Source organism: Barbus barbus, assembly GCF_936440315.1.
Source record: "Barbus barbus genome assembly, chromosome: 30".
NCBI classification, from domain to species: domain Eukaryota; kingdom Metazoa; phylum Chordata; class Actinopteri; order Cypriniformes; family Cyprinidae; genus Barbus; species Barbus barbus.
The window spans coordinates 20,088,000-20,343,165 of record NC_136758.1 but is presented as its reverse complement, the minus strand read 5'-3'; the positions used below and the strand labels follow the sequence as shown (position 1 = coordinate 20,343,165).

At 37.2% G+C, this 255,166-nt stretch overlaps 12 protein-coding genes across 17 annotated transcripts; 3 read left to right on the top strand and 9 right to left on the bottom strand.

Annotated features, from left to right (window-relative positions):
* Positions 1 to 32,589: 32,589 nt before the first annotated feature.
* ryr2b (ryanodine receptor 2b (cardiac)) lies at positions 32,590 to 88,383 on the bottom strand. The gene is made up of 101 exons (XM_079386099.1): positions 88,235 to 88,383; positions 86,724 to 86,840; positions 86,506 to 86,610; positions 86,339 to 86,413; positions 86,176 to 86,254; positions 85,930 to 86,042; positions 85,729 to 85,846; positions 84,843 to 84,939; positions 84,694 to 84,768; positions 84,430 to 84,586; positions 84,094 to 84,261; positions 83,467 to 83,588; positions 83,130 to 83,313; positions 82,893 to 83,028; positions 82,722 to 82,817; positions 82,501 to 82,619; positions 81,893 to 82,026; positions 81,484 to 81,725; positions 80,964 to 81,156; positions 80,559 to 80,778; positions 80,321 to 80,425; positions 80,142 to 80,245; positions 79,978 to 80,061; positions 79,708 to 79,867; positions 79,407 to 79,554; positions 78,870 to 79,078; positions 78,544 to 78,718; positions 78,197 to 78,405; positions 77,638 to 77,963; positions 77,411 to 77,525; positions 77,119 to 77,279; positions 76,749 to 76,908; positions 76,347 to 76,433; positions 75,756 to 75,982; positions 74,544 to 75,375; positions 74,182 to 74,382; positions 68,023 to 68,128; positions 67,775 to 67,915; positions 67,321 to 67,597; positions 65,991 to 66,105; positions 65,674 to 65,806; positions 65,472 to 65,575; positions 65,241 to 65,376; positions 64,964 to 65,150; positions 64,776 to 64,884; positions 64,466 to 64,586; positions 64,036 to 64,205; positions 62,871 to 63,094; positions 62,505 to 62,595; positions 62,276 to 62,416; positions 61,977 to 62,140; positions 61,620 to 61,698; positions 61,430 to 61,519; positions 61,199 to 61,336; positions 60,619 to 60,696; positions 60,272 to 60,347; positions 59,393 to 59,516; positions 59,184 to 59,299; positions 58,039 to 58,115; positions 57,794 to 57,915; positions 55,744 to 55,985; positions 54,857 to 54,938; positions 51,648 to 51,766; positions 51,251 to 51,547; positions 50,827 to 51,067; positions 50,659 to 50,746; positions 49,757 to 49,849; positions 49,296 to 49,466; positions 49,134 to 49,184; positions 48,958 to 49,038; positions 48,670 to 48,782; positions 48,373 to 48,469; positions 47,639 to 47,748; positions 47,124 to 47,175; positions 46,976 to 47,026; positions 46,672 to 46,771; positions 45,608 to 45,687; positions 45,390 to 45,466; positions 45,022 to 45,095; positions 44,825 to 44,905; positions 43,567 to 43,655; positions 43,177 to 43,305; positions 42,816 to 42,920; positions 42,618 to 42,699; positions 41,557 to 42,086; positions 40,756 to 41,475; positions 40,371 to 40,438; positions 39,531 to 39,666; positions 39,316 to 39,402; positions 38,931 to 39,119; positions 38,354 to 38,484; positions 38,156 to 38,198; positions 37,210 to 37,337; positions 36,944 to 37,010; positions 36,707 to 36,853; positions 36,174 to 36,308; positions 35,466 to 35,622; positions 35,072 to 35,136; positions 34,685 to 34,785; positions 33,761 to 33,812; positions 32,590 to 33,604 (listed from the first exon to the last, which is right to left on the bottom strand). Exons 1-101 carry the CDS (start codon positions 88,277 to 88,279, stop codon positions 33,509 to 33,511), a joined length of 14,574 nt encoding a protein of 4,857 aa, XP_079242225.1. The 5' UTR covers positions 88,280 to 88,383; the 3' UTR covers positions 32,590 to 33,508.
* Positions 87,348 to 105,030, bottom strand: LOC306850786 (alpha-actinin-2-like). Of its 3 annotated transcripts, XR_013782439.1 has the most exons (22): positions 104,639 to 104,934; positions 102,108 to 102,222; positions 101,699 to 101,818; positions 101,216 to 101,302; positions 100,932 to 101,019; positions 100,695 to 100,773; positions 97,982 to 98,063; positions 97,283 to 97,368; positions 97,101 to 97,193; positions 96,776 to 97,006; positions 96,089 to 96,236; positions 95,798 to 95,948; positions 94,081 to 94,189; positions 93,846 to 93,986; positions 93,437 to 93,619; positions 93,126 to 93,260; positions 92,652 to 92,831; positions 91,423 to 92,119; positions 91,233 to 91,304; positions 90,900 to 91,066; positions 90,227 to 90,385; positions 88,751 to 90,108 (listed from the first exon to the last, which is right to left on the bottom strand). XR_013782439.1 is itself a non-coding variant. In XM_079386646.1 (21 exons), the coding sequence occupies exons 1-21, from the start codon at positions 104,765 to 104,767 to the stop codon at positions 89,950 to 89,952; spliced, it is 2,688 nt and encodes an 895-aa protein (XP_079242772.1). In that variant the 5' UTR covers positions 104,768 to 105,030; the 3' UTR covers positions 87,348 to 89,949. The 3 variants fall into 3 exon arrangements, 2 of the variants coding, with proteins under 2 accessions (XP_079242772.1, XP_079242773.1); XM_079386646.1 differs by lacking the exon at positions 91,233 to 91,304 and having other exon boundaries at positions 87,348 to 90,108; positions 90,900 to 90,965; positions 91,973 to 92,119; positions 104,639 to 105,030; XM_079386647.1 differs by lacking the exons at positions 91,233 to 91,304; positions 100,695 to 100,773 and adding an exon at positions 99,982 to 100,057 and having other exon boundaries at positions 87,348 to 90,108; positions 90,900 to 90,965; positions 91,973 to 92,119; positions 104,639 to 104,931.
* A 1,481-nt stretch (positions 105,031 to 106,511) lies between these two features.
* LOC306850189 (prolyl 4-hydroxylase subunit alpha-1-like) lies at positions 106,512 to 118,595 on the bottom strand (the record flags this gene model as incomplete). Of its 2 annotated transcripts, XM_079385682.1 has the most annotated exons (15): positions 106,512 to 107,454; positions 107,591 to 107,687; positions 107,782 to 107,850; positions 108,044 to 108,109; positions 108,747 to 108,800; positions 108,932 to 109,031; positions 111,475 to 111,545; positions 111,811 to 111,987; positions 112,078 to 112,277; positions 113,103 to 113,342; positions 114,321 to 114,458; positions 115,367 to 115,518; positions 115,631 to 115,727; positions 116,014 to 116,090; positions 118,364 to 118,595. In XM_079385682.1, the coding sequence occupies 14 exons, from the start codon at positions 116,087 to 116,089 to the stop codon at positions 107,384 to 107,386; spliced, it is 1,608 nt and encodes a 535-aa protein (XP_079241808.1). In that variant the 3' UTR covers positions 106,512 to 107,383. The 2 variants fall into 2 exon arrangements, with proteins under 2 accessions (XP_079241808.1, XP_079241807.1); XM_079385681.1 differs by lacking the exon at positions 118,364 to 118,595 and having other exon boundaries at positions 106,513 to 107,454; positions 116,014 to 116,113.
* Positions 118,596 to 120,327: 1,732 nt separating this feature from the next.
* LOC306850443 (putative rhodanese domain-containing dual specificity protein phosphatase) lies at positions 120,328 to 123,115 on the bottom strand (the record flags this gene model as incomplete). Its single annotated transcript, XM_079386098.1, has 5 exons — positions 120,328 to 121,140; positions 122,033 to 122,169; positions 122,303 to 122,456; positions 122,696 to 122,838; positions 123,096 to 123,115. The coding sequence occupies 5 exons, from the start codon at positions 123,113 to 123,115 to the stop codon at positions 120,479 to 120,481; spliced, it is 1,116 nt and encodes a 371-aa protein (XP_079242224.1). The 3' UTR covers positions 120,328 to 120,478.
* Positions 123,116 to 126,348: 3,233 nt separating this feature from the next.
* LOC306850681 (uncharacterized protein) lies at positions 126,349 to 132,763 on the top strand. The gene is made up of 6 exons (XM_079386471.1): positions 126,349 to 126,722; positions 126,964 to 127,022; positions 127,145 to 127,275; positions 127,524 to 127,731; positions 129,333 to 129,630; positions 131,178 to 132,763. The coding sequence occupies exons 3-6, from the start codon at positions 127,244 to 127,246 to the stop codon at positions 131,564 to 131,566; spliced, it is 927 nt and encodes a 308-aa protein (XP_079242597.1). The 5' UTR covers positions 126,349 to 126,722; positions 126,964 to 127,022; positions 127,145 to 127,243; the 3' UTR covers positions 131,567 to 132,763.
* Positions 132,496 to 139,898, bottom strand: LOC306850680 (protein ecdysoneless homolog). Of its 2 annotated transcripts, XM_079386469.1 has the most exons (13): positions 139,780 to 139,898; positions 139,442 to 139,660; positions 139,151 to 139,356; positions 138,445 to 138,623; positions 138,147 to 138,339; positions 137,615 to 137,743; positions 137,291 to 137,416; positions 137,045 to 137,130; positions 136,487 to 136,593; positions 136,090 to 136,300; positions 135,934 to 136,001; positions 133,791 to 133,996; positions 132,496 to 133,715 (listed from the first exon to the last, which is right to left on the bottom strand). In XM_079386469.1, the coding sequence occupies exons 2-13, from the start codon at positions 139,638 to 139,640 to the stop codon at positions 133,506 to 133,508; spliced, it is 1,920 nt and encodes a 639-aa protein (XP_079242595.1). In that variant the 5' UTR covers positions 139,641 to 139,660; positions 139,780 to 139,898; the 3' UTR covers positions 132,496 to 133,505. The 2 variants fall into 2 exon arrangements, with proteins under 2 accessions (XP_079242595.1, XP_079242596.1); XM_079386470.1 differs by lacking the exon at positions 139,780 to 139,898 and having other exon boundaries at positions 132,497 to 133,715; positions 139,442 to 139,708.
* Positions 139,899 to 141,332: 1,434 nt separating this feature from the next.
* Positions 141,333 to 141,927, top strand: LOC306850682 (progonadoliberin-3; the record flags this gene model as incomplete). The annotated part of the gene is made up of 3 exons (XM_079386472.1): positions 141,333 to 141,470; positions 141,658 to 141,732; positions 141,823 to 141,927. 3 exons carry the CDS (start codon positions 141,333 to 141,335, stop codon positions 141,892 to 141,894), a joined length of 285 nt encoding a protein of 94 aa, XP_079242598.1. The 3' UTR covers positions 141,895 to 141,927.
* Positions 141,928 to 145,288: 3,361 nt separating this feature from the next.
* LOC306850401 (methylated-DNA--protein-cysteine methyltransferase-like) lies at positions 145,289 to 149,547 on the bottom strand. Of its 2 annotated transcripts, none has more exons than XM_079386022.1 (5): positions 149,457 to 149,547; positions 147,525 to 147,679; positions 146,558 to 146,694; positions 146,316 to 146,455; positions 145,289 to 146,223 (listed from the first exon to the last, which is right to left on the bottom strand). In XM_079386022.1, exons 2-5 carry the CDS (start codon positions 147,653 to 147,655, stop codon positions 146,068 to 146,070), a joined length of 564 nt encoding a protein of 187 aa, XP_079242148.1. In that variant the 5' UTR covers positions 147,656 to 147,679; positions 149,457 to 149,547; the 3' UTR covers positions 145,289 to 146,067. The 2 variants fall into 2 exon arrangements, with proteins under 2 accessions (XP_079242148.1, XP_079242149.1); XM_079386023.1 differs by having other exon boundaries at positions 147,525 to 147,661; positions 149,457 to 149,545.
* A 2,456-nt stretch (positions 149,548 to 152,003) lies between these two features.
* LOC306850402 (BCL2/adenovirus E1B 19 kDa protein-interacting protein 3-like) lies at positions 152,004 to 156,235 on the bottom strand. The gene is made up of 6 exons (XM_079386024.1): positions 156,164 to 156,235; positions 155,256 to 155,306; positions 154,691 to 154,838; positions 154,533 to 154,599; positions 153,545 to 153,774; positions 152,004 to 153,459 (listed from the first exon to the last, which is right to left on the bottom strand). The coding sequence occupies exons 2-6, from the start codon at positions 155,296 to 155,298 to the stop codon at positions 153,414 to 153,416; spliced, it is 534 nt and encodes a 177-aa protein (XP_079242150.1). The 5' UTR covers positions 155,299 to 155,306; positions 156,164 to 156,235; the 3' UTR covers positions 152,004 to 153,413.
* Positions 156,236 to 158,547: 2,312 nt separating this feature from the next.
* LOC306850400 (survival of motor neuron-related-splicing factor 30) lies at positions 158,548 to 162,094 on the top strand. Its single transcript, XM_079386021.1, has 6 exons — positions 158,548 to 158,717; positions 159,250 to 159,369; positions 159,626 to 159,768; positions 159,916 to 160,074; positions 161,050 to 161,203; positions 161,296 to 162,094. Exons 2-6 carry the CDS (start codon positions 159,250 to 159,252, stop codon positions 161,431 to 161,433), a joined length of 714 nt encoding a protein of 237 aa, XP_079242147.1. The 5' UTR covers positions 158,548 to 158,717; the 3' UTR covers positions 161,434 to 162,094.
* On the bottom strand, positions 161,994 to 174,496 carry LOC306850399 (gamma-adducin-like). The gene is made up of 15 exons (XM_079386020.1): positions 174,337 to 174,496; positions 173,154 to 173,386; positions 171,361 to 171,496; positions 171,058 to 171,209; positions 168,034 to 168,114; positions 167,728 to 167,877; positions 167,474 to 167,617; positions 167,099 to 167,197; positions 165,451 to 165,621; positions 165,070 to 165,330; positions 164,423 to 164,539; positions 164,236 to 164,325; positions 163,659 to 163,776; positions 163,260 to 163,367; positions 161,994 to 163,148 (listed from the first exon to the last, which is right to left on the bottom strand). The coding sequence occupies exons 2-15, from the start codon at positions 173,349 to 173,351 to the stop codon at positions 162,808 to 162,810; spliced, it is 2,166 nt and encodes a 721-aa protein (XP_079242146.1). The 5' UTR covers positions 173,352 to 173,386; positions 174,337 to 174,496; the 3' UTR covers positions 161,994 to 162,807.
* Positions 174,497 to 193,182: 18,686 nt separating this feature from the next.
* Positions 193,183 to 245,112, bottom strand: LOC306850193 (VPS10 domain-containing receptor SorCS3-like; the record flags this gene model as incomplete). Its single annotated transcript, XM_079385689.1, has 27 exons — positions 193,183 to 193,244; positions 194,463 to 194,698; positions 194,910 to 195,015; positions 197,887 to 197,986; positions 200,622 to 200,753; positions 201,478 to 201,590; positions 201,727 to 201,850; positions 203,909 to 204,042; positions 204,295 to 204,481; positions 205,510 to 205,681; positions 205,847 to 205,960; positions 207,837 to 207,970; positions 209,118 to 209,235; positions 209,505 to 209,612; positions 212,878 to 212,969; positions 213,926 to 214,002; positions 215,230 to 215,332; positions 216,381 to 216,527; positions 217,372 to 217,551; positions 217,636 to 217,725; positions 219,285 to 219,403; positions 221,822 to 221,886; positions 224,635 to 224,708; positions 224,884 to 225,042; positions 225,133 to 225,232; positions 229,609 to 229,676; positions 244,537 to 245,112. 27 exons carry the CDS (start codon positions 245,110 to 245,112, stop codon positions 193,183 to 193,185), a joined length of 3,690 nt encoding a protein of 1,229 aa, XP_079241815.1.
* Positions 245,113 to 255,166: the final 10,054 nt, after the last annotated feature.

Below are 255,166 nucleotides of genomic sequence, written 5' to 3'. Positions count from 1 at the left end.
GCCAGTGTCCTCATTGGCTGCAAGTGATGCCCTATTCCAGCTGCCCTTCCGTTTAGTCTTGAAATATAGTAGGTGTTTCGGGTTATCTTTTGCTTTTTAGTATTCCTGTAGCTCAACCAGTGGATCACAGAACTAGCAACGTCAAGGTCCTGCATTTGATTTGCTGGGAAGACAAAATACAATAAAGTGTGTAACTTGAACGCCCTGGCACTTTGGATAAAATAGTCTGTTAAATGTATGCATGCAATTTACATGTAAATGCTTTTCTCACAAAACCACCGATGCAAATGTAAAATACAAGAGATACAATTAAGCTGACAGAGCATGAATAGACCAGAAAAAAATTAAGCTGGTAATGCAGTGAGGAATTGTAAACATTTTAACATTTGAAGTAAGTGAAAAAAGTGTCCTCTATACAAACAAATGTACAAATACATGCATTGCATGTGTATGTTTTTATTATTATAATAGTACAATGTAAATAATAATATTATAAAACAAACAAAAAATAGTGCATTATCATGAATACTGTCATATCTCAAGTAAAAATGTGGGAATATTTCTATTTCCATGCTCAATGATCACAAATTCAAATATGTGATATGATATAGTGACCTTAAAATCTGAATGTCAATGCATTCTAAATTATTGCCACTGTATTGAAAATGATTGTGCTAACACAAGGGTAAAACCCACTGACTTACACTGGTAAATCTTCATATGCCGTGTGTATGCGCCACTGAATAAAATTTCTTCAAAATGAACGATGAAAGTGCTCTGCTTTGATCTGCAGTTATTTTACATGCAATAACTTTCTCTTTTGCTCCTTGAACTCAGGTTGCGTCAGAGTACAGCAGAAAAGTTGTTTGATGAAGGGCTCTGATTCACTGAGGAAATAGTCAGAATGATTATTGACCAGAATCACTCACACACAGAAATGACAGAAATGCTATTATTAGAATGAGCCATCACTCCTGCGGTCCCTTACACAGCCTGTATGGTTGATTGGTGCAAACCCTGCCTGATTTCATATTATTCAGGGCAGTCTGAATAACAATGATCTCACAAGCTGTTTACAAGAGTCCCACACTCACATTACTATGTTTAGCATCATCATCTTAACTGTGTCCATTTGCCTGTCTCCCTCATGCCTCCAACAAGCTGCTTCTGGCCTTGTTGTCAATAGTTTAATCAACAATAATTTGATCATAGACTGTTTTCATCATGAACTATTGAATTAAGGTGCACTCAAAAAAATGATTATCCAACACTGTTCAGTTTATTTTAAAAAATAATTTTCATTTAACACCAATATGTTAAGTTTCCCATTTATACAATTGCATTGTGTTAAACTGACTTGAAACAGTTACGTTTTGGCTCAACTCAATATTTTCATTTTGAAATAACAAATGATTTTACTTGTGTAACTAGGAAGTGGATTTCCCCTCCCCATCATGCTTTGCACAGGGCTGGATAAGCAGAGTAAATCTTGAAATAAAATGTTATTTTAGGCATTTTTTTATTCAGATGATAAAATTGGGAGACTTGTTAATGTTTAATGCTCTTTTATGTTTGTATTTAAAAGAGTTTCTGGTATGTTATTGTTTTGAGGGGTTACCATTGTAGTAAAGTGTAGAGCATGTGCTTGAGTGGAGGACCTCCTAACATGAAGCAAAGTTGTTTTAATAATAAAAAAAACAACTATGGGCATGCCATGGATGAAACAATACCAGCTTATGCTAATGCCTAAAGTTAAGTAAATCCAACAAATCTTTCTTTTTTTTTTTGAGTGTAGAAGGATGTCTGCCTGATAATTTATTTTCAAGTTAAACGTTTTAGTTCAACAAGAATAAAAAAAATCACTTCAATGTATCAATTTCATTTACACTATATTTGATAAAATTGAGTTGGCCCAACTCAATTACATTTCATCGCATTAATTAGTTTTTTATGAGTTGGGGCTACACATATTTATTGGATGGAAATCCTGCCCTCAATTAAATTGAGTTCATAGAATGAATAATTTTTTTGAGTGTGTGCATTATCACTTGCATCTGTAGGAAACATCTCTAAAGCAACGAAAAAACCATGGAGAGAAACACATTAGCTTCTCTGTGACTTTTTGGACATTGTGTGCAGAGATCTGGGCCAATTAGATTATTCAGATCAGTGCAAGATATTGATAGTGATATTAAGATAGTGAAACTGCATTTATTGATGACTTATATTGAACTCCAATAAAATACTCACAGTAAATGACATACTTCACCTTCAAACGCAGTGTGCTTTAATACAGTCTGAATTGGAGACCATTAAACCTTTTTAACGCAGCAGCACATCAAGACCAATTGTATCTAAAATAGAACATGGGAGATGGGTGGTTTTGTCATTTTCTTGTAAGGAAATTCTCAGTGGTTATTGTATGCGTGTTGCATCTGCTTAACAGATGTTTGATAGAGTCATCTCCATTTTCAGGAGTCACCTACATGAACAAACACGTGCACATGGATGCACAGATGTGAAGACTTGCATGCACATATATATGCAGACCCACAAACACAGGCATAATCAGAGATAAACTAAAGTCCCTATAATTACCTGCTCTCAGAATCTCTATAGAATATCAAAGAGATCCAGCTGCATCTGCACAGACTCACTGCAGTGGACTATGGGTAATGGTTCATCCTTCTTCTTGTGTAGTGGCATTTTGAGACTCTGAGGAATTAAACTCCCGGATCCCATTCACCTTTTGCCATCAGTTCAATTTCTCTCACTTGTGCAATCCTGAAATTCAATTAAAATGGAAATGGATGAATGGTCGTAATGGGAAAATATTTGCGTTTTTAATCTAAATTTTGCTCCACATCTTGAAAGAGAGAAAAAACCTGAATTCGCAGTAACTTCAAAAGTATCTCTGAAATGTGCCATTCATCTGCCTCAATGAATTCTGGGAAAGACATCCAGGCAGGATCATGCAGAAGGAAGCGGAAGGTCTTGTTTGGACAGAAGATTCAAGATTCAAGATTCAAGATCAGAAGATATTAAAGCGGAGGACAAGCTGTGAGCAGGTGGATATTTGTGTGCTTGCATGAATGCTTGTGTGTGTGCGTGTATGTCTTGTCCTGTCTCACCTTCCTGGCGCACATCTGGGTTTGTGTGTTGGACTCATATTAGTATTCTGTAAAGGCATTGGCGTACTGCAGGAGCAGGATAATTCTCTTTGTAATGGAGAATAAGCCATAGCTGATGGAGTGGGAGAGGCCTCTGATCTGATTAACGTCTCAAAGAGCCCCTTGTGCTATCGTAATGATGCTGTTTTCGTATGGTCATAGTCTTCATAAACAGTAGTAATAGATGAGACTGCACCTTGAAAGAAGTATAATAGAAAGGAAGATCGGTGAAGAACAGTATAGGACAGTCACAGGTAGAACATTCTCTTAAATTACCATGACAACAGAAAGCATTATTATTAGATTTGGTTTTTGATCAAACATCAAATATAGGCACATCAATGAGCGTACGTAGACAGATGGATTAAAGCAACCTGGATAAGTGATCCTGAATAACACATCCACTTCTTTCATTCGATGTTGACCAAAGTTATATTAAATTAAAGGCACATTCTCATGCAGAGAAAAATACAGAGAAAATTTCTTGTTTTCTGTTTCCTGGAAGAAAAAAGAATGTTTAAAAATTCACCACATTTATGTTAGTTTACGAATGACAAATATTAATGGATAAGTTAGTCTAATAAAGTAGACAGCATTGTCCTTGTTTGTAAAACAATTTACAAGACTAAGATATCCAGAAAATGAACATAAGTGGTTGAACATACTCTAGGCCTCAAAACTAGGCATACAAACCTCAAGAACGGTGGCAATCAACAAATGTTAAAAAGATGAGCTCTTTACATCACAGTACAACAAATAACTAACAATAATGAATAAACAACAACAAAAATTTTTAAATGAAGTCAGCAAACGGCAAAACAATAATCCTATAATAGTAACTGCATAATTTATTTATGCTGCAATGCATGCTGAGAACGGACAAAGCCTTAACATTTCAACAATATGAAATTCTTTGTTCAGACAACTGTGTTTCACTAGTTGGGACATTTCGGGTAATTTTGTTGGTCTGAGAAGGGTTTTTATGTAGTTTCAAGAAAATAGCATTTTTTTTAGTATTTGAGACTCAAAAGGTTTCGTAAACTGGAAAATGTGCAGTTGCATTCTTTACAGTGTAACAACACGGCATCAAATTTTGTTATTTTTGAAGAACTTCAAACAATAAATACAGTTTTGTGGCTCTTTAATGTGTTGTGACAGATTTCTGTAGCACCACAGTTCACCAGGCATATGAACCAATCATCTCATATTTGTTTAAGCATGAAATAAACATGAATGAACATCAGAAGGTATTTTATTTCAACCGCAGAAAGACGTCAATACACTCCATTTTTCAAGTTTAAGTCCATCAAAGCCAATCTACTCTCCAGTCTGATTTGTCGGACAAAATGACGGATTTGGCGTTATGATTGGTCAGATCGCCTGTGAATCAAGCTTCCTGCTAAGGGTCAATTCCAAAAAAAGCTGCTTCCAAAACATTTATTGAAAGAAGGAAGGAAGGAAGGAAGGAAGGAAGAAATAAAGAAAGAAAGACTTTGACCTCACTTGCAGAACACCGGACCAAATCATCAGACAGAACAATTAGTTTTATATTGGTTTGGCACTCCCATCTTTGCAAATGAAACCTGGGCCCCAGATTTGTGGTTAGCACAATCCTATTTGATTACACTGAACACACTGCTGTTGTCTTTCTGTGTGGTTTCCACCCAAGCGAGATTTAATTGCAATCAGGGTTTGTTTTGCAGGGTAGGGAGTCAGAAACGAAACCCTTTGTTCCACTCTGTTTCGCCCAGAGCTGAACGCTGCTACTGAAGTGTGTGTCTGCATGAGAGAGACAGAGAGATTGTGTCAGTGTATATTTTAGCATATCACACTACCGATTATAAATAAACATACTGCAAATGGTAAAGAGCCACTCAATGAGTTAATAATGAAGGAACGCAAGCTATCAAAACAGGTCAGCAATGCTTAGTGACATTTTCGAAACTTTTCTATATAGATTTCTATAACAGCTAGCATATGAAGTATTTTATAAAACAATGATGCTCCAAAAACTGCAAATGCACAAAAATATCTTGCTTTTATCCCGTCACCATCTGATACACACTGAATGAGATCAGAAGCCGTCACAGGCTCTTCACAGGCTTTATTTTTTATCACAAAGAAATTATTCCCATAGCACAAACCTACAAAGGACTCTGACTCTAGTGCCGAAGATCTCTATTTATATGGAAATAGTCAGGAAGATATTACCTTCATCACTAACACATCAGCTGCAAACCAAAACAAGAAAATAATTGGATTGGCTGGAAATCCTTAGTGCTGTTTGAACTGAGGAGGCAATAGAGATTAGAACAGGCCAAGCTTAAAACAAAATCAAGCCAAAAATTTAATTAAGTTAACTGAATCTAAAATGGGAGAATCCATATTGGAAATGATGTCTTTGGAAGTAAAATAAATATCATGTGAACCCACCTGCAAACTCAAAAAAATTACAATCACTTACAGTGGTGTGATATCTGTGGACAGATCTGGGTTTTACTCTTACTGTAAGTGCCAAGACAGCTTTTTGACAGATGGAGCGTTCAGAGCATCACTTCAGGAGCCTGTGCCTCCATGCACACAAACTGGGACACACAGTGGTCTCAAATGGAGGTTGAGATGGAGCAGGACTTTTATTTGTCTCACAGCTGTTAGAAAATAAACATAATCGGGGCATTTGATTTGCATGTACACAGACAAACCTTTCTAAAATACCAGCTTAGACCACCATGAATTTCATTCCAGTCCAGAATGGTCTACAGCTGTCCTCCCCGCTTCAGTTTGAAAGCTTGTGTAGTATCTCAAAATATAATATCTGCCAAAAAATAAATGTAAAACAAAATAAGGGTCAAAAACATGTTGACGTAACCACAAACGTCACAAAAACGCTCATAATGAAAAGTCCATCTCCTTTTGCCTTTTCACATCAAAATCCACCGGCATGTTTCTTTAGAACTGTTTGCACTTGTAAATGGTGCTTGATCTGTGCACATTTCTCTCCTGATTCAGACGAGACAACTTTTTCATCGGAGAAAGAAATATTATGAATAGAGGACTCTTATTTTAGCCAGGAGCAACGGTTTGAAAAACATCTTAATAATGGATTTATTACAAACATGGAGTTTCACAAGACATTATTTGATGGACTGGAATTGTGTGGATTACTTGTGGATTATTGTGATGTTTTTATCAGCTGTTTGGACCACAGCTGTCGTTCTGATGGCACCCATGCACTGCAGAGGATCCATTGGTGAGCAAGTGATGTATTGCTAAATTTTCCAAATCTTTTCAGATGAAGAAACAAACTCGTCTACATCTTGGATGGCCTGAGAGTAAATTTTCAGCACATTTTCATTTTTAGGTGAAATATTCCTTTGGAGTGCTTATTTCCTTGTGCAACCTTTTGTACAATCACTTACCCACGGCAAACCTTTATGCATAAATAACCATGTCAATTAATAGAAAAGGCATTAAGCATCACGTTTGCCAAAACAGATTTGAGTCAGGAAATTAGAGTCCAAACCAAATAAACATCAACATCCTAAAATTGTCTACGCATTTAAAATCTGATCTCATAAAACGTCTGAATCTCCCTAATTGCAGTTTATCGTTTCGACTGTGGTTGACTGTGACAAACAGCGTTTAGTGCTAAACCAAGACACCTCTGATATCTGGTTGCGGGAGGGAAGCTGCTGAGCTTGAATAGGTTATTATCATGATGTGCTAATTATAAATTCCTAATAGAGACAAATTGGCTCACTGACTGGTGTTTGTTTTCTGATTGTAACGTGGACAGGTTTTATTTTACACATCTGCTGGGGGGGGGGGGGGGGGGGGTTGTGGGCAGATATTGAGAAATGAGGGTGTCATCAATATCCTTGAGCAGAGATATGAGTGAAAACACACACACATAAAGTGACAAGTGAAACATTAAGGTGGTCTGTGAACACAGCTAAAGGAGATATGATGGGATACAAAGACAACACACACACACACAAGTTGCACTAAGGTAGGAGGAGATAGAGTTATATTCCTGTTGCTATAAATAAAAGCTCATTGGCCAACCTTTTTCACACCCTCACCTTAACTAATACTTTTATAGCTGAGGTCATTTGTTCTGTCTGGCTTTTTCTCCTCTCCATCCGCTCACTCTCTATCTTCGAAGGTCATTCTGTCTCGCATTCTATTTTCTGTTCTTTCAGCCTGCCTCTTTCAACATCTCTCTTCGCCATCCTATATTGTCCACATCTCTTTTTTCTTTCTTCCTAGGTTTTGACAGAATAATAACAAGTTGACACAGACACACCCTTTGTTATTAAAAGGTTATATGTTTTATGAACTTATCAACCAATGTTCAAACCTAAATAATCACTTCCAGAGAAGTGAAACTGCATATTATATGCACGTCAAACACACAAAAAAAATAACAACGTATAAATAACATGTAAATTGCTATGCTATGCTATTGTTTCACATTTTCATGAGACCAGGCTGACATAGTAAAAAACGCCTCAGGTTACGTATGTAACCATGGTTCCCTGAGTAGGGAACGAGACACTACGTCCTCTAGGGGTAGCTATGGGGAACGCCTCGGCATGACCGGTGTCTTGAAGCATATATCTAATCACGACAATAACATTGTCCGGCGACAGCCTATGACGTCACTACCGGCATGGCCACAGTATAAAGGGGCGCCGGGAAAATACGTCATTCACTTCTTCATCTGAACCTTGTGTCCGAAGCATGGTACCGAGCCTAGAGGACGCAGTGTCTCGTTCCCTTCTCAGGGAACCATGGTTACATACGTAACCTGAGACGTTCCCTTTCGAGGGAACTTCGAACTGCGTCCTCTAGAGGTCGCTATGGGGAACGGAATACCCACGCCACCATGCTGAGGGGAGTGCAAGCCAAGCACAAAAGGCGAGCACTAAGTACCAACTCTACCGGGTTAAGGGAGTTGCCCCTGGGACGGTTAGACGGCTGTCAGTGACACTATCCCCTACGGCCAAAGGCCCGAGCTGCATACCCTAAAGCTTACCTGTTAAGGGCCGGGACTCCCGGACATAGGGTAGAGCTCGAAGGCTTAGAATCATAAGAAAATATTCCTTTAAGGGGATACGGCCAAGTGCCTAGGATAGTAGCTAGGTGCCGGCCTGTCACCCAGGGGCTATCACTTGCTCTGCACGAGCTCGCTGAGGGAACTGTCTCAACAGACCCTCGGTAGCACCCACTGTTTAAGCCCAGAAATATTGGAAGAAATAGGTAGAGTGGGGCCCAAGGCGAAACCGGGGCCTGATCAACTCAAAGAAGGGGCACGAAGCCTCAGCGCATAACCCCTACCATACTGGTTTTTAGAAAGAACGTAAAAAACTTGATGTGCGATCTTACCACAACGTGGCTTTCAGAAACTGCACAGAGACTTAGCGTGCGCACTTACCATAACATGGATTTTAAACACCAGAAACAACGGTGTGAGATAGGTAGAGTGGGGCCCAAGGCGAAACCGGGCCTAACCAACCCAAAGAAAGGGCACGAAGCCGCAGCGCGTAACCCATACCGTACAGGATTTTAGAAAGAACGCAAAACACTTGATGTGCGATCTTACCACAATGCGGCTTTCAGAAAATGCACAGAGACTTAGCGTGCGCACTTACCATAACATGCATTTATAAACACCGTTCTAGGGAGCAAAGCGAGCAACTTAACGGGGAGGCAGAGAGACGCCTAACAACCTGAAGTTGCTGACTCACAGAGCTCTGGGGAGTGAAGAACTCAACTCTTAGGATGAGAGGGAAACTCCAACGCACAGGGAGGGTTAGCGTGCTCGTAAGAGACCCTCGGAGTGAGGGGAGCACTGCCGAACACACCATGAGATCAGCCTAAGGGGAAGGGTGGAGAAAGGGCCTGACCCATCGGCATGACTGCACGGTGGATCCCACAGAGCAGATAATCCAATTCTCAGGATGAGAGAGAAACTCAGATGCATGGAAGGGAGCAGCATGCTCATAGGTGACCCTCTATAGTGAGGGGAGCAATCCTAGCCTGACCAATAAGGAGAGCAACCTAACAGGGAGGCATAGAGAGGCCTAACAACCTGAGGCCGCTGAATCACAGAGCTCCAGGGAGCGGAGAACCTAACTCTCAGAATGAGAGGGAATTCAGACGCTCAGGAGGGAGTGGCATGCTCATAGGTGACCCTCTAAATGAGGGGAGCAATGCTAGCTCGCTGAATGACAGCGCTCTGGAGAGCGGAGAACACAACTCTCAGCATGAGAGGGAACTCAGACACTCAGAAGGGAGTGCCATGCTCATAGTTGACCCTCTATAGTGAGGGAAGCACTGCTAGCTCGACCAACAGTGAATCACAGAGCTCTGAGGAGCGGAGAACCAGACTCTCAGAATGAGATGGAACTCAGACGCTTCAGAAGGGAGCGGCATGCTCATAGGTGACCTTCTATAGTGAGGGAAGCAATGCTAGCTCGACCAATAAGGAGAGCAACCTAACAGGGAGGCATAGGGGAGCCTAACAACCTGAGGCTGCTGAATGACAGAGCTCCTCTATGGTGAGGGGAGCAATGCAAGCTCGACCAAAAAACAGCCTACCAGGGAGGCAGAAGGTAGCCCAACAGCCTGGCATGACTGCTAACCGGAGCTCTAGAGAGCGGAGGCCTAACTCTCAAAATAGGAGAGGGACTCAGACACACAGTTTTGGGAGCTGCGTGCTCATAGGTGACCCTCTAGGGTGAGGGGAGCACTGCTGAGCTCAACCAACAAGGACAGCAACCTAACAGGGAGGCAGAGAGGAGCCTTACAACCTGAAGTTGCTGCTCAATGGAGCTCCAGGGAGAGCAGCACCCGGTGAGAGGAGTCCTCAGATGCTCCACCGGGAGTGGCAAGCTCAAAAGTAACCTCTAGGTGAGGAGAGCATTGCCAGGCCTGACCAACAGGGTAACCCATCAGGGAGGCAGCAAGCGGTCAAACTTCCTGGTGTCACTGCCACAGAGCTCATAAAGAACCTCACGCAGTGAGGTTTTGGAGCACTGCCATGATCAGAGCGGCACTCTCAGCCCTCTGGCTGAGGCGCTCCCTACGACAGAAACTGGGAACAGGAGGTGCATAGCTAGCTCTCGCAATGAGGGGAGCACATCCTAGCTCGACCTGAAGGCAGTGCCAGAATAAAAGGACAGTCCAGCAGCACCCAAAGGGAGACTGTCATCTGTTAGTAGGCAAACGTAGTCCTACGCTCTCCTTCTTGATAGAGAGCATAGACCAACGGGTTAGCCAATAACCATACATGTCTGAAGAGCTGTCGCTCCTCAGAGCTAAAGCACTCAGGAAGGGTTTCCGCAGAAACACTTCTCACTCGTACCTCCGGGAAAGCAGTGTACTCAAGCCCACTCCATGGAGGGGCGATTCACTGGTTCGACCGTAAGGACAGTGTGACTCAAATCTCAGGAAGCCTCTCGATGTGAGACATGAGTAGCGCATCCTGGCCGGGGCAGCTTCTCGAAGCAAACACCCAGCCAGGAGGTCAGGGAGCACATCACAAAGCAATAATCTCTCCGAAAAAGGCTCAGCCTGAATGGAGGACCCGCAAGTCCTGGGTTGCAGCGCTATCGAGAGGGCTCCCGGAGTGCAGTATAATGTGGTTAGAACATGTTATAAATCATCTGTCCAATAACTGCAGACAGATACCCACATCGTAATTCCTTACTGATAGGAAAATTACTGATAGGGAAGATTTCCTGTCAGGTCCTTTCCCTGTTCTGCCCATGAACCGCGAATCGCGGACAATGGGCAGATAATTCTCATCGCACTCGCAAAGCGCAGCATGTATTCAGTTACCACGGGAGCTAAACATGCTCCGCCCATGTGCTAGATTACCTCCGGAATCAAGCGAGAACAGAGCCGCCGCCGCGAATGCATCGCTATTCCAGCGAGAGGCGAACACACTCATGCAGACACGGGTATTACAATTTGGGTAAAAAGTGAAGCACTCACCTTCCCTCTCAGTAGTCCCACGAATGCATCACGATGACCACAGGTAGTCTCCTCATGAGTCAAGCATGCAAAATTCATGCCAATTCCTCACGAGAAATAAGCAATGAATGCAACGAGTGCATTCAACTCCCTAGAGAGTTGAATGCGCTTGCTCTTCACCCCACACACAACACGCGAGCCGCATGAAAACTGCGGGTATCAGAGCGTGCTTATCCCTCACAAGAAATAAGCAATGAATGCAACGAGCGCATTCAACTCCCTCGACAGCTGAATGCGCTTGCTCTTCACCACACACACAACCCACGAGCCTTGTGAAACTGCGGGTATCAGAATAAAGCCTCCGTGCAAGAGAACATGTACTCCTAGTTGTGCTTAGCTTCTGCTAACATAAACAAACGGTCAGTGAAGACGATGAAGAGAATGACGTATTTTCCCGGCACCCCTTCATACCGTGGCTGCGCCTGTAGTGACGTCATAGGCTGTTGCCAGCCAATGTTATTGTCGTGATTAGATATATGCTTCAAGACACCGGTCACGCCGAGGCGTTCCCCATAGCGACCCCTAGAGGACGCAGTTCGAAGTTCCCTCGAAAGGGAACTGAATATTACAGCTCTGAGGATATATCTTTTGATTAAAGTATTTGCAGTCAATACACAATTCTAAAACCACATTGCAAAACTTTCAAACAAATTAATGTAAATATTAATGTATGATTAATGTAAACCACATTGAAAAACTTTAAAACAAATTAATTTATATATTAATGTCTGATTAATGTATAAATTAATACTATGCACACTTCCATAAAAAACTTTGGCATCAATAAAAAGTATTTTATGTTCAAATAGGCTTTATATTTTTATTATCCCTGTTTTATTGATTTATTTATTTATTTTAAAAAGAGTATTATGAAATATTATTATCATTTGAAATAACTATTTTCTGTTTTAATATATTTAAACATTTAATTTATTTCTTCACATGATCCTTCAGAAATTAATTTACAAATTAAAGTTAAAGATATAAATATTTTAGAATATAAAGAAATATTTAAGAATGTAGAAATATTTAAGATTCCACAGTATTAGGTCAGTAGCAAAATAAATGTACTAAAAATGTAATACAAATAATATAATTTATAAAGGAAACATTTACATATATTAATTTTAAAAAATCAAACAGAATCTTTTTCATTATGGTCTCAGACCCCACTGTATATTTTTTTAGGCCTACTAACTCCTGTGTGATCGTTCATGCAAATGCCGGTTGAAATGCTAATTAAATGTTTTGTACAAAAACATTTGTTTAGACCGAAACTTAGCAATTGCCATGGGAGGGTCAGAGACTCTTCTTGTTCTCCAGAGCATTGCTGAAAAGAAAATGAAGAAAAGAACCAGAAGAAGGAAGGGATGACGGGTAACCAGAGTGAGAGCGGAGGCTGACTGCTCATTAGCGTGAGAGGATTTTCACAGCATTGGTTGAGGACTCTCATTTTCAATGGTGACACAAACAGTCTCACACATGCACACTCACCAATGACAAAGTGACAAATAAATAAAAGAGGAAATGGCAAGTGTAAAGCCGACAAAGAAAAACGTGGTATCCATTATTCAGGCCCCACAACAAGGTGAATGCAAACACATCTGTGCTCATTAATCTCAAAACTTCCTCTCAGCTTTCACGTCACCACTCCTGTCCAACCATCACGCTGGCTCGTTCTTGAACTGTCGTTTTCATTGCGTGAAGTATAGGGGATAGCTGGTGCCGTTTTAATTGTCATTGTTTTGCGGATACATTCAGAGTGGTGTTGTTGTCATGTTATAATGAGCAAGAATAAGACATGTGGGCTTACTGGGGGTCTTTAATGAGAGGACGTTCACTGTTTCCTACATTCAAACACAAGACAAGACTAAAAACACTGCATTTATAGAACAAACAAAACAGGAAAGCAGAAGTAAATAAATAAATAATATATTCCATTTCCAACACCAAAAATGTCACATTAGACAAGGCATGGATTTTGGCAACAATAACACTGCTTTCATAAAGAGGGGAAAAAATCAAAGCTTAATAGTTTTCTGTAAAACTTCCTTTAGATGTGTGTAAACAAACATGGGTAAGGCACTTTGAGGGCATGGTACATCAATCTCCTTTCACCCTCTCCACACCCCCATCCACCCCCTCTCCATCTGCCAATCAGGCTAATTTGATCGAGCCTGGTTAATCATATCAAATTTAGAATCACAATTAAAGCTGTCAACCCGCCTCTCTCCTCTCGCCAATTCACATCAGCCACTGTGCTGTCTGACATGTGAATATGCCCATCTATATGACACTGTAGTCATAAGAAAATATGGGACTATCTATCTATCTATCTATCTATCTATCTATCTATCTATCTATCTATCTATCTATCTATCTATCTATCTATCTATCTATCTATCTATCTATCTATCTATCTATCTATCTATCTATCTATCTATCTATCTATCTCAGTCTTTAACTGTTGTTAAATCTCTATATGACAACCATAGGGTCTCAAGTTTCTAAACCTGTAGGTCGAGAATCCATTTGTCATGCGTAGCCAGACTTCTGACCAACAGCATGTCTGGACCACTTTAAAATCATCCTTAAGATGTTTGGGTGAAGTGGGAAAAAAACCTTGAGATGGACTAGAATTCAGCACAGGGAATTCATCCTCTCTTGGCAAAACGCAACAAAAAGCAGTGAGAAAATAAGAACAAAGAAACTAATTATTAGCACCAGGACAAACAAATACAACAGAACAAAGAAACAAATCAAATAGACCTAAATTAAAACTTTGAAAACAGCACTATTTATCTACCAGAAATCTAGTTTGAGTGACAAATGGAGTTCAAGCATAGTTCAGGCAGACCTGCTCAGCTGATCATAACTCCTCCCACTACAATTAATAAGATATATAAGTCCATCCATACTCACACTTGCCATATGTCACACAGACATGTGCTTACCCTCCTCCATCCCCAGCTCCTCCTTAAGCGGATACATGATCACTTAACTGCTTGCCCACAGAGATATATCATCTGTCCAGCTCATTGCTAAGTTGTCCAATTTATTCACAGTACTGTATTACTCTACTTGGAATATACAACTGTTGCATATTAAATATTAAATATCTGGCAGTTGTTTAGGCTTCGGGGGCTTCAAACCTCAGCGAGGTTTGCCTGTGGATAGCTTAGAACTAAACCCTTCAGAGTGAAGCCTTACCCAAACAGAGTGGTCCTGACTGAAATAAAATAAATATAGTGATTAAATGTATAAACAATTTTCACTGTATAAATTAAATGTACATTTATGTTTATTAAAGTTACACAAGTGATTCAGTCAAGAGCAGTGTGTGTGATTTTTACAGCGTTGAGCATCATAACCAATCACACACTTTTCTGTTGAGCTTATGAATGCAGTGGCCAATCAGAGGTGTTTAAATTAGTCACCGCTCAAAATACGTTTTTGTTGTGATTGAATTCTGCACTGTAAAATTCTCTCATCATAAACAAAAAAGTGCAGACACAATGTAGGTAAAAGATTAATTATTATGTATCCTATTAATCAGCATTAATACACATATCAACAATTTTAAGAGCAATAGTAATGATTTTTTCATATTTTTAATTTTGATACATTATGTACATTATATGCATTGTGTCTCACGTGTGAAAAAAATCAGCAGGTTCAGTGATCTCTTAAGATGTTCCTGAGGCCATTTCAGTACAGACCGTATCCCTTATGCTGCAGGGATAAAGGTAATCATTGGCAGATTGGCCCGCCAACATTGATGTTGGCTTAACTGGGTTGAGGTGTATTCAGACACTTCTCGTGGAATCTAACGGCTTGAATCTAAATTCACCCTGCTGAAAATCCATCTAAACCCAGCTTAGAGTGATAGCTGGTCTTTGGAATGTGGTGGCTGGTTTTTAGCTGCTCGAAAGTAGAGCTTGCATGTTGCATGAAAAGTAGACAACTAGTTGGTCACAATACACCTGGTTGGCTCAGACCAACAAACAAACAAAAAACAGCTCACTAGTTTTAGCAGGCATAAAGGGATATTAAATAGCCATGTACAAATCATTTACATCCATTTATGCACTTAAATTAATTGAACAGTCATTAAGAAGAGAGAAACTGAAGAAAGGAATCTGAAGGAATGGAATTGTTGAGATAGTGAGACAAAAAGGACAGAATCTGATCGGTTTTCTTCCTCGGTCTGAACAGCTTCCATTCTTTCAGAGCCTGCAGGATTACTCTAACACTCAACAGCAAAGCCTTCTCCTATCTCAGGCCTCCAGTATATATTCTCCTCCAACCTCAAGAAAAACGTGCAACAGGCCTTATATAGCAGCTCTTTCTCACTCTAGACTGGTTAAAAGCCCCAGTTCACCTCATAAAGCATCCGTGCATGAAATCCTGAGAATACCACACTATGAAACATTTTCTGTATTGTGACAGTAGTGTGAGAGTCATCTAAAGGCTTGTCCTTGAAAAAACTCTTCCTGAACTAGAATTGTAAAGAGGACATACCACAGAGGAAGTAATTTCCTTGTTCTTTCAAGTTGTATGTGCTATGTAGACGTACTCTAAGGTTTCCCAGTACACCAACAGTGTTAACCTTATTAACTGCATACACAATTCTTGTGTAAGGTTTATTATTGAGAATGCTATAAACATGTTTATCAATATAACCTTTTGCACTCTAGGCTTTTGAACCCTATTCTGTAAATCTGACTGAATTCAAATGATTAAACCTTTTATAGCTTCAAAGCCATGTAAATTTCATTACCACCTGAATATATATGTAATTCACTCCCAAATAGCAGAAATAAAAAATGTATTTAAAATAATACAGATATTTTCAAGAAAATTTGATAAAAATATATAACATTTTTCAAGTTAATATTTAATATTTTCAAGTAAATTTTGTTTAAACGTTCAGTTCCAACTTATATTATAAAATGTACTTCAAAAAGCAAGAAAAAAAATTTCCAGTCCTAAAAATACATACATTATGAGTAAATGCAAAAATTTTTAAATATATTTTGGACAACATAAATGTAATTTTGAACTTAAAAAGCAGCCAAAAAATTCTATGTGAACATTTAAACAACTAAATATATATTTTGCCATTTTTGAGTGGATTTTGAAAATTTGCAGTCTTTATGGTTTGAAAGAAGGGCTTACCTCAGCCTAGTTTTTGTTTCCATCAGACACGAAATTCCCAAGCTCAAATGTCAGCTTGCTTTATTAAGCCAATGCTCTCCAATGAACAAGCCTTTTTCACTCTTCCACCGGTGAAAGGATGCCTGGGTAAAAGTTTTGCGCTGAGAACATAAATATGATTACATGTTTCTTTCAGCTAATTAAACTGAGCAATCAAAGGGCATTGAAGAAATTTAAGTCCAAATAAATCAAAAACATTCCATTTAACCATTTATTTCTCCCCTGAGAGTTAATCAAATGAACAAAAACATTCAAGAGGCATATCTTCAACCGTGTTCAGGCATGTTCAAAATGAAACTTAATTAAATTCAAAACTTTAATTGTGAAGTAATTACCTGAAAATTAGGAATGGAGGGTAATTGCTCAAAGAGAAGTAGTACGCAACTAATCTGAGAGGACAGTGCATGGGTGAAATGAGAGTGACAGTGATCGGCTCTGTCTTTTTTGAAGATCAGACTGTAATTACTGTGGTAAAATTAATTTCCGTTCATCATGTCATGAATACATAAACAGGAAATTACAGGGACACACTTTCCAAAGTACTTACTGTGAAAAAGCAGACTTCGGAGCACTCATATACACACACATACCAGCTCTGAATATCTATGTCTACCTTGCATCAGCCTTATACAATTCCCTTCTGCTGAGTTTAATCAAGTGATAAATCTGGTTTCCTGTTAGGATCGACTCATCAGGATGAACATCAAAGTGTGATTCCCTCTAAGCCATGAATGCAGTCTGCTTCAACCAGGCAGAAATAGACACACAAATTCATGCACACACACACACACACACGCCCAACATTATGGTTCCACGAGATTCATTATATCATTCCCCGTCGTATGGCCGACTCTTATCTGATTTGCAGTCTCTGTGTCCTGTCTCTGTTCAACTAATGCAGCAGACAGACATCAGGCCAGCGGCTTTTTAGCCGACAGAGACTCAGTGAGAAGATGAGAGGATTGTGTAAAGACAGCGTGGGAGAGCTTAAGGCTCTGTAAAGAGAAGCTATGAGACAGAAGAGGTGTTTTGGGAAATGAGTACAACTTTGAATTTGTAATTTGGTATAATATTATTGATAAGAATGCATGTTGTAACACATTTTGTGCTAGTTTTATAGGTAAGTTGAATGAATTTTGGGGAGTACTGGTGCGTTCAAATCCTCCTGGGAAATTGTCTTAATTACAGTGTGAGGTGCGTTCAAATCACTTTGGTCGGAGCAAGATGGCGACGTACCTTTCTACACAAAATAAAGTGTGTGCATTATGTGTTCATGCTGTTTTTGCTATTGTTCATATTCGGCTTATGAAGGTGCTGTAAACTTTTATATATTATGTTATATAATATTATCGTATTTTGTACATGCATATTAAAGGGATAGAATCAGAAGAGTTCACCCAGAAATGTACTTACCTTTGGGCACTTTAAAGATGTAGGTGACTTTTTTTCTTCAGTAGAACAGTAGACAATTTTTAGCTGAAACCACAGTCCTTGGTGGTAATTCATAAAATGTAAGTCAGCCCCTGCCCATCTTTGAGAGAGAGAAAAACATATCAAAGAAAAACAAAAAATGTATACCCATGGCTATATATTGAGGTGTTATGAAGCATTATTACTAGTGCTGTCAAAAGATTAATCGCGATTAATCGCATCCAAAATAAAGGTTTTTGTTTACATAATATATGTGTGTGTGTACTGTGTATATTTATAATGTATATATAAATACACATACATGTACATACTTACGAAAAAAATATGTTGTTTATATATTAAATATATTTATGTATAATATAAATTATATAAATATATACATGAAAATATATGTAAATATTTTCAAAATACATAGTGTATTTGTGTATTTATATATAAATAATAAATATACATATATTATGTAATCCATCGCGATTAAATGTTTGGCAGTACTAATTATTACCTGTAATCCATAACCTCCGACGCTTTGTTTTTGCCAAAACCTGCTGGTTCTGACAACCAGTGCCGTCTCGACCAGTCTGCAGATCGAAGGAAAAAAATCTGTGCTCAAGTCATGTAGTTATTTGCTAACTTTACTATATGTGAAAAAAGCAACAACACTAACTCAACTACATTTTCAGCTTAGTGTTCAGCTAATAGTTCAACTTCAGTTACAGTAGCAGTAGTGCAGTGCAATCAAGCGTCGATTTTTTATGTCATGTTGAGTAGCGCACGCGAGCGAGCTAAGATAATAATGAACCTGACAATTCACTTAACTTAATTTTTTTTATTATTATTTACTTGATAACTTTAAGGCAAGGGGTTTCCTCAATTTTTTTAAAGTTAAGTCAACTTATCACTTTTTACAGTGTATGTATCCCTGGAAAGTACTGTTTATTTTATGTAGATGATAACTTGTGTTGGCAAAAACAAGGTACCATCTTATAAACTTGATATATGGTTGGAATCAGAGCTATTGTATCATTATTCACTATTTCGTAGCCTGCCAATTAGTTTCATTAGTTTATTTAGGCTTTCTTTGAAACCTACCCAATATGATATTATTATTTCAGTCACATAACGCTACTGAGAATCCGTTGACTGCTCTTGAATTTCACAAATGTTCCCATCTGTGCATGTTTTTACAGCTTACATTGATTTAAGTGGCTGCTGATTCACTTGGCTGAGGTGGTATTAGACACTCACAAAGATAAAAGTCTACCTGTATATTACTTGTTATTTTTGTTTTCTTTCACAAATCACCTTAGCAGACTACTCACCTCTAATCCTAAATGGTTCCTCGGGAGTTCAGGATGTCCAGGGAATGAAAGGTACAACAGAAAGAGAGACTGCTCAATTACAGATGTACAACAGTGTTTATTTTGATTATAAAATACTTCGAAAAGAGGGCACATCTGTAGACGTCTGACCGGAGCACACAAAGGACAAGGCAGAATAGGTTCAATAGGTTTGGACTGCCTGTAAAGAAAAACTAATGCATAATAATATACTGTAGGGTATATCTAACAGGGAAGGATTTACACTTTATTTAGAAATTCAGAAATGGAATGACAGTACAATTAGCAGTGTTGTATAGGCTTTTGCATTTTTAATCACTATTATTTTAATGAGAGAATATAATTCTTTCAGTAATAAGGTTTAGGCCCAAAACCACAGCTACTTTATGCAACTATATGTATAACAAATGTTTGAGTTACAGTTGGTTTATTGTGTTGTTGCATTCTGAAATTTGAATGGCTGCATTCGAAGTCATATACTATCTGAGCAGGTATTACTTTTAAATACTTTGTGACGTGAAAAAAAGTATGTTCTATGTCTGAATGTGTATAGTATGAACAGTGTTGGGAGTAACGCATTACTAACACGAGTTACGTAATCAGATTACCTTTTTTTCAAGTAACTAGTAAAGTAACGCATTACTTTTCAATTTACAAGAAAATATTTGAGTTAATTTTTCAAAAAAGTTACTTTTTTCCCATTTATTGACTGACAGTTCTTCTGTTGTGTGCGCTGTGTGAACATGATGTCAGTTCTAGACTATGTGAATGTACATTAATTCATCCCACTCTCAAAAAAACTGATTTTATTTAAATCTGTAAAATGCGAACTCAGAATATGATGCAAACCTGCAATAATTAAATATGTTGAACAACACAAATGTATCTAATCCCATTTTATTAACCAATGTCTTTGCTGCTGACCTTTGATGATCCAGTTCAACCATACTAATAAGCAAAAATGACTTTAGCTAAACTAATATTTGTGCTTCATTTTTTTTTTTATTGCTGAAGAGTGTTGAACCTTCTTCTCCTGCGTTCTACTGTACAAACGTGAATTTACTTTTCCTTCAGCCTGAGGTTTATTCATTACACTTTTGGTGTGAAAGGGCTTTTACATTTTCTATATATAGAACTTCTTATATAAAAAAAATCAAGCCCTGCTCATATTATACAGTTTCAGTTGCATGTCTTCACTGTCATTCACAAATCCTCTCCCGTGCTCTCATAGGATAGTAAAGTGTCCACTGGATGCGCACTTCAGAATCTCGCCAGAAGTATTAGGTTATCAGACTCTTTTCATATGCTGATTTTCACCTACTATATATATTATAGTGCTGGAGTATGAATATTTGGATGCAGCCATGCTAAAACATCAATTGAAGAGCTCAGATGCAAAAGCCTCCAAGTCCATCTAAAATTGTCTTCTAAAATGATCATTTTTCTCAGGCTCCTGTTTATGTTCAGTTATTTCTGTTTAATAGCAATGAAAAGAACCTATTCATTGCCATTAAACACTGCTGCTATTGATTTGTAGTGCTTACATAATGCATACTCACAGTATAATGGTTTTTGTCTTGTAGTGAATATGCAGATTTACTAAACATTTCTTCCCATCTTGATATTTCCAGGGATATTTTTGTTAACTAAAACTAATAAAAGATGAAAAATAAATGAGAATTAGACATGTAGCCTTGGCGGCCAACTGAAATAAGTTGAAGCACTAAAATGACTAAAAGAGTGTGAAATTACTAAACCTACACAGAGGGATGGATTTAAAAATGCTCATTTTAGAAGAAAATTTCAAACAGCAGTAGTATAATATATATAACTCTTCAATTTGAAAAACATTTTGCTAAACAAGTTAGCTAAAGTTAGTTAGCTAGCTACACTACCTGAATGATAACATCCAGTTTACTGTAATTCTGAGCAGAAATTTGAAGGAACTCAATGTGTTAACAAAGTGTTCACAAGTTTATGTACTTGCGTAGATTATGTTTCTGTCCTTTTTTAAGTAACTTTGAACGTGTTGAAAAACCATGAGAGAGAAAAAGTATATATATTTTTAAAGTAGTAAATAAGCCAGGGGAGAAGGGAGAAAAAATGAGACGTGGAGTTACACACCTCAGGGTTGCTGAAGGTCACCGGTGAGTCTGTTTGAGGGAGATTGAGACTGACCCGCAGTAAACACACTCACCTCTGAGGTCACTGGAGCAGTGTGAAAATCAACAAAAGGTGGAGCGCAGTCGACCCATCCTGACCGGAGCATTCACACTCAGACTGCTTATCTCCCTCTGTCAGGCCTCTATCTGCTTGGCATAGCGCTAACTATAGAGCTTAGCCATTTTAACGCACACACAAGAACTTGCTTCTGTCATTTAGTATCTCTTATATAGCTCCACCTCAGAGCTCCTGGGAGATGCGGAAGATTAGTTGAGTCCCTCTAAACAAACACTTGACACACTTGCAGAAATGTGACTCATGGAGATTAATGTGGTAGCATCTTGGAAATGATGGAGGAGCAGCAGGAGACAGGAAAATACCCATCATCATTAGCATTATTGTCAAGATTGTGATCGTCGTCGTTGTCTGTTTTGTAATAGACTCACGACGTCTCCTCCTGCTCGCTGTCTTCTGCTTCGCCGCGGCGAGTTAATCCTGCTGACATATAAGATCGCATCTTGCTTCATCGATTAGGCTTTAGTTCCTTAATGCTGGAGCTTGAGTGACATCCGGACACGGCTCTTTTCAAGCCAATATACAAGACAACTGCAGTATCTTTGTTTCAAATGCGCACTATGGTTGTTATCATGATTTAAATCAGTGGTTCTCATCTAGTTTTGCTTCAGAATCAAGATTTTACTTTGGATATTATCCACTGGTTACCCAATGCAGTATCACAATTGTTTAATGCAGATTCTTGAATTTGAACATGAATTTGATTATAGCTGCAAATGTTTTACTGTATGGTGTGTTTGTATTTTTTTAACCCCAATTGTCCCACAGCAAAATGATTAATGATTAAATTATAGCAGTGTTTATTAATTTTAACATTTTAAATTGTAGGTTTGGATGATGTAATCTTTTGACTTAACTGAATACTGCACCTGAAAACACACAGAACAGATTTAAAACATTTTAATATCAAATGAGGTAAATGCATTAAATCAGGGTAATGCCACTACTAGAAATGAATAATTTTGTTCAACATAGATGTATTAATTTGATCAAAAAAGTGAGACTATTACATTGTTAAAGTGCCCCCATTATAATGAAAGGTTCATAATTTGGTTTTGGGAGTCCCCAGCAACAGGTTACCATGCATGCAAGGTCAAAAAATACTTTCATTGTCTTATAATAATTGCCCTTGAGCAAGGCACCGAACCCCCAACTGCTCCCCGGGCGCTGCAGCATAAAATGGCTGCCCACTGCTCCAGGTGTGTGTTCACGGTGTGTGTGTGTGTGTGTTCACTGCTGTGTGTGTGCACGTTGGATGGGTTAAATGCAGAGCACGAATTCCGAGTATGGGTCACCATACTTGGCTGAATGTCACTTCACTTCACATAATATGCATTTATTTTTACCTTACTTGCTCAACGATTCATTTTTCCAAACCCCTCCTTTGCATGACGCTAAGGGGAAAGGGAAAGGGGTGTGTGGCCAAGGATGGTGACCCATACTCGGAATTTGTTCTCTGCATTTAACCCATCCAAGTGTACACACAGTAGTGAACATACACCCGGAGCAGTGGGCAGCCAATGCTGCGGCACCCGGGGAGCAGTTGGGGGTTCGGTGCCTTGCTCAAGGGTCTCACCTCAGTCGTGGTATTGAGGGAGGAGAGAGTGTTGGTTATTCACTCCCCAACCTATAATCCCTGCCGGACCCGAGACTCGAACCCATGACCTTTGGGTTACAAGTATCTATCCATTAGGCCACGACTGCCCCTAATCTGCGGTGATTGGTCTGATTGCTCTTATTTTCATTTAATCATGCCTGTAATGTCTGATAAAGCAGCGTTTGTGAGCACAGTGCTGCTTTGTGTGCAGCGTTACCAGGGAAACAGCTATTTTACTGCTCCAAAAACAGTACCTAGTGGCAGAAAATGAATTTGCATTTTCATTAAGACCAACCCGAGAAGACCAACAAGTGGGCGGGCAATATGCTAATGTTTCATGTTGACATCAACATGATTCGTTTTAAAAATGACTAGTTTCAATGATTCAGAGTTGACTCTTTCTTTTGAGAGACAATAACTTTATACATGGTGCACTTTCAGTTTAAAGCTTTGCAGGATGTTTTCATTCACTTAGCGCTGTGTTACACACTGCATGAAAGTTAGGCTAATTTTCAAAAATCCATAATAGGAACACTTTAATAAATGACTGCATTTCAAATAAATAGCCTACTGTTCCTTAATATATCAACAAAAACTTTAAGCAGCTCTGTTTTTCACATTGATGATGATAAGAAATGTTACTTGATCAGCAAATTAGCATATTAGAATGATTTCTTATGGATCATGTGACACTGCAGGCACCAGACGTCTAACGTCAGGTTGACGTTGGACATGATGTCGGATAGATGTTGCATTTTGGCTTAAATTGAAAATCAATATTTGACGTATTTCAATGTTTTACATCAATTTGACATTGACTTAACATTGGATTTTGGTTACACAACCTAAAAACAACAAAATCTCAACATCAGCTGACGTCGGTATTGGACATTAATTTAACATTGACATTAGATGTTGAATTTACATTGAATTTTGGTCACCTGGCATCACAACCGAAATTTAACCAAATATCAACGTTTTATGACGTTGTGTGCCTGGGTGAAGATTGAGTAATGACTACAGTTTTGCCATCACATTTCACATTTGAATATATATACAGGTCCTTTTCAAAAAATTAGCATATTGTGATAAAGTTCATTATTTTCTGTAATGTACTGATAAACATTAGACTTTCATATATTTTAGATTCATTACAACACAACTGAAGTAGTTCAAGCCTTTTATTGTTTTAATATTGATGATTTTGGCATACAGCTCATGAAAACCCCAAATTCCTATCTCAAAAAATTAGCATATTTCATCCGACCAATAAAAGAAAAGTGTTTTTAATACAAAAAAAGTCAACCTTCAAATAATTATGTTCAGTTATGCACTCAATACTTGGTCGGGAATCCTTTTGCAGAAATGACTGCTTCAATGCGGCGTGGCATGGAGGCAATCAGCCTGTGGCACTGCTGAGGTGTTATGGAGGCCCAGGATGCTTCGATAGCGGCCTTAAGCTCATCCAGAGTGTAGGGTCTTGCGTCTCTCAACTTTCTCTTCACAATATCCCACAGATTCTCTATGGGGTTCAGGTCAGGAGAGTTGGCAGGCCAATTGAGCACAGTAATACCATGGTCAGTAAACCATTTACCAGTGGTTTTGGCACTGTGAGCAGGTGCCAGGTCGTGCTGAAAAATGAAATCATCTCCATAAAGCTTTTCAGCAGATGGAAGCATGAAGTGCTCCAAAATCTCCTGATAGCTAGCTGCATTTCCCTCTCCCCAGTCTTCCTCCAGACTCTGGCACCTTGATTTCCGAATGACATGCAAAATTTGCTTTCATCCGAAAAAAGTACTTTGGACCACTGAGCAACAGTCCAGTGCTGCTTCTCTGTAGCCCAGGTCAGGCGCTTCTGCCGCTGTTTCTGGTTCAAAAGTGGCTTGACCTGGGGAATGCGGCACCTGTAGCCCATTTCCTGCACACGCCTGTACACGGTGGCTCTGGATGTTTCTACTCCAGACTCAGTCCACTGCTTCCGCAGGTCCCCCAAGGTCTGGAATCGGTCCTTCTCCACAATCTTCCTCAGGGTCCGGTCACCTCTTCTCGTTGTGCTGCGTTTTCTGCCACACTTTTTCCTTCCCACAGACTTCCCACTGAGGTGCCTTGATACAGCACACTGGGAACAGCCTATTCGTTCAGAAATTTCTTTCTGTGTCTTACCCTCTTGCTTGAGGGTGTCAATGATGGCCTTCTGGACAGCAGTCAGGTCTGCAGTCTTACCCATGATTGCGGTTTTGAGTAATGAACCAGGCTGGGAGTTTTTAAAAGCCTCAGGAATCTTTTGCAGGTGTTTAGAGTTAATTCGTTGATTCAGATGATTAGGTTAATAGCTCGTTTAGAGAACCTTTTCATGATATGCTAATTTTTTGAGATAGGAATTTTGGGTTTTCATGAGCTGTATGCCAAAATCATCAATATTAAAACAATAAAAGGCTTGAACTACTTCAGTTGTGTTGTAATGAATCTAAAATATAAGTCTAATGTTTATCAGTACATTACAGAAAATAATGAACTTTATCACAATATGCTAATTTTTTGAAAAGGACCTGTATATACATAGAATGTAATATTTCTACTATTTCCATATATTACTGTTGCTTTATTTCTCAGAGACACTTATTTCAGAAACATAAAATCTTAGCAAACCCAAAGTTTTCAACGGTAGGCTATTTAATCTCACTCGCTAAATACAATAAAATCAACCTATCATTTCATGAATAAACCAAAAAAGATTTGTAAATCTGTGTATACCTCTAAAGTTGCCCATATATAAAATGCTGAATATGTTATAATGTTACACAGTTTACATACAAAAACTTATGATTACTAATGAAATCACATTGCCATGACCTGTAAACCAAACAGACCTTTGACCCACAACAGACCACCGTTTTGGGGTGCAAATTGTCATTGTGATTATTTGTAGAAAATACATTTTTTGAAATGTAGAAAGGAGGGGAGAAGCTAGATAGAATTGGTGCAAGCCAGTATTTGAGGATGACATGGGGAAGTAAATACAAAGAGGATGAGAGAAAAGAAGAGAGAGAGGAGGGAATGTTGGCAAAAATCTCATGCACTACATTAGGCTGGTGTTGCATTGTGTCTGCATTCCTGCCATACTGGACTCATACACACAGGAGATGGTTTGATCAGGTGGATGCTTGACGCATGTGAACACACAATCTCTTATCATTTACTTTTTAAAGCAGGAAGATTAGCCTCATTCGCACGGGTTTTTAAAGAGGGTTTCAGAAAATCTGAAAAGGATTTAAAAGATCTAGATTAGAAAGTTTGGAAACGTTTGAATATTCCAACTGCTACAAATAGCCAGATTCCATGAGAATTCAGCACATATAAAGTCACTTGGGGGTGAAATCTGGAAGTTTGAACTTAAATTCTCTGCTGAAAACACTCATTTAGAGACTATCCTGGGTTAATTTATGGAGAACAGCATTCCTTTAATTCATTAGCATTTTATGAGAGTGAACAATCTGCATTCAGATCTATAAAGAAAGAGTGTGTTCCTAACAGAAGGTGTGTGTTGACTGGGCTGATTGGTCTGCTGTTGGCATCAAGGTTTGTAATCTAAATGGTAATATATAGAACTCTCTATTTGGCATGAAGGTGTGGAGGTCCGTCGGCCATGTGCTTTACAACTTCAAGTCAGCATTTTAGAATGGTTTTTGAAGGATCATGTTATTTTAAATCATAATATGTTACAATATTACTGTTTTTATGTTATTCTTTATCAAATACAAAATCCAGTAAATTGGTGAGCATACAATTCACACAAAAATAACAATTCTGTCAATATTTACTCACCTTACATCGTTCCAAACCGGCATGACTTTTTTTTTTTATCTGTGAAAATATTTCGAAAAAGTCTAAATGTCCAAGTCCATTCAATTCACTTCATCTTCTCATATGACACTAACCTTGGAGGCTCTTTCAATGAATCCAAATGTCACTTTGTGTTTTTGGCCATGTAGAGCTAATGTTTAAATTAGTCTTTGTTGAAATCTGGTGACATGTCTCAACAGGAAGGTTGACTGGACATACTTTAAATGCTCTCTGTTGCCTATTTTGAAAAATGAAAGGGTTGAAGCAGCGTCCTTCTCTTTGGAATGAATGTTTTTTGTCATCAGACGTATGATATATTCAACACTCGATTTTTCAATGCTTATTTCGTGATAATATGCCATGTGGATATGACCTTGGATGCCACATAGCTCATCCATAATGCATCTGGCATCCCATTACCAATATCAACTTTTTAAATGCTACTTTCAGCAAGGATATCTGCAAAACGACTAAATCGAAATCGTACATTTTTCAACTTGTGGTGCCATTTAACTGTCAAGCTCAAAGTGACAGTTAAATTCCCCCGCTTCAGTGCCAAACCGAGTGCAGAGAGCCATATTAAGCAGCAAAGGAGCATGAAAAGTCAATTCGATGGCATATTAAACATGAGGGCGGATGTAGCCTCAGTAGCAGCTTCAGGAACAAACTCTGTTCTGCTAGAGTCATACATAAACTCAGTACAACATAACAGATGTCATAAAGAAATAAATACATGAAGATAGAGGGGTTTAGTTAAGGGTGCATTTGTCATTAAGGATGGCAGGAGACTTTTTGTAATGCTGACATCTGAATAATCCCTAGTGAGTGTAAAAACTGTCCTAAAAAAAAAAAACCTTAAATAAAACACCAATAATCCCTTGTCTTAAAATAAAATAAAGATTTAATAAAATAAAAATGATAATCCCTAATATCCAGTACATACTATCATTATGCACGACCATAATAAATGTTGCTTTAACTTTTCATACAAAGCTAATTTATAACAGAAATGTGTATATTGTTTAGATTGTGGGGTGAAATGTTGAATATTTCCACTAACTCTCTCTGTCAATATTTACATTCATCCATTTAGCAGATGCTTTTATCCCAAGTGATTTACAAATGAGGAACATCACAAGCAGTTTGTCATAGAGCCAACAATATTCCTATTGCACAATGCCAAACAAAGTTTAGTAGAAACTAGATTAGTAAACACTACAGCAGAAGTGAAATGCACAAAGGAACAGAAAGAAAACTTTTGAACTGTATAAATACACAGGGGTCATAATAAGTGATTTTGTTTATGGTAATGAATTAGTTAAGTGCTTGCAAAAACATGCATCTGTCTCTATCACATGCACAAACACAAAGCTTTTTTTTTTTCCTTTGAAAGCAGTAACTTTTACTCTCTTTCCCGTTCTCTGACTGTTCATGTCCTTGACATTTTGTCCTCGTAACTGCTTTGCCAGTCTGTGATGTGTTACTGGTTCTATATGTTTGTATTCAGTGCATTTGTATATTTCTGACTCTGTATTCTCTCTGGTCAGCTCTGCAGACTGACTGAGAAATACTTTGGAGATGATGGATCCTGAGAGGAATAAAGAAAACTCGGGAGACTGACACAAAAGAGACAGAGAAAAAGGTTAAAATGAGAAGCGAGACGTGAAAGAAGTGAGTCTCCTTCAGGATTTACTTCTGATTTCCTGTGCCGAAGGCAAATATGCAAACACACACACACAAACACACAGTAATTAATTTCATGTGAAGCGTTTGTTAATAAACTACCACTACGGTCGACTTCATAATTCCCTCAGTAATTAATTGACCCACGTGAAGAATTCATAATGAGTTCTGATAGCCCAAATACTCCATGTCCCTCTTAACCTAGTCAAGCTCACATGCTGTTGCTTTGATAAAGCAAAGGGCCAAAACAATTCTTAGTAGGGTAGGTCATAGAACAAACATCATTTGTGAAATAGCGAGTGGCTTATGAAGTGTTTACCAACCAGTTAGAGTGTCATGAGCCGTAATGACATGCTTGAGTTTGACACTGATATAAATGAAGCCAGTACTGAAGACTCTTCATTCTGCTGGAGAACTGCAGCAGCTGCTTCAGAAGGAAGCACAACTGAATGTTTGTTCTTTATAAAGTCCTTCTAACTTTCATAAGAGCTTGCAAATAAATCACATGTTCAGTATAGAATGAGCTGCAGTGCTGAAATGGATGATGAAGGTGGAGTCTCCTCAAAAATGTCATGCCCAGTCTGCATTTGTATATTCAGTGGCTCTGTTTTTTTATACTGCGAAATATACATATTTACTGGCCAAAATACATTTTAAATACTATATGTGTTAAATAAATGTTGTAAACAGTGATGTTAAATGAAATACATTGCTGAAATTTCAAGTTTCAACCTTCCTAATTCCTATACTAAAATATGTTTTTCAAAATGTATTTCAGGGGCAAGAAAATACATTTGCAATCTTACTTTACAGTCTACAATTAGTCTAAATGTTGATGGAATCACCTAGAGATCCAAACTAGATTTTGAATGATTCATTAATGTTGATTTTTTTAAATAGCATTTTTCAAATGTGTTATAGGCAAGAAATAGTTTCTTCAAATGTGGCGTGAATGTATTTTCTTGGATTGAAAATACTGCATAGAGATATATATATATATATATATATACTGTATATATTTTTTTAAATATTTTCAAAAAACATACAAAAATACATTTGAAGAGTTCAGATGCAAAAGCCTCTAAGTGTTGTCTGAAATTTTCTTCTAAATTTAGCATTTTTATCAGGCTCCTATATTTATGTTCAGTTATTTCACTTTTATTGCATAGAAAAGGACCTTTACATTGCCGTTAGTGTAAAATTACTGAACTTAAACATAGGAGCCTGATAAAAATGCACTTAAAAGGGCACTTAGAGGTTTTTGCATCTGAACTCTTCATTTGTAGAAAATGTATTTACATAAATATATACAAAAAATTTGCTGTATGGGAATTTTTAACAATCTATATTTAATATATTATTATGTAATAAAATACATTTTTGTTATGTTTTTATGTTTATAAAGTGTATCTGTATATTTCTAGAATTTCTGCCACTTGGTTAGATATTTTGCTATATTATGCTGTCATACATTAAGTTGACCAGATATTTTTGGACCCACTGTACTGTATATCTAAAAAAAAAATGTATAATGTATAAAATTATATATAACAATAATAAAATAGAAAATACAATGAAAATGCAATAAAAACATCATTTATATATAAAATTCAATTAAAAATAACAAAATTAAACCTTTAATATAAATATATAATAAAAAAGAATTTGTTGTTATCTATTATGTCTCTCATCATTTAAAACCCCATTATGATAAATTACAGTTCCTTGGAGCATCACGATCTCAGACAAAAATCTATTGACCTTTCAGCCCGACATTCAAAAAAAATCTGTAAAATTTACGGTAAAAAACCGGCAGCTGCGGTTGCCAGAATTCTACCGTAAAAATTATGGTAATGACATTTTAGGTTTTAACTTAAATTTACATTTGAATACCGTAATTTCATTAACTTATGTAATGTTAATATACCAAACCTTTGAAGTACTGAAATCTGTTTTGTACCTTTGAAATACACTGATAACCACCAAATGCAGGTGGTGATGAGAAAGTCACATGATGAACCAAAGCCCATCACAAGCAGCTTTTAAATAATAACATATATAGAAGGTGCATAGTATCATTCATACAAGCACTAAACACCATCATGGTGAGACTCATTAAACTAAAATATGCAATAAACATTAATTTAACAACATTAGACGTAACATACAACCCTAATAAACATAACTGATAAGAAAAAAACTTAGAAGAAACAGTTATTTCAAAGAAAAAACATCAAATTCAAACTAAATTTGAAATTCAAAGCAGGGAATTCTGGGAACGTCAGTTTCAATTTTTTCCCTGTAAATTTTACAGGAACCTACCGTTAACCATTTAACAGGTTTTTACTGTAATATGTTCACAGTTTTTACCGTTAAAATCACGGTAATTGTTTACAGTGACCTAAAGGATTCAGCAGTTCTCAAATAGAAAGGTTGTTTTATCCCAAAGGTCATGACAGTAGAATCTCACAAGAACATTTCCCAAATAGACAGTTTATCTGGTCCCGAACTGCCTTTTCTTTGGTGTAAATATGCAAAATGTGGTCAATTTATGGCATCAGCATGCCGTCGAAAGAAAAGGATGGAACCAGAGTCCAGTTCTTCTTTGTCTGTTCTCCTCAACTTACCCTATTCAGTTCAGTTACCTTCTCTCCTCCATTACTCTCAATTAAAACCACTAACATGCTCTAGATTACAGTGTGGTCAGAGCTGTGCGGTGAGCAGACCACAGTCTGGGTACATTTACATTTACATTACATTTATTCATTTAGCTGACGCTTTTATTCAAAGCGACTTACAATTGCTATATATGTCAGAGGTCGCACGCCTCTGGAGCAACTAGGGGGTTAAGTGTCTTGCTCAGGGACACATTGGTGTCTCACAGTGGATTCGAACCCGGGTCTCTCACACCAAAGGCATGTGTCTTATCCACTGCGCCATCACCACCCCACCACCCGCCATCTCGGGTACATTACACCGAGAGCCCTGACTCTACCATCCATCATCGATACCTCTGTTCACTCCTGCACATTCCTGGGTGGCCATCACAGTCAGCCACAAACAGGCCATCCTTTCCAAAAATGACCTGATCTGATACGTTATGATTTAAGAACAACATTCCTACAAATGAATAATATATACATTTAAATTTAAATAAAATATTAAATTTCTATATAATTATTAGACCCTATGTAATATATATTATCTTATATAAAAAATTTAATAGCAGTACCGCAATACCAAAGTTACTGCAGTACTGCTGATGCTTTTTCTTTCCTTTTTTCCCCTTCTGTTACAGATAATGGTAATCAGTTTTGTACTTTGTTTTTGTAATAAGGCTGGCAGCAGCAGGACAGCGCAGTGCTCTCGTAGAGGGGAGGGGGAGGGGGGGGGGGGTAACGCTTTAACAGTACCTCTGGAAAGGCCAGAGATCAATGCGTCATGCCCTGCAGCGGCAACAACTCGACCAGCCGCATGTGATGTGGGCTGCCGTTTAATTTCACGCTCAGGATCTGAGTGCTGCCTCTCACAAAGAAGACAGAGAGAGACAGACACACAGACAGGAGGTGAGAGAGGTGAAAAGCGGAGAGGATGGAGTGCTTTTTGAAAATAAGATGAGGAACGGGAGAAGGCTAACAGATGAAAAGATAAGCAAGTCAAGAGAAAGGGATAGAAAAAGGATTGGTACAGTAAGTGTCACGGTGCACACAGCAGGGGGGATCAAGGACACGCAGACGAGGACGTAAACTCAAACAATAGATTTTACTGAAGACAGGGCAGGACAAGGCAAACTCACAGACAAGAAACACCGGGGGTAACGAGTAGACCAACCAAAATCAAACTGAACAGGCAGGACTATTATACATGGGATAATCAGACAAACACGGCTAGACTTGAATTAACTAATGATCACATAGGACGAGGACAGGAAACAAACCAAATATGGACACAAGAGGCAGGAACACATGACACACACGACAGAGGACTGACAGTAAGAGGCAAATAAATGAATTTGCTTACAGTAAATATTTTAAGAATGCTTAGATATTTTTACTGGAAAACATGAATACCGATTAAGAAAATAACTGAAGTGCAAATAAGGGAGTGAAATTCTCCGTACATTATTCATATCAGAAACCAAAGGCCTTGGAAGAGCTCAAATATATATAGTAAACTTATTTTAAACTCTATTACACTAAACGTCCTGCACTGTTTGTGTTACAGTTATGAATAATAAATATATCAATACAAGTACCACTCAATGTTTTGTAACAAAAATTTTAAAATCTAGCAGTTTACTCATATTTTCAGTATAATGTTGGTTAACTGTGAACATTTACATGGGTTCTGTAACGTTTCAAGCAAAAGAAATACCACATTTTAATTAATACTGCTTGCATTCAATCCAAAGTGACAGATTACATAAAACTGCATTCTATATGTCCAAAAAGTGCAGCATCAATATATTACTAAAACAAATGTGACCCTGGACCACAAAACCAGTCTTAAGTGTCAAATTTTCGAAACTGAGATTTATACAAAGCTGTTAGGATCTGACAATATTTGGCCGAGATATAACTATTTGAAAATCTGGAATCAAAATATTGAGAAAATCACCTTTAAAGTTGTCCAAATGAAGTTCTTAGCAATGCATATTACTCCAGTTTTCATATATTTACGGTTAGAAATTTACAAAATGTCTTCATGGAACATGATCTTTACTTAATATCCTAAAGAGTTTTGGCATAAAAGAAAAATCTATAATTTTGACCCATACAATGTATTTTTGGCTATTGCTACAAATATACCCCAGCGACTTAAGACTGGTTTTGTGGTCCAGGGTCACATATATGTGGTGTAGAAAAAATAAGCACCAAACAAGCATTCAAAACAGTACTGAGTCACACACCAGCTTCTTGTTATCAGAGGAAACATTACAGATGTGGAATTCTTCAGCTGAGTTGATCCTCATACTGTTTCCGGAAACAGTCTCCAACAGGAAAGAACTCCCAGCAGCGTTCCTGGAACATCTTCCACACGTATGATTCCTGTTGTGTTACAAAGTGCAGCAATCACAGTTCATTTTATAATATATAGTGTATCTCAAGGTTCATTTGTCAGTGGTTTCACATTTTAATGTATTATTAAGCACACATCTTTCACTCTGAAATTGTCCAAATATCTCTTTTCAATAAACACTATACCTGTCCGGTATGTTCTGTGACATCCTTATTGATGAGAAACATCAGAAAGAACCTAAAGGGCAAACAAAACACAAAACAAATGTAATTTTTTCAGCAAAAAAGGAAACAAGTCTCCCATTTTACCCCATTTTAAACTTTGATGCCATTGTTTCTTTAACTTTAAGTTTTGATTTGACTGACATGCTTGTAATTAACAGCATTATCATGTTTTTGGATACTGTACTATAGTAATACAATGGTATCCAGTAAAATTAAAAGGATATGCATATTTGAATCATTCAGGATCATGATATTTCATTCCCATCATGGCATCACAGCATTTTCTTGTAACATGACATGCTTTCTGTTAATCTCAGCCTTAGCCGTCACATCCCCAGACTGTTGGCTGAACAAACACAAAATGGGAGGAACTTCTGGAGTTTCAAAGTCAAAATCTGATTGGTTGGATTCTATGGGAAACAAAGCAGTTGTGACGTAAAACCCCTCCAAGGAAAAAAGAAAGCTGTTGTGAAAACTGTGACAATGATGGCTTATCAGGACCAAAATGCTGGATTTTCAAATGTATGTGAAGTTCTCAGCACCATTGTTATTGAATTACTCCAGCCTGTTATTGTAGGGACAATAACTTTACATTTTTACACCCCTAAACATGACACTGAGCAAAACAAACTGAGCGGTAGCTTTATATGTCAGTCAGACATCCTCTTGGGTGGAACTTGGCCAATAAAAGCTGCAATGAAGTCCAGACCTTCAGCCATCAGTATGAAGGTCTGGCAACATGAGACTAGCTCTCTTTCCTGACCAGCTGCTCAATAGACTCATTTTCCACCAGAATACTTCCTTTAAAATTGTGACTGAAAAAAAGGATGAAGGTAAAGAGGCATAACTGATCTCTGACCTGTTTTTCACATCTCTTGTACTCACAGATAGTTGGCCAGGTTGTGCTCTTGCAACGTGTGCAACTCGAAGCCATGGGGCACAGTGTCAAAATACTCGCTCCCAATGCCACAGATAAAACACTTAGTCTGCAGGAATAAACCAGATGCCATATTCACTGTTTAATTATACATGATCAATCAGCATAAAACCCACAGCTACACCGAAGAGCGGCTGACATAGATTAATGACGTATTTACTCACAGAGAAATAAAATATTAATTTACTAGAGCGGTGTAGCTCTGATTTATAATTAAAGAAATGTTTAGTTTTCGATAAATTAATTTAGTGCGTTAATAGGAACAAAAGATGATAAACGTCATAAATCTGCATGGATTCAGGATATTAATATGAAATGTGAATGTGAAAACTCACCTCCATGTCCTCTTTAACCTGCTCCTGCTGGTCTCTCAACTCGCCAAATGCATCAATGATCAGACCTTTCAAACGATAACAACAGACCAGTCACAAACACAATTAAGTTTATGCCAAACATTTGAATCCTGAGTATTATTCAACCCCAGGCATAAGACAATCCTCCAGCATCTTACAGTCCTCAGATCTCTTCCCATAAACCCCTCTCAGCATGTGAGAGCGTGATCTTTTTAATGAAGCTCTTCAGTGCTGCTCAGCATGACTCGTGTTAGAGGACAAACTAAATCATTAAAACCGAACACTTCGGCTCATTGTCCTTATTGAAATTTGGTGCACATATCATTCATTTCAAGTGTTATTCGCAATTCCGACTCACAATTACTCTGTCTCTTACCCTGAATGATGGCAAGGAGGATGACGATGACGAAGAAGAAGAAAGTGATGTCGAAGATGATACGGTAGAACTCAAACTCATCACCGGCTGGGTCTTCGATTTCATCTCCAATCCCTCCTCCGGCTCGCACGCCAACGTACATGTGAAACATGTAACACTACGCACACATGAACATTAATATTTACAGATTTATTCACTATTTTTTAGCTTTATTCCTTCACCAAAACAGTCATAATAGAAATAAAGAAATACTTTCATTCAGCAAGGATGCATTAAATTGATCAAAAGTGACAGAAAAGTCATTTATAATGTTACAAAATATTTCTATTTAAAATAAATACTGTTCGTTTGAACCTTTGGTTCAAAGAATAATGAAAAAATGTAACAGTTTCAACAAAAACAATATTAAGCAGCACAATTGTTTTCAAATATTGATAATAATTATTGAGCACCAAATCAGCACATTAGAATGATTTCTGAAGGAACATGTGACACTGAAGACTAAAGAAACAGATGCTGAAAATTCAGCTTTGCCATCACAGGAATAAATTGCCTTTTAAATTGTAATAATATTTTACAATATTACTGTTTTACTGTATTTTTGATCAAATAAATGCAACTTAGGTGAGCATGAGGAGCTCTTTTAAAAAAATAAACCTCAAATCTTTGAACATTAGTTCAAGTTAATCATAAAAGAGGGATACTCACTGTGAGCATATCATCACATTTCATATCCACTGGTTCACCGTCTTCGCTTTTGTTGTAAAATTTGCGGAAGAAGTTAAAGGCAACCACGGTGTAGAGATACACAACCACAGCCAACAGTCCCACTGTCAAAACCAGCTGAAACACAGACCATAGCTTTTCATCTCACATACATACAGTGAGTGACCCAAAACATTTGGACAGTATCACACTTAAAAATGTATGAATGTTTATGCATTAGATGACAACAACAAAATAAGAAGCCAACAGGCACTGATCTTAAAGAAAAATGGCACAAGAATATCAAAGAATATTAACCAAAAATCTATACTACTGGTCAAACGTTTGATGTCAGTAAGATTTTGATTTTTTTTTTTTATAAAATTTGACCAGTTCACTCTAGTATATATGTTTTATTTATTGTAATGACATTATAATGACAGTATAATGACATTCATATTTTTGAAGTGTGACTTGAGGGTCTAAATACATTTTTGGGCCATTGCATACACACAAACATAAACCAAATGTAGTACCTGTTTGCCATTATGTGTAACAGATGACAGTATGGTGCGCAGTGTTTTGAAGCCCATGGCGATGTCTAGCAGGTGGGCAGCGAAGAAGAAATTGTTATAATGACCCAGAACTGACACAAACATATACCAGGCCAGGTAAAGGAAGGACTGAGAGAAAGAAAAACACAATTTCATTTCAGATTTGACCAATTCCTTCAGGTATAATATGTTGAGTGTTCAAAGAATCAGGGATCTTACATTGTCGGTGAAAACCACTCCCAGCTTCCATATCTGGTACTTTACATCAATGGTGTTTAATCTGAAGCTGTGAAAACATGAGAATGATTTATTAGATTTTTTTTTAAACCTATCGTATTGAACGCTGCTGCCATCATCTGGCACACACTGAAATCATTTTTTTCAATCTCAACAGATGAACAGAATTTTTGCTCAACAGAAGCTGGTTTGGCTTGTGAAGTAAATATGGTAAATAGGGAAGACGGGGTCACAGGGTCGTAACTCACAGGGCAACCTTTTGTACAGGTCTCTTGCTCTCCTGAGCCTCTGAGCTGAAGTCCAGAGCAGCTTTATCCAAACCCAGCAGCTCACTGACGCGTGCCGATCCATACAGCTCTCCATATTTCGCCATCACCTGAAGCACGGAAAGCCATCACAGAATGAATCAAACACAGAAAAACAAAAATCACACAGCTTACTGTACCACATTCAGGGAGTAAAACATTGTTAGTTGGGCTGAACCCATGTATTAAGTTCAGCACGTAATTCATCGCACACAGTTCATGTTACAGACATGAATGATATCTTATTGTGTCTTATATATTATACGTCTGCTGTTATTTATAGACACTGGATTTATGATTTTCACCAGGCAGATGACAAATAGGAAGAATCCCATAGACTGACACTTAAAGAGGGACCTGAGACTGAATGTCATAGACACTTGTGAGTAAACCTGTAAATAACCACCAGCAACCAATCAGAACAACCTAGCAACTGCATAGCAACACTCTGGCAATCACCCACAACACCCCACCATCAGGGTAGTGGCCTGACATTTTTTCTTCTTAAACATATAGAAATCTGTTAAAATATAAATGAAATGAGTATAAAACAGAAATGAAAAAAGGTCATATTATTTTCATATTATCAGAAACCATATTAATATGAAAAAATATACAAAATAATATTACAAAAATTAGGATTAAACCAATTTAGACTCATTTTAATTTAATCTTAAAATTAAGATTAAGACAAGAGTCATGGATGTTAGAGTTTTAAGATACTTAATACTGAGATGTTTTAATGGTCAAAAACAGTTTTGAAAGTAAAATTAATATGAATACTGCAAGTGTCACAATGTTTGAGTTGCGAGATACTGTCATACTATTATGTTCTTAAACAGTTTTAAAACTACATTTTCTGAGGAAATATTTATTTTGTTCATCTTACCTTCCTTTTCACAAATTTATCCCAATAATTACTTGGGTATGACCTGAAAAACAGCAAAGAAAACAGAAAATTGTACTGAAGTATTAGTGACTGTTCGGCAATCACTGTACACGCAGAAATTCATATAAAAGATTGCCTCTGCTTTAATGCTTATAAATGCTTATATGAGCCATTACGAGACAGTCAAACAGCTCTTACGGTGTATTGATGACCATTCTGTCCCACTGGCCTTTAATGTCATCTTCAGAAGGTTGCTCTGTGATATAGAGTCCGTCGAACTCCAGTTTACGAGCTAGCTCCTTTTCTCGCTTAAAAATGACTAAAGGAACCTGTCAGATGATGATCAAGTTAGTTGGATGATGGACCATATTAAAAGGATTTTTAAACCTGTAAATGATCGATTGATTTAAATTTTGACATCTGAAAAACTAAGGAAGAATGACCTATGACCTAAAATGAATAAAAAATATTTCTGATTTCGCACAATTTCTAGGTCACTTATTTGTGACAGTGACTCTTTGCACAGATGGTCAGATGTTCCAGAGATGCTCCTTGGATAATCTCAAATCATGCTGAAAAACATATTTCTATACTGGTTTCAGACCCACTGTATGTCTAAGAGCTTTAACAAAAGCCAGAAATGTGAAGGCATTATTTAGTCTATCAAAGACATGTTTTAGTTTCACTATAAGAAATATTGTGGGTATTTGCACAAAACTGAAGAGCACATTGTGTTGCGTGAGGTGTTTGTGTGTGTGTGTGTGGTGTGTATAACCTTTAGACAGTAGTAGCCAATGATACAACAGAGTGAGATGAGTGTGTGCAGGACAGCCAGACTGTGAAGAATAATTTTCATGTAGCCACTGTTCTCTTCTAGTTCAAAATAAACTTCCTGTGAACCCTTGGTGCTGTCGTCACGAAGAGCAATCTCCACATCTTTTTCATCATCAATGGTTGACGAAACCTATATAAAATAATTATATACAGTAGATGTTTCTGGTCAAATCTGGGTTTGTTTGGTTTACTGTGTTAGCTGGTTTAAACTGGTAAGGCTAGTATTTGGACAAGCCACAACTACTGGTTTCTCAATCCAAGTGGCCTAAAAACATAAAAACCAACAACATTAAATCCAATGTATTAGCAGGGAAATCAATACTCACCTTGTAGAACAGAAGAATAAAATTGATGGCAAAAGTAAGGAACAGAGCCAACAATCTCATGTTGTAGAAATTTCTTGCAAAACAGTTCTGCAGAAAAAAGACGTGCTTGTAGGTCATCAGATCATATATGGATGTTCAGGTCCATATGGTTAAACATCTGTTAGTAGCTTGTATTGTGCAGCTGCAAAACAACAGAGACAGACAGAGAAACATACCAGCAGTTTGATGCTATGAGAGCAGATCATTTTCCAAACAGCTGATTCCTGGACTTCTGTTTCATCTGGTTTTGAAGAGCTGAGATTTCTAAGTCTCCGTTTAGGCTTCTTTTCCCCTTTATGTTTATCCTCATCACTGCAAAATTTAAATGCATTATATTAGGCATTTTTGCACTTACAAGCGGCACATAGTCCTTCAGAAATTATTCAAATATGCTAATCTGGTGTTTAAGAAACATTCTTTTAATCGTTTTCGGTGTTGAAAATGGTTGTGCTGCTTAATATTTTTGTGAAATCCATGATAATTTTTTCTTTGATGAAAATAAAGTTGAAAAGACCAGCATTTATTCGAAATAACATGTGAATGTCTTTACTGTCATTTAATCAACTGAATGAATCCTTGCTAAATAAAAGTATTCATTTATTTAAAAAATAAATCTTACTGACCCAAACTTTTGAACAGAGAGAGTGTTTTAGACTGATTCAAACCAGCTCATGAGACTACACTGGTCAGGGTGATTCATACCATTATGATGTCAAAAATGTTTTAATTTTTATTAAATGTGAAGTATTTGTTAATCTTCTGTGGGAGTAACAGTAATTCCCAACTTTCAATAATATTTTATTTTCACACCCTTTGAATTGTGCAGGGCCTGAACATCCTTTGAACTCAAGGGTACAATTGAGAAAATTCTAATATCTAAGAAGATATGTTCCCAGAACATCCCGTGGGGTAGAGTAATGATACGCTTGAAAGCTAAAAAATCAGCGGTATGTCATGTTAAAACAGCAGTATTTTCTGTTTCAGAGTTTTATCTCTCCCCAGTCTGGAGCACTTACAAAGCTTTCTTAGTCTCTGAATCCTTCTCCTCTCGAGCCTCATGAAAATCCTCCTCACAGATTTCCACCTGTTTGTAACATGAACAAAGAAGACATACAGTAAACGGACATAAATGAGAATAAGGGGACAAAAATGTTAATTGTTTGGACACAACTGATCAAAGTGGACACAATATTTGCTTTTTCAACACGTATGTCCACATAAATGCCAATTTATTGAACAAAAATGTGCAAACTTAAATGTTCTCTTATTTGACACAAATGTCCATTCATCTGATATAAATGTAAGCTTCATAAACTTCTTAAAATATTTTAAGAATAACATTCAAATTTGAAATGTTTTATATTTTAGTAAGCTGACAATGGTATACTCAAGACTATTGACCTGATATTTGGACGTGTTTAGAAATTCATCCAGACTGCCATGTTGGTCTCTGCTCGACAGTGTGTACTTTCCTCCTTCTTTCTTCAAACACAAGCCAAAAATATCTGTAGGAAGCTGTGGGTCCCTGGACACCGCAGACAGATCCAGACTCATTCCTCTAAGATCACTGCGAGAAGAAAAGCCACGTGCATGACACGTATTATTCTCTCTGACCACCCCTTCTCCGAACCCTATGGTCTCAACCATGGTAGGATCCCGAAGGTCACCTAAAAGGTCGGCCAGTTTCATTTCTTTAGCCACGTCAATAATCCATCCACTCAAGAAGATGTGGTAGAGCAGATAAAGGAAGAACCAAACCAGACCTAAAAAGGCACGAGTGATAAACAGCATAACATAATGGAAGAAAGAGAAGATCACTGAGATGATACTCCTGATGGTTATCCTCTTTAAGTGTTTTCCGATGTTCCTTATGGAAAAACATCTCAAGTCTTTGGTAATCCTCTTGTCTTCAGCAAGGTTTTCATTCTTCTCCACCTTGTCTTTCTCCGCTTTGTCATCCTTTGCTTTCAGTTCCTCTCCACCCTCAGAACCAGATATTTGTGAAGCAAGCTGCATTTCAAAGATGGTGTCTTCACAGAAGTTCACAAATAGCTCCATCTTTTCCTTCTCTCCACGCTTATTCACAACATCAAAGATGAACTGCCGTTTGCTCTCCTTCACCTGAATCATTGAGAACATGCATTCGTATAAGACACACATTAGTAGACCACAAAAGCACATAAGCAAATGATTGCTTAATACCTGTGGTTTCTCCCACTGTGTCCTGCTGGATTCGCTGATCTCAAAGTAGACCCTTTCGATCCGTTTCCCGCTGCCCAGGATTTCAATCCTTCCCAGGTGAGGATGGAAATACTTAAGTACGCTGTCTGCTAGCTCTAGAAAATTCTGTAAGCGGCCATCATTTGGCATGTGTTCGGACAGATTGGTCAGAAGAACAGCCACGTTAAAGCCAATATCTTTGGCCGGTTCATGAAATCGTGTCACAAAGTCTGGGTATTTCAGAAGTTCGCTTTCCGCCGTCTCTACACAGGATAACAGGAACTCGATCTCTGATTGAGAGTAGTGCTTGAAACCTTCCATGGCTCTGTGGAAGTCCTTCTTGGTAATGAGTCCTCTGCCATCTGGGTCGTATTCACGAAAGGCTTCAGACAATGTGAGGTCTTTGAGTTTGAGAAACATATCAAAGAACTTGAGGATCATCTCCACATTGCTGGAGGATTCTACCAGCATATCTACCATCTGTTTACCAATGGTCCCATTCACTACATTTCCTAGAAACACAAATAAATATTTATGTATATCTTCAGTGGAGTTGCTTATCACTGAATTGAACTTGTTTTGTAATTGATGAACTTTACACTGAACCAACACTGAACTGACTGGAACTGAATAATAACACTATTGTCTTGCTACAACTGCTTTGTAGCAGTATTTTCGATTTGCATCATTTTTAAAGTTTGCATGAATTATTCTGTTACTTTCCTGTTTAATATTGAGAAGCTACTTTGAAACAAAGCACTATAAAAATAAAGGTGACTTGACTCGACATGCTTAAAATGACTGTAGAACACTTAGACTCTTTCACACTACTGCTTTTGGAGCAGACTTTGGAATTTGGTTGGTGCAAAGGTGGGTTTCTATTCATTTGGATGCCAATACAGGTTCACAGTTGGTATGAAAACAAGCACAATTCTGTTTGTGTATCCAACAAACATTCCAACAAAATGTAAAACAGACTCGGTATACTGACATAAGTATATTAACATTGGGAAGAATAAGAATACTTTCAATGATTCTCCTACCTTCAAGCATGGAAAGCAGCATTACCACCATGTCTTTTTGTAAGTCCATCAAAGCCTTCAGCAACTCTATTTGGCTAGAATCCTGCAGATGCAAAACACCATTCTTTACTTTCTTTTATTCCCTTGAGTTTCCTACATTTTCCTTTACAATGAAAAAATTAGCACATAAGATTTAAAGTAATTTGTCTATAGACTAACCTGAGAAAGTTTCATTTGCATATGGGCAAACACATGGAGAAAGCCAACTACAGCGTCCCACAGACGACTGTGGGCCAAACTCTGCTGGTTTCCTGTACACGGACCCTAAATTAGGCAATTAAAAATTTTAATTGATGTTAGCGAAAGAGATTAATTAAACGAGTTGCTCCACAACATAAAAACACCAGACTGTGATGTGTGAACATAGACACATCAGGTGTGGCAATAGGCCTCTGAGATGCATTTATTTTCAATAAAATATTAAAAAGGAGAAAATAACAGAATCTTAGGACATACAGTTATCAAATATTACTCAGTATCTCTATAATTTGACAAAGCAAATTTTCATTCATGCATTTACCTGAATGTATTCAGTGAGTGTGTTGAACACCTGCTTGGCCACGCTGATGGCTTTGGAGAAGTTGTGCTGACCACGCTCATCAATCACATCCTTCCCTGAATAATACCAGTAGAAATCGCTGATGGACTCCTGTAGATATGAGACCATCCATCATTCTCAGTATCAGACAAACAAAATGGAGGTGGCCTGTCAGCAGTGAATGGCTTATGTAAATGTTATTTGGCGACAAGCTCTGTCTCACTGTTTTGGGCCCTTCTCCATTCGATGCTGAAACTCTCAAACCATTTATAGCAGCAAACATGCATTTTTCATTCCTTTTCATGTATATTACAGACAGGCAAAATGAAAAATGTAAGAAACTGGTGTTTGGGGTTGAGTCAGTGGGCTTGCCTGGACCCTGAGCAGATAGTCCACGGTGGAGATAATGATGTTGACCGTTGTGTTGTTTCCAGTTTGAGTCCGCAGGTAGTTCTGGAAGTCTATGGGGGAAATTTCAGTCTCCAGTTTTTACAAAAACAGACCAGAATATTGATGCTCTTTAAGATTAATATGCAAAATAGGGCTCAATAATGAATAATCCAATGATTTTATGTGTAGTTAACATCATTAATCTTACATTGAGAATGTACAGACTGTTTTTCCTTTTGCAGTGCTGTGGATTCATTTCCTTTTTGACGATACAAAACAAAACAAAACAACAAACATGTTTTGGTTGCTAGCCTGCAGCTCCAGTGCACCAGTGGGCTTCCAATACTGCCAATGGTGGTTTTTGCTTATTGGTGTTATTTCAAACATGTCAAGTTCAGAATACAATAAAATCCACCTCTAAATACTTGCAAATATTGTTAGAAGTCTCACCTGGGTTTGATTTACACTGCCAATCAAAAGTTTTAAAACACTTGACTGAATTTCTCATCATCAAAACCCAATTTAAAGGCTCTTAAATGCTTGAGCGTGGTTTTAAAAAATAATATCATTTGAAAATTATGTATTTATTTACTTTTTCACTTACATACTTGTCTGCTTACAATATTTTGCGATTCAGAGTGTGCAGATATGTAAACTACAGTAAAACAGTAATATTGTAAAATATCATTACAATTTAAAAGTTATTTAAAATATAGAATATAATTGAATTTTCAGCAGCTGTTACTCCAGTCTTCAGTGTCACATCATCATTCAGAAATCATTCTAATATACTGATTTGGCGCTTAAGAAATATTATTATCAATGTTTAACACAGCTGTATTAATATTTGTGTGAATATTTGAAATAGATATATTTTGTAACATCATAACTTTCTAAACTATCACTTTTGATCCATTTAATGCATCCTTGCTGAATAAAAGTATTTCTCTTAACAAAATCTTACGGACTCCCAACTTTTGAAGGTAGAATAATTCCCATACTGCCATTGCTTGAGCCATCTGCTGATATGATGGACCATGGTTTTGTAGGACTACAGTGTGTACACTCTTTAGGGAAATCAGTCTACAAATGGCTTACTTATAGTATGGTTAAAGTTGGATAGGAGAACGTATTTTAACAAAGCATATTCCACATCACCTGTTGACTTTGACAGTCATAGTACAAAAGAACCTTGCACTATGAAAAACACAAAAACTAAAAACATTATGTTTGTTCGAACCGGTATTATGGCCTTCACAAAGAAGCTGGAGGAATCGGAAAAGATCACAGGTCAGCTGTTCATCTGCCATTACTCTATCGCCTGAGAAAGCAAAAAGCAGTACAGGCAAATCAATGGCAATAAAAAGAAAACATCTGCCTCTTCTGATAGACACATTCGTTTCTCAAAGCACTTTGTTGTGGATGTCGGTGATGTACCTGAATTGTCCTCAGCACCCACTCGTAAACTCTCCGCTTTGATCTGCCTCTCAAATGCGTTCAAATCCAGCACGCTGTGACACACAGAATTACAACAGCAACATCAAAACCACAGTCCTCTTCTTTTTAAAATACAAGCCAACACAGACACTTCCAATTACAGCAAAGGAACAGATTGAAAGGGAAAAAAGTGATGTAAAATGATGTTCTTTTCTCTTGATTATACCAAGTAACTTTGAAATTGAACACAGGAGGAGGGTGACGGCGATAAATGAGTGAACAAAACATTTCTCCACTTTAAGGTGGTTTGAGCTGCTGCTTTCTGTCAGGGAAATGTCTCACAATGCATTAGCAAATAACAGCTGAACCTGCAAGACTGCATTAAGCCGACCAGACTGTGAAAGAAGCCCACGTCTTTCTTCTGTCGCAGGTAATCCAGCATTTTCTAGAGAGAATTCAACAACAGAGAGAATGAACATGAAGAAGTTGTTATATAAAAGTTGATTTTGTGTTAAATGTCAGACTTTGGGGTTTTGCCCTATCGCCCAAACATATCTGTAATCCAACTTGACCTTTTCAAACCTACCTGCTGGACAGACGTGTTTCCTCCATTCAGGATTGCAATGCCCAGCTTTAATGTGGCTGCTACCATAGGCCCCATATCACCTGGTTCAAATATCACAACCAACTTAACAGCATAACATTTGAGCAATAATAAGTCATAGGTCAACATTCATATCTTTATCCTGATATCTTGAGTCAGCTGGCTGTGTCTTACACCGTGGGTTTTCAATCTTTTTGATGCCAACAACACCCAAATATGATGACCCCCCCTATGTGGGGCCATTTTTCAAAAATTTAGTGAAAGCTTCTTTAAGAAACGAATACTTATATTAAGAGAGGTTGCATTAAATTGATCAAAATAACAGTAAAAACATTTATAATGCAAAAGATTTCTATTTAAAATAAACACTGTTCATTTAAAATTTTATTCAACAAAGAATCCTGAGAAAACGCTTACAGTTTCCATAAAAATATTAAACAGAACTATTTTCAAAATTGATAAAAGATATAAGAATTTTTAGATATAAGATATAAGAATTTTACTTGAACAACAAATCAGCATGATTTCTGAAGGATCATTTGACATTCACATGTAGAGTAATGGCTGCTAAAAATTCAGCTTTGCCATCAGAGGAATAATTTACAGTTTCAAATATTCTAATAGAAAACAGTCATCTTCAATTGTAATAATATTTTGCAATATTATAGTCTTTACTGCATTTTTGATTAAATAAATGCAGCCTTGTGTTATATATATATATATATATATATATATATATACAGTATATAGATTTAATACTTTATAATAATTTATGATAATATTTTATATACACATATTAAAAATAACTTTTTTTGTTAAAAAATATGGTTGTCAAAAGAATAAAATATTTTAGTAATCTCGTGATTTTAGAAACCAGTATGAAACAGTAAAATCAGTTTCGACAGATGTAAGAATTACAAGAACTGTTAAACAAATTCAGTTAATATCCTAATATGTTAACTGGGGCATTTTTGTTAAAAAATAAATAAATAAATAAATATAAATATCTTGCTTTTTTCCATGGACCCCCTTGTTCTTACTGATACCTCTGCTGGCACTGAGGTTCTGTAACACCATCTCAGCAGCTCCGCGTTCATGAAGTCGGGCCTGCTGATACAGCAGCCTCTGCTTTTCCATCTCTTTTTCCTAAGACAATTAATTAGTTCCTCAATCAATTCACTAAGAAATAAAATATACCAACTGTTTCTCAAGTCTATTATTCCTGAAGTCAATCATTGATTACGTAATTAATGAACCCAAATACAGTACATAACTGTGTTAGCATCTTCAGACTTTTCTCCTACAATTAAATCGATAACAACTCTGATTCCTTTCACTTCCATTGCTCACCTCAAATGACTTCAGGACATCTTCATCCTGGTCTTCCTCACTTTGGCAACTCTGCAATGCATAATTACAGTTTAGCTTGAAAGCTGCATGTGTTTGGTGGGAAAAAAAGGTAACATTTTCCTCAGAATGTCCTAGCAGAGCTTCTTACCTTGGCCATGATGTCAGCATAGCACATGTACAGGTCATCTTCCTCAAGCTTACTGTAGATACAAGTGACAAGAGTGAACCAGGAGGGTTAAGATGCATTTCACAACTTTATCATTTTCAGGCATTTCCACTGGAAAGACCCAAATTTAAGGCAGCATCAAAGATTTTACATATCACATTTAACAAGGCAACTGAATATAAATATACTTTTTAGTAAATATATTGATAGAAAACAGTTCTAAGTTAAAATGCACAGTTTCAACAAATATTTGTGTGTTATACTTTCCTGATTTGTTAGCTTAACGACATGTTAATTGCAATCAACAGTGCTAGCCAAATATCCTGTGGGTCTTATATGAAACAAGTCGGAGAGGTTGCTTCCATTGTAGACATCTTCCTAGGTTTTCAAACAGTTGAAATACTTGCTAAAATTATGTTTAAAATGGTTAGCCTTGATCTACAAGCAAACACAAACAAATGCATGAATCAATCACACTCAAACACACACGTACAAACCTCCTCGCAGTCAAAGCACTTTGACTGAAGAGACCAATAAGCTGACGGAGTGGATCGATGTTGTTTCTCTGCTCCACTCCCTCCTTCAGGATCTCTACATGAGCTGCTTTCTGATGAGTATAAAAGTACTCTTTTTACTATAAAATCAAAAAAGCTCATATGTAGCCTTGGGTTTTATCTGGAATTTTCTATGTATTCTGACAATTTGTGGTTCACATTACTAGAAGAGACTGTCCCATTTTGTTCTATAACATAAATTACGCTACTGTTCAAAAATTTGGGATCGGTAAGATTTTTTTTTTTTTTTAAGAAGTCTCTTTAGCTCACCGGTGCTGCATTTATTTAATCAAACAGAGTAAAAAATTTGTGAAATATTATAAGAATTTAATAAAAACGTTTGTAATATTTTCCTATGATGGCAAAGCTGAATTTTCAGCAGCCATTTCAGTTTTCATTATGACATGATCCTTCAGAAATTATTCCAACATGCTGATTTGGGGCTCAAGAAACATTTCTTATTATCAATGTTGAAAACAACTGTTCTGCTTAATATTTTGTGGTAATCATTTTGGTAATATTAATTGTACTCATAAACTGAAAACTGCTGTTCATAAAAACCCATTACACAAATTCCCAAGGGAACCTGTGGTGAATTAGCCTTCCAGGTTGGGCTACACATACGTCATGATTAAACAGCTCAACTGGGGAACACAGCCAATCAGAAACACACTCACAGCCAAATCCTCAATTAGTGTGTCCTCAGGTGAGTCATGCTCTGCCTTCAGCCAGATTCTCTCATAACCCTGCAGGAAAAGGTTCACCGCTCTGTGCCTGCAGAAAAAGACAAATCTCATGTTAAAAGCTAGTAATTAATATTGGTTCCAGCCCAATGAAACAAAAGGAATATGTTTCTTTATCTGAGTTTGCTTAATTCACAAGTATTTCTGCTGCCTTCAGCTTTTATAACTTGGGTAATTCATAATGCAATGTGAAGAGTAATTAGACTTGTAATAACTCTATTTACAGCAAACCTGGGGAGATTGTACAAAGGAGCCATTCTCAAACAAGCAACTACAGCCCGTTTCCTCTGCTTAGACAACATCCTATGCCACACTGCCCTCTTCGTCTTCTGAGGGTGCTCCACCTGACAGAAACACAACTTTATGTAAACCATGTACTAGAAAAGAACCATACAAACACCAGAAATGATTAAAAATCTCCACTGAACTGCACTGGTTCATGTTTGAATGTATTTATATACAATATGTGGCATCAATTATCATTTGCAATCATTTGTAGTGATTCATTCCCAGTCTAACCTGATCCAGATGGAAAAGAACACGAGCGATGCTTAAGATCCTCTCAACACTGAGGGGATCTATTGAGTTTTCACACATATCCTGGCAAAAAGAAAAAAGAAAAGTGAGACGAGGAGGCTCAAATAGCATTTTCACAGACCTTTATCAGCACTTTAACAAGTTGTCTTCTGACTCACCTGTTGCAGGTTTCTGCGAATGTACGCTCTGACCTCATCTTCTGTGTCCCTCTAGAAGCAGATGAGAAGCAGAAGCAGGAAAAAGAATTACAATATTTTCAAGATGAGGAATGGATTGATTTGGCAAACATTGTCATTATTGATCAGTATGAACAGATGTACCTGAGCGAAACAGCTTTTGGCACAAGTGACCAGGCCCTGATAGCCATGGCAACATCCATTCATAGCAACCGAGAGGAGTTTTTTTGGTGCCGCCACAATGAGAGAGGTGTGTGTGGAGTAACAATCGCCCTTCCTCTTCACGTTTCTCCTCTCCTGGTTGTACACCCCTCCCTAATGGAAAATCATACGATTTAGATTCATTCAATATTATTGAACAGCATATTTGGGTTGAGTAATGACTTGGGCGTTTATTAAAGTCCCTGCAGGCCTCTGAGTTTACAGGCCAAAGATGAATTTCTTTTCAAAGAATAGTGTAAAAAATTAGGACAAAGCATACTTGGTCAGGATTGAGAGGAACTAGAAAGCAAAATGTATTACATGGTCATTTACAGAGTTAATGAAGGGGAAACACTGAATGTGTTCAAAACAAGTAATACAGTATTAGTGAAATTAATAGAGACCTTATAAATTCTGCTTTTGCTGCTGTTCACCAGGAATGTCATGTTGTTGATTTCATTTTGAACAACAAAGTTCTGTTCTTCCCACTTGAAATTCTAAACAAAAACAAGTGTGTAAAAGATAAAATCTTTACAAATGTAATGAATGCACAAAGGGTACAAATGTATCTAAATAAATAAAAAAATTAACCTTAAAAATAAAAGTTAAGTGTAAAAATAATTTAAAAAATTGAGATCGATGATACAAAGGGGACATTCACAATTTGTATTTTTTTAAAAAGTAAAACTTTTTTATCATTTGATTTTTTTTCCCTGACGTCGTTTTATAATATTAGTCAGACAAAGAATGATAATATCCTTCTTTTTTATTACATCATTGACATAAATCTAGGTGACCATATGCTGGGCGTTGGATTTCTAATGGCAGCAAATATCATATTTTGGAATTAATATATTTTAAAGGATTTTGGAGCCCTGCACATGGCAAGAAAAAAATATATTTTGGCCAAAAATATAATCAAACTATTTATTAATTCATGGCCAACTTCTATTCATTTTTTCCCTCGTTTTAGTTAAATAATTTAATTTGTTTCAATTTAGTTAATTTGTGGCAACAGTTAAATAAAATCAAGGGAACAAATGAGTACAATGTGGCCACGACTACACTAAATCAAGGGAATTAATTATTAAAACATGGCTATGATTTAATAAATCATAAGAACAAATTCCTAATCCATGACCACAATATCTATTTTTTCTTTCATGTGTCATGTGTGGGGCTATATAAATTTTAACTTCAAAATATGCTCATTTCAGGACATTTTCAGATAAATAACCCCTTTAAAAGGTAAATATTAGATATTAAATCATCATGACTATCATAAATATGACTGAGAGTTGCTCACATGAGATTTAGCCCAAAAAATGAAGACTTCAGCTACAAGGGAGAAAAGCTTCTCAGCATCTGTGTCCACCTCTCTCAGCCAACTCATTCTGATGATACAGAACATAAGTAGATTAACCAATAGTGAATTTTAAACTGAAAACAGGTTGAATACTGCACTGTATCTCACCTGTGGAGGTCTATAAATGGAATAAGTAAAGGGTAAAATGCGTAGATATCTTGGACCAACACGGTAAACCTTTCCTGGATGTCTAACTCCTGTTCTGAGACATCGCCACGCCCCTCTGTCTTCAAATGCTCCTCCTCCAGGAGCACTGCCTCTGCCCTCTTCCTCAACTTTTCCATCAAAGGCAAGAAGTGGCTCTTCAGGAGGTGTGGTTCTGCCTTGCTGATGAGAGGCTGGCCAAATACTAAAAGAAATGCTCTGCTATTTATGGCATTCGTGGTTATATTTGTACCTTCCACTGTAAATTGGAATTAATTTCAATCACAAAATTTGTACTGCACTTCTGTCGGTTTTCTAAAATAAGTGCTTCAACAACACATTAAAATACCCATAATCTAATAATTCACTTCTAGACGGACCAGCTCACCTGCGAGGCGTTTCATCCAAGCACTGTCTGCGGTCCCCAGATGAGCGTGGATAACGGAGAGGATGTGACCCAGTAGGGCATTAGCATGCTGGGGTGTGACACAAGAAAAGAGGCCCTCCTGGGATGCATGGTTATCAGCTTCCCCCCAGCGAGAGACATAACTACACAGCAGAGGAAGTGTCACCTCAGTAACCTTTGTTAAAAGGGCATGACGGGCCGCTGGTCCCGCCTCTGCGAGCTCTTCCACCTCTGAGAAAGCCTCCTGTAAAGTGGGGAGGAGCCCACAGGTTCTGCCAGCTAGAAAGACCACACCAAAATCCATGAGGAAAAATAATAGGATGCGGTAATGTGAGTGTGTTCACGTTTTTGTGTTCTACTGAACTCTTCTTGCCTTTACCTTCATTTTCTTCATTACTCATAGAGTCAAAGAGGGAATGAAGCTCAGTCAGCTCCAAGAAACACACAGGAAAGGCTGCAGATAAAGCAGCCAGACACTCCCCCAAGACTGACCTCTGCCTATCAAAACAAAGATAAAGGCTGATCGACAGATGAACTATTAACCTAGACATGAGCTAATAACTATGGAGCACACAAGTTTCATAAGGACAAACTGAACAATAAGTAATAACAATAATAAATAATCAGAATAAAATAATAAGAGCCAAACACCCTAATTAACACAATTTGCTAAGAACAACACATTTGTTAAAGGAGTTAGTTCACCCTAAAATAAATGTCCTTGTCATCATGTCTCTCCAAACCTGTATGCTTTTTTTTACACAGTTTTTTTTACATAGTTCAAAGTGCCCATGTCAGAAAAGCTTCAAAAAGGACAAAAAACAAATAGCACCATAAATTGGCCCATACAACTCTTGTATTATATTTCATGTTTTGTGAAGTCATACAGTATTTTTGTGCTAGATGCAGCCTCAAATTTTTGTTCCCTTTCAATTTTGACACAGTGTCTTGTTCTTATATACTGTACATACAGTGGAGAAAAAAATTATTTGATCCCCTGCTGATTTTGTACGTTTGCCCACTGACAAAGAAATGACCAGTCTATAATTTTAATGGTAGGTTCATTTGAACAGTGAGAGACAGAATAACAACAAAAATTCCAGAAAAACGCATTTCAAAAAAGTTATTAATTTATTTGAATTTTAATGAGTGAAATAAGTATTTGATCCCCTATCAATCAGCAAGATTTCTGGCTCCCAGGTGTCTTTTACACAGGTAAGAAGCTGAGATTAGGAGCACTCTCTTAATGAGCTAAAAGACATCTGTCCACAGAAGCAATCAATCAATCAGATTCCAAACTCTCCACCATGGCCAAGACCAAAGAGCTGTCCAAGGATGTCAGGGACAAGATTGTAGACCTACACAAGGCTGGAATGGGCTACAAGACCATCGCCAAGCAGCTTGGTGAGAAGGTGACAACAGTTGGTGCAATTATTTGCAAATGGAAGAAACACAATATAACTGTCAATCTGCCTCGGTCTGGGGCTCCATGCAAGATTTCACCTCGTGGAGTTTCAATGATCATGAGAACGGTGAGGAATCAGCCCAGAACTACATGGGAGGACCTTGTCAATGATCTCAAGGCAACTGGGACCATAGTCACCAAGAAAACAATTGGTAACACACTACGCCGTGAAGGACTGAAATCCTGCAGCACCCGCAAGTTCCTCCTGCTCAAGAAAGCACATGTACAGGCCCGTCTGAAGTTTGCCAGTGAACATCTGAATGATTCAGAGGAGAACTGGGTGAAAGTGTTGTGGTCAGATGAGACTACAATCGAGCTCTTTTGCATCAACTCAACTCGCCATGTTTGGAGGAGGAGGAATGCTGCCTATGACCCCAAGAACGCCATCCTCACCGTCAAACATGGAGGTGGAAACATTATGATTCGGGGGTGTTTTTCTGCTAAGGGGACAGGACAACTGCACCGCATCAAAGGGACGATGAACGGGGCCATGTACCGTCATGACGGTACATGGCCCCGTCCAGACCTTAATCCCATAGAAAATCTGTGGAGGGAGCTGAAGGTTCGAGTTGCCAAACGTCAGCCTCGAAACCTTAATGGCTTGGAGATGATCTGCAAAGAGGAGTGGGACAAAACCCCTCCTGAGATGTGTGCAAACCTGGTGGCCAACTACAAGAAATGTCTGACCTCTGTGATTGCCAACAAGGGTTTTACCACCAAGTACTAAGTCATGTTTTGCGAAGGGGTCAATTATTTATTTTACTCATTAAAATGCAAATCAATTTATAACTTTTTTGAAATGCGTTTTTTTTGGATTTTGTTGCTATTCTGTCTCTCACTGTTCAAATAAAACTACCATTAAAATTATAGACTGATCATTTCTTTGTCAGTGGGCAAACGTACAAAATCAGCAGAGAATCAAATCATTTTTTTCCCCACTGTAACTCTTCTGGAAAAAAAACGCAAATAAAAAACAAAAATATCAAGTACGACAACTGTTTTCAAGATTGATAATAAGAAATGATTCTCGAGCGCCAAATCATCATTTTAGGATGATTTCTGAAAGATCAGGTGACACTGAAGATTAGAGTAATGATGCTGAAAATTCAACTTTGCCATTGCAGGAATAAATTACATGTTAAAATTAATTATATATCAAATACACAATATGTTTAAATAGAAAACATTTATTTTAAATTGTAATTTTATTTCACAATTTTACCGTTTTCTGTATTAAATAATTCCTGGTTTGGTAATCATAAGAGAATTCTTGAAAAACATTTTAAAAAGTCTTATGAAGTATAGTTCAAGAGTACTATAGACTATTTCAAAGGTGAATTGACAGGCATGGAATACGACAAAAAAGCTCCTTTCCTTGTGTTCCAACAAAAAAATAAAAGCATGGGTTTGAAACAACATGATAGAAAATACTGACAGGATTTTCATTTTTGAGTAAAATAATCCTTGTGATAGATAGAGCATTGGTCTCAAACTCAATTCCTGGAGGGCCACAGCTCTGCACAGTTTAGCTCCAACCCTAATCAAACACACCTGATCCAGCTAATAATCAAACTCTTCAGGATCACTAGACACTTCCAAGCAGGTGTGAGTTGGAGCTGGTTGGAGCTTAGTCTCGAATAGCCAGACCTTCACACTGAAGGCTGAAGGTCTGAAATCCATGGCAGCTTTCATTGGCCAAGGCCTGCCCATGAGACCGTTTGACCGACATGTCAAACAACCAATCACAGTTTGTTTCGTTCAGCGTCACGTTTCGGGGGCGTGGAAATGTCGCCACAATATCAGACCGGTGTGTAAAACTCCCAGACGTATTTTGAAGATTCTATGCTGCGAACTTTAAATATTTTTCATACTTTTGAAAATCCAGCGTTAAGTTGATCCTGATAAGCGCTCGTTGTCACAGTTGTAAACATGGCGGCTTTCTTCTTTCGTGGGGGGGTTTGGTATCACGGCATCTTTGTTTCCAGGCGGAACGTTTCCACTTTTGTGTGCCATATGCATCAGACATGGGCGTGACGTCTGAGGCTGAGACTAGTTGGAGCTAAACTCTGCAGAGCTATGGCACTCCAAGAATTGAGTTTGAGATCACTGTAATAGAGTGTTACCTCTCAATGAATGTACCACTGCAGGTGCCAAGAATGTATAGACAGCTGAGAATCCTGTAGCAACAGGAGTGCACTTCATCCACTGAAAGAAAAAAATAAATCATATATTTAAAAAAAAAAAAAAAAATGCTAGTTTTTGCAAGCATTCTTGCATCTTTGAAGTTCAGAGCAAATAAAAAACTGATTCTACTACAATTCATCCCAACTGTGTGTGAGATTTATTCATAATACAGTTGGACTTGTAAAAGAGGAGTATTAACGAAATGGTAATGAGTTCATACAGAGCAAAAATGTACAGGATGAATGATTCAACACATGATGCTGCTGTCCTACAAGTCTTCTTATCGCAGAGATGCCTGCTGTAGTCCTGCAGTGTGGAACAAACAGTATTTTCTCTTGCCAGTACACTTGTGAAGATGATTGTTTATAGAAGTAATATAAGCACATTTTCAAGAGGAAAATTCTCTGGTCACAGAGAATGTGAACGAATACCAAATGCCATTGGACAAAACAGTGAATGTTTTTTCACAGTCAACTCTTTGGATCTGGTGCAATATATAACAGTATATAACATTACTGAATGCACATTTGAGCTGAACCTAAAGAGATTCGTCCACATGACCATGATCAAACATAAGAGGGGTCAAACACAGGGCTGATTCCTGTGCAGACAGGAAATCAAGTGTCACTCTAATTGGCAAAACAGGTCATTGGAAAGGGAAGTGATCTGCTCAACCCAAAATCTTTGTGAATATTTTTCCACTGCCTTTCCACAACTTCCATTTATTTTCCCTCCATCTGTTCATTCATCATAGGACACACTAATCTATTCATTATTCACCCAATTAGCTGCTGCTGTTTCTTCCATCCATTCCGCTCTCTCTTACCGATCAGTCCCCCTCCGTGCTGCCTCTGGGCATCGTGCAGGAATAAAGCGGTGAGCACCGGGATCAGGGTGGTGGTGGTGTATGTTATGACCTCACTGCTGTCTCCCCTGCTTTGGGCTCGGTTCAGTCCGTACTCATCCCAGGTCACATTATCTGCCGTTAGCTCGAGATCTTCAGCCGCTGCTTCAAAGAACGACCACAGCGACAGCCTGACGGATTCGTTAGTGGTTTTCATTACCATCCTAGAGACAAACAATTAGAATGAAAAATTAGAATGACCATAGAAAAAAGGCTCTAACACTCGCCAAGGCTAGATTTATTTGATCAAAAATACAGTAAAAACTGAGATATTGTCAAATATTATTACAAATTATAATTACCGTTTTCTGAAAACATCTTAATATTTTTTGTGGAAACTGTGATACATTTTTCAGGATTCTTTGCTCTTATATATATATATATATATATATATATATATATATATATATATATATATATAACTTAATTGAAAACTCTAATTGAAAAATTTCTGCACCAATAATTTCCCAAAAAATAAAATAAAATACAATAAAAGTAATAACCGGTTTTCCAAAATATGTCCTTCAAACTGCCATCGGTGGGATGAATGGCTTAGTTTTAGTTATCTCTGTTATCTAATTAAATATAAATTCTTACATGTTTTTATTGATTAATTTTTTATTTTGTTTTTACATTTTATTCAGATTTTTAAATCTATTATTCCATGTTTAAACATTACACAATTTACTGTTTATTTTATGTATTAACTTCACTAATCATTTATTGATTTCTCAAATGATCAGTAGACAAAAAAAGGTCCCCCACAGTGAAGGACATACAGCTAATTTGACAATTTCTTCTATATCACTGCACTGAGCATGCAGTGTAGCATTAACTATACCTTCCATCCAGGGACTGTGCCAGGATTTGTAGGCAGCTCACCAAAGCAACGGCATCATTTCCTAAGAGGAAACATGGCACTGAGCTCAATGTAATCCAGCCAGTAAAAAGCACCAGCTCCTGATTTATGTTTTCAAGGGTGGGTGGGTTAATAAAAATAATGAGGTATGTAAGCATTCACCTCAGCACTACAAGACTGGGGTGAGTGAACAATGGCAGTGGATAATGCTGAGAGTGCATGAGATGAATACAAAGTGCCTCTAAATTAAAAGTGTTTCTAGATAAATAATCAAGCAGGTTTTTATTGCAAACAAAAAAGAAAGACACAAAGGAGTATGAAGAAAAAGACACCAACCCGTACCAAACGAGATTCTGCGTCTGGCTAGAGCTCCGAGTTTACAGAATAAACTAGGAAATAACAGGAGAGAGGATGAATGTAAGAAAAAGAATGAGGGAAATGAATGTGAAAAAAACAAGACAGATAGAACTGAAAAAAAGATAATGACAGTAGCAAAGGTGAACATGGAGACACTGACTTGCAATCAGCCATATGTGTGTACGCAAACACACACATTTCTCCATCTTTGAGTAGTTTTTTCTAGAGTGAATTATATTTTCTGTCTCCTAAACATTTTTGCATTTTCAGATATTTATTACAGGTGCACTCAGTAACAATGTTTATGCTTCGCTATCTATATAAAAAAATCCACATGTAACATGATTTCAAGTCAGAAATGTATTCTTTCAAAAAGAGTAAAAACTCAATACTTGAAATTCACTTGCTGTGTATCCAAAAGGGATTACATGCCGAGATGCTAGCAATCTTCTTTTTAATACAAAATGCAAAAAAATAAAGTGATAAATAAAGTGATATGCTTCTTGGACACCAAATGGCGTGGATGCACAATCATGCAAGTTTTTATGTATTGTTGCATAAATGCTCTGTCACCCATGATTTATTCCATGAGCTAAAGGTTTCAAATAATGGGTGTTAAACTGAGTAGTATTTATCTGGTCATGTGGTCTTAACCCCCACTCAATGTAAAATAACATAGCTTTTATAAAGTTACAGAGGGCCGCTGACTCACATAATCACATGCAAATGTAATAAGAGTCTGTCATCACAAATTACCTTGTGGCCATCTCTTTTTCTTTATTGGTGGACTGGCAGCCATCTCTAAGTGTACAAATTGTAGCGGAGAGGAAGTAGAGATAGTGATTTTTGAAGTATTGCTCTAAAAGTGGCAGTACAACCTGGGACAGAAAGAAAAAGAGGCTTGAATAAAACAACAGTCACCAGCTGAAGAAACATTGATGAATTCTCATAGATTTCAGCGTAAAGTTCTGTTCCAAATGTCTGACCTAAAGAAAACTGACCTTAATAAAGAAATTAATTTGTTGTTCATGGGGAACATTCTCAGCCCTGTTAATCTGCCCTCGAGCCTGAGAAACCTCTGCAAAACACAAAACGGTTTTCACATGCATCAGACAAATGAGACAACATAGCTGAAATTAATTGATATTATGATCATTTTAAAGAATAGTTTGCCCAAAAAATGTTTTATTCACTAAAAATCTCAAAATCTTAGATCTCAAATCTCATTTACACCAGTTATTTTAGTACTATAATACTATCTATTGATATTTTAATTAGTTTTTGTTTTTTAAATTTAGTAATTATTAGTAGTTTAACTTTCAATATTTAGGCTTTTGTCATTTTTACTATTTTTTAATATTTCTATTTAGCTTTATATTTATTTCAATTTTAGTTTCAATAATTTTAGTACTTCAACTTCAACTGCACAAACTATTTTTAATAATTAAAAATTACTGATTCACACGTCTACATATTGAACATAACGTTCATATTTGAATATTAACATTGGCTCTATGAATGCTTTGAAAGCAGATTTAATATGAAAGCTAGTCATTTGATATTTATTATATGGCTTCAAGAGACTTGGACTACTGTGATTTTTTTTTTTTTTTTTGAGCTTGACTGCATCTGTCCACATCTCATTTGATTATATAAAAATGAGCTATGGTAACTTTTTTGAGCTACATTTTTGCATTAGGATTTGGAAAGGCATGAGGACGATTGATCGCAGAATTTTAACTTTTGTGTAAACTATCCTTTTAACACCCCTTTCAGATTAGTGAGGCCTTGAAATTACAGGGCAGAAGAACGGGGGAATGTGTGTGTGTGTGTGTGTGTGTGTACGTGCGTGTTTTTGTGACATATGAGGACACAAATTTGTGTAATGACACAGGTATGACATAGCTATTTTCAAGGAGGAGGTGATTTATGAGGACATTTCCCCATGTCCCCATATTTCAAAAGGCTTATAAATCATACAGAATTAGTTTTTTTGAGAAAGTAAAAATGCACAAAGTTTCCTATAAGGGGTAGGTTCAGGTGTAGGGTTGGTGTAGGGCGATAGAAAATACGGTTTGTACAGTATAAAAACCATTACACCTATGGAATGTCCCCACAATTCACAAAAAACGTGTGTGTGTCTAACCCAGCTCTAGTAACTGCTCCTGGGTTTGCTCAGTGAGACAGAGGGCTTGCTGCAGCAGGCCGTAAGCAAAGCGGCTCGCAATCGCTGGGGAATCAGCATCTGCCACCTTTCTGTTCCTGTGCAGTGAAAATCCAGTCAGTAAAAATGCAATGGACACTTCAAAGGCATGATGCTCATTCTAGTATCCAGTAGCAGGAAAGCGTCCTCACCTCCTCACTGAGTACCCATTGATGTGGAAGAACTTGAGAACATCTTGAGCTTTGTCTCTGACTCGACTCTTGTCTTTGACACTCAGAGCATCATACGGTAAAAGCAGAGGGTGGCTGCCCCCACCTGGACATAAACAGCATCAGTATTAACAGCTGAAATGATTCTGGTCTAATTTGGCTTTGAGGCAATTCCCATTGTTAAAGGAGTTATATATAAGCATTGCATTATAATTAATTAAACTGGCGACAGTTATTAAATTAATTCCTGCAATTAGTTTGTTGCCTTAGTAGTTAGTGCATATTACACAGCTCTCTGCAATAGCTGACTGTAATATTGTTTTATTAAATTTCTTTGATATTTTGTTATAAGCAGGATAGTGTACAACAGGTTATTATAGCACTAGAGAAAAACACTTCAGAGTGCCACTGATGATGATTTTGTAACATTATTAGTTTATAAAATATTGAAAAATATGAGTGCAAATAGCAATATCAAAGGTTAAGAACTGCTTACAGCAAATATCTTTCATTGCCTATACTACTGTAGTACACTACACAACCCAAGAGTTTGTGGTCTGTATGATTTCTTAGTTTGAAGTATTGTATGCTTTTATTGCATTTATTTAATCAAAATATAGTAAAAGCAATAGTTTTGTGAAATATTGTTACAATATAAAATAACTGTTTTCTATTTTAATGTTTTTAAAAGTAATTTATTCCTGTAATGGCAAAGCTGAAATTTTAGCAGTCAAGTCCACACCACTTCCACACACACCCAGTATTCCTATTTCAGTGTTTTGTTTCACTGTAATACGCAGGTGGCTGCAGGAACCCTAATTTAATTCACATTTCTCACAGCAGACCATCTATAACACACACCTTTACTCTCCAGTTCCTGGAGTTTCCTGGCTGCCCAGATGTGATGATAATTCTCAGCCAAACGCTCTGCCATGGCCTTCAACACCAGATTGAAAGTGCAGTTATTTTTAATCCTGTTAATGTACAAAGCTTGGCTGGCGATATATAGACAGTATATGAGGCAATTTCTAAAATGACTTGTAAAATATGTTCTGTTATTTGGCCAACTTGGATTTGAAAAATTTCAATAAGCTATTCAACAAAAGTTACTAAAAATAAAAGCAGTAATCAATGGTTAATTATGTAAGATCCTATTTGATCCCCGTTGGACTGGTTTATATTATATGGAATTAATTGAAGCTGCTTACATACTGATCCCAGGTCAGAGTGACACTGCTGGTATCCACAAGCTTTGGACTGAACGTGGAAGCTCCTTCAAAAGACAGCTATTAAAAGACAAAACACAATTTATGTTCTCCAAAGAAACACAATGCATTTATCTGGTTTGAAATCAAGCATTTGTCAAACCGAAGTGCAGTCTGTTTTGAATGCATCCCGTGTTCTCTGACTAAGCAATGTCTTTTAAAAGCCTAAGAGCTGCTAATCCAGTCTTGGCGAGTACGAGTGGCGAGTCTATTCTGAATCCCAATCGCTTTGTGGCGTGTGCAATACAAAACAGAAAGAATGCACAGTGGTCAAAGTGGAAAACAAAATCAACACATTATTGGTCTGCTGAAATGCTAAAACATATTTTAAGAAATGTTAACAGAGATAATAATGTTAACATTATGGAAAACTATTACACACATAAAAACAATCAAGAATATGATTTAATATCAGTGCTGTTTTACTTATAATATTACCCATAATTTTGATATTTAATTCCATTTTATTATTAATATTGTTCTTATGATTCAAAAAAAGCCGAAGCAACAAGGTGTCCATTACCTTGCCAGACTGTGAGATCCTTCGAGCTGGGTTGTGAAAGCCTTGTGACTCCCCATCATTGGTCCTCTCAATGGTCCAGCCCAAGACCAGCATGCATTTCACTGTCTCTTTAATGACCCCTCGATAACCTTCTTTATCCTAAAATACAGAGCAACCTCACTGTGTGACAATAAACTGATGTTGTTATTTGTAATGTGTCGACATGTTTTGTGTATGAGGAGAGTTTGCTACCTTCTCAGATAGAGCTCTGTAGGGTTTTAGGAGTGGATGAACTTTAGCACTCTCAGAAAACTGTTCCCCATAAACCCAACCGTTACCAAACTAGAAAAGAATTATCAAACACAAATGGCTTTAAAACTACAGAATTCCCAAAGTTGTCACTATATTCTCGAGCAAACACCTGTAATAAGAATCTTTTTACCTTTTCCAGTGACCATTTCTCATGTGTGTGTTCAGCGTATTTGTTCACCACAAACTCAAGCACCTCTGGGATTGTCACACTATAAATGCATGAAACAACTGGATTATTATATGCATATCGAACAGTCATTCACACTATACTTTTCAGAAACAGATGAACTGAACTCGTATATCCAATAAACAGCCATTCACACTTCACTTTTCAGAAGATGATGAAGTGAAGATTAGTGAGATTAGTGCTGATCTCAGAGGTTCTCAGAAGATCTCAGTGCAAATGGTCCATTAAATCCAGCTCAAGCGGGTCTGTTTCAGCTGGTTTAGGATGTGTTATGGAACTGTAAGTCTACAGAAGTCTTACTTTGAGGTGTCCAGGGGTCGAGGACAAAACCGTCTCTCTGAATCCATTGTCGAGTGTCTCTCTTGTCCTCCTGTGCAGCCCGGGTCAAGGTGGTCAGGAGGAATCGCCCCAGCAACTGCACTGAGACAACCCAGAGCCAGTTTGAATAGGTCTGGATCGTAAGACTGTGGACGAGATTGAAAAACAAACATTTTGATTGCAATTCAAAATGAAATTCAAACAGTTTGATGCATAAAAAAAGAACAGACAGAATTTTGTGGTCACTTGGTTTGAAATGGAGATTTTCTGTCTTTTCTCACTTTTTTGGCAAGAGCACTGAATATCCCCCAAAACAGCTTTCTGGTCAGACGAAGTTCTTCCTCTGAGGCAGAGCCAAAGCCACCCCATCCATCATTCCGACAGTAGTACTTCCTGCTCTCCTCATAATGATTGGTCAACAGCTGGAAGAAGCGACCACAGTGATAAGCAGAATTGCTTTAGAAAAACATTATTTTTTTATTTCATAAATGTAATGTTTTTTCTTTAGACCTTGAGAGGCATCTTGGAGTTTTCTGATAGTTGAGGGATGTCAAACACAAGATTCTGCAGCAGAGACTGCAACATGGAGGAATTCAGTTTTCTGTGGGAACAAAATTGTTATAAATAAATGATAACGGGTTATAAATAAACAGACCTATACAATATGGAACTGTTTCTTAACATCTGATCTTAAAATACAGTATTTGACAGTCCTAAAAGAGCAAGAACAGGCAGACAAAGATACAATGACTTCCACTATAATGGTCTATTATTACAGAGCTTTTTTTTTTAAACCTTCACTATTGTAACTGTGCCATTCATGGCTTTTACTGTATAATAAAATCAATACAAAAAAGCAAAATCGAACATCCTCACCCGCACACTGCCAGCAGACAGTCCTGGATAGCATCTCTCTGGGCCTTGGTCAGTCCGCTGGATTTAGAGAGACTGTAGACACCCTGCAGGAGCTCGTCCACCAGCCCAGTCCGCAGGGAAGAGGAGTCACACAGCAGAGAGGAATATTTACTCAGCAATGGAAGCACAGCCACACATATGTAGCGATTAAGGGCCAATGCCATATCTGTTCCACCTAACCCCGTCTGCAAAGACAGAAAATAAATCTATATATACAAAGCTGATTTTTCAGCAACCATTACCAGTATTCAGGGTCACATGATCCTTGAGAAATCATTCTAATATGTCGATTTGGTCCTCAAGAAACATTTATTATCATCAATGTTGAAAACAGTTGTGCTGCTTAATATTCTTGTGGAATCGTGAATTATATGAATGGACAGTTCAAAAGAACATATTTTATTTGAAAACAGAAATCTTTTTTAATATTATAAATGTCTTTACTGTCAATTTTGGCCAATTTAATGCATCCTTGCTGAATAAAAGTATTAATTTCTTCTTTCTAAAAAAATGATTAACCCCAAACTTTTGGTAATGTGACTTCTGTGTTTTGGTAATCTCTTCAGTTTTGCAACTACAGGAGCCACATATCAACGGCGTGGCCTGTTTTAGGGGTGGTAGAAATTATATTTTCTTTTTATGTTGCATTCAGACAGAGCTGATGAAACATGTAGAACAGAGAACACTGTTGGAATATGTCAAATTGAAACTGCAAGCCTGTAAGACCCCAATAACCTTTATTTTGGCGTCCACTGCAGGATTCAAACCTTAATTAGGGGGTTCAGACTCCACAAACTCAAGACTTTCAGTAAATAAATGACTTAAATTTCAGATTTATTTCTCGCACAAAACAATTGTTTGCCCTCATAAGACTTATAAGGAATAGAGTGCATGAGTTGAACTGCTTTGATGATGTTTTATGACATTTTTGGAGCTCAAGAACTCCATCCCCACTTATTTGCATTATATGGAAAAAGGCACCACAGAGATTCAGCTAAAATTCCTTTTGTGTTTCACAGAAGAAAAGGTCACATGGGTCAAAAAAGGTCATATCGGTTTGAAATCACGTAATGACAGTATTCAAATTTGGGTGAACTTTTCCTACATATAACATCTGCTCACTTACAGCATCCATGTTAACAGCCGCTTGCAGGTCCAGCAGGAAACCATTCTCCAGTAGACGCAGCAAGAACTGCTGGTCCTGAACTCCATAAACCCTGTCCAAAAACAGCACCATGGCTGCTTTGTGATCCGGACAAAATATCCGAGACATGTCAGGCTCCACCACCAGATCATCTGAGTATAACAAGAACAAAATATTTTCAACCACCAATGAATCACTTTTAGACATAAATTACCCTACTACACATCTTTGCCAGCAGCTCCAAACTAAATTTACTGAGTTTATTTAAAAACTGAGCTCAGATGCTCTCATTACACTGATTTCATTTTTTAAGAAAGATAAATCAATAGTCAGGAAAATAATAATTTTTACGTCATGAATGTATATTTTAGGTAAGTTCAACAAGTCAACAAATGCACACAATCATACGCACCTGTGTTTACAAGTGGTAAACTAAAAGCAATATTGATGATTCCCTCCAGATCCTCTCTGGGAACGAGAGACCTCAAGATTGCCCTGATCCGGATGGCCTCACCTTTCCCCGCTTCTATGAGCTGCAGGTCATTTACACACACAACAGAGACACCCATTAGCAAACCTTGAAGAACCTTTCAAACCTTTAATGAAAACTGACTATGCCTTAAAAAGTAGATAAAACCAATAAGCCCCTTTCCAACTAAATCCTTCAAGCAGATTACGAGGCTCTTATCTAGCTTTCCCAGCGGATTTCCCGAAACACTTACATGCGTCTCAGGGGCGCAACGACCCAACAGATCAATGAGAGCAGAGTAGAAGGTCATTATGGCGTGTCCCATGTGAATGACATCATCATCTTCATCATCAAGCATGTCACTAGAAGTGCCGGTCAGAATGAGATATGGGCATGAACGAGAATGGATAAGACGGGATAAAATCGAAACATAACACTCACAGTGTCCGGTTGGAACTGTGTGTACTGGCTGCACTGGTTCCATCCTGCAGGTGGGAAATTCTGATGGCTTCCTCCATAGTTGCTAGAAGACCATTTCCCCCCTCCCCTCGAAGGGCGGGACCAAAGCACTCAGGTCGGCGAATCAGAAGCCTCACTACCACATAGGCGTTCTCCTCAACACTCTCACCTGTAGGAGGAGAATAACCAATCAAAACCAACCAGAGGTGTTTAATTAGGATTCACTAGGTCTGGATTCGGGATTAAAACTGCTCATTACCATTGCAAAATACTGCAAAACGCAGGAAGTCCAGGTAACGTTCTCCCTCTACAGGATTCCAACCAATATCTGGGTACCCTTTGGAGACCAGCAGAGCACAACTTCGCAAACCACAGCCTCCCAAATACTGCACCACCTGTACAAACGAAAAACCAGTACAGACAGTTCAATATCACCAAATGTCAGAAGTGGTGTAGAAGAGAGATAAAAGAATAAGTCAGTGAGACATACTTTCTCCAGATCTGCCTCTGTAAGAGCAAGCGCCAGTTCGTTGTTGTCCATGACAGAAGCAGCCGCCACATCCAGAGGAGTTGAACCCCTCATTGAGGGAGAAGCTGATAAGAAAAATCATATTTATTTTGTCTACTTCCTTCAAAATGTTCAGGTTGTAGGTTATTTATGAGTTTAACCAATCAGCCCAATTTAAACATACCAAGTCCAACATTACTGTTGTCCAGCAGGTAGCTGAGATGATCAAACATGGCCCTCTGATTATGACGACTGATTCGACAAAAATAACAAAGGAAACGACAGCAGTGCGCAACCATCTTAGGGAACATGATTTCCTTAATGAGGCCAGAGGATAAGAGTTAGCAGAGCACCTCATGGGCGTGAATAAATCAAAACACTGCACTTAATGCAATGATTAAGTTCTAATTTGAGTGGCTCAATTATGTAGTTGACATTTTACAACCATAATGAACGCAGAAGCTGATAATCACAGCAAGTACTTGATGTTATTATGATTACCTTAGATTCTCTAGCACCAAGGACATTCACCATAACTTCCATGACGGTCTCATGCATCCCCAGGGCTCTCATCAGATTAGGATGCTGATAGAAAACTTTATTGTTCATAATGTCACTACACAAGAGAAAACACAGGTCTCAAATTGAGAATAAAACTTGCTTGGGCATAGTAGTCCATCAGAAATATTGGATGATTTAATAAGTGGAAACTGTATGATGGGATGTGTCAAAAAATAAGTAATTTTACTGGCTGAGATGTTTTATTGGTACTCTATTCAGTGCCTGATTAGAAATGTCACTTTATGATGCATTTGTGCTTAATCATAAAAATACACTACCGTTCACAAGTTTGAGGTCAGTAAAAAATGTTTTAGGTTTTTGAAAGTAAAAAGAAAGATTCCTATTTTAATATATTTTGAGATATACTTTATTCCTGTGATTGCAAAGCTGAATTACTCCAGTCTTTATGTCACATGATCCTTCAGGAATCATTTGGTGCTCAACATTTTTTCAACTTTTGTGGAAACTGTGATGTCTTGTTTTTGTTTGTTTTTTCGGGATAAATAACCTTCTGAACATTAGCGTATGTTAATTTTTTTCTCTTTTAAAATGCACATATTAACATTATATTACCTAAATTAAAATGATCAACTTAAATATCTTCCTTTCTTTGGGTTTTCAGTTAGCTGCAGTTTTAACATCTCTATCTTGATTCATAATAAGTACATTTTTACACAAAACTGATACAAAAAATGTCAAATAACCATATTAATTTTTATTAATTCATTAATTAAGATTGATGCTACTCACATGCTATTTGATTAAGTCATGTGTTAAAGCATAGTATTGTTTGAAATGGTTAATGCTGCATAATGCTGGGGAAGTCGTGGCCTAATGGTTAGAGAGTCGGACTCGTAATCCAAAGGTTGTGGGTTCGAGTCTCGGGCCGGCAGGGATTGTAGGTGGGGGGAGTGAATGTCCAGCGCTCTCTCCACCCTCAATACCACGACTGAGGTGCCCTTGAGCAAGGCACCAAACACCCAACTACTCCCCGGGCGCCGCAGCATAAATGGCTGCCCACTGCTCCGGGTGTGTGTTCACAGTGTGTGTGTGTTCACTGCTGTGTGTGCACGTTGGATGGCTTAAATGCAGAGCACAAATTCTGAGTATGGGTCACCATACTTGGCAGTATGTCACTTCACTTCACATAATGTTTCACTTACTATAATTTTTTTTTAAATATGTAGTACACAGTACACAGTGTATACTGTGCAGTATAGAATAAGTAATTATATAGTATTACATTACAAACCCAGTCATCTTCTCTCACCCTAATCCTCTGATCATGAGTTCTTCCTCTTCTTTGCCCATCCTGGCTGTGAGCAATGATCGAATGCGTGCTAGAGCCCACTGTAGATTAAGAGTGTCTTCCACAGATGTCTGGCTGATACAGTAAGCCTTCTGTAGTGGTGCAGACATCTGGCCTCCCAGCCCAGCATACTGTTGATGCAGCAGGCTGAAAACAGCATGCACCAGAGCTGGGTCTTCTATCGTCCCCTCCTGGGCCCAGTGCAGCATGGTCTCTGAGATCAGCTGCTGTAGTGAGACTAGAAAGAGAGAGGTCTGTTTTAACTTCACTCATCTGGTGTGTAATTGAAAGAACCTGTATGGTTTTACAAGTAACAGAATCAAGATGCTGTATTAATACAGTTCATAACACAACAATGTGATCCCAAAATAATGAAAAAGATCATTTTTGAGAGCCAAAAGAGACTGATTCCTACCAGGTTTGTTCACAATCTCTTCAGGCAGGCAAGACATTCTCCTCTTTAAATGAATTATTTTATCCACTAGGCTTTGGAGGTGATTCCTGACTGACTGATTGTCCTCATCCTCATTCTCCGAATCACTGTCTATCTCAATTCCTGTATTAAACAAAGTAAAAAAGATGTGAATAAATGCATATAAGAGGTTGTGATGCCAGTTAATGACAATACAATTATAGCATTCCATGTACTAATTGGTTGCCTACCACAGTGACTCATTAGATTCTGATGGAATTCCCACATCAAATCTTGGATGTCCTCTGGACATGGACATTCTTGACACTCTTCCCGGAAGCTCAACATCATGTTTATCTGGACAGAGAAAAAAAGGACACAACTCATTAGAGAAAGTTCAATCTGCATGAAATTAATATTCTTCATCTTTTCTAAAATTATGTTGTTGATCATTATGTGAATGATTCATTTCATTTATTTTTTTAACCTCATATTTAATCCAAAATATCATAACTCAATGTTCTGGTGAAACAACAGATTTGTCTCTGGGATAAGAATGCCAGACATCTCCAGTTATTTTGTCTGCATAAAACGTACCAGGTTACGTATGTAACCCAGGTTCCCTGAAGGGAACGAGAGCTACGTCCGAAGATGCTATGGGAACGCCATCAGCGTAACCGGCACTCTGAATATTGTATACAACCAGTCTAATGAATGGGCGAGGCGTCACGGGCGGGGTGACGTCACGACCAGGAAGTTATATAAGCACGTGCGGCGGAGCCGGCATCAGCTTCAAGTCATGAAGCAAGCGCTGGCAGGGATGCCGGAAGTGTGGCTCGGGATGTAGCTCTCGTTCCCTTCAGGGAACCTGGGTTACATACGTAACCTGGTACGTTCCCTTCCAGGAACTTCGAGCTACGTCCGAAGACGCTATGGGAACGCAATACCAACGCCGCCAGACTGACAAGTCCCTGCCTGGTGTCAGGCTGAAAGGATGGATGAGCCTGGAGTGGCTCTGATGTCGAGGTTGTAAAACCTGGCGAATGTCAGGGGCGTGGACCACCCAGCAGCGTTGCAGATGTCTTGCATGGAGACACCTGCCCAGAAGGCCTTGGAGGCCGCCACACCTCGGGTCGAGTGCGCTCTGACTCCCAGCGGCGGGGGAAGGTCAGAGGTCTCGTACGCCAGATTGATGGCATCCACTATCCACCTAGTAAGAGTGGGCTTCGTAACAGGAAGACCCTTCTTAGGCGGACCAAAGCACTCGAGCAGCTGGTCCGTCTTTCTCCACAGCCATTCTGTGGATATATGCGTCCAGTGCTCGCACTGGACACACACAGTTGTGCCTTTCCTGGTCGGGCTCCCTGAAGGGAGGAGGACAGAAGGCCTGGAGTACGACCGGCTATGGTACGACCGTCAGAACCTTCGGTATGTACCCCACACGGGGGTAGAGGAAGACTTTCGCCGAACCGGGCGCAAAGTCAATATGCGAAGGGGCCACAGATAGGGCCTGGAGGTCACTCACCCTCCTCAGAGAGGTGATAGCCAGCAGAAAGACGGTCTTGATGGTGAGGAGTCTATCAGTTATCTCCCCGAGAGGCTCAAAGGGTGCTCTGCACAGAGCCTCTAGTACCACAGCCAGGTCCCACGTGGGGACACGGGGTCGTACAGGCGGCCTCAGCGCACCGCGGAGGAAACGTGTAACCAGAGGGTGTCTGCCCACTGACAGGCCACCGATAAGGGCGTGGTATGACAAATAACTGCCACGTAGACCTTAGTAGTGGAGTGGGTTAACCCTGCGGAGAATCAGGCCTGCAGGAACTCCAGAACTGCACAAACTGGGCAGTTGACTGGGTCAAGGTGGCGGTCTCCGCACTTCAACGTACAGTTTCCTCGTGGAGGGAGCTCTGGATTAAAGGAGGGTCTCGACAACCTAGTCGATAGACCGGAAGCTATGAGTTGCGCCTGCTCAGAGGCCAAACCCACGGCTTCCATAGCTCCGGGCGAGGGTGCACATAGGTGCCCCCGGCCTGTGAGAGGAGATCTCTCCTGATCAGTACCGGCCACGGAGTGCCGTCAAGGAGAGAAATCGGGTCCGAGAACCAAACTCGGCCCGGCCAGAACGGTGCTACTAACAGTAGACTGACCGCGTCCTGGCGCACTCTCGCCAGAACTCCCGGGAGCAGAGCGATCGGGGAGGGAAGGCGTACAGACGGGGCATGGGCCGCGTCTGTACCATAGTATCCAGTCCCAGAGGAGCTGGAGGAACTAAAGAAAACCAGAGGGGACATTACGCTGACTCTGGAGTCGCGAACAGGTCTACCCGTGCCTGGCCCAACCTTCGAAATCTGCTTCACCCCTCGAGGTGAAGCATCCATTCCCCGGGCCTCAGCCCCTGTCTCGACAGAACGTCTGCTCCTACATTGAGATGTAAGAGACCACTGCCGTGCTGTCGGTGCGGACCAGCACGTGGTGATCTCTCAGGTCCGGGAGGAAGTGCTTGAACGCACGGAACACAGCTAGGATCTCTAGCTGGTTGATATGCCACGTCAAGTGGCGACCACTCCACAGACCGCGGGCAGGGTGGCCACTCATGACCGCACCCCAACTGGTGAGGGAGACGTCCGTCGCTAAGGAAACACGGCGACCAGGAGCTCCCGGCACCAGGCCCTAGGACAAGAACCAAGGTTTCCTCCACGAGTCTAAGGCACGGTTTCTCCATACAATGGCGTGATCCTTGACAATGCGAAGCGAGTCTCCCCTCAGGGAGACCCCCTTGGGTCTTGAGCCACCACTGTAGGGGCCTCATGTACAGCAGGCCAAAGGGAATCACACTGGACGCAGCTGCCATGAACCCAAGCTGTCTCTGCTTAACAGTGAATGGCTGGCCTTCTCGCACTCTCTCGACTGCCGCGAGGATCGACTCGATCCGAGCAGGGGATAACCGCGCCTGCGTCGTGGTCGAATCCCACACCACGCCTAGATAAGTGGTTCTCTGAACTGGAGAAAGCACACTCTCCTTGGCGTTTAGTCTTAACCCCAGATCTTTCATGTGGGCGAGAACGACATCTCGATGCCGAACCGCCAACTGCTCTATCTGAGCGAGAATCAACCAATCGTCGATATAATTTAGTATGCGGATGCCTCGCAGTCGCAACGGGACCAGGACCGCATCCACACACTTGGTGAAGGTGCGGGGTGAGAGTGCTAGGCCGAAGGGAAGAACCCGATATTGGTACGCTTTGCCCCCGAAAGCGAACCTCAGGAACTTCCTGTGAGAGGGAAGGATGGACACATGGAAATAGGCGTCTTTGAGGTCTATCGTGACAAACCAGTCCTCGGACCTGATTTGAGATACGATCTGCTTGACCGTCAGCATCCTGAACTTCAGCGATCTGACTGAGAGGTTCAAGAGACGCAAGTCCAGTATGGGCCTCAGCCCTCCGTCCCTCTTCGGAACAATGAAGTATCGGCTGTAGAAGCCGGTGTACACTTCGTGAGGTGGAACCAACTCTATGGCTTCCTTTTTCAGCAAAGTGTTGACTTCCTGTTCCAGGACCAGAGCCTGCTCGGGGCGGACCGTAGTCACGCAGACCCCGTTGAACCGCGGGGGCGGCCCATCGAACTGGATGGAATAGCCAGCCTCTACCGTGCGCAGGACCCAGAGAGACACGTTCGGCAGCCGTTGCCAGGCCGCCAAACGATCTACTAAGGGAATCAGTCTCTCGAGACTGACCTCTGGTGTAGAGAAGCGGCCAGACCGCTGTCTTGCTGGAGCGTACCGGCAGGGGACGCGTAGTCTGGCGGCTGGGGCGAGTCTCTCAGGCCCGCTGAGATCACAGGCGGTAGAACCTGAGAATAACGCTCGCTGGGACCTGCTGTGCCCTGGAACTGCAGGGTTGGCAGACAAATCCCCGGAGGGCACCGAGGGGAGACGGTCACCGTGAGCCGCGGTGTAAGCCGCTCCACCCCAGTAGGGGTCGTCCTCCGTAGTCCTGGGGCCCGCCCGTCAGGACATCTGAACAAACCAGAGAGACACATTCGGCAGCTCGCTGTCCAACGAGCTACTAAGGGAATCAGTCTCACGAGACTGACCTCTGGTGTCAGAAAAGCGGCCAGACCGCTGCCTCACTGCGGCGCACCGACAGGAGACGCGTAATCTGGCGGCTGAGGCGAGTTTCTCAGGCCCGCTGAAATCACAGGCGGAAGAACCTGAGAGCAACACTCGCTGGGACCTGCTGTGCCCTGGAACAGCAGGGTTGACAGACAAATCCCTGGAGAGCACCTGAGGGGAAACGGTCACCGTGTGCCGCGGTGTAAGCCGCTCCACCCCAGTAGGGGTCGCCCTCCGCGGTCCTGGGGCTCGCCCGTCAGGACCTGTTGCGCGAGGAGCTGGTATGCGGAGGAGGCTGCGCCCGCCCAGCAGCCACCTGAATTTCGAGAGCGCGCATACCATCTGCCCTCAAAGATTCCACCCGCGATCTCAACACCTCGGTGGAGATCGGGGAAAACTGAAGGCTCTTGTGGCTCCTCACACTGGGGCGAGAGAGGCGGCGAAACCTCGTCAACGCTCGTCACATCCCTTTTCCTCGGAGGACGCAGCGTCAAGCCCTCGTCTCGGGGGGAAGAGTACCGCTTCCGAACCGCGAGACGGGGCGCCAGATCTGGTGGATACGGGAGAAGATAGTTTCTTTTCCTTTCTCTTCTATATGCCCGCCAGCCAGATCAGCCTTTTCTCCTACGAGCCCCATGAGCGCAGCTGCCGCTCTGCCTCAGCAGAGCGGGACCGGCTTTATTTGTGTCTGTACAAAACACTGAAGCTTACAAAGCTCATCGATGCCTTCCTCATCCACCTCCTCGGAGGAAGACAGGCGGGGCGTCGCGCCCTCTCTCTGGGGGAAGAGAACCGCTTCCAAGCACAGAGAACGCGCGCTGGATCTGATGATCCATATGCGAGCCGCGCGAGCCCAGCCACCGCTCTGATTTTGCAAAGCGGGACCAACAGCGCGCTTGGCGAGCTCGCTATTACATTGGAGCGACGGAGGCGGCGAAACCTCGTCAACGCTCGTCTCATCAACCTCCTCGGAGGAAGAGAGATGAAGCGTCGAGCCCTCGTCTCTGGGGAAAGAGAACCGCTTCCGCACCGAGAGACGGGGCGCCAGATCTGGCGGATACGGGAGAAGATCCCCGTCTGACTCTCGCCAGCCAGATCAGCCTGCGAGCCCCACGCGTGCAGCCGCCGCTCTGACTCGGCAGCAGCGGGGCCAGCACCGCGTGGGAGGCTCGCGAAGGCTCCCTTCTCGAAGAGAGCCTTCCGGGTGCGGAGTGTGCGCAGCGAGAGCCGCTCACAGTGCAGGCAATCGGCTCCCTCGAGAGCTGATGCCGCATGCTCCGCACCCAAACAGACCACGCACAGGTTGTGTGTGTGTCCACTCGTTATGTAACGAGGGCAGGGACTAACACACAACCTGAAACGCGATCTGGGATCGCCCCTAGTCTTTGCCTTGGTTTTAGGCATAATCTCTTGGGTTTCTAAGACAGACAACACCAAATAAGACTCACAAGACACAAATCAGACTGACAATACACAGAGCGCTTGCTGAATGACAAAAAGCTGATGCCGGCTCCGCCGCACGTGCTTATATAACTTCCTGGTCGTGACGTCACCCCGCCCGTGACGCCTCGCCCATTCATTAGACTGGTTGTATACAATATTCAGAGTGCCGGTTATGCTGATGGCGTTCCCATAGCGTCTTCGGACGTAGCTCGAAGTTCCTGGAAGGGAACCTGCTGCTTTCTTATAATTGACTGCAAGCTCACATTCAGATACGCCTCCATCCAATCAACAACCAATGGATTGAACAACAGATTTCACTCAGATGTGCGTCACAATATGGAGGAAATTATCTGTTGCTATTTACATTACATCATGTCTTTAAATGGATCATTCTTTTTAAAAAATATCAGAAAGTTAACATTTATTCACCCTTACGATATTCCAGACCTTTATGACTTTCAGCAAACACAAAAGAAAATACATTTTCAGTGGTTCTAAAACAACACTAAACCCTACTGAATTTCATTTTTATAGATTTTTTTTCCACAAAATATCCTCTTTTGCTTTCCACACAGAAGAAAGAATGTCATACAGCAGGGATGTCCAAATATGTTCCTTGATGGCCACTGTCCTGCAGAGTTTAGCTCCATCCCTAATTAGGCATACCTGAATCAGCTAATCAAAATCTACAGATTCACTAGTGACTTCTAGGCAAATGTGCTGGAGCTAAACTCTGCGGGATGTTGGCACTGCAGAAGCAGGATTGGACACCTGTGTCATACAGGTTTGGAATGAGGTGAGTAAATAATGACTGAAATATACAGTCCAATCCAGTCAACCTATGACCTCTGACCTGTTCCTGTGGAGGAGAACGGAACTCTTTAGTTTTGCGTGCCGTGAGGGCAGCAGACATGTTGAGCGCATCCATAACTTCATTGTATCGGAAGTGCTGGTTGTCTTGAAGATGACCTACGAAATCACCTGAGAACGACATCACAGCTTCTACTCTGTGACGTACCTGGCAGTCACACAGGTACTTCAAAAGGTGGCACACCTGATGGTGAGAAATGAGAAATTGTGAGAAAGGGAGACAATATAAGAGAGAGAATCAGGTCAAAAACAGTGTTAACAGTGTTAAATGACATAAGAATGAGTAGATAAATTACAAAATGTTCATTTTTGGGTGTCCTATGCCTTTAAATGAACTGTGCCAACCTGTAATTTGACAGCTTCTGGAAGCTTCATCTGAAGAAGACTTTGCTGAGGGACATTATCCTCCCAGTCTCTACACTCCTTTTCCTCTCTTTCTCCATCACTTTCTTCTAGTTCATTCATCTCTTCTGTTTTGCATGTTCCTCTCATGTAACTTGCTGGAAGGATGAGACTAAACACGGCCTCCAGATCTGTCCCCTGATACACACCCATCAGCAGAAGAGTGTGAATTAAACTGAGCAGAGGAACCATAAGGAGCTCTATGCTTCCCCCCGCAGGATCCCGCACACCCTGCCATACTGCTGCCACTGCCTCCTTCAGCATTGTTATGACAACATCCTTTAATACATCCAATGGGAACTCTGGGCTGTTTTGGTGCAAGTTACTCCACAAAGCCCCGCCCTCATCTCTATCCATCACATCTATTTTATAAGCTCTGATGAAGCAAGGTGACGTAAAACACATTCTGGGCCATAAGGAAGTGCTGAGGTCACTTCCAGGGAATCTCTGCACCTTCCTATTGTTTTTGTAGAGCGTAATAGACTGTGTGGTGTCCATCATAGGCACAATATATTCGTGGGTCATAGCCTGCCTGGCACTGGCGTGGGCACCGAGGTGGGTGTTGATGAGGAGGTTGTAGTAACTTGTCCGCAGGTGACCTGGCATTCTAGAGCACTGCAAGGCGAACAAGAGTTGTGATTGGTCCACATGGCTGCAGAGGGCGTGGCTTACATGTGTGTTTCCATGAGCTGAAAGGGCTGAGTAGAGGTGAAGGGTGTGGTCATGGAACTTCAGGAGATCACGCAGTTCGGACAGTTCCAGAATGTCAACACACCTGAAAGAGGGAAAAGAGGATAATCACGAAAAAAAAAAAAAAAAAACTGTATTAGAATTTTTTTTTTATTATTTTTTTTTTTTCAAAAATGTTGAAAAGTGTGTAAAATGTTTTTTAGATGTACTAATTTTATTTATATTATACAAATATTACTGTATAATTTTAATGTTTAGTATTTTTAAACAGTTTTTTATGGGAAAATTAGCTGTAAATATTCAGATTAAAAATTACATTCTGAACTATAAAAATATGACACAAAACTATAAAATATGCCACAAAGTTATTAAATGTTAAATGTCAAAACTGTAATATTTTTGTTATATTTCCAGCTTCATAGATAAAACTAGCAGTTACTTGACATCTTCAACATGATCTCTGACCTGTTTTCCTCAGGTATATGCAGGGTCATGATCTGTTGGATCTGAGTACAGTGAGCTCTCCAGCCATATCTCTCCTCCAGACGGGTCACTTCCACAGGCTGAGTGTGGTCAGGTACTCGGGCCCACTGCATAAGCGTTAGGTGTTGAACACACAATCTAGGAGGACACTGAGGTTTTGCATTTCTTCTTTCACTCCGAAAAACTCCCGCTGATAGTGGCATCACATTCTGTGGGCAACAATACAAATTTGATGTTTTCTTTCTTATGTGCAGGAATGTTTTTTTTTTGTAGAAGCTTATAACTGTGTTTAAGTAAAGGTAATAATACAGTATAAGTTACGTATGGATATATAATATAATCTGTACTCTTGTTCTGATCCAAGCCAGAAATGGATGTATTTCAACCCATTTTAATAAGACTGATACTGCATTCAGCATTTTATTTATTAACACCAAAGGAGACATTGCTGGCAACGAAATATATTATTTGCAAGCTTGGTCTGAAAGATGCACTTTTTCAGAGATTTATTTGGTCTTCCACAGGCTGAAATGATGTCTGGCCATGGAAAACAGAACTCGTGAATTGGTTTACCTTGATACGTCCCAACTCAAATTGGAAGACATTAGAACTTGTGGCTTTAGCAAATACAGCAGGGAAGAGCTTGGTTCCAGGTTCCACCTACAAATGGAGAGACATCGCTCAGGTCAAACTAAAATAACAGACTAAATAAGGAGAATGTATGTCAAATAAAGTGTCTAGAAAGTGCTTTGTTTTTTGTGTATCGCTAAAATCACAACTACATAGTCAAAAAAAAAAAAAAAGGCATGCTTGAAATTAAAGTATTTTTCCAAATAAAAGCATAGGTTATTTTATGGGACAGTATACATCCAAAGATCATTTGGAAATATTAATGCATAACCTCTATGATAAATGGTAAAATATGCAAAGCTAAATATTTGAATGGGAATGCCAACACTGCTAACTGGTGTTTACCTGGTAGTGTGTTGCAAGTTCTTTGCCATTAGCAGTGAATGTCAGGAGCCCTGTTGCAGTGTCAACCAGACATCCAATCTCCAGGCCACAGCTGTTGCGACTATGGGACAAATTGCTGCCCTCTACTGCACACACCATGTAGCAGCTGCTACGCTTGACACTAACAAATAAATAAACACAGACTAATTTTATTATTAATTAATATACAGTTGTAGTATTTATTAGTTTTAGGTCACAATAGCAACACTAAAACACACACAAAGTAAAATTAATATTATGTATTATCACATATCACAACAAAATGACAAGAAAATAGCTATTTTTCTTTGTTTAAACATACAGCATCTCTTAAAGGCCCTATGATTCTCACCTCTCATGAACTTTGCCCCATTCATCCCCAAGAGTCACTGTGACAGTGCAAATGCTGTCCAGGTCAAAGGTCACATCATGATGGTGGAACTTAGAGGTTACCCACCCAACCCAAACATATGATGGCTCCTGACTGTAGGGGATTCTCACAGAGTAATAATACTGCAGTGAGAAAAACACAAAAAGAGAGATGAAATTATGTTAAACCCTGTCAAACCAAAACTACTTTTTTCAAAGGTCCCTTTCAGTGATGCAGTGACAAATGGATAAATAAGAAAAGGACTGTTGACTACCGTAGTGCAATGAACAAGGCGGTTGTTTTCATCTTTCTCAATGGCCATCACTTCCTCCAACAGACGTGCTGATGAGTGGCTGGTGTTTAATTCTGGTTTCTTCTTCTGCAGAAACCTACAGCCACCAGTTGATATAGGTATGTAATAAAGACAGTTTCAGTCAACAGTTACGTTAGCTCAATTGTGTTTGGTGTTGGTGTGAACAAGAAGGAGTGCACTGAACTCACCGCTGTTTGAGTCTAGATGGCTTTTCCTGACTGTGGTCTTTGTGATTATTGAGCTCATCTCTGGATCCTGCGTATCTGTGAGCTTTCATCAGTACCTCAAATTCAGAATCTGCTTCTCCCTCCTCTGTATCTCTGAGGTGGCACACCACACTGCTGCTGCGGGGCACAGAGACCTCACCGGGGCTGGAGAAAACCTGTGCACACTCTATTGGCATGCTCAGACGGTAAAATCCAACATCGCTTGTGCTCCTTTCCTGCTGCCCAAAATACTTCTGTGTTACTTTCAGACATGGAGTGTTGTCAACTGTTCCATCAACACGAATCACCTAGGAAAAAATTTGAACATTGTAGAACATTGCATTTGACATTATTTTAAATGTTGATTTAAAATAATAGAATCTAAGATGTTTAGTAACAATGTGGTAGTCGACATATTAATAAAATAAAATAAAATTAAATAAATAAAAATTAAATTAAATTAAAGCAAGCATTCGGTTTATCTGCAAAAATATTATTTATCTACAAATGCATCACCCAAACTTGATGTAAATGAACTAACCTGTATGTTAGGATGGTTATTGGATATGGGAATGAACAAAGGCTCTCTCCAGCTCATCCATAGTGGTATCTCTTTGCTCATTTTCAAACCAAAGGGCTGGTATCCCTCTTGTAGGCCACACACACTGAAGTATTTTAGTGAGTCAACCTGACGACCCAAATTTAAACGTCCCACCTGGTTGATCCCTATACTACAGACAGGCAGAAAACCTAGAATTCATCAAAGAGAAAACAGTGAGAAATGTATGTTACACAAAGCAGAAAATTAAACCTTTATATGTATATTTTTTAAATATATTTGATAAATTTGTGTCAAAACGGAATGGAAAATGATCAAAGAGAACTCACCGTCAGATTTATTGAAGTCTTTTACAGCCAGTTCAGAACCACGACTGTTTAGCAGAAGCTCTCCATTAAGAGTAACCATCATTACGCATGTAGTCAGGTCCAACAAACAGCCAATTACATCCCCCCTCTTCCAGCTGCCACCCAATCGCTCTGCCCTGCCATGCCACCATTGCCCCTAAAGCATGACATGCAAAAAAAGAGATATATAATCTGTCATCTTTTTTATTTTATGATCCTTAACTGTTCCTAAAGGCAACTCAAGAGTCAAAACATATTTATGATCTCAGTACAATTTGCTTTGACAACATAAATTATTACTGAAATACCTTAGAACCATCAAACACAAAGGCCTGATCGTCTGACCCAAGATCCACATCGGGTTTACATCCAGGTCGTGCCCAGCCCACTCTCATCTCTCCATCAGTTATGGCTTCAAACTCAAAGTACCATTTTCCATCATGCACTGCAAAGAGCTGCTCCAGACGGAAAATACGAAATCTCTCTGCAGTCACAGACTTAATATTGCTGCTTGAAGCTATGGGAGGGAAAAACACAACCGTGTTCAAGTTTGATTAACATATACTTATATAAAATATTTTTATCATTTAGAGTGGCTGCTTTCTATTTTAATATATTTAAAATGTAAATTATTCCATTAATTTTGAGCAGCTATTACTCCGGTCACATAAACAAATAATTTTGGGTCACATAACCAAATAAAGAAATAATTTTAATATGCTGATTTGGTTCTCAAGTATTAATTTTTATGTTCCAAAAGTAAACTTTGTTAGTAAGTTTGAAATTTAATCAACTGTCCAAATGGTAACTATACTCTATAATCTATAAAATGTTAATGTTCCCACCATGTTCTTGCTCCAGCAATTCCACAGTATATCCAAACCCAAGAAGGGTACCCAGTGCGTCCCTCATGGCATCTCTACCAGACTGTTTGGTCTTCTCATCCAACAGGGAAAATGGCACTAGTTGAGTACTTCTCTTATACATTACATCCTAAAACATAAAAATATATATTGAGACAATTTCCTCATGGTAATATTGATGGTCTCAAGAAGACAAATTTGGCATTTTCATGCCAGTGATAATAAACAATTCCCAAGATCATATTTATACCATTTGTTTTCATAAAAATACTTTAATTTCTACCTGCTGTGGTCCACAGCTCCAGCCCTGCCTGATACGCTCTCTGGCCCAGATGTTGTGTTCATTCTCAGCCAGTTTGTCCACCAGCTCTTCCTGTGCAGCTGTTAGCACGACACGGGACTGATCCACCGGGGCTGGTTTATATCCATTCCACAACTCATACCTGGACAGATGAGGTAATCAATATTAATTTACATGCAATATTTTTCACTGTTTCTTTCATTTTAAGAGTAAAAGTCAGATGTCTTAGTGAGGAACTTTATTCTGATATACTTATTTGAAAGGCGGACATATTTCACATTCTCCTCAGCATGTTCATCAGAGAGTCCAATATGAACACCAAAAGCCAGAAGAGTCCTTCCACAACACAAAAAGAAGCATGATTAATAATAATGAGCTAATTAATACTTTATTAGGCACAATATTCAATGGAATACCTGAGGATTTCCTCAGATGACTGGAGGTTATGAATTCGCTCCTGATCTGGAAGTTTGGAAAACTCAACTAGACAAGGGTGTACTTTCCTGCTCTCATCTTTAACCTAGGAGAAGAGATTTATTTTCAATATACATCAGAATGAGATGGAGCTACTTAAAAGATGTTACTCTATTCTTACAGGTCCATAGGTCCATCCCTGCTCTATTTTGTCAATAAGCCAGAGTTCATGGATGTTTTCTGCCAATCTTTCTCTGATCTGCTCCAGCTGTGGAGGATATTCAACCTGACAAGATGCAGAGTTGAGCGCAAGGGTGTCAGACACTCATACAAGTTGTTGCAAGACCGATTGTAGCTTGAAATAAATGTGCTGATGCTAAATTTAAAATAATCAGAGGGTACTTAAAATTGAATAGTACCTCACTGGAATCCACTGGAATGGGGATAAAGGTCACTGGGCTTTTAGGTACCACAGGGCCTAAGAGGTCACGCTGGCTTTCAGTGTGATTTCGTGTGAGTTTGTGAAACAGTTCAAGCTTGCAGCGGGTTTTGGGGAGGAGAGCTTCGGTGCATGGAGAGAAACCAGCTGGAGGAAGAAACCTAAACTCCCCCTGTCGACCTCCAAACAGCACACGCACCCTAATGAAAAAACAAAACAATGCACTATTTAAGTTGTTTTAGGATGTACAGGTCATTATTTTGACTTGGGGAGGTCAATTTAAAACAAAATGAAGTAGATGGGGAATCATTGTGTGATGAATCATGAGCAAACAAACCTACAAGTAACAACATGCAAAATCAAAATCCATTCAAAGGTAACTCACTGCACTCCAGCTGAGAAGCTAATGACCGGAAACAGCAGCCCATCCACACTGAAGTTCTCCAGCATGCCTTGAACTGGCTGTCCATTGACCCGGAAGGAGATGCAGGTTGCACTAAGGTCAAGACAACAACTAATGACATCATCCTCCCTTAGCAAGTGCTGACTGGGTGAGGTGACCCTCCGACCTACACCTCCTAGGAAAGAATAAACAATAGTGTTTGGAGTTCACATTTATTTGATAGAAAATACAGTAAAAACATCAATATTGTGAAATATAATTACAATTTAAAATGACTGTTTTCTATTGTAATATATTGTAAAATTTTATTTATTCCTGTGATGGCAAAGCGGAATTTTTAGCAACCATTTCTGGAGTCTTTTATGCTTAATATATTATAATCAATGTTGAAAACAGTTCAAAAGAACTTTTATTTTTGAGCAATTTAATGCATTCTTGCTGATATCTTTTAAAAAAATTTAAACATTTGAACTGTAGTGCATGTACTTAGTCTCCATCTTACCTGTCCAGAGCTGGAGTCCATCAAAGCCATAAGAGCAGAGATCATCTCCTACACCATTTGACCCCCAGCCGTGACCCCCTGTGGGGGAGGGATGGTACCCTTCAGTGCTGGCCCAACCAACTCGTAGTTGAGTAGGCTCTGCTGTCACAAAAGGCTCTGCCTTCTCAACTACAACCTCATAATACCACTTCTTGTACTGGGCACAGTCATCTCTTGCACACAGGAAGATGTTCGGATGTACACTATACAGAAAAATATATATATATTTTTTTTTTTTTACATTTATACTCATAGCTGGTCAATTTCTATATTAGAACAGACTAAAAGAATATTTTTAGGCATGCAAATTATTACCTCTAAATGGGCCTTTCACTATTATTTTGTGGTGTGGGAGTTGATAACAAATCACCTGAAAACTTGGTTAACCAGTCTTGTCTGTAGCAGCAGGTCTCTTTCTGGCAGCAGTGTGTCACAAATCAAATGCTGATTAGAGCGGACGGCCATGCCATGACACACACAAAGTGAACACAACACATCCAAGATCTGCAGATGCAAAAAACAGAAAAAAAGAAAGAAAGAAAGAAAGAAAGAAAGAAAGAAAGAAAGAAAGAAAGAAAGAAAGGATACACTTTAATAATTAGAAGTGACAGTAATTGCATTTAAAATGTGACAATATTTCTATTTTAAATAAATGCATTCTTATGAACTAAAAAATATATTATTGGTTTTCATAAAAAATATTAAGCAGCACAACTGTTTTTAACATCATCATAATAAGAATGTTTCTTGAGAACCAAAACATCATATTAGAATGATTTTGAAGGATCATGTGACACTGAAGACTGAAGTAATGGCTATCACGGGAATAAATTAATTTAAAAATATATATTTATATATTACAGGTGTGTTACATTTACAGTTTAAATGTAACACAGTTTTAAATTATAAAATTATTTCACAGTTTTTCTATATTTTTGATCAAATAAATGCAGACCCCGGTACTGTAGAAAATGTTACCTTATGGTTCCTTCCATGTTTGTCCAGAAGTGAGATGATAGATTTTATGTGACTTTCCTTAATAACGTTCAAAGCTTCTGGACTTTCTACTAAAACACAATATAACACTTCCAATATTCCTAAAAACAAAAGTAACAAATGAGAGGGTGATGCATTAAAACAATGTCTAGACTCTAAAATCAGCTTATTCTAGTCACAATACGATTTTGCAAAACATCTACCAGAGGAAGCCTCCAGCCTCTCCAGTCTGCTGACCAGCCAGTCAAAGGAACCAGAAAAGTGGGCACAGTTATTCCGATTACCCCTGATTAGGGCAGCTGCAGGGAAAATAGGACATTGTTAATAAAAGCTAAACCTGAATTATAAATCTTGAAACATGAGTCATCCTATACCTAGCAGCTCATAAAAAGAGTTCAAGATAATTTCCCAAGACTCTCCTGCCTCTTTCCCAGCAGCATCTGCAAAATGAGTAGCACTGTTGTACACATGCAAGTGATCGATGCAGTCCAGCACCAGAGTGATTATACCCTGTGAAAAACACAATGAAGCAGAATAAAAAAGTAAACAGTTCAGATATTATTGCAGTGTTTAGCAAGATATATGAGTTTCTCATACGCCGCAGGTATTACCTCATCTTGGAAGAGATTTTGTCTGTTCTTCAGTGCTCTAATATCTCCCTGTCTGACCTCATGGTCCTGCCCCATTTCAGGACATTGAAAATAACCAAGCAAATCCTGGAGGGTCAGACGGACCATCTCAATTGGAAGATCCATATCAGTTTTGTTTTCCCTTTGGCTGACATCATCTAATCCCCTTTAGAAGTGAAGAAAAATCATTATGAAACATAAATGTGCTTCTTTGAACATTTTGGCCTTTTAAAACCATTTGCATATCTCAAATGCTCAAGCAAAACTGATAAGCACATATTATTTCATCTGCTACCACATTACTATTTTCTATATTTACCTAATGAATTTTGAGAAGAGAAGGGCGGAGCTTCGAATTAAACAAGCAGCTCGTGACTCCTCCCTCTGAGAGCGAGAGAGGGTGATTCCATCATCCATGTGACCTTCTGCTTGCAAAACAGCCTATGAGAGAGAACCACTTCACTTTAATTATTTTAACCAAAATTCATATCGGACGGAACCAATAAAAAGGAAGGTGTTTTGGCTTATTAACTTGAATTATTAACTTGCATTTCCTGAGTTCACTGGAACTGTCTAATGTCCACTACCTTTCAAATATTTTGGGGTCAGTAAGATTTTTTATTATTATTAATTTTTTAAAATAAATTAATTCATTTATTCAGAATGGATGCATTAAATTGATCAAAAGTGACAGTAAATACATTTATAAATTAAGCAATTTTAAAATGTATTACAAAAGAACATTATTTCAGAAAAATGCTGCTCTTATGAACTTTCTATTCATCACAGTTTCCACAAACAAATTAAGCACTGCAATGTTTTCAACATAAGAAACGTTTCTTGAGCATCAAATGAGCATATTAGAATGATTTCTGATGCTCTGTATTGTAAGTGTTCTTATCTAGTATGATATTAGGCCTTATTTTATTTATTTACACAAGTTTACCTGTCTCTGGGGAAGACTTTCCTTCTGTCTCTTGGAGTCAGTGGTCTGATATGTGAGCCAAAGGCCTGTGTCAACGTGCTGAATGAGGCAGAGAGAGTCTCCATATCTGATCTCAGGTGCACCCATGCCATCTCTCCTCTTAAAGTGTAAGCTCTCCTGGCTCTCTTCCTATAAAATACAGAAAGAATAACGTTTGTATTAATCATAATCAAAATGTATTACCACACCACACCTTGAGAAAAAGTGTAAACAGGAAAATGATGATGCAGACTATACAACATAATCAAAAATGTGGTTTATCTGGCTATGTTGTGTTTATAGCTGATATTATCCAACCTTCGATGCACGGAGACAGAACGCAGTACATTTAACATCAGCTCTTTCTCTCTCCACCAGCTGTAGTCCCCGATCATGAGTCAGTCCCAGGTATAAGCCGGTGGAAAGGTGGCGAAGACGGAAAGGCTGAACCCAGTGTGTGTGGCTGCCGCTCCACCTGCAAACAACCCTTCACTACTGTGATCTGACCAATACAGAAGGAATAAATATATACTTATATATATATCTAACTGTCATACACCAACTAACTGAAGGAATACCTACGCAACATGTAACGTTTCAAGTCTCCATAAAGATCGAGCCTGAAGAGATACCAAGCCACCCTCAAAATGGACAGACCTGGAGGAAAAGACGGAAAATGGTGAAATAGGATGTAATAAATGTAATTCAATCAGTTAGGTGACCTCTCTGACCTGCATTCCTCCCCTCTGTGTTCTGCTGCAGGAATGGTCAAACATTCATCTGTGTGTCCATGTAGCAGACGCACGGCATCCCCTCCTCTCACATGACCTACAGGTCAAAATCAAACAAAAATATTACATTATAAAATATTACAAAATAACTATAACTGTTTCATATTATCTATTATAGATATTGTATTTACAATGCACCCATATATATAATGTATAGAAATATATACACTGTGGGGGGAAAAATTACAAAATATTTCAACAAATTTCAGTCCCACTTTATATTAGGTGGCCTTAACTACTACTTACAATGTACTAAATTAATAATTTAATACAATGCACTTATTGCGTATATGCATGTTTTTACATTGTACTTATATTTTTAAAAATACCTGCATGTAAATACATCTGTAATTAATTTGTGTAATGACATTTATAATTACACTGTTGACCCATCCCTTACACCTTGACCCACCCTTAAACCTACCCAAACCCTAAATTTACCCGTATCCCACCTCAATAGCAGCAGAAGTGTTTTGCAATACAATATGAACATAATACAATACAATTATAAATACATTGTACTTATTTTTTGATGTAAGTACATAGTAGTTAAGGCCACCTAATATAAAGTGGGACCCAAATTTCAATTTAAAAAATTTAAATAGTCTATATATATTTAAAATATATATTTGTATCTATACATTTTTGTTTGTCCATTTTGAAATATATCTAAAACATACTGTAATATGGTTTTATCATATGGTCACAAAAACGGCATAATTTTTTAGGCAATCTCTTTAGTCACAATGCATGAAATTCTCCCAGTAAGATCTCCAGGCACTAAACAAATGTTTATGTGATTGATAAAGTGTGATTGGTCATCTACCCTGTGTATCTGCAGTCTGAGTAGAAACAAGAGCCACACTCCACAATGTCTGCTGGAAAGCAGCATCCACCCGGCCAATGCCGTTGTCATTACCTTCAGCATTACTCCATGACACATGCTAGAAAGAGAGACAGGTTGTCACACTGCAGAAAAATACTCATATAAAAACATATAAATAGATAACCAGGTGAATGAACTCACTAGGTATCTCTCAGAGGAAACACTAACTAAGATGAGATCATCACCCACTCTGACTTTCTCACCCTCGGACCTCTGTTTAGAGGCAGGGTGAACCGTCCACCAACACACCTCACCTGAATCCATACAAAACCATCATGACACTGATAATATGGCAGCCGTAGTCTTTATCAAACATGTTTTCATAGCAGAAGATTAAAACAATCACATGCATATTTCACACTACACAGGGGGAGAATATGAACTTACCCTTTGTGTCCTCCCGCAAACCAACATCAAAAGCCAGTTTGTCAGAGGAGAGGCCTGATGTGGACAGACAGCAAAGATACTAAAACAAGACAGAAGAGGTTTAAAGTTAAAACGTCATAGTCCCAGCATGGAAATAACAAGGTCAAATCAAAACTGGTTTTACCATGTTGCTGTAGACATGTCGAAAGAGAACCGCCTGGCCATAGAGCAGAGTACGACGCCCAGCTGCCTCACGTGACTGAAACAAAACCACTTTGTGATATTTTAGTGTTTGGCACACATTTTATCATTTGTTTACAACATGAATACACCTTTGGCTACATTACCCACCCCTGCACACTGGTCTTCATGGTTGGCCAGCATCTCCTGCAGCGCTCGGACCGACAAACACTGGTCAAGAACAAACACACACACAGAAAGGTCTGCGGGAACATTCTGTAAGCAAGAGGAAAGGTTTTTGAGAAGTATGATAATGCACATAGTAGACTGTTCTTACACACAGGATAATAACTTTGTTTAAAAATAAATAAGCAAAATGCGCATCTCACCTTTGAGTTGGAGGTGGACTCAAGATAACACAGCCGGTCACCGAAACCTTCTGCAGCTAAACACAGTTTCTGCTGATGAGGGCCTGATGAGCAACACCTCAATACCAGCTCATCCCTCTGAAAAACACATTCTCATTACAGACAAATGGAACAATTGAAAATGATACTATTATAAAATGAAAATAACACTATTATATTTTATATGAACTGTATTTATTTATTTATTTTAAATAGTATCTGAATTACACTGGGATAAAAAATGTCAAATTGTAAAAAGGAAAATAGACACATTGAGATTTGATTAACTGACCTCTGTACCAGTATTTTGCTGATGTTCATTTGTTAAATGTAAAATATTCTATTCAGCCAATCAATTACTGTCAAGACAAAATTATCAATTATTCAATTTTCCTTTTCCTTAATTTTTAACACGATGCAGTCATCATTACATTGAATAGGATTGTATAAAGGCACATACACCTCAAAACTAAACTCACAAACCTCAATGATATCAACAATGAACAAAAATCTGATAAAAATCACAATCAGTAATGTTGTTCAATGTTTTAATGGAATTAATTAATTGACTAAATAATGCAATCCTTTTTTCTTTTCTTTTTTTTTCAATATTTGTGATTTGAAAAGCCCCATATGCTAGATGGCATGTAATTGCTTCTCTTACAGTGTGGACAATAGCAGTGTTTCAGTGTCATTAGTGCAGTGTAGCCTTATAAGGACTGAATACTTAGGACTGACTTATCAGACAGTGAATAGAGAATTCCAACACCTCCAGCTGGTGCACTGACCAGTGGGTCTCACACACACAACCACACATATTCAACCATTCATGTCATTTTTAAAGCCTAGATTTAACACAACGTCAAACAATTAATGATTTCCAGCATGATACTGTTACAAACGCATGTGCTAAAATCCATACAGTGAATCAGTGGAAGTGTGTACTGTATGTGTGTGAGAAAGAGAGAGCACAGCATCCCATTTATCTCTGTTTTAGAGATATGGAGCTGAGAGTGAATAGCTCACACATCCAACAGACTCTCCAGTTCCTCTGTTACAGATAACACAAAGTAAAAATAGACGCCGGTGATATGGGTCAAACTCTCTCAAATGTGAATTCAAGCAATGTAAAAACATATAAAACCACATATATAAAACCCAACAATTAATGATACATACACAGTTACAGTATGAGCAATTTCTCAGTTAGCATGATATTACTAAATAACACTGTTAATGTCTGTGGTGCAGATCTACATTTCACGTATGCTGGAAACATGACTGTATATCCATATGCATGGTCAAAAATGTTTGTAACCCATCTGTTAGTATCTAATATTTATGTCCAAGAATCTCATTACGTCAATCTAATAGGAAATCTAACTGCAGTTTAATAATCAGCCCTTTTTTTCTGAAGTTAATGCAGTTCAGCATAAAGAAATAGTCAAGATATTATTCATTGCATTCAATTTTGTATTTTCCATTTTACTTACAGTTCGCAGAAACTGTATTTCATCTTCTACTTCTCCTATATCCATGTTCAGTGACTATGTAGCCGGACTTTGGAGGGACCTGTGTGTAAAAACCAGAAGACTGAAGAGCTCCACTCACCCAGCCGCAGGTGCTTAACTCATCCTGGGACAGAGAGACCACAATACCACCCATCATGAGATAATGCTGCTGAGATCTGATAAAGTTAAAGTGGGAAAGGGCTTTTCCATATATGGCAAGTTACAGTGGAGAAAGCATGCAAGCAAGGAAAAAATAAAGAAAACAAGAAAACAAACATCAAATAAGCATTAAACAAAAACAACGTGCAATTAATGTGAATGATCAACTAATTAATAATGAATTTACTGTCAATATTTTATACAAGTAAAAACTACTAAAAACAAGCAATGCATGCTATATTATACAAAATTCTCTATTATGCATACATGAATTCATATTTTAGGCCTACAGTATGTTAATTACACTTTATTCAAAACATTCAATAAAAAAACAGACTTGGCTTTTTCATAAGTAAGGTTTATTTCATTTATGTCACTGTAAAACACACATTTGGCTTTCTTGTTCATATAATTCAACAGCAGACATTCACAAATCACTTCTTTCATGTTAAAACTGATTTGATAGGTTAACAAATTGTCACTGAACTAGTGTGACTTACAGAAATTTGCTATTCATAAAAGCTTGATTGATACTCTGGGACTCACATACTTTAGAATGATTTGCATGCTGTGTTTAATACAGACAAGAAAACAATTGTTTGTGTGTAAAGCAGGCTGTTTGTCTGTCGCTCCAGAGGGTTCACATACTTTTACCCGCAACTGTAAATTTAGTATTTTATCATGATTTCTTTTTGCTTTCTTTATTTGACAAGCCCTGTTGTAGTGCATAGACTGACACTTCATGTAATCACCAAAGTGACGAAAATGTTCAAGCATTGGCAATATTTAAAATGTCTTGTACAACCAAATCAACAGCTGGTACTCTTATCTATCTGACTCACTGACAAAGATAGCCTCTTCCCACCTTATATAAACTGTTAATGTATATGAAATCAGGCACTGTTAGATTTCTGTAGTAGATTTGAGCTATTATTCATGTGGCTTTTTTTAAACCAGAAACACTACAGTACCAGAGCAAAAATAAGAAAAGCACAGTGGTTAGGTGAATCTCATTTGGGGATAATTCAAATGTGCAAAATCTTATATACTGTGGGTTTAACACTACTGCACAAAATAGATTTCATTCTGGAAAAGTGCGATTGGAAAAGATCAGAGTAAAATGCATAAAACCTATAATGTACTTAAAAGTATTTCATTCTGAATTTAGTGTAATTACTGATTTTAATGTATTTCAAGTGACATAATCTTTGTAGATTTTCTCTATTATAATAGCCTACATGAAAGACAATAAAATGGTTTCCCATGCCTTGGAATTTATGAGAAAGTGAATCTAAAATTCACAATTTTTTGGACTGCTACAGATAAATGTTCTTTTTACCTTCTTAATTGCATTATTTTCATTTCCAGACTGCATTCCATGTGTATTGACTTAAACATTTCATATCAATCATCTAGCAAAATACATCAACTGAGACTAAAAACTGAAATTGTGCTCATTGTGTTTATTTGCCATGTTTTCATTTCTTGAAGCTGCTGATCTGAGATGGGATTGTAAAAGGTCAGAGCTATTGAGAAAGTTAAAGGTCACTCTCTCCGTAGAGGGCAGTGGAGAAGGCAGTGTAGTCCAGGGCTCCAGGCAGGGCCCCGGGGCCGGTGTATGGGGGCATCCTGCCGATGCAGTACTCTGCCTGGTCTGGAGGAAGCTCTCGTCTCAACTCATCTTCCAAAATATATGGCTGCACAAGACACAATAAATAACAGATAAGTAATATGGAAAGAATTTTTCAGGTATATATGACCTTTCTGAAGAAAATCGAAAAAGTAAAAAAAAAAAAGTAAACAACACACACACACCTTGTCTGTAGCGAGGATCCTGAAGGAAGCGATGACCTGTTCAGCTGTGTCTGTGTCCCCTGTCTCTCTTGTCATGAAGTCAATGAAAGACTGGAATGACACAATGCCTGAAGCGTTTGGATCAACCAGCATCATGATCCGAGCAAACTCCACCTCACCCTGAAAAAACACAAATACAAACATTTATAGCATTTAAATTAAGTATCTAAATAAATATATGAAGAGTTCAGATGCAAAAGCCTCTAAGTGTCGTCTGAAATTTTCTTCCAAAATGAGCATTTTTATCAGGCTCCTATATTTATGTTCAGTTGTTTCACTTTAATTGCATAGAAAAGGACCTATACATTGCCATTAGAGTAAAATTACTGAACCTAAACATAGGAATCTGGTAAAAATACTAATTTTAGATGAAAATTTCTTGTTTCCAAGAATAAAATATCTAGGCAAAATAAATGTTTTTTTATTTTTATCGTTATTATTATTTTGCTCAGTTAATTTTATTAGATTTTATCTTTAAATTAAAATTAAATCAAAATTAACTGAGCAAAATAATAATAACAATAAAAGTAAAAAAAATTATTTTGTTTAGATATTTTATCCTGGAAAAAAATGGTTAAGAGTTTTTTTTTTTTTTTTTTGGTTTGTAATCAGTGAACCCTATTTAAGGTCCTACCAGATCATAACCCATCGAGATCAGACAGGCCCTAAAGTCATCAGAATCCATCGCCCCATTCTTCTTCTGCATGAGAAAGGTTAAAGGGCAAAGGTCGACAGTGTGTGGGTCACGCAGTGACATGGTCGGAATAATGAAGCAATGTGGAGTAGAGAAAGAAACAGCACCTAACACAGAAACACACACAAAGAGACAGCACACAACCACAAACAGAAAAAAACACAAGAGAGGTACATTACAACTATATACTGCTGCCCAATGAATTCATATGTATAAATCTATGCAAAGAACTACACATTGGGGTCAAAGGTTAGAGGTCATGTTGGTTAGTACCTGCTTTTCACTTCCTAAATGACTGATCAGGCATGCTTTAAACTCATCAGTCCTGAGTTTACCCCTCTCCTCCTGAGAGCAAGAACCCACAACAAACAAAAACATGCACAGAATGTGAGCAGAAATTAAGTAAAATGTGATTAATAAAATAGATAAAACAGCACAAAATGTCTTAATAAAGTATGTGTGCTTTAGAGCTATAGAGCTTCCCCAGGCACCGCAACATTGGCTGCCCACTGCTCCGGGTGTGTGTTCACAACTGTGTGTACACTTGGATGGGTTAAATGCAGAGAACAAATTCCGAGTATGGGTCAACATACTTGGCCACACACCACTTCCCTTTCCTTTCCCTATATTCAACATTATATTCAAATTATTGCCATTTAACTCTGATTTTAGCACAAATTGCATATAGTTCACATCTGATTTTAAACATACTAAATACTGCAAATGATCTCTCATGTCAAACTAAATTTTTTCCACTAAATGAACGGAAAGATAATTACCACTCTTGCACTGCAATGCCTCTGAAGAAGTGAAGGCACAGACATAACACAGTGCAAATATGAAATGAATGTGTCTCAGCTGAAATAAGAGATACATACAGATGTTTGTATAATGCTCAGTCAAAGTGGAAAAGGGTTCAGTTTAGTTAGTATGGTTTAATGATGGTTAGTATAGCATCCATTCTATAAGGAAACAGGCAAGTAGTTCGAGTACACAAAGGCTGAGTACAGCACCCGATCAAAGTGGTTGAAAGAGGATCGGAATTCATTCATCTGCTCCTGGCTGATGCCCTTAGCATCACGTGTCAGAATTTGAGTCTCAATTTCATTAATAGTGCGAGCGATCGTAGTCAAAAGAAGCTCCCAGCCAACACGAATATGCTGCAGAGGAAAGAGAAAAACTGTTGTAAAATCATGATTTGTTACATACATTTTAATGTACACTCCATTAAAACGTTTGGGGATTTTTTAATGTTTTTGAAAGAATTCTCTTATGCTCACCAAGGTTGCATTTATTTGATCAGAAATACAGTAAAAACAGTAGCAGTGTGAAATATCATTACAATTTAATATAAATGCTATTTTAATACATTTTCAAATGTAAGAAATGCAAAGCTGATTTTTAAGCAGTCATTGCTCCAGTCTTCAGTGTCACATGATTCTTCAGAAATCATTCACATATGCTGATTTGGTGCTTAAGAAACATGTCTTATTATTACCAGTGTTAAAAAAAAAGTTGTGCTTCTTAATACTTTTGTGGAAATCACATTCTTTGAAAAATTTCAAAAGAACAGCATTTATTTGAAATGAAAATCTATTCTATTCTATACCTAACATTATAAAATGTCTTTATTGTCACTTTTGAGCAACTTAATGCATCCTTGCTGAAAAAAAAAAAAAATTGTGTGTGTACCTCCATAGTGTAGTTAGTATGTTTGTTGTCAAAGATAAGTGACTCCTGGATGAGTTGGTGATCTCCCTCCAGTCTGTCAATGTTGGGTTTATAGCTGACGATCACATGCTCATACTGCTTCAGCTGCGTCATCTGATCCTCAAGAGTCCCACCCATCGCCATAGAACAATGACCAATGTCCTGATAGACAGACAGACAGACAGACAGATAGATAGATAGATAGATAGATAGACAGACAGACAGACAGACAGACAGACAGACAGACAGACAGACAGACAGACAGACAGACAGACAGACAGACAGACAGACAGACAGATAGATAGATAGATAGATAGATAGATAGATAGATAGATAGATAGATAGATAGATAGATAGATAGATAGATAGATAGATAGATAGATAGATAGATAGATAGATAGATAAAATAACATGTCTTATGTAGGTCTATCACTTTGGCACAGGTCAGTCACTCACCTCCATCCTGGCCTGTATCCAGGGTCCGATGAGGTTGGCTTGGGTAGCAAATTGGCGTCTGAGCCTTTCGTTAGCATGCTGTCGCGCTAACTCCTCCTGCAGTGCACTGTCACGCTGGGGAACCAGCTTCTTCACCTGAATTCACAAACACACATCATTATCATGATTATGATTTTGTATTGAAGATCACAGGAATTGTTTTGAATGGCTTAGAATTAGATATTAACAGATTGGAGTTATAACCAAAGAACACTTCTACATTTCTGTGCAGTAATGGAACAGAACCGAGGTCTGAGAGGTGTGTGTTTGACCTTGTCCCACTTGATGGCAATCTCTTCTGTAGTTATGGTGCTGTAGGGGTTGGTGAGGTCTCCACGAATGCCATAATTCTGGAAGATCTTCAGGACTTCCTGCTGAATGCCAAGGATCGCCTGCCTTTCAGCATCCGCCTCAGGAAGTGTGGCCTTAAACTGCTCGTGAGCAGCTATCAGAGTCTACACACAATGGAAAACTGTGGAACTTTGTGGTTTTCCACAAAAATGTTAAGCAATATTTTTTTCTTTATTGATAAGAAATGTTTGAGCACCAAATCAGATTATTAGAATGATTCTGAGGGATCATGTGACACTGAAGACTGGAGCACTGACTCCTTAAATTCAGCTTTGGCATCACAGGAATAAAATTAATTTTAAAGTATATTAAAACAGAAGTCATGTGTACCTGGACCTCTTCAATGGTGTGCACTATGAACATGTCCTGTAAGTCTTCCATGGCTACCTCCATCCAGTTATTAAAGGGAGCAGATCTCTTTGCGTATTCCAGAAACAACTGCTCCACCGTCTCCAAAAGTTTCTCAGTCCTCTGCAGAAATTAAACACTTCAAATTAAAATTGTTTAATACTTTGATTTAACAACAATTTGCTAGACAAAACAGGTTAGGAGACAGACAGCATACCTCCAAAGCCTCTCTGCGTTTCTGAGTGAGCGTACCCAGTTGGTCCCAGAGGTCACAAATACTTTGACACCTCTGATTCACTGATGCAACATCATAATAGTCCAGCTCACTTTAGAAAGATAAAACAGAAGATAAAAGATAAAGGACTTTAGGCCAAAATGTTGCATTTGCTATGGAGTCAGTCCCCCTCTAGTGGTTAATAGATGTAGTACTCACTAACTTTGCATTAAAGGAACACTCCACTTTTTTGGAAATAGGTTCATTTTACAACTCCCCTAGAGATAAACAGTTGAGTTTTACCGTTTTTGAATCCATTCAGCCGATCTCCGTGTCTGGCGGTAGTACTTTTATCTTAGCTTAGCATAGATCATTGAATCGGATTAGACCATTAGCATTTGGTCATCAAAAATGACTAAATGAGATCGGCTGAATGGATTCAAAAACGGTAAAACTCAACAGTTTAACTCTAGGGGAGTTGTAAAATGAGCCTATTTCCAAAAAAAGTGGAGTGTTCCTTTAATGCGGGAATATTCTAGACTTTTGTATCATTTGCTTTTTATGTAGACAAGGGGTCACCAGACTCGGCCCTGGAGGGCCGGTGTCCTGCAGAGTTTAGCTCCAACCCTAATTAAAAACACCAGAACCAGCAAATCAAGGTCTTACTAGGTATACTTGAAACTTCCAGCCAGGTGTGTTGAGGCAACTCTGCAGGACACCGGCCCTCCAGGATCAAGTTTGGTGACCCCTGATGTAGACCATCTGACAATTAATTTTTTCATGAGCATTTTCCAGCCTCTCTCTACGTATTTGAAGAAAGCAGACTGTTTTTGATCCTGTACCTCTAAGACTGCTGTTATGATTGGCTATCTACATTTCCTTACTTTGCTTTTTGTGTCTAAATTAACATCAGTGTGTTAATCATCATAAGTATGCTCCATAGATTATCAGTAATATCACCCTGTACTTACTGAGACAACAGAAAGGCCAGAAGCTGTCAGTCACTTACTAAATACATGCACACACACACACTAGCCAAGCCTGCAGGGAGATAATGAATGTTAAAATAGAAAGTCAGCGATTCAAGCGTTAAAGTATGCTGTAAGCATGGTGCGTGTATATGGATGTCTAGATATGGATAAGTAGTGTGAGAGATATGAAGCTATCAAGACCCTGTAAGGTGATGAGAAACTGACAGGTTAGTTACAAGGACAAAGTACTTGTGCACAACAATTCAAAGATTTGATGCTGCTAAGATTATTTCAAATATCTCTTACGCTCACCAAGGCTGCATTTATTTGATCAAAATACAATAAAAACAGAAATATTATTAATTTGAAGTACCTGTTTTCATTGTAATATAGTTTAAAATGTAATATATTCTTGTACTCCAATCCACTCTCACATGATTTTTTAGAAATCATTCTAATATGCTTATTATTACCAATGCTGAAAGAGTTGTACTGCTTAATATATTTGTGGAAACTGTGATACATTTTTTCAGAATTCTTTGATGAACATTTATTTCAATTACTGTCACTTTTGATCAATTTAATATATCCTTGCTGAATAAATGTCTTGATTAAAAAATGTATATTACCCTCCTCAAGCTTCTGAATGCACATATCAGAGTTTACATACAAACAGCTAAATGAAATGAAGATCAGCAAAAAAGATAGTACAAAGTATTTTTGAAGACATTAAATCTAATAGGTCATACTTGAGCTCCTGAGCAATTGCAGCAATCTGCTCGACTCTGTCCTGGTGGGCAGAAAGGTCACTCTCAAATGCCTCGTGTTTCCTCAGCAAAGCTCGGACTTCCATTAAAGATGCTGACTCGTAGTCCTTCTGGGTCAGCATCTCCTCCTTACCTATTGAAAAACACATGTAAAGCATATATTAAACCATCATATAGTGGACTTTCTTATCCAAAGTGGCTTGCAGTTCATTTGTATGCAAGTGCAAAATAGTGATATTTTATTGATGACACCACTTCCTATTTAGGACTTACCTGCAGCCCAGGTCTCATGGTTGGAAGCTTTGTGTCTGAATTTCTCTGCTAGATGGTCCAATCTTTCCAGCCTCCTGATCTCCGTCAGCAGCCATTCCTCATAGCCCTTCTCTACCAGTTCCAGCCCCTGCCATGCACTTGCTATGTCCTACACAGACAAACACATACCAAAAAAACATCAACTATGAAACCGATGAGAAGTTGCAAACATGTTCACCTTACTGGTTTATATGGGTATGTGTTTGTGAGTTATATACCTATAAAACTATATTTTTGGGGAAATAATTTGCTGAAAAATGCCCCTAAAGCTAGCTAGTTAAATAAATAAAAAAACAATAAATATCAACATAAATATAACAATAAAATATGCATATAATACATCTTAATATAAAATCTATTTAAATAAAACTAATAAGATTATATAAAATACATATTAAAATAAAAATGTTCAAAAGAACAATTGTTCAAAAAATATAAAAACAATTATAAAAACAGTTATAAATAACTACAAAAATAAACAAAACAAATAACATATTAAATAAAAATACATATTAAAATAAAAACCTATTAAATAAATAAATACATTTGAAAAATAAATCAATCAATAAATAAGCAAAGTGGTTGCGTCTGATTCGAAATCTAAGTAAAGGTTTGTCATGTGTGCGTATGTGTGGGTCAAATTCTCACCGAAACCATCTTGCCCTCAGAGGGCATAAATGCAGGCCGGTTGCTGATGCGTAGTTTAGTCTGCAGGGTGTTGAAGCTGATCTCCAGTTGACACTTCTCCTGCACTTTGGGAGGTTTGTGCATCCTGCGGTAATCTCGGAAATCCTCCAGCTTCCGCTGCATCTCCGACATGGTCTTCTCCGGCACACGATTCTCCAGCCAGGGAATGGTACGTCTGATCCACTCCAACAGCTAGAGAGTAGATGGAACATTTATGTGTAATATGTGTCTGTGTGCAGTGTGGGGAGTGGTGGAGTGTATCGGACGTGCGTTTATTTCTCCTGACCTCACTAGCTAGTCTTTCATAATCCTCCATCAACTTCTCATTTTCCTGATTCACTCCCAGCACCTTACAGATCCTGTTAGCAGCAGTTTCAGCCTGAGGGAGAGAACCACAGTAAGAATGAAGGTAGAGATGAATGCGAAGATAGTTGATCTGCTCAATCTAGCACATGCAAAACTCAATACCTGTTCAGCTCCAGCAAAGGCATGGTAGAAGCAGGACACATATGTCATAATAGCTCTGTCATCAGGCTTTGGGGTGCTCAGGATGTCTGCAGGGAGAGGAGATGAGCTAAGGGACAACTACATAAAGTTAAGGTGGAAACAAGGTGCAAGGGAAGAAAACACAAGTCATGTTCATCTGCTAAAGTGGAAAATGAGGATACGCCTATGTGGACTGAAGGGGCTGTACATTCAGGCATAGCTATATTTCTAACACTCCTAGAATGTGCTCAGGGATCAGATGTACCTTCTGAGCCTCTGCAAAGGTGTTATAATAACTGGAAATATACGTCAAGACTGTCCTCTCATCAACATTGCTAACTAGGACTGTGGAGCAAAAGCCACATTTTGTTTTTTGGTTGAATTTGCATCTAGTTTTTACAATATTGTGTTCTTGCTGCTTTATTGTAAGGAACATGAGTCTAGAACTTGGTTCCTCCCAAGGTTTCAGTTTTTCTTTGCCAGTCAACTGCGACATATAGACAATACTCAGGGTAGGTGCCACATTTTAGGCAATAGTGTCTTAAGGTCTTATATCACAAGCTTTCTGACACCATAACATGTTTGTGAAAGACATATTTCAATGTTTCACTGGCTGAAAGCTTTGTATTCAGATGGAATGGTATATGGAGTGTTGTGGAATTTTCTATGCTTATTGTTTACCCTCTGCATCCAGCATTTTGGGGATGTCCAGATGTTTTTCAGCAATGTCAAATGCCAAATTCAGATTACCCAGTGGATCATCCTGCATAAAGACATAAGGAGAGAAAAGGCATACTGCTTCACCAATAAATAAAGCATAAGAAATAATACATATCACCGAAAAACTTAATCAATATAAATCAAAATTATTCCCATGCAAAAGTGAGTGTCAGTATTCAGGTGCCACTAGAGGAGAGAGAAAAATTTAGCTCTATAATTCTTAAACAAAAAATAAAAAAATAAGGATTTCAAATGATAAATTAGTTAAAATTTAGCACTGACAAAAAATTGAAAGACTGGTTGCCCTTTAAATACAAAGGCCTTTTAAATTACAAAAAAAATAACTACACTACTGTTCAAAAGAAATAAGTTTAGTTAGTAAGGGTGCATTGTGTTGATCAAAAGTAAGAGAAAACATTCATGAAACAAAAGACTACTTCAAAAATGCTGTTCTTTTGAAATTTCTATTCATCAAAGTATCCTGAAAAAAAATGTATTAAGGTTTCCACACTGAAAACTGTCAACATTGACAATAAAAAAATACAAGGTTTCCTGCAAGAATAGTAATCAATTCTTCCATTCTGCATCCTAAATGTGCATGTCTATGGTGATTATAAATGCTTGTATTAGTGGATGTGTGTGTAAGCAGAGTCTGGGGATCAAGCTTTTGTTCTCTGTGTCAATAAAAAGCTGTATTGCAGGACATCAGCAGCTGCAGGGGGTCCTGGACCCTCCTGGTGCCCGTGTCCAAACTAGGACCACTGGGGTTCATGGTAAACGCTGGATTACCCCATTCAAGCTCACCTGGAGCCGTCAGTGACAGCTGAAAGGGATAAGAATGTCTGTGTGTGTGAGAGGACATTTAGTCACTCACTGTTGAACTGACTGACCCTGACAAGCTAAATAAATCCTTAATCTTCAGCGGTCTGATCTAACCAACTAATTAAAACCATAGTACACATACACTCATTCACACCGACTTGGAACATGGCTGGAAACAATGTCTCATCCTGCTCATGCATTTATGATTCCCTATTCTAAACTGGGAGCTAAGAAATCAAATCTAACATGTCACTGGAGTAACTAACATGCTTCTAGAACTGCATAAATTCCACTTTGAAGGGCCATTAGACACAACAATTTCTAATATGGATTCTTAGAAAGCATCTTTTAGAAACAGTTCTGGTGCTCCAATTATGTGGATCACTTTTCCAAGTTCTATTCCAAGTCAGGATTATTGTAAACCCAAATGGTCTTCTGAGAATACGTGTTATGGACTCTTGACTGCCATAACAACTAGAGTTATATACACATTACTGTTCAAAAGATTGAGGTCAGTAAGGTAAAAAATGTTTTTTGAGCACCAAAACAGCATTATAAAATGATTTCTCAAGGATCATGTGACACTAAAGACTGGAGTATTGGCTGTTATGTCAGCTATCTACGCAAATTTGCCATCAACAAAACAGAGAATCTCAATCCTGCTCCTCCACAAAATTCCTGGAGAGTTCAGCTCTAATCATAAAACATGCATGAAACCTGCTAATCAAAACATAATCGCTATATCAAGTCTTAATCACTACCTAGCATAAAATTCTTGCTAACTCTCACATTTGACTCTAATAGGGTTAGCATGTTAATAAGCTAAAAATTTACTGTAACAAGCACAAACATAGCACACACAAATAGGCAATTGGTATACTACTGGCTGAAATATAAAAACAGGCAAAGTATTGTTTCATCTTTTTTAAATGTTAATTAACATTTCAATTGCCTGGAGTGCTGTTCTGGATGGAATCGGAGATGAATGGCAATGCTATTTCCAACAGATAGCTTTCTCCAAGTACAAGATCTAAACACTGCAAGAAGATAGATGTCCAGCAGGACTGAGCACCCCTAATCTATTAAATTCATTTTATTATGGAAAACATCACATCCAATAGCATAAACACTTGTGCTACCTCCAGATTATAAAAATCAATCAGTTCTGGTTTGTGTCTGTGAATAAGTGCACAGAAGGCCAGTCCATCCTTCCAGCTACTGAAGCCACAAAAAAGAAAAGAAAAAGTGAATTTATGATTATACATGCAATAAATAAGATGTCCTTCGGATGAGACGTTAAACCGAGGTCCTGACTCTTTGTGGTCATTAAAAATCCCAGGATGTCCTTCGAAAAAGAGTAGGGATGCTACCCTGGCATCCTGGCCAAATTTGCCCATTGGCCTCTGACCATCATGGCCTCCTAATCATCCCCATACAGTGATCGGCTTCATCACTCTGTTTCCTCTCCACCAATAAGCTGGTGTGTGGTGGGCGTTTCTGGCGCTATATGGCTGCCGTCGCATCATCCAGGTGGATGCTGCACACTGGTGGTGGTTGAGAAGATTCCCTCCCTTCTATATAAAGAGCTTTGAGTACCCAGAAAAGCGCTATATAAATGTAACAAATTATTATTATTATTATTAAGATGTGGATCTACTACAGACTAGAAGTCAGGGTGGGAGTGTGATGAACTGTGACGAAGATGTTAGACACATACTGTAAACACACACCATCTGTGCAGTGATATCAACAAATGAAACATCAGGATGTTGTGGCAGACATGTTATTTTACTACTGTGATAGGACTGTTAGATCAAAGGATCAAAGGTTAATCTGGGGTCACACTTAAGACCTTGTTGAGTTTGGCGTAGTCAATGAGGTCAGGCCTGTGCCTGTGGATGAGAGCGCACAGCGCCAAGCCATCCTTCCAGCTTCATCAGAGAGACAGAATATCAGGGTCATGATGGAATTAACATAAAAACTGAAACTATGTAACTGAAAATAATAGCGTATCTGTTTTTTACTCATATTAAAATAAAAAACATTGATATCACCTTTCAACGTTTTTGCACCCATTAAAGAGCCTCACCTGACATGAAAGTTTTGAACATTGACATTCCTGTAAGGGGCAGTCTTCCTCTGACACCACAGCAGAAGCCCTTCTTTAGCCGAAGTTTCTGAAAGATGATTTGAGAATCATTATATAATTCACACATGACTGATCTAATTGTTCCTATGTGCTATTAAATTATTTACACATTACTAAGGGTTGTGAAATGTGCTATTAATAATAATAATTATTATAATAATACATTTTTTGCTATTTATGCAGACATTGTGTGACATTTTATGTTTGGGAATTATTTTCTTTACCTTCAACAGAGATATCCTGAATGGCGAAGCGAAGGATGATGGTCCAGATCATTCCTAGAGTCATTTTCACATTTCCATCCACAATTTCTACAAAAAATATGCCAGGAAAGTCATTGCTTAGTTAAATAAAGGGCTAAGCAAGTTTGTTTATTAAATTATACCTTGAAAAAGGCTACTAGCCGAAACGTTGGTTAATAAATATGCTTAAGTGAGTGTGCAGTTGTTCACCTCTTAACTGATTCATATATATTTTTTCCCTCAACTTGTACCTCATAAGGAGTGCGTTTGCTTTGCCTCGCTTGTTCTACTAAGCAAGTTAAAATGACATTACTTTTTTTAAATATAGGATATATAACATTTTAAAATATGCGACGTGACATACAAAATTAATAACCTGCATCCCCTAAATTCTTTCTTTATATAGTTTATTTATTTATAAAATCCCAGAAATCCAGGTAACATTAGTTGTGCAATAAAGCATACCTTCAGCTCCAATGGAGACTAGTTTCACTCCTTTACTGGTGATGAAATCAAGGGCTTTGTTGACATTGGCTATCTTGTGAAAACGCATCTTTCCTCTGTCAGGCTTGGGTAACCTCTCACCTGCCAAAATACAACGCGTCATGAAAACTTTTATTGGCATATAGCTGATATTACATATTGTTAAGGAAGTTCAGCATGTTTACTTTGAACATACAAAACTGTCAAAGGAAAAAAAAGCTGTAATTATTGCCAAGTATTTTGTTTGCTTGACTAATTATATTACTTTGACATACTCATCTCTGACTGATAACAGAATACTTTCTGATTGCAGTACTGAAACATACATGCAAGCTTCTTTGAAACAATATGTATTGTGAAAAGTATACAAATGAACTTGAAATGAATTTACCTGAGATGACTTCAAGCAGCAGCATTAGTTTGAGGCCATTCCTGAAGTCTTCCTCTATGTTCTCAATCTGTGTCCCAGCTTTCCTCAGGTGAGAGTTACACCAGGCCGTGAACGTCTGGGAAACAAGTACAATACACATCAACATACAGTTCTCCAACCTCACATAGACACTCCATGTCTATGTCTTACCTATCATTGGCAAAGCATTTGTATCCTACACTCAACATTCATCAAATGCAGAATCCTTGCACAAACTATATACTAAGCCAAATGTGTGGGAGTATACCAGATTTAAGTCTTAACAGGTTTGTTGTGATAAAATGAAAGCCATTGACACCACTTTCAGGTCAAAACCTCACTGCATGGGTAACTGCAGAGGACTGTGCCAACAAAATGAATCTTATCTTGTGCCTATTCCAAGAGAGGCGGTAGTTGGTAGTTCTTCAACTAGTTCTCAAAAACTGTATGAAAAAACATGGGGGAAAAGATATGACCTTTGATGCCAGGGCTGCAAATTAAGATTCCTCAGGCATCAAATAAGAGTTAAAATTGGTCAAATAAAATAAAATAATAAAACAAAACAAAATAAGAGGACCAATATTAAAATGGGTTTTCACATATTTGTGACAGGTGCAGTTTTCTAAAGAGATGGAGACTGGCTAATCTCAAGTTACAGAATGACCTGTGCTGCTTGCCAAAAATATGTAAGTTTCTGCTACTGTATATAATTCCACTATCACAGGGATATAGGATATATGCACAAACATTGGAATTACAAGCAAATTTAATCTAAAGGACAAACGTTATCTAAAGGACACGTTATGACCCAGTAATGGTGAGTACCATTTCATGGAACAAAATGTGGCTGTACTGCTGCCCACATCTGTATTAGGTTGCACTCTCAAATCCACCGCTACCCTTTGGCCATTTTTTAGACTTAATGGAGCGTCTTTTTAATCCCTCAAAGCACGTTCAGTCATTGCTGGGCAGATGAAAGCTTTACTGTGGACTCAAGAGTGCATTCCTGCGAGGTAATAGTGTAAATATAGCTCTCTCTGCAGTGTCTGTTTCTGATAAGAGACCTGATGAAGTAGGGCTCACACTGTGGATAAAGATATGAGATTGAATACAACATGTATCGCCCTGCTGTGTTGTCTAATCGGACAGGAAAGAATTTCATTCATTCTGTAAAACTGTAGGGTGTGTCTGCAGAAACATGCCTGCGTGGGGCGATGGTCTCTGGAAGAATTAAAAAAGAGTGATTAGACCCTAACATCATAGATCAGCAAGCAATATAAGTCTGCGTCTAACATTTGAGCCATAGCTATTAATAAATATGTTGTAAGTTATTTTGGTAAGAAAGGATATCTGCTAAGTATAAATAAAGTCAGTAAGGTTCAGTTTAAGGCCTAAATGAATTCTATTATCACCCAACTAGCCTGGACCAGCAATCATGTTCTATAAAGCCAACCAGATTTAACAGAGGATCTAAATGCAGACCACAGGTGGAGACTAACTTCCTTACTAAACTTTTTTTTACTTATAAAATGGGGCTGCACTGACAAAAAGATCACTAAGGTTATGTTATGTTTTTGCTACACTAAAATTTTCTCAATTATATATGGTCTGATATGTAAGTGTAATCACCAAACATGTAAAAAAAATTTACAGGTCAAATCAATGTACATGTTTTATTGTTCAGAGTGGAAGAAGTGCTGTAATTTTGATACAGCGAGAAAATGAATGAATTGGTTTAAGTGAGAGTGAGCCTGCAAGAGAGAGAAAATCCACTTATGTGGATCTAGTCTATAATCAGATTGAAGATGTGGATTGTTCAGATAAAGAAGAAAGTTTAAGATCACCTGCTTAAGACACCATTTAGAGACCCTCAAAACAAAATCCCCCAATCTTTGGTTTACTCTGACCATTAAAACTAAAAAAAATAAAAATCTACACACCAAATCTAGAGTTTGATATAAAATCAGTTATAGTAGCCTGGCTATGTCAGTAAATAGATAAAGGTGCTGTTTATACACACAAAAGAATTCCCCGCCAAGGACACCGGATTAAGCTACTATAAAGCCTTTTGGTGGTGGAGTTAAAATTAGCCCCTGCATCCATTCTAATCCCAAGGACGTCATCCTGTGTTGGATGCATCTGTTGACAGTCCGCATTCCAGTCATATCAGCAACAGACACACAGAGCCGCGCGCTGCTGCGCTATTGTTAGTTCGGTACCCGCTGCATCCATCCTCAGCGCGCGCTCCAGACCCCTCCGTGACACTGACAGACCACAGAGCCCATAACAGGACGGGATTCCTTTGCAAACAACTGATAGCTAAATCATATCTTAAATTACACACATAGGCTACATAGATGAAAATATAGGCTATCAAAGAAAATATAGGAAATATTTTAAAAAAAATGCACATGGAAATAAAGTTAACGTTTGAACTTTATCTTAAATATTTCTAACTTAACTAATTATCTGTAAATCATTTTATGATTATAATAAGCGCAAATTTTTCTTACCTTCCGTTGCTGTTTTTCCCATGCTGGATCCAGCAGTAAATCCCGGTCCCATTCTTCCTCCTGGATCATGTAGTCGTCCGGTTCATATCCATTATCATATGGAACGGAAAGCTCGATTTGATTCATCATTTTCAAGCGTTATATTCTCTTATTTGATGGGTAACTTGTGATAATCTGCTTCTGAGCTTGAGTTTTTGGTGTGAGTGGACTCTTTAGTGCCTCAGGTGTCTCTCTCTCTCTCTTTCTTTAGTTCGTGTTGGTTTCCAGTCTCGCGGCAGCAGAGCGCGAGCAGTGACAGCAATGAGAGGAGCGACTGTCAATTAGTACTGAGGGGTCACATGACCTCTTCTCCTTCCACCCGCGGAACGTCAACTTTATTTGAACGTTAATGTAACACACCAGCAACCTTCTCCATTACTTAAACAAGAGCAGTCACACCTAAAAACTTCCTAAACTCTCAATATTACATATATAATTCACACAAATATTTCACTGCATAGTTTAATTTGGTTCTACCAGAAGTTGCTTTGAATTTTTTAAATTGTGCTGTTAAAAAGTTAGTTTTAGGTATAAATACTTTATGCTGTTATTTCATAGATTAAAGTTTAAAGCCCCTTTAAACAGTTTGTGTTGGATACTAGGTCAGGCAGTTGTAATACAGTTCAAACCTATGGTTCAAACCCAATGATGCCCGGGAAAATTTGTCACATGGGGTTAAGTAATGCTGAATGTACAACTTAACGCTGTTGTACTTCCTTCGCCAGCTGAGGAAGTTCAATCTGCTACAGGAGCTGCTGAAACAGTCATACTCCGCCATCATTGAATCCATCCTCTGCACTTCAGTAACTGTCTGGTTCAGACAAATCTGACCTCAGAAGACTATGGAGGGTAGTCCAGACTGCTGAGCGAATCACTGGTACAACCCTCCCCACTCTCCAAGAACTGTACTCATCCAGAGTGAGCAAAAGGGCTGGTAAAATCACTCTGGACCCCTCACACCAGCACACTCCCTCTTTAAACTGTTACCGTCTGGTCGACGCTACAGAGTTCTGAACACCAGAACGACCAGGCACAGGAACAGTTTCTTCCCTCAGGCAATCCATCTCATGAACACTTGAACTCTTAACAATAAACATGAAACACACAACACTATCATACTTTAAAAAAAATTATTTAATGTATACTTATTACATTTCAAATTTGCACACACCATACCTGTACATACTAATTGTTTATTTTGTATATTGTGTTTGTGCTATTTTGCACATTGTCTATTTTGTATATTTGTACATTATTTTTTTATTATCCGTGTCCTGTCCTGTCGCTGTCATTCTGTCGCACTGTGGAGCTTCTTTCACCAAAACAAATTCCTTGTATGTGTAAACCCCAGGTTTCAAAAAACTTACCCCAGGGCAAGTTTTTTTGAACTATAATGTAGTTACTAATTATTCCATGGGGCTCTCTCCATCACAGGGTGAGTAAAATGGATTACTCCTCAAATATGTGTGGTCATATCACCAATTTTGTTTAAGGTTTCCAAGAAACAAGGGGTGGCTCAACTTCCCCACTGGCTCAAATCACCTGCTCTTCCTTACAATGCACAAAATTGGCTAGTGTGGGGTAGCAAAAATGTGTATTATATGATCCTGGATGGTATATAAAAGCATTATTTACTTAAATTAGGGAGGAAGAGAGAAAGGATTATGAAAAAGAAAAATAGGAGGAAGAATCGGAATAAATCTTGATTACACTACAGTCCACTAGGTGGTGTTATTCACACCGAATGCAAAAGAACGCAGGAGGGGTTTTTTTATACAAAAAGATTCTCCACAAGATGGTCTTGCAGCTCAACTGATGCTCATTAAAGCAAAAGGGCAAAATACCAAATTTTTAATTCAAATTCAACACAAATTGTTATGCTACAATTTAGAACAGGTGATCCATTATTCAGTCAGACATCCATGTTACTGTACATTGCTTAGAAATCAATCTCAGAATAATTTCAAGAATGGCCAGTCAACAGTATTTTAAATTCTCCAAACCATTTCACGCTAAATGCCTTTTTATCTGATAATTGGCCTTTGGTGCTCAGCGCTGACACATATCATTATTTTTTATAAACCGAGGCAAACAAAAGACATTAAAATTCAAAGCATAGAATTTATTTCTGTAGAAAACTATCACACGTCCATATGCACAAGTACAAAAAAAAGTGAACAAATACAACTAAACTTTGTTTGCATTGGCCTCAGGACTGAAGAAAATACTCTTTGGTACTTCTGTATGTGTTTCAGGGATTCATAAAACATATTTTGTAACAGATCTTTTGCTCTTAAAAGGTTGGTCTTTCAGTTTGATATGTTCCCTGTAACAATTACATTATTGTTTATGGAGTGTTCAGTGGTTTAAATGAAAGACTTAAATAACTTTTTAAAAAATAGAGGTCTGTTGGAGTTTAAGACAAGACAGAAAGTGCAAAAGAAACATGGAGTTAAAAATCAATCCTAAATAAATAACTAAATTAAATAGTTTGATTGGATCTCTGCATATTCATGGTGTTTACAGTCACAGCATGTGCTGCCCAGAAACCTCACAAGATTTCAATATTTGGGTAGAAGGGCACAACAATAGAAAAACTGCACAGACCGATGCATAGTCATTCACTCCTTGTACAGACACACATCCCATACTGACCAAAACTGACACCCTGACTCTAAAGAGAAAATAAAAGAAGAAAGGAAGTTATCATTCCATCTCGGACACTGCACAGGGCCGTCTGAATTCTTGACCTCGTTCATGTATCCATTTGTTCGATACTGGAGAAAAAGAGTAGAAAGAGAGAATAAAACAAGTGGGAAATTTTTGTTACAGATGTGGTTGGCCAAACATTTCCTTTTCCATACTCGCTTATTATTAAGAGAATAATACATAAATGTCATACTACAGACTCACCCCATTTGTTGCCTACTAATACTGGACAGGCAGCATGTCTTGTGCTGTAGTCTCCTTCTCCACTGGCAAAAAGGTTATACCAGAATACTGCTGTACCCTGAAACATTGCAACCAAAGAAGAGAGTGAATATTAAAATAAATGAACTAGTTTACAGATTATGAAAAATGATTAATTGTTAGTGGTGTTTCACCTTTTTAGGCCACACTGCTGCTCCAACATCTGGGAAGACTGTAGCACCCCCTGCTGACACGTCACTCATCTGTAACACATCAAAAGTAATAATAGTACAGTCACAGTGTATAATGCTATATTACTTTATATTTTATTGCAGGCATTTTAACAAGCATATTTAGTTGAAATCAGACATGTGATAGATCATGCTGAAGACCATAAAATGGTGAAAGTAAAGATTGACATATAGTGTGTGTGCATGTAAAAGACAGGTTACTCACATAAAAGAGCCAAGTGGCAATTCTATTTCCTGTTCCTAGTTCTTTAAAGGCATCTGGTTCATCTTTCTGTATTTATAATAATAAAAACAAAACGCAGTGTGACAAAATGAAATACATGCTTACACTACTGTTCAAAACTTTGGAGTCTGAAATATTTTACTCACTTTTACTCACTAAGGCTGCATTATATATTCAATCAAAAATACAGCAAAAACTGTAATATTGTGAAAGATTATTACAATTTAAAATAGCTATTTTCTATTTCTATTTCAAATGTAATTTATTCCCGTGACGGCAAAGCTGAATTTTCAGTAGCCATTTCTCTTCAGTGTCACATCTGACACGATCCTCCAGAAATCATTCTAATATGCTGATTTTGTGCTCAAGAAACATTTCTTATGATTATCAGTGTTAAAAACAGTTCTGTGGAAACGGTGATACATTTCCGGATACTTGGATGTAAAGAAAGTTAAAGATAACAGTATTTCTTATAACAGTAATCTTTCGTTACATTATAAATGTCTTTACTGTCACTTTTAATCAATTTAATGGGTCCTTGCTGAAAAAAAGCATTAATTTCATTAAAAAAAAATCTTACTGACCAGACTTTTGAATGGTAATGTATATAAACAATATAATAATGCTATGTTGATTTAAAGTGCTGATGTGTCTTTTTATCTGTGAAAGAAGGACAGGAACTTACTCTTCCAAAGTCAAAATGAGGCTCGTACTGACCACCAACTCCATAATTTGCCACCTTAGATGAAAAACATTGATTATGACAAACTTTTCAACAAAGCAATATTACAATGGTTGGATTCTTGTTACATGAATGTGCCCACAGACTAAAAGCATCTTACTGGCTGATCATGTGAAAGCCCCTCTTACCTGCAGCTCTTCTGCTGTGTCCATTTCCAGACCTGTTACATCCTCAATACGCTGGTTAATCTTTTCAATCGTAGAATGCGCATATCCAGGCAGCCAAGCACTAGAATGAGGAAAAGAGAGAGGAAGTTGAAAAAAAAGTGAAACAAATCAATACAAAAGCAATGAATATGCCGTTATATATATAATAAACAGACCACATGCCACAACATGCACATGCATGATTTTCAGACGTTTTCACATCATGTTTTTGGTGAAAAGATTTCTAATGTGGAATAAAATGATTTTATTTTATTTAGCTATGCTTGTGAAAATGGCTGATTGTGTAAATGGAAGTGAAACCATGAAGAATGGAAAAAGGGATTAAAAACAGAGAAGACAGCAGTCAGCAAAATGAGTTCACTCTCTCTTCACGCTGAATATCATAGTAAAGGAAATTAGCAACACTAAACTCTTTCAGGAGTATGAATGAGTGTGATTGTGTGTGTGTGTGTGTGTGTGTGTGTGTGTATGTGTGTGTGTGTGTGTGTGTGTGTGTGTGTGTGTGTGTGTGTGAGAGAGAGAGCGAGCGAGAGAGAGAGAGTGAGACCCCTCAGCTACTGCAAATCAACTAAAACATTAATCTTAACCATGTTTTCTCACATGAAACTGTTATTTTCCTCAAAGCTGTTGCTAACTGACACCTGCAACACTGATTTAATTAATGAATTAATTAATTACATTTCATACGCATTACTGTTCAAAAGTTTGGGGTCAGTGAGATTTTTTTTAAAGTTTTTCAACAGTCATATTGTGAAATATTATTCCAATTTAAAATACATGTTTTCTATTTTAAAATATTTTATAATGTAATTTATTCCTGTGATGCCAAGCTGAATTACTCTAGACTTCAGTGTCACATGATCGATCAGAAATCATTATAATATGCTGACTTGGTGATCAAGAATATATTTGAAACAGAAATCTTTTAATTATAAATGTATATTAAAATACATTATAAATGTATTTACTGTCACTTTTGATTAATTTAATGTGTCCTTGCTGAATAAACATACTTTTTTTCCCAAAAGACTCTTACTAACCCAATCTTTTTAACTGTAATATTATTTTAATATATTCTTAATATATTCTTTATTTTAATATATTTAAAATGTTAATAATATATTATTAATATTTATTTGAACAGATAATAAAAACTTCCTCTACAGAGCGTTAATGGTCTTAAACTTCCTTCGAGTATTCCAGTGACTCCACCCAGTCTGCCCATGCTGAGACGTGTGTTCTCAAACACTCATAATAGCTAGGATTAGTTAAACCACTCTGGTGTGGGTGGAAATGTGAGTGAGACAACAGAACTATGTATAGCTCTATTAAAAAAAAAATATTTTAGTTCACTGACTCAAACAGCTTGTCATGCAGAAAATCAAGGTACTGTGCTGTATGTGTGCGTGCACAATTATTTATTTAACGATTCCAAATATTTCAGATAGTCAAAATATTAAGGGGACTGTAGTAGAAAGACTCCAACATCTGTTGCCTGTGAAAGTGGGTCAACAAACCTTCTGCGGCTAATTTACAGCAAACTGAAGGTTGGATTTCTTGTCCCCAGTATCAGAACACACTGTGAATCTACATTTCAAAGGGGGCTCTCTAGAAATGATGATCAGATGATGATGATTTTGGATAGGATGTTTTGACCTTTGACCCCTTACCTCTTGGAGACTCTGTAATGGGCAGTGGTCAGTTTTCCCGTATTGGGATCGTGCACAGTGGCTCGCTTTAGCTATTCACCATTACACAAAGCAAAGAGGAGAGAGAGAGAGAGAAAAGGTTGGAAGAGGAGCAAGAACATACAAAAACATGGACAAAGAAAGTGCAAATAAAAAGAATGAAGACAAGAGAAAAGGAGAGAGAAAGAGAAAGAGAGAGGTCACTTTAGTGTCATTTTCTGAACTGAAGCCATGTAAAGAACAGGGACAGAACTGTACACCAGCAGTGATGCAAAAGTTAAAAATAAGTTTGATCCCTCAAGTCAAAGTTATTAGCATAAATTAATATATGAATTACTCATTTCAAATCACTCTGTCCCAGTCCAAGCCCTCCACACAGACCACATGATGACTACTTCAAGAAAAAGTAACAAAGTAGAGCATTTCTTACTCTTTCTTTCTTTTATCCAGCACCATATGACAAAAAGACAGCAAAACAGGGTGTACAACTCCTCAGCATGAAAGCAATATCTAGTGATTGTTAGTTAAAATCACAGCTAGTTCCTGTCAATATGATAAGAAATTTTAGATTCTAGATTTCAGTATGCTATTAAACAATACTTTTAAAATAAAATATAATTTTAAATATTTGTAATTTTAAATTTTTTTTAGTTATCTAATGCAAATTTTAATAGCAATTAATTGAACAATTTTGATTTAGGATTTACTATGTTTTGCATTGTTTCTGCTAAGGAGTTCTCAGATTCTACGGGTCGGATAGGGTATGGCGGTTCGTTTTGTTGCCGGCGTTCTAGACTAGCACACTGATTGCCTTACCTCTTACTGATTCTGTAAGGGGCCGTCTCAAGCACGCCCGTGATGGGATTGGATATAGTAGCCCTACGGAGCTGAGGAGCCAGATAAGAATTACACACAGGCTCCTGCACACCACCTCCAACCCTCAATCATATTCACAAAAAAACTAAACCCTAAAAAGGATTTTACCCTGTTGTGGTTCACATATATAAGACACTGTCTGGAAAATGTATAATCAAACGTATAATAAAATATATATTAATAATTTATTGAAAATGTCATTATTTGTAGTTAAACTTTTTATTTAAAAAGAGGTGGTCTGCAAACCACAGCATAACTTCAGAAAGCACAACTCACTCTGGGTTTTGCCAACTCCTTCACTGTCTTGATCTCACTGGCAGAGATGATGTCATGATAACGGACAATACGTGGACGGTCCCATTCATCTTCCTGCTTCACCGGAGCCAAAAGCAACTGCGGGTTACGGTTGTTGTTAAAGTAACGGCAAAACAGTCGGCTCTGTCTGCGGGGTGTCTGCAAAATAAGCAAGCAAAAGAATTTGAGAGGAAATGTAAAACATGTACAAAAAATAAATGAAATAAATGTTTAAAATTTTCTGTTCACCAGTTTGATTCCCTCTCCTCGGCACAGCATTTCATATTTCTTCCTCTCTGGCAGAGGGTCTTTGGAGCGTTTCCTCTGAGCGTCACGTTTGTCCAGCACTTTCTTTTCCTGTTCCTTCTTCTCGGCCTCTGCCTTTCGCTGCTTCTCCAGCTGGAACTCAAAGTACTTTAGGTTCCCATTGGCCCTCTGGTGATTCGGGTCTGAGATTCACACACACACACACAGACACAAGTTAGGAAAAACATTTTTTAGTGGCATCAGTCATCATTTCCATGTTGTGTAAGTTCATTGTTTCTACCATTGTCCTTACTAACCCATATATGTCATTCCAATCATTCATTCATTATAATTAAAGTTCCTTTAAGGCAAGTTATTTCACTCAACTGTCATCAACACCACAGGCAAGGTTATTTTCTATATAGGTAAAGACACAAGTCCTATCTACTCAAAATAAACTAAAAGTCAAAAAGATATATACTAAAATTCTGTCTGTTCCGTAGAAGCCAATAATTATTAAACAAAAAATAAACATTAAAAAATAAAACTCATTTTAAATTAGTTTAAAATGCTACATTTTAAATGCTATAGACATCACAGGATTACAATAATGTATAATATGAAACATTAATATTCATTTTAAGATTTAAAAATCATTTTCGTTAAATAAATATGAAACAAAAAATAAAATATAAATATTAGATGAAAAACTTAAACTAAAAAAAGGAAAATAAGAAATGCTCCTTGCAACTAACTGAAATAAAGACGTTTAAGTACAAAAATTACTCAAATGAAAACGGAAATAAAAATTAATTTAAAAAACTAACTAAAAAATTTAAATAAATCATAAAATTATTAAAACTAAAATCTTTAAAAAAATCAAAAGATATCAAATAAAAACTATAGTATAAAATCTTTTTTTTATTATTTTTAAAATTTTAATTCATTTTATGTATAAGTATATAAATTAAGTATATAAATAATATTAAAAGTACAAATGTTATTAAATGATTAGTTATATTTTTTACCCAGTTTCAGCATCCTCTTGGTGAGCTCCAGGGCACGCTCTAGTTCCCCCTGCTGGTAGATGGCATAATTGAGGTAGTCCATGACTGTGACCTTTTCTATGGTGGATTCCTCGCCTTCATCCAGCTGTGTGAGGGCCTGAGCCATCCAGAGCTCTGTGTGATAATAATCTGCCTCAGAGTAAGCAATCTTCCCCAGTTCAAAGCAGTCCGCCACTGTCATCCGGCTCTTGTGCACAACACCTGCGGTCACACCAGTAAAAAGACACAAAAACAAATGGTCATATTAAATGTCATATTTACTTGCACCGTTCTAGGTATCATGAAACTAATATGATTATGATGTTTTTTTTTTAGATATCTATTTTGCTGCTGTCCCATACTTTCTTTACTTTACTTTTAGTCATTTAGCAGACGCTTTTATCCAAAGCGACTTACAAATAAGAAAAAGTAACTAAAACTAAAAGTTAACACTCTGCAAATACTCTATACACACACATTTAAGAAAATACAGAAATTAAATAAAATTGACAAATGCATACAACAACATTTCAATAGTAAACATAAAAAGGGAAAAAAATAAAAATAAAAATAAAAAGCGATACTTATATCCTTTGCCGGTGTCCCAGCCCGGTGGAGTCGCACGGTAGAGTCGATGGTCTTTACACTCTTTGGTCATCATACTAAGAGGGCTTCATACGAGGGTTGCAGCGGTATAATAACCTTTTATATACCTATCTAACAAATCACTACTAGAATTCAGCTGAACCCACTTTCCTATTTATCACTAAAAATGGCCAAGCAAGTGCACACACTGACAAGATACGTGATACAGTATGAGACCAAACGCGATTTCAGCAACTCTCAACACAGAGGACAACCTCTGACAACCATAACCATAGGACAACCATTACGCTACAACAAGGGTTAGTTTCCTAAATAACCAACTGTGGAGACATATTTGAAACACACATTACTTTCAGGTGAGGTGTTAACAAGACGGATCATAACTGGTGTTTTCATTTATTTTTTATAATGGCACTGGTTTTATCAGTCTATCTTATGGGAACCTGACAAAGAATCTTCAAAGAAATATGCAACTTATCACAGACAGCATGATGCTTCTCATAGGGTTCATGGAGACCGTGGTAACGCAATGTACTCGATGAAGATATGCAAAGTCTGGAATGCAAAAACACACAGACATGTACAATTGCTCACCAGGCAAGTCTCCATTAGAGATGGTGTTGGCAGACAGCTGGTATGTGTCCTGTAATCTAAGCAAAGCTTTAGCTGCTCCTGTCTGGTCCTCGTCTGTTGGGAAAAACTGTCTCTGCATGGTTAGATTAGAGATAAACCCTACAAAAGAGAACAAACAGAGAAGAGAGGCTTGAATTTGAGGATTACAAGATTACAACAGATTAAGAGGTTTATAACACATACAGAGACATTTAAGCAAATAATGCAATTACTATTAACAGTGGGCTGTATGACTAAAATCATATAACACTGTAACAGTACACTACCATTCAAAATTTTGGGGTCAGTAAGATTTTTTTGGCAGAAATTCAGGACATTAGAATTGATCAAAAGAGACAGTAAAGACATTTATAATGTTATAAAACATTTCTATTTCAAATAAATGCTGTTCTTTTTACGTTTCTGTTGATCAAATAATCTTAATTAAATCTTAATTAAAAACTAATAATTGTTTCCACAAAAATATTAAGCAGCACAACTGTTTTCAACAATGATACGATTTTTTTCTGAAGCTCTGAATCAGCATATTAAAATGAAATATCAATCATTATCACTTTATAATCAATTACATCAATTATTAAAAATCTGAACAATGTCAATGAAGACTGGAGTAACTAGTAAGACTTTTCCATCACTATTTTAATTTGCAATAATATTGCACAATATTACTGTTTTCCTTGTACTTCTAGCAAAACATTAAACAAAAATCGTACCTACTACAAACATTTAAAGGGTAGTGGATATCATAGAACGTTGTTATTTCTGCTCAAATTCAACCTGAATTGTTATAGATATTTCCTAGTCATGTGGAAAGGGACAATTGATGGATACAAAACAAATGATATTCTTTAGCAAATGAACAATAAGTCAGACATCAGTACATATAAATGTACTATACATATAAATAACTATATAAATATATGTTATATATAAATAAATATCTTTTTAAAGAGATGTATGTGTCATTCTGCCCATAATTACTATGTCAGACTTTGAATGCCACTAACCGTTGGTGGTGTCTCTCTGCACCAGGCTCTCCAGATCACCCCACTCACTGTTGAGTCTTTTCACCAGCTTGAAGGCATTGACCGGGTGCCCCAGGAATCCCTCGGGGTCCTGCGTGGCTGTGTTTGTCAGTGAGTCCAGTTTGTCTGCCCATCTGATGCAGGAAAAGAAGCAGAATATTCACCTGCTGTTTAGTTATTTGTGAAGCAAAGGACAATCTCGACTCCCCAAGCAGGCAGACGTGTTGAACATGTGTGTTTACTCACTCTTTGACCTGCTTTAGTCTGTTCTCCTCCTGTCTGATGTATTCTTTCAGTGATATCACCAGGTCCTTCTCTGTGTACAGTAGGTCTGTCATCTGACCTACAAGTCAAAAAGTGAAACATCACAATTCTGAAACACCTCAGACTTCCTCTAATCTACTAAACACAGGTTGTCAGAAGACTAAATACTGTACAAAGCTTCAATGACAAATTTAACCCTGTCAGATGTTAACACAATTTTTCAGAAATTTGCTTAATATATCTTGCAAAAAAAACAATAGCTGCTACTTTTTTAGTCGCAAGCACTTCCTGCAAGTGTCATATGTTTGGCAGGATGTATAGCCTAAGGAATGGATACAGAATAAAACAATGGAAGATCAACTCACCTATAGAAGTGAAGAAGTCATTGTGGGCATACAGAGAATGGAAGAGGAAACTCAATAGGAACCAACACAAACCCATCCTGAAAGAAACAGAGACGGTCATACATCGAACACAATGCAATGCACGACATCTTCCTAATGATGTCCTATGGATTTATTTTTTCTGCCTTTTGAGGTGTTAACACAATCAGATACTACAGCCAGCTCTCACAGCAAGGAAAATGCATTACTAAACTAACTAACACACTGAAAATACACTGAAAAATGTGGTTTTGGTTGCAATAACCCCCAGGGCACACCCGTTTGGATACACATGGCCACAGAGTGGTCACTTCTGGATCAGAATTTTGGCACAAAGGTGGAATCCAGAGGGCAAACAAAGAGCATCACGCCAGGCCTATGGGAATACCACTTTTGTGTGCTTAAGCCAATGCCAGCGTGTATAAACAACATGTCACGTGTGTTTGTTGAAATGGACAACTATGGCAACCAGGGGGAAGCCCCGGGGCAAAGAGAAAGCCTCATTAGACAAATATACTGACAAATTTACTGATACACACTGAGAGATCCACACAAAGCTGTTACACACACACACACACACAATAATAAGCATCCCTTGTATTATTAGTTACAACTGTTGCATCTTAAATGCATATCTGAGTTTAATATTTTACAGATGTGACATGGTATGCGAAAAGCATCTGACACATGAGATATGCAAAAGGAATGCCCTTAAGGGCCAAAAATAAAAAAACTCACTGTGCTTGCTCATGTGCTCCGCAGGAGGAACCTGTCTGAACGAGCATGCATCTTGTGTGAACTACTCTTAATGCCACATGACAGAATAAGATGAATGGTATAAGGTCATCATGAAGGATACAACATAACACGTGAATTTTGCATGAAAATGCATGCCTCAACTTAGAGAACTGGCTTTGTCATAAAGATCTAAATAGAAATTGAAATCTTCAATAAAAAAAATTGACTTTCACAGCTAACATCTAGCATTAGAACATCCTCAACTTTCTTTACTCTTCAAAGACATCAAGAGAAATGGTGCCAGAACTAATTCCCAGAAAAATGTCCTCTAAACCTACATAAACCTAAATCTAAAAAAGAAACCTAATCTAAAGATAAACCTTAATTTTTTGAGAATATTGTTGATAATTTATTCATTTTTCCCCTAGCCTAACGTGTCCCCTAATATCACTTTCTATGCCACTAGCACTATCCTGCTAATTATATGTAGCCTAATATCATTTTAACCAAAAGCCAGGTTATAACAACACCACAAATGTCAGTATTAGCAATGTGTTTGATGAATTATCATAATCAATATCATCATATTCAACTGAGCTGACACTATCTGTCAGTCCTCAAGCAATGGCTAACTTTTTCATTCCCATCCTTTTAGACTCCCTGTTACAGTTTTGCCCATATTTGTCTAGTATCCACTTATAGAAATATTTACTTAGGTTACAGCAGTGGTATATTAATTTCTTATAAATTACATACAGCAGTTGAAAAGGTACTGCATAATTAGAGGAAAGACCCTAGTGGAGTGCGTGCGTGAGCTCGTGAGGGTCCAGCATGGAAGCCGACCGCAGTTCATTGGGTGCAGAGCCACGGAACTGCCACGTCTTCGCCCCGCCCCCCTCCAAAACTCGAGATGACTTAACCGTGATGTACACTCCTCTAGAAGTTCACAGGTAACAGATGCCAAAGGAAACGGAAATCTGTGCTGCAGGACTAATGAGACTCTATCGTTTTTATTCAACGGGGAATACTCTACTGAGTCTACTCACTGCAGCAGTGTGTCAATGGAACACGCGCTACGAGTTCCGCGTGCTCGACGCACAGAAACAGTGTGACAACATTTTTGCAACCTTAGGCTATTTCTCAAAATATAATTCTGCAAATAATATAGCCTAGAGTTTGTTTGCCTTATCCAAATTCGCTGTAGACCACATACATAGTCTTCATAACAACAAAAATAAAAAGTTGAAAAGTTTTATCATAGGTTATATGAAAAATTAGACCCGAAGTCTGACACCTAGCACCTAGTAATGAGTTTGAAACTTAGTTTTCCGAAAGACTGAGTCATTGAACACTGATTTATCACTGTGGCTATATTATTGTGTACACTGAAGACTGAGTGCAAGATAAACTCGTGCACGTGCACCTCTTTTTCTCAACCAAAAGAGTTTTTCAATATCTTTTTGTTTTTATGATGTATAACATTACAATTGCTCTACCGATAGATAAAAATAAAAAAAGTAATTACAATAATAAATATGTTAACAATTAACTAAAATAAAACAAACTAAACTTCCTGAGAGAGTTTGGAAAGTACCTTTCAGGCCGTCACCGCGCAGAGAATCAGTAAATCGATCCAGAAGCGGCTCTCTAGTGATGCTGATGAGGAGCTCAGCATGGATGGAGAACTCTTCTGTGTTTACGATGCTTCTGGTGTGCAGCTGGGCTTTATCCGAGAGGCTGTACCGCTCTTCTCCTCACCATCTGGCGGAGGGGATTCCGCTGCGCTACGTGCAGAGTCTCACACACTCTCCCAAACTCATGGAACCAGGTGGAATTTCGAACTGCGCGTGCGCATAGTACAGTTCCTACATCGCGTTCCAATGGGCTCATCCTTATGATGTGGTACTTGATACAGCTGTGGGTGTGAATTTGTTCTACAGAGTTTGCATACATATTTAGCAGTTTATACTCACATTGTATAATAAAAACATCCAACATACAGTTTTAATTTTTGTATAATCCATTAAGCATCCTTCATTAAAGAAAAAAGTGCACCCAAAAACAATATTATGCACAGAAAATTCATATTGTGGATTGCTTACATTACTTGTGAATTATTGTGATTTTATCTCTCATTCTGACTTCACCCATTCACTGCAGAGGATCAAGTAAGCATGTGATGTAATGCTTTCTCCAAATCTGTACTGTTGAAGAAATAAACTCATCTACATCTTGGATTTTGGTGAGTACATTTTCAGAAAATTGTAATTTTTGGGCAAAGTATTCCTTAAAAACCATGCCATTATGTGTCAATCAAGGTTGAACTGAACTCATGTTATCTTGTGTATTTCATAGCTTACTATTGCATAATGAATATGCACTGAAAAGGGAAGTCTCTGTTTTTTTTTTTGTTGTAGTTTTTTTACTTCCTGATGGATTTTTTTTTCTTTTTTCTGTGCAAAAAAGAAGTGTAAGTTTCTTTCTCTCTTTCTCCTCTAATACTCTGCACTCTAACACTCAAAAGTTTCTGTTGCTTCCTCTCATTTTGATTTATAATAACTTTCTGAGACTTTTGGGGTTGAAATAAAGTGGCAGTTGATATCTTTGAAGTTACTCCTGCTGGTTTCAACTCTGAATGCAACCTTTGCTTTCTAAATTAAAACTGAGCTATTAAAGGGGCAAACGTTTGTCACATAGCCTCAAGAATGTTTGTATGTTTGCGAAACCGTAGCACAATAGAGACACAATGGGACGCAATTGTGTTATAAAGACAGTTTATTGTACTCTGTGTATAACTGACGTAAAATTATTGAGCATTTCAAAATAATTTAAAGAAAATATTCAGTATTATTTGAAATGCTTATTTACAAAATAAAATTAACATGTTTTAGCACAATCCTTTGAGAGTTGTCTTCAGTTTTTTTATTAGTATTATTTAAAATCAAATATGATTTCTTGTAATACTCCTGTTATTGCAACGCTATCCAAACATCTGACAATACTACTAAAATTAATTTGGCACATTCCCGTAAGACTGATTCCAAACTTTTTCTTCATCCCAGTCCTCAGAGTAAATGATTAAGGGCAGAAAAAGGTCAAACACTGCAGTCTGCAGCTGTGTTTGCTCTGTGCCGTTTGTATTTACAAACTTGTTTTTTTTTACTGACTTTATTGCCTTTTTTGGTCAATAGATCTCTCTCCTATATTGGAAGAATCTAAAAAACAAAACATTTATATTATTACAAACTAAACCTAAACTAGACACAAATATATTTTTTCACATTTAATCCCTCAGGCCACCACGTCCTAAAATAAAAATAAAAAGCAAAGATAAAAAAAAAATGTAATTACCATTCACTGGTTTGTACCTGTTTAAACAGTAAAATCACATCAAAACAATTACTTTTCTGATTTCCCCCTCCTCATCCTATACCTGAATGTTCATCGTGTTAGTTTTGAGCACATATGAAATATTAGCATGATATTTGTCTTTCTTTGGCTTATGATGTATTAACTAATATTCCCTAATACATTCTATTTTTCTTTTTTTGTGGATAAGGCCATCCACAAACTTCCATTTGTGTTAGATTAATGAATGTTTTTCTTCAGTCTGTCAAATTCTTATTATTAACCAAGATACACAACCAACTAACTATATAAGTCTGTGAAGAGGATTCCTTCATGTCATTGTATTTTCCTTCAGTATTTCTCAGAGACAGATGTCATCCAGTGAGGTGAGCCGTCGACCAAACAGCAGTTCCTCGTAGTCAGAGAGTTGCCGAAGAAACCCAGCATTCGGGGCAGCGCAAGCTCGTCTTTCCTTCAGCCAACGAAAAGCATGTAGCAAAGACCAATGGCGATGCTCCATCAGGAATCCCAATGTCAGCACCGAGCTACGACTGCGTCCAAGGCTGCAGTGCACCAACACCCGGCCGCCTGGTACCCCCGGTGCCCCCCGCAAAGCCTCAGCAATGAACCGAGAAGCTTCTGGAAGGGCCTGCCGAAGATCCTGCTGTGCGTCATCACTAAGCCGTAGCCGAAGATAACGTAAAACACTAGGGAAGGCATCCGATATTTCAGCTGTGGCATTGACCACATGTGTGATGTGGAGGTTTTTGATGATACGGTAGTCATGTGCCTGCGAGGCAGAGCCCTGGTACAGCGCCCCCTCCAGGATTTCAGAGGGATATATGGTGAGGGAGCGACGCTCTGACTCCAGTAGGACCATGCGAGGGGTGCACAGAAAGGGATAGAGAGAGTGAAAAGCAGAATAGCCCCCCTGGAGGATTACAGGGTCCATTCCCAAAGCACTCAGCTGGAAGAAGCAGTGCTGGAGAGTAGGAGAATCAGCGCGTGCCTCCTGACTGCCAACTAGAGCACAAAGCCACATATATCCATATTTATACATTATTATGTTAATATACTTTTCATAATATTTGTACTTTATTGTATTTTTAGTACATTATTTTTTTATATTATACATTATTTTAATATATTATTTTCATTGTTTTACACAGTTATTGTTATCATTATTTTTAAAGTCTAATAAAACTGCCCAATTAACATATTAATAATAGGTAAATAATACATTTTATAAATCATAAGGTTATGTTATATATTTTTCAATTAATACAACAGTATTATTTATAAATATAATTTATAATATTTAAAAAATAACCATAACTTGTACTTTAATTTATTATTATTATTACTGACTGATAGTTGACATGCTCGCAAAGTTACTTTTAGTTAGTAAAATGTCTATCAAGTGCACTATCAGAACAAAGTGTTACCTATTAAGCTTGTCATTTATTCAACATAATATAACTGTATTTATAAATAATACTTTTTTATATTAATTTATCAAGGTATAATGTCACATAATCTATATAACACATTTAAAATAATAACAATAATAATATAGCTTAATAAAACATTTTAATAAATTATGAGGTTATGTTATACTTTAAGCATTTATCAGTTAATATTAAGGTTTTATTATGAATATAATGTATTCTTTTAAATACATTCTTCTTGTAACCTCTTAAATAATAACAATAACTTTTTTATATTATTATTCAACTTATATAAAGTATATACATTAATAATACATTTATGTTAATTTATAAATGTATAACATCATTTATCAAATGTATTATTTATTACATTATTGTTATTAATCATTTTAATTAGTTATTTATTATTTAATTAGTAATCATATTTAATTAGTTTTTATTTTATTTCTATTATAAAAATGTTATACCTGGACTTTGGCCTTCTTCAGCATATAGCAGTATTATAGAAAACTCCTGCAGCTGAACACAGCTTATCAAACAGCCCAGTTCTGGATGCATCACCGTCACACTGGCACGGGCTGTGACCAGGTGACTCTGCTTATATCTGCACGTGTATACACACACACACACACAAGTTAGTTACCATTAAACTTAAAAGCCAGAACCATTCATGATCCTTTCACTGAATGTACATATCTATATATGTATATGCATGTATTTATGTGTATAACTGTTACCTCTCTGCAGAGCGGCAGTCCAATATCAGTATATAATAGGGATCATGCAGTGAAGGTTGGCCTGCTTCAGCATTCAGGAGGTTGTATACCTGCTGTGGGGTCACATAACCTCTCTCTATATTTGCTTTTTCTGGAAGTGCAGGAATCAGAAGCTCTTTCACACAAAAAACACAAGGAAACACACGCACAAAATTATTTTAACATTTATAACAGACAGTTTCTACAGCCAATCAATGTACAATTAAAAACTTTTAAAATAAAAACTTATTTTTATTTACAATATATTATATGAGCCCATGTTTGATATTTCAACCAGACTTTTATTAAAAATTGTATCTCACTGATATACACACAAGCAGTGATTAATTATGCAGCTTCTTTATTCATTATTACCTTCAGTGTAGTTCTGAGACGATTCAATGATGTTAATTTGAGAGAGTTTGACTGATCCATTCATCTCCCTACAGGGGGCGCTGTTCTGAACCTGCAGAGAGGCCCTTGAGCCAGTGGAGCGAACCAAACTACATTTTTCAGCTCTGTGAGGAGAGGGAGAAGGGGGGAGGGGAGAAAATTCTAACAATTCATGTGTAAACACTCTATATTCTAGCTAATGTAACCAGCAGTTACACACAGGTCAGAGAACAAGTGATGCACTTTAGTGGCACATCAGGTGAAGTATTTACATTTATTTTGAGATATTTTCACAATTCTTTGTCAGTGTCTGCTTTGTTACTTTGTGAACAAATAATACTATCAGAAAGACAATAATAAAAATATTATCAGATGTACTCACCTGGACACCACAATGCCCATGGTTTTGGATGGGAGTCATTCGGGACCGAAGCTCTCTCTCTCTCTCTCTCTCTCTCTTCTATGGGCCAAGAGGTAAGAGAGAGAATGCAACCATCCTGATACACTCAAACCAACACCATGCAAAATACACACTGCCTACAGCATTCCTCTGCTCCAATACATCCAAAATCTACCAAAAAGAACTGGAATGAATGTAGAATTTTACATCCTTGTGGTTGTTAAATCGCTCTCTGCATGTCACTGTGTAAAAAACAACTGCTTTTAGTTTTTTTCCCTTCCATTCTACTCTTTCCCTCCCTCTTTGTCAGGTCCTTATTTTAGAGGGTTGCCGGGGTAATGCGGGACGGTGAAGTGCTCTACATGAGCAGGGGGTGAGCTGGCCATGACAGGTCAGAGTGTCACACGCAGACACTTCTGAATGAAAGTCAAATAACAAAATGCATATATATATTTGAATATAATACAAATAGTTTATTTATCATGTACCCTAATCAAACCAAACCTGTATGCTGTTATTTTTTTCTAAGGAAAATATTCTTTAATACACCTCCAGAATACACTATTGGAATAATTATGATTTTTTTTTATGTTTTTAAAGAAGTTTTGATCCCCAAGGCTTCATTTGTTTGATCAAAAATTTTGTGAAACAGTAAAATTGTCAAAATTTGTAAAATTTGATAATAATTTGTTTTCTATTTTCATATATTTTAAAATGTAATAAAAAGGTCAAATGTAATTACCGTGATGGCAAAGCTGAATGTTCAGCAGCCATTACTTCATAATTCATACTCACATGATCCTTCAGTTAACCCTTTTAATTGATCAAACGTGTTAATAAAGACATTTAGAATGTCACCATTTCAATTAAATGCTGTTCTTCTGAACTTTCTATGCATCAAAGAATGTGTCACTGTTTTCACAAAAATATTAAGCAGCAGGAAACAGTTTCAACATTGATTATAATGAGCACCATCAGGGGCGTCATGCACTCATTATTTTTGAGGGGGCACGAGTTGGAGGGGGGGGGGGGGGGGGGGGGGGTTTGGGGGTTGCACAACTCGTGCCCCCCAACACAGTAGCCACAACAGCACTTATGTTTTAATTATTTTTTCCTTGTATTCCTTATATTATAACATTCCCAAACGCATTAACTATATCATGAAATCTCTTGATTCTCTCACCTTTATTGATTATGTTGATGATATATAGTGGGCGATGGTCAAAGTAACCTAATAATGGGTGTCATGACATAACATATTTTTAATACGACTGACATTATATTTAATGTGAATTTAACATTGAAAGTTAAATATGAATAAAAACAATGCAAGTTAGGCTAACGTTACTACATTTTCATTGCACAGAAAGAGAGCAAGTAACATTTACATGACAGTCACTGACGGTCTAGTTCAAGCACTCTCAAAAACTCCCATTAAAATCGCTGAAGCAGTTTACACTATGAAATTAATATCTTACAGATTCGTACACACATTTGCTCTGAGTTGTTTCTGACGAGAGAATTTGCCAGAAATTCAGTCAGCGAGCGAGTGAAGAAAACACCGGCATTTTAGCGATGACTCATTTGAACGCCTCTGATTGGTCATTGCATTCATAAGCTCAACAGCATCGTGTGTGATTGGTTATAATGCGCAGCGCTGTAAAAACGCGTCTGTCTCTGGCTCAGCGAACGCAGATTTGAATTTAGCAGATGAGGATATGACGCACTGAACTTTCCAATCACGCCGGTGTGATTGGATTAAATATAGAAAATATTAATCGGCTATATTTTGGAAGCTGTATTCAAAATCACTTGGCTCAAAAATCTGAATGGGCATGATGCCTCTGGTGCAGCACCATTATTAATATTCTATATTAATTTGAATCTGTTCTCATGTCAGATATGTACGTAGCTATGTATGTATGTATGTATACATGTATGTACCAAGAGCTTCTTAAAAACCACAATAAATTCCTTGTGTGTTTGCGCACACTTGATGAATAAAGATTCTGATTCTGAAAAAAATTCTTTACAATTCTTAATTCTAATGGGTAGTGTATATGCTTGCTAGAACACACACACACACACACACACACACACATACAGCCCAAATAGAACGAAAAAAGGGTGTTTTTCTAGAATATTTGGAATGACATAAGGGTGAGTAAATAATGACTTGGGGGGGGGAATGTCCTTTCATTTATTGACCCACCATCACTGTGCCATTCCACAGTACTATGATGTCACCATATCGGAATGTTCTTACTGATATTTGACCTGATTAATAAGGGCTGGGTTGCCATGGTGATATTGCATTGACTGTCTGTTCTACAATTCTCACCCACCTGTCATGGATATAATGTGCTTGTTTGTCCTCAGAACATTTCTCCATTTATTCTGTGGATCCAGCTGCTAGCCACAAAAATACTCTCATGTGTGCACACACATATTCAGACAGACATGTTTGTAATTAATCATGGACCTAATGAATGTTTTATTTACACTATGTTATAATGCATTCATTTGATCTAATTGGAAGCCATATTCACGTTCAAGCATAACATAAAATGATCCCTATACTTTTAATAACCCCAAACAGACTGTAACAGTTAAAGTGAGTCATTCAAGTTTAATTACTCTTAATTTATGAATTAGGACAGCACATCCAAATTAAAATTGTTACATCCTGTCTGCTGAGATGCCTTTATCGACCTTAGTAAAAATCAGTCTCCTTTATACACAAATGCTGTCTGTGTAGTCATGTCTTAGTTTTGGACAATTTATACAGTGAATAAATAGAAACTTAGTCAAAATGAATGATGCAATTTTGTCTTAATATGTACTAGAACAAATTCTGTTGTATTCATTTTAATTATTAATTATATTACTATAAACTAATTGATTTAATGTACATAGCTGACCTTTAAAATGTCATATCCTTATTTTTCCTATATATTTGTGCATTGTGTACTTGGCTTTTTGGTTATCAAGTTTATAGATGGGGAGGGTGATTGTCATATACAGATGGCATCAAATGGAACATTTTGGCTGTCGAATATGCCCTTCTTCTGTCTGTTTTATGCACTTCATTATATATCCAATAAAGAATCGAGAAGTTTATCTTGAGTAAATAACAGCAGTAAAGCTATAAAAAATGGAGCATTTTAACTACTTCTCAATATATTTTTCCCCGCCTTAATGTGTGTGTGTGGTGCATAACAACATAAATGCGTCTGTGGTTAGAAAATATTTACCGAGCAACTCAATGCGCGTTCATGCTGCAAGGTGACGTATTGAATAATTAACTCCGCTTGTCCTCTGTCCCGAGTCTGTCGCAGGTACAGATATATGCTCTCAAAGCACTCAAACGAGAGGTAACTGACGGAATAAATCCAGGAGAAACACAGATTTTAACGGCCCCAGACAAACGTGTGAAAGAAAACCTCTCGCCGACGGAAATAATTCGTATGTTTTCCTCTCAAGAGTGAGATAACAAGATCAAAGTCCACTTGTGCTCGGTCCCTCATGACAGAGACGGAGCAGGTTTCTCAGTCAATCCGTAGCGAAAACACATAACGGAGAAACAAGATCTCATGACGACCAAGAGATGTGAGTTGCTCTAGATTATCGTTATTTTTCTTTTCTGTATGTTGTACTGTATGTTTTATTTATTCATTTTGGTATTTTTAAATGTATTTTGATAAATTTAATTAAATTATTTACTTTTTAGAATCTGTTATATAATGTTATATTCTATTTTTCATATTTTCAATAAAAAAGTATACACGTTTAAAAAGATTTTGGACTTTTGTTGTTTGTGTACAATACTAATTTGCGTTACTTATTACAGGACAAAACTGTTTTTTGTGTTAATGGCTGAAATGAAGATTACTTTGGACAAAAATAATGGTCAGTGTATTCCATGATAGCCTATATATGCTGCATTTGATTTATTTATAGAAGTTTTCTAGAAGACTTGTTTCTAATAGTTAGTGGGTTTTTTGTTGTTGATAACTTGTGTCTGTGTGCAGGTAGTTTTACATCTGTCCTTCAAGCCCTGATGCTATAAAGGGGTCAAAATTAAAAACCATATTCCACTCCACCGGTCCTGGGGTGGGTGGACCGCTAGTATGGACCCCTGGCAAAATCTGGTTTCCAGATGGTAAGAACAAATTTATTTAACTGAAAGCTTTAATGAGCACAAAGCCTGGTTAAAATTTGTGAATGTGAAAACTTGCTTGTTAATATGCTGTAAATAGCCATAAAATACATGAAGATCTTTATCATCAATGCTTGTGTGATGATACCATTATATTGTTTCAGTACCTTTAATGTGATATTCTTAGATTTAGGGGTAAAAATGTCTTATTAAGGCTTAATGAATGTACTGTCTGTCCATGTGTGTTTCAGTTCGGCATGGTGGCAGATGCATACGCCACATGCTCTGAGAGCTTGTGTGTACAAAGTGTGTAAACCTCTGGTGCCACTTCTGGTGTGCATCGCGGCCCTGGTGGCTGTGATTGTGTATGCTCTGGCAGATAATCTACACAGTTTTGTAAGCAGGATCTTCATTCCCCAGTATCACTATCCTTATGCGGTGCCACTTGCATTCATACAGGTACTTTGCCCACACAGCTACATCTTTATCAGTTATTTATTAGTTATATGATCTTGAACATGCAGATTTTAAAGTTGCTTTACATAACTAATGATCAGAGGATTTTTATGGCTTTCTAATCCCCTTCAGGGTCAGTGCAGAAAGCTCTGGCCAGTTTAAAATGAAAAAGGGTTATTATTGTCAACTAAAACCATTAAAATTTAAATAAAGAAAACTTTTTTTTATTTCAGCTAGTTGCCGAGAAAAGATAACTGAAATGATGCTATAAATAAAATCTCAGTAAAATAAAGTTTCAAAGCATCTGATTGAATTGAAAAGATGAGTGGTTTAGGCAAAGCTTAAAAAGCTCTCAGTTATTCAAAGATATTTTGCTGTATGTTTAAGCTGCTGCTTCATACAATGAAAGTTAAAGGGAAACTCTAATATGTTCAAAAAAACAGCATAAAAGTAGTCCATACAACTTGTTTGCTATATTCCAAGTTTTCTAAAGTCACACAGTAGATTTCTTTCCGCCAAGCTGTTATTCAGTGGAAAATTGTCCAATCAAACAATGCCAGGATTATGTCAAGTGGACCATTATTTAAAGTCCTACACAAGTAATTTGCATATAAACCATATCATCATCAGTGTTACATATCTCTCAGTGTGTACATAGATTATTTTTAGGGTGTAAAGAACAAGACTAGGCAGATCTCTGATGATTCATTAGGTGTTACATGTGATCATTTGACTAGTGCCATAAACTGGTGGAGTCCTTTTACTGTTTGTGTTTGAATGTTATGGCTGGGCTATATGTTTAAAATGCAAACAGGATGTCAGCAGCTGACAAATGGAAGATTTTAGATTAAAATGTAAATCTACAATGGGGTCGATTTTAATAAAGTTGAATAAAATACAGAACAGTCTTAGCATTTAGGTCATTCCTCTTTTGCTTTAATTACAGCATGTGAGCTGCATGAAGTCCACAAGCATAATTTGACTTGATCCAAAGAGCGTCTTGAGCTTGTGACCATCTCTACAGAGTCACATGATCAGTGTCACAAATTGTTTGATTATTGACCTAGAAACAGCACAGAATCTTACTCATGTTACATTATATAAAGTTTCATCATTTCAAAATCTTGGTACTTTATTTCCAGGTTTAAATTAGATCTTTAATCCCAGATGTTTTATTCCAGTCTCAGATGTTTGGATCCCACTGTACTGTATATATAAGGGAAAGTGTAGATTTTTTTTGTGCTGTAATTGTCAACAGTGTTTTAAAAAATTTAACTTTTCTTGCAGTTCACTTGCACAGTTCAATAGGATTGCATTGTAACAACTATTCAGTGTATTAAATGTGGTCTTAAAACTGCACGTATAATTCTAAAAATGGTAAAATGTTGCTGTTTAAAGAAGTGTGGTCCAGCTGTTACTGCTTAAATGTCATGTTATCATTTGTTATGTTTATCATTGTGCTCTGAAAGAGGTTTTCTTAGGTACACAATGAAAAGTCAGCGGAATATGACTCTCTGGGCATTTATGGCACTGTGTATCACATTTTAATCTCGTTTGTTATAAGCTTGTTAAACTTCCTCTTGCTTTTGCTTCCTTCCCTTCAGGTGTTTCTAAATCTCCTGGCACTGCTAGCTTTGCACGGCGTGGGTCTGATCCACCTGAAGCCTTTTTCCCTGAGGCTGGGCGAGCGTTTGTTTGTGCCGGCGGTCTGTGGGAGCATCCAGTGTATTCTGGCCATATGGGCTGAAGCCTGTTCCCACTCTGGCCTGTACCCGCTAATCGCCCGCTTCCTCCCAATGGTCAGTCTGAGCTTGGGTCACCTGTTTGCACTGAGTATGCCAGGCTCCATCCACGTCTCCTGCCTTTTGACTGTGCTCACCGTCGCTTCCGTCACCGTCACAGGTACACTGTTCAAGTTTAATTTGGTGTGCTACTTACTGGTCTTTGCAACAGTTAAGCTGTTTTGAGCCCCAACGTTGTTATCCAGCTTACTTGTCTGAGGCCTGTACCATGAAGCCGGATTAGCTGGCTAGCCAGGTAAATTTCAGTTTAGTTTGCACCAATCCTGGGTTTTAGGTACCATGAATGTGGCTTGGCTTTTAGCTGCGTTCATTGCCATAGTAACTTACACTCCATGGCTAACCTGCTCCTGGGCAGGTTATGTTCTGAGTAAGAGATCTCAAACTGAAATTGGACCAATCAGATGTGAGCAAAGTGACATATGTCTGACACAAAAAGAAGTCACTCCCCCAGTTTCTCTTCCTACAAATTAAAGGTCACTAGGAAGTACCTTAAAAAAAAAAATTGTCTGGCTTCAATGATAATTACAATTTACATATGATTTATATAATTATTATATTTATATTATTATTACTCCATTACACACAAGCACCTTTAGTTTAACAATTATTATAAAGCATTCATTTTAAATGAATATTAATATATACAGATCATATGTAATATAAATAAGTGTTAGAATCAATAGATAACGCTTTAAAATGGCTACATGTGACCTTACATGTTTGAGTCTCTTTCACTATATATTATCAGCTATATAAACTAACTTCACAAGATTCACTTGTGACTGCACTGATAGAGCAAGATAATTTCCTTTATTTGTCCTCTTTCATGGACAAGTACTTCAGTGGAAATGCGTTTAAATTCCTCATATTCTTTAATCTCTTAACCTTTAACAAAAGAGTTTTGAATCTCGCTGGCTCTCTCACGAGAAGTGAATCACACTTGCTCGGTGTTGTGATTGGCTGTTCGCCGCTGATGTCACACATTCATGTGCACGCGCTCCATTAACCCAGGATCAAGCCTGAGTTGATAGAGAAAGTTGATGATCAGCTTCATGGTACCAACAAAGCCAGATTGGAGTGGTTTGGTTTTGTCAACTCAAAACTTATCCTATAACTCTGAATTTGTTCATCTCATGGTACAGACCCCTGGTCTTTAAGAATATTCTCAATATCTCAGTACAAAAGCATTATACACTATTCACGAATCATTGTTTCTGAAAGGATTTAGTTAATTTTCATTCGTTCTTTTAATTCAATTATGCCATCCGCAATGCTTCCTGGGAGCGTAGTTCTTTCCCTTACTAAAGCTGTCAAAGTCACTAAAGTACTTGTACCATTGTCATTCCGTATGAATACTTGAATACTATTTTGCTTCAAATATATTGTGATTCACCTTGTAGCTGGTTGGTTTGGTTTATAGCTTATAATCCTTAACGAAGACTTTTTTTAAATCCTTATGGGGAAAATCAATGAAAACAAATACTTACAGAAACAACTGTTTTACTAACAAATTTACTAGCCATTTCTGAGTGAAAATTGTTTTTACGTTAGGTTTTTTTTTTCAGTGCATGATGGCTTAAAATATCTGTGAAGAGGAATAGGCTGTTTTTTTTAAAGTCATTAATCACATTTCATTTCTCTTTTCAGGATGTAAAGGACTTCATGCGATAGAGCCGCTGGAGTACGTCTACTCTCCCCTTAACCTCGTCCTCCACAGCCTCTCTCTTGCCTGGCTAGCCAAAGTCTCCCAAACGGAGCGAGGCCATGCTTCAATCTTTGACCTTTACTACACTCTGACAGTGACACGTATCCTCTTGTTAGGGTTCCTGTGTGTGTTGCACCCTGATGGACCAAAGGCACTGATGCTTGGCAACTGGCACAGTCTTCTGTTTCTGGGATACATGCTCGGGATGTTACTGCTGGGTGCTGTCCAGCTTCTCTTTGTGGATGTAACGGCACTGTATTTTTCTGCTCTCCCAGCAGCCGTGCTGCATGCGACCAGAGGGCTGGTTCTGCCCCTGTTCGGTCTGCTATAGGACATACGGACCAATCAGAGTGTAGATCATTCTGATGAGAAACAGTCTGTGTAGAGTAACCAATCAAATACATGATTGATGATAACAGTATTAAAACTAAATTTATAGGCATGACAACCTCATGTAAAGATCATTATAATTAATTAATATGGTAATGCTACCAGTAAGCACTGATGTGCGACTCCTTTCGTCTCTTGGACTGAAACTACAACAAGCTATGACACACATCCTACTAAATGGGGTGTTTTCATGAAGGAGCTAATACTTAAGTTCTGGAATTAAATTATTAAGGTAAAATACAGGTTTCTCAGACCAGCTTTTTGTACAGATTATATTATTTTTATGTGTCGGCTGGAAGTTCTGAGAAAGAAAAAAATATATATTTTGCATAAAGAAAATTAAGCCTTTTTAAGGACCTTTAAGGGTTCGCATTGAAATGTAATTTTCATGATAGTTTCATAATTAAACCACAATTTCATAGCGCAAAATCCTCATTCTAATTACTGCAATGCAAAAATTAAGTTATGGTTGTAGCCTATTGGTTGTACTTAGTTTAACTTATGCCTTTATTTTATGCTTTTATTTTTAAAAAGTCATGAAAATGACAAATATCCGGATGCATTACAGTAACAAGAATGGAGAATGTGTTTAATTGTCATGAAAATAACTACAAAATGCAAAAGTAATGAACCTTAAAGGTCGTAAAAACACCATTTTTAATGCAATATATATTATATTATATTTTAAGGGTGAAATATGATCCAAGCATGTTCTTGACAAGCTTTGTGAGATTCACCCAAGTATGCCGTTCCTCTTACATTAACCTTACAAACTTAGACCAGAGGAGCCCTTCACTGCATGGTTTCTAGAAATATAAACTATAAGCTATAAAAGAGATATAAACTGCAATACAATGACTTAAGACTATTACAGTAGTAATCAAGTTCAAGTTTATTTGTCTAACACTTTTTACGAAATCGTTGCAAAGCAGCTCTACAGGAAATTAAGTGTCCACAATATATTTATATATTGCAGAACCTTAATATATTTAACTTATGGCAAACTTAGTAATATATTATTCAGATAGAAAACCTGTGACTTATGTATTTATTTAGCTTCTAATATACAGTACAAACTACAGTATTATTGTTAATGTTTGGAGCAAATAAAACACATTGATGAGGTTTTCTCCTACCTAAACTAGCGTTTCTGTTTTTCTTCTCATATTTTGGTATAAATATAATTATAACATTTCCAGCACCTTTTCTTTATGATGTAAGCAGTACATAACGCACAGATAAAGATCAAACCTGGTCCTACTACGCATTAGTATTGTTACCAGCGTAGGCCAAAATCTGCCCAAGCGAGAATCATGAGGTTAAAAAAGTTCAGCATCAGAGCTCTGAGGCTTTGCTTCTAATCAGGCATGATTGATTTATCTGTAAAGACTTGGTTAATGTTACACGAGCATGCAATTTGTTTGGTTTATCAGTAATGTCAGCATAGATAAGCACGGAGAAATATTGCCATTCCTTTTAAATGATAGATAGCTGTAACTGATATTTTCTGTTGTAGTGCATAGTTATCGGTTTGACTAATCTAAAATTCCGTAATCGTAATTTACAAAACATCTCAGAAAATATTATCTTTATTCAAAAAGGTAAAGTAATATTTAATGGAGAACAACATGATAAACAACAGAAAAGAGAATAAATTCCCAGTTAGTTGTTTTTTTTTAGGGAAGTGCTCGGTGTTGAAGGAAACACCAATGTTAGGATGTAATAATTCACAGTTCAGTATTGGGTGTGGAGCAGAAGACCATAAATATAGCCACCTGATAGAGGAACAGCTGATGTGCACTAGGTGAAGGAACACTGAGTGCGTGATAAGTGTGTGATAAGTGTCTGTGAGTTGATTTTTCCCACTTTAGTTTGACGTATCAGGACTGATCTGCGTCAGGTGGGATGTGGATGCCTAGACTCTGCAGTAGGTTAGAAGCAGGCCCAGCAAGGCCGGCCTGAGAAGCAAGAGACTCCAGTAAATTTGAAACCAGGTTGAGATCCAAATCAAGCGGCTGGATTTCTTCTTCAATAAACTCTGACCTTGAGGCGGCTGATGAGTTTTTAGATGCATCTGCTTTATTGCTGGCCTAAAAGGAAATGGAAATTATGAAATTTAAAAGGAAATTATGTGCACAGGACAAACAACATCTGTGGAGACTCACTCTGTTATTCTGTGTAAAGCTTTTGCCCATATTTGTGCTTTGCAGTTCCTGGTCCATTTCATCCATGTATTTCCTCAGATTATCCAGCTCCTCGGCACCTGCCTGCTCCTGAAACTTGCCATTCTGCACTTCTTCATCATCAACATCATTGCCATCCTCTTCATCATCCTCAAAGTCATCAGAGTCTAACTCATCATCCTTACTTCCTGTAAAACAGGAAGTGCAAATTATTAGTGCGTTTCAGGTAGTGCACATTAGCAGTTAGTTAACCAATATATTTTGCATTTGTTACTTACTACCATCAGCAAAAAAGGTTTTTCTATTTGGCCAATGTATCGGAAATTGATTACTTTTATTTTGACTGCGTAAAATTACTTTATTTGTGAAAAATATTATAATAAGATTACAGACAGAATAAAGAAGTTACCATATAAATAAATGTTTATTTTATAGATTTCTTTTCTTTTTTTGGTCAAATTATTGTTTTTAAACGTATTCATGGAAGTATGGAGTGCCACAAGGATCTGTCCTAGGTCCTCTGCTATTTTCAATATTAATGTTGCCCATTGGTAATATTAGACAATAACGGGATTAGTTTTCATTGTTATGCTGATGATACTCAACTATATATCTCAACAAGACCAGATGGAACTTTTAAATTATCTAAGCTAACAGAGTGCGTTAAAAATGTAAAAGATTGGATGACCAATAATTTTCTCCTATTAACTTCGGATAAGACAGAGACCAAAAAAACAGTACACAGAATCTCTTGGATTACAATTTGCAACTAGACGGATGTACTGTTACTTCCTCTACAGTCAGAAATCTGGGTGTTATATAGACAGTAACTTGGCACTGGCTACCTATTAAGTTCCGTATCAGTTACAAAATATTATTACTTGCCTATAAGGCCTTTAATGGTTTAGCTCCTGCGTCCTCCTAACTAGTCTTCTAGCTCACTACAATCCATCACACTCCCTAAGGTTGCAAAACTCTGGACTTTTGGTAGTACCTAGGATAGCAAAGTCCACTAAAGGAGGTAGAGCTTTTTCACATTTGGCTCCCAAACCCTGGAATAGCCTTCCTGATAACCTTCGAGGTTCAGACACACTCTCTCTGTTTAAATCTAGATTAAAGACACATCTCTTTAGCCAAGCATTCACATAATGCATCATATAATCTTGTACTGCAGTTATATCTGAACAAATGCACATTATTATTCTTTAGCTTGGCTTGAACAAAACATTTTTGCTTGGTTGGAACAGAAGCTACTCTAATTATGTCTATTTATTTCTCTGTTTCTGCCAATTTGTTTCTAACTAGGAATTACACAAGCTTCAGTCTGGATCCAACCCTTAAAAGATCTGAGATGACCGAACACCTGAGAAGAGATGATACCAACCCCTCAGAGGACCTCAGATGATGCTAACCCTGAAACAACACATAGAACTACCAAATTTTGCTATAAGTTTGATTGCAACATATAATCATTGCTGTTAATAGGGTTCATTGTCTGTTTGATTACATCATTAACTGATTTTTACCGTACATTTTTGCCATATGTACAATCACCACTGATAAGCTACTACTAAATATATTGTAGAAACTTAATTTCCTTTAAAGCTGCTTTGCAACGATTTGAAAAGCGCTATACAAATAAACTTGAATTGAATTAATTTTTTAATTATTTCCAATTTAGTCAATATTATGTGAAATAAATATGAATTTAATTTCAACAATTGTTATGCATGTGTTTTTATTATCTTTAAATTAAACAATGTGATATCATATACATTGACTAGGCCACCAGTGCAGACAAATCAATTGGGCATAAAAACAGGCATCAGTTTGATTTCTAAATAAAATTACAAAGAGTTCAGTTTAAAAAATAATAAACCAGCTTATCTATCTATCTATCTATCTATCTATCTATCTATCTATCTATCTATCTATCTATCTATCTATCTATCTATCTATCTATCTATCTATCTATCTATCTATCTATCTCTCTCTAGATAGATAGATATAGAAATATATATATATATATATATATATATATATATATATATATATATATACACACAAACACACTTTTATTTGCAAAAGTGGGACTGATTTAGATTTCTCTGAAAATCAAACTCACCTAACAGTCTATCAAGCGCATTGGATACTGCATCTGGATCAAAACTGAAGGGGTCAGTCAGACAAGATCTGAAACACAATTCGGGAAAAAGAAAGACATAAACTATCATGGTGAATAATAACTGAAGTATTGACAATTCAGATGGAATATCATTACCTGGGTATTTCAGCTCCTTCATGAGAGGACATGGCATTGATGAAGCTCTTCATGCCTTTCGTTACAGCTATGAGACTGTAGCCAGCTTCTTCCTCCTGCAGCTCCTCATCAGGTTGTGCCTTCTTGCGAGTGCCATCGCTCACCCCTCGACCTCCTCTCTCCTCAAGCAGCCTCTCCAGCTCCTGAGGTGAGATGTCTAACCACGCATCACCTACAGGGGGCGATTGAGAGGACAACACTATTGAATCTGATAAGACAGAAACTATTTTTGTGCTCAATTTACAGTCTAGATTCACTTTCAGCAAAAGCAGTAAATCAATTATGCTAGATTACACTCAATATTTGATGTCAATATGTGCAGCGCACAGAGAAAACAATATCAGAGGATGGTACATACTGTCCTCTGGTGTTAGATGTGCCTCTTGATTTTTTAGCTCTTCCAAACTGTAAGAGGCATCCTCCAAGACATTCATCACCTCTTGACCAGGATTCTGAATGTCAGGGCTTAAGAAAGAGTAACATGAGACTTACACACTACTGTTGAAAAGTCATTTATGCTTAAGTTGCATTTCTTTTATAAAAAATACAGTAAACGCAGCAATATTTTGAAATATAAATAAATTCAACTTAAATGTTCTGTCACATGGTCCTTCAGAAATCATTCTAATATGCTGATTTGGTGCTAAAGAAACATTTCTAATTATTATCAATGCTGAAAACAGTTGTGCTCTTTAATATTTGATAGAAACTGATACATTTTTCTTCAGGATTTTTTAATGAATAGAAAGTTCAAAAGAACAGCATTTATTTGAAACAGAAATCCTTTGTAACAAAACACCTTTGATCAATTTACTACATCCCTGCTGCATAAAAAAAACACACACACATACATACTAGTACATTTACATACAGACAATCTACAAATAAAATAAATCTTAAAAAAGGTCGCTCTCACCGGTGAGTGCTGGTTACAGACTGTCTGAAGAAACTCTCTGCTGATGTCATTAGATCTTTGTATCGAACGGATCCTTCTAGTTCACTCTGGGTTTACAAAAATACACAAACACATAAGCAAAAACACATCCACATGCATACAAAATGAAAGAGATGTTTATTTTTATTAAATCGTTTCTCTCAGGCAAAGGAATCTTTGCATTATCTGCTTCATTTGAGTATTGTGAACACAGAAACTCTTTCCTACCTTAAAGTATCCATTCGTTTTGAGACTATCTAAAAAGCCTCTCCATAGTGGGTTACTGCTGACTGAAGCCTCTTTCTCTGATGACGACTGTCCACTCTTGGAGCAAAGGATTTCAAAGCCATGGGCCTTAGACATAAACAGAAAATAGAATACTGTACTATAGTTACAAAATGCTTTACGTGAAAAACACATTTCTGAGCATATAAAAAAATCCACTTGTAAAATACTTGGAGAAACAGATGTTCATCTCTGTGGGATTAAAATCTGCATTTTAATAGTCCGCTTTCTCCATACATGACTGGAGAACACATAACATAAACTCACCAGTTTCATTCCCAGCTCATGAGCTCTGTACTGGGGATGAGAGCAAGCGGGAAGTGTGAAACCACTCCGCCGATCTGGAACAAAACTCTGTTGTTGCAGCTGTGCGTACAAGCAACGAGTAAACTTTACCTACAGGAAAGGGGGAAGGGAACAGTTTCAGTTACTCGAGGAGCTTTCAAAAACTACATCAGGTTAAATGTACAATAGCATTCAAAGTGGTAAGATTTTTTTGTTTAGTTTTTTTGGAAAAAAAAAAATATTTTATGCTCACCAAAGCTGCATTTATTTGTAAAAAGAGTAATATTGTAAAATATTGTTAACTCCTTTCTATTTTAATATATTATAGCAGTAATAATAGATTATTCCAGTCTTGTAATGTGCTGAATTGGTGTTCAGGAAGCATTTCTTATAATTATTAATGTTTTATACAGTAACGTTTTTGCGGACATCATAAAAGGTTTTTTTTTTTTCAAGATTCATTAATGTCTCTTAAAAACAGCATTTATTTAGAACTAAATAGACTGCTTCTTACTGATGTCATGACTCTAGTGTCAGGAGGAAACGTGTGGAAAGTTCGACAGGCTTGGAGGTCAACAGGGTCACGCAGATAGAAAGCAGACACGGCAGGGGCTATAAGGTCAGGCCTCCTAGACAACACCACAACGATGCCCGCAGGCACATAACAGTGAGCGCGGTGGAAATTCTGCTGGATTTTATCTGGATACCTGTACACATAAGCAAATGATAAATGAGTACAACCTAAAATAAACATACAGACCTAAAACAGAAACAATATAAATGCTTATTTGAAACAATATCATCACTCTCACCCATCCAGCCTCCTGGCTAGAGCGGAGCGTATGGGCTGTTTGGCTAAACAGCTCTCAGTGTGTGAATGCAGCACCTCTAGAGCCTGACCCACAGCAGGCACCGAGTCTCTGGGCCAGCCAACCTCTCCAGAACGTGTCCGGTTGGGTAATATATGCAGCTCTCCCTGGTACAGGAACACCTGAGAAAGACAACAACAGAGAGAAAAGGTGAACAGCCAATGGGAACAGGATGATAACAAGAACAAGCTTACTTTTAAAAACAATAAAAGTGTTTATAATAACCATCCAAAAACTGTAGTGATATCAGTGCCTGTATCAAATTCATTATACCACTGTACTAACTGTGTAAGATCCACTTATTTATTTAAATAGATGTTGAACTCAAAATTGTGAATAAAGTGTAATATCTCAATATTTCAGAAAACTTTGAAATCGAAACATCAATAACATTGCTTAATGACGGTGACAGTGCCATGAGCATTTTACTTAAGACTGGAGTGATACTGCTTTTAACAGTATAATGTTTTCAGTTAACTTTGCCAATAACCATTCTTAAAAGAAGTGACTCAAACTTTGGATGTTACACTTACACATCACAGTGAAAGATATGACTTGTACTTGTACCTGAAGGAGTTCCATGGTTTTGCTATATTCAATAAAACATGGTAATATCATGGTATTACCAACTTAAATGTCCAATACTAACCCTGTTTTCACTGCTGTCAGGGTCCAGCCACTTTGGCAGGTGTTCAGCTGCTTCAATCAGAAGAAACTGTCCATCATTATCGGAGACAACAGCAGCTACATCACTAAAAGTGCGTGTGATATGTTTGAGCAGGTAAACAATGAACCATTCATCCTCCACATTATCACCGAACTGAGTAACACCGCCCAGGTGCGCAGGCACATCTCCTATAGAGTGTAAAAGAAGATAGTTTGGGGTAACTTGTTACATGTACATTCTGTAGAACTGCAGATCTGATATACACATGCGTACCTTTCTCAGGGTGGTATCTGAGATTGAAGGCTTGATGTTGCCAGATGTACTGCACCAGAAGAGGGGCGATCTCAGCGAGGATCCGCTGGAGGAATCTCTCATGGGCTTCTGCGTCTGATGGCTCAGGATGAACCAGAAAAAGCTGATACTGGACCGCGTCTTCAGGCATAGAAGGTCTTTTTAAAAAATCCATATTCATGTCTCATTATACCCTGAAAGCTGAAAGGGAGCAACATGTCACTAGAGATTGCTGAAACGTGCCTATCGAACGCTACACATCGCAGAAATCACGCAGCATGTGAAATATATTCATGCAGATAACAGTCTGGAAATTGTACCTGTCAGATTTGGCTAGTTATGCGATAAGTTGATCAATAAACGCGTAATAATGGCGATCACGTGGACAGCTTGACATGTTTTGGAGCTTGAGCTCGCGGGATTTCCCTTAAAAGTCCTCAGTTCAAAATAAGGGTCTTTTTGACCTATTTGATCATTTGAGTTTCTCACAAAATAAAAATAAAAGAAGTTTGCCTGTAAATGTGAGATTTGCTCCTTCACTAGCTAGTTTTAAGTCTGTCCTCAAATCTTATTTGTTTTCTCAGGTTTTGTATTAATGTTAGTTAAGGCTCTGATGTCAATTTACTCTGATTCTATGTGTTTCATTTTCATATGATGTGTGTTTTCTTTTTTGCTTTTTATATACTGTATTTTGTTGTACAGCACTTTGGTGCAACTCTGTTGCTTTTAAATGTGCTATAGAAATACATTTTGACTTATAGAATAATGATGAAAATACAGATAAGCCTACATTAGAAGAGATAGAGCATAAAATGTTATTGGCCTGCTTGTTTGGTTGGTTGTTTAGTCAGTTACTTTCAGATAAATATGAAAATATTATCTCAAATTTATACACATAGAGAGAAAAACAGTTATTTAGTAGTTACGGAACATAATTTTATGTAGGTCTATTTAAAAATAGACCCCAGCTTGATCAGCAGTCAGATGACTCGGTCTTTGTTTGACACATCCATTACGTCTTTTGGCCTTTATAGAGTTCATCTGTTCCCCTGTGTGTTGATGTGGCTGTTTAAACCATTTAAACACATTATTTAATTCATCTCAGGGTTTAAACCGGTCCATTAGCTGGTTCCCCTGACAGTAATAGAAATCCAGCCCCAGGTGTGCATTAGAGCATGCATTAGAGAGAAACCTGCACCTGTGTTTGCAAGTCTCCCAATGACGAAAGAGCATTACAACTCATTTTAGAAGGACTGTATAAAAGAGACCAAGAACAACACACTTCATCTTGAGCAAAGACAGCAGGTAAGAGATTATTTACTATCAAAATTCTGTATTGTTTTATAAATATCTAGATGGATTGTGACTTAAAACTTACAGAAGAAAACATTCAAGTGACTGAATCTATACTTGTATTATAAATCTATATTTGAAATCTTAGCTAACCATCATTTTTATAAGATGTTACAACAACCTTTGTTATAGTCAGTCGTATGATTTTATCCACTGCTTTAATCTCTTAAAAGTAAAATAAATTTGAATTACTTTTCATGAACATTTACATTGTTTAGAGAAATTATAGAATTTCTGTGTATGGTTTCTGTTGCATAAATTGTTGAAAAATAGGGATGAATGTAATCACATTGTACTTTGTTCATTTAGTGGGTTTGCCAGACAAGTAACAAATATGTGTGGCTTTAATAATTTTGTTTTAATGGATTTATAGAACCAAATAATTGAACATTGTATTTTTCCTATTGTAAGAATCTGAACTGGGAAATAATATAAAAATTCCACCAAAAGATCCTATGAATGATTATTTATTATGACAGTGCAATGTTGCCTCTATAAAATGTCTTTGTTTCAGTTTAGCATGGAGTGGAACGGAAGGTTGCTGGTCCAGTTGTTAATGCTAGTGTGTGTGTTGGAGGTTAGTCTTTGCCAGCACTGGTCATACGGTTGGCTTCCTGGTGGAAAGAGAAGCGTTGGTGAAGTGGAGGCAACATTTAGGGTGAGCTTATCCTCTTGTTCTCATTTGTCTGTTAGATTTTTGAAGTCTTTGTCCATCCCATTGCATGTCCACTTTGGTCCTCTTTAGTAACCGGGAGTGTTGTAACATGGGGTGGCACGAAAAACTGAAAATATTTAAAGTACTGACGTGTGAGTACTAATATCAAGTAAAAATCTGTCTCCATCAGATGATGGATGCTGGTGATGCACTACTGTCCATTCCTGCAGACTCTCCAATGGAGCGGCTTTCACCGATACACATAGTAAGAGCACGACTATTCCTTTTTCTTACTGGAAAACATCCGCAGCTTCATTTCCAGTGCGAAACTGATCAGTGATGTGTATAATTACAGGTGAATGAGGTGGATGCTGAAGGTTTGCCTCTGAAAGAACAGAGATTTCCCAACAGACGAGGAAGAGTGTAAAAGCATAAAAGATGAAGATAAACCCTTGGAGCCAATGAGAATAAATTAAAGTTTTATTCCATGTGAACAGCATGTTTTATTGAGTCCTGGTGAAATATCCTCCTCATATGGTTTTAATAAATATACTGCATTGGAGGCACATAGCCTACTGTAAATACCTAGTATGTCTAATTTGTTCAAAGGGAATATTAAATGTGCTCAAAGCTGAAGCAAAAGTTGCACTGATTGATTAAATAATCAAAGGCCTTTTTCCCAGAACACAGACAAAACATACACATCCCATCTTTTCATTGGTTGTATCTGGATATGGCTACACAGTGATTTCACAAAAAAGTTGCGACAACATTTTTATAGTTTATTCACTCTGTAGATTAGGCTGTAAATTGTTTTAATATTTAAGACTGAAGCCGATTAAATATGTTGTGGCTAATAAATAGCCTATATCATAAGCATTTAGAAAGATTATCTGTTAGCTTATCACATTATGATTAAAACTGTTTTCGTAACATTTGTGGTTTGAATAAGAGATCACAAACTATGAAAATTGAATTAACGTGTAACGTCGAAAATTAGACAATTATTTTTGTAGGCCTTATGTTCTGCTTAATTGACATCGAGTTTATGCTGGTTAGGTACGCCTATGTTTTGAAGCATGGTAGCTGGTTTGAGCTGGTGCTTAGTTGGTCATGAGCTGGTTTTAGCTGGACAGAAGCTGGTCGTAAGCAACAATATCCTGGTAAGGACCAGCTCATAACCAGCTTACCAGCTCAGGACCAGCTGAAACCACCTCAAACAGCTGCCATGCTTCAAAACAACTAGCATGCTGTTTTTTTCCACAGGGGTCAGTAAACTGAATACATGTAAGATTCAAAAAAAGTGTGTCAATACACTTTATTAGGACTGAGCAGATGGTCAAATAGCTGAGCTATTAGCGACTGAACATGTAGCCTACCTTCTCCAACAGGTCTACTATATTAGGATTTTGACTGAGACAGCTTTACACCTCTGATACTGATGACTTTGCTCATGAAGGGAATTCAGAGAACTGTGATAATATCAGTGAAATGCGAGTGTCAAAGGTGAATTTGTGAGGTGAGATCTTGGATGGTGTGACACATTAATCATATTTAAATGCTTAGACATTATCACCTCTGAACATCAAGCTTAATGCAGCATCTACATACACAGCATGATACGTTCACCTGTGACAGATACAAACTGAAAATCTTCTTGGAAAGACTCTGAAAATCAGGTCTCAAAGGTGAGAGTTAGTGGTTAGCAAAACCTGCTCACAAAATCAGAACAATTTCTTTAAGTAACCCATAACCCATGATTTGTTCTGACACATTACATGCTTTGAAGATTATAACAGCAGCATGGGGCTAATGCAGCACAGGGATAATACTGTAAATCACCATCATTCTGTCAATCAAAAGAGAATCTTTATTTTTAAATCATAGTTTATTATCATTCTGAACTGTTAAAAGCTACAGTTTGATCACGTCTTACTCTGACAAATGATTTACAGTAGACTAATTACACTGGTACTCCCCCTGGATCCCGTCCCTTGTTCAAGTGTAGAATAATCTAAATGTTAAATCTTATACCTTACATGGATTTGTTAGTGTATGTTGTCTTATCCTCTGCAGATTAGCCTTCCACCTCTGCTGACATCTCAGAAGAACATCACCCAACATCGCTTCCTGTGAAGTCTCTACAATGTGCAATAAAAGCACAAAGATATTTTAAGTTATTATAATTTAAACTTTATCAGACTTGATCCTTGATACACTTACTAATAATCCCATTTTTAAAAACATTATAGAGATTAATATACAGTGAAATGTGTGCTCAACCATTCAACCTCTACCATAGATATAGTAGGAAATAATAATATTAACACTATAAAATGTCCTTCCCGCTTGTACTATTATAGAAGATGTTTGAAACTGTGGATTGCTATATTGTTTGAGTAATATGAAACGCTTCCTCACTCATAAGTTGCTTTGGATATGGTTATTACCTAAACCATGCAAAAAAAAAAAAAATGTTACTTGGAATAAAAAATAAATAAAATAATAAAAACATAAACTTATTTTATTTCAGCTAATATCCAAAGCAATATTATTTATTTTTATTTGGTTTAACTTGATCTATTAAAATAGCTAAAAATACAACAATATATACAGACATCTATATAGATATTAAAAAACTTGGCTAAAAAGGGCAAATAAAATAACACTGGTTTTAAAGCATCTGAGTGAATTAATGAGCTTTTTTTAAAGCAAATAACAAAAAATTAGTTATAATATTAATATACAAAATAATAGATATTTGTCAATAACTACAAACCAACATTACCCAAGCTTTTAAAAAATATATTTTATTCTTTTTTTATTATTGTACAAAATTACACATTACTCAGGTTTTTAGTAACAAAAACAAAATAGATTTGGTAAATTATAAATATTATTTAATAGAAAACAGCCAATTTTTTTGATCTTCTACTGAAAAGGAAAAAGAAAATGAAAGAGTTTTAGATTCTATAGTCTATAGTCCTTTTTGTGTAAAGTGTCACAGGAAATGGATACAAACCTGTGCAGTTATGATAGCAGCTCCCAAACTCCATTAAATGATTTGAAGGGAGGGTTTGCGTTCACTGAGCATGATCCAACTGTTTTATTCTGTCAGCCACAAATTGCTCTTTTGTAAGGTGGCATGAAGCCGTTTGTGAAGGCTTAGTGAGAGATCAGCACAGCCTGAGGCAGCAGAAGCAGCGCATGTCACATGTGATCAAACACAATATAAGGCAGCATCACACCACTGACTGTGGAGATCTCCCCAGGGACACCCCTCCTTCATCCTCCCATTAAAAGAGATCATGACTGTCTGTCTGACATCCACAGGAACTAGATACTGCAAGTGGAAGTTTTTGTATGGCAGCTAAATGTTCATTCTCAGACTATTTAATCAGAAATGTTTTATATTTGTGCTCAAGAGTATAACTAAATTTGCATTATGTTAGACACATTATGGAGTAACAATGACCAAAAGCTTGGAATAATTAAAGTATTTTTTTGTTTGGTCTCATTTTATATTAGGTGTCTTTAACTACTTTGTATTTACATAAAGAATAATACAATGTATTATTATGTTCATGTTGTATGCAAATCACTTTTTCTGCTATTGAGGTGAGATATGGGTAAGTTTTGGGACAGGATTAGTGGTTTGGTTAGGTTTAAGGGAGGATTAGATGTAATTAGAGGAAGGAATTTCAATATAAGTACATCGTAAAGAACATTAATGTACACAATAAGTGCATTGTACCAAATCATTCATTTAAATGTAAGTACACAGTAGTTAAAGACACTCAATATAAAGCCGGTCCTATTTTAAGATCTTTTATTTGGAAAAACAAACATAACTATTAATATAGCATTTAAAAAAAAACATTATTAGAGCAATAATAATAAAAAACTATCTTTTATTTGAATATATTTTGAAATTAATTTGTTCTTGTGATGGTAAAGCTCATTTTTCAGCAGCCATTTTTCAACATAATCCTTCATAAATCATTATAATATAATCAAATATGATCAAATATTATTGGAGATCAATTATTATTGGAGCTTAATGTTGAAAACTGTTTACTGTTTAATATTTCTGTGGAAACCGTGATACATTTTTTCATTGGTGAGCATAACAGGCTTCCTTCAAAAATATAAAAAATTGTGATTATTCTATTGACTATTGAGCCACCATTAAAAAGTACTTAATTTGCTTTACAGAGCTGATTATTAGCTTAAAACATTTCTTATATAATTCTAAATGAGATACGGAATACAAAATAAACTGCTGCAAAAATATCACTTATCATCGGCTATAAAAGATATATAAAAAAAAACAATTTCTTTCATAATCCATTGGATGTAACAGCATAAATACAAAATTATTTTTCAAATCACATTTTAATAATGTCAATGTAACACTGACAACTAATCAAACCACCTGCTTTCAAAAACACAATTCCAATATATTTCTTTAACTATAGAAGATTTATAGATAACAACAAAGGGTCTGTTTGCTAAAGTGGAATATAATTTGTCCAATCAATCAGAAATCAAAATGTTTGTGAACAAACTGAGAAGCAGTGTGAAGTGGTTTTGGGGTCCATCAGATGGATTTTTCACTCTTTGATGCATTGAGCTCCAATGCTTTTTTCTCATGAGTGAGCAACCAAACTTTAATATCATCTCCCTTTCCTCCCATATATGAGCCACTGTCTCCTGAACTACGCAGCACCCGGTGGCACGGCACTATCAGGGGAACCTAAGAGAACAACAGACAAAAGGCTGCATCAAATGACAAAACAAAAAACCTCAAGATAAATCAATCTGTCATTAATATTCCAACAATCTCACCGGGTTATTCTTCATGGTTGAACCCACTGCTCGCACAGCTTTTGGATTGCCGATCATTTCAGCAAGCTGCTTGTAGGAGACCGTTTTACCAAGTCCCACTTCCTTAAACAAAGTCCACAGCACATGTGCTTTAAAAGAGTCTGAGAAAGAGAAAGAGGGAGGAAAACAGTGGCAATTAAAATCCTTATTTTTTCTTGAAATGAACTACAGATATAGTGAAGTGGTATGTATATGTGACTAACCGCTCTGCAGTAGCGGATGGTGTAAGGCAGGCAAAGGAAGAGCGCTGATGGACTCAGGATTCATGAAGTAGCACTGAAGCCAGTCGACACAGCGCTGTAACTCAGGCCTCATTTCTGACTGGCCAACAGGGTGTACACTACAACAGGATACACATTAAAGGAAAATTTGTTGAAAATGCACTGTATATGTAGATTAGTTTGTTTGTTCATCAGAGCATTTCTAGAGAAATTTAGCATTGCATCACTTGCTCACTGTGGATCCTCTGCAGTGAATGGGTGCCGTCAGAATGAGAGTTCAAACAGCTGATAAAAACATAATAATCCAGATGACTCCATCAATAAACGTCTTGTGAAGCATGTGATGTTTCGAGCATTTTGGAAACAAATGGTTCAATTGATTCATTGTTGGGGTTGGATCAACATCTAGGGGGTGGAGATGGTAGGTTTAGGGGTGGAGATGGGTGGGTTTAGGGATCAGGGGGTGGAGACAGGTAGGTTTAGGTATATGTAAGGTGGGAGGAGTTGGATCTAGATCCAACCACGCCCCCTGGATCTTGTGTTCTGCAGTGAGGACCATCTCGCAGCACGAGTGGTTTTCTGAAGGTGATTTCACCAAGTGCAACATGTTCCTGGATCAACATCCTTGTTGATCCTGGAACAACATTCCAATCAACCAATCAGAATTGAGGGATAAGTTTACAGGAAATGTCAATTTTAGCCTTACCACCAGAGTTAGGTGCTTCTACACCCTTGTGATTGAACTATCATTTCCCTCTGATTTTACAGATTATGGGTAGGGTTAGGTTTAGGTTTAAATTTAGGGGTAGAGATAGGGTTAGTTCTATGGTTTGGATATAATGTTGATCCAGGAACATGTTGCATTTTGCAAAATCACGGCGACCCCGTGTGGTTTACATGTTATGACTGGCTAATGTCTGACAGTTTGTGTCATGTTTGTGAGAGTTACCTTTCCTCTTTGTCTGTTCCCAGTTTGATATTAATGGTATGAACTCCCTTCTCACAGCCACTCAGCAGGATTTCCCCTACTGGCGAGCAGAGAGTCACATCCCGCAGCTCACAAGAACCGCTGTCAGACATCACAAACTGCACACAGCAAGCGATCTATGGCAAGCCGTTTTAGCATTTAAACCTTCGTTCAGACTATCCATAAATATATTTACAGATAGGAAAAATTGTATTTTGACGAGTGATAATTATAATTTGACTAGTCAGAATGACAATTAGAGATATCTGCAAATATAATTGCACTAGTAAGAAATCGGATTTGAGATATCTGTAAACATATTTTGACTAGTCAAAACTCAATTTAAGATATCTGTAATGATGTTATAGATATCTTTAAAAGACGCGTCATATATCCGCAAATGTAATTAGAGATATCTCTAATTCCGTTTCGACTAGTTGCAATTATATTTGAAGATATTTCGTCGGGTCCTGATCACACTGACGGGGCTTATTTCGCGATAACTACCGGCTGCCTGTACATTATCCCTTACTTGACATTGCAATTTATGAATTAAATCAACATTACGACAAAATGAAAAACATAAACGTAAATTATTAGGGGGCTAAATATAATATAAATTCCGGCGCTATCTCTGACAACTATATAGTAATAATATATATTACCTTACAAACTGTTCATTTACAACGCAATGAACGCATTGTTGTAAATGATTTGCAAATAATGCAGTTACAATTACAGTGTTAACCTACAGGAATTATTTAATTACCTGAAAACCAGGTCAGGCCGTTCTGAGATTTTGGCGCGCTCGTCGAAGACCATGGTTAAGGCGGGGCTTAGCAAAGGGGTGGTTTGTGTACACAATTAAGATATCTATTAAATAATTATGACTAGTCAGAATGTTAATTCTAGATATCTACATTCAGATTCTTCCTAGTCACAAAGCTGAATGCGGATATCTCCAAAGAAAGATCCTCCTAGTCGAAAATCTGATTGAGATATCCATAATTAAATTGCAGATATCTTTAAATAAGTTTTGACTAGGAAGAATTCCAATTCAAGATATCTCTAATCAAGTTTTGCCTAGTCAAAAATCCAATTCAAGATATCTACAACTGTAATTCGACTAGTAGTAAATTATTTACAGATATCTACAAATGTATTTGTGGATATCTTTAAAAATGACGAATGAAAGATATCTCCAATTGGATTATGACTAGTAAAAACCCAGTTAGAGATATCTTGAATTATAATTTGCACTAGTGGCAACTCAGTTAGAGATATCTCTAATTTAATTGTCACTAGTAAAATTGTAATTAGAGATATCTCTAATTACAATTCTGCCTAGTGAAAATTCATTTATAGATATCTTTAATTACAATTTCTACTAGTCAAAACTCATTTGTAGATATCTGAAAATATTTTCCAATGGAAGTTAATGGAAGAATATGACTAGTCATAAAAGCAATATAGATATCTCTAATGTATATTACGACTAGTCAAATTAACATTGTAGATATCTTCAATGCATATTATGACTAGTCACAATCACATTGTAGATATCTTGATTGCAATTACGACGAGTCAAAATTGCAGAATAGATATCTGGAATTGGAATTATGACTAATCAAAACTGAATTATGACTAGTATGGCAAAGAGTATTTAATGCTAAAACGGCTTGCCATAAGCGATCTGCTGTCAAAACACATGCAATATATACTGAAGTCACGTGTGACAAAAACTCGCACGCACACAAGCAGCTGTCACGCGTCATAGACCCGCACACTCAAAACATCAAGTTACTTTTTCACGCAGAAGTCAAATTAGATATCACCGACAGTTAATACAATATTCTTTTTTTATTACACTTGTGAACATATTAACAAACAGAAAATAATATAGATACTACATACATGATTACAATGAACGCCAGGGACTTTTTGAATGTCTTCGGAACATGACTGAACATTTTGTTTAATTCACTTCCTGCTTGGTAAACGATGTAAGGACAACCGACCAATCAGAGCACAGCATATTTGCGCTCAGCTCTGTGATTGGACAATTTTGCTCTCAATCTGCCCCACTGCCAGGCAGCGGCGTATTATAACACATTCAATGTAGTTTGATTTAGGTCAAGCAAATCTTGATAACAGAAAAATGATAATGTACTTTATTCATACATTAATTATTCTTATTAAAGACAATAACTCCTCATTTTGCACTCCATTTCATAAAGACAAATGTGAACAAAAGACAAATCACACATTGGTACTGTTGTGAAGGGGGTTGAACATCCACAAGATTTTCAGGATGCTCAGGTGAATGAGCAGCATCCTCTCTCACACACAGGGAGGACTCACTCATGCGCTCAGATTTATAAGAGACAAACTCCATGTTCAGCATTTGGTTTTATATTTGATGCCTCCTCCTAGTAAAACTTGAGAATTCAGTGAAGTATCTTCTAGAACACAAACAGAGCTGCCTCCCCTGCCATAAGAGCAATTCTCAATCTATATGAGAATTTAATGAGACATGAAGGATAGACTTGTAGAGACATGGGCCATGTGAAACCTGAGCTGAAATAAATCCTTGTTAGAAAATAGCCATTGTCATTGTCACCAGTTAGTCTAGTACCAAACCATGGTAGACAATAAACAGAAAACATGCAAACATGTGAAGGTATTTGTGGATCAGGGAATAGAGAAAAAGAGTCACTGAGAGAATGATGTAAGAAGATGAAAATATTAGAGACTGAGAACTGGAGAGATGAAAGAGTACAGAGAGACTGATTTTATCCTTAAAGCTGACGAATCCCAATTTCTGTAAATAATATCTTTATAAGTAATAACAATAAACTTTTTCTTGCCTTTATTTGTACTTACACATATTATATTACATATATACATTTCTTTATTCATTTATAATCTTACAGAATGCAGCTGAATGCCCTACCGGTCAATAATGAAGGGGTCTGATGGTGTTTCGTTCCTGTTTCCACAACTTTTCTTATCACAACATCAGCTGAAAATTCACATATATAGATTAACACAATTATCACTGCATCAACTGTAAAAAAAAAAAAACAAAAAAAACTGCAAATTATAATTACACCAATTAAAGACTAATTGATTTTTGTGTATGTTTGTTTGCATGAGATTGCATAAGTTAAGTGTGTGCTTTAGTTACCTGCACATTATCTCATGAGTGAGAAGAACACGACACATTTCAGGGTTTTTATCTTGACCTTCAAACACAATTGCCTGAAAGTCATAGTAATATAGGCAAACAGCAGGTTAATGTTATGCAGAAGAAATTATATAAGTGTATCATGTCAGTATTTACATGCATTTCAGTGAAAAAATCATCTGAGCTCCATAGACAACATACCATTGGTAAATTATATATAATATATCCGTTATATATCATTCACATTATCACTTAAGAGTTATGATTTATTTTTATTTAATAATTTATTCTTCACTGAAGTGATCTTTTAGTGCTAACACACATAACGCATTCTTGCAAATAATATTAAAGTGCATTAACAATTTTACCTGTTTGGTCACAGAGTCTATCAAACGGATGTATAGATCTTGCTCTGTTCTGACACCTAAAAGACAGAAAAATTAATAACAAAGCATCAGTTCTGAACATCCTACAAAGGACAGCTGTATTTTTTTAAATGAAGTGTATTTCTTAAAGTAGAATGTTTTAAACCAATCCTTTATACACTTTATAAAGTACTCACCATTGTTGTACAGTAACTGGAGTTTGTAATGGATTCCATTGTTTTTTCACTTACTGGCTCCTAGATCGAAGGAATGAATAAACAAATATGCTTTGCTTTGCTTCATCATTTCTAATTTCCAAATTCATTGTTTCATACATATCTCCTCACCTTCTCCTTTTCAACAAAGTCAACAAACGCAATGTGCTCTATCTCCACAGACTGACCCTGACTATCATATAAAGCCAACATAAAGTGAAAGAAGTTTGATTTACGCAGGTTGGCAGGCGGCTGTTTCTCAAAGTGCGCCCGGGCAAGACCAACACCTCTGCTGTTATTAAAAAAAATTATATGTAATACAGAAAACACACACACACACACACATATATATATATATATATATATGTGTGTGTATACTGTGTATACTCCCCCATACTGCATTAAGCACCTGCTAGCTGCTGCTGATGGCTATGGATGATTTTTTTTTTTTACATGTATTATTATTTGTAATGTCTTACTGAACATTTTCAAATAACCCTTTGACAATGTATCAACTGCATTTTTTTGTTGTTAAAAAGCCAAACTAAATATCTAATAACAGGATAGTGAATAACATTTTCAAAATGTAATAGTCAAATCATAATACAAATAATTTTCTTATTTTTCTTTTTGAAACACTTTCGAACATCACGAGGTTAGTCATTTTTAATGCTGAACAGGGATTTTTTTTTTTGTATCTGCAAAATAAGTGCACAAGCGCCAGCAGGTTTCTTATAAAATGTTCACACATTAGAAAGGCATGAATGAAACCCCCTGCTGTTAAAAATTTCAAATCATCAAGTCCTCAGTTTCACTTATTTCTCCCTTCCAAACTAACTCTATACGTTATAACATAAGTAGCACAAGGGTTAAACAAAATAAATAAATACATACGTGTAAAGGACAGCAGAAAAATAAGCAGTCAGTTCCAAACAATATTCCAAAATAATTTATATAAAAATGATTTAATCAAATGTTGCTGTAGCTAGCTCTAAAGAGCCATTTCTAAATCCGTGCTGTCACAATTAGGCCTGCTCATTGTTCATGTAATTTGATTATTACTACACGTCTTAACCGTGTTAGTTTATCATTAAGCAGAATTTCTTCTTTATGCACGTTGAGATGTGTATTTTAGATAGCACTGCTATGCTGTATATGTAGGGCTACACAGTTATCGCTTGTGTGGAGTTTTTTCTCTACGAAGAAAGAAAATACTGGCAGACTATGATGAAATGGATGCTGACATTAATCATATCGCCTGAAAATGTCTATAACTTTTGTTAGTTTGGTACGTTTTAACGTTTGAGTGTCAACTTTAACCAAAAACAAGAATAAGGTCTCACACCGCCACCTGCTGTTCCAAATACTGCAATACACAATTTGAGACTTGAGAGATTGGTGACAAGTTAAACACGGTTAATGTTTAACAAAAAATGTTTGCTTATTATTAATGAGTAACACAAAATCTCACTAAACACTGATGAATAAGAAGTGTCATTTTTTTTCTTGGGTGGATGGATGCAAAAAATGTGAAAGTATTTATTTTTTTCAGCAAAGATGAATTTCAAGATTACTATTTTGGCAGCAGGGTTTATTAGTTTTCCATAGCATGTCACATTAAAATAAATGACAGAATATGTATTTATATGCCTCTGAAATTTCTGTCAAACATAGATTTGTATTTTTCAAGAGTAAAGATTCATAATGTTTTTAAAAAGCAGGTCAGCTGAAGGACTACAATGTGACCTGGTCAGTAAAATAATCTTCATGCTCAAGTATTTAAAGTAACAAACATTTTAGCTCCAAGCAACAGAAAAAAATATGAAATTAACCAGGAAATATGCCTAATAATCTAATCTGATACCCATACAGAACTGGATTAATCTTTTTTTTAATTCTGTGCCAAATTCCCCACAGGAGAACCAAAGAAAAAAATAATGCTGAGAATTTCCATCTCTCATCATATTTTCACAGTGTCCTCTTACACAGTCCTGCATTTCTCCTGGAGGAAAACTAAAGGGTTCCAGGCTGTCAGGTTCTTTCTAGAGACACTGACACACAGCATACACACACACACACACATACACACTCATGTGCTGTAGACTCAGATAACAGAGCACTGAGTGGAAAGGCGTCGTCCAATACAGATCCTGTAAAGAGAGATTAAAAATAATCAAACTGTGTACAAAAGAGTGGCAAACAAAGTCAGACTTTACAAGTGACAAAGTGTCTCACCCCAACCCAAGCATAAGGATGTGTGTCAAAACTAGAGAGGGTATCAGTAACTTCAGCAAGTTTGTGTTAATTTCCTTGTCATTTTTGTCTGTGTTATTGCCGCACATCCTGTTCCGTTTTGGTTGTTTAATAATAAATGCTGCTGGTGGTACATTCTCTGGTCGGCTGGACCAGTCACAGATCCTTGCGACAGCCTCAGCTTCCTGTTTGCTTTCTGCTACAACTTCCCCCTGGAACAGAAAGAGCAAAGCCTCAAAATAAAATCTGATGTTTTAGTAACCGAAGAAGATGTAAACGAGTTTGAGATTTAGAGAAATTTAGCATTACGTAACTTGCTCACCAATCCTTTGTCTTGAATGGGTGCCTTCAGAATGAGAGTACAAGCTGACAGAGCTGATTAAAAACATCATAATTAATCCACAAACAATCCACACGACTCCAATCCATCAATAGGGTAGTAACATAGGGTAAAGTGAAATGCTGCGTGTTTTTAAGAAACAAAGCCATTATTAAGGCACTTTAAGGCATTCTGTTGCATCTGCCCAAAATACGTGTCCATAATCCATAATAACATTTCCTCCAGTGAAAAAGTCCATCCTCTGTTGTCATCAAAATCCATAGATATGAATTGTGCATACGTTTCTCCTGATCAGACAAGGCAATGTTTCACTGGAGAAAACAAAATGTGGATAGAGGAAGTGAAGTTTCTTACAAACACGCAGCTTTTTGCTTCACAAGACGCTAAATGATGGACTGGAGTTGTGTGGATTATTGTGAAGTTTTTATTTGCCATTTGAGATACTGTCATTCTGATGGCACCCATTCAATGAGCAAGTGAAGAAATACTACATTTCTTCAAATGTGTTCTAATGAAGAAACAAACTCAAACTCAATGAGTAAATTTTCATTTTTTGGGCAAACCCATTATTCCTGGGTATTTAGATTTTAATAAATGCATACTTGTGTTTTGTTGTTGTTGTTTTTTTACCTCTGCAATGACGTGTGCGTTGAAGGAGGCTGCACTGATGAGTGGAGGTGTCTGGACACGTCGAGGACTAGGAGGAAACAAAATCACAACAGCCAATGTGATTAGAATGATCACACACTCCCTTGTAAAAAATCTTGCAAAAAGCGGTTTGTACACACCTGCTACAGTGAGAACTTGACCGTGAACTACTGCTGGATTCCCGTTGTGCTTCCAGAAGCATTTTTTCCAGGTCTGTGATATCAGACAGGGCTGGTGTGCCCTCACTATGTTCGCTGCATGAATTAAAGTGGAGCTCTACCCATGAGTCTGGGGGAGAAAGGTACATCAGAATATTTTAAAATGAGTGCCCTCACTTTTAGAAGCGGTGAGTGTTTGAGTAGAGGGTCTTTCAGATAGAGCTTTACAAACAGCCACACACACTTTTATACACTTAGTGTAACAGAAACTGAACCAAAAAGGGGTGTTAGTCCATATATAATCCGTGCAAAAAAAGGGGTCATCGTAAATGTCTCTTGTCCCTCAACAAACAATTGGACCAACAAAAACAGAACAAGTGTTTGTTTTAGCAAATAAGTGCAGATTTGAACACAACGTTCTGCTTTATAGAGATTTATAAAAAGAAAACAGGGTGTAAATAATTTATTGTTACTATTAATGTTCTTATTGTTGTCGTTAGTTGTCGATGTAGGTATTTAATCGAGAAAGACAGATTGTGTAACTCACCATGCAGACTTTCCTCCTGAGGCAGAAGTTTTTGTGTTGACATCGCTGTTCCTTGGAATTTTAAACACGTTTTAAAATGTAGTGTGTCATAAATTTAGCTTGTTTGTGAACAAAAGGCAAAAACCTAAAGGTTGCTCGACCTGAGAAACATACGGGACAGTATCGCGCTCCTGGAAAACGCTGACGAAATCTTTTGTTTACAGACAGACACCGAGCTCTTATTGGTCAGTCCGTGGACCAATCATCTCAGCCTACGTAGGTCTATAGACCCTCCCTCTCAAGATTCAAGTGGCTTCATTAGAATGGCAATTAAATAAGTCTGATAAAATATGAACAACGAGAAGGGAAAGGAAAAAGAGTACATAATGATTTGTCTGTTATTTAGTGTTGGTGTCATGGTGCGGTACATCTGTAGTGCAGGGGCCCGTTTCAGAGAGGAGGTTAATTGAGTATGTTAACTCTGAAATGAGGGAAACTCAGGGTTTTCTGTTTCAAAATTGGAGGTTTGTTAAACCCGGGAAAGCAGGGTAAGTCAAGCCCGTTTCTGAAAGAGAGGTAACTTATACTCAGAGTCAGTTACCGTGCTAGTTTACTCTGTGAACCTAACCTGGTCGGGAGCAGCTTTTCTTCGTAAACCCAAGCTGTATCCGAAATCGCCCCCTATACCCTCATTCACTATTCCCTACATTAGTCCACTCATATAGTTCACTTGAAGGAGTGAATGAAAACGAGTGAGTGAATTCGGACACTGAATGCACCGGAAGAACTGCCGCTTTTGCATAGTTTGCTTCCTGTTAAATAATCATTCGAAACGGCATCTCCAATAGTAAGATGGAAGGATTTATCTTGAACTCTGTCATGGAAATTATGTATAAACCCTAATAGTCAATTTACAATTAATTTCGTACCTTTGTTGTATTGCACTGTATTACGCCATGGACGAGCGCTTCTAAAAACAATGAATGGATGATTCAGCTGCGGGCGCCATCTTCTGGCGAGACGCGGGAATTGACACGGCGCGCGACTCTCTCAGTGCATTCTGGGGATTCTCACGCAGCATCGACCGATACTCACTACTGGGGCTGACGAGACGTGGGGCCGCCATCTTGGACCGGTCACCCGCTCCACTCAGTGTAATCTGTTTGGCAGGTGTAATGAGCTGTCAAGGCATTTAATTAATCATACCTCACGGAATACCGAACTGATTTTCACGCGGTTTTTTTTGCTGCAATGGTCATAAATGTAGCTGTGATACATGACACATAATTTGGCGTATTTTAATATTGATGGGTGAACAGTAAACATAGCATTGTTAACTGGCATTAGCTTAGCATCGTTTCATTAACGTTACCGTAACATCAAAGATCCTTGCTACTTCTCAACTCTGGTAATATTCTATTCACAAAATACAACCGATAGTATAGTAATGTTAAATCTTACTTGTGAAAAGTAATCCCCCAAGCCCTGCTTTCAATGGTCCGCCGATTGGAGCAGGAATATCCTACACAGTGTTCAGGCATGTTCTCTCACTTCTGCTGCTGCTACCCGATGTAATCAATTCCAGAGTATGACCGGTCCAAGATGGCGGCCGCATTTCTCGTTTCCAGCAGCCAATGGGGCGTCTATCTCTTTATGTCTATGGTTGAGTGTACATCGGTTGTACACTCGTTTTTGCGGTGCATTGTGGGATTGAATGAGTGCACTCGAGAACATCCACTAAGGTTTCGAACACCACTTAAAATGGCCGTCCCCTCAAATAGTGCACTATTTGAGGGTATAGGGGGCGATTTCGGATACAGACCCAGAGTTTCTTTCGGTCTCCTCCTCCTTTTTATAGTGTAAGCGAAGTTTAAATACCTTATTCATTCATTCACGCTGCAAAATTGATTTTCTTACTGAGTATTTTTGTCTTATTTCAATGACAAATATTAAAAAAAAATCTTAATATGCATTTTATATATGAAAAATTGTCTTGTTTCCTGGGGGATTTTCCTTTTAAGTGCATTTCACATAAAACAAGTAAAATTGTCCGCCATAGGGTAAGAAAAATAATCTTAATGCAAACTGGAAAAAAATATATTTTTAATTCTTACCCCATTGGAAGATAATTTGCAAAATAAGAAAAATGCACTTTAAAACATCGAAGATTTGATACGTAGCACATTATAAGTCCGCTGTATGCAGATTTTAAGGCTCTTTCTGATAATTTTTTTCCTGCACAAATCCGTCAAAGAGGAGTTTTCACAGGACTGTAGGTCAGTGGTGTAGCAATGGGTTTAAATGAGGCTAATCTGATAAATGATGTTCACTTGATAACATCTTTCTGTGACCTGTGGAAGTAACCCGAAATAATCAGAATTTCCTTCAGGATTTCCAGTGTGGTTGGATGCATTGATGACACGCATATCCCCACCACTGCACCTTATGAATCTGATTACTGTATGAAATGGAAGGATGCCAGATGGAGGGGTAGTACGAGCCATAACCACCACCACAGCTGTTAAATAAATTATTCACAATTTTTTGGTCATCTTTAATTCCTAATACAAAAGCAAAAGCAAATACTTGACAATCTCTTCATCTGTCAGTGGTGCTGGTGCTTGCTGTCGACAAGTCAGTAGTTAATTTTATTACTCTAATTAAGAAACGTAACAGGTTGGATTAGAGAATATTTAATTATGTTAAAAGAGTGTTAGACTATGTGGAAAAAGCTGCAGTGCATTGAAATAGACACTGAATGATGTCTGTAAAGCCCAAACCCATGAATCTTTCATGTTTAAAGCTTTACCTTGATTTAATTGTGTTTTTATACTTCATTTTTAGCTCCTGCCACGTTCTTGTTTCTTTTTCTGTCTTTTTCTCTTTTTTGTGGCCATGAGATACCATTAAAATGAATATTAGTTCAATAATTTAGTTTTTGAAAAGTCCATGTGGTTTCTAATGTAGGTGTCTTGAAGAAGTGTGTCTTCATTTACAAACACATGCACAGCAACTTTGAATTGCTTTTGTTGGATTAACGTTACAATATATAATATAACACGTGTATTGTATGGTCAAAACACAAACTGTCTGTTTAAATGAAGTTATATTGTTTTAAAATAGTTTTGTATAAAGTTTCCAAATGTACCAAGAGATATTTCAGTCTAACATACTGGCTTAATAAATAAAGTATCACTAGTAATAACTGTCTTGAATGACAAAATCACATTTCGCATTCATATGTTTTATTATTTTATTGCTTTTTACTTTCCTCTCTTCAAGAGCACGGCAGCAGCAGCACCGCGACAGCTTTAATCACGCGAGGCTGTGTCGTCACATCCGGAAAAAGGTCGAAACGACGAGAGACGATACAAACGTAAAAGGAACGGTGTTCTTTTCACAAAAATACGGTCGTTCATGGGATACTTAAACACTTTAATTGATCTGGTTTTCATATAAATATTATACTAGGAATATTGAAAGGTAAGATGCATATTAAAGGATGACCCGGTTATCTTGTGTTTACAAATATAAACATGTCTTCTGTCGAGCGCGAGGCCGTGTGTTCCATTTATACATTTAGTCGCTGATCTGCGTTTAATTTGAATCGAAACAGATTTGCGAGACTCACTGCTAATTCTGTATTAAATTAAGTAAACATGTAAAATGAATATGAGCAAGTAAATAAATACAAATGGTTGTTTAAATGCGAAATATTAGTTTTTTTTTCTACGTATATATCACAAGTAAACATTCCAACATATTGTAACAGTTATATTTTAAAAAGTTAATAGTATTTGAAAAACTTAAAAAAAATTAAAAAAATTAAGTCGGATTCAGATCGAAAAATATTTGGGAATCCTGATCTAGAGAACTGTAGGTTACTAAGAATTTTGTGCTGGTGATTCTCTCTCTCTCTCTCTATATATATGTATAGATAATATAAAGGGTGGTTGTTTTGAGGCATGTTTTTACTTGCCACTTGAAAAAATGTTTTTGGATTTTTGTTTTTCAGATGTCTGAAGAGCTGGTAAAGCAGTTGAACAATTATAAAGCTCAACTGCAGCAGGTGGAAGCGGCGCTCTCTACAGATCCAGATAATGAAGATCTGCTTAAACTGCAGAAGGACCTCCAGGTTTGGGGCACAGTTATCCACTGCTTTTTGTGAGGCATTACTACAGTAGAGAAGAATTGTGAAGTTTATATGTATTTTTGTACACTTACTGGTATAATGTATATGTTTGCATTGTTGAAACTTTCAGTGGTCTGCCATGTTTTTCAGGGTCCAGTTTTTGTCACTTAGGCTGATGCCTGATAGCTTCTGACCAGATGAAAAGTACCTTTCTATGTAAGTATGTTCATCAAATCACTGCTGTTATGTGTCACTATAGGAGGTGATTGAGTTGACAAAAGACCTGTTGACATCACAGCCGGTGGAGGGTGCAACCAGCACCAAAAGCTCTGAGGCAGTCGCTCCCACTCGCAGCTGGAGGGTAGGAGACCATTGTATGGCCACTTGGAACCAGGACGGACAGTGAGTATCACACACAAACACACATTGCTGGGAGGTATATTGATATTATTTGCTGAGTGTTCAGTGGGATTGTTGTCGGCTGCATTTGGAGGAGGGAATTGTGTGTATATCTGTACTCACCTGCTTACAGTGCTGTGTGATTGGTAGGGTGTATGAAGCGGAAATTGAAGAGATTGACAATGAGAACGGAACGGCAGCCGTCACCTTCGCTGGCTATGGTAATGCAGAGGTGTTGCCGCTTCATGTGCTCAAACCAGCGGAGGAAGGCAGGAACAGAGAAGAGGAGGGGGGAAAGCCCAAATCCAAGTAAGTAGATGTTAAAATGACTGTTTTAGATGTTAAAAGGTCAGTTTTGATATATAATCTAAAAAGTTCAACATCTTTATAATGTATTGTATGATTTAAAGGCTATAAACAAGCATAGTTGCTACAATAAATTGAGATATCAGTAAAGAAATACTTTTAATATTTGTTTATTTGATGGTTATGGTAAGAGAAATTATCTTCAAAACTGTATTTCTTTTTAAATGTATTAACTATAATTATTAAAAGTACAAGACATACCAATATAAAGTATTTAAAGACTAATATTTCAGTATGTAGTATTCTGTTTTATTTATTTTATGAAAAATGTGTGTGTATTTTCTTTTTCCTAAAAAGGCTAGTGTTAATTTTATCACACTGGATTAAAGATTACTGACTTTTCTCTCACTGTGTAAAATAACTTCTCAAAGCATTGATTCCCCCCCCCCCCCCCCCCCCCCCCCCCTACACACACCTTGTGAATTGTGGTGTTCCTGGGGCCTGTTTCATAAAACAAGTTTACTAAATAAGCCAAGTGTATTTCAGTTAGTCTGACTTATTTTGAACCAAATCAACTGGCAATAAATCAGACTAACTGAAATAATCCTGGTTTATTTGGTAATTTTGTTTTATGAAACAGACTTCTGGTCAAAAATTATCAGCCTAGAAATAGTTGTGTATAAATTTCTAGGTATACTATATTGCTACCAAATATTGGATTCAATGTTTTTATTAACTTGTTTTCTTTAAATTAGCACAGGTTTTGTATTTGTTTTTGGAACAGATTTTTCATAGGCTTCATTGATCTGAGTTTATGCTCCTCAGTTTTTCAGTGATATTTTTCAAAATTATTCACAAATATTGCTTTTTTTTCCCTCTCAACTAAAATGCATAATCTCAGATCAATGAGCTTAATCAGTGCCAAAAGCAATACAAAACCTGGGCTTTTTTGTGTTTTCTCATTGTGTTTTCTCTTAGGAAAGAGCTGCTGGCAGAGCAGAGGGAATATAAGAAAAAAAAGGCCCAGAAAAAGGTGCAGCGCATGAAGGAGCTGGAGCAGGAGAGAGAAGATCAGAAATCCAAATGGCAGCAGTTTAACAATAAAGCCTATTCCAAGAATAAAAAGGGACAGGTGCGTATGAGAGAAACAGAAAAGCTGACTAATCTTGCTATGTTTTTTGTAACCCTGCCATCATGCTCAAGTTGTATGATCATCTTCTCCAGGTGAAGAGGAGTATATTTGCATCTCCAGAGAGTGTGAATGGAAAAGTTGGTGTTGGCACATGTGGTATTGCGGATAAACCCATGACCCAGTACAATGATACTTCAAAATATAATGTCAGGCACCTAATGCCCCAGTGATCTCCCTTGTGTTCTGTCTGTTCCCATCTGCGATGACCAAACATAAAAATGATTCGAACTGAAACCCACTTAGAAATCATAAACGGATCTGATTGGACATGAAATAAATATAGCAACACATTTCCCTCGTTTTATTTCTAGTACTAGTGGGTGTTTATTCTGTGGATGTTGGAGCTGTTCTGTACTGAACGGGTCTTTGGATGTTGTAACTAATAAAACACCAGTCCTCAGTGAAGCACAGCTCCTGGTTAGTTTTACAGGTTTTTTTCCTCATGCTCTCAGGACCAGGTCTCTGCAGGAGCTGCTGAGGATGGGAGCTCTGCTCTATAGTTTTTATAATGTGTTGAACAAACATAAATGGAAAGCACTGGCCTCCCTCATGCATCGTGGAGTAAGGAAAGACTAGTGTCATTGAACATATTAAGCAGTTTTTTGTTTTGCTCTCTCCACCTCTGTCTAATAAGCATTCTGCTGCAGTCCATTTGTTGTTACATTTGCTTTTCAGTTTTGTATATTTACATATTTGAGAGAAATAAATGTTGATTTGTTGACATTTCTATAACAATTTTGTGATTTATTTGCTTTTTCTTCAAATTGTTTTCCAGCTGACGTGTGTTATTCTAAAATTCTTTATTTCCTTCATAAATTGTAGCACACTTTTATTTCAGAAATGTTACATTTACACACGACCATGAGACTGCAAATTACCAAAGCAGTACTTGACCATGGAAGACAAAAACGCATTGGTGAGAACAAGAAAACATCACTATTAACATAATTACAGCACAAAAAATTCTAATCCATGTATTTGATAGTGTAATTAACATATAATGGTTATAGCCTATTATATAATCAGTCAATCAAACTATTAGTAGAATAATCTGTTATCAACCACATTTCCATTTGCAAATCAACAAAGCTTCATATCACACTGAATGGCTGTTTCCCATTTAAAAATGATTTTAATTCTTCAATATTACTAATGCGCAGGAATTCAGTTGCACACAGTCTTTCATACAATTCACTGTCACCTGATAAATTCGGCACACAACATCAATTCATCTACAAAACAATGTAGAGCCATCAAAATATTTCCAAAACTTCTCCTATTCAGTGTTGAGGGCAGTGAATAAGGACTAGAATTGTTCACTTAGTCTGCTGATATAGTGTGCATTTATGCAATAAGGATATTCTTAGGCTATTTAGTTGTTTATATAGCTGTAGCAAAAAGTGTTGAAATATTATGTTTTACAATCACACAAGTCATTGCTTTGAAGTTATTATCCCTGTCTCTGCTGGCCATGGCATTTAACATTTGCCCTCCTGAAACTACAATACCCACAATCCCCTGCACAGTCTACCAGGAGCATTTACTCAGTCGTTCTTGCATTCCTTTTCTTCCTCTATCTCCTTTTCTTCTTGCTCCTTCTCTCTCTCTTTCTCCTTCTCTTTGTCTTTTCCTTTCTCCTTGTCTCTTCTCTCTCTCTTTTTGGTCATCCGCAGGAAGGAAGGAGTACGAAATTTCTTTTTCTTCTTTTTGGGTGACTTTGGCTGACTTTCAGAAGAGCTGGTGACTGAAATGTTATTGGCAACGGTGGTTGTTATGGAGACCTGCATCTCTTTAGTGATGCTGAGCTCTGTGACCTGTAGAGTGAGGTCATCATCCTGCGTCAGGTCATCGCCATCGCTGCTCTGCAGCAGAGCTGAAAGACTGTCTGAGAATGAGAGGAAGAGACCTTTCAAGATGAGGTTGTTCAGCCCAAAACCAGAAAATTATATCTAATTGGTTATCAAATACCAGTGTGATTATATGAGAGAATCTATACCTCCTCTTTCAGGGCTCATGAGAGGTGAGATTGACAGGGACATGGTGGAGCCGTCATATGTAGTCATTTCTCCATCTGTGAATTCCTCATCAGCCTCTGACTGAAGAGCTTAATGTGTCAAGAAAACATCATTTGAAAAAGCCAAATAAAGAACCGTGGTTATTTTGAGGTTTTGAAGGTAGGGAAACAGCAACATCTCCATGAGATGGAAAGTATGTACTGGATCAAACAAGAAATACACTGGAGCTTATAGGCAAACTAAATAATTATATACACTACTGTTCAAAGGTTTGAGGTTGGGAAGATTTTTAATTATGCTCACCAAGAATGCATTGATTTAATCAAAAATACAGTAAAAATAGTAATATGACAATGTTGTCATAGAGAGTGTGCTTGTACCTGATTGGCTGCTCTTATTCTCCACAGTTTGTGTGTATTCCTGTATCTCTGCCACTGATTGGTTGAAAGGGTTGGGAGGTAGAGCAGCTGTCTGCTCCTCATTCTCGTAGATGAATGCCTGAAAATAGTAATGGCAAAGGGATTGACTGACAAGTGCATCTTAGTTATTTAATTTTTGCAAATGTTTTGTAATGTCATGCTGACCTATTTCCGCCTTCAGAGTAAAAAAAAATCAAAAAGGTAATTGTGAGAGTATAAAATATGAAATAAAATCACATTGCAAGATATAAAAAGTCACAATTACCTTTTTGACTCTAAAAAGGAAACAAAAAACTGAGTAGAATTTAGCTTGTCATGTGATTTCACCATGAAATCACACGACATGAGTCCCTACATAAAGTACAACAGTTTTTTTCTAGGCTGCTGATGTTACTGAAGTTTCATCTCAAGTGAGTGTCATCGTTTTCATCGTACCTTTCAAAAGCACTATTACACTAGAAAAGTTATAAAGAGTACTTTTAAAGGGAGTTTGACTGGCACTTGTGTTCATGTGGGATTTATTGGTGTAGTTACGCACTGGTCCAGGAGGCTTGTCAATAACAATGTCTGCCAGCAGCTGAGACTTGGGTCCAGCTGTCATCAGATCTACTCTGTTCTGCTCCCGAATCTAAACCAGCACAAACAAAGCAGTGCTTTAGTGTACAGAACACAATCTGTGGACACAGTCTGTTCAGACTGTATTTTCTTTCTCTCGGTCAAAATACCTTATTTCTTTTTTCCAGTACTTCACTGGGGTTAGTATTAAGTGGGACAAACTGGTTGGGGTCCTCAATCCTAATTGGGGTGTCCTTGCAGCTGCCTGACTCTTCTGACTTCATCCACTAAAAAAGAAAGAAAATAATGAATTTAAGAATTATTAGTGAATATTAAACATACATAAAACAGGTGAAAACATGGTAAAAATGTCTGGCATGCCACCATTTTGTTTTATATAGGCTATTATATTTTTAATATTTATATAATATTTTAACAATAAAAGTTGATGAAAGTTTTACAAAATGCATATTTCTACTATACTGGTCTGATCTACAGAAGCTCATTTTCCCTCAAAAAATAAAAAAGTTCAAAAAGGAAAAAAATATATCTGTGACTGTGTCTTTTTTCATATATCTGTGTATATTATCTAATTATTTATTACTTTGAAATATATCTCAATTACTTATCTTATTATTTTTTTTTAGTCTGAGGTGGTAACATGCTTCCATACTGATCATTGATTAACAACACTGAACACTGACTTTATAGTCATTAAGTTGATGAAGTGATTTTATAGATAATACTGATTCACAGCCATGTGAAACCCTCAATGTTGTTTGCAAATATGTTTGTACATGATCATATGCAAGGATACCATGGTTTTGGTCCGGGGGCTGCAGGTCCCGTTGATGGACTCCTCAGGTACATTGACCTTTAAGTAGCAGTTCGGTGAGTTCAGCCATCGTATCCTCTCTCTGTCCCGCTTCTGTGCCAGGAAGTGCAACGGACTCTGTGGAAAGACATCCTTTTCCTCTAGTCCCATCCCTGTGACGGTCGCTGGGATCTCCACATCGTTGTGATGGCGAGGCTTCTCTTTAACTATGGGATGCCGGTAAGTGTAACCTGTTCTGTAACCCTGGAAACACAAGGTGTCATGTTAGCTATCACTATTGTTTTTTTACTGTTAAATATTTAATAATACATGCTTAATGTTGTCAAGAATACAACATTTAAACGTTGCTCACAGACCACTCACTAAGTTATCTAACATCCTCATAAGCGACTCGAATTCTGCCTCTCCAACCCTCCATCTGATCTGTCCGTCTGGCATTTGTCCACTGGGATTTTTCGTAGGAGCAGTTTTCAGACTTGTTCTGTCTAACACACACAGGTTGTCAACGCCACCCGCACATAACAGAGCGCTAACCTGAAGAGAAACAAAGACAGAAAGAAAGAGATGATGTCGGATGACAGTTTAACGGCTCTATAAATCTACTGGCAGAGTTTAAAGGAGACCTATTATGCCCCTTTTTACAAGATGTAATAGAAGTCTCAGGTGTCCCCAGAATGTGTCTGTGAAGTTTCATTGTGCATATCTCTTTAAATGCAAATGGCTGTGCCTTTACAGCTCGTACGTCAGATATTCTGCCAAAAAACATCTGTTTGGTTTTGATTATCATGTCTATTGCGTTGATATCATGTGTTTTAAACCATAATGGTTTAAACTTCTTATATACGGTCTTCTGAGCGCACACATCCGAAGCAAAGCGACTGTCACACGGCATGTGAGTACTACACAAAAACCTTTCATGTCTTATTGCGCTTAAACTGTCAAATACACACAAGTTTATATCTATAGAAAAAACAGATCCAAGGCACTTCTTCTGGTTCCGAAATGTTAAAAAGCCTTTATTCAAACATGGCTCACTCTAGAAACATTAAAAACTGCACACTGATGCATTTTGGCCACCCAGCCTTCTTCAGAGTGTGTCAGATACAAAATGTTTATGTTTTTAATGTTTCTAGAGTGAGCCATGTTTGAATAAAGGCTTTTTAACATTTTGGAACCAGAAGAAGTGCCTTGGATCCGTTTTTTTCTATAGATATATTTTTGAACCCAACCAAAGAGCACCTTCTGGGATCATTAAACGGAGGTCCTTTCAGCAAGTAGCGCTCCAAGATCTTTTCCTTGAATTACACACAAGTTTATGTTAAAAACACATGTGAGTTACAAAAACCGTCAGTTATGTCTGTGAAGGTAAACAGCTGGGAAATAAATTGCATGTTTATATTAGATCTGCATGGCAGCAGTGTAATATGCAGTAAATAAATCAACAAATCCACTGCTCTCTTGTCTCCTCTGAGGCTGGGACTCTAAATAGTGTTCTGTGCTCTTCAGTGCAGGCAAAGACAGAACAGTTAGCATGCTTTGCTTGAACTTTGGACATGGCATTAAAACTGGTATACCGTTGTTGCTTGCGAAAAAACAATGATGCCCTTGTGGGTAGGGCGGTAATGGGGTGGGGCCGTCGCAGATTAAGGGGCGGTAATATTATAATCTGACACGCTTATTTTTTTACAAGCTTGCCAAATTTACTGCTTTGTTCTTTTTCACATTTTCTGGGTTGGTAGATGCACTGGGGACTCAATTATAGCATTTAAACATGGAAAAAGTCAGATTTTTATGATATGTCACCTTTAAACAAAGCTGTAATGATCTGGGCTTTTAATAAAAAATAAAAAAAAGATTGGTAGCTTGGTTGTCAATCCATTCCATTTTCTGTGTTTTCCAGATTTAGTTTAATCCAGTACATATATGACTTTTTTATTTAGTGTATGTATTTGTATTAGTTTATATATTCGCGAGTGTCTGTATTTCAGTTTTAAATGTGTGTGTAGTGTACCTGTATCTCACAAGCTTGGTGGCTGTGATAAAGATAATGAAAAGCTTCCTCTATTGTTTCTCCAAATGCCAGCAAACCTTGATTCCTCAGGACCAAAACCTAAAAACAAGCAGAATTACATCAGTATTGCGAATCCAGTATTCAGTATCAATAATGCACAAAATATTTCTATAAATATAATACTAAGCGATATTATAACGACTATAACTATAAAAACAAAAGTCACCAACTATTAACAAAAAATTCTAAAGCACATTTTAACTTGGCAATGGTGAGGATGTGCTATTTTTCCCTGTTTAAGCTTTGCCATGCTGTACTATAGTGAACTCCTAATGGTTGTCATGCCAACGCATAGCAGAATTCACAGACTGTCACCTTGGCAGTGGGACCAAGAGCTTTCTGAAGTTCCATCTTCTCCTGCTCGTTGGCTAAATCACCATGGTAGCTAAAATAAGACACCTCTCCCAGCAGCAAAGCTTCATGGGAAATGGGTAAGATGCCACATTTCATAGAAGAGACCTATGGGACATACAGAAGTTGCAATGTGAATGTTACACTTTAACAGATAGGGTGAATGCTTGGTCTATGCTAATGGTTTTTAAGGGTCTGGGGCCCTTGTTATTACTCACGGCAGCTGTAGTTGGTGTGTATGTATGAATAACACATTTGGCATCTGGTCGGGCAGAATACACTGCAGAATGTGGTTTGAATCCCAAAACATCCACAGGTAATGCAGTGGCTCCCTGATCAACCACCTCACCAATAAGATTTACCTTCACCTTTGAAAACCAAACATTACAATGAAGCGATAAACATTATTAATTGCCTTATTTAATATATTCTTCCACATATTACATATAATGGTGTAATTATATTCAGTTGTCAGGGTTTCCAACTTTATAATTCATGTTCAGGATGTGTGTGGGTGTGTGTACCAGACTAGCTGCTGTGGCCTCTGAGAACGACAGTCCTTTAGGAAGAATAAGAATATGATCCTGCTCCTTAGTGATACGCAGCTGGAGAAGAAAATAACAGAGAAAGAGTGAGAGAGAGCGAAAGAAAGACAGACAGAAAGAAAGAGAGAGTAGATTATAATAAATGTTGGTATCAGACATACAACATGGTGAAATAATGTATAATATATTTTTCTTTTAATATAGAGAAGGTCTCTACACATTGCCATTATTTTTACAGTGTTTTCTGAACAACTGTTCACAAAGACTGCCATGCCACTTTTTGAATTAATTTTTGCATGCTGGTCTGGTATTGTGGCATTATCTATTTCAGAAAAATCCACAACTAAACAGCATGTAAAGGTGGCCTCTTCCTTTGTTTAAATGAAAGTGATGTGACATACAGCCAAGTATGGTGACCCTTACTCAGAATTCGTGCTCTGCATTTATCCCATCCAAAGTGCACACACACAGCAGTGAACACACACACTGTGAACACACACCCGGAGCAGTGGGCAGCCATTTATGCTGCAGCGCCCGGGGAGCAGTTGGGGGTTCGGTGCCTTGCTCAAGGGCACCTCAGTCATGGTATTGAGGGTGGAGAGAGCGCTGTACATTCACTCCCCCCACCTACAATCCCTGCCAGCCCGAGACTCAAACCCACAACCTTTTGATGACAAGTCTGACTCTCTAACCATTAGGCCACGATGGGCGACATTTGGCCAGAATTAGCTAAAATCAGGACCAAACTATGCTAAGATTGTTTTTCTTCTTTAAAACAGCAAAAAACAAAACAAGACATTTGATTTTTACAAACTCGAAGCAAACCATATTTATATGTGACCCTGGACCACAAAACCAGTCACAACTTTCCGAAATTGAGATTTATACATCATCTGAAAAAAAAGCTGAATAAGTAAGCTTTCCATTGATGTATGGTTTGTTATGATAGGACAATATTTGGCCGAGATTATTGGAAATATGGAATCTGAGAGTGCAAAACAATCAAAATATTGAGAAAATCACCTTTAAAGTTGTCCAAATTACGTTCTTAGCAATGCATATTACTAATCAAAAATTAAGTTTTGATATATTTACAGTAGGAAATTTACAAAATATCTTCATGGAACACGATCTTTATCCTAATGATTTTTGGCATAACAAAAAAATCTATAATTTTGACCCATACAATGTATTTTTTGCTATTGCTACAAATATAGCCCAGCAACTTAAGACTGGTTTTGTGGTCCAGGGTCACATATGTATATGTTTAAATGCAATATTGGAAATTCATTTCAGTCTGAATGGTAGATAACATTTCAAGTTTTTTCATCGATCAGGACGCAAAGAAAATGTGACGTCCTACATACAGTACACTTTTGAGGACAGCTGTCTCAATTCACTCATTTGCACTTGCAAAACAATGGTGAATATATTGAAGTACGCACTCTCAGAAAAAAGTACAAAAGCTATCCCTGAGGTGAGCTGGGTAGTAACTGATTATATGTAATCTGGATTATGTAATTATATTCCAAAAATGAAGTACTTATTAGATAAAATTACATTTTAAAAATAATCAGAATCAGACTACAGATACTTTTTATTGATTACATGAATACATATTATTCACTCATAGCAATAAATTATTCATAATATACTGAATCTCCCTAATTCGTCTTTTTGATATTTTAAATGTTAAAATACAGTCATAAAGTCTTCCAGTTTTGCAGACATACCCACAAAGACCAGTCACTAGTCAGGTGGATATTAATCACACAGATATTTGAGAGGCCACACAGCATTTGACCACTGGATTTACACAAATCTTTTCAGTTTTAAGACACATTCATTTTTATTTGAATTATCACTCAGTAGGATTTTTAACTATGCAGTAGTCATGTAGTTTGTCTTAAGAAGGCTTTTGTCTTTCAAACACATAAAAATGCACAATTCCTTATTTCTTATTTACATAAATTGCAGGGATTACCAAACTTTCACCTAATATATTTACTTGAAGTACCCCTGAGATTTTAAAAATAAATATTTTAATCATTTAGAACCACATGAATCGCATGTTCAAGGTTCTCTGACATTGGTCACATGACATGCAGGTAAACAAATAAAATATTTTTTTAGTATGTATTTTATTTAGATTGATGTTATTTTAAAATGATTTTTTTTTTTACATTTTTATGATTTAATTAATTGACTTTCATTAAACTCACAAACTCCCTGCAGTTCCTTTATGAACCCCAGTTTGGGAAACCTTGATAATGTAATGTTTAATTCACATCATGTTGTCAATAACAACGAATGGAATATATTTTCTTTTTCTTTGCATTTTTATATCAATATGGTACAGGATTATCCTGTTTAAATCAATGTGATAAATCAGGCCAAAAGTAATCTTAAAGTAGCCTGATTATATTACCTAAAATGTGTAATGTAATGGATAACGTTACAAACTACAGTTTTTGTCATGTAATTTGAAATCAGTAACAAATTACAATTAGCAAGTAATCTACCAAGCTCTGCTGATGTGGTACCTTTTCAAAAGCTACACCTTTTTACCTAAAGGGTGCATCTTAATACCTTAAAGGTACATATCAGTATCTAAAGTCTACATATTAGTACCTAAAAAGTATATTAGCACTTTTTAAAAGGGCACCGCCCCAATGACAGCTTTTGTACCTATTTATTTCTGAGAATATATGCATGAATGTGTACAGCACAGTAATCCATCTGATGCTTTTGTCTGATGAGTTGTGAGTCATGACAGATCAGAAGTAGAATTTGCACTTTTCTTTCCACAATGGCAGCTATTCTTTTGTCTCTCTGCATTATTCTGACACTTAAGCCATAACCAGTGTTGTCTGAACAAAAGCATCTAATTTTATTACATTTTATTACACAGTGAGCACAGTCAGTCCTTCAGGTCGGATTTGAAAAACAATTTGTGTTCTGCATGGACAAAAGCCAAAGTGTGCAATAAATGTGAGTACTTACAGTTATATACGTATTTGGGAAGTGGGTATGTCCATATAGGTCTAGCAGCCGGTACAAGCAGGCGAGTTTGCAGCGGCCCTGTCTCTCAGCTTTAGAACAATTAAACCACTCCACACCACATAGATCATTCACTGGACTAATTGACCCTGCACCTGGAAACAAAAATAAATATCTGGCTTTATCTGAGCTTCTAGCTGATAACCATACAGAATTATATGCTTGCCATCTGTTGACCATAGCAACAACAAATAATCATCAGTGGGAATGTATAAAGTGTCAGTGAAAGTGTGTGTGTGCACTCACTGCTGGGACTGTATACTCCAGTGTTGCTAAGTGTATTGCTGATGATCAGTTGTGCAATGTGACCGAGGAGACCACTGGAGTTACTGCCTTTGGAGCACTGCACCTTTACCATACACTCCAGCTCCTCCTTAAAGTCCTGCAACAAACACACACATTTTAATATGTTATCAACACATGTAAGTTAGTGCATTAGATAACAAAATATCAAACCAAGTGGCATTTATTTTAAAGAAATAATAATCAATATATTTAATATTCTGTTCAACATATAAACTGACTTTTGCAGTCACTAAAAAGACCAGTTGGTTAAATGTAATTGCAAGAAAAGTAGTACTGAGAAAAGGTTTTGCATAAGCCGTTTGCAGTTGCTACACCATATTTTTTATTTATTTCTGTTTTATTTAATCTACAGTAACATTCAAAAGTTTGGGGTCAGTAATATTTGTTCTGCAATGCACTTTGCAATTGATTAAAATATTACAATAGTTTTTTTTTCTATTCATCAAAGAATCCAGGAAAAATGTATCATGGTTTCCACACTGTTTTCAACAGATGAAGAAATGTTTCTTTTAATATGTTTTAAAATGTAATTTATTCCTGTAAGGCAAGGCTGAATTTTCAGCAGTCATTACTCCAGATTTCAGTCACATAATCCTTCAGAAATTATTCTAATACAACGATTTGATGCTCAAATTACATTTTAAAACATATTAAAATAGAAAATCATTAGTAGTATTAAATATTAATAATATTTCACAATATTGTTTTTGGAGCAATAAATGCAGCCTCTGTGAGCATTTAAAAATGTACCAACCCCAAACTTTTGAACAGTATGCAAAAAAAAAAGTAGGCTACTTAATTTTAAGTGTGACTTATATTTTTCTCAAATATAGGACATTTCTGATTTGTTCATAGCTCATTCTTTCATGGTATTAAATAATCACTGACAACAAAACAGGCTTTAAGAGAAAAGTTCAGTAAACAGAATATCCAGTCATATGTGTCTTTGCCGTGAAACAGTTCAGAGAAGTCAACATGCCCTGCGGTGAGACATGATATACTTAATCTAATACATTTTATACAGCATCTTATGCTTTTTATAATTACAAAGCATGCAGCTCTTATGGCCTCAAGCATGACTATTTGTACTTTATCATACAAATATGCTGCCCCAAAGAACCATTTAGTATAATCCACGAATGAAGAAAAAACAGTGATACAAATAAACACGCGGACCAGTTACAGAATAAGAAGACATAGCTATGCTTTATATACATTTAAACTTAAAATAGTGATGATGATTTAAAAACAAAAATCATGGACATCACATCATTCAAATTAAAAGTTGAAACTTTGAACTTCAACCTCAAAGCCTCAGGGCTGCAAAAGATGAAAGATGTTGCTGTGTATTTAGCCAAAACCAGGACATGAACGTCATGCAGTTTTGGTGATTATACAGCTTCAAATTTTGCATATTATATGGATATTAAAAATAGATGAAACTATAATCAGATAAGAGACCGAGCTTCATCTAAGGCATCAGAAATGTACCTCTAGAGTTATGGCCCTCAAACATGATGCACAGAAATCACTTCGGGTTCTTTATTCAATTCACCCACTCCCAGCGTTTCTGATAATCTGTGCATGGTTACTAATGGCAACGGATCTCCACTTGTTGGTTGTTATGCAATCAAACAAGCGTAGGCTTCTCTTAAAATGCAAAGGGAGGGAGAGAGAGAAAGAGCATGTGAATTCTCACTTTGGTGTGAGTATGTGTGGGAGTGACATCTTACTGGACTCTGTAGAATCTGTGTGACTCTCTTTCTCTGCTCCATCATGTTGAAGTCTTGCCTCAGGTCAGGTGACATAGCACTGCTCCTCAGAGCCTCGGGGGACTGGAGTTCTTCTGCGCTCTCGCTGTAGACCTTCTTCACATTTAGACTGGATGGGGGGCGGATGCGTAAACCGCCCTCTTCATCGCCCGCACTCATCTCAACACACTCACATAAACACAACACACAACCTTCTGCTTCAGAGAGAGAGAGAAACAGAGCGGTGCATGGGCTGAGTGCTTTTCTTATCCACTTGAAGCTGTGTTCACAATTGCTGCATGAATACAAAAAGGTCAGGGCTCTTTGGATTACAAATTAATTGTCTAAACACACACATACAAATAAACACTCTCTCACACACCTGCATGTCTGCTCACCAGCTGACATCCTATTTAAGTCATGCATATCTGCACGCACCCCACAGAGAACAATTCACACCTCAAATGCCCCTCTTTCCACCCTGATAGCCCTAAATCACCCCAACACCCTCAACAGAAGTTTTATTTTTAACCTGAATTCATTTTGTTTGAATACAGTTGTTTTGAAACTACATGAATGTCTATGACGTATCTAAACATATAAGAGCAAGCTATAAAGTAAACGAACCCTTCCTTCTCAGGAGAACTCTTTTTCGCTTAAAAAAAAAGCATCGTCCTGAATCTCCCCATCTTTTATAGCGCGTCTCGCAAACGCCGCCTGCGCGCTTTTAAGAAATCTGCTGTGTCTCAAAACTTAGCGAGCTGCCTACCTAGACAACATTTATAGGTATTATTGGTGCGTGCACAATTTTTGGGCTTCATGCGCGTTCCGAATCAGTTTACAACAGAAGCAAGCATTTAATGCCTCGAAATGCTCTCTAGGTAGGCAGTTCAAAACGTTTTGATGCACTAATATTGTGTAGCTGCTGCTAACTATACATGAAATTTAAGCTGAATAGCCTACTAACTTCACATCCATAAAGATAAAACCGAACATAATTGGGACTAATTTTTAATGCATTTAAAGATAACTTATAATTGGAAAAGTCGACCAGTTCTTGCTTTGCAGACAGTCGCATCAAACATTTTGCACTTCATCAAACATTTTGCGTCCGTCTATCTAAGCAAGTCTATTAGTCACAAAAAGAAAGAAATAGGCTACTCACCTTTCTCGGTCTCAGCTTAAATTTAATCCCAAAATTGCAGTAGGAAACATAATAACTATATAAATCGGCTTCAGCCAGAATAACTAACAACAGCGCATCAGACGCATCCGATTTCGCTCAAATCTAGAGCCGTAGGACTGTGTTGCGGGTATCAGGATGTGTGCGAGGAGTGTTTTGCGTGGGAACTTGGTGAGGGGATCACGTGACCAGTCCTGTCCGCCCACAGGACCACCACGACCCCCCCGAGCCTTATCTTTAAAATACACAGATAGAGTTTATACAAACGCGAAGATACGAGCCAGATGTTAGACATCAAACACACACATTTATACAGCCCTGCTGAGGCTCTTTACAGTTTTACTCTTAAACATCCATAAATAATGAACGTGTATATATATATTCTGTATTGCCCATAAAAGCTGATTGTATTTATATCTCATAAGCTTACCCTGAGGCTTTTGGTTTTATTTGTGGATCTGTTTGCATCTGTTTGAGTGTAAAGCTTTTATTAAATGTCTACTTCACCTACCTATTGAATGACTTACATGTTATAGCTTTTATTTTTTTTATTTTTTAATAAAATCTCATAAAAAGCACTAGGATTTCATCCCCCAATACACAAGCTGGTTTAGCTCCAAACTCCCAGCAACCATGCTGACCTTGAAAGACCTCCCAAGAATAGAATAAGAAAACAAAGTTGTAAAGTTCTCATGTTTCTCTTCTTACAAATTCAGCTTCACACAAACACACATTTTATAACAAAACAAACCTTATCTCAAAATGGATCTGAACTTGAGTTTGGCCTCCCGGATCTGACATCTCTCATGACTGGGTCTGTTCTTTTTCATCCACCATACATTGTTCTCTCAGTGAATCATTTAGCCCTGCACACGCCAGCGCTCTGTGACCAACCTTCCCCTTTATGAATTGTGGATAATTACCCTAATTACTTCAGTACCTGAGCAAACAAATGACTGATTCATTATTCTTCTGATCCTGCACATGAGCATCTGCTTTGGTTTGGCTGATGTATAAGAGAATTTCCTCCATTTCTACAATAAATTAGAATTTTGTATTTGTAAATTGATACAATTGTTTATGTCCCAGGTCTGAGACCTCTAAGATAGGTGTAAGTGGAGAATATATAAAAACAATATATTTTTCATGACATTTCCTTTCATTCTGGGTCCCTATGGATTTGATGAGCATGAGTTTCTCAATTATCTTTGGATTAGTTTTAAAATGAATTATTCCATACATTAAATTTAGAGCATACATTCTAAATAGACATTTGTGGATAAATAAATAATCTTTGGTATGTATATATACTGTATATATTATATTATATTATATATTATACCCCCTACAGCACACATGAATCATCTCGTAGCAGATCTATACAGGTGGAGCTGGGGAAGGTGGAGGGTTTCTGAAGCACGCTGCGAAACTGCTACCAAGCACGTGTCATATGTTTCAATGTTGAGCAGAGAGCTAATTGGCTACTGATACAGAAGAGAACCAATCAGCTGTGCCATGTGATGATGATGTTATTAGGTCAGATTGAGTTAGACCTATCAGACTGCGCCATCTAGAGTTTCATGCTAGAACTCCTTGAACAGTAAGATACATATATTGCTGTTTTTCTTGTATATTTAATTATGCATTGCTTTGTGTGGGTTAAAGGAAATGTCTGTAAAAACCTTATCGGTTTTTCTAGTGATTTTTTTTTCTTTTCCGAGGGTAGAACTCAAGGTAGAGTTAGTTATGGGACTAACATGTAGTAGGAGTAGTTAAGGTTTTTAGAACACTTACTTTGACAATTTGAGTAAATAGTGTTTGTGTCTTGTATTTTACGACAACTGCTTTAGGACGATGGAGTTAGAAAGAAAGACTTGGTTGATATTAAAGTCAGTCCCATGTGCATATTGTTCCACCGCTGACCTTATGAAAATGGCGAGTCAATTTAAGCACAACTATGTTGTGTTCCATTACACTCATATCCTCTGTCCTAAACTCTTGTGACCAAGACAGGTTGGGATGTAGGTCCATATACTCTGTTTATCATTTGTTAAATAGATCTGGAGGAGGTTGACTGATATGTCTTTGTGTTTCCAGATGACACAGAACAGTAAAAATAACTGAATTGTACATTTAAAAGACAGAAAGAAGTGAGTAGAAAGTCTCATGTCTCAAGTTAGGCACATCTGGCCAATTTCCCATGAGGATCTTGCATAACCGTGGGGCTGTTTATTCTGGAGGCATACACTCACATAAACACAAACTGTTGACTCCAGTCTTCCCATTCAGCTCTGTTCAATTCAGATGATCTGTTTTGGAGTTGGTTTTAATGTCATCATGATATCTTATGACTGTAATAAAGCTGTGTTGGAACTGAAAATTACATTTTCTAATGTTGTTTTTGTGCAGTTGTTGAATAATTAAAGTCTCATGCATTACAAATATTTATATTTCAGTCTGTGGTGTTTTATTTAGTGTTTTTTTGGCAAGCGACATGATTGCTGGCATTTTAGAGGTTATTTGTATTGGTAATGTCACCAGTTGTTTTTGTGTTGTCACCAGCTGACATGTTTGGTTGTAAAATGTTTTTTCTTTTTTTTTTTTCATGTGATACTGTGCATGAGAGGCCTGTGGCACATTTTAGGGCCATGTGAAAGAAAAATGGGTTTTGTGGCTCACATAAAATTGAGAGTTTCTGTAGCATTTGTGAAGCTTCAGCAGTGGCAGTGCTTAGTAATACCATGATAGTGCAGGAACCATGCTGTACTGTTAGTGAATATTGTGTGCATGCTGCTACATACAGTACAGTGAGCTTCAGCAGTGTCTCTGCCTTTACAATCCGCTCTCACCTCCGCCTACACTCACTCCATACAGCCTGACTCATGTTCATGTCTCTCAGAGACTGAACAAGGGAGAGAAAAAAATACTAGAAAGAGAAAAATTTATGTATTTTGAAATTATATGGCGTGCAAGTGATCACCCTATCTCTAATCTGTGTATGTTTGCATGTCAGTGAGAAAAGGTAATAAAGTGATGCTTTGTTCTCGCTCTCTGATTCTTTTTCTCTATTGTTCATATTCAAGTTATTCTCTTTCTTCTGACAGTTATTAAAAATTCACACATAGAATAAAAATGCTGACCTGAGATCAGCTCCTGCTGCTTCCTGAATTGTTTTTATTGGATTATAAAAGAGTCTCCTCTCAGTATGGAGTCATGCTGTTCTCTGGTGGATGTTTGTTGAACTACAGAGAAATAAGAGAATGTTGAAGTCTTAGAACTGTTGGACAAACTTAAAGGGCTTAGTTCATGGAAAAAAAGAGAGAGATTTTTCTGCCCTCTCAGAACACCCCCCCCCCCCCCCCCCCCCCCCCCCCCCCCGCTATTAGCACCTAAATGGTTTTGAAAAGCTGTTGTACCTTTTTTATGGGTTTGTGTGTGCCACAAAAAAAATAATAAATTAAAAACATTACAAAAATACACATAAATAGCCAACCAAACATACATACATTGCTGTTTGAACCCAACATTCTGTAAAAGTTCTTATTCTTAAAAATAAATAAACAAACATACATACTAGAATTTCATGTTTGGAAGCATATGGGTAACAATATTCAATATTTCAAATTGAATATTGCTACTTGCTTCCATATTCCAGATCTACATTTCTTGTATAATATATAATATATATTATATATATATATATTGTATAATATACAAACCCGATTCCAAAAAAGTTGGGACACTGTACAAATTGTGAATAAAAACAGAATGCAATGATGTGGAAGTTTCAAATTTCAATATTTTATTCAGAATACAACATAGATGACATATCAAATGTTTAAACTGAGAAAATGTATAATTTTAAGGGAAAAATAAGTTGATTTTAAATTTCATGGCATCAACACATCTCAAAAAAGTTGGGACAAGGCCATGTTTACCACTGTGTGGCATCCCCTCTTCTTTTTATAACAGTCGGCAAACGTCTGGGGACTGAGGAGACAAGTTGCTCAAGTTTAGGAATAGGAATGTGGTCCCATTCTTGTCTAATACAGGCTTCTAGTTGCTCAACTGTCTTAGGTCTTCTTTGTCGCATCTTCCTCTTTATGATGCGCCAAATGTTTTCTATGGGTGAAAGATCTGGACTGCAGGCTGGCCATTTCAGTACCCGGATCCTCCTTCTACGCAGCCATGATGTTGTAATTGATGCAGTATGTGGTCTGGCATTGTCATGTTGGAAAATGCAAGGTCTTCCCTGAAAGAGACAACGTCTGGATGGGAGCATATGTTGTTCTAGAACTTGGATATACCTTTCAGCATTGATGGTGCCTTTCCAGATGTGTAAGCTGCCCATGCCACATGCACTCATGCAACCCCATACCATCAGAGATGCAGGCTTCTGATCTGAGCGCTGATAACAACTTGGTTTGTCCTTGTCCTCTTTAGTCCGGATTACATGGCGTCCCAATTTTCCAAAAAGAACTTCAAATTTTGATTCGTCTGACCACAGAACAGTTTTCCACTTTGCCACAGTCCATTTTAAATAAGCCTTGGCCCAGAGAAAACGCCTGCGCTTCTGGATCATGTTTAGATATGGCTTATTTTTTGACCTATAGAGTTTTAGCCGGCAACGGTGGATTGTGTTCACCGACAATGTTTTCTGGAAGTATTCCTGAGCCCATGTTCTGATTTCCATTACAGTAGCATTCCTGTATGTGATGCAGTGCCGTCTAAGGGCCCGAAGATGACCGGCATCCAGTATGGTTTTCCGGCCTTGACCCTTACGCACAGATATTGTTCCAGATTCTCTGAATCTTTGGATGATATTATGCACTGTAGATGATGATAACTTCAAACTCTTTGCAATTTTTCTCTGAGAAACGCCTTTCTGATATTGCTCCACTGTTTTTCGCCGCAGCATTGGGGGAATTGGTGATCCTCTTGCCATCTTGACTTCTGAGAGACACTGCCACTCTGAGAGGCTCTTTTTATACCCAATCATGTTGCCAATTGACCTAATAAGTTGCAAATTGGTCCTCCAGCTGTTCCTTATATGTACATTTAACTTTTCCGGCCTCTTATTGCTACCTGTCCCAACTTTTTTGGAATGTGTAGCTCTCATGAAATCCAAAATGAGCCAATATTTGGCATGGCATTTCAAAATGTCTCACTTTCAACATTTGATATGTTATCTATATTCTATTGTGAATAAAATATAAGATTATGAGATTTGTAAATTATTGCATTCCTTTTTTATTCGTAATTTGTACAGTGTCCCAACTTTTTTGGAATCGGGTTTGTATATTTCTTGTCTTAAACTGGAGCTTAACACGCTCAAAATAGTGGAGATGATCGTGGACTTCAGGAGAAATCGCCCTGCACTCCCCCCACTCACCATCATGGACAGCACTGTGACTGCAGTGGAGTCATTCAGATTCCAGTGTACCACAATTTCTCAGGACCTGAAGTGGGACACTCACATTGAGTCCATTGTTAAAAAAGCCCAGCAGAGGTTGTACTTCCTTCGCCAGCTGAGGAAGTTCAACCTGCCACAGGAGCTGCTGAAACAGTTCTACTCTGCCATCATTGAATCTGTCCTCTGCACATCAATAACTGTCTGGTTCAGCTCAGCTACCAAATCTGACCTCAGAAGACTACGGAGGGTAGTCCGGACTGCTGAGCGAATCATTGGTACAACCCTCCCCACTCTGCAAGAACTGTACTTATCCAGAGTGAGCAAAAGGACTGGTAAAATCACTCTGGACCCCTCACACCCAGCACACTCCCTGTTTGAACTGTTACCGTCTGGTCGACGCTACAGAGCTCTGAGCACCAGAACGGCCAGACACAGAAACAGTTTCTTCCCTTTGTGGAACACACAACCCTATTATACATTATTTATTTAACATACATACTTATTTACATTTCAAATTTGCACATATCAGACCTCTACATACATAATTATCTATATTATATGTTGTGTTTTTTGCTATTTTGTACATTGTCTCTTTTTGTATATTTGTATATGATTCTTTTTATTATCTGTGTCCTGTCCTGTTGCTGTCATTCTGTTGCACTGTGGAGCTTCTGTCACTTAAAAAATTCCTTGTATGTGTAAACATACCTGGCAATAAAGCTCATTCTCATTCTCTCTCATTCAAAACATCACAATCTAGGGTTTACTAGGGGTCTGTAGACCCCTGGGGGGTCTTTAAAGGTACTGCAAGGATATATATAAAAAAGGTTAAATAAATTTTAGCCATCAGTACCAAATAATAAACAATACGGAATTCATTATTTTATTAATTTATGCTAATTCTAAGTTCCTATACATTTATTAATTTCACATTTTTAGATTACACTAGAAAACATTAGCTAACATGCATTATGAAGGAAAATAAATCAACAATGAACAATAATATACTTAGAATTTAAAATGAACCAAGATTTAAAAACTACTGTAAAATTGGTTGTTTATTGAAAAAATAATTATTGTTTATGAATTAAACCTTATTGTAAAGCGTTACCATAAATTCTTGAATAAACATTAACTCATGATCTGATTTTATGTAGCCTCTAAAATTACCAGCCTGTACTGTAATAATGTTTTGCTGAAAGTTATAATGAGGAGAAAATCTAGCTTTTTTATATTAGTAGTCCTTCTGGGTCTGTAAAGTTTGAAACTCCATGTTTTTCAGAAGTTTGGCAAGCTCATTAATATGGTAAAAATTACCATGTACGGTATTTATATATTTTTAAAATTAATTAATTTTTTTCATGACGAAAACACACTATTCATATTTGAGACACTAGGTGGCAGTAGAGATTAAATAAATGCTGCGTGCTTTAATGAGGCCGTTATCACTGGAGTGTTACAACATCTGCACTAATGAATACTATCTATTAATTAAACTAGTCTGAATGGATGCTCGTGAATATAATCAGTTTTTTTTTAATGTCATATTATTACCATTTCAATGCTCAAACCTAAAACCCGAGCAGAATTAGCATTGTAAAGATTTAAAGATAATCACTTAGAGAGGTGTGAGAGTTCAGCTTGTTCAATTACCTCATGCCACTGGCCTGCTCTTGAATCATCTGAACCCTGAAACCAACAAATGAAAGGAGGATAACGCCCGGGGCATCGAATCAATCTCTCCCATGCTCTCTCCCACTGTCATGTTGTGAGTTACCTGAATAATATTAGTTACAGACAGCACCTTTGTCTTTATTGCACGCACACACACACACACACACACACACACACACACACACACACACACACACACACACACACACACACACACACACACACACACACACACACACATCATATCCAACCGTTAGCAGAAACTATTTAGCATATTTACATATTCATTAATACATTAATTAGCATAATGCAGGTTTTACTATCCTTGTGGTGACATTTGGCCACTACAATGTAGTCAAAACCAGACCCACACAATTGTATTCAAATACCCTATTTTATATCAAATGCGGAGTGTTTGTGTGTGTACATACTTTTAAGCATGTATTTGTGTCTGTGCTCATATCTCATAATAATTCAAGGCCGCTCTCCAACACAAGAACAAAAAGAATAAAACATCCTCCATCCACAGGAGGATCTGTCTCACCCGATTCCCGTTCAGATTAATGTGACAGATGCCCTCAGATTGTTTGGAGCAGATTATTTACACGGTCCTTTTCAACTCCAAGTCCAAGTATAAATGTGTTTCGCTTGCCTGTGATGCTTTGACACATCCGATTAAATAGAGAGGGGTCAGAGGTCAAGGCTTAGGATTCGTGGACCTATCCACCTCAGCTCTTCTTTATGATAAATGATGGCTAATATAGGCTACACTCACGTCAATTACAAGGAATTTTCCCACCTCCAACTTGAAAATAACAACTGGAACGGCGTTCTAAAGACCTGTTCTCACTAAAGCGATAACTTAAGTTTTAATAATCGTTCTAATTTTATGAGAATAGGGAGGTCCACACCACAACTACAATGATAAAGACAAAATATTGTTGTAATTCCTTTCAGAACTATTTTTTTCCAGTTGATGCTTGATAAAAACAATGACAGCCAATCAGAATCCACCTGACTTTAAAGAGCTCAAGCCATGGCATACAACATAACATAAACAGAATATTATTGTGCATTGGTTTGGATGCTTACATACTATAGTTATCATTATGGTTATCTTATTATGGTGAGAACAATCACCCCAACATCAACAAAAAGCGTAATTTGATGTCATAATAAAAAGAAAGAAAAAAAGAAAGCATAATTGGTGTTCTTATACAAGTCATTTGCATAACAATTGTTACTTGTAGGCCCATTGTGGTTTTGTCTATTCATTACTCAAATTACACAGATACATTTTGGCCTTAATAAAGTTGCTACAGAAACGCATAATACACAATTCAAACACAGGAACAGTGCTGAGTTGTCATCTATTAATTATGGTAATTACCACATGGGTGAATGCACCAAAAGTTTACAAGGTATTACTAAACGACTCTCTGAAATACCTGATTCTGGTCAGTCGCAAAATTCTGACAAGGTCATTTTTTTCCCTTGTTATGACCTTTGTCAAAAGCAACGCTGTATGATTGGTCATCAGGGTATTTGAGGCCAGTGCTACTTTCACGTCTTTCCTATCACACTGCAAACTCTCTTTCGTTTCATTCAGAAGCAGCTGGTGTCATATCTTGCACCTCAGTTATCAACTGTATTTACTGTAAATGAAACCGGAGGACTTCATTATTAATAGTAGGCTACAGTTATATTGTTGAAGTGTTCCCCTTGCTGCTAGTTCTGTTTTGTACGCTGTAATGGATTATAAAAGCAAATATCATGAGTAGATGTGAGATATGGCTGTATATCGGCACGGCTGTGATTTGGCCATAAGCAAGGATTTGGGTGTCCGCCATGACATTCACTGTGAGAAGTAGCGCAAGCAGAGTGATACAATTACAAACATTGAAACGGCTGTTGGATTTCTGTTGGAGCTGGTTTTAGCTGGTCTTCCAGCCTGACCAGTTAAAGAAATGGCCAAAACCCCTCTAAAACCAGCCTGCTGACCAGCTATGATCAGGCTGGATGACCAGCTAAAACCAGCCAATCAGCTTAGGCTGTTTTTAGCTGTTCCTATTTCATCAGGAACTTGCTAGGAACTATTTTTCTTCACGGAAGCATTCCTTTTGTGTTTAACAGAAGAAAGAAACTGATACAGTTGTGGAACAAGTGGAGGGTCACTTAATGTTGAAATAATTTGTATTTTTGGGTGAACTAGCACACGTACGTCTGTTAAAGATATCTGTTGAAGATCTCTTGATCTGGAAAGCATCTACTGTGTACAAACATCTGACAGATGTCTTTCAGATGTCAGTTTTACATACATTCTAAATCATAAACATCTTAAAGACATCTAATATACACTCACCGGCCACTTTATTAGGTACACCTGTTCAATTGCTTGGTAACACAAATTGCTAATCAGCCAATCACGTGGCAGCAACTCAATGCACTTAGGCATCTAGATGTGGTGAAGACAACTTGCTGAAGTTCAAACCGAGCATCAGAATGGGGAAGAAAGGGGAATATAAGTGACTTTGAATGTGGAATGGTTGTTGATGCCAGACGGGCTGGTCTGAGTATTTCAAAAACGGCTGATCTACTGGGATTTTCACGCACAACCATCTCGGGTTTACAGAGAATGGTCCGAAAAAGAGAAAATGCCTTGTTGATGTCAGAGGTCAGAGGAGAATGGGCAGACTGGTTAGAGATGATAGAACAGTAACTCAAATAACCACTCGTTACAACCAAGGTATGCAGAATACCATCTCTGAATGCAGAAACACAGAATACCATGTCGAACCCTGAAGCAGATGGGCTACAGCAGCAGAAGACCACACCGGGTGCTGCTCCTGTCAGCTAAGAACAGGAAACGGAGGCTACAATTCGCACAGGCTCACCAAAATTGGACAATAGAAGATTGGAAAAACGTTGCCTGGTCTGATGAGTCTCGATTTCTGCTGAGACATTCAGATGGTAGGGTCAGAATTTGGCGTAAAAGAACATGAAAGCATGGATCCATCCTGTCTTGTCTCAACGGTTCAGGGTGGTGGTAGTGGTGTAATGGTATGGGGGATATTTTCTTGGCACACTTTGGGCCCCTTAGTATCAATTGAGCATCGTTTAAACGCCACAGCCTGCCTGAGTATTGTTGCTGACCATGTCCATCACTTTATGACTACAGTGTACCCATCTTCTGATGGCTACTTCCAGCAGGATAATGCACCATGTCACAAAGCTCAAATCATCTCAGACTGGTTTCTTGAACATGACAATGAGTTCACTTTACTCAAATGGCCTCCACAGTCACCAGATCTCAATCCAATAGAGCACCTTTGGGATGTGGTGGAACGGGAGATTGGCATCATGGATGTGCAGTCGACAAAATCATGTCAATATGGACCAAAATCTCTGAGGAATGTTTCCAACACCTTGTTGAATCTATGCCACGAAGAATTAAGGCAGTTCTGAAGGCAAAAGAGGGTCCAACTCTAGCGTACTAGCAAGGTGTGCCTAATAAAGTGGCCAGTGAGTGCATGTCTATTTGACATCTGATCGGAAACATCCAATAGACGTATTGTAGATGAGCAAACATTGTAAAAGATTAAAAAAAATACGTCTTGCAGATGTCAAATAGATGTCTCCGTGATGTATGTGTGCTATTCCCTCACATAGCCAGTTGTAATAGCAAAATAAACCCATTCAGGGGTGATTTAAATTTTGGTAAACCTGTCGGGTTTATTTTGCGATTAATCCCTTATCCTTTTTTTGGGGGGGACGCGAGATGGGAATGGAAAAATTCAACACTGGTATTCACCTGTGCACATTTCAGCAGCGGAGCAACATATCATTGACAAGTAGAGCATATTGAATTGATTATTAATGTTAAATAATGAATGAATTATAGTTTTAGATGTTAATAACTCAACCTCTGCACTAAAAGAGTCATGTTTTGCTGGTTGTTTGGACTAGCCTGCTGTCTGCAACCTGGTTGCTTTGTTATAATACATCAAGCGTTCAGATTTAAATGGGTTAGTAGTTTATTCGAGCTCTGGGCACATTATGACTTCCACGACCTTACTGTAATTCTCGTTCCCTAGAAAACCGCAATTTCTCACGCCCGCTCACTATATCCGCTGCCCTCAGCTGCACTGCCTTTAAACTAACATGTTTTCGCTTGTGAGTGTTTATGGATAACACAGTCTACAGGGTTTGGCAGCTCATTACTCCACATTGCAGTCATGACCTATAGCGTATTAGTCACATACGAATTGCACCCATTCAGAATGAGGGGGGAAATGCCCTAAAGCGATGGATTGAGTAAAAAGTGTTGTTGCTGACAACGTGTCTCAAACCACTATTATAGTTTGACAACGGAAGAGGTTAATGACCTCACCAATGGCTATGATTGTGAATATGCAAATGGTCAATGAGTACATTGTTAACAAGGGTGGCAGGTTTGAATCAGCGCATTTAACCAGACACAGTTCAGTTTCTGGCTTCATCGCATTTGAACTATGAACTGTGGGGAATATAGTGATTTTTAATGTTTACTTGGTTTTAATTAGTCTTGTAAGAGACTCAGTCTTACTACATATTCCTGACACTGTGTTTTTAGTTTGCCATGAAAAACATGACATTCAAGGAGTTAAAAATAAACGATAGCACATGCAAGTTTGTCAGACTAGATATATATTTCAGGTGATTCTTAATAGAAAACCCAATTTTTTTTAATTTGAGGTAGATGATAGAAAAGCAAGTACCTAGACAATTGCAAAGCTGTTCAAAACTTATATCATGCTATAAATTGAAAATACAAAAATAGAAGAGACTTCTATTTCAAATAAGTCCAGTTATTTTGAACTTTTGTATTCATCAGAGAATCCTGAAAAAAAAGGTTTCCACAAAAATATGTAGCAGCACACTGTTTTTACCATTAAAAACACTAAGAAATGTTTTTTGAGCACCAGATTAGCATATTAGAATACTTTTCTAGGACTGGAATGATGGCTGTTAAAAATTTGCTATATATAGCTGCTGAATTAACATATATATATATTGAACATATATAAATGTGTCAAATTTAAGAAATTCATTGAGGAAGAAAGATCAAGTACATCCTCCTTTACAAAAGTCTAGTGTAATGTGTCCTCCTCCTTTCATAGATCCACTGATATTTTCCTGATAAGTTCAAACCGTAGTTTAATATGTGCTTTCTTTTTATAGGCACCATTTATACAATGGAGAGAATCCTGGTTGGATGCATCATTTGCTGTCTGCAAGTAAGTCAGTCTTGTTATGCTATTGAAACCAATAATTATGCAGTGAAAAAAAAGAGTAGCAGTTTGATTTTCACGCTTGCGTAGATGAAATTTGTCTAAATGAACACATGAAATGTACATCATTTTTCAGCACTAATTAAAGATGAGTCACAGAGGTAGAATAAACAATGAGCAGATGTTAGTTTTACAGTTTGATGGCATCGAAGTGATTTAGTTTGGTAGTTAGATGTCATTATTATTCAGTATGATTCCATCATAAGTCCACACTGTGGTGTGGGAGTTGGAAAGGCCTCAGTGGAGCATTAACACACACACACACACACACACACACACACACACACTCACATACACACAATCTCGCCCATGGTATGTGTAATATATCAGTGGTGACAGGCTGAGAGAGATGTGTCTGCTTCTTTATTAGAATGTGTAATTGATTTACTGACCCTTGTATGGGCCATAAGACACCATCATTAGTCACAGAGTAGGAGTTAACACGTGTGCGTGAGGATATGTGACCGCAGTGACGCTTTGAGAGTGTGTGTGAGTGTAACGAGTCCCAGTATAGGACGTTAGAGACAGTCATTAGTCAGACCGGACTCATCCTCAGCAGTGACACACTGGGGAGTCAGTAGAGAAATTCTGCACTAGCGAGGATGGATTCATCCCTCTGTGTCCCTGTGTACTGCACTTTTGTGCATGAGCCTGCTTTAGTCCACAGATCTGAGAACAGTGCTTTACTGCATTAATCACTGAGCCTTTTCACTTAGCGGACACTCAACATTAACCGCAGACTTAATAAAAACACTGCCGATAACGAGCTGCTTGATGTAATGGAAATGATGATAAAAGAGCACGAAGGGCGGCTGTTTATTTCCCAGGGTTCCTGGTCGGCCCTGATCATTCTGAAGAAACTGGACCCAGCAGTCCTGATTTAATTCTTTAAACTGTTTCCAGGTCAAAAAACACAACCTGATACACTTGACATCAGTAGAGCATGCTAAGGAAGGCAGCACTGTTACTATTACTCAAATATTTCAGTCCCTAATCGTAAGTATTAACATTGGTAATGTAACTTAACATGCCCTGTGTTATGGATGTAAACGATACATCAAATCATCAGATGTGGCTTGTTGAGTAAGGCTGTGTGATTACTCTTATGTTACTGTTAGGTATAATTTGCACACAAAAAATCCCATACACATATACTACTGTTTAAAAGTTTAAGATTTATTTTTTTTCATGAATAGAATGTTAAAAAAGCAGCTTTTATTTAAAATAGAAATCTTTTGTAACATTATAAGTGTCTTTATTGCACCTTAACAACCACCTGCATTTCCTTCATGTATTCTACATTTAAAAAATCTTTATTTCTTTAGGTGATACTTCAGTAAGGATACATTACAAAAAGCAACAAAATCACTAATGGTCAGCTTCTCTCATTTGTTTTTTTTATCTTTCACTCCACCTGGGAATTTTTATGAATAACATACTCTACAGGGGTTGGTAGCTAATTTTTACTTGTATTTATAGAAATTACAAATGTAATATGACAGTATCACAAAGTCACATTGGCCTTTTCACTGATGGGATTGTGTGTTTGTGTGCATTTGAAAACTTGCTAAGCACAGTGACTTTTCCTTTGATGTGGCTGGCTTTATCATGTTCAAACATAATGCATAATTCAATGCATAATTTACAATGATGGCAAATACAATCACAGTATATATTTTATTATTAACAACACTGATACACAGTGATTGGGAGATCAAACCAGCACAGCATGAATATCAAATACAAAATGCACACAGGGAACTGAAGCTGAATTATAGGCTGTTTGCACATGCAACGGCTGGCCTCTGTTACACACACACATTATTGCATCTCTTAGTATTGGAAGTCAATATTTTTAATCTTTCTATTATCAATTCCAGATAAGAATCAAGCAAATCTCTAAACTCACAGGGATTATGCAAGTGTAAATTAAAAGGAAGGTAAGGCAGATGAAACGACCTCAGGTGTAGAGTTCTGTGTGAAAGTGTTTTGCACACATTTTCATTTTAATTAAATATTAAAGCACTCAATAATTTTGTTCTCATTAAAACCATTTTTTTAAACAAAAAGAAATAAGTAGCAATTTTTTTATTTTTCGGGCTAGTAAGCAACACCCAAGCAACCACCCAAAACCACCTAGCAACCCTTATATTAAGAAAATCTAATTAACATTTGTCCTCACATTTATTCCAGATAATTACATGTTTTAAACTAAATTAATCTTGCAGTCAAAAACGTGTATGTTTTCTAATCACTTACATACTCCAGAAGCACTTGTGACAGTAAAATTTCTTAGGGATTTGACTGCATATAATGCTAAATATTTTAAATTACACTTTATTGTCCATTAAAAATGGACATTAGTTTGGAATCTTAATGATTCACTAGATGCCTGGTAGTAAAATTAGGATATAAATTCCATAAAAATATGGAATCACACAGCAGATCTCTAGATACACAGATTAACAGCAATAAACGTGAAACATGGTCACATTAGCTCAAAACAAATAAAATGTCATTCTATAATGTCTGAGGGGAGAGGAGGTTCCTGCAAATATATAAGCATAATCATTAGTTTGATATCACAAAGGACAACCACCTCGTTTAATATCCTTTAATGAAGCACATAAAACAGAATGGCGTTTCATAAAGTCTCACTATTGGAAGGTCACCATGGAAAAGGATATTTCCTATATCAGTCTCTGGCTTGGATTTGATCCAGCTGGGAGGCGAGTTGGCATCCACATTTGAAGCCTGGCAGTTAAATTTGGCATAAGTGAATATATTTCATTTTATATATTAATGCCTAGTATGTTAGATATATATATATATATATATATATATATATATAGTCAAAATTTCAGGCAACACAAAGTCTCTTGCTGCTCTAATGATATGTTTTGACAACTCGGTGACAACATCTCATTTTATTATATATATTTTTTTTTATAAAGGTCATGAATAATGGTAGTGCATAAAAAAAATGAACACGATTGTTTTTCTAACAATTGCGCCAGTCAGAATGGCACTGAAGTGAAACGGGCCTGATGAATGTGTCATGTGTGAGGTGAACTCCGTAAGTAATGACAGACGGAGGAGACGGAAGTACTCAAACCAAAACAGGCCTTTTTAATAATTCATCAGACATTAAATAATCCCTCTGATTTTATCAATGTTTCTCCATCTCTGAAAGCTCAGGATGACCTTTGGAAAATATTCAATCTTTTTCACACGTGGCAGTGATGAGTCTGGCAGGAAAGGTTGAAACTTAAACACAGTCCGACAGCTACAGGAAATACACACAAGAAAAACTCACACGCGCACACACACACACACACACACACTCACACGCTGACAGCCGAAGCTCAATCGCTCCGACATAGATTCATTTTTCAGACTTCATAAAGTAACAGCTGTCTGTCATTTTCCGAAAGTTATATGGAAGTTGAAATACATCAACTGCAGAAAGTCTGAAACCTGAATTTTATTGCAGCGTTCCCTGGCTGACAGTATGGTGTGATAATGGCTAATTAATTTTTAGCTATTAATGTTCGCACAGATCCATGAATGCACAAATAGGGAAAATACATTATTTATTTTAGTTGAAGTTGAGCAGAGCGGGACAATTTTTAATCATACATTGGAAAACAAGTTTGCACAATAATGTGAAGTACAGCGTCATGGGACATGTAGTTTTACAATTTGCGTATGGTCTCATTAACTTGCAATTACGCCGGTCACATGTGAATATTGACTGAATTTAAAGTAGGCCCATCACAACAAAATACAAAGCACTTAGCGTAGAGTGTGTGGTGAGACATCTGACTATTTCCTTTGCTTTACATTCAATCATTATGGTAAATGAGATCCTAAAGGAAGCGGCACAGTCCGTGGAGGCAAAGCTCTGTGTGCCATACCACCATCCTACGCTTCTCTCCCTTATCACATAAACATGACCACTAGGGCTCCGTGGACGAGATAAAGCTAACTTTGTTTCATGCAGAGTGCTCTTTTGTCCACGTTACTCAACTTTAATCTTCAAATGCAACCATTCAAACTTTGAAAAATGCTGAGAGTCGTCTGAGGTTGTACCTGTTTGTGTGCATGGTGTGTGTATGTGTGAGAGAGCGAGAGCTAAAATGATGAAAAATATGACATTCTAAAGGCTACTGTGGTGCAGGATATTTAGACAGCCTTTGTCCAGACCAGCAGCCTCCACATTTATGGGTGAATATTGAATAGATGCCTGTTTGCATTTCCTTTGTGTACGGAGTCTTTGAACAGCTTCAGCAGATCCTGTAGTCATAAAACCGTAACATACTGAAGACTTTTATGTTTCCTGTTTTGTTCACTAGATGCATCCTCAGTGTCATTTTCAAAATACTGAACCATTTCGATTTTTCTGTCAAAACTGGTGATTAATGAATTTACTCAATTAAATATTTGTATTATTAGTTTGGGGTCAATAAGATTTTGTAAAGTTTTTAAAGAAGTATCTTATGCTCACCAAGATCGCATTTATATGATCAAAAATACTGATACTAAAAACAGTTATTTTAAATTGTAATAATATTTCACAGTATTACTGTTTTCTATTTAAATATTATAATATTACGTTGAATAATTTATTTCTGTGATGCAAAGCTGAATTTTCAGCAGCCATTACTCCAGTCTTCAATGTCACACTATCCTTAAGAAATAATTCTAATATGCTGATTTGGTGCTGAAGAAACATTTATTATTTGTTATCAATACTGAAACAGTTGTGCTGCTTAATATTTTTGTAAAAATCTTTTTTCCAGAATTATTGTATGAATAGAAAGTTCAAAAGAACATCTATTTTTTGGGGGAAAAAACTTTTACTGTCACTTTTGATTAATTCAATGCATCCTTGCTGAATAAAATTATTAATTTATTCCAAACTTTTAGTGTAACTGAATAAATGAACATTTTGCAAATATATACATTTAAAATTTTCAGTCTTTCTCTGCTAGGAAAATGGACCAAAATATGTTGTTATTGTCATAGGACCTACCAGCGTCAGTGGTAGGACTCATGGGATAGTCAAGTGTCCCATCCGGGTACTTTTTGCCTACTCTTTTATGACTATTTTGAATTTGTCCATAGTTCTTTTGTCACATACTGTTTTTTATCTATAGGGAAGTGTGCGATTTCGGATGCAACCCATGTTTAATGGCTGTGGCGTAATTGTAAAAAAAGGCTGAGCACTTCAATATGTCCCACCCAAACTTCCTGTGTGAACAGGTAAAAATTCAACACAAGCAAGTGAGAGAAAATAGAAAATATGCCTGGAATGGTGCAAAATGCAGATTATGCTGAATCACACTGTTTACTTTCATTTCAGCCGAGAATCTCTTTTGTATCCTTTCACTTAACATGATCCTATTAAAGATTTTTCAGAGACACAGGTCATCTGCTGTAGGCTATTTACTGGAGGAATGAAAAGATGAGCGGTGTTTGGAAGTTGCCTTGAGAAACTGGGATACACAGGCCATTCAAGAGTTACAGAAATGTCATGAAAATCCATTGTAAAGAATCAGTGGGCAGTCACTAATGTAAAAATACATTTATTCAGATTAAAGTGACTTTCAGTTCACAGTCGAATATAAAACTGGCTGTCAGCTATTAGTAGCGATGAAACATGCGTTCCAAATGAGTATACTTCTAGGAATCTAGTATCGCGAATACTAACCAAATTAAGAATATGTTACCATTTTACAATAATAATACACATTGCCAAGGCACAAACTGACATGTTTAGCAGATGAGACTTCTACACAGATGAAGGTACCAACCTCTATTTGTGCCATGTACATCTACTCGATCCTAAAACCATGCTCCTTATATGACCTCTTAACATTGATTCAAATGAGGTAAGCATCAATATAAACATACATAAAGCATATGCATATTTCAAATGATTAAATATTGATTTTTCTGTATGAAAGCGTAACATATGATTTGGGAACTGTAAAAGTGAGCTGTTTTACAAATGTGAGGCAGTTAATCTTAATTTATCTACAAGTTAGCATGCGGAAAATGATCTCTTACTTTTACAAAAGGAATTTGGAGCCCCTGCTTAGGAAGATTAGATCAGTTTCTCTGATCATCGTTTTAAGAAAGAACTGTATCGGGGTGACAGAAACTGCTCCTTAAATGCTGATATAACGTACAGTATAATTCTACTGTTTTTGATAGAGATTTTGTTTAATCTGGAATTAAAAATACCTTTATTACCACTTAAGGAATTGTTTATTTATAGAGCTCAAATGTAAAACACCACAATAATAAAAAGGCATAAGCACCACAACAACAGGAAAAGTTAAGGACAAAAAGTATAATTATACATCTAATACAATTGATATCATCTTCAAACCTTCCTTCATCATTTCAGACATTGGTGCAGTTTGGAATCTGTCTTGTCCTTTGCCGCTCTCCAACCCCAAGGCCTCCTAAACACACACACACACACACAAAGTAGAAAATCACTATAATTGCAACCAACAGACAAGGGCAACTCTGTGATCAATGCTTTCCACTTCAGTGTCATGGGATCAGTCCTTGATTACTGTGAATCAAAAAGTCCTGGGACACACAGAAGACAATCACCTTCTCTGACAGCGGAGTAATAAAAGTAGAATGAATGAATTGGGGTCCATCCACTGACCTCACGGTTACAAACAACAGATACACACAAAAACAAGCACATCTCTCTTCATGCTCCTTGAGTGCAAATTGCATCTTTATGAACATTAAAGATGACAGAAAAGGACTTCCCTTGAGAAAAAGAAGTGTGCTTAATTGTAGTGAACGTGCACTTGTAGTGTACTTCAATTCTTGAAATTATATATTTTTAAAAAGCTTTACTTGTAGATAGCATATCAAAGGGTTAGTTCGCCCCAAAATGAAAATTCTGTCATTAATTACTCACCCTCTCGTCGTTCCGTAAGACATCCGCTCAACTTCAGAACACAAATTAAGATATTTTTGATGGAATCGCAGAGCTTTCTGACCTTGCATGGACAGCAACACAACTGAAATGTTCCCAGACCCAGAAAAGTAGTAAGGACATCGGCAAATCAGTCCAGTTTCGAATGACGTGAGGGTGAGTAATTAATGACAGAATTTTCATTTTGGGGAGAACTAACTCTTTAATAATGATATAAAAGACCGCTAAAGTGTACTTAAATAAGCTACATCTTTCTTAACACTTTAAAGTGCACTTTGTAATAATGTCAAATCAAAAGTTTTATGGAGTACATTTAAAATTTTGTTTTACTCTTCCGTCATGCTTTAAAGATGTACTTTAATGTGTTGACATACTAAAACACACTTCATTATAATTTTACTCTAGTTATTTGATATTACATTCAAAGTTAAGATATTTTAAATGTACTAAATTGCAAAATCTTTGCAAAATGTTTATTAAATTGGTGAAAAAGCACTCTTAACTAGTTTAACTCTCTGCATTTAATATAAATTTACACTACAATAAATGTATTTAATTGTTAAAAACATGCAATTAAAGTACTTAAAATCATTACATTCAGTTTGCACTTAAGCATTTTCTTTGAAAGTAAATTCTTTTTCCATAAAAAGCATGCTAAAGTGTACTTATTTTTCCACAAGACTTGTTAAGAAACTATATATATGATAATGACTTTTCTCACCAGTGTTGTGAGCCTCCAGCTCTTTCTCCATCAGTTCTCTTGGAGGTGGCAGTTGGCTGAAGCTGTTGTGTGTTCCGGTGTTGGAGGGAAATGGTGTGTGTGTTGTGTGTGCGCTGCATGTTGTGAATGAAGTGGCTGTTGTACGAGTGCCGTTCTTCTCCTGTCCGACAGCGCTGATCATCTCAGGCTCCTTCTCATGGGTGTCCTCTGTCTCCACATGGATCCATGGGATTTTACTAGTGTTGTAGGAAAAAAACTGGATCAGTTTTTGTTTCTGGTCCAAGTAGATCAGATCAAAAGGAAACAGTTAGTCACTGATGCCAGTAAAGTAAGCAAGCATCATTTGTCAGCATTGGTTGGTATATCCAGGGCATATCAAAATGACAGTGTGCAATTAGCCCAGATTTGTTGAGCAGAACTGAGAGATTTGGGAGAGGCAAGGTTTACCGTTTGAACTTGTAGATGAAGAGAATAGCCAATCCCACTAGGCCCAGAGAAACCAATACCAGCATGGCAGAGCCACTGGGGAGAACACTGGAGTCCACCAGAGGTGCTGCAGGCAATGTTACACAGCATAACTCAATGTCTCAGCAAGAATAAGTTAGTTATTGATATTAATATTATTGATATTATAAAATTAATAATTACTATGCCTTATGTTTCATATATTGTTAATGAAGATGAATCATATTGAAAATGTATCAAATATGATACAGATATATTTATTTCATTAATTAATGTAATGTCCATTTCAGAATGTATTATACTCATTAAAATAAAAATGACTATCCAATTATTTGCCCTCCAAAAGTATTGGAACAGTAAAGACCAAATTGCTCTGTTGGCTGTGGAGTCAAGACATTTGCAAATATGTTTAAAAGATGAATATGAGACAAAACAACAGAATGTCACATTTTATTATAGGCCGTTGCAACACACATATGTTTTACCAAATAAAAAGAACAGCACTTTTAGAGTTCATCCCACTCATTGATGTGAGCATAAGTATTGGGACAGTTGAACATAAGGCAGATATAAATGATTAAAAGCTATTATTTAATTGCAGATCCCTTGCACACAATCACAGCAGTGAGTCTGTGACCCATAGACATCACCAGACTCTTGGTCTCATCCTTTGAAATACTTTTCCCAGCCTTTAATGCAGCCAACTCCAATTGTTGCTTGTTTTGGGGAGTTTCTGCCTTTACTCTCCTCTTCAGCCGGTGAAATTCATGTTCAATCGGATTTAAATCTGGAGACTGACTTTGCCCTTATAAATTCCTTGACTGAACTGGCAGGGTGTTTTGGGTCATTGTCCTGATGCAATATGAAGCACTTCCCAATGAATCTGGTGGCATTTTCTTGAATATTGGTAGGCAAGATGGTTTTGTACCCTTCCAAATTCATTCTGCTACTTTCATCATATATTAAGTCATCAGTAAAGTTGAGAAGGCCTGTTCCAGAGGTAGTCATACATGCCCATGCCATGACACCACCTCCACCATGCTTTACAGATGAGGCTGTGTGCTTGGGATCATTTGCAGTTCCCATTTTTTCTCCACATTTTTGCTTTCCCATTACTTAGATAAAGGTTCATCTTTGTCTCATCGGTCCATAAACACAGTTTCTGGCTCACCTTTGTGCTTTTGTGCAAAACTCTAATCTTGCCTTTCTATTTTTGGTGCTGGTCAGAGGTTTGTATCTTGCTGTGTAGCATCTGTAATTCTGTGTCAAAGTCTCATGAGGACAGTAGATTGTCAGAGCATCACCCCAGCTTTCTGAAAGTTGTTGGTGATTTTACAAACACGTCTTTTAGGGTTAATTTTCACAGCTTTTATGATTTGTCTGTCATCAACTACTGTTGTTTTCTCAGCCGATCAGGTCGTTGTTGGTGGTTTCCAAACTCTTGATTTCTCCATGCCTTTTGTTTTTTCTAGAGCTCTAACTGACTTCCTCTCTTCTTTTAGCATCCAAATTGCTTGCTTTTCTCTCAAAGTCAGCTCCCTCGTCTTCTTCATCCTGGTTTGTGTGTGTCATCATCGAATGCAAGATTCAGAATACAGAAGTAATGGATATAACTGATACGACACATTCCCTGCTTTTAATATCTGAAGAATTAATGCAACAGGACACAGCTGATCACTTAGAAAGACCTGTGAGGCAACTGTTCCAATACTTATGCTCACATCAGATAGGGGGATGAAACTCCAAAAGTGCTGAACTTCTTAGCTGGTAAAACATGTATGTGTTGAATCACCCAATAATAAAATGTGACATTCTGTAGTTTTGTCTCATATTCATCTTTTAATCATATTTGTAAATATATCGACTCCACAGCCAACAGAGCAATTTTGTCTTTACTGTTCCAATACTTTTGGAGGGCACTGTAGGTAAACAAGGTAAATATCAATTTTAGAGAATACCTGCTCTATCATTATTAATATCTCGGTGATTTCCACTATAACTCTTGGTAACATAATTTTATAAATGAATAAAAAAAAAAAACTTCATGAATAAAAAAGGAATCATGAATAAAATGAAAATGCTTCAAAGATTTAAAATGCAGTCCAATAAATTGTTCTAAATCTTGTTATTTTGTCAGAATGATTATTGATAAATAGAAATAAAGGAAGAATATATTACTGTCATATATAATATTATATTACTGGTATATGTTATTGGTATAACAACAGCTAACTGCAAAAACAAAATGTCTGTTGACCACAAATATCTTTGCTGTCTCTCGGACCGTGTCTGATGTGTGAGAGGCATATCCATTTCAGTAATTCTAAAAACTGTCTCACTCGTTCACTGCACACACACACACACACACACACGCTGCAGTCCATCCTTCAGCCCTTTGAGGGTTGACGCATGATGATTGTGACCTTTCGGCAGAATGCAGGAGGCAATCTGAACCTTTTCCTGTTCAGAGCAATGAAGACAAATGGCCGTGTCTGAAAAGGGTAGAATTATATGTGGCAGAGAGACACTCTTTATGATCCCGTAATGTCATTTCTAACTCACTATATTGGTCATGCTCAGACAGGCTCCATATTATCAATATTAATCTAAAGTCCAGGGTGGAGTATCTGCTCTCTGGGATTTCTAGCACCAAGAGAAGTTTGAGGGATTTGACACAATGGATCATCAGCAAAGTAATCATGTAGTGTACCTTATATAACCACAGAAGTATAAAGTCACCTCACATAACCACAGACAGTGCTGTAATTTACCACAACGAGGTGGCAATTAAATGCAGAACACAATGCGGTAGACAGTTTAATGCAATTCAACTACAGACAGCAGTGCCAAACGAGCCCTATAACCACAGACAGAAGCAGTGCGATGCATTTTGTGTCATCTGAGAGCATGGATTGTCCTATTAAAATCTTAGGAACAGAAACTTGTGTTCAGGTCTTACCCAGTGTGAGCTGAGACACAGACACAGTGACCCGCGTGTCAGGCTTCAGATCAAACTGGATCAGGTTCTGATTTAAAGCATTCATGAAGACCTCCGACATCTGAAACAAGAGAATGATAATCGTAACTGGTGAAAAGCCTTGTTTTAATCTATCATATTATTTTATAAAATACAGTGCCGTAAGAAGGTTTTTGCCCCTTTCCTGATGTTTTTTTTTTTTTTTGCATATTTATCACACTTAAAAGATTCAGATAATCAAACAAATTTTACTATTTCACAGAGATAATGCAAGTAAATACAAAATGCAGTTTTTAAATAATTATTTCATTTATTAAGGGAAAAAAGCTGTTCAAACCTACCTGGCCCTAAGTGAAAAATGAATTGCCCCTTCCTGTTAAATAATGAAAGAACTGTGATTAACCACATTACTTTAGAAAGCGGAGTTAAATTTCACTAGCCACATCCAGGCCTGATTACTGCCAGACCTGTTGAATCAAGAAATCACTTGAATAGAACCTGTCTGAAAAAGTGAAGCATGCTTAAAGAGCAACACATCATGCCGCGATCTAAAGAAATTCAAGAACAGATGAGAAACAAAATAGTTGATATGTATCAGTCTGGAGAGGGTTCTAAAGCCATTTCTAAGGCTTTGGGACTCCAACGAACCATGGTCAGAGCCATTATCCACAAATGGAGAAAACTTGGAACAGTGGTGAACCTTCTCAGGAGTGGCTGGCCTACAAAAATTATTCCAAGAGCGCAATGATGACTCATCCAGGAGATCATAAAAGAACCCAGAACAACATCTAAAGAACTGCAGGCCTCACTTGCCTCAATTAAGGTCAATGTTCATGATTCAACATTAAGAAAGAGACTGGGTAAAAACGGCATCCATGGGAGAAAGACTCACATTTGCCAAAACATATCTTGATTATCCCCAAGACTTTTGGGCAAATATTCTGTGGACTGATGCGGCAAAAGTTGAAATTTTTGTGTGTGTGTCCCGTTACATCTGGCGTAAAACACAGTATTTCATAAAAAGAACATCATACCAACAGTCAAACATGGTGGTGGTAGTGTGATGGTCTGAGGCTGCTTTGCAGGTTCAGGACCTGGACGACTTGCCATAATTGATGGAACCATGAATTCTGCACTCTATCAGAAAATCCTGAAGGAGAATGTCCAGCCATCAGTTTGTGATCTCAAGCACACTTGGGTTATGCAGCAGGAAAATGAACCCAAACACACCAGCAAATCCACCTCTGAATGGCTCAAGAAAAACAAAATTAAGGTTTTGGAGTGGCCAAATTAATGTCCGGACTTAAATCCGATTGAGATGATGTGGCATGTACTTAAACAGTCCTTTCATGCTAGAAAACCCTCCAATGTGGCTGAATTAAAGCAATTCTGCAAAGAAGAGTGGGACAAAATTCCTCCACAGCGATGTGAAAGACTCATTGCCAGTTATCGCAAACGCTTGATTGTAGTTTTAGGGGACAATTACTTTTTCACATTGTGCCAGGCAGGTTCGTATAGCTTTTTTCCCTTAATAAATGAAATCATCATTTCAAAACTGCATTTTATATTTACTCGGGTTATCTTGTAATATTAAAATTAGTTTGATGTGAATCTTTTAAGTGTGACAAATATGCAAAAAATGTAAAAAAACAGGAATGGGGCAAAACCTTTTCATGGCACTGTATTAATATGCAATGTTACAACATTAAAGCAGTAAATGTGTGTAAATATTTTAAATGACTAAAATCATAGTAATGATTTCAACATGTGAACATACGCTACTATTCAAAAGTTTTGGGGTTGTTTTTCTGAATGAAAATCTCTTATGCTTACCAAGACTGCATTATTTTGATCAAAAATACAGTGAAAACAGTAATATTTTGAAATATGATCACAATTTAAAATGTAATTTATTCCTTTGTTGCAAAAAGTACAGCAAATTTTCAGCAGCCAATACTCCAGTCTTCAGTGTCACATTTTAACACTGAAAAACATTTTATTAAATTATTTTTATCAATGTAGAAACAAGTTATTAATATTTGTGCTTAATATTTTGGTGGAAACCATTTTTTCAGAAATCTTTGATGAACTGAATGTTCTAAAGAACAGCATTTATTTGAAACAAAAATCTTAATTAAATGTTGTTACTGTCACTTTTAAACAATTTATTGCATCCATGCTTAATAAGTTTGTTAATAACAAATCATACTGACCCCAAACATTTGAATCATAGTGTATTTGTGTTGAGTATATTAATAAATATTTATAAAGGGTGTAAAAAAGCTTTATTTGCATAACGATTGTGAATATGAATCTTTTGTATGCAATTTAAAATGATCATACTATATTTTTCATTTTGGAAAGCTGTAGGTCATAACCCTACATAAACTGAGAACGCGATAAAAAAAATTCTGCTGATTTTAGCATAAATTTGAATTATTGTTAAGTACAAATTTAACAGGGATTTTTATTTCTCTTTGTGGTTTCTGGGCATTACAATTCAGTCCATGACATTTTTAAAGTAAGTGCATGTATTTTTCAGCAGGTTTATTCGCTAGTAATAAAGCCTATTTTTATTGCCACTATAATTTGTTTAGCCATCAGAGAATCATAATTGGTTATTTTAACAGATTGTATCAATCATCAGACCCTGTCATTTGGGGGATCACAGCAAAGCATTTTGTTTCAATATGCATGTGTGTGTGTGTGGTTCTCGCCTTATCAAGCTGTTCCTCTGTGTGTGATCTGAATGCAGACTGGTTTGTCTCAGGTAGGATAAAGAGCTCAGAGGCAGTTGGAGATCCAGGAAACACAGAGACCAACAGCTGGTCCTCAGGGAAGCCGCAAACCTGGAGAAAAACACACACAGATAAACACGCATTTCTCATACGCTAGTCACTATTAAATTAAACATTTTATCAGCATGCAACATTCATGACGGGATCTAATTCATGCGTAAAAGCTAGTCAATCATTTCATGCCCGTTTGCACATTAATAATATCTCCGTTAATGTTTGCAAATCATAAGTCATTCCAGCGAATCTCGAGATGGTTGTAATATTTATGATATGATGTTGTGTAACCGTATTGAAAGCACTCTGTTCAAGTTGAAAATCCAGAGGTATTGGGAGACCATTATATTTGTGCTTGAGCGACTCATTGTAATGGAGTTCTGTGGAGCAGTTCTTTGGCTCTGTTCTTTAATTGGCTGACTGGCTTTAGAGTCTCTCTGTTGCCACATCAATATTCACTCTGAACTCCTGTGATTCACTCTCGCCAGTAGCACTACATTACCCTATCTCTCGCTTTCAGACTGAGGGGAAATCAGATGGATGCGTGAGAGCACGTAAAGCCTCTCAGCCAAACACGAACCTCGCCGGAGAGCCCAGAAAGAGCCATCAGGCTTTAAACCAGCAGCGTATGAGAGAGAGGAAAGAGAATAGCTGAAGAGAGAGGAAGCGTGGTGAGCTATCAGCAGCCTTTCAAGAAATTTCATGAGTTCTTTTCAGCAGTTCATTGACATGAACAGAGCACTCCAACAGGAATTGATGATTGACTTTAAGATCGGTATACCTGAGAGAGCGTTGCCCTGACAACACGCCCCACGTCCTGTCTCCATTCGGCAACGGACGGGTTGTGCTCCTCCAGGTTGGGAGAAAACGACAGCAGTAGAGAACGGAAGAAGTCTGGGAACGATAGGAACAGAGATGAAGCTCTGCCAAAAATTCCTCTTAATTCTGAATATGTGTCTGTGAAACTAAAAATACCACATTCTGTATCTCAAAGAACATTGCAATGTTCGGAGCAACGGGAGGTCTTCACCTTTGACAGTGATGATTTTCACATCCTGTAGGACTGTGCCTCCCGCCGACACCTGTACGGTGACAGAGTTCGGTCCCTCTCGCGTGAACGTGTGCGAAACACTTCCTTCCAGTGTGATCAGCGGCTAAAAACATACACATGTGAGATGTTCGGAAACAGGAAAGCAAATCACAGCTCTGACTGATGTGTGAGTGGCAGAATCATTTATAGCAGAAACCAGTTACAGCCCTATATGGCCAAACTCCCACTGTGTTTCACGGTTCAGTTGTCATGCTTTTGATCTCGGGGCTCTTCGTAGATATATTGGGCTTAAGGATCTTCATGCTTTTTCCTGGTATTTTTTAACAAGCCACTCTGTTCGTTAGATTTACTTGTAATTTACGGCGAGCTTGCTGATGTAATTTTTGTGGTCATTTTTTGTTTTGTTCTAGCACAAGATGGGCATGTTGGGCAGCAGCACTAAAATGGACTGATGTTTGTAAATTATATTTTAACATTACTATTCATTCAAAACAACGTGGTTACATTTTAATGCTGCCTTGTTTTCCGTGGAAATTAAAGTAGTGAATACGAAAACATTGTACTTTCAGTGTATAATGGGTTAAGTTAATGCATTTACTTCACTTAAATTATTTACAAGCAGATTTTCTAATATTGCTAACACACTGGAGGGTCTGCTTTTTGCCTGGTTGTGCTCTTTGTTGTATTATTACTTTATTAAAAATTAAAGCAACAACAAACAAATACAGCTGGTTTATAAACAAACCTGGACTGCAAAACTGGGCACCATTTTTTGCTGTTTGCCTCACCCTAAAATAATCCTAAAAGCCTGTTGTTTATATAAAGGAGGAAGGTACATAGGGTGAAATGAACAGATAATATTATTACAGTTATTTCACGTAGAGAATCTAAACTAGGCATTCAATTATAATGCAAAGCTTCTGTATAAGTGAGTTTTAAAATGCTTTTAAATCCTCTGGCAGGTTTCCAGCAGGAAAACGCTCTAGAATTTAGATGCATAATCATTAAAAGCTGCTCTGCCACTTTTTATGTGTTTCACCTCAGAAATGTTAAACAGACCTGAACTGAATGATCTCATAATTCAGTGATGTCTGAAAGCATCATAAAATAGTGATTCACATGCCGATAATAACTGTAGTTTAAATCCATCCTAATCTTTCATGACACAAGAAATCAGTATAATGAAGAAATCAGTCAAAATGAAGTCTGTGATTTATCTTGAGATGAAACAAATGTAAAAACAAAATATGTCAGCAATATTAACACTATAGACTACTGTTCAAAAGTTTTTTTTATGTCTTTGAAAAAAATTCCTTTGCTCACCATGGATTTATTTGATCAAACATACAGTAAAAACAATAATATTGTGAAATATTATTACAATTTAAATGAAATGTTTTCTATTTGAAAATATTTTAGTCATTTATTCCTGTGATGCAAAGCCCTCTAGTCTTCAGAGTCACAGTCTTCAGAAATCAAACTAATATGCAGATTTGCTACATTTATTATTATGAGAGTTGAAAAATGCTTGTGTAGCTTAATTCAGTATGGAAACCACAGTACTTTTTTTTTTCCAGGATTCTTTGATGAACAAGTTAGAAATTACAACACTTATTTGAAATATTTTGTAGCATTTTTTAGAAAAGATTTCTCCTTACAGACTAAAGTATCAATTGCTTTGAAAAAAGAAAATAAAATCATAGTAACCCCAAACATTTCAACGGCCCAATAAAATCCTACCTTGTGACAAGCTATCTATAATTAAAATTCCTTCTGGGCTTTTTAACTTGGCCAAATTTCTAAGCTGTCAGCATTTTTTCCCAGCTATGCCTGGCATTCATCAAAAACCATTTTGACAGAGTTAGAATTAATTTATTCTTTTTCTTTTGGTAGCAGGTGTTCCTACTGCAAAGTGGAAAAACAGTGTCACAGTATCTTCCCCGCCAAAACATGGCATTGCTTTTTACTTATTTGACCCCAATCCAAATCCATCTTAATAAAAGGTTTACTAATCTGACCCTGGCAACCACAATATCTTTGGCAGAGCTCTTGTTTTGTTCGAGGTCAAAAGTAATACTGGAATAGCTGCCTAAACGATCTGGGCTTTTGGGCCACATGTGTGTATATAAATATATATATATTATATACTCAGCGTTTGAACCTCTGTGCTGTTATTGAACCACCAGTAGAAGGTAGTAGTCCTGGGCTGACTGGGCCACAGCACTGCTGTCAAATTGGCTTCTTTTCCTCTGATGACGACCACCGGTGCCGAAAGAAAGATACGCTCCACGGGACCTGACATGACACATCGGACGTGATATCTCATCAGACACAATATGAAGTCAATAACGATCACATTTAGCACCGAACACAACAGCAATTTCTTCTTCTACACATTCTTCATTGAGAGCTGGTTCTGAAATAGATGGTCTAGATGTGCAGTCAGTGGCATAGAGGTAATTTAGTCTGACAGGACACAGTGACAGCAGTGGCTTCTTATAGAGAATTCAAATTCTTAGAAATATATTCATGTGCTCATGTACATACTAGTGATGTGCAGATAGAGTGAGCTGCTGTCAGACCCATGAATGTTCTGAGCTCGTGCGGTGACCCTGAATATCCCAGCGACCCTGTACGTGTGTGTGATGCTGTCACCAAGGCGACTTATATTGGAGTATGACACCGAGATGCCATCTCCAAAGTCCACATGGAGACTTGTAGACAGTGAGTCACCCTACAGAAAAAAGGCAAAAAGACAGGTATATTCTATGGTTTTGCATGTAAAGGCTTTGTAACTGGTTCTCAAACTGTGGTCCACAGATGGCAGGCGGTCTGATTAAAAAAGAATAGATCTAAATACATAAAATTATAAAAAATAAATTTAACTGATTTACTGTTAACATCAGTTTTATAATAAATGAATACTCACACTTATTTGTCAGTGTACATTACTGTTAACATTACTGTTTTGTTTGGACAAAAGCGTCTGCTAAATGACAAAAGTAAAAGTAAGTAAAGTAAAAAATTTGGGGTCGGAAAGATTTTGTCTCTAGAAGTCTCTTATATCAGCTGCATTTATTTGATCAAAAATACAGTAAAAAGAGTAATATTGTGAAATATTATTACAGTTAATTTTTCTATTTTAATATATTTGAAAATGCAATATATTCCTGTTATGGCAAAGCTGAATTTTCAGCATCATTACTCCAGTCTTCAGTGTCACATGATCATTCTAATATGTTGATTTGGTGCTCAAGAAACATTTCTTATTATGATCAATGTTGAAAACAGTTGCGCTGCTTAATATTTTTGTAGATGCATTTTTTCCTGATTCTTTGATGAACAAAAAGTTCAAAAGAACAGCATTTATTTGAAATAGAAATCGTTTGTAACAAAATAAATGTCAATACTGTAACGTTTGATCAATTTAATGCTTTCATACTATTTTAATTGAAAAAAAAAATAAAAAATCTTGCTGGCCCCAAACTTTTGAAAGATGGTTTTTCAAGTTCTTTTCTAACCTAATTAGTGAGTCTAGCTAATCATTGCCTATACAATTATGGATTGGTGGCACAAGGCAAGATTGATTAAAAGAACATCGAATGAGACCCCCTTATGAGATTTAGGGTTTTGGTGGTTTGGAAATTTGTTTTTCTCTCATACTTGGTCTGCCATCTTAAAAAGTTTGAGAACCACTAATCTAAAGCACAACACTTTGTAATATGAATGAATTTGTGTGTGTCTCTGCACCTGCTGACTTACAGTTTGCAATGCTACTCTGAAGGTGATGTTGGTTCCCAGTACAGCAGTGAGCTGAGAGTTGATGGTGCTCAGCTGTAGGCCACTGGGTGCTATGGGTTTACACTGTTGCATTCTGGGACTCAGTGTATCCTTCAGACCCTCTCTACAGTTATTCAGCAGCACTTTCCTGTACCTGCACCAACATACACACAGACTTTAGAAAACCCTCTATTAGCAGCAGAAACACAAAAGTGACATGTCTTTAATACGCAAACACTCTTATGAAGGGTGTCACAAAGAGACAAATTTTGCATGTATGGATCAAAGTGTATTGTGTGTATCTGTGAGTGTGTGTTACCCTGTGCTGTTGCGGTAGCGCTGTCCATGGCTGCAGGTGTGTGCTGGTAAATTGATATCATACCAGAATGCAGGTGCACATTTTCCACTGGCCTGTCTCTCAAACCCATAATCACTGCAGGGGAAATCATAAAAACACATCAATTATTCAGTTTGGTTAAGCTCCTCTCTATGATGCAATAGCAGTCTATAGAGAAAAGTAGCTTGAATGCTGTATGGACTGCACTTTACATACACTGTAAAATAAAGGTTTTTCAATGATTTTCTCAAACATCTTGGGAACCACTTTTTATATTTTTACTGTATAGTTCCCATGCTTTCTGACAGATGTATTTCTATGATTTGTCCTTGACTTTTCAAGTCGTTGCTATAATGACTCATTGTTTTATAGAGATTGGATTTACAAGAGTAACTTCCAGCCTAAGAAATATTTAAAATATATATGTTTTTTAATTATCTGAAAATGAATCAAAAGTTTACTCCATTATCTGCTTTATTTGATTAATTTCTAAAGATTAGTGCAACTTGTTACACATCTATTGCCACATTATGTGCCACATTACCTGTTGATTACTTCAGAAGTTAACATCACCAAATTGCACTCAGAACAGTGTTATTTTAGTATCATTTATATAATATTTATTAATATTTAGCCTTTATTTTTATCATTTTATTTTTGTTTATTTTGTTATGTGCTTTTGTCATTATTATCATTTGGGTTTAAATTAGTGCTGTCAAACGATTAATCACATCCAAAATAAAAGTTTCTTTTTACATAATATATGAGTGTGTACTGTGTATATTTATTATGTATATATAAATACAAACACATGCATGCATATATTTTAGAAAAATACATTGTTTATATATTAAATATATTTATATATAATATAATAATATAAATATATAAATGTATATACACGTAAATATTTTCAATATATATACTGAATGTGTGTGTATTTATATATACATAATAAACAAACACATTACACATACATATATTATGTAAACAAAAACTCTTATTTTGGATGCGATTAATCGCGATTAATCGTTTGACAGCACTAGTTTAAATTCTTTAAAATGATTTGAGTTTTGTAATGTTAGTACTTCAACTCTAACATCAACTTTTATTTCAGTAACATTTTAAAGTTATCAAAAACAACTCTGACTTGGAATCAGGCTGTTTGAAGCTATTATAGTAAATGTAGTGTAGAATATGGGAAGTGTTTTACGATGAAAAACGAAGCCGTTTTCAACAGCAGAAGGTCTAGTCATACCTAGGCGGAGCCCTGTTAAGCAAACATTTTAGCAGCATGGTAGCCTTAAGTTGTGATCGGTTAGTGCATTTACAAGGTATAAACTGCTGCAGGGGATCAGGGCTAAACTCAGTAACACCAGCTCCTTTAGGCTAATCAGATCACTGCCACATTTATCATCCATTTAAATATTCATTACTTATTCATTTGGAGATAATTAATCATTTGACATTATGCTAATTTTGCGTGCCTCTCATTCATACGTGTAATTTGCCTAAGAGCAGACGACTCTAATGGAGCCTGTGTGTGGTACAAGAGAGATTTATGTCGTCGTTGTGATCAGCGCAGGAGTGTGTCTCCGTGTGCATCGGGGTGGGCTTGTAAAGACATCTCCATCAGTATAGCGATATGATTAAGACAGACTGATGTAAAACCAGGTTTTTACCTTGCCGCCTCAAGAGCAAGCTAAATTAATGTAGTGACTGCAACAGTATCATAAACTGCTCTGAAAAAAAAACCTGACAAATGAAGGGAAAAACCTTGTTTTTTTTTTTACATTCAAATGCCACTTAATTAATCTGTATAATTGGTTGGATCCCTGCAGCTTTTGTTTTCTGCATGCAACACCGAGTCCTTTGATCCGCAAGAGTCACTGTCACATTTCCTCCATTGGAAAAGCAGCTGCTCTGTGTTTCCGTGTGTGTGCACGTATGCGTATGTGTGCGTGTGACTCACCACTCAAAGTCATAGAGGGTGCAGATGCAGGGCTCTGCTGAAACAACTCGAGAATATTCCCGACCCAAAGTGCAGCGTGTGCCAGGCTTCCTCTTCATATACACCTGTCTCTCTCCCATCACACACACCTCACCCTAAAATGCACATGAATACTTAAATAACTTCAGTCAAAGTCACATGGAACAGTGTTAGTACAGTATTAGTATAGTGTTATATACAGTGCTATGCATAAGTTTAGACACCCATGCTAAAGTTCACTAAAAAGAGAAATAAAAAAAATCATCTTTTGGAAATTGAACTTAATGCCTTAATTAAAAAAATTTGGAAATATCCAACCTTTAAGGACACCAATTTTCTTTGTGAATGAATAATGTATCGTAAATAAATAAATGTTCTTCCTTAAAATACAGGGTGCATAAGTCTGGGCACCCCTATGTTAAATTCCCATTGAGGCAGGCAGATTTTTATTTTTAAAGGCCAGTTACTTCATGGATCCAGGATACTATGCATCCTGATAAAGTTCCCTTGGCTTTTGGAATTAAAATAGCCTTCACCATACCTAGAGATTGGCATGGTTTTATTTCAGTTAGCCCAATAGCTGGTTTGATTTGCATTGAGAGATGATCTTATGGAAAGTACTCCATGCCAATCTGTAAATGGCAGATTCTGCATTATGATTGGTCAGATCGCCTGTCAATCAAACTCCCAGCAAAGGGTCAATCACTATTCAAAACTAGCCAAAACACATTTTCTTATGTGGTTTTTCACTCCGTTGGCAGTCTCCTCTATCAAAATAACTTTTGTGTTAACCCGCAGAATAAAAACAACCACGGCAACACTGTAAAAGTAGCCCAATTCCATGAGAATGGTGACAAGAACTCATGTACATGATTCCTCCAAAAAAACTCTTGTTTTCTAGTTACTTCTGCTTATCTGAGGATAGATACAGTAGTTAGCACGAATTTCAGAAAACATATCGTGCTTCCCAGGAAACAGATTTGACATGCAATAGATGCTGACTCTGAAACCACAAGTCAAGGCTGACGGACAACATGTCACCAATATTATGTGCCGAGATCTGTTACAAAATCCATTACAACTCCATTAATTTCCATTCTGCTTGGGCATGTTACCCCAGAGGTGAAAATAATCTCCCGTGCCGCCCTAATTACTAGCGCATTCAGTGCCAAAAGAAACTCGTGTTGAATGTTGAGTGAGTGAATTAGTGCTTTGCTGTTGAGACCGAACAGTAAGGCGTGCTGATAAATGTGAGGTGACAACCTTGTTATGCAGGTGCCACGTCTGAAAGTCTCCGTCTGTGCATTTCCGCCCAAACAGGGAGCTGTAGTCAATCTTTATCAGCTGCCAGTCGGAGTGGTAACTAAAGTGCCCGAAGAATCTAGGAGGATAGAGATGCTTAAGCACAACAGGATCAGAGTACTTTTACATTCTTTACAATTGCTAATGGATTGCTATGGCAAATCCGAGAAGGACGTGTCAGTGCTATCAGTACAAGTAAGTGTGAGGATCATAGTCCAGGCATGCAGACATGCAAATGAAAAGATTGAATCTGATAATAATGATCCCAGTAAGTGAAGGTTCATTACTGACACCTCCTGGACCATTTGGATCAGTGTGGCTGAGAAGACAAGGTGAAATGATTCTTACGTAATGATGCGATTCTCAGTCTCTGGGGTCATCAAAACCCCATCGACAAATAGGGGTGTAGACGAAAAACTGAGTTTGTCCCACTGCCGGCCTTCATCCAGACTAATCCTAGACACACATACATTTCACAAATCATTTCACTGGCAAAGTACATTAGGTTCATATTCTGATTAATATCCTGTACAATGCACATTTGACAAAGACATAAAAATAGAAGATGCATTTGTTCAGTCATCCGAGAATATTTAGCGGATCCACAAAAACAAGTCATTGTGGAGTCACTGCATTAACATTTAATGTGGGCTACATCTGCATAATTACATTAAAATCAAATCTAATATATGCTCATTGAAAAATATCAAGACAAAATTATTCACCATACCCCACTTGTGTTTACATTACCCTCTAATCATTATTAGTCATGTAAAATGCATATTATGTCTCATTACACATTCAGTCTACCTTGCATTTCACTGTTCTTTTGTTGCATCTCTTTATTCTACTTTCTTTCTGTTCTTTGTATTATTTTTATTATTTTGCCTGAAGTAAGTGGCCCCTCAGTGTGTTTTTTTTTTGTTTGTTTGTTTGATTTAGATTTTGTTCTTTCTATGAATGTCTTGTATTGTAAAGCACCTGCTTGTGTGTATTTAGAGCCCACCTTGCCTTGTTCTGTGAGCACTGAATGTTTAACCTGAACTTACTGGTTAGTCATAATTGTGTTTTTGGGGATCTTCATTTATGTTAAGATCATTTCAGTATAATTTGGTTGTCTGCAGAATTCTGCACAAATTAGCACACATCAAGTACACAGATTCTGTCTGGATATTGGTATGCCCCTCGCCCCTCTCCCCTCCATCCTGGACATTTTCCTTACACGATGCTCCAGCAAAACCAACTGCATCCTGAGGGACTCCATCCCTCCCACAGTCTCTTCCAGCTCCTATCATCAGGAAGACGGTACCGGAGCATCAGAGCCCGCTCCGCCAGACTGCTCAACAGCTTTTTCCCCCAGGCTGTGAGAGTCCTGAACTCAAACTACCCCACCCCCCTCTGAAACCCCATGCAAACCCCTACCTCCTGAAACATGGACCACCCCCCACCCCAAACCTTACCACACCAAAGAAAAAACTGTATGGAACTTTTTTGTGCAATTCGAAGTGTGCTACACACAGGTGAGTGGGCCTGTACAAACCACCTGTAGTAACACACTCTCCTCTATGTGCACTAGACACTTTACACACACTGCTGCGTGTACACAATCCCACAAAAGACTCCGCAATATATGTATGTTTACATGCTCATGCACTACAAATCATCCTGCACTGTTCCCCAACCAGCTGCTTGACTCAAAATGTTTCTCTTTGCACATGTACAGTATTTATGTGAAGTATTCGTATAGTTTGTATTTTTTATCTTTTATTTTTTTAGTTTGTATAGGGTAAATATTTATATGTAGTATACTTATAGTTAAAATCTGTCAGTAGGTTAGTTGTGCATAGGTTTATAGTGTATAGGTGTATAGGTTTATAGTGTTGTTTATAGGTTTAAAGTGTTTTTTTTTACTTCATTGTTGTATGCCTGTATTTATGTAGCACCGTGGTCCTGCGAGGCACGACATTTCGTTCCACTGTATGTCCCCACATGTAGCAGAATGACAATAAAGCTCAACTTGAACTTTTAATAATACACAACATCTATCATTTTTTATTCTATACACTTTGTGTATAGAAGTTTGGGAATAGTATGATTTTTTTTTAATAACATGATAAATTAATACTTTTATTCACCAATAAATTGATCAACAGTGACAGTAAAGTGATTTTTCATGTTACAAAAATATTGAATTTTCTATTAATCGTGTTCACAAAAAAAATGTTCACAAAAATGTAATGCATCACAACTATTTTCACCATTGATAATAAAAAATGTTTCTGGGCACCAAATCAGCATATTAGAATTATTTCTAAAGGATAATGTGTGATTTCTGAAGGATCAACATTACAATTTTAAATACATTAAAACCGAAAACTGTTATATTTCAAAATATTAGTTTTTTTTTCTCTATTTTGATCAAATAAATGCAGCCTTGGTGAGCGTATGAGACTTCTTTCAAAAACATGAAAAATCTTGGTATTGTATATCTTCACAATGCTTTTAAAAGCTTACTGTTCTCTGTATTATTGTTTCTAACAGACATAAGTCTCTTCAGGGAATCTTTTCATGCAGAAAGGAAAGAATTTCTGGTTTGGTGTTTCTGTTGTTGTAGATATGGGTCAAAGTCACCCAAGTTGACGGCTGAGCTCCCGCTCACACATCTGACTCCTGTTCTAACAGCAACCCACAGGAGGATACAAATTATCTTCCGCAGCCTAATTGATCTTGACAACATTTCATAGCTTAGCACATCAAAGCTGCGTATGTGACGTGGCAGGAACAACATGTGAACGGAAGCCCACCGAATCCCGCCTCTGCTTCAAACCTTAACCCCCCCCCAACATAAGCATAAAAGCCCTGGCAAACACAGCCAGCTGCACTACAAAGCCATGACAGGCACTTTCGCTGAAAGGATTCCAAATGTTTGATATGATAAGACCTTTTGCCTGCTGTTTATATCTGCCAGTCCTCAAATCAAAGCTGACGTTTAAGCATGAGGGCAACTTCAAAAACTTAGGCTGAATAAAAATATCCAAAAAGTTCGAGATAAACTGCAGTGAACTCAAACATGCATAATCTCTTCTGTTATGTTTTACATATATATATAATGTGTCAAGTCACCTTTATTTTTAGAGCACTTTATACAACACAGATTGTTTCAAAGCAACTTCACAGTATTAAAAAAGCAAAAGTAATCGAATCAATGATGCAAACTTTAAAAAATAGCTGTGTAAAAGTTAAATTCAGTGATAGGCAGCTCTACTCAAGTGTAGTGTAGTTATTCAACTCCAGTCAGTAAATGGTGATTCAGTTCAATTCAGTAAGTGTCGATGTTGCAAAATATGAAGCTATAAAGCAGCTCTACAGAAGATAATAGTGGCATTATTTACTCAGTTCAGTTCATGTTTTGTTCTTATCGGTGTTAGTTCTATCAAATCTACAGTATACTATGTTTGTATATTAAGTGTCTTTTAAACTACTACTAAGCAAGCAAAAGGCAACAGTGGCAAGGTGACAGAAATGAAGAAACAAATCTTGTGAGAAACCAGGCTCAGTCAGAGGACTAGTACTCTTCTGGCCTAAATGGATGAACACAGTGTAAAATTGATTCTAAACTGCATCACAAATCAGATTTGTGGATTGAAGTTATTCAATAAAATCTGTAAGGCAGTGCATTTATGAATATGCGTTTTTAAGGGAAAAAAGCATTTTGTCTTACCATAAATGGCGTGTTGGTACAGCAGATTGTGTAACAGCTAATAAAGCCCCTCCATGGTCCAAAAACCAGACACTGTGCTCCTCCTCAAAAATCTAAAAAGTGTTTACAGAGTCAAAAACCTACAAGATACTTTAGCATCCTGTCTCTGTGTTTCTCATGTTTCTTTTAGTTTCAGTTCTTTTGAGTGGTCATCAGGAACAGGGTGCTTGTAATCTTAAAGGATTAGTTCACTTCCAAAATAAACATGTCCTGATAATTTAGTCAGCCCCATGTCATCCAAGATGTTCATGTCTTTCTTTCTTTCTGTCAAAAAGAAATTCAGGTTTTTGAGGAAAACATTCTAGGATTTTTCTCAATATAGTGGACTTCAATGGGGATAAATGGGCTGAAGGTCCAAATTGCAGTTGCAGTGCAGCTTTAAAGGGCTCTACATGATACACATCACATTGGAAAGGTCACGCATGGTTAGTTCTTCTTTTGTGTACTCCAGTTAAAAACGGTAGGGTAGGGCGCAAAAATCCATCTCATTTTCTCCTCCAACTTCAAAATTGTCAGACATCATTGTTTTAGATTTTTTGTAAAGGGCATTTGACATTTCGCTTTGTAAACATTGGGTCGGTACGCCTGCTTATATCACACATGACCTTTCTAATGTGACTACTTAATGTGTGACGTCAAACTAGTGTAAGATGAGCATTTGTCATTAAAAAGTGTATACATTTTTATTTTTAGAAAATGGCCGATCAATTTCGCTACAAAAGATTCTTATTCCTTGCTGGGATTATGTAGATTCCTTTTAAATTGCATTGAAACTGCAATTTGGACCTTCAGCCTATTGATCCCCATTGAAGTCGATTATATGGAGAGAAATCCTGGTTTTCCTCAAAAATCTTAATTTCTTTTCATCTGAAGAAAGAAAGAATTGAACATCTTGGATGACATGGGGGTGAATAAATTATCTGTAAATTTCTATGCTGAAACTGAACGAATGCTTTAAGACTACACTACAGTCCATGCTTAACAAGATGTGAGCAGGTGAGTGGTTTACCTGTCTCCATGTGTTGCCCGCATCAGAGGAGATGAACATTCCTGTATTAGAGAAGGAAAGCTCTGGCCCAATGTTTCCTGAGAGAGAAAACACTACTGTAACTCTCACAGACAGATTATTATTCCACATGCATATGCTGGAGATATATTGGTGGATAAGGTTTTATTCTATCACAGTTTATTACAATAGAATAAAACAGAAAATAGTCCTTGCTGGTAAAAAAAAAACACAATGAAAAAGAGGTATGTGCTGTTAAGTATATGCACTACAAAGGCAAACTATTGGATTTCAATCACACATTTAATCAGTAATTCATTGTAAAAAAAAACAAAAAACATTGAATTGTTTCCATCAGTAGCGGTTTAAATAATTAGCTTTTATACTGTCACTTTTTCAAAGCAAACTGTGTCTTTAAAAAATATAAATTTTACTGCATATCTGAAATAAACTTTTTTTTCCAAAAAAAGAACATAATAGCTCTTGAGTCCTTTAATACAAAATTATAAAACAATCGCTAGTAATCTCAGATTTCGGACCAGTCTTTAGACAGCATATAAAATATTTATGAATATGAAAAAAAATATTATTTCATTAATATTTTAATTGAAGAAAAAAAAAAACTAATATGAAAATCCCTGGTCTACGTGGCCCGATTTAACTACTTTAGGTTAACACAACTGAGTAGTTATATTTTGCCATGGCACAGCAATACAATTTTAAATCTATAATCTTTGATTTCCTGATAAATTCCTGGTGCACATTGTCTGGTGTGTACGAGTGCCCTCAAAGACCACAATCATCATGATGTCTGATGAAGAACGTTTGCTAAAGCTGCTTGTCAGCGACAAAAAAACACATATTTTTCAAATCCCATATTTATACACTCTGAGCATGGGAAAGTGATTGCGGAACAGCTGTCGGACATGACAGGCAATTATGAATGTGGAAGACACCGGTCATATTTTCTGCGTGCTCTGCATGGCTAACTTTATGAGTGTGCATCTATCTAGTCTCATGCAGGAAGCTATTTGGGCTTGAGTTTTGAAGATAACTTTATAATGAGTCTGACAAGCAAAAGAACAGAGTGAAATGAGTTTTTGTTCCAATCATGCCAAACTCTGCAGCTGAAAAACACAAAGATGTAACAAATCGAAAGCCGTGATTTGGCCACTCAAACTCCATCTGCATTTAAAATCATGCACATTTATATCCATTCTTCACTCTAATTGATCAGAAACTCCTTGGGGACTCAAGACGGCACAAGCATAAAAAACAATAAAGAAGTGGCACAGCTACACACACACCTGTGGCCACTATAATCCCTGGAGCGGAGTGTTTGGTGGAGATGGTGTCAGGCGTGTAGGGGTTTTCAGACATCTGCAGGTGAAGGTGCAGGGAGCACAACGGCTGAAAATTAGAACATTACACAGTATTAAATTATATTTCAATACATTTACATCTATCTACATAATCTCCTCTGCATCAACTGACTGTAGCATCAGCTTTCAAAAGCTGTGCAATTAAATCCGCTTTGGATCTCCTCGGCTTTGTCCATATTTTTAGTATCCCTTCAATTAGTGTGACCCAAAAATCAAATCTTTAATTTCAGAACTTCAGAAAATCATAATGTAATTATGGCAAGTAGAATTCAGTGTCGAAAATCAGTACAGTTAAATGCAATCAACCACCTAGTGATTCAAAACTAATTGCATATGCAAGTAAGCAGCAAACTTTTGTTCTGTGTGTACCAGCGTCCGGATTCTTGTACCAGCGGTTGTTTAAAGTTGGTAATAAGTCCCAAAATATCCAAAGCACAAGGACTGTAACAAACAAAAAAACTTGTTTCATCTTGTCTTTCTAAAGAATGACAGCACGTGTGCAAACACTGAACCCACTGTCTTTTGGTGCAGCAGAAAAAAAGCAATTAAGACTTTCTGAGATCTGCTGATAAATGGACTCCAGTTGTTCAATGTATGTCTTAATTGAAATCACCAATCTTCCAGAACAGTGTAAAACATCAGTGAAAGTCATTACAAAGATACCAAGAAGGTACTGTGTCTTAATCAAACCATCAGAAAGCACTGAATTCAGAGCTATTGTGTGGTAGCTGGCGGTTCACCCTCATTTCACTGTGAGACTAAAGGAGTTCCTCTCTGCAGGGCTCCACTGTAAAAATGCATCAAACGAAAAGCATGTCAACACTGTAATGTCTTGTTTTCGTCTGACCATGGGTTAAGTAGGAGTGTAATGTAATGAATATAGTGGGTGTGATTTGTGCTTGTTGTCAAGAAAAGTGTGCATGGCTGTGTTTGAAGTGGGTGTGTCACTGTAATAGGATCAACATTATTAATAGCCGTTTTATGTTAAAAAGTATTTCACCTACTTTGATGTTGGCAATTTTCTCATGATTAGTAGGAAATATATATCTGGTTGAGTTAATTCCAGTGGCTCTCACCAGGTTGCAGTTGATGTCATGTCCTGTGGTGTCTTTTGTTGGAGGCTGTAGTAAGCTCCATGTCTGGCCTTTGTTGTAGGTGATATACGTTCTCATCTGTGCGTCTTCTTTCTTATTGGCTATGATCAGTCCACTGACACCCGCCACCTTTACAAGACAAAAGTGATCTGAAATCAAATACTTGGATTTCCTTGTTTTTGTGTGTTCATAATATATTAATAATAAACTTGTATTATTATTTATCATTTTATTATGAATTATTTACTAATGTATCATTATTATTACTATTAAACATTATAATTGATTTTTAATTACATATATTAGTTATATTTGTGTTCTGCTAAATTATTATTTTATAACAATTATGTAAATATAATAATAATAAAGTACATTATTCTTATCAAGGTTATTATTATTATTGTTATTCTATTTTATTATTTGTTACTATTGTTATTATTATGAATAAAATGTACTTATTTTATTTATTATATAATTGATTATTATTAATTTGTATGTTCTATATAATAATAATACTATTCTTAGTATGATTATTACTATCAGTAAGATCATTATTATAAAAATATTATCAGTACTTTTATCTTTTCTTTTTTTTTACAATTACAGATATTTGTGTTCTTTGAAGCGATGGAAAAGAAAACGAAAGGATATCAGGTTCTACATTACAGCAGATAAGCCTCATTTCTTTTTGCATTTTTGCTTACACTTCATTTTCTGGATGTTTTCAGCTGTTCTCATTATCAGATTTTCTTCTTCTCTTTGTATTCTTAGTGTTTAATGGCATAACTTCAAACACTGCTGTTTTGTGCTGCATTGCACTGTTCCCTGTTCTACTTTCAAAAATTCCTGGAGAAAGCATGCTAATTACCGAAGTTTTCCTAATTGCACACATGTATTTGTGAACATTTAAGATGGTCGACTTCTTAAACTTAATTGGCCAGCACCATCAGGCCATACAATTACATTCGCAGACCTTGTAGACATCCACAATGAGGTTTCCTGCAAGACCGCGGGAGGTACGGAGGTTTGGGAGCGAGCGAGTGAAGTAGACCCCAGGGGTGTCAGAGATGTACAGACTGTAGGTGTCATTTTCGTTCCACTCCTGCACTGCTGCCAGCACTTGCCCCTCATCTGTACTGACAATGTGCATGTCCTGCACGGAGAACAGCTGTTAGAGCCACATGCATTTCATCTGACAACTTATTTGTGACAGCTGGTGCTGTGTCATGTATCTTACTTTGGGTAGACAGTATTTAGGGAGCTGTATGGTCCTGAAGGGCCCTCGCTGGTAGGACACAAAGTATGTAGTTCTTCCTGCTGAGGTTAACTGATACACATACACAAGTCAGAGAAAGCAGAGTTACAAGAATTTACAACAGATCAGCACTTCACACCAATCAGAACTCATGTTTGCTTGTCTATTATAGAGGCTTTCCTTGCTCATGATCCGCTGTTTCAGCATCTCAGAGTGGCTGGGATAACAGTAAATGCAGTGAACTCCATCTCTGCATTGCTGTGAGAATCTGGGAACATACTGTATGCCATTCACATCATTTTTGTGAACAGATTACTATCACTAGATTAGTAATGAAAATTCACCAAAAACCACAGTTTTCTGCCAAAATAAAAGCTAGAGCTGTAATTTTACATTGTAGTGCAAAGTAATATATATAATGTTTTAATTTAGAATAGAATTGCAATAGAAATATAATTATATTAATATTAATAATAATATAAGAAGAAATTGAATAATAAAAGAAAATAATGCATTTAAAATGTATTTGGCCTGAGGAATCTCAACTTTTGAACTTTTTCTCATCAACTAAGTTTCAGTTGATAAGAAAACCCCCCAAAAATAATGATCAAAGTTTTGTTGCAGTTTTTTCCCTGGGGTATCGTTATAATTTTAATAAATATCAATATTTCAAGCAATTGTGTTGAAGTTTCCAGTATTGTAACAACATCCCTTCCATTTTTTTTATTTTTTAATTTTATATTTATTTTTATTATTATTTATTTAATTTTTATGATCCTTGTGGGGTTCAATTTACATGCACACTTATAATCCAGCTATAGTATTGTCAGGGGGAAAGGGGAATTTTGTATAAGTACACAATGCTTAATCAAATATTTGAAGGATTAAATCCATATCGACCAATTGCAATCTGATTAACATGTACACGTTGAATCAAGCCAAGATGCAATCACATTATCTAGTTTCTCTCAGTCCGACTTCACAAAAATCCCAAAACTTTGAAAGCGCAATGTAAATGTATTGAACGTTGGCAAGACCTGACCCACACACACGCACATGTTGTACACACTCTTATCAAGTAGATTGTAGCTATTAGGCTGTAAACATAGTGCATTAAAGCTCTAATGCTTCGATTGATCCAGTGTCAATAGAGCTTGGATGTCCAAAGAATGAGGCAGTGTGTGTGTGTGTGTGTGTCCACTTTTACAGGGTGAGGATGGTGCTACACTGTGTTTTTCCTGCGAGAGGTGTGGGGAGTCAGACAGTCTCTTGTTCCTGCGCTTTTTGAATCAATAACCTCATTATTCTCTGTCAACTCAAATCCAACAGCTTCAAGCTACAAAAGTCAAAAGAAAGTCGCTTGTATTGACAGAGGAGGGTCCAGGTTTGGGATTCTCACTCAAAACCGTGTCCTGTCCTCCCCTGGCCTGCTGTTAAAGATGGAGAGGCTGGTTTGAATGGTTATCACTCACTTACACGCCACTGACAGAGATAAAAGGAGGGCTATAAAAAGAGTCAGACTGAGATTATCGTGACACACACACACACACACACACACATTTTTGGTATCTCCCACATCAATCTAAATCACAAACGCTTATGCACTTTATGAAACGCACACACATCTGTACCTGTAAGAAGATGTATTGGTCCTGCACCACAAGTGAGTTGGTGTCAATTCGGCCACTGAATGGATACTGCCTACCCTCCTCTGAACACTTTTGTGCTCGGCAGGTAATATACTGCATTTCTGTGAGACACACACACAGATTTATCAACACAGGATACGCTTGTGCACAAGAACGCCTTGATCTACACCAAACAAAAAACAGATGATCAATATCTTTCTCACTCTCGCTAGCACACACACACCCACACAACAAACACAATCTAGAACTTACACACAAACTTCCCACACATCTCTCTGTCTAGCCAAATTAATCAGTGCTCTCCATTATCAGTCTCTCTACTAGCTATCCATCCTCACTAAGAAGGGAGAGAAAGAGGGGGTGGGAGTAAAAGTACAGAGAAAGACAGAAGGGAGAAAACAAAGACAGAAAGAAAATAAGAGCCCAACAAAGAAACAACAGATTAGGAATAACCTTTTTATTTGTTTCAGGTATCTCTGAACAAAATAAAGAGTAGGAGATATAATGTCTTTCATTTTAGATATATTTTTATATGTTTTCAGATAAACTTTAAGGAAGGGGTTCTTTTTACATGGCATTAATGGATACTGGGTTTAGAAGTTTCTTACGGATCTTTACAATGTTCATAAAGAACTTCAAAATCCATTTCAAATCTCTACTTGAACATCAATATTCTATTATCAACAAACACCATCACTGACAACTTGAGGACTTAGGACATAAAAGAAAAAATTATTTCAGTTTTTTGTGTGCCAAATATATAGTCACTAGTCTATGGTAATTTTATTATCTATGTAGAGGTTTGAAGAGGAAGAAGTTAAAGAATAACTTTTAAGAATAATTCACTTTGAATAAGTACGAAGTATAATGACTTTGGTTAAATGTTTTGTCTGTTTCTCGTAGGAAGCTATTGCACAATTATCTGGGCTACTTTTAAGGTGCCTTTGGTTATTTTTGAGCTTGATAGCACCTGTTTATTCTCTACTTGTATTGGTTAGAAAAGAATGTGTGATTATTGTTAGACATTTCTCAGTTAGATTTTTTTGAACTATTTATGTGAGACTGATATAACAATGCAACTCAATGCATCTCAAATGTAAAGTTTAATTTAAACCAACAAAGTCCCTGTTTATTGTGCTGAATTTCTCATCACATTCTTAACACCAACTTAGCCTACAATTAGCCTACGTCCAGTAGCCTACTATAAATTAGAAGACCCCTTGGTTTGTAATAACACTAAAAAAGAGCCTCTAAAGAATGCATGTTCTACATGGAAGGAGAATTGAAATGAATGGAAATTCTTAGAATTTTTTTCAACTGTAATTTTAAACTACAAAAACAAAGTTTGACTTAACCTTAAAGTTTAAAGCGTTATCATATTCAGTAAATTGGAGTGGAAGAACACTTCAATTCCCAGAATGCATTACCTGTGTGCAGGGTAGTTTCTAGCCCTTCATCAGTACTGGATCACAGGGCCACCACCATTATTGAAAAACAATTTATTTTTTCTACAATTACTTGTAGGTAAATATCCAGCGTTCTTTTTGTTTTCTGTCTTTTGAAATATCTATTAGTGTTTCAGTGTGAGAAAGCACTGCAGTATCTGAATGAAATGTCTGAATGAATCAAACTGAATCACAAACCGTTTCTGGCATTTTTGCAAACCCATTTGACTAATTGGATCAAAGGAGTGATTCATTGGCAAATCTGGCATCACTAGCTCTGATTCGAAACCGCTAAAAGAAAACACACATGACATGAGGATTTATCAATAATATTTTACAGGGGCACAGTGGTATTTTACTGTAAAAAGGGTCTAGCAACACCCCTGCCTGTGTGAATGCCTTTGAAGTGCAATTCACTAAATTCCTTTTCCTGTCATTCCAATTCAGCTTCCTTCAGGGTGTGGCCAATTTGCAGCTCATGAAAAGGAGCCAATTCTTCAATTCAGAATTTTGCCCAACTCTGATTCCACATGCCTGCTCTACTGTGAAGGCATGGACCGATAAGATAGCCTATTAAATAGAATGAACTGAAAGAACTGGTTCAAATCCTTCTTTTAGAAGAGGTTTGATTATTACCGCCTGAAAACTAAAGCAGCTTTTGCCACCTTCTCCATTTCTCCGTGCTTCAAATTGAGTTTGGTGTAACCACTGCATCACCCATAACACATTTAAATGTATTGCTGTTGTTAGACTGTCCGTAGCTTAGGGCCTGTTGTGTTGTGTCAGGCTCATATCAATAGAGTTTAATGCACAACACTGTCCCACAAGGATAAAACACAAGCGCAACAGTCTGCCAGAATGAAGCCAGAACCATTTACTATTGAATTTACTGCTGTCCACAATTCATCTGTTCATTTTTCACTGCGACACAGAAAAAAAAAGCATAGGAGGCTGGGGAGAAAGTAAGAAAGACAGGGCAAGAGGGCTAGGAGGGGAGGAAGAGAGAAACTGAAAAAAGCAGAAGAAAGAAAGACACGATTTGAGGGGCAAAAGAAGGAAAAGAAAGCGACTAACGTCCACTGTCAGTTCGAGCCTCGATGTGCACCAGGTCTGCCTCTTTATCCAGACCACTCAGCGCCCTGAAAATGAAAAAAAAGAAAAAGACAGAAAACAAAAAAGAACAGAAGAGAGGAAAACAATCAGGAAGGGCTCCAGTGGAGAGGAGATGAAGAAGGAAGGAAAGAGAAAGAGGTGCCAGCAGGGGACGGACAGATGAGTACGGTAATAGCATGAGAGTGATGGAGTGATGGAAGAGGAGAGGGAAAGGATGGAGGGGTAGTGATGGACAGCATAATTCCACTGCTCCAGTAGGAGACAGTCTGTCTCCAGTGAATCCTTATTGTTGCTCTGATAGCAATTAATCAAACACACACACACACACACAGCTCGCTCCCACAAACCATTCTCCATCGCATACACACTTTCATTTCTTACCTATTTTCACCTGTGACGCACATACACACTTGCCATCATATCCTCTTTCTGAGGTTTTTAATCATCTTAACGTCTTGTCTTTTGTTATCCATATTTTCTTCTGAGACAGTTTGAACACAATCACAAACTGATATCTTACAATCCAAAATTAAACTTTACAGGTTTGATATTAAATCCCATTTATGGTCCCACTCTCAGATTAATATTAATCTCAATCTGAATTCTCTCTCAACTCTCTTATAGCATGTCTGATATTAAACCCCTTCTTCTAAACTTCTCTATCAGTTCAAGTGTGACATTAAAACCCCTTAAAAGGTTGTTTTCTTGAGATCACAATGTAATTTTCTTGTCATCACAACATAAACGTTTTCATGTGATCTTGATTTGAAAACGGCATGCTGCTCAGCATTTCTATGGTCAGCTGCAAACTGCAGAAGTCCCTCGAGTTGGCAGGCAATGAAATTAAAGATAAAGTTGTAGCCTCAATCTCAAGTGTCAGACTGATTTGGAAGTGGTCCATTACTGACAGACATTGAGATACATGAGCTGGAAAGAGTTCCTGATGAAAGTAAAACCAATTTGCTCATCTGCGATGCAGCATTACTGTACATGTACACTACCATTTAAACATTTGAGATTTTTTTTTGAGAAATTCTAACTTTTATTTTAATGCAAGGATGCATTAAATTGATCAAAAGTGACAGTTAAGATATTTATACAATTAGAAAAAAATATTTTTCTATATAATATATAAAGTTTTTTTTTTCAAATGTTTCTTGAGCACCAAATCAGCATATAAGAATGATTTCTGAAGAAAAACTGGAGTAATGATGCTGGAAATTCAGTTTTGCATCACAGGAATAAATCAAATTTTAAAATACATTAAAATAGAAAACAATTATTTTCAAATTGTAATAACATTTTACAGTATTACTAATTTTACTGTATTTGTAATATTTGAACAGCAGTGTGTGATGCAATTTGTTACCTCCAAAATAAAGCAAGATGAGATATTTTAAAAAAAAGAAAAAAATTTGTTGAGACAAGGAAATTAAGAAAAAAAATTCTAATTTTACAACAAGGTTTAATTCATCAGTTAAAACATCAGTTAATGCATTAGGTATAATGAAGTAACCTTTTTACAGCATTTATTAATATAGATTATTGTTAATTTATAACCCCTGGTTTCACAGACAAGGCTTAAACCTAATGCCAGACTAAAATCTAAGTCTGAGCTTGTTTCAAATGAGAGAAACTTGCTCTGACTGATCTTAAAATATAAGTTTCTGGGCTAAGGCACATTTAGAAATATTGCTTAAATGTCCTAATTGAACAGGGCCTGGTTTAGTCTAAGCCCTGTCTGTGAAACCAGGCCTAAATATAATTTACTTGAACCTGAAATGTCAAAAATGTTTTAGTATATGTAGAAATTAACATTAATCAAGATTAATAAATTGTGTAAATGTATTGTTCATTGTTAGTTCATGATACCTAATGCATTAACAAATCAAACCTTATTGAAAGTTTTACAAAAATAATAAAACACCTTCAGTAATTTCAGTCAGAGTTCCAGTCTAAGATTAAAGCACTTCTCAAAATCTCAGTCTGAAAATAACCCCTCTTTCAATTATCTGTCTGAGGTTCAACATCTCTCTCAATCCCATTCAGACATTAAACTCAGACTTGGATAATTGAAGGGGGGGGGTTAAACATTCCTCTCAAACCCAGCCTGATACCGAGACCTATTATAGTCTGAGGTTAAACTTTTCCATTTTCCCTTTCTGTAGTCACCAAACCTGACACAGCAGGGCTTCAGAGACACAAACACAATCAGAACAGTATATGTGTGTGTGCCACAGTACAAAGCAGCAAAGAAAAGATGTATTGTATATATTTTTAAAAGGATGTAGAGAAATTTGTGTGTGCATAGGAAAGTTAAACCCAGGGGTGAAGACATGTTGTTGGTTGCCTCCACAGCTCATCGAGCATGTGACAGGCAACCAGTTATTTTGACTACACCTCACACAAACTCACACTGATGGGATTAAAATATAAAATCTGATCAAAATTCCACACATATGCTAATATAAAGCACAGGGGAGAGAGAAGTGACATGACAGTGAGATAGATGGAGGTAGATAGAGAAAGAGAGAAGGGAAAGAGACATGCAAAGCGTGTGTATGTAAGTTTATCAGTGTCAGTGTTTTGGATGTAGAGAGTGGGTTTAATATTGGATTAATTTTCAGTCTGTGATAGTGTGCGTACGCGGGCAGGTATATTCTTGCAGTCAGATTAATTTTCAGTGTGAAATTGCACTGTAGGCGTGTTACATGAGATTGATGAACAGTAAAAAAAAATTACTCCGTGTGTGTGTGTGTGTGTGTGTGTCGTACCAGTAGAATCGCCCCGGAGTTACTCTATCATGAACAAGAATCCACTTTTTACCGAAGTCCACCGAGCTATAAAGCTGCAGCCAAAAGAGAAATAGACACATTCACTGTAAGATCCCTAACTGCAGCCAACAAAGGTAATTATCTTGCTCACACTTAATTATCCACATTATCTGCTTTTAATTGTTCAGTAGAAGTAGAACCTCTTGAGGCTGTGCAAGTGTGTGTGTGTGTGTGTGTGTGTGTGTATACCCTCTGATCATGGCTATAGGCCAGTATCCAATTCTCCTGAGTAGGGTGAAACAGAAGACTCATGATATAGAAGTTAATATTGAACTTTTGAAAAGTGGCTCCTTCATCAGAACTGATAAGTAAACTACTCTCCACCTCTGGATCAGATAAAATCAGGATCTGAGGAAGAGGAAGAATTATATTAGCTTGATATTTTCTATCTGACAAGTTTTATACGTCCGTATCTCTGATGCATTTGAACACACTCACCTTCCTCTTATTGGTCGGACAGACGTACAGATAGCTCAGCATCGTTCTGATCATCACTTTATCTGTCAGCTTCTCATATGTCGTCCCAAAATCTACTGACCTACAAATACATACAAAGATCACTGTTAATTTATTTAAAATATGGAAACACTTTACATTTGTTACTATTAGTTAACTGCATTAGTTAACATGAACTAACAAAGAAAAAATATTTCTAAATCATTTATTAATCTTAGTGAATGTTAATTTCAACATTTTTAAGTCGTATCTGTAAATATTATTTAATGGAACTTAGCTAACATGAACCAGCAACAAAAAGCTGTATTTTTATTAAATGAAGTTTACAAAGATGTATAAATACTGTAACAAATGTATTGCTTATTATTATTTAAAGCGATAGTTCAACCAAAAATTAAAATTCTGTCATTAATTACTCACCCTCATGTCATTCCAAACCCGTAAGACACAAATTAAGATATTTTAGATGAAATCTGAGAGCTTTCTGACCCTGCATAGACATTATTTTTGTTTTCTTTGCACACAAAAAGTATTCTCATGGCTTCATAACATTATGGTTGAAACACTGATGTCACATGGAGTATTTTAACAATGTCCTTACTACCTTTCTGGGCTTTTAACGTGTCAGTTGAGTTGCTGTCTCATATGAAAACAATATGAAAGCAATATAAAGAGTATTTCTAGGCAACTTAAACATGTCTTTAGACTTTCATAAATTTTAAGATGTTTCCTTTTCTTTATTGTAGAGACTTGTGTGTCATTGACCCACACAGACATTTGATTTCAAACAAAGCAAAGTGAAAACACAAAAGAAGAACTGAGTTTTTTTTTTAAGCCATTCAGCTTGTCCTAAACAGGTGTGACATAAGCATCATGTGATTTTGAATATATATAGCTGTGTGGATCAGGATTTTGGACCAGTTCGACACAAACTGCCACTCAGAAGGACAGAAACCTAACAACCAAAATGTCCCTTATTGCCATCATGGCTGGTTAGTACAAAAACTCAAAATAACATGGACATGTGGACAGTCTTTTGCCTTTTTATTAGACAGGCACAATAAAAGGTGACAGGAAACATCATGGGCCATGTTAGAACCCGAATCCCCCATGCGAGCTCTATAACTCGACGTGTCAGGAGCACAGCGAAGCTGAGATTTTCAGAAGTCATTGGCGTAATTAACTGAAGCTGTTGTGTATGCGCACGTCTCCGTTCCATCGGAACTCATTAACACCGTCTCTTTTCCAGCAGGTACGACAGCAGACAGGAGAGTCTGCCGAACTCTTACAAGTATAATAACGCTAATGGTTTTAGGCCAGACAGTTGCTGGAGAGGCACATGTGTATGTGTCGTCTGAAGCATTATCTCCTCGAGTGCTCATCTCTGAATGTGCTGAAAGTGCTCATACTCTGACACTTTTACCATCGGATACAATTACATGGCCGTTCAGAGCTGTTGAGGTTATTTGGGTTGTGTAAGCTGTAGCGGCACAGGTGAAGAGGAAGATGGTTCTCTGAGCGTCCTCGAACAGTGCTGAGTGCCTGCCCTAAAAAGCTCCTCTGACGTTTCTGGTCCGGTCAAGCTTCCCTCTCGCTCTCTCTCTCCTCCAGCAGATCTGCACTGTACTCAAGAGGACATTACTCCTCCTCTCAGGACAAATACGCCTGGGTACGTGTGTGTGATTTAACAATCGCATGGGCAGGCTGGATACTTTTTAGAGCATGTATCTTTATTTTAAAACACAGGAGAGTGTGATTAACTAGCTCCTCTGAATGAGCCGTGATTTGTCTTCATTTTTTTTCTCCTTTCATGCCGCCAATAGCAACATTCATTAATCATTCATACTGTTATTACCGACATCATTTACTACAGCCTGCAAGCTGAGCTTTAACATTCACCTCTTTTAATAAAACGATGCCACATCCCTCCCCCCCGCTACTGTCTCTCTCTCTCTCTCTCTCTCTCTCTCTCGCTCTCTCTGTCTTCTGTTCGCTCTCTCTTTGTTCCTCCTTCTCTCCCATTCCTCCACTTTCCTTTTCCTCATTTCCTGTTTGTGGAAGTTTGATAATGGCTTTCTGTTTTTTCTCTCTGTAAACCCCCCCAGCTCACCTCCCTCTCTGAGTGACACACACCAGGAGAGGAAATCTCATCAGGGCTTGCAGCCAAAAAGAAATTAAACAAAGCCTTCCTTCAAGGTGATTGCAGTGTGTATGTGTGTGTGAGCGCGGGCATTTGTGTCTATGCACGCGTTTGCAGTGATGGCATGTTGATAAAGGATGATGTCATATTACATATCTCCCAAAACATATCAAGTAGTCTGTTTAATTATTGCAACATTGTTTTCATTATTCTTTTAATTAAAACGAACAAAAGTCCGTCCAACAATCAGCTGTACTGATGATGATGATCACGTTGCGCTTGTGGCTACAATTACTCTTTAAGTTCAATTCCATTTACATCCAGGTGTTTTTGTGTAAATCACAATTTTAATAAGTGGAAAAATCAAGCACAAACTTTAATAAATAGAGTAATTAAATTTAAGGTGCAGAGACGTGGTTATATTGTATTATTAGGCTGATTTAAATAAAACACTAATCATTTTAGTTTGGTCCCAAAAACGTAATTATTAATATTTTAATTAAATTAATGACAAAAAAATTGTCAATTCAACATCTTTGAAGCCCCATTTCCTTTGCAGGTCCGAACAGTACAGAAGCATAAAAGTAAATGGGCTATACTAGTTCAGACAGAACCAGTTAGCCATTAAAAAATTGAGGGTCTAAGGTTTTTAAATTTAATTAAAGGTACTTTAATCGCAGTGAACTGTAGATTTCACTGGGAGACATTTTAATGGATAAAATAGTTTGGAAATGCTCAAGTGAGAAACGCCCCAGTTGAGCGGGGAATTTTTAAACAGACCCTTTCAGACAGCCAGAGAGAAATGCACCGCAGCAGTCTAATCTGAAACTTAAAAAAGCATACTAAAGTACGACGAGCTTCTCAGCAACTTGTAAAAAGACAGAAAAAAGTGTTTTGTGAATAGTGAGGGTTTATAAATGAGTAAATGTTTGTTCTCTGTGATGTGAAGTCGAAATTAATGGGGGAAAATTTTCAAAAAGTGATGTGACAGAATCTACAGTCAGTGCTTTCTTTCTCTGTGTACAAGCCTGGCTTACACAGCTACCTTGCAATCCATTGTCTACACACTATGACAGAGAGAGAGACAGAGAGAGAGTCAGGTCATGGTACAGAGCGTCCCAGGAGAAGACAGGGATTAAGTACTTCACCCAGGGGCATATCAGCAGTGGTCAGTGAAAGTGCTTCCAAGTAGAATTTCATTCCAGATCTTTGCCATTCATATAGTCTGCTGTACTTGCCACTAACGCACTTGTGGCTAATGTACGAATATGTGTTGATTTGTATTGGGCTGGAAGCGGAATACTAATACCACAGCATTATCAGATCGTTTCATTCAGGCTGTTTCAGCAATGCTGCAGCAGTTAGAAGGTTAACACCAGTTACTATTGGAAGAATGCAAGCTTTATGTCCCTGCCCTTTTCCTAGCACTGTTACAAAATGGTCCCTGTACTCTCACTATAAAATACTGAGTAAAAAATATAGAGTCCATAACACACACCCATGAGGAACGGCAAACTTTACATACAGAAGGCGTACAACAGAGGATTCTGTATTTACATGAATTTATGATGAGCTGCCCCTTGTGAAAAAGAAGTGATCTTAATTCTATTGAGCGTGCACTAGTAGCGTGCTTCAAATCTTCAAATTAAAAAACAGTTTCTTAATACACTTTTTTACACTTTAAAATAGCATGTAATGTGAAATTAAATGTTTTAAAGTAAATTTTAATAATTAAAACTGTTCCTTAATATTACATTTAAAGTTAATAAATTACATACTAAATTGCAACTTCATCAGTACAAATGTGCAATTACAAATACATGCTTAACAAGTTTCAATAGAAATGACATAAATGTATATTTTAACTTACCATAAGTGTCAGTACTTTCAGCAGTAGACTTTAACCATATTTCGAAAACAATAGGAGTAATTGTGAAATTTCATATAAAGATATACTTAAATCCAATCTTCAAAAAAGCACATCAAGTTAAACTAATTGCATTTAATATAAATTTAAACTAATTGCAGTTATCATGCAATTATCATCTCACCCTGATTGGTCAATTATGTACAATGTCTGCACACAATTGGTCAAGCTACTTTTCTGTCATTACTTTACAGCAAGATTCAAAACAATAGGAAAACCAAGCCAAATCCCAGACACTTCAGGCAATTTAGAAATTCCAAACAGGACATGTCCGGGAAAAAGAGGACATATGGTAACCCTATAAGTTCTCTTTTTAAAACAAGAGTACTTTGTTTTCTCAATGGGTGCCAGAGCACTGATGCTCATTTTCCATTCACAGAAGTAGATTTACCTCCATAGCGAACTCTCCGTCACGGTTCCCAGGTTAAAGTCGAACAGTTTTGTCAAAATCAGGATCACCTAAAAGAAAAACACGCAGACATTTAACAAATCACCCAGCAATCTCCATTTACACATTTCCCCAGCTACAGCGCTCTTAATGTGCTACACTAAATGATAAAATGTCTGTCAGCCAGCCTCGCAGTGATGGATGAGAGTAAATATCATGTGTGAATTTTATTATCTTGAGATGACAGCAGAATAAGAGGCAATGCACTCAGAGCCAGGACAGCCTGATGGAGGTAATGATGATCAGGGGAAGAGAAGAGAGAGAGAGAGAGAGAGAGAGAAAACCACATGATGCTGTACACACATACGCTAAAACACAAACACAAACACACTCAAGCTGTCAAATGTCACGCTGAAATGTGGCAGGTAAAATGCTTTGCTCTTCCCACCTGACAAAACATTCTGAGCACACACTCATAAACAACAGTGAACAAACGAGCATCTGTCTTTCCACTGTGAATTTTTACCACAAAAAAAAGAAAGGGATAGAGAGAGACTTTGAATCAAAAGCAGACAGTAAGTGGTCCCTTTGCGACTGTGTCTGTGTGAGAACACAGTCTTCAGTATCGCGTCCACACATTAATGAATATTAGTCTAAAAGTTGTTGGACAATTTATTGGACAGTCGTACAATACATTTCACTACATGTCGTACTATGTATGTATATGTATGTGACAAATAAAATTTGAATTTGAAAAGGTCCAATATTTCATTTCACACTCCATGATTGTTCCCTAATGAGAGTTCAGTCAATAGGACTATTGTCATTAACCTAAAAGAAAATCGAGTAATAATTCACAAAACGGATGCAGATGCAAACACAGCCGTTATAGGAAAACCTATTCCAGCCTATCGGCAGTCTGTGTCTTTACTAACGCCGCTATACCGGGTCCTGTGTTTGCGTATGCACAACCTTCACTCCTCACGGCCCCACCTGTGACGGGACATTTTCATCTGAGGTTAATTAACCAATCAGAGGAGGACAAACTATTAGCATATCCAAATACAGCATATCTGAAAGAGCAGAACCCCAGTCAAACTCACTCAGCTTCCTGAAGCAGCGAAACCGCCGTGATACTAGAACTAATTACATCTCCTGAAAGAGCCAAAGAAAGAGAGACCAGTGTCCATGGGGCTGAAAATGAATATTAATATCAAAGTCGAGGTTTCTATTGTCTGTTTCTATGAGGTCAATAATATGTGCAGGGATGCTATGCAGATTTAATTACATTTGCATATGAATGGTGGGTTTGATCAGTTCATGTTCAAGCTAAGATCAGATTCAGTTTAAACATGAATGACTTACTGACATATTGCAGTCAATACGCTGAGGTCTGTTCAGTCGCTTTATTCTTTTAACCTCAAATACATGAAAAAGCTTCGCCATTACATTCATCTTTTTGTTCCTCTACCTTTTGTTCTTTCTGAAATAAATGTTTCATTACATGCAAAACATGTCAACATTGTTGAAGACTCAACATTCCTGTCTTTTTCAGCTAGAGCCGGTATGTCATAAAATCTGTATTACACGCCGAATTCCACAAATGAACATTTCCATTTCCATAATTCCCATATCTGTTTCATTTACTTTATTGCATTTGCCCATGAAATATGATTATCTAAATTGCACCCTATAGTGCTGTGTATGGCCATTTTGTTGTGCTCTGCGTGATACCATGGAAACAACTCCTGCTAAGACCAATCAGTATCTACTGAAGGCTGCTCACTTGACAGTGACAACAAGTAGCAGTGAAGTCAAAAACAATAACCGGCGTAAAAACTGACGATATAGTACTACTAACATAGCTGATGTGTCTTCCAGAGGAAGCTGACAATACTTTTTACAGCTTTTGAGACCGAAACAGCAAGACATCACTTTAGGAACCTTTTTTTTTCTTATTTTTTTCCCCCAAACTGGACGTTTAAACTGCTGCCAAGGAGCATTAAAAAAACAGTAGGATTAATTAAAAGTGTACTGCATGCATGCATTTTTTCATATTGTAAATATGAATATAAAATATAAAAATACATCAGGTGTATATAGAAAAAAAGGCACATGCAATATGAACAACCAGACATAAACAGTGTCTACTGAACCTTTATTCTGTGGCCCAATATTTAATAATGTTAGAATGAAATTTAATATATTATTACATTAAACTATAATTTAATAATTCAGAATATTCAAACATTAATGTACACTATGTGTTTCAGCCATATTCAATAAGAACCGAAATCAATTCTAAGTCATTTCCATTTAGCCAAAGTAATATGTACCCAGTGGCTTGAATAACAATGCTTTATTTTATTAGTTTTTTTAATCATAAGTATATCAGTACAGCATCTGTGCCTGCAGAATTCCACAGAAACCATTACAAATTTCTGCAAAATTGCAAGATACACACTGCATGCTCATTTATTAGCCAATACTCTGGCAAATTTTATGATGCTTTTAGAAACGAATAAAAGTGAAGTTTTTAACATATTTTGCCATATTGCTATAAACGCATTAGAGGTCTACAATCTACATGTTTACCCCCCCCCCCCCCCCCCCCCAAATAAATACAGAAAACATAAAAAAAAAAATTAAGCAGACTTCCACGTTTGACCAATTCTCACAATAATGTTTAAACTATTCATAGTAAGTGCCTTTTTGCACAAATAAGCACCAAAAAATGTTTGATTAATTTTTTCCCATTGATTACTATTTTCCAAGTGACTACCCTACTAAAATTATTCTGTTTTATTTATGTTGTTGTGGACCATGACATTTTGAAGAAGACTCAAGGCTATTCTCAAAGAGGACCATAAGCCTTTTAAAATCCACCCATGGGAAATCATGATACACTTGTAAACTTCAGCTTTTAAGCTATAACTTTTTAAAAATGAAATAATATATGGAGTGGGACAGGTTGACATTTTAAATCAATTTGTTGACTGAAAGTCTTACTTTCTTCATTTTTCTTTTGAAGCCATTATAGAATGTTGTATTCTTTCTTCTTTCTAAGAGAAGAATAAGGCCTGTGAGGGTTTTTTAGTTTCCTAGCCACAGAACATAAATGATACTGCTCTTGGCTTAACTAAATGCAACTTGAACTAGGGAGTATTGTTGCATCAATAGCTAAATTTTGGCTTCAGTAGAATACCAGCCTCTGGCACCTCAACTAAATCAACATCTTAAGCAACTAATAAACAGCCTCAGGCAAAATGAAATGAAACTACTGAACGAACTGTTAAATAGGCCCAGTGCCAATAATTCATAATTATCTCATAATTTCTAACAAATTAACATGGGTAGGTGATTAAAAAGTCTATATGTTGTGTGTCAGTTTTTCTGTCAGAGACTTTGTTTTCAAACACTCGAAATGGAAATGAAATGGAACTACCTGCTCATTGTTCCACTGGCATTCCAACAGCAGAATGCAGTCGGAGCAAAACACTGAACATTCTACAGAACAACACTGAATATAACTGCAATACTGTTTCTATAAGAGCAGAGAAACACGTTGATTGTGATTGTGCTCTCAAAGGAGTCACGCAGCACATTGTGACTTTTGTTTCTCTCTGGTGGTCTTCGCAACTCATATCTCAGCGTTTTTGGCACTAATTTGTTTCTGTGTACTGTAATACACCCCCTGTGTTAGCGCCAAACTGAAATTTATGCTCACAATTTGAATAAAATACAAAGGAATCTTTATTCTCTCATAAATCCAGTGATCATGAACTGACTGGGCATAATATATCAGTTTAACTCTAGTGGTAGAAATGTGTGCTTTGAGTTTATGGAATATTAATCCAACATTCCTCACTTTTTCATTTTCCCCCCTTTTCATTCCCTTTTATAGTGTTTCCTCCTCAATCTGTCTTCTAGTGCTCTCTGAGTATCATGTTTAGACGTTGCCGTATGAATCAATAAACCTCAAGGCATTAAAATATGTTGCAAAATGGAGGTAGGGGATGGGAAGAAAAAGTAGAATTGATTTTTTAAAGTGGTTCATTTTAATAAAATACAGCTGTATTATCATAAGCTTCTCATGTCTGAATAGTATAACGAGGTAGGGCAAACATGGAGGTTGAATGGAAGGCTTGCATTCATAGTATCATAAATTTAGCGGTAGTAATCAAATCTCAGATACATTTGTAGTACTATATTTGCTTTTTTGTGTCCGGTGCTTTATTTGGGGCTGTAGGGTATCGTACTGCTTTACACTCTAATGGTAAACCATCAAGGTAAATGAAAGACTTTCTGCGTTTTGTGTTTGCAAGTAAGTCAGAGTTCTCACAGTGTGATTTGAAATGCAGACACTCATAGCATGAAATAGAGTTTATGAGGATAATACACACAATAGATGAATTTCAAGAATGAGTTTGTGCTTTGGGGCGAGAGGCATTTTCTCATCAGTCACATAAGCAAAAGATGTGCACTCTCACACACATACACACACCTAGAAAAGGAGAATACTTATTCATATTTATGTTTTATTAATGCTCACTGCTTTGCCTTAGGAAAATCCACAAATCATTGCATTGCTCGATTCTGCCTCGCTGAAAATTTCAATCATTTTCACACACTTCTGGATCTTATTTTGTGTTTATTCACCAGAAAGCCTGGGGGCCACACAGGGCCATAATAAAAACTCTGTACATTATCCAGCTCCTTAAACATAATCCTCTAGTACACATCTGCATATGAATATACATGTGTGAATATAAATGACCTTCATATGCATCGCTCTGAGATGATTCCCGGTTAGAGCGCAAGCAGGTGCATGTATGCACACACATTCATACGCAACACACATACACACGCAGTGCATAAAGTTTCTGCTGAGAGCAGCAGCCTTCATAACACTGCCAACAGCTGGGAGCTTTATTTTACTGCATGATATAAAAAGAAACCTTCCTGTAAGCATACACATAAACACACATATAAATCTTTACGTGTAACCAAACTTGGATATCTTGTGCATATTTTGAGCTCCTTTTTTTTGCAATGTGGGTTTATAGTGAATGCTTGTGCTTTTTTAAAATTTTTCTATTGTTTATTTTGATTCTTTCTGTAGCTTTTCTACAGCTTAGCGAACTGGGCATCAAATCCAGACTTCTGGTTGCAAAACTCCTTGAATCTTCAGTCGTGTTCCACGCTTCATTCATTCTGACGAATCACTGGCACGTGAGCTTCTGCCAAGATACATACACAAACAAATCATAAAGTCATCAGCCAGTACTTTGGCTACTTGTTTTGCTGTCCTTTTTTTACTTTTTATTTTCCGAAAATGTTGTCACAGCTGTCCAGAATTCTAAATTTTGAGAATGATCTCAATTAAAATAAACGTTCATAAATAACCAAATAATATCTTAATTAAAATCTGAAAATGTTAAGGTGTAGGAATACATATTTTTTTACAATAACAGAGGAAGGTCTTCACAAGCATAAAATTTAGCTTAACATACACATGATAAATGAGTGCATGTCTTCCTGATGGCTTTATCTCGCCCCATGTAATGATTACATGCAGTTAAAAGTGCTCTGTTTCCGCCTAAAGAAATATTCTGGACAACTCTGACATTCTGCTGATTACCACAGAAATTAATTTAGACTTTCAGAGATTTATTCCTTGGTTACAAAAGCCAAACACAAATGCCCTTATATACGTATATCTGTGCAATCATACAGCATTTGAATTTAATTTGGAACATTAGAAACATACAATTCATCATACAGTTTTTACAAGTGTAAGTTCTTTAAGAATACTTGCTTCACACTTTAGTAGTATGTCCCCTTTCACTGTAAGCGCGTTACTAAACAGAGTAATTTAGTTTTTTTTTTAAACTGTGAGGCATATAGAATTATTATTTTCTTAAAACAATCAAATTTAATCCTGCTCAGTTTCACTGGTGTCAGGCATGTTTTATACAGGAGTGAATAAACAGCTTCAGACTATTGCCTTTGGGGAGCAGGTGTGTATGTGTGATGTATGTGTGTATCTGTATGTCAAAAAAGCAGTAAATAGAGCCTACCTTTAAAGAAAGGAGTTTTTTCTCCTTCGGAAAATCAATGTGCTTTCAGTGTTTCTTTGTCTAGAAGAATAGGACTGTCTGTCCTGTGAATCCAGGTTGCCTCAAAGACAATAAAACCTCTGAAGAACCCTATGAGATACAGATCTCAACTATTCACCTGGAGAAAGCCAGTGCTGTACCTCCACACAAGTAGGTGGTGCTGTCTTCAGTGTCTACAAAAAACGGTAAACTTTCTAGTGACTAAAACTTAAAAATTATTCATAACATGTACCAAACCTGACACATGAGTCTGGATAATCAAAATATAGTGATATTAAACTATAGTGTAGTTATTCTATATTATATTAAACAAAGATAATGCAATATATTTAGTCTAAATTGTGTTCTAAACTTCCATAAACTAATGAACCCGTGAATACATAATACATGAAAATCACTTTAACTGGCTACTTAAAGGTTAAAGTATGCTTTTTATATTTTACAAGCCTAAGTTGAACTATATATCTTATTATTATAATTCTCCTAACTGCAGACCACTGGCATTTTTTTAATCAACTGAAATGATTTCTTTTATGGAAAATCAAAGGAAACTGCACCCCCTGGCTGTGTAAACTAGTTTAACAGAGACAAAATGTAATGTTTGTCTAAGGCATTTTATTTAACTGAAACAACAACAAAAAATAAGCAAAGAGAAAGACAGACTATTTATTGTATAATGGCTGCTGAGGAGAAACTGAAAGATGCAGCAACAAATATGAAGAAAAAGAGAAGAGCTTTGTTTTTTGTCTTTGAAAAAAAAAAAAAAGATGTTAAAAGTATTAGATGAACAATAAGCTGTTTAACTCCCTGAAAAAAAATGCAGTGAGATTATTGGCCCATATAAAGCGGTAAATATTCATGGCCCTTCTCCACACAATGTTAAACAGAGGTGTTAGTCATTTTTAAAAGGATGTAGCCTTTTAGAGGAGATTTATTTTTCAGACTTGCCACAGAACATTAGCGCAAGCTGTCGCTGGGGTTAAAGGGCTAGAAATATGAGAGAAAGTTTTGCCATTGACATAAAAATAGATAGAACTTAGCTGTCATCTGAACAAAGTCAAAATAAAGTCAGCCTGAAACAAAAAGGTTGCATCATTAACATTAAAGACACTCAAGGGATTTAACTCTGCTCCATGTAAACACAGATTCTGTGATGTCACTTCCTTTCTGTGGCAGAACTGGGTTATAATAGCTTGCTCTCTAAATTTCATGTGACCTCTATGTTATGCTATTTTATTTTGATCTGACTTCCTTTGTTTCTTGTTCCCTGGCTTCCTTTGCTCTTTCACCGCAGTTCTCTAGAGTCTGGATACCCACTCGACCTCCGCTGCCTCTGCCTTTAATTAAAAAGACAGAGAGACAAGCTGACTCTCTACAGACCGATAATTAGACACACACACAGGTCTCAAAGACATTCACAGGCATACACACACATCAGTGCCAAGCACGCACACACACACACACACACTCTCTCTCTCTCTTTCTAAAGACCAATGACAAATGCTCTCATCTCCCATCTCCAGGTCACTTCTGACACTTGCTCTCTACATCCTGGGAAAGTGTACAATAACCACAATTAATCTGCATGCTCATTAATATTCAGTACTGTGACAAAGCATGGATAGCAGCTCATAATGAATAAATCCGTCACAGCGAATCCCACTGGAAGGAAAAACAGGTCACTGGTCTGCATATATTTGAATGTGAAGGGTACATGGCCACTTTCACATATTATTACTGAGCACAATTTTTATTGAGAAAAACAGTGGCCCCAAAAATATTTGGACACTTTATCCTCTACAATATTTCTGTATTATATTAAAAAGAAGAAAAAAAATAAATTAATATAATATTACTTTTATTTTTTGGCATTTATTATAGGCAAAAGATTCCACAAAAATAAGTTTGTTCAATTTCAAATTTAAAACAAATATTTCATTCAAAATGAAGAAGTAGATAGACACTTTCTGGTGGAACATGACATAATTAATGTGATGAGCTACACCTGTAGGACACCACTGTAAATTTGAGGGGAACTGATTTCCCCTGTGACAATTTATTTTATTGGTTGCCTTTAGAAATCCATTTGACTAAGTAATTTACTAACTTGGTAACACTTCAGTATAGGGATCAATTCTCACTATTAACTAGTTGCTTATTAGCATGCGTATTATTAACATATTGGCTGTTTATTATTAGTACTTATATTCAGCATATTCTAAATCCCTAATCCTACCCAATATCTAAACGTAAAGCGTTACTCCACCCCAAAATGAAAATTTTGTCATTAATCACTTACCCCCATGTCGTTCCAAACCCGTAAAAGCTTTGTTTGTCTTCGGAACACAATTTAAGATATTTTGGATGAAAACTGGGAGGTTTGTGACTGTCCCATTGACTGCCAAGTAAATACCACTCTCAAGGCCCAGTAAAGTATGAAAGACATTGCCAAAATAGTCCATCTGCCATCAGTGGTTCAACAGTAACGTTGTGAAGCTACGTGAATACTTTTTCTACACGAAGAAAACAAAAATAATGAATTTATTCAACAATTTGTCTCCTCCACATCAACGTAGCGTCATTTTGGAGAGTATCCGCTGGACGCAAACTGCGTACGCTGTTCTGTGTCAGCCGTGCCACACAGATACGTCTTATATGTTTGTTTACGCTTTGATTTGAACGAAAACAGTGTATCCGTGTTTTCTGGGCCTTGACAGTGGTATTTACTTAATGGGACAGTCACATGCCTCCCGGTTTTCATCCAAAATATCTTCAATTATGTTCTGAAAACATTGTGTTCTATAAATTATGTTCTATAAATCTCTCTTTATAATCCAATATTATCAGTATTGCAGAATTATTAGTATAAAATGTTATTAAAAAGACATGAAGCATGGATATGATTTATAGCACCATTGGGTTGCTCACATTCACACTGACAGGATAAAAAAGGAAAGGGAAGATAGAAAATGAAGTATAAGCAATTAATGGATGTCATTTAAGTTGATTATGCTTAATTTATGGCCATATTTCTATTTTTTTTTTCTGGATGTTATTGGGATTTTGGTTGTACAATAAACTGAACCTGAGATTTCATACATTTTGCATGGCCTGCTACAGACATAAAGAGCTATAGAAAGACCAAGGACATTTTTAATGCATTCAATATAGTGATGAGCTTTAGCCAGTTTAGTTTTCCCACCTTGGTATATGTAAAATGTATTACTGGTCAACCTTTTAATTCAAAGGAGGACTGAACTGGCGAAAGTGTTGTATTGCAGTCCCCTTTACAGAAGTGACAGTCAGAAATTTGAACTTGATTGAACTCTACCACAGTTGTGAGTTTCAGCAAATATTTGAGTGATGGAGCTTTGGAAATGTGCACATATAGCAGAATATCCTGAAAAGAAGATCAGGAATATAAAAAGAAGTCTAATTATTTAGGTTTAAGGATGACTTCAAGGAACCACTAGATTTGTACATGTAATCCTCTAATATAAGATTGCTAAGCTTTACAACATTTTTTTTTACAATGACAGGAGAAATCATTTTTTAATTCCAGATATTTATAATCCTCGGCTGTCGAAATGCTGAGAGTAGGGCTGTTTGTTTCACTTTCCCTCCACTTTGTACATAAATCCCTGTGCTGAGCAAATGACAAATTATTTCAGTTTCAAACTTTTATTGGTACTGGATATTCTTATACTTTGAGAATGGCTGTGTCTCATAAATCATATGATTTTAAAATGATTAGTGGCACAATACATGAATCTGTAAAACATGGAGTTTAACAAAATATATTCACATTGCTCTGGTAGTTTCTAATAATGATTATGAGATTTCAGGGTTTGAGAGAATAAATCCTGAGGTTATACAAGCAGCTCTGCACATTAAGTGACAAATTATAGAAGACATAGAATGTGCATAGATTCACTTGAACATATAATTCTTAAGTGTAATGCAGGTGAACGGATATGACTTGCTGTCCATAACAGAGGGACTGAAGCTCTAAAATGCCCCTCTACACTACTTTAGCAAGTTTTATGAAGTCAGTTATTGTATAGCTAATATCAGAAATACAGGTTGATGCCACAGGAGGTAACTACTCTACTTTAGATTACATGAACTTCAGAGAACTTCATTTTTGTATTGAAGTGCTGAAACTTTTTACATCTTTCATGAACGAATTACAGAAAAAGGAAGAAAGGAACAAAAAAGACATGATTAAAATACACTACCGTTCAAACATCTGAGATCAGTAATATTTTCTTTTAAGAAATTAATACTTTTATTCAGCAAGGATGCATTACATTGTCATTCTATGTCATTCTAATAAATGCTGTTCCTTTGAACTTTCTATTCATCATAGAATCCTGAAAAAAAAAAAAAATCTATCACAGTTTCTGTGCATATTGTGCATATTTCTTGACCACCAAGTCAGCATATTAAAATGATTTCTAAAGGATCATGTGACACTCACGACTGGAGTAATTTAAAGTGAAAATTAAATAATAAATTAAATATGAAAAGATACTAGAAAAGTTATTTTAAATTATATCAATATTACAGGTTTTAGCATTTCCTGTAGCAGTTAATCTTTGATGTATTTGCTCCATTGTAATGTTCTCCATATTTTTTAAACTGTTGAAAAATATTTTTAAATGCATACTCTTTGAATAAAACTCACTTTCGTTCAAGAAACTTTTATGAAAAGTGACTTGCTGCAACTAAAACATTGGCATCCTCTCAAACCGCCCTAATATCGAAAAGTCCTTTAAAACTAACCAGGCTTGATGTGTTCCCGAGTCAGAGTGTTTACTGCCACTCTGCTGCCCCAAGATAGAGAGGACGCGCACACATACACACCAATACACACACAAATGAACATACACTCACTCGCGCACACACACACAAACACACACCCACAACCACTTTGGCTGTCACTCCAGAGTGAAAATGTTGGAGGATGTGTAGACATTTGGATGGACAGCCAAACTCTTCAAGGACATCCCTCATGCTCTCCACAGGCCATGAATACCCACACATGCGCGCACACACCCTTGAAAGTTTCACATGAACGCACGCCTCACTTGGGCGTAGTTGACGGCCATCTTCCTGTAGGGCATCAGCAGAGCATCAACATGAAACTCCAGCGCAACAGACAGGCAAAATAAATCCTGTGCAACCTGATTGTACAGCCATAATCTGTGATTCTCTCACAGCAGGTCGGAGAGTTTTTTAGAACGCTAAAATCACTGCTCGATCACAATCAAACTCCTGTGGAGCGACTTCCCCTGGAGAAGTGCTTCCTTAGCCACATTTGCATAAGATCTGTTTTGTCTAGACAACAAAACACATAAACCCCACCTTCACAATGATTTCTTGCCCGGCGGGGGCTCCTCTCAGAGAAAATGTCATTGTGGACTTTGGAGGGCAAACTATGGATCAGGACCCATGGGCAAGCGTAGCAGAGGCCACAAAATGATTCTCTTGCATTTCCATCATCTTTATGGATTTTCATTGATTGTTTTTACAATTGAGACAGCAGCCAAACAGCCTCTCCATTGCCGTGAATCAAAAGTGAAAGCTTTCAGCTTTCAGTGACATTAGGCCTAAGAGAGTACGCTTTCAGCAGAACACAGTTTCTTGCTCTCTCTTGCACACACACTCACACTGCTTCAGGAAAACTGCTGAACGTTACGGATCAATTTGGTCGCTAAAGCCACTAACATCAAAATATAGCAAATGCTTCAAACATGCAAACGTTACTCTAGTTGAAAGCCGTACAGCATGAGTCAAACAAGTATCATCATAAAATGTAAGTTGAAGCTGTGTTCCAACTGGTAGAGTCTCTACGTTATGTTCTCTTTACTTAACTACAGTTGAAGTTCACTTAACTTGAAAAAATGCATTAGTTCAAAACACCCTGCAACGTATAAATAAACAAAACTTGAGTCGCTCGTACTAGATCCATGTGTGTTTATATAAATGTGAATGTATTATTATTTAATTAATATATATTTTAAAGCATTAAAAAGAGTAATGTATGTTGCATTGTCTAATATGAAAACCGGACAGTGTAATTTAGTTATTTTAAAACTGAAATAAAACCACTCCATCACATTGCAATAAAAGCAACTACTTATTTTACAGTTTACAAAACCTTTTAGTCTCAAATACTGAGAAATATAATTTTCTTGAAACTATAACTACACTGTCAGACCAACAGTTAACACAGCTATCTGATATGGATTACGATGACTCCTTTTAACCTTTATGGAAGTTTTGGATACATCGATTTTTAATAAAGGGACCTCTAAATATTTGTGTTTCGAAGATTAACAAAAGAGTTGTGTGTGTGTGGATTGACGTTATGACAGAATTTTCATTTTTAGGTGATCTGTCCCTTTAAGATGACGTAATAACCTGTAAAGTGCACTTCTCCAGGCACTTACAATCGAATGGAACACCTTGTTTCTTATTCTTCCGTGATGTCATCACACACACATGCACGGCTGCAACACACTCTCTGTGACACCTTTGAGTGTAGCTGTATCCTACTCTACAGGTATCTGTCCATCTGCTCTCACCTTCTGGAGCAAACAAGGGTATTTAACACAGGCTGCACTATAATAAGAGTACAAATTAGCATCACCATTATTGCCTATGCGTCTTAGTGTGTAAATAGGACTTGTATGTGTGCGTGTCAGTGATTGAGCGAGGTACAACAGAGGTGCGAAAGGCCAGACATTAGCTTTATCACTTGTGTGGTAATAAGACAGAGTGTCTACAGGAAGCAACGGGAAAGGTTTCACAGTTGATGAAAACTGGCATGACAGAGGGCTTCATTTGTTGCTTGCCGCTGAGAGGCTACCGGTATCATCTCTTCTCGTGCTAACATAATTTCCTAAACGGATCTTTTGAAAATACCATATGGGCCTCATTTTTCATTTAACGTCATGATTGTGTGAGATGCTTTTTTTTATATATATTATTGAACGCCTATTGAACAATTTGGTGCTTCCTTATGTATAGCAATGTCAAATGTGTCAAATCAATACAGCGAATGTCTGTGTGCAATGCAATAAGTGTGTGCATGCCAAGGCGAGATAGAGTCAGAAAGAGTTTGCGCGGATGCTATCTGTTCTCTGACGTTCAGTTTGCATCTGTGGCATCGCAAAACATCACTCATGCGGTTTGGTGAAAGATACTCCAATGGCATCAGCAGCACTGCAGAAACACGCACGCACACATAAATTCTGCAGGTATTGCTCTGCCAATCTAAAAGTCTGCTGACAGAGTCAGTCATTTATATTTTAGATGAGGCACAGAAATTGTGAAGGAAAAGGAATGAGTTTGGGTTACAAAAAATAGGTGTCATTCACACTCAAAACACAGCAGCATATGGAGAAATACAAACAGAGCACCCTGTGTGCTAGAGATGTAGATATCTAGCAGATGCAGCAAGTAGATTATTGATGAAAGAAATTGATTGTTTATAAAGTAAAGCGGTGCAGACAGATAATTGACAGTCATATTAAAGTAATATCAATTCATTCTTCTGAACTGTGCACTGAACCATGCTCTTATTGGCAGGTTCTTGTGAGACATCTGCATCCCAGATCAGATGCCATAATGACGTATGCATCAAACCACAGGTGATGGAAAATTAGATGAAAGTGGTGTCCGAAATCCTGTACGTACTTAATATACACTGGATTCGAACAAACTGCATCTCATTGACATTGTCTTTCGACATATGATTTACTGACAACAGCTGCAAAATAATGGATTCAATATTTAGCCACAAGAAACTACTTTCTGACCAAAAGCACTTGGCTCACAAATCTGAACCATTTTTTTCTACTTCTCTCAGCAACCATGGCCTTGTGGGACAGAAAAGTGTCCACTAGCTGCACACTTCATTATCTCAGCAGATGCAATAGGTCATCTGGCTATTGCTTGCCTACAGTTTCATAAATACTATATATTTTTTGCATATCTGTTGTAAGGAAGCACAAATACAAGTACACATACTCAGATATGAGGGCAAATGTCTAAGTTATGAGACAATAGAAACAAGACTTCTTGTATGAGAGGTGTTGCTCATAAAATACATACAAATAAAGGCACAGTAACAAAACTCAATACAAAATCTTTCATACAATATTTACATATTAATCTTCGAATCTGCCATATAAATAAAGAGTTCAGGAGAAATTTCAGAGAAAGTTGAGTATGAGCACAACAGTGACAATAAAAATGAAGGACTATTATGCTCAAACATACTTTGAAATCATCAGAACAGAGAAATGATTGTATGGGTGTTATGAGAACTGGTGGTTTTCAATAATCGATATAATCATTTATGGAAAGTACACATTCATTAAAAAAACGTTAATATTAAGAGGCGGCAGGTTGATTTTTCTTTTCATTTATAGATTCTGTTCTCACTGCCTGTTAATTTGTGGTCTGTCAAGTGCTTGAGAAAGGAAATTGTGCGCTTTTTACCCATGCTTGGATGGTACGCCTTGGTTGCGGAGTCTCTGCTCATAAACACAACAGAGATTTTGTTTTGTTTTTACTATAAAGAAATAAAAAATGTGACGCACGCGTCTGCGCGAGCTGGTTTTGCAGCTGCCGCGCACGAGTCCTGCGTGTGAGCTACTCCAGAATATCAAAGCCATCACAATACAAAACTACAGATAAGATGACCCACTTGTTCCATTTTAACTTTACAAGTGTATATTAGTAACAATTAGCAAAGTATGGCTCTTTAAAGTGAACTACGCTGGATAAAGTTTACACTCACGCTGCTGTTGTGTCCGGACCACAGCACCATGGCCTGATTATGAGCCGAATCTCCGGACAGAGCAAAGGTGGACGTGATTAGGTGTGGCTCGTTCTGTCTCGGGCTCTTCCCGGTACCGTCAACTCCTCCAGTACGCCTGAACTCGAACCGAGAACCGGCCGCACTGTCAGACGGGTACAGATTGCGCTTTTCTCTCCTGTTCACTTTGGTTTCCTCTGTTGGATAAACTTTTCCGTCTTTTTCTTCAGCTGGGCTTTTCCGTTCCGCTCTGGATATGTGCACGTTCTGCTCTCTCCAGGACACGAAAGGAGACTTTCTGCGCGCTTCGGGGGAAAGTTGAGCTCCATCAAGTCTCCATATCCAGTTTTTATCAGTGCTGCCGTCCGTTGCACTTCCAAAATCACGGCTGTTAAAAGCTGTTGGTTTCGCGTTCGCTTCATACCGGAGTATTGGTGCGAAGCACGAGGCGCAAGTGATATCTGAGCGCGCTGGGAGCGGCAAGAGAGCGCAAAGAAAACACAGCGTCCAGTACGTCCAGCTCGACTCGAACCCCAAGACATCCTTCATCTTAATCATCCTCCCTTTCATTTTTTTCTTTTAGACCCTATACCAAGTCCACGTAAGTTCCCTTAAAATCCCAACATAAACACCTAAAATAACTTTTCGCCACGGTAGGGACGTTAGAGGGATACCTGTATAACGGTGAATGTGTCTGATGTGCGGGTTCGGTCGGTTCTGAGCGGGGTGTAGTTACCGGAGGGGTGGAGCCGCTGAGCGACACGCTCTCACTCACTCACTCCGGCTTGGATCGAGATCGGGAGCAGAGTGTGTGACAGGTGCGCGCTCGGGGTATAGCGATGGCCCCGAGGGTATCCGCGAGCAGAGACATCTGGAGCAGTCGAGACTGCATCTTTTCATATTAATATGTAAGCAGGAAAACAGATAAGCTCGTCTGCCATCACATCAGTGAGAGATAGATTTTAAATACAGAAACAAAATGATAACCATTGATAAGTCTTAATTTAAGAAATGAATTTAACAGTGACTGAGGCTCCTTAAATAAACTTATAATTTACGCTCCCTGTTGTCCTTACTGACACACATATCTTAAAGAACCTGTATGTATTACTTTTCTATATACTGGCAGTGCATTGTGACCACATCTGTCTCAAAATATATGGCACAAAAAAAAGCCATAAAAGCACAGCAGAATATGGTTATGAAAATTTAGATTGTTATTCCCTTATACTCTAGCTATCTAATTTCACTATCAATTCTGCAGATTCAAAGTGGTAAGTTGCTTTGAAAATACATGATAAGAAATGGTGTCAAAGATAACAAGGTGGATTGACATGGAATCTTTTCAATCTAAATTCGGATGCGAATGAGGTTTCAGAGCTTCAGTGGAGGGAGGGGAAGGAAGGAATTTTTTAACACTTTACATTTTAGTTTGTTCCTTACACAAAGCTATAGAAGTTTTAAAAATTTGGGGTGTCTCAATCAGCTCACAATCAACATTTACACAATGTACCAAAATATAAACAGTTTGCTATTTGTTTAATCAAAATTAGTTTGCTTAATATGTTTGCTTAGAATTGTTGTCAGGTTTTCTTCAGTCTCTTAAACTGACAGAAATGATGAACAAAGAAGATCAAAGAATATTCAACATGATACCAGAAAGATATTGTCCCTGCATAGTGTGTTATACACCGCAATATTGTTCATAAATACCAGTGATGTTTTAATGTGTGACTGCATAATTGTGTTGCAGGAAATTGAGTCATCTCTGTCCCAATTTTAAAGTTTATCAAGGCGCTTGTTAGTGCCCAAATTCATGTCTGCAATAGACTGATTGACAACATAAGGATCTAAGAAGCAGAACGAGTCACATCAGAATCTAGAAGTAGTTTTTGGTCATTGTGAAAGTTCTCTTTTTGTGTTTCACTAAATAAATAACATCATACAGGTTTGTACAGGAGCCAGTTTCTGCCTCAGATTGAAAAATAAAGATATGTTTAAAATAAGAAATAAAGTCACATTGTGAGAAATAAATTTGCAATTGTGCGCCATAATGTCAAAGTCAAAGTCGTGACGTATTGTCAAGTATGGTGACCCATACTCGAAATTGGTGCTCTGCGTTTAACCCATCCAAGTGCACACACACAGCAGTGAGTAGTGAACAAATGCACACACACACACACACACACACACCGTGAACACACACCCGGAGCAGTGGGCAGCCATGCAGTTGGGGGTTCGGTGCCTTGCTCAAGGGCACCTCAGTCGTGGTATTGAGGGTGGAGAGAGCGCTGGACATTCACTCCCCCCACCTACAATTCCTGCCGGCCGGAGACTCGAACCCGCAACCTTTGGATTACGAGTCCGACTCTCTAACCATTAGGCCACGACTTCCCCTTATATTTATCAGTGTGACAACACTGATAAATATAAGGTTGCTATTGTGAGACCTTATTTGTTTGTAGGAATAAAGGTAAATAAATAAAAAGGGTACTGGTAATTTTCTGCCAGGACATTATCTGTTAAGATTTCCGTTACCTTAATACTCAACACAATGCAATGTGCATTTCAAAATACAGTTAAAACACCTGTGAAAAATCAATACCGAAAATTCCTTCGTATTAACACAGTACACTAGGCCCTATTTTTATGGAATTTTCCTATAGTGTATGCTCGAATGACTTCAGAGTATGTAAATAATGACAGTTTTTTTATTTTCCATGAGCTATTCCTTTCATTTTAAAGTTAAAACCTAAAAATAAGAGGTTTAGTATCGAACCTTTGCAAGACACAATAAACTGTAATCTTTATACAAGTTAAAAGCATCTAGATTCTCTGTATAAACATCCTAATCAAATCTGTAGTGAACTGCAATTAAAAAAAAAGGAAAGCTAGCATGAAGAAGATTTGCATTTATGATTAATTTAAAACAACCTGTCGATTGCATGATTAGAGAGAGAAACAGACATTAAGAGAGAGAGAGCAAGAGATGTCTTTCCTCTCCTTTGGGAAGGAAGTGGGTGTGTTTGAAGCAGGAGGGGGCAAGGAAAACTCTTTATGCAGCAGAGCTAAAATATGCACAATTACAATTGGCTCTGTATGAACTGGAACACTTTCACACACGGACACACATATAAACATGCATGTTCAGCCTGACACAAGGAAGGTGAGAAATATCTAGTCTCCTTTTTTTTGCCACGATTAAGGTGATCTGGAAATTACCCTAGCTCTGTCCATCACAGAAAACCCAGAGGATTTATGTAAGCGCCATAGATATCTTTAGTTTCCAGCACTCTCAGCTGAACTCTAACCCTTGTTAACAGCTAGAATGATTTATTGAACTGTATCGCAGTCACTGTCTTAACTCATCAGCTGACCTACCTGTTAAGTTGACCTGATTTAATTTTTTAAAACATTCAAGTTGAATAAACACTATACACAATAAGTGTTCCATGCTTAAAGAGAAAGTTCACCCTACCCAAAAATGAAAATTCTGTCATCATTTACTCACCCTTGTGTCATTCCAAACCTTTATTCATTTATTTGTTCTGCTAAACACAAAAGAAGATATTCTGAAGAATGTTGCAAACTAATATTTTTGGTTGCATTAGACAAAAGGGGGTCAATGGGAAGTATCTAAGTATAAAAATATCTTCTGTGTTCAGCAGAACAAAGAAATGCACAAAGGTTTGCAACAACATGAAGGTTTCATTTTTGGGTGGACTATGCCTTTAAAGTGGGCTAATAGCATATCTATCTGTCCATCCATCCATCTAAACTTTTCACATTTGTGAAGAAGAATGATACTGTATATTCACTGATAATTTATCTGTTTATATTTATGTGAGTTTTCAATATGATTTGCACCCTGTTTCACCATCTGAATACGACCGTAAACGACCTCAACAAAGACACAACCTTTTAAATGCACTAAAGGTGTGTCATTTTACATGAGTAATTGCAGCATCAGCTTTTTCAATGGGATTCCTTCCCCTTGTTGCGTTCATAAATCATTTGTTTGTGTTTTGAAAGGAAGCTTTTTCCTGGCGGAATGCCTGGTGTAGTCGCAATGTGAAGGTGACTGACGGGAATGGTTTGCATGTATCGGATAATTGGCATTTCACTAATCACTTATTGCTGTGTCAATGCTTTGTCAGATTTTCTGACAGTTTCAAGGGTAATAAATCGATAACCTCTTCCTCTGTGACATTTTTACTTTAGGTCAGACTCTGTCAGGATTTCCCTATGATTCCAGCCTTGAATACTCCACCAGTTGGCCGGCAGCGATGGTATGACTTTAAAACTTAAAAAAAAAAAATATATATATATATATATACATGCGGCTCATGGCTCTTAGTCCACTCACATCCCCCCAGTATATCATGCTTCTGTTATACTCAAACAAAAACAGACAGTCTTCTCTGCATTTTACTTTAAACTGCTGCAAAATATAGACACTTAATGTCACATTCTTCAGACTGACGTATGTTCATGCTCATTCAAACACATGCATGTGCGAAGACTCGCAGCCTCCAGGCAGTGTCCCATTTGTAGTGTTCTCAGTCCATGCAGGAGCTTGTTAGCTCTGACACTCTGGTATGAGATCTGACAGACACTGAAATGGCCTCCTCCTGCACACTCACACACACACTTATGCAGACATGTGAAAGAGAGTGCTGCAGAGCTTTTATCACTGCAGTTGCCATTGTGTGTAGTGGAAAACACACACACACACACACAAGCGCACATTCATTGGTCCTAGTGGATAGGTTTCTATGTTGCGCAGAAACAGTCAGCTGAGAGAAAGAGAGAAATACCAGAAACTGACATAATGAAGCAGCTACACTCACACATTGGTTGGATTCATTTTAAAAAATGATCAAAGAAAGGGAAAGAAGAGCACTGAAATTCCTGATTGTCCTAAAACTGAATAATCCATATTAGATTAATTGTTTTTACGAAGACAATGCTCTTTTGTTCATTACGGCTCATTATCTGTGCAGTTTTTTCTCTTCATTATGGCTCATTAGCTGGGCAATGCTCACAGTCAGAGCAAATCTCTGGATTTCAAAAACAATTCAAATACAATCTCAAACTACTGACGTGATGCATTTTTAAACTGCAAAGCCTGGATTTTTGTTGGTAAACACATGGACATGAGTCTCCAACAAGGTCAGCAAAGGTCTACCCTGATCAACAAAAGCCTTTGTTGTTGCAGAACTGGAAATGGCGTGTCAGTGGCAACAATATAGACTGAACTTTTAAAAGCATTTTCTCTTGGCTGTTATGGTAGGGCTCAAGTGAAAGTCTGAAGCTTAAAGTGTTAGTTCACCCACCTGTCATTATTTACTCGCCCTCATGTCATTCCAGCCATATGACTTTTTTCTTCTGTGGTGCACGAATGGAGTTTTGACACACGTTTATGCAATTCTTTTCCATACAGTGGGGATGGATGCTATCAAATTATAAAATGCATGATAAAAGTCTCAAAGTATGTCCATACAAATCATGTGCTATATGATATATATCCATTGTCCTCATTTGTAAGTCACTTTAATGTAAATGTAATATTTCAAGTCTTCTGAAGCCATTGATGAACAGACATAAATAAACAACATTATTTGCATAATTTGACGTCAGTGATGCTCACGTGTTTTGTAACCAGTTTTTGTGTGACAAGTTTTAATATGCTGTGCGAGATTTTTCAGTGAATAAGGATTTAAATAATAAATCAAAAAGCCATTCACAAAGCTTCAGAAGATGACTCAGTTTGAACATGCTCCCTAACATCTTGCTTTTTTCTGATCCACAGAAGAAAGAAATGCATGTTGGTTTGGAATTAAATGAAGGTGAATGAATGATGACTTGATTTTTATTTTTGGGTGAACTATTCCGGAATCATTAATTTATGTAAAAGCATTTCTGAACAATGTTTAAGGTAAACAGTAGTGAAAACATGAGACACAAAGCAAATCACTGCAAAATATATTTTGGAATAGCTGTGATGTGTAGAAGTAAAACTGTTTTTGAAACAACATGAGGGAATGATGACAGATTTTTCATTCTTGATTAACTATCCCATTAAAGTGCTTTACCTAGACATAAATGTGACGAGAAACAATTGAGAAGTGTTCTATGAAAAATATTTTTAAAAAGTAGCCGAGTACAAATTACTCAAACAAAGTGATCAATTTCATTTAGATGTTGCCCCAGTGGTTAGAGGTCAGGTCACCAAGCTAAAGATGCTGCATTTACATATTGTTTTGATTGCCTTATTGACCCATCGTCATGGCAATTATGTGATTGATGAATAACATGTCTATTTTATTACATAACAAAATTATAGTCAACAGTATTAGGAATAAGAGTAACTCATTGGTACCTCTTACAATAAATATCCTGTTAAATTCGCTAAATATGAAAACAGTGACACATCTTGAGGGCAATAAACACAATCAGTCTGAGACCAAACTATCAGTTACAATTACTCTGGCAAATTAACTATTAATGAATAATGAAGACCACTGCACACAAGACGTGGTTTGTCTTTAATGGGGTTTTGGAATCATTCTCTCTGTGTTTTAATGTTGTCTCTCTCTCTCTGTCTCTCTCTCTCTCGCTCTCCAATTACCGCTGCAGCTTCGCCGTTCAAAATCTTAATCAGAGAGCAGCCTATTCATTTATATACGGGCATCCATGCATATTAGCAATACAAACACATGCAGACACACAAATATCCACAGGTCTTTATGGATCTGCCGAGTGCATTTGTTTATTGCCACTGGAAAGCAAACACCATCTGTTAATGAACAAACTCTCTGACCCACTTAGTTTCATTCACTCTGTCTTACCCTTATACATGCATGCTCCAGGCAGACAGAGGTTCAAAAGTGTGTCATTGAGACAGAAAAGAATACTATTCTTCAGATACACAGAATAAGCTGAATCAGTTTGTGCCTTCTAATGTCTTTCCAAGGCACAGCATGAATCAATACTATCAGATTGACTTTGGCTCTTTGGGAAAACAAATCAATAAATAAGTTGTTTTCTATATGAGTACCTTAATAGACATAAATCAAAAGAAGAGCCTATGAGATGTGCAATGGATTAAAAGAGAGCGCGAGAGAGAGAAAGAGAGTGATGTCTGCCTCTCCGTTATTGAAAGGCTAAAACAATATGTGTAAGAACCATAAGTCTATATTCACACCATAACCATACATTCAAATAATGACAAGTAGACTAAAAAGGGGGTTTATGAGATGCATTGTGCCTCAGGTTATATAGTATTTACTTAGTGTTGGGTAGGGTGACTATACATCCTCTTTTTTCCTGACATGTCCTGGCCGATATTTCTAAATTGCCTAAAATGTCCAGGTTATGGTTTTGTTTGTTTTCATAGTTGCTGAAGGTAATGACTAAAAAGTAAAAAAAAAAAGAAAAAAAAAAAGGTAATTAAGATAAGCTGGAAGATACGTTTACACTACAAGCTACATGGCAAGATATTTCAGATGAATATTTTCTATATTTTTTATAAAATATTAAAAATAGTTCGCTGTAATTTGATATATTTATTACAAAAAATCTCCAAAGACATTAAAAAAATCTATGTTTGCAGTTGATGTATGTGTTAATGAGGAGAGAAAGTGAGTGGTTAAAAATGAACCAGTTGCCAGGTGCATACTGTCAAACACAACCACATCTAAAAACCTTATTCATATGACTTAGCAGAAGTTTCTCAAAATTGGTTTTCAAAAAGCAGCCTACTGTGGCAGTGCCATAGTACACTGATGGTATCGGATGCAAATACCAGATGTAAAATCAGATCAGATTCATATTTATGTACCATGGTATTTGGTTGTCAATCTATTCACCTTATTTTAAATGTAAGGTCAGGCATGGTCTCAAAAATAGCCTTTTATGCTGCTTGATATTGCAAACTAGTATTTCTCATATTATTTTAATTTATCTTCATATTCAAGTACACTGGTTTGTAGTGCAAGTAGTTTTGCCATTTACTGCACTTTGTTGTTCTTGTAGATATATAGCGGCTAATCAATTGGAAGTCTCTCTCATACATTCAACGAAAACAGCTTTATTCCGCATTGCAAAATAAGGTGCATAGGGCACATGGCAATGCTAATTTTGTTACTTCAAGTGTTTTTGTGGTTTTGATTGGTTGAAAAAAAGTTTGTACTTGCAGTACAGAGTCATTTGTCACGAGCTGCACATGCAGGTGTTGAACCTAATGAAGACGATCTTAATCTCTGCCAAAGGATAGGATGCATTTGCAGAATTCAAAGGACTGTGGGTAAATATCCACTTCATGCAGTGCTCATTTTGTTTTGTGTGTTTTTTTTTTAAGTATACCATTACTGTGTGTGTGAGCTGTCTCAGTGATTCACATTTGCTAGTTCTGATTCAAAACAGCTGGACAAGCAACTTCACTGTTGAAATATTGTCAGTGAAAATGTAATGCTATGGTGCTTGTCAGCAGTACCCCACAGCTTCATCAATAAAGTAAAGCTCCCTACTCAGAAATGTAGTTAAACTAATTGTAGTGACGCTATTGCACAACACTGATAGTCACTGTTAAAAAATGGCAAATATGTAAAACATTTAAAGTGATAGTTTACCCTAAAATTTTAATTCTGTCATCATTTCCTCAACCTTATGTTATTTAAACCCTTTTTTTCAGGACATAAAAATATATTTTGAAGATTACAAACAACATCAGACTGATTGACTTTCATTGTATGGACATAAACACTAAGACAGTCAGTTTTTCCACAGAAGAAAGAAATGCATATTGATGACGTAAGTGATGTGAGTATATGAATCGTTGATGTATGTAAAAGCATGTAAAAGCATAAGATGTATAAGATCAGTGATGAAAATGTTATTTTAGCACAAAGCACAAAGCAAAGTACTGCACAAGATCTTTTGGAAGAGCTCCTGGCCATGTAATGTGTCCTGGTAAAAGTCCTCCTTCTACCTGCCCTGATAAAAAGAAAAAAAAAATCGATAAATTCAAGCCCTAGAGTCCAGATCAGTTTAAACCAGTGAGAGAGAGAGATAGGACAGAGCAAATGTCAGTCTTTTAGTCGCTCTTTTCCACTCTCTAGATATCAGAGCAAAATGAATAGCAGAGAGTCATTTGACTTCACAGGGCCTGAGAGGCTGGTAAAAACCCTAATGATTATTAAAACAACAGGGTGTTGAAAAGACAGGCCTGTCTGTGTTGCATCAGTCTTTAATCAGTGTAATCCAGTCTTGAAATCGGTTTAATCCAGTTTTAAAACTTGAGGTTGAGTTGAAAAACAGTTTTAAGAACAGATATAGCAAAGACTCCAGGAAAAGCTATTGCAGGTCATAAGTGAACATAACTAAGTTGCATAGAAGACTGGATTATATTGTCATGTACTAGGCAGAAACCTTTCTCACAGAGCTTCCTTAGCTTGTTGAGAACCAGTCGTGCTCCCATATCTTGCATTATGAGTTTTGCATTATCTAGCTTTTTTGCTAGATTTTTCAAAATTGCTATCCTAAAAGAGATGCCACGGCCAGGTGAGCTGTCAGACTTATAAGTAGCAATATTCTGTGCAAATCACAACAAAGTTATTAATTTTGAAATGCCGTCTGGTCCATTAGGAAGCTTGTACTAAACACATTAGGTTTAGCCAGGAAGTCCTTGGATCCTTTATAAATATTTTTTTCAAAAGTGGTACAAAAAAGGTCTAAAAATTAACTCTGAAAAACTGAAGTAATTTTTTCCCCCACAACAAATAGCCTTGTTTGCCTTCAGAAAATGTTGATTTTCACCCTCGGAACACAAAATATTACATGCGCTGTTTTATTTTCTATTTATTTTAGAGGTTTGCAGTTTTTTTGGGATGTTTTACAGTTAAGCCCTGAAGTATATATCTATATTAAAGAAAAATACTCCAGAATGGGTAACAGAGTTTCTGTGTAAGAAGATCTGAGATCTGCTCGAGGATGTCTGAGGTCTTACAACAACTATGAGAGAATGTCTTGTGCAGAAATAATTCTTTAATTTTCCTCTCAACTCATCTTTTTCTCTCTCCTGTGAATATGTGAATGATAGCAAGTGAATACGAGAGCGTCTCGTATATATATGTGTGTGCTGTGGGGGAGATTTATTTTACACAGACCATATTACATGTGGGTCAAGATCTGTTGATTTAAAATCCCACAATATTTCACCATGGGGTTTTTATTTCAGCTGATGTTGTTGTAATGTTTACTGTGACCCCATGCCATGTTCACTCAGTCGGGATTTAATATGCCTGGGATAACAGACACTACACTTACTAGTGTGCATATGTTTATGTGCGAATGTGAGGAAAAGTGTGTTATGGTCCCTTCGAGTAATTATTGATGTGTAGATGCTTTTAGAGAGCAGATGAGTGGGTAACTAGATTGCGCATTTATCTTAAATTAATATGTCACTAATTAGGAGCTAGATAGTTTGGTACCAAAATGCTAGTTTTGATTATTGATTAATAGTGACTCTGGGCCACAAAACCAGTCTGAAGTGTAAATTTTTTGAAACTGAGAATTATGCATCATATAAAAATTTGTCTGATCATTGTTC

What these genes read in the sequence shown, in the direction of transcription:
- LOC306850401 (XM_079386022.1), bottom strand. Translation starts at nt 147,655, where the DNA reads ATGTCTGACAGCGGTTCTTGTGAGCTGCGGGATGTGACTCTCTGCTCG. An exon ending in CCATCCGCTACTGCAGAGCG is followed by an intron (nt 146,456 to 146,557) that starts GTTAGTCACATA and finishes TCTCTTTCTCAG; the next exon opens with ACTCTTTTAAAGCACATGTG. An exon ending in CAACCATGAAGAATAACCCG is followed by an intron (nt 146,224 to 146,315) that starts GTGAGATTGTTG and finishes TTGTTCTCTTAG; the next exon opens with GTTCCCCTGATAGTGCCGTG.
- LOC306850786 (XM_079386646.1), bottom strand. Translation starts at nt 104,767, where the DNA reads ATGATGAATCAAATCGAGCTTTCCGTTCCATATGATAATGGATATGAA. An exon ending in GTTCAAAACTTTCATGTCAG is followed by an intron (nt 100,774 to 100,931) that starts GTGAGGCTCTTT and finishes TCTCTGATGAAG; the next exon opens with CTGGAAGGATGGCTTGGCGC. An exon ending in TCTCGATGGGTTATGATCTG is followed by an intron (nt 90,386 to 90,899) that starts GTAGGACCTTAA and finishes GTGTTTTTTCAG; the next exon opens with GGTGAGGTGGAGTTTGCTCG.
- LOC306850400 (XM_079386021.1), top strand. Translation starts at nt 159,250, where the DNA reads ATGTCTGAAGAGCTGGTAAAGCAGTTGAACAATTATAAAGCTCAACTG. An exon ending in ACTTGGAACCAGGACGGACA is followed by an intron (nt 159,769 to 159,915) that starts GTGAGTATCACA and finishes TGTGATTGGTAG; the next exon opens with GGTGTATGAAGCGGAAATTG. An exon ending in GGGGGAAAGCCCAAATCCAA is followed by an intron (nt 160,075 to 161,049) that starts GTAAGTAGATGT and finishes GTTTTCTCTTAG; the next exon opens with GAAAGAGCTGCTGGCAGAGC.
- ryr2b (XM_079386099.1), bottom strand. Translation starts at nt 88,279, where the DNA reads ATGGATATAGGAGAAGTAGAAGATGAAATACAGTTTCTGCGAACT. An exon ending in TTGTGTTTGATGGTTCTAAG is followed by an intron (nt 78,719 to 78,869) that starts GTATTTCAGTAA and finishes GTCATGCTTTAG; the next exon opens with GGGCAATGGTGGCATGGCAG. An exon ending in AGAATGGTCATCAATACACC is followed by an intron (nt 38,199 to 38,353) that starts GTAAGAGCTGTT and finishes GCTGTTTTTCAG; the next exon opens with GTCATACCCAAGTAATTATT.
- LOC306850680 (XM_079386469.1), bottom strand. Translation starts at nt 139,640, where the DNA reads ATGAATATGGATTTTTTAAAAAGACCTTCTATGCCTGAAGACGCGGTC. An exon ending in CTAGCCAGGAGGCTGGATGG is followed by an intron (nt 138,340 to 138,444) that starts GTGAGAGTGATG and finishes TTATGTGTACAG; the next exon opens with GTATCCAGATAAAATCCAGC. An exon ending in ACACTAGAGTCATGACATCA is followed by an intron (nt 137,744 to 138,146) that starts GTAAGAAGCAGT and finishes CCTTTCCTGTAG; the next exon opens with GTAAAGTTTACTCGTTGCTT.
- LOC306850402 (XM_079386024.1), bottom strand. Translation starts at nt 155,298, where the DNA reads ATGTCAACACAAAAACTTCTGCCTCAGGAGGAAAGTCTGCATG. An exon ending in TCAGGAGGAAAGTCTGCATG is followed by an intron (nt 154,839 to 155,255) that starts GTGAGTTACACA and finishes TTTCTCCCCCAG; the next exon opens with ACTCATGGGTAGAGCTCCAC. An exon ending in TCAAGTTCTCACTGTAGCAG is followed by an intron (nt 154,600 to 154,690) that starts GTGTGTACAAAC and finishes GTTTCCTCCTAG; the next exon opens with TCCTCGACGTGTCCAGACAC.
- LOC306850681 (XM_079386471.1), top strand. Translation starts at nt 127,244, where the DNA reads ATGGACCCCTGGCAAAATCTGGTTTCCAGATG. An exon ending in TGCCACTTGCATTCATACAG is followed by an intron (nt 127,732 to 129,332) that starts GTACTTTGCCCA and finishes CCTTCCCTTCAG; the next exon opens with GTGTTTCTAAATCTCCTGGC. An exon ending in CGCTTCCGTCACCGTCACAG is followed by an intron (nt 129,631 to 131,177) that starts GTACACTGTTCA and finishes TTCTCTTTTCAG; the next exon opens with GATGTAAAGGACTTCATGCG.
- LOC306850399 (XM_079386020.1), bottom strand. Translation starts at nt 173,351, where the DNA reads ATGAGTGCGGGCGATGAAGAGGGCGGTTTACGCATCCGCCCCCCATCC. An exon ending in AGGCCACAGCAGCTAGTCTG is followed by an intron (nt 167,878 to 168,033) that starts GTACACACACCC and finishes TGGTTTTCAAAG; the next exon opens with GTGAAGGTAAATCTTATTGG. An exon ending in ACCAAGCTTGTGAGATACAG is followed by an intron (nt 165,622 to 167,098) that starts GTACACTACACA and finishes GTTTCTCTTCAG; the next exon opens with GTTAGCGCTCTGTTATGTGC.